The 288358-nt window shown below is 35.8% G+C and overlaps 1 protein-coding gene and 1 non-coding gene across 4 annotated transcripts; one reads left to right on the top strand and one right to left on the bottom strand.

Moving 5' to 3' along the window:
* The first annotated feature begins 75402 nt into the window (after nucleotides 1-75402).
* BRWD3 (bromodomain and WD repeat domain containing 3) lies at nucleotides 75403-268906 on the top strand. Of its 3 annotated transcripts, none has more exons than XM_072744418.1 (42): nucleotides 75403-75767; nucleotides 75889-75947; nucleotides 76150-76179; nucleotides 76567-76626; nucleotides 94916-95066; nucleotides 96640-96738; nucleotides 144161-144321; nucleotides 145209-145430; nucleotides 149443-149543; nucleotides 150481-150551; nucleotides 151721-151821; nucleotides 174006-174044; nucleotides 179025-179065; nucleotides 181683-181787; nucleotides 183021-183174; nucleotides 187084-187218; nucleotides 188246-188374; nucleotides 189296-189521; nucleotides 201446-201613; nucleotides 203638-203821; nucleotides 205371-205464; nucleotides 207125-207274; nucleotides 213799-213875; nucleotides 214463-214631; nucleotides 215697-215810; nucleotides 229118-229225; nucleotides 231138-231262; nucleotides 232201-232283; nucleotides 233556-233667; nucleotides 234667-234728; nucleotides 234831-234986; nucleotides 235648-235768; nucleotides 236951-237076; nucleotides 237164-237242; nucleotides 243140-243196; nucleotides 244317-244457; nucleotides 245354-245425; nucleotides 248036-248188; nucleotides 249198-249361; nucleotides 249939-250036; nucleotides 250570-250728; nucleotides 263249-268906. In XM_072744418.1, the coding sequence occupies exons 1-42, from the start codon at nucleotides 75737-75739 to the stop codon at nucleotides 264001-264003; spliced, it is 5442 nt and encodes a 1813-aa protein (XP_072600519.1). In that variant the 5' UTR covers nucleotides 75403-75736; the 3' UTR covers nucleotides 264004-268906. The 3 variants fall into 3 exon arrangements, with proteins under 3 accessions (XP_072600519.1, XP_025844425.1, XP_072600520.1); XM_072744419.1 differs by having other exon boundaries at nucleotides 75449-75767; nucleotides 151721-152416; XM_025988640.2 differs by lacking the exon at nucleotides 174006-174044.
* On the bottom strand, nucleotides 202218-202322 carry LOC112911942 (U6 spliceosomal RNA). Its single transcript, XR_003233452.1, has one exon. It is a non-coding gene; the product is annotated as a U6 spliceosomal RNA (small nuclear RNA).
* Nucleotides 268907-288358: the final 19452 nt, after the last annotated feature.

Genomic DNA, 288358 nt, shown 5'->3' with positions numbered 1-288358 from the left:
TTACTGTCTATGTATTAGAAAATATTAATGTTTTTATTTGTTCAGTATTGAAAATTTGAAAAATTCACAAAACTATGAACAAAATTAGAAGATTCCATGGTATCACTAATCAAGTATAACCAGTGTTAATATTTTAGTCTATTATCTTTTGCTACTGTTTAAATGCATAAGTAATTTAACATTATGTAGTTTCTAAAGTGAAATTTATGGCTACTTTTTAGTTGTGAAGACAATGAATTATAATTAATACAAACAGGAAGGGAAAATTTTTTTTAAGTTTTATCTAAACAATCGCTACACCCAACATCAGGCTCAAACCCCAAGCTTCTCTGACTGAGCCAGCCAGGCTCCCCAGGATATATTTTTTCCAAGAGAACAAAAGATCAGTTAAATCCTCCACACTAGTGATTCTAAATCAAACCAACTTAAGACAAAAATTAAATAATTTTTATTAAATTAGTTGTAAAATCCAAACAATTGCAAATATGATTTTATCTCAGCATTTTCTTGCTTATCTTCATCATTAACATCATACCAGTTCTCTAACTTTAATTTACTTACCAAAGATTTTCTCCCAAAAAAAATATTGAAGAAAAAATGAAAAGTAATGACTTAAGCTAAATTTTGTAGGAAAAATGAAACACTAATATGGAAAGTATCATTTGTATCTGTAAATCAGTCTACATATCCTATAAATGACATTAATACAATGATTTTTTTGAATCACTGGAGTATGGAATTATAGTAAATTGAATCAAATTAATGAGCTAATTTTCAGTTAAATAAAAGCAAAAAAGTGCTATTGTTATAGTGATATTTGCATTGAATATAAAAAACGTTTAAAAAGAGATCTAAAATAATTTAAGTATAACCTACAAGAATATGAACATTACTTTAATCTTAAAGTTTGACAATTTACAAAGACAAAAGCATATAAAAATTTCTCTTTAAAAGTGTATTTTTAAAATTTTGAGTTTTATATATTTTTATATATTTTGGATACTAACTTTATCAGACATGTCATTTGCAAATATCTTCTTCCATCTAGTAGGTTGCATTTTAGTTTTGTTGCTTGTTTACTGTGCTGCACAGCTTTTTTTTTATTGGAGATCAATTTGCCAACATATAGCATATCACCCAGTGCACAGCTTTTCATCTTGCTGAAGTCCTAACACTTTATTTTTGCTTTTGTTTCTCTTGCCTCAGAAGACATATCTAGAAAGATATTTTTATGGCAAATGTCACAGAAATTACTGCCTGTATCGTCTTCTAGGATTTTTATGGTTTCAGGTATCACATGTTGGTCTTTAATATATTTTTAAAAGATTTTATTGATTTGAGAGAGAGAAAGAGCACTACAGGAGTGAAAGGGCAGAGGGAAAAGGATAAACACTAAACACTCCCTCCTAAGCAGGGGGCTCAATGCAGGGCTCAATCCCAGGACCCTGGGATCATAACCTGAGCTGAAGGTAGATGCTTAACCAACTGAGCTACCCAGGCATCCTATTCCATGTTATTTATTTGTACATATGGTGTAAGAAAGTTGTCCAGTCTCATTCTTTTGCATGCAGCTGTCCAGTCTTCTCGAAACCATTTCTTGGTTTGCTTTTCTTTTTGCCATTGCATAATCTTCCTCCTTTGTTGGAGATTAATTGACTATAACATTGTGGGTTTGTTTCTGGGCTTCCTATTCTGTTCCACTGATCTATATGTCTATTTTTGTGCCAGTACCATACTGTGTTTGACCTACAGCTTTGTAATATAATTTGAAGTTGGGAATTGTGATGCCTACAGATTTGCTATTGTTTTTCAGGATTCCTTTGGTTATTCAGGATCTTTTGTGGCTCCATGCAAATTTTAAGATTGATTGTTCTAGCTCTGAAAAATGCTGGTGGTATTTTGAAGGGGATTGAATTAAATGTGTAGAGTGTTTTGCGTAGTACAGACATTTTAACAATATTTGTTCTTTCAGTCCATGAGCATGGAATGTATTTCCATTTCTTTGTGTCATCTTCAATTTCCTTCATCAGTCTTTTATAATTTTCAGAGTGCAGCTCTTACACCTGTTTGGTTATGTTTATTTCTAGGTAACTTAATATTATTGTAAGTGGGATTCTTAATTTCTCTTTCTGCTGATTCATTATTGGTATATAGATATGCAACAGATTTCTATACATTGGTTCTGTATCCTACGACTTTACTAAATTCTTTATCACTTCTAGCAGTATTTTATTGAAATCTTTCAAGTTTTCTATATATACTATCATGTCATCTTCAAATAGTACAAGTTTTAATTCTTCCTTACCAATTTGGATGCCAATTTCTTTTTTTTTTTTTATCTGATCACTGTGGCTAGGACTTCCAGAACTATGTTGAATAAAAGTTCTTGATTTTAGGGGAAAGCCTCCTCAGTTTTTCCCCATTGAGGATAATGTTTGCTGTAGGGTTTTTTTTTTTCATATATGGCCCTTAATATGTTGGGGCTGCTCACTCTAAATTAATTTTATTAGACCGCTTTTTTTGTGAATGGATGTTCACATTGTCAAGTGATTTTCTGTAGCTACTAATATGATCATATGGTTCTTTTCCTTTCTATTATTATTGTAAAGTATCATGTTGATTGATTTGTGAATATTGAACCACCTTTGCAACCCAGAAATAAATCTCACTTGATCGTAGCGAATAATTTTACTAATGTGCTTTGGATTTGGATTTGTTTTGTTAGTATTTTGTTGAGGATTTTTGCATATACGTTCATCAAAGATATTGGTGTGTAGTCCTTTTTTGTGTGTGTAGTGTCTTTGTCTCATTTGGGAATCAGGGTAAATCTGACATCACATAATGAATTTGGAAGTTTTTCTTCCTTTTCTATTTTTTGAAATTGTTTGAGAAGAATAGGTATTAACTCTTCTTAAAATGTTTGACAGAGTTCTCTTGGGAAACTACCTGGTGCTGGACTTTTGTTTTTTTGGGAATTTTTTGATTACTGATTCAATTCTTTGCTGGTAATTTTTTGCTCAAATGACCAATTTTGTTGTTTCTGTTTTGATAATTATTTCTAGAAATTTATCCATTTCTCCTAAGTTTTCTAATTATTTGCATATAGTTTTTATAATATCCTCTTATAATTGTATTTCTGTGGTGTTGACTTATAAATCATTTCTGATTTTATTCAGTTGTGTCATTCCTCTTTTTCTTGAGAAGTCTTGCTAGAGGTTTATCCATTTCACCAATTTTTTTTTTCAAAGAATTGTCTCCTGGTTTCATTGATCTGTTCTGTTGTTTTTAAATTTCTATATCATTTATTTCTGCTCTAACCTTTATTATTTCCTCCTTTCTGCTGGTTTTAGGCTTTAGTTTTTATACTTTTTCAGGTTCCTTTAGGTGTAAGATTAGGTTGTGTATTTGATATTTTTCTTGATTCTTGAGATAGGCCTTTAACACTACAAACTTCTCTCTTGGAACTGCATTTGCTGTATCTGAAAGGTTTTGATATGTTGCATTTTTTTTTAAATTAATTTTTATTGGTGTTCAATTTACCAACATACAGAAAAACACCCAGTGCTCATCCCGTCAAGTGTCCACCTCAGTGCCCGTCACCCATTCCCCTCCAACACCCGCCCTCCTCCCCGCTTCCACCACCCCTAGTTCGTTTCCCCGAGTTAGGAGTCTTTATGTTCTGTCTCCCTTCCTGATATTTCCCAACATTTCTTCTCCCTTCCTTTATATTCCCTTTCACTATTATTTATATTCCCCAAATGAATGAGAACATACACTGCTTGTCCTTCTCCGATTGACTTATTTCACTCAGCATAATACCCTCCAGTTCCATCCACGTTGAAGCAAATGGTGGGTATTTGTCGTTTCTAATCGCTGAGTAATATTCCATTGTATACATAAACCACATCTTCTTTATCCATTCATCTTTCGATGGACACCGAGGCTCCTTCCACAGTTTGGCTATTGTGGCCATTGCTGATAGAAACATCGGGGTGCAGGTGTCCCGACGTTTCGTTGCATCTGAATCTTTGGGGTAAATCCCCAACAGTGCAATTGCTGGGTCGTAGGGCAGGTCTATTTTTAACTCTTTGAGGAACCTCCACACAGTTTTCCAGAGTGGCTGCACCAGTTCACATTCCCACCAACAGTGTAAGAGGGTTCCCTTTTCTCCACATCCTCTCCAACATTTGTTGTTTCCTGCCTTGTTAATTTTCCCCATTCTCACTGGTGTGAGGTGGTATCTCATTGTGGTTTTGATTTGTATTTCCCTGATGGCAAGTGATGCAGAGCATTTTCTCATGTGCATGTTGGCCATGTCCATGTCTTCCTCTGTGAGATTTCTGTTCATGTCTTTTGCCCATTTCATGATTGGATTGTTTGTTTCTTTGGTGTTGAGTTTAATAAGTTCTTTATAGATTTTGGAAACTAGCCCTTTATCTGATATGTCGTTTGCAAATATCCTCTCCCATTCTGTAGGTTGTCTTTTAGTTTTTTTGACTGTATCCTTTGCTGTGCAAAAGCTTCTTATCTTGATGAAGTCCCAATAGTTCATTTTTGCTTTTGTTTCTTTTGCCTTTGTGGATGTATCTTGCAAGAAGTTACTGTGGCCAAGTTCAAAAAGGGTGTTGCCTGTGTTCTCCTCTAGGATTTTGATGGACTCTTGTCTCACATTTAGATCTCTCATCCATTTTGAGTTTATCTTTGTGTATGGTGAAAGAGAGTGGTCCAGTTTCATTCTTCTGCATGTGGATGTCCAATTTTCCCAACACCATTTATTGAAGAGACTGTCTTTCTTCCAATGGATAGTCTTTCCTCCTTTATCGAATATTAGATGACCATACATTTCAGGGTCCACTTCTGGGTTCTCTATTCTGTTCCATTGATCTATGTGTCTATTTTTGTGCCAGTACCACACTGTCTTGATGACCACAGCTTTGTAGTACAACCTGAAATCTGGCATTGTGATGCCCCCAGCTATGGTTTTCTTTTTTAAAATTCCCCTGGCTATTCGGGGTCTTTTCTGATTCCACACAAATCTTAAAATAATTTGTTCTAACTCTCTGAAGAAAGTCCATGGTATTTTGATAGGGATTGCATTAAACGTGTAAATTGCCCTGGGTAACATTGACATTTTCACAATATTAATTCTGCCAATCCATGAGCATGGAATATTTTTCCATCTCTTTGTGTCTTCCTCAATTTCTTTCAGAAGTGTTCTATAGTTTTTAGGGTATAGATCCTTCACCTCCTCGGTAAGGTTTATTCCTAGGTATCTTATGCTTTTGGGAGCAATTGTAAATGGGATTGACTCCTTAATTTCTCTTTCTTCAGTCTCATTGTTAGTGTATAGAAATGCCATTGATTTCTGGGCATTGATTTTGTATCCTGCCACGCTACCAAATTGCTGTATGAGTTCTAGCAATCTTGGGGTGGAGGCTTTTGGGTTTTCTATGTAGAGTATCATGTCATCGGCGAAGAGGGAGAGTTTGACTTCTTCTTTGCCAATTTGAATGCCTTTAATGTCTTTTTGTTGTCTGATTGCTGAGGCGAGGACTTCCAGAACTATGTTGAACAGCAGTGGTGAGAGTGGACATCCCTGTCTTGTTCCTGATCTTAGGGGAAAGGCTCCCAGTGCTTCCCCATTGAGAATGATATTTGCTGTGGGCTTTTCGTAAATGGCTTTTAAGATGTCGAGGAAAGTTCCCTCTATCCCAACACTCTGAAGGGTTTTGATCAGGAATGGATGCTGTATTTTGTCAAATGCTTTCTCTGCATCCAATGAGAGGATCATATGGTTCTTGGTTTTTCTCTTGCTGATATGATGAATCACATTGATGGTTTTACGAGTGTTGAACCAGCCTTGTGTCCCAGGGATAAATCCTACTTGGTCATGGTGAATAATTTTCTTAATGTGTTGTTGGATCCTATTGGCTAGTATCTTGTTGAGAATTTTTGCATCCATGTTCATCAGGGATATTGGTCTGTAATTCTCCTTTTTGGTGGGGTCTTTGTCTGGTTTCGGAATTAAGGTGATGCTGGCCTCATAGAACGAATTTGGCAGTACTCCATCTCTTTCTATCTTTCCAAACAGCTTTAGTAGAATAGGTATGATTTCTTCTTTAAACGTTTGATAGAATTCCCCTGGGAAGCCATCTGGCCCTGGACTCTTGTGTCTCGGGAGGTTTTTGATGACTGCTTCAATTTCCTCCCTGGTTATTGGCCTGTTCAGGTTTTCTATTTCTTCCTGCTCCAGTTTTGGTAGTTTGTGGCTTTCCAGGAATGCATCCATTTCTTCTAGATTTCCTAATTTATTGGCATACAGCTGTTCATAATATGTTTTTAGAATCGTTTGTATTTCCTTGGTGTTGGTAGTGATCTCTCCTTTCTCATTCATGATTTTATTAATTTGAGTCTTCTCTCTCTTCTTTTTAATAAGGTTGGCTAATGGTTTATCTATCTTATTAATTCTTTCAAAGAACCAACTCCTGGTTCTGTTGATCTGTTCCACAGTTCTTTTGGTCTCGATATCATTTAGTTCTGCTCGAATTTTAATTAACTGTCTTCTTCTGCTGGGGGTGGGGTCCATTTGTTGCTTTTTCTCTAGTTCCTTTATGTGTAAGGTGAGCTTTTGAATTTGAGTTCTTTCCAGTTTTTGAATGGATGCTTGTATTGCGATGTATTTCCCCCTCAGGACTGCTTTTGCTGCGTCCCAAAGATTTTGAACGGTTGTATCTTCATTCTCATTAGTTTCCATGAATCTTCTCAATTCTTCCTTAATTTCCTGGTTGACCTTTTCATCTTTTAGCAGGATGGTCCTTAACCTCCATGTGTTTGTGGTCCTTCCAAACTTCTTGTTGTGATTAAGTTCTAATTTCAAGGCATTATGGTCTGAGAATATACAGGGGACTATCCCGATCTTTTGGTATCGGTTCAGACCCGATTTGTGACCCAGTATGTGGTCTATTCTGGAGAAAGTTCCATGTGCACTTGAGAAGAATGTGTATTCAGTTGAGTTTGGATGTAAAGTTCTGTAGATATCTGTGAAATCCATCTGGTCCAGTGTATCATTTAAAGCTCTCGTTTCTTTGGAGATGTTGTGCTTAGAAGACCTATCTAGTATAGAAAGAGCTAGATTGAAATCACCAAGTATAAGTGTATTATTATCAAAGTATTTCTTCAGTTTGGTTATTAATTGGTTTAAATATTTGGCAGCTCCCACATTTGGGGCATATATATTGAGAATTGTTAAGTCTTCTTGTTGGATAGATCCTTTGAGTATGAGATAGTGTCCCTCTTCATCTCTCACTATAGTCTTCAGGGTAAATTTTAATTTATCTGATATAAGGATGGCTACCCCTGCTTTCTTTTGAGGACCATTTGAATGGTAAATGGTTCTCCAACCTTTTATTTTCAGGTTGTAGGTGTCCTTCTGTCTAAAATGAGTCTCTTGTAGACAGCAAATAGATGGGTCCTGCTTTTTAATCCAGTCTGAAACCCTGCGCCTTTTGATGGGGTCATTAAGCCCATTCACGTTCAGAGTTACTATTGATAGATATGAGTTTAGTGTCCTCATATCTATTCAGTCCTTGTTTTTGTGGATTGTTCCACTGAACTTCTTCTTAAAGGGGAGTTTTAAGAGTCCCCCTTAAAATTTCTTGCAGAGCTGGTTTGGAGGTTACATATTCTTTCAGTTCCTGCCTGTCTTGGAAGCTCTTTATCTCTCCTTCCATTTTGAATGAAAGCCTTGCTGGATAGAGTATTCTTGGTTGCATGTTCTTCTCATTTAGGATCCTGAATATATCCTGCCAGCCCTTTCTGGCCTGCCAGGTCTCTGTGGAGAGGTCTGCTGTTACCCTAATATTCCTCCCCATAAAAGTCAGGGACTTTTTTTCTCTTGCTGCTTTAAGGATCTTCTCCTTATCTTTGGAATTTGCAAGCTTCACTATTAAATGTCGAGGTGTTGATCGGGTTTTGTTGATTTTAGGGGGGGATCTCTCTATTTCCTGGATCTGAATGCCTCTTTCCCTTCCCAGATTCGGAAAGTTTTCAGCTAGGATTTGTTCAAATACATATTCTGGCCCTCTGGCCCTTTCGGCGCCCTCGGGAACCCCAATTAAACGTAGGTTTTTCTTCCTAAGGTCTGTCATTTATTTCCCTTAATCTATCCTCATGGTCTTTTAATTGCCTGTCTCTTTTTTCCTCAGTTTCCCTCTTTGCCATCAGCTTGTCTTCTATGTCACTCACTCGTTCTTCCACCTCGTCAAGCCTCGTCGTTAGGACTTCTAGCTTGGATTGTATCTCATTTAATTGATTTTTAATTTCTGCCTGATTGGATCTCAATTCTGCAGTCATGAAGTCTCTTGAGTCCTTTATGGTTTTTTCTAGAGCCACCAGTAGCTGTATAATAGTGCTTCTGAATTGGCTTTCTGACATTGAATTGTAATCCATATTTTGTAACTCTGTGGGAGAGAGGGCTGTTTCTGATTCTTTTTTTTTGAGGTGAGGTTTTCCTTCTAGTCATTTTGCTCAGTGCAGAGTGGCCAAAAACAAGTTGTATTGGGAAAAGGAGAAAAAGAGAGAGAAGGAAAGAAAAGAGAAAAAGAAAAAAGAGAAAGAAGAAAAAAAAGGGGGGAAAAAGAGAAGAAAAAGAAAGAAAGGAGAAAAAAGAAAAAAAGGGGGGGCGTGGGGGACGCAATCAGAAATCAAGAAGAAAGAGAGAAAAAAAAAGCACAAAACAAAACAAAAAAAAAACAAAAAAAAAAAACAAAAACAAAAAAAAAAAAACCACGGGGGAGTATCTTCCGATTCTGTGTTCTTTAAGTCCCTTGACTTCCCTTGGAACTTGTCCCTCTAGCTGGTCTTCTGGGGGAGGGGCCTGCTGTGCTGATTCTCAGGTGTTAGCACTTGGGGGAGCTGCTCTGCCCCTGCCTGGTGCAGGGCTCAGTGGGGGTTGTTCACCCCGTGAGGCCCCGGGAGGAAGCCACAGTGGCGGGGGCAGCTCTGGGACCCTGAAGTCAGCCCCCGCAGTAGCTCCGGGGCTCTCCGTCTGCAGGGTCTGGAGGCTCCCAGGCGGGGCCGCTGATCTGCTCAGTTCCAGGCAGGAGTGTCCTCGCTGTCCTGGGCCCTCCCGGCCTCTGCCTGTCCCGGGGGGAGGCCGGATCCTGGGCTGTGTCCCGGCGCCCTGTGCTCCGGGGCCTGCGCTGTTGGATTCGCGCTCCCGGCGGTGCAGCCTCCTCCGCGGAGCCGCCGCCCGAGCCCCTCCGAGCTGTTCCCGGAGTCGCGCCGCCCCCTCCGGGCTGAGCTTCTTCCTCCGCCCGAGCCGCCGCTGCCGAGCTGTTCCCGGAGCCGCGCCGCCCCCTCCGCGGAGCTTCTTCCTCTGCCGGAGCCGCCGCCGCTGAGCTGTTCCCGGAGCCTCGCAGCCCCCTCCGCGGAGCCGCCGCCCGGGCCCCTCCGAGCTGCTCCGGGTCCCGCCGAGCGCTGCAGCCCTTAGGGAGCTCGGCGCATCTCCTGGGGCGCAGTTCCTCTGTTACTGTCCAGGGAGCCCGAGGGCATCTCCGCCCTCCTGGGGTCCTGCTCTAACTCCCTGCTCCCCCGGGAAGGTCGGTGCAGCTCCTGCTCCTCCGGGACGGGGCTCTCCTGTCCTGGGGACACTCGCCCCGGCCTCAGCCCGGCTCCTCGCGGGGCCCCTCCCCCTTGGAGGCCTTTTGTGTCTTTATTTCTTTTTCCCCGTCTTCCTACCTTGATAGAAGCGCGAACTCTTCTCACTGTAGCGTTCCAGCTGGTCTCTCTTTAAATCTCAGGCTGAATTCGTAGATTTTCAGGATGATTTGAATGTTTTCTAGGTAATTTGTTGAGGACAAGTGACTTGGAGATCCTACTCTGCCGCCATCTTGCCCCTCCCCCTCATATGTTGCATTTTTATTTCCATTTGCTTCCATGTATTTTTTTAAATTTCTTATTTGATTTATTAGTTGATCCGCTCATTGTTTAATGGTATGTTATCTAACTTCCATGTATTTGTGGCCTTTCCAGATATTTTTGTGGTTGATTTCTTCTTTATAAGATTTATTTATTTGAGAGAGGGAGGTGGGGGAGGGGCAGAGGGAGAGAGAAATCTAAGCAGACTCCAAACTGAGCACAAAGCGTGATGCAGGGCTCTATCTCACAACCCTGAGATCACCACCTAAGCTGAAATTAAGAGTTGGACACTTAACCTACTGTGCCATCCAAGCATCACCATGGTTTATTTCTACTTTCATAATTTTGTTGTCAGAAAAGTTGCATGATATGATTCTGATTTTCTGCAATATGTTGAGGCGTGTTTTGTTACCTAATATCTCATCTCTTCTAGAAAATATTCCATGTGCTCTTGAAAGGAAAATATATTCTGCTGCTTTAGGATGGAATGTTCTATATATATGTGTGTGTAAATCCATCTATTCCATTATGTCATTCAAAGCCAGCATTTCCTTATTGATTTTCTGTTTGGTACATCTGTTCATTAATGTATTTGGGGAATTAAAGTCACCTACTATTATTATATTACTATTGGTTAGTTCCTTTATGTTTGTTATTAACTGGTTTATGTATTTTGGTGCTCCCATTTGGGGGTACATAATTATTTATGATTATTATATGTTCCTGTTGGATTGTCTCCTTTGTTATTAAACAGTGTCCTTTCTTGTCTCGTCACAGTCTTTATTTTAAAGTTTATATATGTGCAATTTAAAAAAATAAAGTTTATATATGTGCGATTTAAGAAACAAAACATAAACATAGAGGAAAAGTGAAAAAAAAAGAGAGAGGCAATCTATAAGAAACTCTTAATTATAGAGAACAAACTGAGGGTTGATGGCAGGAGGCTGGTAGGGGATGGGCTACACAGGTGATGCCTATTACGAGGGGCCTTGTTATAATGAGCACTGGGTATTAATATATAAGTGATGAAACTCTAAATTCTACTCATGAAACTAATATTACATTATAGTATAACTACTATAATTCTAATAAAAACTTGAAGGGTGTCTGGGTGGATCAGTCAATTAAGTATTCAACTATTGATCTTAGCTCCGATCTGGATCTCAGGTTTGTGAGTTTAAGTCTCACATTGACCTCCATGCTGGACATGGAGTCTACTTAAAATAAATACATGCATACATACATATAACTAATACATAATAAAAACAAAAAAGAAAAAATCTATTTTGTCCAGTGTAAATATTGCTAATCTGTCTTTCTCTGACATCAATTTGCATGATAAATGTTTCTGCATCCCCTCATGTTCAATTTGCTGGTGTGTTTAGGTCTAAAATGAGTCTCCTTATAGATAAGTCTTTTTTAAAAAATCCATTATGTTACTCTAGGCTTTTTATTAGAGTTTTTTTATTTTCATTAAAAGTAACTATTGATAGATGCATATTTATTGCTATTTTGTTCCTTGTTTTGTAGTTGTTTTGGTAGTCTTTCTCTGATCCTTTCTTCTCTTGCTCTCTTTCATCATTTGTTGGCTCTTCTTAGTGATATACTTGGATTCCTTTATCTTTATTCTCTGCATATCTAGTACTGGTTTTTCATTTGCAGTTACCATTAGGTTTGTATATAACATCATCTGCAAAGAGCAGTTTATATTAAGTTGATGGTTACTTCATTTTGTACCCATTTTTTACTCTCCTCTTCCACATGCTTTAGGTTTTTGGTGTCATATTTTGTAGTATTTTATTTTGTTTGTTCCTCCACTGATATTTCCACTCAAAAATTTCCCTTCAATATTTCTTTCAGGGCTAGTTTAGTGGTCTTCAAACTCCCTTAGTTTTTATTTGTCTGGGAAACTCTTTATCCTCTTTATTTCTTCTATTCTGAAGGATAGCTTTGCTGGATAAAGTATTCTTGGCTGTAGATTTTTCCCATTTAACATTTTGAATATATCATGTCATTCCATCTGGCTTGCAAAGTTTCTGCTGAAAATTCTGCACATATCCTTATGGGGTTCCCTTGTATGCACTTATGTTCTTCAATCTTTCTGCTTTTAAGTTTTCCTCTTTATCAGTAAATTGCCATTTTTAATTATAATGTGCCTTGGTGTGGATCTGTCTTTTTGACAGATTTTGCTTGCCAAAATAAAATCTTGATTGTATTGAGGGTTTTCTGTGCTTCCTAAATCTGGATATGTGTTGCTTTCCCCAGATTAGGGAAGTTATCAGCTATCATCTCTTCAAATATAGGGATTCCTACAATGTGAACGTTATTAAGTTTGATTGAGTCATTGTGTTCCTAAGTCTATTCTCATTTTGCAGAATTCTATTTTCTCTCTTTTACTCAGTTTGATTAGTTTCCTTTATTTTTCTAGGTTATTAACTAATTCCTCTGCTTCTTTCAGTCTGCTGTTTATTCCATAAATTGTGTTTCTCATTTCATTTTTTTCAACTATTTATTTCTGCTATATTATTCCTTATTTCTGTGTTAAGGATCTCACTCATGTCTTCCACTTTTTTCTCAAGTCCAGTGAGTATCCTTAGGATCATTACTTTAAATTTCTCAATCAGGTGTCTAGGTGTGGCCTTGTTCTCTTATTTCATTGGGGACAAATTCCTCTGTCTTTTCATTTTGTCTGTGTCTCTGTGCCTGTTTCTGTTTGGAAAGTCAACTACATCCTCTGTACTTTTTTTTTAATAATAAATTTATTTTTTATTGGTGTTCAATTTGCCAACATACAGAATAACACCCAGTGCTCATCCCATCACGTGCCCCCCTCAGTGCCCATAACCCATTCACCGCCCCCCCGCCCTCCTCTCCTTCCACCACCTCACATCCTCTGTTCTTGAGGGTAATGTCCTTATGAAGAAGAGGTTCTGTAGTGCCCTGAACTGTAGTGTCCCCTGTTCCTCAGTGCCTGGTACTTCCAGAAGTGTCTCCAATGTGTAATGCATGCACTCTGCTATTGTGTCCTGGCTGCCTTATCCTTCAGGACAGTCATCTGCAGATGGTCTCCTTATTTGTTGTGGGCAGGGTTTGGTTGCTGGCCTGGATGTGGCACATTTTAACTAGGTGTGCTTTGGTCTGCTTGTGAAATGAGACCTGCTGCCCTGCTTTCCTGAACCAAGGCTCCAGAAAATTCCCATATTTGGAGACACAGTATGAGTAGTGGTTTGGGCCCAACTTCTGGGGAAAGGGCTTGCTGCCCAGGGACTGAAACAAATATAACAGGGAAGAAAATTCCACCAGTGCATGATGTGGTGGGACTTGGTGTAAGCAAGTTAGGTAGTGATTATGCTATGTTGGTTCCCGCAGGTGGCTGTGTTTATGCTAAAGAGTAGGGGAGAAAAATGGTACCTGCCAGTTTCTTTGTTCCAGGAGGAGTGTCTCCATGAATCCTGCTTCTCTAGGATATGCTCTGAGATGAGCAAATAACTTCCCTCTTTTTTGCCCAAGACACTCTTCAGATAAGTATTTCCAAGCTGTATGTTCCCAGACTTTTTGACCTGCCTCCTCTCAAAATGCAGCCCAAATGCTTCAGGGCTCTTCCCAAATCAAGCCCATTGACCTTTCGAACTTCCCCACTGGGGAAGCCCCACTGGTTGTGAGAAGTCAGGAAATTCAGCCTCTCTAGCTCTCCACCTCAATTATTTTGGGGATTTGTTTTCCCCATGTGCTCCCTTGTGTGCTAGTCTGTCTTTTACCCTTCTATGTGACTGTGCTCCCTCCCCACAGCAGTATCCACAAACTGTTTCTTTCCCAACCATACTTCCACACTTCCTGCCTTCTATGTGGCCTCTTCTCTAACTTTAGTTGTGAAGTTTGTTCTGCTGGTCTTAAGGCCAATTTCTGGGCTTTGGGGGATGATTTCATTGTTATCTAATTGCATTTATCAAATGAGGGAAGCCTAGGGTCCTCCTACTGTCCCACCATCTTCCAGACTCCTTTTTTAAAAATATTTTTATGTTTACAGTTGACACACAATGTTATGTTACTTTCAGGTGTACCACATATTGTTTCAGCATCTCTATACATTATGTTATGCTTACCACAAGTGTAGATACAATATGTAACTATGCAATGCTCTTTCAATATCAGTGGCTATACTCCTATGGTGTATCTTTAACTTGCATGACATTCATACCTCAAGTATAAGCCTGTATCTCCCACTCCCGTTCACTCTTTTGCCAATCCCCCATTTTCTTTCTTTAAGCAATCATCAATTTGTTCTCTGTATTTATAGAAGTAATTCTGGTTTTTGTTTATTCATTTTTTTTGTTTATTTAGATTCCACATGCATGAAATCATATGGTTTTTGTATTCTCATTCTGATGTATTTTCTGATGTATTTTACTTAGCATAATACTGTCTAATTCCTTACATGATGTTGTAAATGGCAAAATCTCATCCTTTTTGATGGGTGTGTACATTCCATTGTATATATATATACCACATATTATTTACCAATTGACACTTGTGTTGCTTCCATATCTTGACTACTATAAATAATGTTGCAAGAAACAAGATTGCATATGGCTGATTGAATTAGTGTTTTTATTTTCTTTGGATAAATACTCAGTAGTGGAATAGTTGGATGATATGGTATTTTTACTTTTAAGTTTTTGAAGAAACTTCATATTGCTTTCCACAGTGGCCATAACATTTTGCATTCTCTCCAACAGTGCATAAGACTTCTTTTCCCCACAGTCTTGCCTACACTTGTTATTTGTTGTCTTTATTATTTTAGCCATTCTGAAAGGCATAGGTGAGAATTAATTGTGCTTTTCAGTTGCTTTTCCCAAATGACTAGTGATATTGAGCATCTTTTCATGTTTCTGTTTGGACACCTGGCTGTCTCCTTTGGGAAAATGTCTATTAAGGTCCTCTGCCCATTTCATGATTAGATTTGTGTGTGTGTGTGTGTGTGTGTGTGTGTGTGTGTGCGTGTGTGAGTGTTGTGTGTTTAGTTGTCTAAGTACTTTATACATTTTTGATATTAAATTATTAGATATATCATTTACTGATACATTGTTCCATTCAGTATGTTACTTTTTTCTGATGGTTACACTTGCCGTGCAAAAGCTTTTATTTGATGTAGTCCCAATAGTTGATTTCTGGTTTTGTATCCTTAGTCTTAGGAGAGATACTGGGGAAATGTTATTTCCAATGTCAAAAAAATTACTGCGTATATTCCTTTCTAGAATTTTTATACTTTATGTCGTTAATCTATTATTTGGAATTTATTGATTGATTGATTGATTGATTGATTTTAAAAATAAATTCATTTTTTACTGGTGTTCAGTTTGCCAACATACAGAATAACACCCAGTGCTCATCCCGTCAAGTACCCCCTAAGTGCCCATAACCCATTCACCCTCACCCCCCGTCCCCTTCCATCACCCCTAGATCATTTCCCAGAGTTAGGAGTCTTTATGTTCTGTCTCCCTTTCTGATATTTCCTACCCATTTCTTCTCCCATCCCTTCTATTCCCTTTCACTATTATTTATATTCCCCAAATGAATGAGACCATATAATGTTTGTCCTTCTCCGATTGACTTATTTCACTCAGCATAATACCCTCCAGGTCCATCCACGTTGAAGCGAATGGTGGGTATCTGTCGTTTCTAATGGCTGAGTAATATTCCATTGTATACATAAACCACATCTTCTTTATCCATTCATCTTTCGATGGACACCGAGCTCCTTCCACAGTTTGGCTATTGTGGACATTGCTTTTACGAACATCGGGGTGCAGGTGTCCCAGCGTTTCATTGCATCTGTATCGTTGGGGTAAATCCCCAGCAGTGCAATTGCTGGGTCGTAGGGCAGGTCTATTTTTAACTCTTTGAGGAACCTCCACACAGTTTTCCAGGGTGGCTGCACCATTTCACATTCCCACCAACAGTGTAAGAGGGCGCCCCTTTCTCAGCATCCTCTCCAACATTTGTGGTTTCCTGCCTTGTTAATTTTCCCCATTCTCACTGGTGTGAGATAGTTATTCATTGTGATTTTGATTTGTATTTCCCTGATGGCATGTGATGCAGAGCATTTTCACATGTGCATGTTGGCCATGTCTATGTCCTCCTCGGTGAGATTTCTGTTCATGCTTTTGCCCATTTCATGATTGGATTGTTTGTTTCTTTGGAGTTGAGTTTAATAAGTTCTTTATAGATCTTGGAAACTAGCCCTTTATCTGATACGTCATTTGCAAATATCTTCTCCCATTCAGTAGGTTGTCTTTAAGTTTTGTTGACTGTATCCTTTGCTGTGCAAAAGCTTCTTATCTTGATGAAGTCCCAATAGTTCATTTTTGCTTTTCTTTCTTTTGCCTTCATGCTTGTGTTTCTTTTGCCTTCGTGGATGTATCCTGCAAGAATTTACTGTGGCAAGTTTAAAAAGGGTCTTGCCTGTGGTATCCTCTAGGATTTTGATGGAATCTTGTCTCACATTTAGATCTTTCATCCACTTTGAGTTTATCTTTCTGTATGGTGAAAGAGAGTGGTCTAGTTTCATTCTTCTTCATGTGGATGTCGAATTTGCCCAGCACCATTTATTGAAGAGACTTTCTTCCAGTGGATAGTTTTTCCTCCTTTATCGAATATTAGTTGACTATTAAGTTGAGGGTCCACTGCTGGATTCTCTATTCTGTTCCATTGATCTATGTGTCTGTTTCTGTGACAGTACCACACTGTCTTGATGACCACAGCTTTGTAGTACAACCTGAAATCTGGCATTGTGATGCCCCCGGCTATGGTTTTCTTTTTTAAAATTCCCCTGGCTATTCGGGGTCTTCTCTGATTCCACACAAATCTTAAAATAATTTGTTCTAACTCTCTGAAGAAAGTCCATGGTATTTGTATAGGGATTGCATTAAACGTGTAAATTGCCCTGGATAACATTGACATTTTCACAATATTAATTCTTCCAATCCATGAGCATGGAATATTTTTCCATCTCTTTGTGTCTTCCTCAATGTCTTTCACAAGTGTTCTGTAGTTTTTAGCGTATAGATCCTTTCCCTCTTTGGTTAGGTTTATTCCTAGGTATCTTATGCTTTTGGGTGCAATTGTCAATGGGATTGACTCCTTAATTTCTCTTTCTTCAGTCTCATTGTTAGTGTATACAAATGCCACTGACTTCTGGGCATTGATTTTGTATCCTGCCACACTGCCAAATTGCTGTATGAGTTCTAGCAATCTTGGGGTGGATGCTTTGGGGTTTTCTATGTAGAGTATCGTGTCATCGGTGAAGAGGGAGAGCTTGACTTATTTGCCAATTTGAATGCCTTTAATATCTTTTTGTTGTCTGATTGCTGAGGCTAGGACTTCTAGGACTATCTTGAATAGCAGTGGTGAGAATGGACATCCCTGTCTTGTTCCTGGTTTTAGGGGAAAGGCTCCCAGTGTTTCCCCACTGAGAATTATATTTGCTGTGGGCTGTTCATAGATTACTTTTAAGATGTTGAGGAATGTTCCCTCTATCCCTACACTCTGAAGAGTTTTGATCAGGAATGGATGCTGTATTTTGTCAAATGCTTTCTCTGCATCTATTGAGAGGATCATATGTTTCTTGGTTTTCTCTTGCTGATATGATGAATCACATTGATTGTTTTAGGAGTGTTGAACCAGCTTTGTGTCCCAGGAATAAATCCTACTTGGTCATCATGAATAATCTTCTTAATGTATTGTTGGATCCTATTGGCTAGTATCTTGTTGAGAATTTTTGCATACATGTTCATCAGGGATATTGGTCTATAATTCTCCTTTTGGGTGGGGTCTTTGTCTGGTTTTGGAATTAAGGTGATCCTGGCCTTATAGAAGAAATTTGGAAGTACTCCATATCTTTCTATCTATCTAAACAGCTTTAGTAGAATGGGTATGCTTTCTTCTTTAGACATTTGATAGAATTCCCGAAGGAAGCCATCTGGCCCTGGACTTTTGTGTCTTGGGAGGTTTTTAATGACTGCTTCAATTTCTTCTCTGGTTATTGGCCTGTTCAGTTTTTCTATTTCTTCCTGTTCCCATTTTCGTAATTTGTGGTTTTCCAGAAATTCGTCCATTTCTTCTAGATTGCCTAATTTATTGGCGTATAGCTGTTCATAATATGTTTTAAAATCGTTTGTATATCCTTGGTGTTGGTAGTGATCTCTCCTTTCTCATCCATGATTTTAATAATTTTAGTTATCTCTCTATTCTTCTTAATAAGGCTGGCTAATGGTTTATCTATCTTATTAATTCTTTCAAAGAACCAACTCTTGGTTTTGTTGATCTCTTCCACAGTTTTTCTGGTCTCAATCTCATTGAGTTCTGCTCGAATCTTTGTTAACTCTCTTATTCTGCTGGGTGTAGGATCTATTTGCTGTTTTTTTCTCTAGCTCCTTTAGGTGTAAGGTTAGCTTTTGTATTTGAGTTCTTTCCAGTTTTTGGATGGATGCTTGTATTGTGATGTATTTCCCCCTCAGGACTGCTTTCGCTGCATCCCAACGATTTTGAATGGTTGTATCTTCATTCTCATTAGTTTCCATGAATTTTTAATTCTTCCTTAACTTCCTGGTTGACCCTTTAATCTTTTAGCAAGATCGTCCTTAACCTCCACGTTTTTGAAGTACTTCCAAACTTCTTGTTGTGATTTAGTTCTAATTTCAAGGCATTATGGTCTCAGAATATGCAGGGAAAATCCAATCTTTTGGTATTGGTTAAGACCTGATTTGGGACCCAGTATGTGTCTATTCTGTAGAAAGTTCCATGTGCACTTGAGAAGAATGTGTATTCAGTTGAGTTTGGGTGTAAAGTTCTGTAGATATCTGTGAAATCCATCTGGTCCAGTGTATCATTTAAAGCTCTCGTTTCTTTGGAGATATTGTGTTTAGAAGACCTATTGAGGATAGAAAGAGCTAGATTGAAGTCACCAAGTGTAAGTGTATTAGTATCTAAGTATGTCTTAACTTTGGTTATTAATTGATTGATATATTTGGCAGCTCCCACATTCGGGGCATAAATATTCATGATTCTTAAGTCCTCTTGTTGGATAGATTCTTTAAGGATGATATAGTGTCCCTCTTCATCTCTCACTACAGTCCGTGGGGTAAATTTTAGTTTACCTGGTATAAGGATGGCTACCCCTGCTTTCTTTTGAGGACCATTTGAATGGTACATGGTTCTCCAACCTTTTATTTTCAGGCTGTAGGTGTCCTTCTGTCTAAAATGAGTCTGTTTTACACAGCAAATAGATAAAAAGCAGTGTCCTGCTTTTTTTTATCACTCTGACACCCTGCGCCTTTTGATGGGGTCATTAGGCCCATTCACGTTAGAGTTACTATTGAAAGATATGAGTTTAGTGTCATCATGATGTCTATTTAGTCCCTGTTTTTGTGGATTGTTCCATTGGATTTCTTCTTAAAGGGGAATTTAAGAAGAAGAGCTGCAGAGCTGGTTTGGAGGTCACATATTCTTTCAGTTCCTGCCTGTCTTGGAAGACATTCCATTCTGAATGAGAGCCTTGCTGGATAAAGTATTCTTGGTGGCATGTTTTTTCTCATTTAGGACCCTGAATATATCCTGCCAGCCCTTTCTGGCCTGCCAGGTCTCTGTGGAGAGGTATTCTCTTACCCTAATACTCCTCCCCATAAAAGTCACGGATTTCTTGTCTCTTGCTGCTTTAAGGATCTTCTCTTTATTTTTGGAATTTGCAAGCTTAACTATTAAATGTCGAGGTGTAGAATGGTTTTTATTGATTTTAGCGGGGATCTCTCTATTTCCTGGATCTGAATGCCTGTTTCACTTCCCAGATTAGGAAAGTTTTCAGCTAGGATTTGTGCAAATACATATTCTGGACCTCTGTCCCTTTCATCACCCTCCGGAACCATTAAACGTAGGTTTTTCTTCCTCAAGCTGTCATTTATTTCCCTTAATCTATCCTCACAGTCTTTTAGTTGTTTGTCTCTTTTTTCCTCAGTTTCTTCTTTGCCATCAACTTGTCTTCTATGTCACTCACTCATTCTTCCACCTCATTAACCCTCGTCGTTAGGACTTCGAGTTTGGATTGCATCTCATTCAATTGATTTTTAATTTCTGCCTGATTAGATCTAAATTCTGCAGTCATGAAGTCTCTTGAGTCCTTTATGCTTTTTTCTAGAGCCACCAGTAGCTTGATAATAGTGCTTCTGAATTGGCTTTCTGACATTGAATTGTAATCCAGATTTTGTAACTCTGTAGGAGAGAGGGCTGTTTCTGATTCGTTCTTTTGAGGTGAGGTTTTCCTTCTAGTCATTTTGCTCAGTGAAGAGTGGCCAAAAACAAGTTGTATCGGGAAAAGGAGAAAAAGCTAGAAGAGAAAGAAGGAAAGAAAAATAAAAAAAAAAGAAAAATGTAAAAAGGAAGAAAAAAATAGAAAAAAAAGAGACGAAAAAAGGAAAAGAAAGAAAAAAAGGGGAGAAGCAAACAGAAATCAAAAAGAAAAAAAAAAAAACACCAAGGGGGATTATCCTCTGATTCTGTATATTGTAAGCCCTTTGACTTCCCTTGGAACTTTCCAGTGCTGCTTGGTCAATAATTTGTTTTTCACCTGTCCCTCCGGCTGGTCTTCTGGGGGAGGGGCCTGTTGTGCTGATTTTCAGGTGTTAGCACCTGGGGGAGCTGCTCACCCCCCTGCCTGGTGCAGGGCTCAGTGAGTAATGTTTTAGCTGCTTATCCGGTGAGGCCACTGTGAGGCTCAGTGGGGGTTGTTTATCCTGTGAGGCCCGAGGAGGAACAACTGCAGTGGCAGTGGCCAGCTCTAGAGCCCTGGATTCAGCTCCCACAGTAACTAGGGAGCTCTCAGTCTGCAGGGGCTTGGATGCTCCGGGGGCTGGGCCGCTGATCTGCTCAGCTTGGGGCAGGAGCGTCCTTGCTGTCCTGTGCCTTCCCGGCCTCTGCCTGTCCCAGAGGGAGGCCGGATCCTGGGCTGTGTCCCTGGCGCCCTGTGCATCCGGCCTGCACTGTTGGGTTCGTGCTCCCAGCGTTGCAGCCCCCTCCGCGCAGAGCCTCTCTCTTTGCTAGAGCCGCCTCTGAGCTGCTCCAGGGGCTGCGCAGCCCTCTAGCGCGGAACCTCTGCCGGAGCCTCCGGGGTCCAGCTGTGCGTGCGCTGCAGCCCTTTAGGGAGCTCGGCGCACTCTCCCCGGGGCGCAGGTGCTCTGTTCATGTCCCAGGGAGCCTGAGGGCATCCCCGCCCTCCTGGGGTACTGCTCTTACTCCCGGTGAGCGCCTTTCCGCCCGGGAAGATTGGTGAAGCTCCTGCTTCTCCAGGTGGGGGATTTCCTGTCCTGGGGACACTAGCCCTTAGCCTGGCTCCTTGCGGGGCTCCTCCCCCTTGGATGCCTTTTGTTTCTTTATTTCTTTTTCCTCGACTTCCTACCTTGATAGAAGTGTGAACTCTTCTCACTGTAGCATTCCAGCTGTTCTCTCTTTAAATCTCAGGCTGAATTCGTAGATTTTCAGGATGATTTGAAGGTTATCTAGGTAATTTGGTGGGGACAGGTGACTTTGGGACCCTACGCTTCTGACATCTTGCCCCTCCTCCTGGAATTTATTTTTTGTGCATGATGCTAAAAAGTGGTCCAGTTTTATTTTGTCACATGAAGCGGTTCAGTTTTCCAAGCACAATTTGCTGAAGAGACTATCATTTCTCTATGGTATGTTCTTGCCTCCTTTGTCACAGATTAATTAACCATATAAGCATGAGATTCTTTCTAGGCTCTTTATTCTATTCCATTAATCTATGTGTCTATAATTGTGTCAGTATCATACTGTTTTGATTACTCCAGCTATAGTTTTTTAAAGATTTTATTTATTTATTCATGAGAGACACAAAGAGAGGTGAGATATAGGTAGAGGAGAAGCAGGCTCCATGCAGGTAGCCCCCTGCGGGACTTGATCCAGGGACTTCATGATCACACCCTGAGCCAAATGCAGATGCTCAACCACTGAGCCACCCAGATGTCCTGCTTTATAGTTCTTTTTTTTTTTTTTGAAAACTAGAATTGTGATATCTCCATCTGTGTTCTTTCTTGTGATTTCTTTGGCCCTATGGAGTTTTTATAGTTCCACACAAGTTTTTACATTGTTTTATTGAAGTATGATTAACATATAGTATTATATTGTTTTCAGGTGTACAATAAAATGATTAAACGATTATACAGACTACTCAGTGTTCAGTACAAGAAATATACATCACTCAGGACTAGATAAAAGTACACCTAATCCTCTTCATCAGTTTAACCTCCTCCTCTCCCACCTACCCCCTTGGAACCACCAAATTGTTCTATGCATTTAAGAGTCAGTTTTATGTCTCTCTTATTTCTTGTTTGTGCATGTTTTGTGTTTCTTAAAATCCATGCATGAAGAAATAATATATTAGTCTTTCCTTGACTGACTTATTTCACTTAGCATTATATCTTTTTTAATAATAAATTTATTTTTTATTGGTGTTCAATTTGCCAACATACAAAATAACACCCAGTGCTCATTCCACCAAGTGTCCCCCTCAGTGCCCATCACCCAGTCACCCCAACCCCCCACTTACCTCCCATTCCACTACCCCTTGTTCATTTCCCAGAGTCAGGTGTCTCTCATGTTTTGTCACCCTCACTGAGATTTCCCACTCATTTTCTCTCCTTTCCCTTTATTCCCTTTCACTAATTTTTATATTCCCCAAATGAATGAGACAATATAATGTTTGTTCTTTTCCGATTGACTGATCTCAGTCAGCATAATACCCTTCAGGTCCATCCACGTCGAAGCAAATGGTGGGTATTTGTCATTTCTAATGGCTGAGTAATATTCCATTGTATACATAAACCACATCTTCTTTATCCATTCATCTTTTGATGGACACCGAGGCTCCTTCCACAGTTTGGCTATTGTGGACATTGCTCCTAAACCTTCGGGGTGCAGGTGTCCCAGCGTTTCACTGCATCTGTATCTTTGGAGTAAATCTCCAGCAGTGCAATGGCTGGGTCGAAGGGCAGATCTATTTTTAACTCTTTGAGGAACCTCCACACAGTTTTCCAGAGTGGCTGCACCAGTTCACATTCCCACCAACAGTGCAAGAGGGTTCCCCTTCCTCCACATCCTCTCCAACATTTGTTGTTTCCTGTCTTGTTAATTTTCCCCATTCTCACTGGTGTGAGGTGGTATCTCATTGTGGTTTTGATTTGTATTTCCATGATGGCCAGTGATGTGGAGCATTTTCTCACGTGCTTGCTGACCATGTCTATGTCTTCCTCTGAAATTTCTGTTCATGTCTTTTGACCATTTTATGATTGGATTCTTTGTTTCTTTGCTATTGAATTTTATAAGTTCTTTATGGATCTTGGATACTAGCCCTTTATCTCATAGGTAATTTGCAATTAGCATTATATCTTTTAAGCCCATTTATATTGTTGCAAATGATAAGATTTCATTTTTTAAGCTGAGTAATATTCATATATATATATATATCTCACATCTTTATCCACTCATCTATGGATAGAAATTTGGGTTGCTTCTTTATATTGGCTATTGTCAATAATGCTGCAATAAAAATAGGGGTGCATATACCCTTTCAAATTCATGTTTTTACTTTCTCTGCATAAATACCGTAGTTAGGTTACTGGATTATATGTAAATTGTAGTTTTAATATTTTTGAGGAAATGTCATAGTATCTCCCACAGTGACCACACCATTTTTTTTAAATTTTTTTTTTATTTATTTATGATAGTCACAGAGAGAGAGAGAGAGAGGCAGAGACACAGGCAGAGGGAGAAGCAGGCTCCATGCACCGGGAGCCCGATGTGGGACTCGATCCCGGTCTCCAGGATCGTGCCCTGGGCCAAAGGCAGGCGCCAAACCGCTGCGCCACCCAGGGATCCCGTGACCACACCATTTTGCATTCCCACCAACAATGCACAAGAGTTCTCCACATCCTTGCCAACATATTTATTGAGGTTTCAATTTTAGTCATTCTAACAGGTGTAAGGTGGTAACTTATTGTAGTTTTGATTTTCATTTCCCTGATGATGAATGACATTGACCATCTTTACATGTGTTTGTTAGCCATCTGTATGGCTATATTTTTTGGGAAAAAATCTTTTCAGATCCCTACCCATTTTTTTATTTGGGTTATTTGCTTTTGGTTTTGTTGTTGTTTTTGTTGTTGTTGTTGGTGGTGGTGGTGAGTCATATAAGTTTTTTTAATTTATTTTGGAAATTAGCCTATTATGAGATATATTATTTGAAAACATCTTTTACTATTAAGAAGGTCACCTTTCTCTTTCTTGATGGTTTCCTTCACCCTGAAAAATCTTTTTATTTTGGTGTAGTCTTAAATAGTTTAATATTGCTTTTCTTTCCCTTGTCAGAAGAGACAGATCTAGAAAAATATTTCTGAAGACAATATCAAACAAATTTCTCCCTAGGTTTTCTTCTAGGAGCTTTATAGCTTCATATCTCACATTTACATCTTTAATCCATTTTGTTTATTTTTGAGTATGGTGCAACAAAGTGGCCCAGTTTTATTATTTTGCATGCAGCTGTCCAGTTTTCCGGCATCCTTTGTTGAAGAGGCCTTATTTTCTCCATTGCATATTCTTGCCTTTTTTGTCATAGATTAATTGACTTTATAAGCATGAGTTTATTTCTGTGCTCTCCATTCTTTTCCATTTGACTGTAGTATAAAAAGTGTATGGTATTGGCTTCATACAAATTATTATTATTTCTTCTACTTTTGTGAAAAATGGTGTTTGGATTTTCATAGAATATTCATTAAATATCTAAATTGATTTGAGTAGTATAAATATTTTAATAATACTAATTCTTATAATCCATGAGCACTGAATATCTTTCCATTTGTGTCATTTCCAATTTTTTTCATTAATGTTTTAGAGTTTTCAGTATACACGCTTTTCACCTCCTTGGTTAATTGCATTTCTAAATATTTTGTGTTTTTGTGTGCAATTGTAAATATAATTGTTTTCTTAATTTGAATTTGTGCTATTTTGTTATTAGTGTATAGAAACACTAATGACTTCCAGGTATTAATTTTGAATTCTTCAACTTTGTTGAATTAATTTATTACTTCTAGTAGCTTTATTTTATTTATTTATTTTTTTAATGATAGTCATACAGAGAGAAAGAGAGAGAGGCAGAGACACAGGCAGAGGGAGAAGCAGGCTCCATGCACCGGGAGCCCGATGTGGGATTCGATCCCGGGTCTCCAGGATCGCGCCCTGGGCCAAAGACAGGCGCCAAACCGCTGCGCCACCCAGGGATCCCTACTTCTAGTAGCTTTATTGTAGAATGTTTAGAATTTTCTTTTTTGTATTTTATTTAAATTCAAGTTAGTTAACATATAGTGCATTATTAGTTTCAGTGGTAGAATTTAGTGATTCAGTCATTATATATAACACCCAGTGCTCATACATCAAGTGCCATCCTTAATGGCCATAACCCAATTACCCCCCCACCCCTCCCCTTTAGCAAACCCACTTGATCCCTATAGTTAAGGGGGTCTCTTATGGTTTGCCTACCTCTCTGTTTTTATCTTATTTTATTTTTCCTTCCTTTCCCTTATGTTCGTTTGTTGTGTTTCTTAAATTCTATGTATGAATGAAATCATATGGTATTTGTCTTTCTCTGAGTGACAATTTTGCTTTACATAATATACTCTAATTCCATCTACATTGTTGCAAATCAAAGCACACCTAGATAAAAGTATAAAAAGTACCTAGTACAAGCAAGAAAAAACTCTGCAGAGGACTGACCAGTGGGAAAGAACTACCAAAATGCAACAACAACGTGTACACAGTATATACTAGAAACATTTGCTAAAGTTTCAGGCCCTGGAAAGTAAATGGCTTCTTTTTAATATAGCATTACTCTGAGGTGAAAGAATTAAAACAAGCTTGCATAACACACAAAAGATAGAAACTAAGCTCAAATAACAAGACAGATAATTTCTCCCCAAAGGAAAGTTCAGAAAGATATCACAGCCAGGGAGTTGCTCAAAATATATGCAAGCAATATTTGAACAAGAATTTAGAAGAACAGTCATAAGGCTACTAGCTGGACTCGAAAAAAATTACAGAAGACGCCAGAGAAACACTTGCTGCAGAGATACCTGACCTAAAAACTAGTCAGGCTGAAATTAAAAATGCAATATCTGAGATGCAAAACTGATTGGATGCAATCACAATGAAGATGGAAGAAGCAGAGGAATGATAGAGTGATATAGAAAATAAAATTATGGAAAATAATGAAACTGAAAAGAAGAGGGCAAGAAAACTATTAGGTCATGAAGGTGGACTTAGAGAACTAAGTGATTACATAAAGCAAAATAATATTGGTATCATAGGAGTTCCAGAAGAATAAGAGCAGAAAAAGGAACAGTTTTACTTGAACAAATTATACCTGAGAATTTCCTTAATCTGGGGAAGGAAACAGGCATTCAAGTCCAAGAGGGAAAAAAACCTTCCCCTCAAAAATCAACAAAAACGGGTCAACACCATGACAGATTATAGAAAAACTTGCAAAATACGAAGATAAAGCAAGAATTCTGAAAGTATTACATGTGTAATACTTGTAGGTTAAGGGGGAAGTTCCTTAACCTACAAGGGTAGACACATGAAACTGAATTCTGAAAGTATTACATGTGTAATACCTTGTAGGTTAAGGGGCAAGTTCCTTAACCTACAAGGGTAGACACATGAAACTGGCACACAGAGCCTTGGCAAGCCAGAAAGGACTGGCATGATATATTTCACAGGCTAAATGGGAAAAATATGCAGCAAGGCTGTCATTCAGAATACAAGAGATAAAGAGGGTCCAAGACAAACAAAAACTAAAGGAGTTTGTGAACACTAAACCATTCTGCAAGAAATATTAAAGGGGACTCTTTGGCCAAAAAAAGAGAGACCAAAAGTGTCAAAGACTAGAAAGGAAAAGAGACAATGTATAGGTACAGTGGCTTTGCAGGTAATACAATAGCACTAAATTCATATATTTCAAAAATTACTCTGAATGTAAATGGACTAAATACTCCAATTAAAACACATAGGGTATCAGTATGGATTAAAAAACCAACATTCACCCTTATGTTGTTTACAAAGGACTGATTTTAGATCCCAAGACACCTGCAGATTGAAAGTGAGAAGGTGGATAACAATTTATCATGCTAATGGACATCAAAAGTAAGTTGGAGTAGCCATCATTATATTAGACAAACTAGATGTTAAATCAGAGACTGTAATAAGAAATGAAGGACACTATATCATAATAAAGGTATCTATCCAACAAGAAAATCCAACAATTTTATATTTGTACCCCCAACTTAAGAGTATCCAAATATACAAATCAATTAATAAAAATTTTAAAGAAACTCATTGATAATAGTACAATAATAGTAGGGAACATTAATGACCCTCTTAGAGCAATGAACAGATCATCTAAGCAGAATATCACAACAAAACATTGGCTTTGAATAACACTGGAAAAGATGGACTTAACATATATTTCATTTCATCCTAAAGCAGCAGATTACACATTTTTTTTTGAGTGCACATGGAACATTCTCCAGAACAGGTCACACATTGGATAACAATTCAGGCCTCAACTGATAGAAAACTGTGGGGATCATACCATGCATAATTTCAAACAACAATTCTTTTTCTCTGTATGATTTTTAATTGGAGTTTGATTTGCCAACATATAGCATAACACCCACTGCTCATCCCATCAACTGCCCCCCCTCAGTGCCCATCACTAATTCACCCCATCCCCCCACCCACCTCCCATTCCAATACACCTTGTTCTATTCCCAGAGTTAGGAATCTCTGATGTTCTGTCACCCTCACTGATATTTCCCACTCATTTTCTCTCCTTTCCCCTTTATTCCCTTTCACTATTTTTTATATTCCCCAAGGGAATAAGACCATATACTGTTTGTCCTTCACCGATTCATATACTTCACTCAGCATAATATCATGAGTTCCAACCACATCGAAGCAAATGGTGGATATTTGTCGTTTCTAATGGCTGAGTAATATTCCATTGCATACATAAACCACATCTTCTTTATCCATTCATCTTTTGATGGATACTGAGGATCCTTCCACAGTTTGGCTATTGGGACAATGCTGCTATCAACATCTGGCTGCAGGTGTCCTGGCGTTTCATTGCATCTGTATCTTTGGGGTAAATCCCCAGCAGTGCAATGGCTGGGTCGTAGGGTAGCTCTATTTTTAACTCTTTGAGGAACCTCCACACAGTTTTCCAGAGTGGCTGCACCAGTTCACGTTCCCACCAACAGTGCAAGAGGGTTCCCCTTCCTCCACATCCTCTCCAACATTTGTTGTTTTCTGTCTTGTTAATTTTCCCCATTCTCACTGGTGTGAGGTGGTATCTCATTGTGGTTTTGATTTGTATTTCCCGGATGGCCAATGATGCAGAGCATTTTCTCCTGTGTTTGTTGGCCATGTCTATGTCTTCCTCTGTGAGATTTCTGTTCATGTCTTTTCCCATTTCATGATTGGATTGTTTGTTTCTTTTCTGTTGAGTTTCATAAGTTCTTTATAGATCTTGGATACTAGCCCTTTATCTGATAGGTCATTTGCAAATATCTTCTCCCATTCTGTAGGTTGTCTTTGAGTTTTGTTGACTGTTTCTTTGGCTGTGCAGAAGCTTTTTATCCCTCTTCACAGATGACATGATACTCTATATAGAAAACCCAAATGACTCCACCCTAAGATTGCTAGAACTCATATAGCAATTCAGCAATGTGGCAGGGTACAAAATCAATGCCCAGAAATCAGTGGCATTTCTATACACTAACAATAAGACTGAAGAAAGGGAAATTACGGAATCAATCTCATTTACAATTGCACCCAAAAGCATAAGATACCTAGGAATAAACCTAACCAAAGAAGTAAAGGATCTATACCCTAAAAACTACAGAACACTTCTGAAAGAAATGGAGGAAGACACAAAGAGATGGAAAAATTTTCCACTCTCATGGATTGCAAGAATAAATATATTGAAAATTTCCATGCTACTCAGGACAATTTACACTTTCAATGCAATCCCTATCAAAATACCATGGACTTTCTTCAAAATTGGAACAAGTCATCATACGATCTGTGTGGAATCCGAAGAGACCCCAAGTAGCCAGAGGAATATTGAAAAAGAAAACCAAAGCTGGGGGACTGCCGGATTTCAAGCTGTAGTGCAAAGCTCTAATCCTCAAGATAGTGTGGTACTGGCACAAAAACAGACACATAGATAAATGAAACAGAATATAGAACCCAGAAATTGGCCCTCAAGTCTATGGTCAACTAATATTTGACAAGGCAGGAAACAATATCCCCTGGAAAAAGGACAGTCTCTTCAATAAATGGTGCTGGGAAAATTGGACAGCCATGTGCAGAAGAATGAAACTAGATGACAGTTTTTCATTTAGATAATCCTAAGGACTTCACCAAAAATCTGTTAGAATCAATAATGAAATTTATTAAAGTTGTAGGATACAAAATTAACATACAAAAATCAGTAACATTTCTATACACTAACAGTGAATTATCTGAAAAAGTAATAAAAATTATCTGATTCACAATAGCAGCAAAACAATAAAATACTTAGGAATAAAACTAATCAAGGGATTGAAAAGTCTATAAAAAGTACAAAAATGAAACTTTTTAAATGAAACTTTTTAGATGAAACTATTTAAAGATGACATAAATAAATGAAAATGTATTCTGTTTCCATGAATTAGAAGAAATATTTTTAAATGTCCATACTACCAAAAACCATCTATAGATTGAATTCCAATCTTATCAAGATTCCAATTGCATTTTTAAAAATATTTTATTGATTTATTTGACACAGACAGAAAGAGAACACAAGCAGGGGGAGCAGCAGGCAGAGGAAGAGGGAAAAGCTGGCTCCCTGCTGAACAGGGAGCCTGATGTGGGGCTCAATCCCAGGACCCTGGAATCATGACCCAGTTGTCCCTCCAATGGCATTTTTGGAAAAAACAACCCTCAAGTTTTTATGGAACCACAAAGACCCAGAATTGCCAAAGCAACCCTGAGGAAAAAAAGGAACAACAAAGAAGGAGAGATCACACTTCCTGATTTCAGAGTATATTATAAAGATATAGTAATAAACAAGTGTAATACCAGCATAAAAACAAAAAGATAAGTAGAATAGTATACAGAGTCCAGAAATAAACCCAAGCATATATAGTCAATTAATACTTGACAAGGGATCTGAGAATACTCAATATAGAATTGTATTCTCTTTAGTACATGGTGCTAGGGATATTGGATATTCACATGGAAAAGAATGAAGCTAGACCCCAATCTTATGCCACTTATAAAAAATAATTCAAAATGTATTAAAGGATTAAAAGTAAGACCTGAGACCATGAAACTCCTAGAAAGAAACAGAGGGAAAAACTCCTTGACATGGTTCTTGGGATGTCACACATAAACTCAAGAAGCAAAATGAAAAATAAATAAATGGGACTACCTCAAACTGAAAAGCTTTTGCACAGCAAAAGAATCATCAAAATGATTTGACAGATATATACCTTATGAAATGATTACAATTAAGTTAATACATCAATCATCAAACTATAGTTAATACCACAGTAGTGTACATACTTTGAGAGTAAATTTTTAGTATCTTACCATAAAAAATTTTTAATTTTTTAAAGAAAACATTAAATGTGAAAGAATATAGCTTTTCCAAATTTATTTTAAGAGTGATGTGAGCAGGGACACCTGGGTGGCTTGGTGGTTGAGTGTCTGCCTTCGGCTCAGGGCGTGATCCTGGAGTCCTGGGATCAAGTCCCACATAGAGCTTCCTGCATGGAGCCTTTTTCTCCCTCTGCCTATGTCTCTGCCTTTCTCCGTGTGTCTCTCGTGAAGAGAGCCATTGGATAGAGTATTCCTGGCTGCATATTCTTCTCTTTAGGACCCTGAGTATATCCTGCCAGCCTTTTCTGGCCTGCCAGGTCTCTGTGGAGAGGTCTGCTGTTACCCTAATACTCCTCCCCATAAAAGTTAGGGATCTCTTGTCTCTTGCTGCTTTAAGGATTTTCTCTTTATCTTTGTAATTTTCAATTTTCACTATTAACCGTCAAGGTGTTGAATGATTTTTATTGATTTTGGGGGGGGGGACCTCTCTATCTCCTGGATCTGAATGCCTGTTTCCTTCCCCAAATTAGGGAAGTTCTCAGCTATGATTTTTTCAAATATGCTTTATGCTCCTCTGTCCCTCTCAGCAGCCTCTGGAATCCCAATTGAATGTCGATTTTTCCTTCTGAGGTTGTCATTTATTTCCTTTAACCTTTCCTCATGGTCTTTTCATTGTCTTTCTCTTTTTTCTCAGCTTCCTTCCTTGCTATCAACCTGTCTTCTATGTCAGTCACTCTTTCTTCTACCTCATTAAACCTGGGCGTTAGGACCTCCAGTTTGGATTGCATCTCATTTAATTGATTTTTAATTTCAGCCTGATTAGATCTAATTCTGCAATCATGAAGTCTCTTGAATCCTTTATGATTTTTTCCAGAGCCACCAGTAGGTTTACAATTGTGCTTCTAAATTGGTTTTCTGACGTTGAATTGCAATCCAAATTCTGTTACTCTGTGGCAGACAGTACGGTTTCTGATTCTTTCTTTTGTGGTGAGTTCTTCTTTCTAATCATTTTGCTCAGCACAGAGAGGCTGTATGAGTTGGCTGCATGAAGAATATCAACCAGTACCTAAGTAAATTTCACCCTAGATGATTCTGCTGTGGTCAGAGACCAGAAATTGAAAAAAAAAATCAGAACGAAATAAAACAAAAGTACCATTAAAGTGAAAAAGTAATTTTCAGAGACATAGTAAAAAATAAAAGGCCAGGAATCCTAAAGAACAAAAAAAAAAAAAAAAAAGAAACGAAACAGAAAAAAAAAAGGAGAAGAAAAACATGGTGGGGACTGGGAGATGGTGGTGGTGAAGAAGTTGTAGTGGAGGGAGAGTGTAGTCTACCTGAGGGGTTCTAGAGGTCGATCCTCTTGGTTTTGAGTATATTCAGTTCTGTATATTGGAAGATGATCAGTCCCAAATTTATATATATCAGAAATAGTTTAGAGGGCCCCAATATTGACCACAGAAACATAAATGAGATAAAGGAGGGCAGCAGAATGGGAATGAGGAATCTCACAGAATGATCCAGTATGGTATACCCCTTGGTTCTGGGTGCATATTGGTCATGTTTTAGAAGGTATTTACTTCTGCCATTGTAGAACAAAATGAAGCAGAGCAAACAAACAAACAAAAAAACACAAAACAAAAGAAAACAAAAACATATCTTGGATATCTCCCAAAATTAAGCTGAGTATGTTGAAGGGAATCTAGAAGTGGACTATATATCTAGGACCTGTAATTGTAGAAATATGAAAGTCAAAAAGGAAAATCTTAAAAATGAAGAGGTGGTAAAATATTGTAATTAATGTATGAAAAGAGAAAAAACTCTTGGAAAATTACAGTCTGATATAAAAACGAGTTGTACTGGAAAAGGAAGAAAAGAAAGGAGGGGTTCCCTCTGGTTCTATATACTGCAAATTCCTCAACTTCCCTTGGAGCTTTCCAGGGATGCTTGGTTAAGAACTTGCTCTTCCCCTGTTTTTCTAGCTTGTCTTCTGGGGGAGTGGCCTGCTGTGCTGATTCTCAGGTGTATGCACAGCTTAGTGGGAGCTGTTTATCATTTGAGGCCCCTGTTCCCTGGCGGCCCCACCCTGTCCCAGGCACATAGTGACACAAGGAGGAACAACAACACTGGTATCGGCCAGCCTTCTAGCTCTGGAGTCAGCTCCCCCAGTAACTAATGCAGTCTCCCAGTCTGCACTGGCCTGGATGCTTCTGGGGTGGTGAGGGGTGCTGACCTGCACAGCTTGGGGGTTCCTGGCAGCAGGTGAGTCCTCGCTGTCCTGTGCCCTCCCCGCCTCCACCTGTCCCAGGGGAAGTGCAGTATTGGGGCCTGTGTGTGTTCGGCGCCCTGGTATCTGGGGCCTGCACCACTGGAAGCATGCTCCTGGGACACGCGGCTCCTGAAGGCAGCAGGGCACAGGCCCCTTTGCTCGGAGCCGTCGCCTGAGCTTCTCTTGAGGTCCGGCAGGGCGCGCGCTGCAGCCCTTTACCAAGATCGGCCCTTGGCACTTGGCGCAATCTCCCCCGGGCGCAGTTCCTCTATTAGTGACTGCAGGAATCTTGTGGCTCCACTGCCCCTCCTGTGATCCTACCGGATTATCCTGCTATGTGCCTTTCCATCCAGGTAGAATCCAGCGCAGATTTTTAAAGTTCCCACTTCTTCATGGCTGGGCTCTCATGTCCCAGAGGCTTTAGCTGCTGGGCTTTAGCCTGGCTACTCGCGGGGCCCCTCACCCACTTGATTCTTTTTTATCCTCCCCCCTCTTCCTACGCTGTTAGAAGTGAAAACTCTTCTCTCTGTAGCGCTCAAGCTGTTTTCTCTTTAAATCTCAGGTAGGTTTTCAGGATGATTTGAAAGTTATCTCAGAGTTTATCAGCAGTGTACCTGGAGCAGCACCAATAATTTGCATTTCTAAGTAGTTCCCAGGTGATTAATTAAGCTTTTTATCACTTAAGCCAACTTTGATCAAGTGTTCCATTACTTTTATCTAAAAATATCCCAAGGTGCATAATAATAGAGGACTTCTGAAACTGCAGTTAAATTATTTTAACATGAAACATTACACACACACACACACACACACACACATATATATAACAATATATAAGACACATAATAAGATTTTAAGAAATGATGATGAATAAACACATGTGTAGTCACCATCCAAGTAACAAAATAGAACATTACCATCATCCTGGCAGACCCCTATATGTCCATTTCTAATTTCATCAACTTTCTTTCTGACTTAGAAGCAACCTCTATCCTGACACCAGTGCCATTCGTTCACTTCCTTTATTCCCAAGCCTTATCACCTAGGTAATGTATACTTAAGCAATCTATTGTGTAGGAGTATACTGCATGTGTTATTTTAGTTTTTGTCTTTTAACTGAGTACCAAGCCCAAACTTATCTGTGTAAAGGATAATAGTACCCTTAAGAGATGAAGGTTCCCAGAAGGTGATTTGCTGATTAGTCTCCAAATAATAATCTTTTCTGAAATATTAGTGGATAAGATCATAGGTGGAACCTGGAAAATTGTCAGGGTTTACCTCAGTCAGAGTATTTGGAAGGGCTATTGTACCGGACAAGTGAAATACATCCAGGAGGAATATAGCCAGAGGAAGTAGGCTATACTGTATTTTCCAATGTTAAGCTCACTGTGGTCTGTCTCTAGTTTCAGGTATAGGTCAAAGCAAAATAATTCTGATGGATGAAATAAGTGTTCTTAGTTAACTCCTGAAGGGGACATTGATTTGGAAGTATTTGGGGAGCAAAATTTCATCATCACTCTGTTAAGATAAATGAAGTACTGGGTGTTATATGTTGGCAAATTGAATTTATTTTTTAAAGATTTATTTATTTGAGAGAGAGAGAGAGAGAGAGAGGCAGAGACACAGGAGGAGGGAGAAGCAGGCTCCATGCCGGGAGCCCGATGTGGGACTTGATCCCGGGACTCCAGGATCAGGCCCTGGGCCAAAGGCAGGCGCCAAAGTGCTGAGCCACCCAGGGATCCTGGCAAATTGAATTTATATAAAATAGTTTTTAAAAAGATAAATGAATTAGACACAAGAATCTAAGCTAACCACACCAGACTGCGTCTTCAGGTTAAAAATAGGTATAATGGCAACAGAAATCTTGGTCATGGCATTACTCAGTATTCCTCAGGATCTTTGTTTTTTGAATCATACTGATTCAATCTGATCCTAATGCTTTCTATGTGTGGTGCATAAAGCTGTTGTCCTCAGATATGTCTTCACTTTATTCACAAGGATCTTTTTAGGTTCTCTTTTGTGTTGAATGTACTGTGTTCTGTATCTTTAATTTTCCTTCTTATTAATTTACTTTATTGTTTTTATGCACACATCCTCTAGCATTTTTTCCTCTAGCATTTCTTAAGAACGAGTGCATGAGATGTAAATTATTTGAGATTTTGCATGTTTGAAACAATCTGCTTTAGCTTTATACTTGAGAGTTTAGCTGCCTATAGAGTTTTACATAAGAGATTCTTTCAGAATTCGAAGCAATTTTAACACTATATTCTTGCTTTCAGTGTTGTTTGTCAGAAACACAAAAGCATTCCAATTCTAATCCTTTGCATATTTGTGTAATATGACCTTTACTTCTTATCTTTACTGCTCTTTCTCTATGTATCTTTTTTATGTGTAAATTTTAAAAACAATTTTATTGACGAATAATTACATAATATAAAAGTTACCCATTTTAAATGTATAATTAAATGATTCTTCAGAAATTTACTGAGTTGTGCAACCATCACTACAATTCAGTTTTAGAACATTTTCATTACCCTAATAAGATTCTTCATGCCTGGTTACATTTAACTTTAGTCCCTATACCCAAATTAAGATACCACTAATCTACTTTCTTTCTCTATGAACTTGGTGATTTCTTTGTGTATTTTTATCTCTCAGTTTTCCTTTTCTCTTTCTGTTTGTAGAATCATCTCTTTGCCCTCAGAAAGAAATATCACAATGATATGCCTTGGTGTGCATCTATTTTCATCCACTCTAATCAGCCTATAGTAGATCCTTTTAAACTGGTAACTAATGTCTTTGATATCTAAGAATTATTTTAAATTATTTCATTGATCCTGCCCTCTATTTTCTCTGTACTCTTTCAGGAACTACTATTAGTAGGATATTGGATTTTTTGGGCTGGTCTTCCATTTTCATTTCTTTTTCTTTCCTATTTCCTATGAGTCTTTTACACTCATATCTGGGAGATTTTCTCACTTTTGTCATTCTGATTTTCTGATGAGTTTTTATACATGTGAAAACATGTTTTATATTTTTAATTTTCAATACTTCTGTTTTGTACTCTGAATGTTCCTTTTTATAGTATTCTATTCTTAATTCATTAAAATAACTTGTTCTCTTATCCTTTTGGGAATACTAATGATAGCTCTTTTACTAACTTTTCAAATTCTTGCATGGTTTATTTCCTTGAATATTCTTTCTGCCTATTTGTTTCAGTCTTTATCTTCTCATTATAGTTTTTCCTCAAATTTTATAATCTTTGTTTACTTATTTTAGGAATGGAAGACTAAAAAGCTCATTTGAAGTTCTAAGCTATGGGTTGCTCTTGTCAACTTTGAACTTCACTTTAGGATTATCTGGGTGGGCGATTTGGGAGAAACCCCTACCCGCATCACTACCATTAAGGTATGTCTAAGAGTTTGTAGATTTCCTTGGGAAGAGTTTTCCAATTGCCCGCTTTCAGGTAAAGATCTGGTTGACAGCATTATAGGAGTAGGCAGGGAGGAGAAAGCTGGTGGTCTCTGCATTCAGTTTTGCATTTGGTCCTTTCAATTTTGTTTTTCGTACAGTATTCTTTCCCTTGAATGAGCCTAATGTCCCCCATTCCTGACACTGTTTTATCCTTTCCAGGAAATAGATCTCAAATCTCAGCTGCAGTTGGGGAAGGTCAGTGTGGAGTAAAAAGGGGATAATGGGGCCTAAATTCCCAAATCTTTCAACCTGGTCCTCCTTATTTTAGTTCTCTCCTCCCTAGTTATACAGTTAACTGGTAATATTAGTTTTTGTGCCTTTTAAGGTTCTGTGGTGTAAATAGAATTGGTTTTCAGCTTTGCCCATTGCTGACATGGGATTTAACTTCCTCAGTTTTGCTAAGTTTCAGGACTGACTGCTTTCTAGCTTCCAATGTTTTATGACTGTTTTCTTTTTTCTGCTCTTTCAACCCATTATTTTAGTGGAATAGTGAGTGGATAGAATTGGATACATATATCAGCTCATGATTGTAATTTAGAAGATTGAAACTGCAATTTGATAATACATATGAGCAAAATCGTGGTCTTTTCTCAGTTTTAGATAAGAAGGTAAAAATCTAAATACGATATTTTCTTTCAATAAAATGTCTATAAGATTGCAAATATCAGTTTTCTTTGATCAATTTTTTGAGAAATATCAGAAAAATTTAATTTTTATAATAACATATATTGTGTTCAATATATGTTCTAAAAACAGTTCACTGATTTTTGGCTAAATGGTATCTCCAAGGCCTTATATTAAATAATAGAATTTTGTAAAAATCGTATTCTTTTTCTTGCTGGATACATCCTATATATTACTAAATTATGCACACTCTATAATTCATCTACAAGTTAAGCAGAGTCAGGAAAAGCGAAGGTTTACATAACTGTATTGTTTCCCTCTCTACCAACTACTTCACACATGCTGAAATCTTTTTAAAAATTCCATTCTCATCACAAGAGAAAAAAAAATTTCTAACTATGTACGATGACAGATGGTAATTGTACTGATCTTTCATGGTATATATATATAAGTATCAAATTGTTACATTTATACCTGAAATTAATGTTATATGTCAATCATGCCAAAATTCAGAAAAATTCATTCTTAAAAAATATCCATCTTAAGGAAAACCATTTTTACCTTGCTTTCCTCAAACCACCAGCTCTATCAACAAATTCAATGGCCTATACATTTTTCCTAGAAAATTTTGTCCATTATCATGGTGTTCTCTTATTATCTATCTATAGAAATTAACATTATTTGCCACTTTTCTTGAAATGCTTTCTTCTCTTAATCTCCATGGCACCTGGCTCTCCGATATCTTTACCCCAACATCTCTGACATCTCTTGTTCATTTTTTTTCTTTTCTTAAAATTTTATTTATTTATTCATGAGAGACACACAGAAAGAGAGGCAATGACACAGGCAGAGGGAGAAACAGGCTTCATGCAGGGAGCCTGACATGGGCCTCGATCCCCAGTCTCCAGGATCATGCCCTGGGTCAAAAGCAGCGCTAACCCGCTGAGCCACCCAGGCTGCTCCTCTTATTCATTATTATTATTATTTATGCTCATTATTCATTATTATTAATGCTCACTTATTTCACTATTCATGTTGAAAATGTTGCAGAGCTAAAGGACTCTGTCATTATTCCTCCTCTTTTCTCATTTAATTTCTCCTAGCTGGGTGATCTCATTCAACATTGTGGCAGCATAATACAATTTTGAAATTATATATACTCTTTGAGATTTCTAGTAATGACAGTTATAAGGACTATATTTAAACACCTTTGCTTCAAGCAACCAAAATGTCAGACAATATATATAACAATGGTTTTCAAGACACTAACAAAGCAAAGAAAGACAGTAATACCTGAAAGACAGAAAACAAAGGAAAATGCCTTAAGAGTTTCCACTCCATCCCAGAGGGATAGAGAAATAAGAAAAGAGCCATCTAGATTTCCTGGGATGAGGATATAGAACTGAGAATCTGTAGAGACCAAGATGGCTAGAGTTTGAAGGGAAGAGTAATGGAAAGGAGAGAGTTGCAAAGAGATAAAATTCCTGAAATCTGAAGAAGTTCATTGAGTATTAAGTAGAGTCCTGATCAGCTTATATATTTGAGGAAACTACTTGAAGCCAAAGAAATTGGATTATTCCATTTTGGTGGGTGTTGAGTTTTATTCATTCTTTATATTTTGGGTACTAACCCTTTTTCAGATATGTCATTTGCAAGTATCTTCTCCAATTCTGTAGACTGACTTTTAGTTTTGTTGGTTGTTTCCCTTGCTGTCCAGATATTTTTATTTTGATGCAGCTCCAATAGTTTATTTTTTCTTTTTTTTCCTTGCCTCAAGAGATATATCTAGCAATAAGTTGCTACAGCTGATGTCAAGAGGTTACTATCTATGTTCTCCTCAAGGATTTTGGTCTTTTTCCCATTTGATATTATTTCCTTTTTTGTCAATGATTAATTGCCTATATAGTCATGGGTTCGTTTCTGGGTTTTCTATTCTATCCCATTGATCTAGGTGCCCATTTTTGTGCTGGTACCATACTATTTGATCACTACAGCTTTGTAATATAACTTGAAGTATAGAATTTTAATGTATCCAACTTTGCTCTGCTTTTCAAGGTTGCTCTGGCTGTTCAAGGTCTTTGTGGTTCCATATAAATTTTAGGATTATTTATCCTAGCTCTGTGGAAAATGCTGTTGGTATTTTGATATGGATTGCTTTGAATGGGTAGATTGTTTCAAGTAGTATAGATGTTCTAAGAATATTCATTTTTCCAATCCATGAACATGAAATGTCTTTCCATTTCTTTGTCTCATCTTCAGTTTCTTTCATCAGCATTTCATAGTTTTCAGAGTACAGTTCATTCACCTTTTTGGTTAGGTTTATTCCTAGGTATCTTATTGTTTTTAGTTCAATTGTAGCTGGGATCAATTCTTTAATTTCTCTTTCTGCTGCTTCATTATTGGTGTATAGAAATGCAACAGATTTCTGTACATTGATTTGTATCCTGTGAATTTACTGAATTTGTGTATCAGTTCTAACAATTATTTTTTGGTTTTATTTTTTTAATAATAAATTTATTTTTTATTGCTGTTCAATTTGCCAACATACAGAATAACACCCAGTGCTCATTCTATCAAGTGCCCCCCTCAGTGCCAGTCACCCATTCATCCCCACCCCCCGCCCTCTTCCCCTTCCACCACCCCTAGTTCGTTTCCCAGAGTTAGGAGTCTATGTTCTGTCTCCCTTTCTGATAACAATTTTTTGGTGGATTCTTTTGGTTTTTCTATATAGACTATCATGGTGTCTGATAATAGTGACAATTTGACTTCTTCCTTGTTGATTTGGAAGCCTTTTATTTCTTTTAGTTGTCTGATTATTGTGGTTAGGATGTCTAGTGTTATGTGAAATAACATTGGTGAGAGTGGACAAACCTGTTTTGTTCCTGACCATATAAGAAAAGCTCTCAATTTTTCTCCACTGAGGATCATATTCATTGGGTTTCTCATATATGGGCTTTAAGATGTTGAGATATATTGCCTCTAAATTTACTTTGCTGAGAGGTTTTTTTTTTCTTTTCTTTCTTTTTCTTTTTCTTTTTTTTTTTTTTTTTACCATGAATGGATATACTTTGTCAAATACTTCTACATACATCTATTGAAAGGATTATATGGTTCTTATCCTTTCTTTTATTAATATGTTCTATCATGTTGATTGATTTGCAAATATTGAACCACCCTCAAAACACAGGGGTAAATTCCACTTAATTGTGATGAATTATTTTTTAGTGTATTGTTGGATTCTATTTGCTAGTATTTCATTAAAAATTTTTCCATCCATATTTATCTGGGATATTGGCCTGTAGTCCTCTTTTTCAGTGGAGTCTTTATCTGGTTTTGGTACTAGGGTAATGCTGGCCACATAGAATGAATTTAGAAGTTTCCTTTGTTTTTGTTTTTCTGTTTTTGAATAGTTTGAGAAGAAAAGGTATTAACTTTTTTTAAATGTTTGGTCAAAACAACAGCTGGTGGTGAGTATGTGGAGAAAGAGGAATCCTCTTGCATTGTTGATGAGAATGCAAACTGTGAAACTACTCTAGAAAACAATATGGAACTACCTAAAAAAGTAAAAATAGAACTACCCTATGATTAACCAATTGCACTACTGGTATTTACCCAAAGAATACTAAAATATTAATTCAAATGGATATATAAACCCTGATGTTTATAGCAGCATTATCTACAACAGACAATATATGGAAACAGCCCAAGTGTGAATTGATAGATGAGTAGATAAAGAAATATACATAAACAGTGGAATAGTACTCATCCATAAAGAAGAATGAAGTCTTGCCATTTCCAATGATGTGGATGGATTTAGAGTATTATGCTAAGTGAAATAAGTCGAGAAAGACAAATACCATGTGATTTCATTCATATTTGGAATTTAAGAAACAAAGCAAACAAGCATAGGGGAAAAAAAGAAAAACAGAAGCAAACCAAGAAACAGACTCCTAACAATAGAGAACAAACTGATGGTTACCAGAGGGGAGGTGGGTGGAGGGATAGGTTAAGTAGGTGATGGGGATTAAGGAGTATATTTGTTGTGATGAGCACCATCTGTTGTATGAAAGTGTTGAGTCCGTATAATGTATTCCAGGAACTAATATTACACTGTATGTTAACTAACTGGAATTTAAATAAAAACTTAAAAATTAAACTTATTGTGGTAATGATTACAAAAGAAAATTTTAAAACAACAGGAATAAAGGAAACAGTTACATACAAGGGAAATCTTATAAGACTTTGAGCTAATTTTTCAACCAAACATTAAATGACAGAAGGAAATGTCATGATACATTCTAAGTTTTGAAAGAAAAAAAATACAGCAAACATGAATACCCAGAACAGTTATAATTTAGTACAAGAGACATAAAAGCTCTCAGAGAAACAAAAGTTAAAAACCATTCATAACCACTAAGCCAGCCCTATAAGAAAATTTAAAGAGGAGCACCTGGATGGCTCAGTGGTTGAGCATCTGCATTTGACTCAGGTCCTGGGATCAAGTCCCGAATGAAGCTCCTCACAGGGAGCCTGCTTCTCCCCCTGCCTATGTCTCTGCCTCTCTCTGTGTGTCCCTCATGAATAAATAAAATCTTTAAAAAAAGAAATGCTAAATAGAATTATTTGAGTGGAAAGAAGAGGCCAAAAATAGAAGTAAGAAAATGATAAAAGGAAAAAAATTCACAGGTAAAGAAACATACAGCAAAGGTAATAGACTAATATCTTATAAATTCAGGGTAGAGATTAAAACATAGAAGTGCTAAAATCAGTTATATAAAAGAAAATTAGTCAAGAAATACAGAAAATTAAAGATGTAAAAGTATATTATATATATACTTATATATTATACATAATAGGGAGAGTAAAAATTGTATGCTTTTACTCTGTGTCCAAGGTTAAGCAACCATAAATTTAATATATAGACTTCTATACACATGAGATGTTATATGTGAACCTAGTGGTGACAACAAATAAAAAACTTAGATACACAAAAAGGAAAAAGAAAAAAATCCAAGCATAACACAAAGATAAACCCACCAAACCACTGAAGGGAAGCAGAAGAAAAGAGAAACAAAGAAGAAATACAAAAATAAACAGAAAACAATTGCAAAATAGCAATTAGTACATACCTATCAATAATCACTTTAAATGCAAATGGTCTAAAGGGTAAAATAAAAAGACGGGGTGACTGAGCTGATTTCAAAAGAAAACAAGACCCACATATATGCTGGTATAAGAAAATTACTTCAGACCTAAAGACACATACATGCTGAAAGTGAAAGAATGGAAGAAGATATTCAATGCAGATGAAAGCAAAAAACAAAAAATCTGGGGTAGCAAAACTTATATCAGACAAAATAGGCTTTAAAATAAAGACTAGCAAGAGACAAAGAAGAGAAATACATAACGATAAAGGTTTAAATCCAACGGGAATATATAATAATTGTAAATACCTATGTACCCAACATAGGAGTACCTGAATACACAAAGCAAATATTAATAGACATAAAGAGACAGAATGAGAGTCATATAAGAATAGTATTATTATTAACAGCAAACATATCAGTGGTTACATTATTAGACAGAAAATCAGTTATGAAACATTGGCTTTGAATGACAAATTAGACCAGTTGGACTTAACAGACATTTATAGAACCTTCCATTCAAAAACTACAGAATACACATTCTTAACAAGTGTACATGGAATATTCTACATAATAGATCACATGTTATGCCACAAAACAAGTCAATAAATTTAAGAACATTTAAATCACATCAACTATCTGTTCTAACCATAAGATTAAGCCAGAAAACAATTACATAAAAAACTAGAAAAATCACAAACACACGAAGGATAAAAATATAATACTAAACAACCAATGGGTCAATGAAGAAACAAAGAGGAAATTTTAAAAAATACATGGAAACAAATGAGCATGAAATCTCAATAGCCCAAAATTAATGGGACATAGCAAAATCAGTTCTATGAGGGAAATTTTAAGTGCCCTATGACCCAGCAATTGCACTGCTGGGGATTTACCAGATAAGATACAGATAAGATACAGATGCAGTGCAGTGATACAGATGCAGTGAAACGCCGGGACACCTGCACACCAATGTTTATAGCAGCAATGTCCACAATAGCCAAACTGTGGGAGGAGCCTTGGTGTCCATCAAAAGATGAATGGATAAAGAAGATGTGGTCTATGTATACAATGGAATATTAATTACTCAGCCATTGGAAACGACAAACACCCACAATTTGCTTTGACGTGGATAGAATTGGAGGGTATTACGCTGAGTGAAACAAGTCAATCGGAGAAGGACAAACATTATATGGCCTCATTTATTTGGGGAATATAAAAATTAGTGAAAGGGAATAAAGGAGAAAGGAAAGAAAATGAGTGGGAAATATCAGAGAGGGAGACAGAACATGAGAGACTCCTAACTCTGAGAAATGAACAAGGGGTGGTGGAAAGGGAGGTGGGCAGTGGGTGAGGATGACTGGGTGATGGGCACTGAGGGGGGCAGTTGATGGGATGAGCACTGGGTGTTATGCTATATGTTGGCAAATTGAACTCCAATTAAAAAATGGGGAAAAAAAGTGACACAGGCCTACCAGACAAAAAAGAAAAATCTCACATAAATAATTTAATCTGACACCTAAGGTAACAACAACAACAAAAATAAACAAAACCTAAATTTAATAGAAGGAGGGAAATAATAAATTTTAGAGTGGAAATAAGTGAAATTGAAACTTAAAAAAATAGAAATAATCGTTGAATCCAGGAGCTGATTTGTTTAAAATTTGAACAAAATTGATTAACCTTTAGCTATACTCATGAAAAAAAGGGAGAGAGTTCAAAGAAATTAAATCAGAAGTAAAAGAGAAAACTAACAACTAACACCACAGAAATACAAAGGATTATAAAAGAATACTATGAAAAACTATATGCAAAAAAGTGGACAACCCAGAAGAAATGGATAAATTCCTAAAAATATGCAATCTTCCAAAACTGAATCATGAGGACAAAAAATTTGAACAGACTAATTACGACTAAAGAAATTAATTTCAAAAAACTCTCCCACAACACAAGTATTGGACCAAATCACTTGTCAGTTGAATTCTGCCAATATCTAAATAAGAGTTAGTTTCTATTCTTCTCAAACTATTACAAAAAATAGAAGAATGAAAACTTCCAAATTCATTCTACAAGGTCAGCATTACCCTGATACAAAAACCTGACAAAGGCATTATGAGAGGGGGTGGGGGGAGAAGTAAGAGAGAGAAAATTACATGCCAATATCCTTGATCAACATAGATATGAAAGGATTTTTAAGGTATAAAAATCCTTAAAAAATATTAACAAACCAAACTCAAGAATACATTAAAAGGATCATTCACCACTATCATGTGGGAAGCATTACAGGGATGCAAAGATGGTTCATTATCTGCAAAACAATCAATATGATACATCACATTAAAAAGAGATAGTATAAAAAAACATACAATTATCTCCGAATGTTCTAGATGCAGAAAAACACATTTGAAAATATACATCATTTCATGATGAAATCTCTCAACAACATGGGTTTAGACTGAATATGCATCAATAAAACAAAGATCATATATAAAGAAAACAGAGCAAATACTGCATTCAATGGCGAAAAACTGAAAACTTTTTCAGATGAGGAAGAAGACAAGGATATACACACTCATCACTTTTATTTTATATAGGACTGGATGTCCTAGACACAACAATCAGACAAGTAAAAGGAAAGATGTTCAAATTGATAAAGTAGAAGTAAAACTTTTACTATTTGCAGATGCAATGATATTATATACTGAAAACTCTAAAGGTTCCACCAAAATCTATTAGAACTAATAAAGGAATTCAGTAATGTTGCAGAATACAAAAGAGACATACATAAATTTGTTGCAATTTGTATACACTAATAATGAAGAGCACTGGGTGTTTTTCTGTATGTTGGTAAATTGAACACCAATAAAAATTAATTAAAAAAAATAAACAGTAAAAAAAAAAAAACAATCTCATTTACAATTGCACATTAAGTTAAAATACCTTGGAATAAACTTAACCAAAGAGATGAAGTACATATACTCAGAAAAGTATAACACACTGAAAAAATTGAACACAATACAAATGGAAGTATATACCATACTCATGGATTGAAGGAATTAATATTGTTAAAATGTTTATACTACCAAAAGGAATCTACAGATTTAATGCAATCCCTATCAAAAGACAATAGTATTTTTAATAGAACTAGAACAAATATTCTTAAATTTGTATAAAACCACAAAATACTCCAAATATACAAAGGAATCTTGAAAAAGAGCAGAGCTGGATTTATCAAAATCCAAGATTTCAAGCAATTGCTGCAAAGCTGTAGTAATTAAACAGTATGGTTCTGCCATAAAAGAAGACGCATAGATGAATGGAATAAGATAGTGATTCCAGAAATAAACCCATGCTTATATTGTCAAATAATCTATGACAAAGTAGGCAAACATAAACAATGGGGGAAACTATGGTGTTATGGTGTTGGGAAAGCTGAACAGCTACATGCAAGAAAATGAAACTGGACCACTTCTTATATCAAAACATACTCAAATTGATTAGAGACTTAAATGTGAGATCTGAAACCATAACACTCGTAAAAGAAAATTAGGCAGTAATCTCTTGGATCTTTGTCCTAGCAACATATTTATGGCTATGTCTCCTCACCCAAGAGAAACAAAAGCAAAAATAAATTTTGGGGACTCCACCAAAATATCAAGCTTTTGCACAACAAAAGAAACTATTAACAAAAGAAAACTTAAGAGAAAAAGGCAAGATGGCAGGAGTAGGGTCCCCAAGTTACCTGTCCCCACCGAATTACCTAGATGACCTTCAAACCATCCTGAAAATCTACAAATTCGGCCTGAGATTTAAAGAGAGAACAGCTGGAATGCTACAGTTAGAAGAGTTCGCGCTTCTATCAAGGTAGGAAGACGGGGAAAAAAGAAATAAACAAAAGGCATCCAAGGGGGAGGGGCCCCGAGAGGAGCCGGGCTAAGGCCAGGGCGAGTGCCCCCAGGACAGGAAAGCACCAGCCCGGAGAAGCAGGAGCTTCACCAATCTTCCCAGGCGGAAAGGCGCTCACAGGGAGTAAGAGCAGGACCCCAGGAGGGCGGGGATGCCCTCAGGCTCCCTGGACACTAACAGACACCTGTGCCCCGGGGAGAGTTCGACGAGCTCCCTAAAGGGCTGCAGCGTGCACAGGGCTGGCCCCGGGAGCAGCTCGGAGGCGGCTCCAGCAGAGGAAGAGGCTCCACGCAGAGGGGCCTGCGTGGCCCCGGGAGCAGCTCGGAGGGGCTCAGGTGGTGGCTCTGCGCAGAGGGGGCTGCCTGGCCTGGGGAGCAATTGCAACAGCGCAGGCCCCAGAGCACAGGGCACTGGGGACACAGCCCAGGATCCGCCCCCCCCAAAGCCGGACAGGCAGAGGCCAGGAGGGCACAGGACAGCAAGGACATCCTGCCCGAAGCTGAGCAGATCAGCGGCCCCACCCCCGGAGCATCCAGGCCCTGCAGACTGAGAGCCTCGTAGCTACTCTGGGAGCTGAATCCAGGGCTCCAGAGCTGGCTGCCACCACTGTGGTTGTTCCTCCTGGGGCCTCACAGGGTAAAAAACCCCCACTGAACCTCACAGTGGCTTCACCGGATAAACAGGATACACATAACTCACTGAGACCTACACCAGGCAGGGGGCAGAGCAGCTCCCCCAAGTGCTAACACCTGAAAATCAGCACAACAGGCCCCTCTCCCAGAAGATCCGCTAGAGAGACAGGTGAAAAACAAATTATTGACAAAGCAGCACTGGAAAGTTCCAGGGGAATTCAAGGGACTTACAGTATACAGAAACAGAGGATACTCCCCAGTGGGTGTTTTTTTTTTTTTTTTTTTTTTTTTTGCTTTTTAATTTCTCTTTCCTTCCCGCACCCCTTTCTTTTCCTTTCTTTCATTTTCTATCTTTCTTCTCTTTTCTTCTTTTATTCTTCCATTTTTCTTTTTTCTTTTTCTCCTTTCTTTCCTTCTTTCTCTTCTCTCTTTTTCTCCTTTTCCCAATACAACTTGTTTTTGGCCACTCTGCACTGAGCAAAATGACTAGAAGGAAAACCTCACCTCAAAAGAAAGAATCAGAAACAGTCCTCACTCCCACAGAGTTACAAAATTTGGATTACAATTCAATGTCAGAAAGCCAATTCAGAAGCACTATTATAAAGCTACTGGTGGCTCTAGAAAAAAGCATTAAGGACTCAAGAGACTTCATGAATGCAGAATTTAGATCTAATCATGCAGAAATTAAAAATCAATTGAATGAGATGCAATCCAAACTAGAAGTCCTAACGACGAGGGTTAATAAGGTGGAAGAACGAGTGACATAGAAGAAAAGTTGATGGCAAAGAAGAAACTGAGGAAAAAAGAGACAAACAATTAAAAGACAATGAGGATAGACTAAGGGAAATAAATGACAGCCTGAGGAAGAAAAACCTACGTTTAACTGGGTTTCCCAAGGGAGCCGAAAGGGACAGAGGTCCAGAATATGTATTTGCACAAATCCTAGCTGAAAACTTTCCTAATCTGGGAAGGGAAACAGGCATTCAGATCCCCCACCCCCGCTAAGATCAATAAAAACCGTTCAACACCTCGATATTTAATAGTTAACCTTGCAAATTCCAAAGATAAAGAGAAGATCCTTAAAGCAGCAAGAGACAAGAAATCCCTAACATTTATGAGGAGGAGTATTAGGGTAACAGCAGACCTCTCCACAGAGACCTGGCAGGCCAGAAAGGGCTGGCAGGATATATTTAGGGTCCTAAATGAGGAGAACATGCAACCAAGAATACTTTATCCAGCAAGGCTCTCATTCAGAATAGAAGGAGAGATAAAGAGCTTCCAAGACAGGCAGGAACTGAAATAATATGTGACCTCCAAACCAGCTCTGCAAGAAATTTTAACGGGGACTCTTAAAATTCCCCTTTAAGAAGAATTCCAGTAGAGCAATCCACAAAAACAAGGACTGAATATATATCATGATGACACTAAACTCATATCTGTCAATAGTAACTCTGAACGTGAACGGCCTTAATGACCCCATCAAAAGGCGCAGGGGTTCAGACTGGATAAAAAAGCAGGATGCATATATTTGCTCTCTATAAGAGACTCACTTTACACAGAAGGACACCTACAGCCTGAAAATAAAAGGTTGGAGAACCATTTACCATTCAAATGGTCCTCAAAAGATAGCAGGTGTAGCCATCCTTATATCAGATAAACTAAAATTTACCCCGAAGACTATAGTGAGAGATGAAGAGGGACACTATATCATACTTAAAGGATCTATCCAACAAGAGGACTTAACAATCCTCAATATATATGCCCCGAATGTGGGAGCTGCCAAATATATCAATCAATTAATAATCAAAGTTAAGACATACTTTGATACTAATACACTTATACTTGGTGACTTCAATCTAGCACTTTCTACACTCGATAGGTCTTCTAAACACAACATTTCTAAAGAAACGACGGCTTTAAATGATACACTGGACCAGATGGATTTCACAGATATCTACAGAACTTTATGTCCAAACTCAACTGAATACACATTCTTCTCAAGTGCACATGGAACTTTCTCCAGAATAGACCACATACTAGGTCACAAATCGGGTCTGAACTGATACTAAACAATTGGGATTGTCCCCTGCATATTCTCAGACCATAATGCTTGGAAATTAAAACTAAATCACAAGAAGTTTGGAAGGACTTCAAAGACGTGGAGGTTAAACCATCCTGCTAAAAGATGAAAGTGTCAACCAGGAAATTAAGGAAAAATTAAGAAGATTCATGGAAACTAATGAGAATGAAGATACAACCATTCAAAGTCTTTGGGACGCAGCAAAAGCAGTCCTGAGGGGGAAATACATCGCAATACAAGCATCCATTCAAAAATTGGAAAGGGCTCAAATACAAAAACTAACCTTAATCCTAAAGGAGCTAGAGAAAAAAACTGCAAATAGACCCTACACCCAACAGAAGAAGAGAGTTAATAAAGACTCGAGCAGAACTCAATGAAATGGAGACCAGAGGAACTGTGGAACAGATCAACAAAACGAGGAGTTGGTTCTTTGAAAGAATTAATAAGATAGATAAATCATTATGCAGCCCTATTAAAAAGAAGAGAGAGAAAACTCAAATTAAGAAAATCATGAATGAGATAGGAGAGATCACTACCAACACCAAGGAAATACAAACAATTTAAAAACATATTGTGAACAGCTATACGCCAATAAATTAGGCAATCTAGAAGAAATGGTCGCATTTCTGGAAAGCCACAAATTACCAAACTGGATCGGGAAGAAATAGACAACCTGAACAGGCCAAACCAGGGAGGATATTGAAGCAGTCATCAAAACGTCCCAAGACACAAAAGTCCAGGGCCAGATGGCTTCCCTGGGGAATTTTATCAAATGTTTAAAGAAGAAAACATACCTATTCTACTAAAGACGTTTGGAAAGATAGAAAGAGATGGAGTACTTCCAAATTCCTTCTATGAGGCCAGCATCACCTTAATTCCAAAACCAGACAAACACCCCTCCCAAAAAGGAGAAATATAGACCAATATTCCTGATGAACATGGATGCAAAAATTCTCAACAAGATACTAGCCAATAGGATCCAACAGTACATTAAGAAAATTCTTCACCACGACCAAGTAGAATTTATTCCTGGGACACGAGGCTGGTTCAACACTTGTAAAACAATCAATGTGATTCATCATATCAGCAAGGGAAAAACCAAGAGCCATATGATCCTCTCAATAGTTGCAGAGAAAGAATTTGACACAATGCAGCATCCATTCCTGATCAAAACTCTTCAGAGTGTAGGGATAGAGGGAAAATTCCTCAACGTCTTAAAAGCCATCTACAAAATGCCCACAGCAAGTATAATTCTTAATTGGGAAGCACTGGGAGCCTTTCCCCTAAGATCAGGAACAAGACAGGGATGTCCACTCTCACTACTGCTATTCAGCATAGTACTAGAAGTCCTAGCCTCAGCAATCAGACAACAAAAAGACATTAAAGGCATTCAAATTGGCAAAGAAGAAGTCAGACTCTCCCTCTTCACCGATGACATGATACTGTCCATAGAAAATCCAAAAGCCTCCATCCCAAGATTGCTAGAACTCATACAGCAATTTGGTAGCGGGGCAGGATTTAAAATCAATGCCCAGAAGTCAGTGGCATTTCTATACACTAACAATGAGACTGAAGAAAGAGAAATTAGGGGTCAATCCCATTTACAATTGCACCCAAAAGCATGAGATACCTAGGAATAAACCTAACCAAAGAGGTAAAGGATCTATACCCTAAAAACTAGAGAACACTTCTGAAAGACATTGAGGAAGACACAAAGAGATGGAAAAATAGTCCATGCTCATGGATTGGAAGAATAAATATTGTGAAAATGTCAATGTTACCCAGGGGAATTTACACGTTTAATGCAATCCCTATCCAAATACAATGGACTTTCTTCAGAGAGTTAGAACAAGTTATTTTAAGATTTGTGTGGAATCAGAGAAGACCCCGAATAGCCAGGGGAATTTTAAAAAAGAAAACCATAGCCGGGGGCATCACAATGCCAGATTTCAGGTTGTACTACAAAGCTGTGGTCATCAAGACAGTGTGGTTCTGGCAGAAAAACAGACACATAGATTAATGGAACAGAATAGAGAATCCAGAAGTGGACCCTCAACTTTATGGTCAACTAATATTCTATGAAGGAGGAAAGACTATCCACTGGAAGAAAGACAGTCTCTTCAATAAATGGTCCTGCGCAAATTGGACATCCACATGCAGAAGAATGAAACTAGACCACTCTCTTTCACCATACACAAAGATAAACACAAAATGGATGAGAGATCTAAATGTGAGACAAGATTCCATCAAATTCCTAGAGGAGAACACAGGCAACACCCTTTTTGAACTCGGCCACAGTAACTTCTTGCAAGATACATCCACAAAGTCAAAAGAAACAAAAGCAAAAATGAACTATTGGGACTTCATCAAGAAAAGAAGCTTTTGCACAGCAAAGGATACAGTCAACAAAACTAAAAGACAACCTACAGAATGGGAGAAGATATTTGCAAATGACCTATCAGGTAAATGGCTAGTTTCCAAGATCTATAAAGAACTTATTAAACTCAACAGCAAAAAAAACAAACAATCCAATCATGAAATGGGCAAAAGACATGAACAGAAATCTTGCAGAGGAAGACATAGACATAGCCAACAAGCACAGGAGAAAATGCTCTGCATCATTGGCCATCCGGGAAATACAAATCAAAACTACAATGAGATACCACCTCACACCAGTGAGAATGGGGAAAATTAACAAGGCAGGAAACCACAAATGTTGGAGAGGATGCGGAGAAAAGGGAACCCTCTTACACTGTTAGTGGGAATGTGAACTGGTGCAGCCACTCTGGAAAACTGTGTGGAGGTTCCTCAAAGAATTAAAAATAGACCTGCCCTACAACCCAGCAATTGCACTGTTGGGGATTTACCCAAATAATACAGATGCAATGAAATGCCGGGACACCTGCACCCCGATGTTTCTAGCAGCAATGTCCACAATAGCCAAACTGTGGAAGGAGCCTCGGTGTCCATCGAAAGATGAATGGATAAAGAAGATGTGGTTTATGTATACAATGGAATATTACTCAGCCATTAGAAATGACAAATACCCACCATTTGCTTCAACGTAATGGAACTGGAGGATATTATGCTGACTGAAATAAGTCAATTGGAGAAGGACAAAAATTATATGGTCTCATTCATTTTGGGAATATGAATAATTGTGAAAGGGAATAGAAGGGAAGGGAGAAGAGATGGGTAGGAAATATCAGAAAGGGATACAGAACATAAAGACTCCTAACTCGGGGAAACGAACTAGGGGTGGTGGAAGGGGAGGAGGGCGGGGGGTGGGAGTGAATGGGTGACGGGCACTGAGGGGGGGCACTTGATGGGATGATTACTGGGTGTTATTCTTTATGTTGACAAATTGAACACCAATAAAAAATAAATTTATTATTAAAAAAAAAAAACAAAAGTAAAGTTAAGGGACGCCTGAGTAGCTCAGTGGTTGAGCATCTGCCTTTAGCTCAGGGCGTGTTCCCTGGAGTCCCAGGATTGAGTCCCACATAAGGCTCCCTGCATGGAGCCTGCTTCTCCCTCTGCCTGTGTCTCTTCCTCTCTCGGTGTGTGTGTGTCTCATGAATAAATAAATAAAATCTTTAAAAAAAAAAAAAAGGAAAAGTTAACCTCCTAGTGGGAGAAGATATTTACAAATGGTACATCGAATAAGGGGTTAATATCTAAAATATATAAAGAACTTCTACAAGTTAACTCCAGAAAAACTCTACAAATAATGTGATTAAAAATGTGTAGAATAACTGCTTAGACATTATTCCAAAGAAGACATAGAGATAACCAATGAATACACACAAAGATGGTCAACATCACTAATCATCATGATAAAGCTAATCAACTACAATGAGATATCACCTCACATCAGTTCAAAATTGGTGAAATAAAAAAAGACAAGCGATAAAAAATGTTTATAAGGATATACAGAAAAGGGAACCCTCATGCACTGTTGATGGGATTGTAAAATGGTGCAGTTGCTATGGAATACAGTATAAAGTTTTCTTAAAAAAATAAAACTGGAAGCACCATATGATCCAGTATTCCCACTTTGGGGTATACATTCAAAATATTTGAAAGCAGGGTGTCAAAGAGATATTTGCACACTTATGTTCATAGCTGCACTAGTCATAATAGCCAAGAGGTGTACAAAACACAAATGTCTATTAATAAGTGAACTGTACATCTGAAACTGATGATGCACTATATGTTGGCTAATTGAAGAAATTTAAAAAACACTTTACTATTTGCCCCTAGTCATTTCTCCAGAATCATCTCCCACTAATCCCTGATTTGCACCTTATATTCTACCTATTTTGAGCGAGTTTTTCATTGTTGTTGTTGTTACTCTAAGTGCTCCAGACTATTTCCATCTTCTGTGACTTTGCATGTTGCTGCCACAGATGATAATTTTTTTCCTTTCCATTTCTCCTTTGAATTCAATCTCATCATTTTGTGTACCTCTTTTCCTCCATAGTCCCTCAATTCTCCTTACTAAGTACACAGAAACCTTAAAAATCCTTCTTCTCTGAGTAACTTTGGCCAAAATAAATGAATAGCAGTAACTTACAATTCCATTCATATTATCAGTTAAATGACCAATATTGGCTTAAAGTCTTTAATACTTTTGAAGAGGTACAGAGTTCTAATTAAAAGTACTAATCTTGGGGCACCTGGGTGGCTCAGTCAGTTAAACGTCTGCCTTCAGCTCAGGTCGTAATCTCAGGGTACTGATATTGAGCCCAGAATAGGGCTCCATGCTCAGCAGGGAGCTTGCTCTTTCTCTCCCTTTCCCTCTCCCTATGTTCTCTCTCTCTCAAATAAATAAGCAAACTCTTTAAAAAATGCTTAAGCAGTAGGTTGCATATAGAGAATGAGTGAGTATTCTCAAGTGAATGAATATTTTTTTGGTTAGAAGTCCTTTACTCCACACTTGGAGTAATGAATTTTCTCAAGTAAATGAATATTTTTTTGGTTAGAAGTCCTTTACAGCCTGAGCACGTGACCACTCCCACTTCAAGTTCCCAAACTTAGAGTTTCCCATTTATCATGTCAAACAAATCCTTGAGCTAAATTCTACCTTTACTGACTAACGATGAAGAATGTGGCCTGGGAGTCTTTTCCCATAACTTCATCTGTAATCAAATAAGCCTCAGTTTAGCTTGCATTTTCTTCTTTCTTAGATTGGAACTACAATATTTTGTATATCTGTGCAAACTTTAGCTTGTTTTACCTCCATTTTTAAAGCAGTGATAAGTTTAGAGTTCTTTTTTTTCATACTTTTAATTTCTTAGAGAAAAAATTTGCAAATGCTCTGAAAACCATGATTTTTCTCTTTGAAGGGGGAAACAAGTAAAAAAATCAACTGGTATGATAAGCAAATTTGTGAAGTGATTATGGTTTTTTTTTTCTTTTTAAAAAGTTGGAAAGGTGTAGCAACATTATCTTTTATTGTTTTTTATGATAGTCATACAGAGAGAGAGAGAGGCAGAGACACAGGCAGAGGGAGAAGCAGGCTCCATGCACCGGGAGCCTGATGTGGGATTCAATCCCCGGTCTCCAGGACCGCGCCCTGGGCCAAAGGCAGGCGCCCAACCGCTGCGCCACCCAGGGATCCCGCAACATTATCTTTTAAAAATTTATCTTGATCCTGATGAAAGAGCCCCAATAAGATCAATAACAACATGGGATGTTCTTGAATGGATTGCCACCTAACTGTGACAAAAGATTTGTATGTGGTATAGTGACTGTGCATCTTAGATTTTCTGGTTAAGTCCCAACTTCAAATATTTTGTACTTTTGTCAGATCTTTGTGTTGATTCTTATTTTCTTAATTGCTCATTGTTATTTGCCATAATTCTTTTTTCTTTGTTTTAATTGAAATATATTTGACATATAATACTGTCTTTATTTGAGGTATACAACATGTTGACTTGATATATTTATATATTGTAATGTGATTGATACTATAATGATAGCATTATAATTTCTGTGATGGAATAATTAAGATCAAGTCTCTTATCAAGTTTGATGACTTAAATACAATATTGTTGTCTATATTCACTGTATTGTGCATTAGACATCCATGACTTATCTTCTAGTTCAAGTCATGTACCCTTAAAAACATATCTATTTCCCCACCATTTCACTGTTTTATGAATTGGGGTTTATTAAATTCTACATATAAGTGATATCATATGGTACTTGTCTTTGTCTTATCTCACTTAGAATAACGTTCTCAATGTCCATCCATGTTGTTGAAAATGGTGGGATTTCCTTTTTTCTCATGGTTATAAAATATTTTGTTGTACATATATACTACATCTTCTTTTTAAAGATTTTATTTATTTATTCATGGCGGGGGGAGAGAGGAGTCAGAGACACAGGCAGAGGGAGAAGCAGACTCCACGCAAGGAGTCCCATGCGGGACTTGATCCCGGAATCCCGGGATCATGCCCTGAGATGAAGGCAGATGTTCAATCGCTGAGCCACCCAGGCGTCTGTATACTACATCTTCTTGATCCCTTCATTCACAAGTGGACACATAGATTGTTTCCAATGTTGTATATTTTAAATAATGTTGTAGTATATATGGGGTGCATATATCTCTACAATATCCTGCTTTCTTTTCCAGTGGCCCAGAAGTGGAACTTCTGAATTATATAGTAGTTCTATTTTTAATTTTTTGAAGACTCTCCATTTAAGGACCTCCACATTTTGAGAAGTCTCCATGGCTGGAGCAATTTACATTCCTACCAACAGTAGACGATGGTTCTCTTTTTTCCACATCTTTGCCAATACTTGCTATATCCTGTTTTTTTTTTTCTTTTTCTTTCTTTCTTTCTTTCTTTCTTTCTTTCTTTCTTTCTTTCTTTCTTTCTTTCTTTCTTTCTTTCTTTCTTTTCTTTTTTTTTTTTTTGATGATAGCCATCCTAATAGGTGTGAGATGGTATTTCATTGCAGTTTGGGTTTGTATTTCCCTGAGAGTGATGTTGAGAATCTTTTCATGCACCTGTTCGACATTTGTTTATTTTCTTTAGGACAATATTTAGTGCCTCTGCACATTTTAAAATCAGTTTGTTGGGGTTATTTTGCAACTGAATTTTAAGTAGTTCTTTATATATGTCGGATATTAACCCATAATCCAATATATGATTTCTAATTATTTTCTTTCATTCTGCATGTTGCCTTTTATTTTGGTGTTTCTTTTGCTGAGCAGAAACTTTTAAGTCTGATGTAGTACTACTTGTTTACTTTTGCGTTTGTTGCTTGTACTTTTGGTGTCATATTCAAAGAATAATTGCCATGATCAATGCTGAGGAAACTCTTCTTTGTTTTCTTCTAGGAGTTTTATGATATTAAGTCTTATGTTTAAGTATTTGATTCACTTCAAGTTGATTTTTGTGAGTGGTGTTAGATAGGAATTTAATTTCATTGTTCAATATATGTTTACACAGTTTCCCCAGCACCATATGTTAAAGAGACTATACTTTCCCTTTTCTGTGTTCTTGGTTCTCAGGTTGAATATTAAATATTAGTTCAGTATATATCCAGGTGTTTCACTCTGGGCCTTCCATACTGCTGCATTGGTCTGTGTGTCTATTTTATGACAGCAGCACACTGTTTTTGTTACTTTAGTTGTGTAGTATAGTTTGAAATCAGAAAGTGTGATGAACTGAACTTTGTTCTTCCTTCTCAGGATGGCTTTGACTGTTCAAGGTCTTTTGAGGTTACATACGAAGTTGAAGACTTTTTTTCCTATTTCTGTGAAAAATATCATTGGAACTTTGATATGGATTGTGTTGAATCTATAGATAAGCTTTGGGTAGTATGTACATTTTAATGGTATTTATTGTTTTAACTCATTAACATGGAATTTTTTCCATTTGTCTTCTTTGATTTGTTTCAATAAAGTCTTTTAGTTTTCATTGTACAGATATTTCTCTCTTTTAGTTAAATATATCCCCAAGTACTTTATTGTTTTGGATTCTATATTAAATGGGATCATTTTCTCTCTTTTTTATAGATATTCCATTATTTACATGTAGATATTCACTTATATATGTATATTATTGATTTTAAATCCTGCAAGTTTATGTAATGTGTTGATAAGTTTAACTGTTCTTTTCATGAGTCTTTGGGACAGTATGAAATCATATCAACTGCAAATAATTACAATTTTACTGCTTTTCTAATTAAGATGTATTTTATTTATTTTTCTTGCCTAATTGTTCTATCAACTATTCTAGTTTGAACTATATTGAATGAGTAGTTAGCATGGGCATCTTTCTCTAATTCGTTTGTTTCAGGTTTTCATTTAAATTCCAGGTATAACATATAGTGTAATAATAGTTTCACACGTAGAATTTAGTGATGTATCACTTGTATTCAATACCTAATGCTCATCTCAAGTGCCCTCTTTAATACTCATCAATTATTTAATCCATTCCTCCTAACCACTTCCCCTACTGTAGCCCTCAGTTTGTTCTCCATACTTAAGAGTCTATTTCTTTGTTTGCCTCATTTCCCCCCCATATGCATTTGCTTTGTGTCTTAAATTCCACATATGAGTGAAATCATATGGCATTTGTCTTTGACTGCTTTATTTCATGTAACATAATACTCTCTAGCCCCATCCATGTCATTGCAAATGGCAAGATTTCATTCTGTTTTATGGCTGAGTAATATTCCATTGTATATATACATATGACATCTTCTAACTACTAGTGTAATTGGTGAATTGTAAGGTAGTTCTATTTTTAACTTTTTAGGAACCTCCATAGTTTTTTTTTCCCAGTGGCTGCACCACTTTGAGTTCCCACTAACAGTGTAAGAGAGAGTTCCCCTTTCTCTTCGTCCTCACCAACACCTGTTTTTTCTTGTAATGTTAATTTTAGTCATTCTGACTTGTTCATATCTCATTGTAGTTTTGATTTGTATTTCCCTAATAATGAGTGATGTTGAGCATCTTTTCATGTGTCTTGTTATCCACCTGCATATCTTCTTTGGAAAAATGTCTATTCATGTCTTCTGCCCATTTCTTAACTGCATTATTCATATTGTGGCTGTTGAGTTTTATAAGTTCTTTATATATTTTGGATGTTAACCCTTTTTCAGATATGTCATTTGCAATCAGGTTCTCTCATTCTGTAGGTTGCCTTTTAGTTTTTTGTTAATTTTTTCTTTCACTGTGCAGAAGCTCTTTATTTTGATGAAGACCCAATAGGCTATTTTGGCTTTTGTTTTCTTTACCTCAGGAGACATATCTAGTAAGAAATTGCTACAGCCAATGTCAACAGGTAATTGCCTGTGTCCTTTTCTAGGATTTTGATGGTTTCTTGTCTCACATTTATGTCTTTCTTTTGTTGAATTTATTTTTGCATATGAAAGTGGTCCAGTCATCTTCTTTTGCATATAGTTGTCTAGTTTTCCCAATACCATTTGTTAAAGAGACTGTCTTTTTCCCAATGAATATTCTTTCCTGTATGTCAAAGATTAAATGCTAATACAGATGTTGATTAATTTCTGGGTTTTCTATTATGTTCCATTGAACAAAATATCTGTTTTCATGACAGTACCATACTCTTTTGATCACTACAGCTTTGTAATATAACTTAAAGTCTAGAATTGTTATGGCTCCCAGTTTTCTTTTCTTTTTCAAGATAGCTTTGGCTATTCGGGGTCTTTTGTAGTTCCATACAAATTTTAGGATTGTTTCTTCTAGCTCTGTGAAAAAATACTGCTTGCATTTTTATAAGAAATGCATTAACTGTGTAGATTGTGTTGGGTAACTTAGACTTTACAAAATATTTGTTCTTCCGATTCATGAGCATGGAATATATTTCCATTTGTTTGTATCATCTTCCACTTCTTTCATCAGTATTTTGTAGATTTCAGAGTACAGGTCTTTCACCTCATTGGTTAGGTTTATTCCTAGGTATCTTACACATTTTAGCACACTTGTAAATGGGATTGAATCTTTGATTTCTCTTTCTGCTGCTTCAATATTGGTATACATAAATGCAACAGATTTCTGTATGTTGATTTTGTATTTTGCAATTGTATTGATTTGTTTATCAGTTCTAGTTATTTTTTGGTAGGCTCTTTTGGGTTTTCTATATAGAGTATCATGTCTTCTGCAAATACTGGAAGCTTAACTTCTTCCTTTTCTAGTGTGAATGAGTTTTATTCATCTTTGTTGTCTGTCTGTGATGGTTAGTACTTCCAGTACAATGTTAAATAAAAGTGATGAGAGTGGACATCCCTGTCTTGTCCTGACCATAAAAGAAAAACTCTCAGTTTCTCGCAATTAAGGATAATGTTATCTGTGGGTTTTTCATATATGGTCCTTATGATGTTGAGGTATGTTCCATCCACATGTACTTTGTTGAGCGTTTTTATCATGAATTCATGTTTTGCTTTTGTCAAATGCTTTTTCTTCAATTATGGAAAGGTTCATGGTTCTTATCCTTTCTCCTATTAATGTGATATATCACCTTGACTGATCTGAGAATATTAAATCACTCCTGCAATCCAGGAATATGCCCCACTTGATTGCAGTGAATGATTTTTTAAATGTATTCTTGAGATCAGTTTGCTAGTATTTTATTAAGAATTTTTTGCATCTCAGTTCATCAGGAATATTGGACTGTAGTTATTTTTAAGTGAGGTCTGTATCTGGTTTTGCTATCAGAGTAATTCTGGCCTCATAGAATGAATTTGGCAGTTTTCTTTCCTGTTCTATATTTTTGAATAGTTTGAGAAGAATAAGTATTCACTCTCCTCTAAATGTTTGGTAGAATTTGCCTATGAAGGTCTGGATTCTTGTTTCTTGGGAATTTTTTGATTACTGACACAATTTCTTTGCTGCTTATTGGTCTATCTAAATTTTCTACTTCTTCCTGTTTTAGTTTTGGGAGCTTATATGTTCTAGAGATTTATCTATTTCTTCTAGATTGTCCAATTTTTTCACATATAACTTTCTTTCATGATTGCTTGTACTTCTCTGGTGTTGATTATTTTTTCTTTCTTGTATGTGACCTTATTTATGGGTCCTTTCTGTTTTATTCTTGATAAGTCTGGCTACAGGATTGTCAATTTCATTGATTTTTTTTCAAACACCCAACTCCTGATTTCACTGTTCTGCTATATTGTTATTTTAGTTTCTATAGCATTTATGTCTGCTCTAATTCTTATTATTTCTTTCCTTGTGTTGTTTTTAGATTTTATTTTTTTTTCTAGCCCATTTTCGTGTACTATTAGGTTGTCTATTTGAGACTTTTTTTGTATCTTGAGGTAGGCTTTGATTGCTATAAACTCCCCGTTTAGGACCAATTTGCTGCATCTCAGAAGTTTTTGACCCCTGTGTTTTCATTTTCATTTGTTTCCATGTACTTTTTATTTTTTTCTTTGAGTTCTTCATTGATGCATTCATTGATTCATTGATTAGTATCATGTTATTTAACCTCCTGGTCTTATACAGTTTTTCTTGTGGTTGACTTCTCATTTCATAGATTTATGGTCAGAAAATAATCATGGTATGATTTCAAATTTCTTGAATTTTTGGCTTTTTTAAGAGGGCCCATATGTGATCTGTTCTGGGGAATATGCCATGTGCACATGAAAAGAATCTGTATTCTATTGGTTTTGAATGAAGTATTCTGATTATATCTATTAAATCCATCTGTTACAAAGTGTCATTCATAGACATTGATTCCTTGTTAATGTTCTGTTTAGATCAGTTTGTGGATGTACATGGTGTATTAAAGTCCCCTATACTACTATTTTATTCTTATCAATTAGTTAATTTCAGTTTCTTATTAACTGTTTTATGTATTAGGTGCTCCTATGTTGGATGCACAAGTATTTACAATTGTATAACTTCTTTGTTTGTCACAATTATTATTACATAGTGTCCATCTTTGTTGTATCTGTATATGTTGTAAAGTCTATTTTGTTCAGTATAAGTATTGCTACTCTAGAATTCTTTTCTTTGTGTGATTGAAGTGTCTTATTTTGTCTCCCTTTCTGATTTCATCTTCTTTTGTGTTTTTCTCTCATCCCCTATGATCCTCTGTTTGGCTTCTCTTTTTTCCTCCATTTTGCTTCTTAAATTCCACATATGAGCGAGATCGTATGATAACTGTTATCAATGATTGACTTATTTCTCTTAGCATAATATCCTCTGTTCTATCCACATAATTGCAAATGGTAAGATTTCATTTTTTGATGGTTGAGTACTATTTCATTAGATAGATGATAGATAGATAGATAGATAGATAGATAGATAGATAGATGATAGATATTTCATTAGATAGATGATAGATAGATAGATAGATAGATAGATAGATAGATGATAGATAGATAGATATCTCATATCTATTTTATTCCTTCACCTGCCCATGGGCATCTAGGTTTTTTCCATAATTTGGTATGGTGGATATTGTTCCTATAAACATTGGGTGCTCCTTCAGATCACCACATTCGTATCTATGGCGTAAGTACCCAGTAGTGCAATTGCTGGGTCATAGGGTAGCTCTATTTTCAACTTTTAGAGAAAACTCCATACTGTTTCCTGGAGTGGTTGCAGCAGTTTGCATTCTCTCCAACACCCTAAGAGGATTCCACCTTCTCTGTATCCTCGCCAACATCTGTCATTTCTTGAGTTGTTAGTTGTAGCCGTTCTATTTTGAGGTGGTATCTCATTGTGGTTTTGATTTCTATTTCCTTGATGCTGAGTGGTGTTGAGCATTTTTTTCATGTCTGTTGGCCATTTGTATACATTCTTTGGAGAACAGTCTATGTATTCTGCCCATCTCTTTAATGGATTGTTTGTTGGCTGTTGAATTTGATAAGTTCCTTATAGATTTTGGATTATAGCCCTTTATCTGGTAAGACAATTGCAAATATCTTCTCCCATTCAGTTGGCTATCTTTTGTTTTGTCAACTGTTTCCATTGCTGTACAGAAACTTGATGAAACTTTTATCTTTATGAAATGCCAAAGTTCATTTTTGCCTTGTTTCCCTTGCCTTTGGAGACATGTCTGGAAGAAGTTCCAGTGGCTGATGTCAGAGGGGTTGCTACCTCTGTTCTCTAGGATTTTGATGGATTCCTGTCTCACATTTAGGTCTACCATCTATTTTTGTGTCTATTTTTGTTTATGGTGTAAGGAAAAGTTCCAGTTTCATTCTTCTGCATGTGCCTGTCCAATTTTCCCAATATCATTTGTTGAAGATACTGTCTTTTCCATTGCATATTCTTTCCTGCTTTGCCAAATACTAGTTGACCATAGAGTTGAGGGTCCTTTTCTGGGTTCTCCTATTCTGTTCCATTGATCTATGTGTATGTTTTTTATGTATGCTTTTGTGCCAATACCATACTTCCATGGTGATTATAGCTTTTTTTTAAATTTTTTATTTATTTATGATAGTCACAGAGAGAGAGAGAGAGAGAGAGAGAGAGAGGCAGAGACATAGGCAAAGGGAGAAGCAGGCTCCATGCACCGGGAGCCTGACGTGGGATTCGATCCCGGGTCTCCAGGATCGCGCCCTGGGCCAAAGGCAGGCGCTAAACCGCTGCGCCACCCAGGGATCCCCTGATTATAGCTTTTTAATAGATAATAGAGCTTGAAGTCTGGCATTGTGATGCCACCAGCTTTGGTTCTTTTTCAACATTCCTTTGGGTATTTGGTGTCTTTTCTGGTTCCATACAAATTTTTAGGATTATTTTTTCCAGCTCTGTGAAAAAAGTTAATGGCATTTTGATAGGGATTGCATTGAATGCATAGATTGCTCTAGGTAGCATAGATATTTTAGCGATATTTTTCTTCCAATTCATGAGCATGGAACTTTATTCCATTTCTTTATATCTTCCTCAATTACTTTCATGAGTTTTCTGAGTACATATCCTTTGCCTCTTTGGTTAGATTTATTCCTATGTATCTTAGGGATTTTGTTGCAATTGTAAATGTGATTGACGCTTTGTCTTTCTTCTGTTTCATTGTTAGCATATAGAAATGCAACTGATTTTTTGTGCATTGATTTTATATCCTACCACTTTGCTGAAGTCCTCTATGAATACTAGTAGTTTGGGGGCAGAGACTTTCGAGTTTTCACATTGCTTATCATGTCATCTGTCAGGGCTGAGAGGTATACTTCTTTGCAGATTTGGATGTCTCTATTCCTTTCTGGTCTCTGTTATTTTTTTTATCTTTCTCCTTGCTTACAAGATCTGCTTTACTATTTCTTGCAGAGCTGGTTTAGTGATCACAAATTATCCTAGTTTATGTTTGTCCCAGAAAATCTTTAAATCTCCTTCTATTTTAATGATATCCTAGCTGGATAAAGTATTTTTGGCTGCATATTTTTCTCATTTAGCATCCTGAATTTTAATGCCAGCACTTTCTAGCCTGCCAGGTCTCTGTCAGTAGGTCTGCTGCCAGTCTAATGTTTCTACCCTTTGTAAGTTAAGGACCTCTGGTCCCGAGCTGCTTTCAGGATTTTCTCTGTCTCTGATATTTGCAAGTTTCACTATTATATGTCAGGGTGTTGATCTATTTTTATTGATTTTGAGTGGGGCTCTCTGTACCTTCAGGATTTGAATGCCTGTTTTCTTCCCCAGATTAGGGGTGTTTTCTGCTATAATTTGCTCCAAGGTACTTTCTGCCCCACTCCATTTCCTCTTCTTCTGGGACCTAAATTATTCTAATATTGTTTTGCTTTATATCATTTATCTCTTGAATTCTCCCCCTTGTTATTCAGTAGTTGTTTATCTCTCTTTTTCTAAGCTTCTTTATTCTCCATTATTTAAAAAAATATTTTGTTTAGTTATTCATGAGAGACACACAGAGAAAGGCAGAGAGATAGGCAGAGGGAGAAGCAGGATCCTTGCAGGGAGCCCGATGTGGGACTTGATCCCAGAACCCCGGGTTCACGACCTGAGCCAAAGGCAGACAACCACTGAGCCACCCACGTGCTCCTATTCTCCATCATTTTGTCTTCTATATCACTAAATCTCTCTTCTTCCTCATTATTCTAGTAGTTACAGTCTCTATTTTTATTGCATCTCATTAAAATTGCATCTCATTTAAATTTTGACTTGTGTAGATTTTATTTCTTTTACTTTCCCAGAAAGAGATTTCCTATTGTCTTATATGCTTTTCCTAGACCAGCTAATATCTTTATAATAATTATTCTGAACTATATTTCTGACATCTTACTTATATCTGTACTGATTAGGTCCCTGGCATTCAGTACTGACTCTTGTTCTGTTTTTTTGAGGTGAGCTTTTCCATCTTGTTATTCTGTCCAGAGAAGAATAAATTAAAGAGAAGAAAATAATTTTTTCAAGAAACCAGGTCCTGCTTCCTTGATCTGTTCTATTTTCTTTGTTTCTATATCACTGTTTCTCCTGAAATCATTATTATTCCCTTCCTTCTGTTGGCTTCAGGCTTCATAAGGTGTAAGGTTAGGTTATTTGAGATTTTTCTAGCCCCTTTAGGTGTAAGGTTAGGTTATTTGAGATTTTTCTTGGTTCTTGAGGTAGGCCTGTATTGGCTATAATCTTTCCTCTGTAAACCACATTTTCTGCATCCCAATGTTTTGGGGCCATTTTGTTTTCATTTTCATTTGTCTCCATGTATTTTTACATTTCTTCTTTGATTTCCTGGTTGACCATTCGTTATTTAATAGCATTTTGTTTAACCTCCTTATATTTGTGGTCTTTCCAGATTTTTTTCTGGTGGTTGAATTTTAGTTTCATTGTTTTGAAGCCAGAAAACGTTCATGGTATGATTTCAGTCTTTTTGTATTTGTTGAGGCCTGTTTTGTGACCTAATGTGTGATCTATTCTGGAGAATGTTTCATGTGCATTTGAAAAGAATGTGTATTCTACTGTTTTAGGGTTGAATGTCGTTATGTTAAATTCGTTTGGTACAGTTGTGTCATTCAATGCCACTGTTCCCTGGTTGATTTTCTATTTGGATGATCTGTCCATTAATGTAATTGGAGTAGTAAGTTCTACTATTCTTGTAGTACTATTGATTAGTTCCTTTATATTTGTTATTGACTGTTTCATGTATATGGGTGGTCCCATATTGGGTGCATAAATATTTACAATTCTAATGTCTTCTTTTTAGATCATGTGTTCCATGATTATATTGTTTTTCCTTGTCTTTTCTTACAATCTTTGTTTTATACTCTATTTCGTCTTGGCAGACAGCCTCTCCTCTGATGTCCTGCTCACTATTCCCTTGCACTGTAGTCAATAAAGTTCTATCTCCTTTAAAAAAATACAAGAACAAACACAAAAATAAAATTATTTTGTCTGATAAGTATTGGTATCCCTTCTTTTCATATCCGTTAGAATGATAAATGATTCTTAATATCCTCACTTTCAATCTGTAGGTGTGTTTAGGTTTAAAATGGGTCTTTTTTTAAATTAATTTTTATTGGTGTTCAATTTACCAACATACAGAAAAACACCCAGTGCTCATCCCGTCAAGTGTCCGCCTCAGTGCCCGTCACCCATTCCCCTCCAACACCCGCCCTCCTCCCCTTCCACCACCCCTAGATCGTTTCCCAGAGTTAGGAGTCTTTATGTTCTGTCTCCCTTCCTGCTTCCAAGACAGGCAGGAACTGAAAGAATATGTAACCTCCAAACCAGCTCTGCAAGAAATTTTAAGGGGGACTCTTAAAATTCCCCCTTAAAATGGGTCTTTTGCAGGCAGCCGACAAATGGATCTTGTTTTTATATACATTCTTACACACTATGTTTTCTGATTGGAACATTTAGTAAATTTTCAATCAAAATAATTATTGATAATGTTTTTATTGCCATTTTATTCCTTGTTTATGGTTGTTTCTTTAGATTTTCTTGATTCTTTCTTTTCTTTGTCATTTTTGCTCTTTCCTTTCCCCTTAATGAGTCCCCTTTAATATTTCTTGCAGTGCTGGGTTCATGGTCATGAACTCCTTTAGTATTTGTTTGGGAAATTCTATCACTCCTTCTCTTCTGAATGATAGCCTTACTGGATAGAGTATTCTTGGCTACAGAGTTTTTCTATTCAGTACTTTGAATATATCATGTCACACCCTTCTGGCTTGCCAACTTTCTTTAGAGAAATCTCTAGCTAGTCTTATCAGTTTTCCCTTGTAAGTTATGGACTTCTTTTGTCTTGGTAATTTTAAGATTTTTCTTCATCACTATATTTTGCAAATTTAAGTACAATATGTCTTGGTATTGGCTTGCTTCTGTTGATTTTGATGGGAGGTCTCTGTGCTTTGTGGATCTGGATATTTGTTTTCTTGCCCAGGTTAGAGACATTTGCAAGTATTATTATTGGATTAAATTTTCTGACCCCTTTTCTCCCTTTTCTTCTTCTTGGACTCCTATAATACAAGTGTTAGAACATTTGTGTAGCACTGAGTTCCCTATGTCTATTCTCCTGTTGCATATTTCTTCTTTCTTTGTTCAGCTTCATTACTTTCTGTTACTTTGTGTTCTAGATTACTAATTAGTTCCTCTGCTTCTTCTAGCCTTCTGTTCATGGAATCAAGCATGTTTCTTGTCACATTAATTGCACTCCTCATCTCTGATTCATTCTTTTTTAACTCTTTTATCTTTGTGGTAATGTCTTACAGATATCTTTTATTCTCTTCTCATACCCAGTGAGTATCTCTATGTTCTTTGCTTTAATTTCTCCATCAGGTATGTTACTTATATCTATTTCACTTAGATCTTTGGCAGTGGCCTTATCTTGTTCTTTCATTTGTGATAAATGGCTCAATCTCTGCATTTTGTCTATGTCTCTGCCATCTTTTCTGTGTTAGAAAAGCCAGTTATGTCTTCTGCTCTTCGTAAAGACTGCCTTATGAAGAAGAGGACATGTACTGCCGAGGCCCTGGCACTTCAAGGATTATATACAGTGTATGCTCTAAGCCCGCTGCTATTGTGCTGAGGAGATATTTGCTCTTCTATCCTTCAGGTCAATTTTCTGTAGAGGTTCTTCTTGTCTGCTGTGGGTAGTATTTGCTCCCTGGCCTTGAATGTGGTAGGTTTTAACTAGGTGTGCTTTGGTCTGCTTGTGAAATGAGACCTGTCACCACATCTACCAGAAATGAAGCCCTACAGAGCTCTTTGGTTGTGAGAAGTAGTGTCAGCAGGGGTTTGTGCTGGTCTTCAGAGGTCTGGCTTCCCTAGGACTGTGGCAAGTGTGACTGAGGTAGGCAATCCCAGTGTAGTGCAGGGGGTGGGGGGCTTGGTGTAAGCAAGTTAGGTAGCTAGTGTTGGTGCTGTTTTACTTCCCACAGGTTGCTCTGTGTTTGTGCTGAGGAGTATGGGAGGGAAATGGTACTAGGCAGCTCCTTTTTTACCAGAGAAGTATTTCTCTGAAGGCTGCCTCACAAGAATGCACTCTGAAAAAAGTGAGTAAGCTCTCTACTATGTGTTCCTGGTGCTCTTAAGATTGCTCTTTCCAGGTTGTGTGCTCCTTAGTTGTTTGCTTGCCTTCTCTCCAGGAGGGCACTATTCCAACTAAACATACTGACCTTTTTAAGTTCCAGACTTTAAGCTCTGTTGGTCGCAAGAACTCATTTTCAGCCCCTGAATTTAGCCCCTCTCATTTTCCAAGCCAATGGCTTTTGGGGAAATGTTATTGTACATTCCCTTGTGAGCTTCTCTCTCTCTCTCCCTCTCCCTCTCTCTCTCCCTTCTCCACAGCCACAATTCACTCCTCTCCACAGCACAAGTGATATGTTTCTCCCCTAAACCATGTCTCCACACTTTCTACACTTTTTGATGTAGCCTCCTCTCACCCTTTAGTTGTGGAGTTTGTTCTGTCAGTCTGAGGTGAATTTCTGGGGTATTTAGGATGATTTGGTGGTTATTTTGTTGCATTCATGGGATGAGGTGATCCTAAGGTCCTCCTATTCCATCCTCTTTCTTTGTTACTCCAGGTTTCTTTTGACTTCCATTTCCATGATAGATGTTTTTCCATACTCTCACTTTCAACCTGCAGCTGTCTTTAGGTCTAAACTGGGTTTTTTTTAGGCAGCATATAGATGAGTCTTATTTTTTTATTCATTAAGCCACCCTATGAGACTGGACACTTTAAATAATATATTATGGCAACCTTTGGTACTGGTACACTTTTCTCTCAAGTCTTGTTATTATGTGCTTGTTTATATTACTGTGCAAAGCCTCTGACATTGCCCTCAGAGGATGCAGCCTTGATTACACACACATTCACCCTGGGAGAACACCCATTTTGGCAGGGCTTTCCTTGTCTCCTTCTCTGATCACTCCCAGATCTTAAGTTTCACTAATTGCCTACTGATTGGTCTGTATTTTTTTAAAATATGCACTACAGCATAAATTGACTTAGAGTCTGATCCAGTCAAATTTCAGCTCCTTTGAAAGGATATTTGCCTAGATCGGTGTTTGAGATTTGTTCTCTCCTCTGGATGTCTCTTTTCAGATGCCTTTCTGCCTATTTCTCTCCAGAAAATAATCAGTCTAAGATTTAGCCTATAATTCAAATTACTCTATTAATTTCCTTCCAATTGTATTTTGCCACTTCCTTCACTGTTTTAGAGTACTCTTAGGTTTAAATCTCTATTGTAAATAAAGTCAGTTCCTTTGGGGGGAGATTCATAGTTCTCTCTTCTAAGCCCTCATTCTTTCCTAGTGCAAAATCTCCAAGGTACAGCTCTTGTACTGAGGGCCAGCATAGTAGGATACTTCCCTGTGACATCCCAGCTTTTGGAGATGAGTGCTTAGTGTAGAAGGGATGCAGCAGGTTTAGGTCTCTTTGCCTTCCCTGTCTTAGCATGCTTCCCCTGTGCTACATTTCAGTGCAAGAGTGATCAAGACCCAAGTATTCTCAGTGCCACCATGTTCCATATCTAGCCTTGTCTCATGAAAGAGGGCTGGGTGAAAGAATGATGTCCACCATGTCTTGGCTGCACTGGATCAGGACTAAGCCTCAGGAACAGGTAGTTGGGGGAATTATGAGAAACACCTGTGTCCTATTCCACCCAAGAAGATACACCTTCAACTGAGAACTAGCAGGAGAGGAAGCCATATATTTTCAACTATTTTATTCTGCAGTGGAGTTTCTCCCTAGATAAGCTTCTATGGGGACAAAGAGGCAGTGGTTCTTGGTTCAAATACCATAAGCTTTGTTTAGAAAGTTTTAGATTTTCTTAAATACATGCTTTTTTCATTTATTTTATACCATTAGGGCCATTTCTAGAGATTTTAAGTGGCTGTTTATATTTTATAATTTCCACTAGTTTCACTGGGAAGCTTATCCCACAAAGCTCTTCATGCTGTTATCCTGGAAGTAGAATCTATCCATTCACAAGTCATGCTATTATTGATGTAGTTGGATTTATATCTATCATTTTAATTTTGTTTTCTATATATCTCATGTCTTTTTTGCCCTATTCCTTCTTTCATTCTCTCTTTTGCATTAAGTAAATATTTTCTAGTGGAACGTTTTTAGGTTATTTTTTTCCATTATTTTAAAAGTTATTTTCTTAGTTGTCCTAGGGCTTAGCATATATGCCTTAGTAGAATACAGTTCACTTTTTTAAAAAAAGATTTTATTCATCCATTCATGAAAGAGAGAGAGAGAGAGAGAGAGAGAGAGCGAGAGAGGCAAGGACATAGGCAGAGGGAGAAGCAGGCTCCATTCAGGAAGCCTGATGTGGGACTCAATCCCGGGTTTCCAGGATCATGCCCTGGGCCAAAGGCAAGCGCTAAACCACTGAGCCACCCGGGCTGCCCTATAGTTAACTTTTATACTAACTTAGTTCCTTTGAGATATACAAATGTTACTCCTCTATAGTTCTATTCCCTCTTCCTTCCTTATTCCCCATTTTGTTATACATATTATACCTATTTAATATGGTAAAATATATTAACATATCATAATGTATGTGATCTATTTAAAAATCTAAGAGTACATTATTTTATTTATTACATTGTATGAATTTTTAAGAAAATAAGATAGGAAAATGGAACTATTTATTTATAGTTTATTATATTAATCTTCCAGTTTACTACTTCTGTCCCTCTACCTCAGGATATCCTACTTTTTAACTTTCTTTTTTGCCATCTTAGGGAGATTTGTTAAATTTCCAGCCTTGGCCTACCATTAATGTTATTTTAAAGTGACAGAATAAAATAAATTATTTTGTGGGTTTAATTATGTCCCTTCTAAAAGATATGTCCATTTCCCCATCCCCAATATGTGTGAATATAACTTCATTGGAAAATAGTGTCTTTGCTCAATGTAAATCATTAAGGTTCTTGAGATGATAGCATTCTGGATGCAGAGTGGACCCAAACTACATGACTAGTGTTTTTTTCCTTTTTTTATAAATTAATTTTTATTGGTGTTCAATTTACCAATATACAGAAAAACACCCATTGCTCATCCCGTCAAGTGTCCGCCTCAGTGCCTGTCACCCATTCCCCCCCACCCCCCGCCCTCCTCCCCTTCCACCACCCCTAGTTCGTTTCTCAGAGTTAGGAGTCTTTATGTTCTGTCTCCCTGATATTTCCCACACATTTCTTTTCCCTTCCTTTATATTCCCTTTCACTATTATTTATATTCCCCAAATGAATGAGAACATACACTGTTTTTCCTTCTCCGATTGACTTCACTCAGCATAATACCCTCCAGTTCCATCCACGTTGAAGCAAATGGTGGGTATTTGTCGTTTCTAATTGCTGAGTAATATTCCATTGTATACATAAACCACATCTTCTTTATCCATTCATCTTTCGATGGACACCGAGGCTCCTTCCACAGTTTGGCTATTGTGGGCATTGCTGCCAGAAACATCGGGGTGCAGGTGTCCCGGCGTTTCATTGCATCTGAATCTTTGGGGCAAATCCCCAACAGTGCAATTGCTGGGTCGTAGGGCAGGTGTATTTTTAACTCTTTGAGGAACCTCCACACAGTTTTCCAGAGTGGATGCACCAGTTCACATTCCCACCAACAGTGGAAGAGGGTTCCCTTTTCTCCGCATCCTCTCCAACATTTGTTGTTTCCTGCCTTGTTAATTTTCCCCATTCTCACTGGTGTGAGGTGGTATCTCATTGTGGTCAGATTTCAGGTTGTACTACAAAGCTGTGGTCATCAAGACAGTGTGGTACTGGCACAAAAACAGACACATAGATCAATGGAACAGAATAGAGAACCCAGAAGTGGACCCTGAAATGTATGGTCAACTAATACTCGATAAAGGAGGAAAGACTATCCATTGGAAGAAAGACAGTCTCTTCAATAAATGGTGTTGGGAAAATTGGACATCCACATGCAGAAGAATGAAACTGGACCACTCTCTTTCACCATACACAAAGATAAACTCAAAATGGATGAGAGATTTAAATGTGAGACAAGATTCCTTCAAAATCCTTGAGGAGAACACAGGCAACACCCTTTTTGAACTCGGCCACAGTAACTTCTTGCAAGATACATCCACAAAGGCAAAAGAAACAAAAGCAAAAATGAACTATTGGGACTTCATCAAGGTAAGAAGCTTTTGCACAGCAAACGATACAGTCAACAAAACTAAAAGACAACCTACAGAATGGGAGAAGATATTTGCAAATGACGTATCAGATAAAGGGCTAGTTTCCAAAATCTATAAAGAACTTATTAAACTCAACACCAAAGAAACAAACAATCCAGTCATGAAATGGGCAAAAGACATGAAGAGAAATCTCACAGAGGAAGACATGGACATGGCCAACATGCACATGAGAAAATGCTCTGCATCACTTGCCATCAGGGAAATGACTGGTGTTTTTATGAGAAAGAGGAGAAGGAGTTTTAACACAGGGACACACAAGGAAGACCACAGGAAGAGATAGTCCAGTCTCCATCTTCATGTGGTCTTCCTTGTGTGATACTGCCACAAGCCAGAAGCCACCAGAAGCTGGAAAAGGCAAAGAAGGATTCTCCCCTAGAGATTTTGGAGGGAGTGTGGCCCTGATGATACTTTGGTCCTAGATTTCTGGACTCCAGAACTATGACAAAACAGATTTCTCTAGGGCATCCCAGGTGGCTCAGCAGTTTAGCGCCGCCTTCAGCCTGGCCTGATCCTAGAGACCTGGGATCAAGTTTCAAGTCAGGCTCCCTGCATAGAGCCTGCTTCTCCCTCTGCCTGTGTCTCTGCCTCTCTCTCTCTCTCTCTCTCTCTCTGTGAGTCTCTTATGAATAAGTAAATAAAATCTAAAAAACCAACATTTCTCTGGGGTACTTTGTTATGGCTATCCTAGGAAACTAACACAGCCAATCAGGTAAACATTCCAGACTTTTTTCTTTGTAAATCCATGTTTGCTTTCATTTATTAAAATTTCCTTCCCCTTTCAATTAAGACTTTGGGCACAGGGTTAATACTGGTGACTTTAATTGCAACAAAGTAATTCAAAGCATTTGGTTTACCATAAACAACAAATGAAAACTTATGTTAACATTTACATCTTAATAACTTTCCTTTTGTCAACCTCGTCATTAAAGTCAAGAGAAAAGCAAGGAAATTGTGCCAGTTTATTGATTTGCTGCTTATCATCTCTAAATTCTCCCTTCTGAGTGCTCTATGAAAATGGTTCAGAGACATTTAAATATTTTTCCTTTTGTCAGGTAGAACTGAAGATTTGTCAGTAGATGGAATTGGAAACACAGTGCAGGAAGAGAGTTTTGCTTCCTGCTTTTGACAATTTACTGGCTAGGCTGTTTTCCCAGCTTGTGCAAATTTCTTTGGTGCCTTGTTCCTGTGGTGCATTGTTTTGGTAGCACTCCCAGCAGCTTCCTCTGGCAACCTTCTTCTGATGTCTTTGTAGTAATGTGCTTCTGGTGTTACACAGCATGTGTTCCCAAGAACACATTTCTCAGGAACCCTAAAGGACTGACCCCGGAGGGTAGGCTTCTAGAAATTTCCAGAAGTCAGAGTTCCAATGATTTCCAGAGTTTAGTTTCAGCAAGTTCTGCCTACAGGGCACCATCTTTCCTGCTATTTAATAAGACTTGTCTGGCTTTATTCTCTCCAACCAAGTCTGGATCTTAGCCCTAAGTGGAGAGTAGGGTTGAGGGTACTATATCTCAACTCTAGGGGTAGTGGCTATTCTATCTACTATTATATATCTGCTATTCCTATATTTGTTAGTATATATTTACCCCTTATAAGGTAATCCCTCATTACTCCAATCTCCTGTTATCATTAATAATTTTGTATCTTGAACTGTCTGGTACTTTGAATTACTATGTGACTTTTCCCTCCTGATTGCACGCAGACTGGTACTGAGGCGATCACTGGAATAACAATGTCCTGGGATGCCTGGGTGGCTCAGAGGTTCAGCCTCTGCCTTTGGCTCAGGGTGTGATCCCAGAGTCCTGGGATGGATTCCCACATCAGGCTTCCTGCATGGAGCCTGCTTCTCTCTCTGCCTATATCTCTGCCTCTCTCTCTCTTTCATGAATAAATAAATAAATAAACTATTTTAAAAAACACCAATGTCGGGTTGCACAGCGGTTTAGCGCCTGCCTTTGGCCCAGGGCGCGATCCTGGAGACCCGGGATCGAATCCCACGTCGGGCTCCCAGTGCATGGAGCCTGCTTCTCTCTCTGCCTGTGTCTCTGCCCCCCGCCCCCTGTGTGTGTGTGTGACTATCATATAAAAAACACCAATATCCTATAAAGTTTGAAATACAATATGAATATATTCACATGACTTTACAGCAAGCAATTCCTGTGAAGTGGGTACAGCAAGTACTATTACAATTTGCAGATGAGGAATAAGGATCATAGAATATAAGTTGTCCAAAGCCACATAGTCATTTTGATTATCTGTAAAATGGGTATAACAGTAAAACCTACCTCCTTGGGTAATTATAAAGATTAAATGAGTTGAAGTATATAAAGTGCTTAGGACATAGTAGTGGCTTGGTAAATGTAAACTGTTTTATTATATATATATATATAATACTTGTAAAAATTATTCAGTATGGTGATTTGGTAAACTATTTGCAATGAGTTGTCTAGGGCTTACATATTTTTTCAATATCTTTCTTTTTGTTAATGGCATTTTTTCAAGTACTATAGCATAACCACCAAAGATAGAACTATTTATATCACAATTACCTTGTGTGGTTCTTTCTTTCTAATGGGAGAACATGGTCAGAGTGAGAGCTAAAAAACCTAGGCTAAGATTATTTTAGCATAATGCAATTCTAGACCAACTGTGATCAATGGCTAAACTCTGAGTGAGGAAACCAAATTCCTAAGAATTCACTCCTAAACTTAAATCTTCAAATTTGATTATTTTAATGAATGAAAATAGTACATGTACTGTAAAACATAATTTCTAATCTCAACAGGCTCAGCTTCTATTAATTACTTATTTTAGTCAAGGCTTGAAGTGGGAACAAAATATTAGGGAAAAGTAGAGAAGGAAACTCAGTTTATTATATATGTATCTATATACATATAGATACATATATTTATTCTACAAATCCTTTAATCACTTAACATTTTGGTAACTAAATAGTTAAAGTCAGTACTGCACTAAAAATTTAGTTTTTGTGTATTAAAATAAGTCCCAAAGCTTGCATACAGATTTGTATACAGATTTGCAATAATATATAAAACCACCTTGCATACAGACATGTAATAATACATAAAAATCCATGGTTAGCATAAAACACTTTGGCAGTACTTGAAGACACAACTGAAAATTATCCTAAGGGAATGAGACAGATATGGCACGTGTTAAACTTTCAGAAGGGGAAAATAATAAAATGCTTCATATTTGACAGCATATTTTCCCCACGACATCAGATTTTAGAACTGGTCGTTATAACAATATAAGCCCTGCACTCTGGACTGGTAAGTAGAATATTTTCGTCTGGAACAAAAACCATTTTGGGCAGCCCTGGTGGCTCAGCGGTTTAGCGCCGCCTGCAGCTCAGGGTGTGATCCTGGAGACCCTAGATCGAGTCCCACATCAGGCTCTCTGTGTATGATGCCTGCTTCTCCCTCTGCCTCTCTCTCTCTGTGTGTCTCTATGAATAAATAAAATCTTAAAAGAAAAACATTTTAAAGCAAAACAAGTGACGTTGAAATAGGGGCTCCTTTTCCTCCCGCAGTCACAAGATCCTTCAGTGGCTGGCCTCTTTTCGGTGAAGAGGCAAAAACAAAAACAAAAAACAAAACAAAACCCAAAACAAAACAAAGCCTCTTCGGAAAAAGAAGAAAGCATCTGAATGAAGTCACCCCCTCACGTGTTCCTCATTACAACGCCAGAGGGAAAGGTTCTCAACAGGAAAGAGCTTAACTGCCCTCACAGGAAGAGAAACGGACTCAGGCGCTCTCGGAAGAAAACTGCACCATGGAGTTCTACGACGTCAGCCAGAGCGCCGGCCGTCAATTAGCACCTCCCCCTGTTTCCGGGAGTGGCAGCTAGGCAACCGCCGGCCTCTGGTAGACCAGAGGACATTATGTTGCGTTAGTGCCCCTAGCGGGAAACGACGAGCACTGCAGGATCTTCTCAGTTTTTACCTCCCCTCTCTCCACCCCTTTTGCTCGTCCCCCCCTCCACAACTTCGGCTCCTCCCCTCTCTTCTCTCAGGCTCGCCAGCTCGTGCTCGCTCTCGCTCACTCGCTCTCTAGCTCGCTTTCTTGCTCTCTCTCTCGCTCTCCTTTCCGCCTCCTCAGCTCTTGGGCTAGAATATCTGTGGGTCGAAACGTGATGCGATGAATCCAAGAGAGACCAGAGAGACCGAAACTAGGACGAGGAGTAGGGCGGAAGCGGTGGGACTCCTGGGCATGGGGGCTTCACCACAATAGAGGCAGCGCCCCCACCCGCCCCCGCCAGCTCCTCGGGAGCAGAGCCCCCAAACCCCTTAGGGAAAAGGATGGCGGCGGCACCTACCCAGATCGAAGCCGGTGGGTAACTGTGTCTGGGGGCTAAGGAGATGGGAGCTTGGCGCGACGGCTGTCAGTTTCTTTTGAAAAAGCTTCTGTTTTTCTTTACCTCCCTCTCAACCTCTTTTTCCCCTTTTCACAGAGCTGTATTACCTGATCGCTAGATTCTTGCAGTCTGGACCCTGCAACAAATCCGCTCAGGTGAGAGGGAGAAGGAGATCTAGGAGACGTGGGGAATGGTCCCAATGGGGAAATCGAGGCATCGGGTGTGCGGTTTCACTGAGGGTGAGGGAAAGGCCGGCCTTGACTAGTCCTGCCGTCAGTGGCTGGGTTCTAAGTGGGGAGGGAGGAATGTGTTGATGGCCCTAGCTGCTCCTCATATCTGTGTTTCCCTTTTGCTCAGGTGCTAGTGCAGGAGCTCGAGGAGCATCAGGTACGGAGCCCCTTCGGGAAGAGGTGGGGAGGGCTGGGGTGAGACTGGAGGAAGAGGAGGGCAAGTCAGGGGCGTAGGACACGGGCTGGGAGGGAAGCTTGGATCTGGGCATTGGAGTGAACCAGCTTCTTCCCTCAAAGGGGGCGGATATCACCGGGGTCTTAACTCGCCCCTTCTTTTTTTACCATGGGAGGCGGCTTTTCAGTATTTCCTCCCCCTCGGCCTCCTTCCTACACTGGACTAGCTTTGGGGCAACAGCTATCGGACCTAGAAAAATACAGACGCCAGAGGGTCGGGGACCAGGACCCAGGTTGGTTCGGGTTCATTGGGAGCCAGGCCTATATATGGTTTGCCCACCCCCAACCCTTTCTTTTCTCCTGCCCCCAGTTGATTCCTCGCCGCTTAGACTGGGAGGGAAAAGAGCACCGAAGAAGCTTCGAGGATCTGGTGAGTAAAGTTTTCATTTCAACTTAACCCAACTCTTTACCCACTCCCTCCCCACCTCGTTCCTCCAACCCGCTCCCGACCCCTCAGCCAACAGGGCTCTAGAGCTTTTTGCTGGGCCGAAGAACGACTGCCCCTTCCCCCCCGCCCCCCTGCCGCCAGTCGGAGAAAGGATACCTTGCCCTCCCCTTGGTTTCGCTTATTTCCACCCGAAAACTTTGAAGAATGTGAGTTAGTTATCAGAGATGCCGTTTTGTAGATTATGAGTATGTTACAAACATTGAGAAAGGCCCATTGTAGGGGGAAAAGGGAGAGAAACCTGAGGGTTATCTTGGGGCACGTACCAAGGACTGACGTTGGCCAATGACAGCGTTGGTAACAGCCCAGAGTTCCGGATTAGTGGAAGAAAACTGTTTTCTGGTTGGTCCTGGCTTGAAATACGGGAACTGAGGCCAGGCTTAGTCTTTGCGGGTGGGGGTACGGGGGAGGGGGTTCAAGGGGGTTGTTAACCGACCCTGGATTGGGCAGAACGACACAATTAAAAATGATAGGAAGCATCAAGCAAATTCCAAAATTTGCCGGTTTTAGGTAATCGACTACCGAATAAAAAAGCATAATTATTGTATATATCACATGTTAGAAAATAGCTCATTAAATCATAGATCGCATTTCTGCATATACATTTTCACCAACAACTACGAATTATGACCTTTTTGAGAATTGGTGAAACATGATTTGGGGGTTTAGAAGAGACAACAGTGGTTATATTTTAAAATATACTTTAGTAAAGGACCAAAGGCATTGGATTGACTGTGTTGTTTCTCCTACAAATATAATTCATAGTGTACATGCACTTCTGTTCAGCGTTGACACACACAAAAAGGTGATCTTGTTTTTATTTTTGGAAAGATGTCCCCTTGCATTAGCCTCTGGTACAGTGAATTGGGAGGAAATGAAAGAAAGGGTAATGTTACTGAAATCTAAATTCAGCTATCTTTCTTTCCGAAATAAGATCCGAATGGAGGAAAATCACAGTTAAAGAAAGTTGAAGGGGTATGGTAGACTCTAAACATAAATATAATAATTTAATAACAATATTTAAATGATTTAGTATATTAAATTATAATAAGGCCATGTTAATAATTATGACTAATATTAGTTTGCTTACTAAATATTTTTTGCATATCACAAAATAGTTTAGTATTGTGATATGGATAAACTTCATGTGTAATATTAATGGTACAAAATTCTCAGGTGGATAAAAATTATTTTGGGAAAACTGCATGTATTATCAATGTATTTAATTTGTAGTCAGACTTTTTGTTGAAGTCCTGCCAAAAAAAGGGCAAAACAGGGCCTACCAATATCTATTTAAACACTTTTATAACTAAGGTGGTTTTGAAGATCGAGTTTTATACTGGGGTATATTGAATATGTTTTCATTGACATTTGTCTCAAAGCAGACCATTTTAAACAAATAGCAAAAGGCAACTTAAAAGTTTTTTAAAAATTACTTGGCAGTGATAAAAAGCAAATGGACATCAAAATAATTTAAAGCCTACTAACCACACACACACGTAAAACCAAACCAAACAAAACTCAAAATCCAGTTTACTAGACTTCCTTTCCTTATATTGTAGAGGCATATTTTTACATAATTGTAATCAGTGTCCATTTTAAGCTCTATGTTTTCTTAACATTTTAACATAAAATTATATTTGAATGGACATTGTCATTTCAATGGTAAGAAAAGGTTTGTTACATTTAAGTTTGCTATGATTTGAATCAACATTAAGTTGAACATTTTAGGTTGCTTCCAGTCTTTCATTAATATCTTGGCGTAGTTAAGTAGCCTTCTTTTTTCCTTTTTTTCTTTTCTTTGGATTTATTTTCCTGGGCAATATTTCTAAAGTGGAGTTTTAAGGCCAGAGGGTCTCATCAGTTTTATAACTTTACTTATATCTTAAAAAATTGCTCTCCAGAAGAGCAATTTCCGGAGAAGTTTCTCCAGAATTTCTCCAGAAGTACTAATTTCTGAAGTTACCATAAAGGTACTTAGAATGAGTTTTTAAATATTTTTAAAATCTTTTAGTGGCTTTATTAGGTGAAATAGTCCCTAGTTGATTTAATTAGTTCTTTTTTTCATTATTAGTGAGGCTTAAATTTTAACCATTTATCTTTCTAATTGTTGTTAATCCATTTGTATATCCCTACATGTGCCTGATTTTCACATTTATCTTTTAAATTTTTTTTATATTTCCGTACACATTATTACTTTTATATACACAAAATTTCATCTATTTTTTGAACATTGTCTATAGTTTAGTGTATCTTTTTTGTTTTTAATTTAAGTTTCATATTGTACAGAAGTTTTTATTTTTCTGGGATCTAGTGTTTCTAGGAATATTAAACTTTGATAATATGGTCTGGTCCTATTTTAAATTAAATATCTCTTCTCTATCTATGGATTTCTTTGTAAGGGAAGATGGGGTAAGGTTGAGTGAGAATTTGAACAGAAGGAAAAGAAATATTGTGGCTGAGAACTGAATGTGCTGAGTTAGATTGATTGTAGATGCATCATTTGTTTAGTTGCTTAGAATTATTTCACATTTGACTTTTGATTTTGTATGGCTTCATTGTGGAAGAGATGGGTTTTTTTCTTAGTGTAGGTATTTTCTCAAATGCTTTTAGAACAATGGATTTATACAATGTGATCTTTGATTTGCCTAAATGTTTCAGGTTGAAGTTTAGGGCAAGTATTAGTAGTAAAACCTTATGTACCTATAATATTTATAAGTAATATAATCTTATATGTTAAATTATATAGCAATACTTCAAAATGAAGGTGTACTAGGGTATAAAAAAGGATGAATACAAATGCATGGAGAGGGAAAGGATTATAAATAAGGATATCAAAACACTGAATTAAGATTGCATAGCCATGTATATTACATCTATGAAACAAAACTCCTGCCTTTCTATCTGTACATGTATCTTCACTTAAATTGTATATGCTGCTTAACTTGGTTTATCTGGAAGAATATTAAGATAATAAGTTGGATTTCTTCAGCACTTCATTACTGTTATTATTATGCATTCTTGAGATCCTTCTTTTTTCTTTCTTAAATCTGATTTTGTGTTTTATTTATAATTTGGAATACAAGGGAAGGTGGTATTTTGTTAAAGCTACTGGGAGGCAAATATTGACATATTCAGATCTGAAGTGCCTTTTAAAATATGAGAGTCTTTACACAAAATGTTTGTCAGTTTATGTTGAACTATAAGGTTTCTGAATATGATATTCAAAATAAAACATTCTAAATTAACTTTCAGAATTTTATGTAATGATAAAGGGAGAAATTTGAAGTCATAGTGAGTGTTTTTGAAGTTTGATCTGGACATGTTTCATTTCTGCTTGACTCTTATTTACAATGCAATAGAATTAAATTTGCTTCTTACAATTCATCTTGTGGTAGATAATTTAAATAATTACAGATGTCTGTTCATTTGTGGTGACCCTGTCGAACTGTTGGCTATTTTATTGCTTCCTCCATGGAGCTTTATTGGGGACTACAAACACAGTAATGAGGGGTATGTTTGTATGTGTGTATTTAAATGAATAGTTTTTGTTAACATACAAATTTTATATATTGAAATTGTGACTTGGACACTTTTTAAAGGCATGTTTTAATATTTTATAAGCACTTTAAGGGGACTTGCATCGGAAGACTGAGCCAAAGGTATAATTATCTTTAGGTGTGGTATATATTTTTACATTTATTCAGCATTTTTCATCTATAGAATTGAAAGCCTTAATTAGTGCTTTCATTTGGAGTGACATATATTGTATTACCTTTATTTTATATTCAAATTGAAAATATATTGAAAAAAAGTTTATCAAGATTGTATGTTCATTACTATCTTTTAATGTGTACATCTATGATGATATTGTCATAAGAATTTGCATCTGCATATAATATATGCAAGTTTAAAAATGCTTTCACATTATCTCATTAGATCCTCAGCAAGTACTTTAAAATACTGTATTTGAATTCTAGACATACCTGTATCTTTTTTTACCTTACCTAGCTCTTGTTCTCTAATTACTAGTAATAGCTTAAACTGTCTATTAGAATAGTAGAATGATTTTTGAGTGCTGGTGGCATAATTATTGCATCCCTAAGTTTGGAAGTAATTTAATTGTGTGTGATTTATTGCCTGCTATGTGGATACCCAGCCATGTTTGGAAGAACAGAATGCATCCAGGGAAACAAAAAGGCATGTGTTACTCAACCCCAGTGTGGATATAGTGCCAACTGATAGGTCCTATGGTAGAGAGTAATTGATGCCTAGAAATTAGTATTCCTCACTTTTTGATTTGTTTGAGCCATGTACATATCTACACTTTCGCTTTCTACAATATGTTGGTTTTAGGTATTTGTCTAGATTGATTATTGTCTTTTTTTCACACTTTGGCCCTAAGAACATACTTTTAAATCCTAGGAAACTGGTATCTTAGTACAAATGAAATGGCGTTAAGAAAGTGGAGATAGCTGCTGTTAGGGAGTCAGAATTTGGATTGGATGAATGTTCCTTTCACAATTTTGTCCTGAAAGCACCTTTGTCAATTTGAATATTAGTTTGTGTGTTTTTGTTCTTGGTTTACTGATATTGATTACTGATTGTTTAATAAATAGTTTTTTTTTGGTAGAAACCAAAAAAGTAAAAAAAAAAAAAAAAAAGAAACCAAAAAAGTAATTTTAAGGCAATTTAGTGTTTGTTTGGGTCAATTTTCAGAGACGCCCTTGTTTGACATTTCTCATACAGGATTTTGTGAGTAGGAGAAAAGAAAATGAGATTTGGTTGGGAAGATAGTTTACTTGCTGAGAGACCCTGGGCAAGTTACTTAACCTCTGAAGGATGCAGTTTCCTCATTTGTAAAATAAAACTCCCTATCTATTTTACAAGGTTGTTGTGTGAAACAAATGGGTTAAATATGAAAGAATGCATTTTGCGTAAATGAATTGGTACTGCATTTTAAAAATAGGCATAGAGGTGAATGGAAAATAGATATCTAAAGAACTATGACCCCAGGTTTTATGTTATTGGCTAGCTAATTATCACCACTTCATTTTCCTAATATTTTTATAAGGTGAGGGGCATATCAAACAGTACCACTGGAAAAAAGGTATTTAAAAAGTGTTAGAACTGAACCCAAAAATGAGTGCTTTGAAGTGCATCTGTATTAACTCAAACAAGAAATGATTGTTATGTCAAAAGATGTTTAGTGATATTTGCATTTTTATTAATTAGAGAAAGTAATTTGGTATGATACTGGTATAGTATTCACTGTATTTTAAGAAGTGGGAGATATGTCTTTCTGATATGTTGTTGCAGAGATCCTCAACTCTTGATTGATTTTTTCTTATCCTGAACTTATTTTCTATACATTACTGCTAAGTAATTTCTTGTATTTTAAATTATTTTGTTGAAGATGTTTTCTCATGCCCTTTAATATCTACCAAAAGATTTTATAATATCTGGACCTCAGTTATTATTTGCGTAATTTTCTTAACTTTTGTTAGGAACATTTCATGATATATATTTCTTAGTCATATTTAATATGCTGGCTGGAATAGAGTTCTTTTATTGGACCTTTCTCTATTGAGAAACTTCTAGAATGTAGATAGGTCATTTGTCCTTGTCTGATATGATCTGCCTTCAAGGTTATAGTACTTTTGGTGCTTTCTTAAGGTACTGTAACCCAGAGAATATTTGAGCCTAGGTGGGTTGCTCTTCGCTGTCTTATTTCTGAGGAATTCTTAAAACTAATAGAAAAATAAATGCTATGAACAATATAAACATTTTCAAAGGAAAGTGATAAGTCTTAAAATTTTGCAGCCCATTGTACAAACCAGTGGTATTACTCTAGTAGAAAAGTCTACCTGCTTTATTTGCCCTTTCTGCCCAGTTTTTCCCCTTTTTCATTTAAATTCAGCAAACATTAAAACTCAATACTTTATGATATAATATTGGAGTATTGCAAACATTTATATTTTACTGAGAAGTATCAAGAAAATAAACTTATTATTTTTTTGCGTTTTATTCTAGTCTTATTTTTTTGTACATGTGTATTTTCCCTTCAAAATCAGATCATCCTCTGAGTTTTTTATAACTCTTTTTTAACTTAATGTTGTGGGGGAGAATCTTAAACATTGAGGGATATTATGTGTTAGTCACTGTGCACAGTATGTTTACTGGGTAGGGGTACCTTTATATTTGCCTGGAATGCCTTCCATTCCTTTTGTCTGTTCTTGTGAATTTTCACTTAGCCTTCAAGTGTGAAGTTAGACAGGAACCTCTACCCCTAGGCTGAAGTAGGTATTATATTTCTTTGCTTCTCTTAGCTGTTTGTATTACCTCTCAGCACTTGTACTTTGATTTGTTTTATTTACTAGTTTGTTTCCCTCACTGGGACTGTGCATTCCCTTAGGGCAGCAGTTTGTCTTCCCATCTCATCTCTATACATTAAATGTCTGAATGAATAAATGCACAAGTGAATGATTTTGTTTTTGTTTTACAAATCATATGAGATAGTTATCCTTACTCCCTGTTTTACAGATGCAGAAGCTCAGGCTCTTAGACTGAGCAACTTTGCAGGTCACAGAGGTAGGAACTGAAGATGGTAGAAAAAGGAAAATCTAAGTCCTTTCTACTGCTACAATTTCACACTGCTGGAAGGAGTAACAGCTAGTAAATTTTAGAGCCCAAATAATCTGGGCTTTCAGACTTCAAAGTACCATGCATATCTCTATATTATACTTATATTGATGTATGTGAAACCCTGATCTATTTTTCAAAATCTATTTTGTTTTCTGTCCCTAAATATAAAAAAATAATGTGACTAATTTTTTTATATGTACTTCACCCCTCCTCCCTTGCCCATACCAAAAAAAAATAATATCTCAGATAAAATATTATATTTCACTTCTTCAACGTATAGGCCCAGTTTGATTATTCATTTTGCCTGTGTAGTCATGATCTTAGAAAACAAAACACAGAAACAATTATCTTTGTATTTGTTTTTTTTTTCACTTGACCTATAATTTCTAATAGCTAAGGTAAAAATGTTATTACTGCTCTCTGAAAATTAGTATTTCAAATGTAGTGCTTGGTATGGGCGTGGCACCCTGAAGTTAGGTACCTTTTGCATTTTATTCAGTTCTCCGCTGGATTCCTTTTAACAATTATGATGAGTAGGATCATTTCTGTGAACTCACTGGTCTTCTCACTTGTCATAATAATTCTGAAGTTTAGTAATTCATTTGTTAGGTTTGTTTTTTAAGTCGGCCAGTCTTCTTATCAAGAATGTTTATAATCCAGGATTCATTTAATTTCTTTCAGTTGATTTAAATTTATAGTTTTACTTTTTTTGCAGTCTTCATGATAGTTATTGCTATAATTTTTAACTGCCTTAATAAGACAGTAATGGGAAGAACAATGGATGGGGAAACCCAGATTTCTGTACATTTACTGTAACCATTGGACTTCACTTCTCCAAATCTGTTTTTCCTACCGTAAGATGTGAAGTTAGGTAGATTATGTATGAAGAAACTTCTAAATAAAACATCCTATAATTTAACTCCTTGGAGCTCTTTACAGAATAATACAGAAGTTTGAGTTATACTCTTGAACTTTGTTTTTAGAGAATGTTTTTCTTCTGTCGATATCAAAGTACTTATTGTGTTACTTGGGTCATTATATTCCAGGGAGAAAATGTGGTTAAATAACTGAAATTAGAATGTTTGAGCTTTAATTGAAAAGAGTGACTTATTATGTTGAGAATTTCATAGAATAATACATACTTTTAATATTAAATCTTATTACATCATGCATATTTCTAATACAGAATTTTTTAAAGACTTAAAAGTAATTACTGAGGGTAGATAAGAGTTATTAGGCTAAAAAATGATCACCTTTAAAAAATTCCAACTTTAATCAAAGCAGATAGATTGAAATAAATGTCGACTACCACTTATAAATCCTGATATTTGATTTAGAAGAAATTATTATTGCAAGAACTGAGCTGGTATAGTCTAGAATCCTGTTGATATTGTTTAAAGGAGATGCTAGCATATTCAACTCAAATGTATTGTTATTGTATTGTTATTGCTATTGTGTTGATAGAATCTGTGTTTACTACTGGTTCATAATCAAATTTTTATTGATTTTAGAGGAATGGACTTTTTTTGAATGGGGCCAGTTAGAAATTAAGCAATTTCCAATTGTATAGGGTAGAAATCAAACTTGTGAAATTTATTTAATAGCTTATAATAAAAGTCTTCAAGGGGGAGAATTTGGTGTAGATAAGCCCTGTTTGGTTGTTTTATTAATGATTCTGTATTTTAAAATCATTACCGAGGAATTGATAGAAAGATTACAAAATTGGCTGAAAATCAAACATCATTGTTTCTATAAAATGAAGTTGCCAGGTGACTAAAGATGTCAGTTTAGGATATAGTTCTGACAGGTTTTCTGTAAGAGGGTGATTCTAAAAAGAAAATTCATATTAGAGAACTATTTTCTGGATTATAGATGGCTAGATACATTGTAATTTCTAGGCCAGTGAATAACTCTTAAAATAGTAATGGTATTATGCTGAGTGAAATAAGTCAATCGGAGAAGGACAAACAGTGTATGTTCTCATTCATTTGGGGAATATGAATAATAGTGAAAGGGAATATAAAGGAAGGGAAAAGAAATGTTGGGAAATATCAGGAAGGGAGACAGAACATAAAGACTCCTAACTCGGGGAAACGAACTAGGGGTGGTGGAAGGGGAGGAGGGCGGGTGTTGGAGGGGAATGGGTGACGGGCACTGAGGTGGACACTTGACGGGATGAGCACTGGGTGTTTTTCTGTATGTTGGTAAATTGAACACCAATAAAAATTAATTAAAAAAATAAAATAGTAATGGAATGAATAAAATAAAATTGATAAAAAGAAAATGCCAGCTAGGAAGGGCACTTGATGTAATGAGCACTTGGTGTTATATGTTAACTGATGTATCGCGAAATTCTACCCTGAAACTAATAATACACTATATGTTAACTAACTTGAATTTAAACAAAAAAATAAAAACAACCCCCCCCAAACCCAGGCAAATAAACAAACAAAAAAATGCCAGTAAAGACATAAACTACCATCCTATGTAAAGCCTTCATGCAGTGTTTACTTGATGAAAAAATAATGGCTGATAAAGGAAGCCAAGTATATCTGAGACAGTGTTGATGGGAAAAAAGACATAAGCTATTATAGATGTTCATATGCAGTATTTTAAAGTAGTTTTCTTTCAGATACATATTTTCTAGAGTATTTAGTATACTTACTTGAAGGCATATATAGGAAAATGTTCTAATGTGGAGGGAATGAATTATAAACTAGGATTTTAGGATATCAGTGTTTGTAGATAATACTAGATTGAATTGAATCAGCTACTTTTTTAAAAAGATTTTATTTATTTATTCATGAGAGACACACACACAGAGAAAGAGAGAGAGAGGCAGAGACACAGGCAGAGGGAGAAGCAGGCTCCATGTAGGTAGCCTGACATGGGACTCAATCACAAGTCTCCAGGATCACGCCCTGAGCTGAAGGCAGCACTAAACTGCTGAGCCACCCGGGATGCCCGAATCACCTACTTTGACTTTAATAATACCTGTATGTTTAACGGAGAGGTGTTTCTGTGTAGTTATTTGCTTAGAAAACAAAACTAAAGATATGAGAAGTAATTGAAAGAATTTGCCCGATCCTTTGTCTCCATCCAGAATCTAAACCTTTTAAATGCAGATATAAAATAACCAGGCTAGATTGCCATTCTTTCTGAGCATCATGACAGTTCCCAAGCCCCATTTATTTTGGTAGATTAAAATGAATTTTTCCTGGGACTTAAAAAGATAATTTGCAGGAAATAATTTTTAAAAATCACAATAGAATCATTTATTCACAGAATTCTGAATACATGTTGGATTGTAGTTCTTCAGCTTATGTTTTCTAAGAAAATACAAAAAGTACCTAGATAAGAGAATCTAAGATTTTTCCTCTTTATAGAGGAAGTGTCATGTGATATTTCTTATAGTTAGACTTTACTTTGGTTTTTTAATGTTCATTGATTCGCTGAACAAATAATTAACAAGAACATATATAATTGCTTCTTTCGAATCATTAGGGATGATTTACAAAATTATTCTTTAATGTTGTATTGTTCTTGACCTGTTGATTATGTATTGATGTGAGGTCCTATGTGATGTTTTTTATGTATATATATATTTTTATATATATTTACATATATATATATTTACATTTTAATTTATATTTATTTTTCCTTCTCTCTTTCTCTCCCTTTATGTCAAAATGAAAATATAGGTGATCTTTTTATTTAAGGATTTTTAATAGTCTAGTTCTCTGTTTGCATCTTTAATAATTAGATTTTTATGAAACACCGTGGGGATTTGAACATTAGCTTAGATAAAAAATGAACAGTTTTGTTGTTTAATTTACACATCCCTGTCTACATATGTTTATCATCTTCAGAAATTTGCTTCTGTGTTTTAAAAATGAGTTAATGTTGTGATGAATTTTGAGTACATAGCTTATTTAGAGCATAGTATTTATAAAAACATAATTTGATACTGTTTTGGAAACCAATTAACTTTTAAAAGGAACACCAGTTCTGTTTTTTTAAGTAGATATGTCCAGTTAATCCTTAAGGGATTTAGGAAAGAATATGGTGCAAGTAATACCTATTTTTTGTATCCCTATAATTTTTTTTGTATATTATTTTTATTGGAGTTTGATTTGCCAATATATAGCATAACACTCAGTGCTCACCCTGTCAAGTACACCCCACAGTGCCCGACACCCAGTCACCCCAACCCCCCCTCACCTCCCCTTCCACTACCCCTTGTTCATTTCCCAGAGTTAGGGGCTCTCATGTTCTGTCACCCTTTCTGATATTTCCCACTCATTTTCTCTCCTTTCCCCTATAATCCCTTTCACTATTTTTTATATTCTGTGAATGAATGAGACCATATACTGTTTGTCATTCTCCAATTGACTTACTTCACTCAGCATAATACCCTCCAGTTCTATCTACACTGAAGAAAATGGTGGGTATTTGTCGTTTCTAAAGGCTGAGTAATATTCCATTGTATATATAAACCACATCTTCTTGATCCATTCATCTTTTGATGGACACCAAAGCTCCTTCCACAGTTTGGCTATTGTGGACATTGTTGCTATAAACATTGGGGTGCAGGTGTCCTGCCATTTCACTGCATGTGTATCTTTGGGGTAAATCACCAGTAGTGCAATTGCTGGGTCCTAGGGTAGTTCTACTTTTAGCTCTTTGAGGAACCTCCATTCAGTTTTCCAGAGTGGCTGCACCAGTTCACATTCCCACCAACAGTGCAAGAGGGTTCCCCTTTCTCCACATCCTCTCCAACATTGTTGTTTTCTGTCTTGTTAATTTTCCCCATTCTCACTGGTGTGAGGTGGTACCTCTTCATGGTTTTGATTTGTATTTCCCTGATGGCCAGTGAGGCGGAGCATTTTCTCGTGTGCTTGTTGGCCATGTCTCTGTCTTCTTTGTTGACATTTCTGTTCATGTCTTTTGCCCATTTCATGATTGGATTGTTTGTTTCTTTGCTGTTTAGTTTAATAAGTTCTTTATAGATCTTGGATACTAGCCCTTTAGCTGACAGGTCATTTGCAAATAATTTCTCCCATTCTGTAGGTAGTCTTTTAGATTTGTTGACTGTTTCTTTCACTGTGCAAAAGTTTTTACCTGGATGAAGTCCTACGAGTTCATTTTTGCTTTTGTTTCTCTTGCCTTTATGGATGTATCTTGCAAGAAGTTGCTGTGGCCAAGTTCAAAAAGAGTATTGTCTGTGTTCTCTAGGATTTTGATGGATTCTTGTCTCACATTTAGATCTTTCATCCATTTTGAGTTTATCTTTGTGTATGGTATAAGAGAATGGTCTAGTTTCATTCTTCTGCATGTGGCTGTCCAATTTCCCTAGCAGCATTTATTGAAGAGACTCCTTTTTCCAGTGGCTAGTCTTTCCTGCTTTGTGGAATATTAGTTGACCATAAAGTTGAGGGTCCATTTCTTGGTCCTATATTCTACTCCATTGATCTATGTGTCTGTTTTTGTGTCAGTACCACACTGTCTTGATGATCACAGCTTTGAAGTACAACTTGAAATGTGGCATTGTGATGCCCCTGGCTCTGGTTTTCTTTTTCAATATTTCCCTGGCTATTCGGGGTCTTTTCTGATTCCACAGAAATCTTAAGATTATTTGTTCCAATGCTCTGAAGAAAGTCCATGGGATTTTTATAGGGATTGTATTGAACACGTAAATTGAATTGACATTTTCACAATATTAATTCTTCCAATCCATGAGCAAGGAATATTTTTCCATGTCTTTGTGTCTTCCTCAATGTCTTTCACAAGTGTTCTGTAGATTTTAGGTTTTAGATCCTCTACTTATATGGTTAGATTTATTCCTAGGTATCTTATGCTTTTGGGTGCAGTTGTAAATGGGATTTATTCCTTAATTTCTCTTTCTTCAGTCTCATTGTTAGTGTATAGAAATGCCACTGATTTCTGGGCGTTGATTTTGTATCCTGCCACACTGCCAAATTGCTGTATGAGTTCTAGCAATTTTGGGGTGGAGTCTTTTGGGTTTTCTATGTAGAGTATCATGTCATCTGCAAAGAGGGAGAGTTTGACTTCTTCTTTGCCAATGTGAATGCCTTTTATTTCTTTTTGTTGCTGGATTGCAGAGGCTAGGATTTCTAGTAGTATGTTGAATAGCAGTGGTGAGAGTGGACATCCCTGTAGTGTTCCTGATCTTAGGGGAAAGGCTCCCAGTGTTTCCCAATTGAGAATGATATTTGCTGTGGGCTTTTCCTAGATGACGTTTAAGATTGTGAGGAATGTTCCTCTGTTCCTATACTCTGAAGAGTTTTGATGAGGAATGGATGCTGTATTTTGTCAAATGCTTTCTTTGCATCTGTAGAGAGAATCATATGGTTCTTGTTGTTTCTCTTGCTGGTATGATCTATCACGTTGATTATTTTACGGGTGTTGAACCAGCCTTGCACCCTAGGGATAAATCCCAGTTCGTGATGGTGAATAATCTTAATGTACTGTTGGATCCTATTGGCTAGTATCTTGTTGAGAATTTTTGCATCTGTGTTCATCAGGGATATTGGTCTATAATTCTCCTTTTTGGTGGGTCTTTGTCTGATTTTGCAATTAAGATGATGCTGGCCTCATAGAACGAGTTTGGAAGTATTCCGTCCCTTTCTATCTTTTGGACCAGCTTTAGTAGAATAGGTATTGTTTCTTCTTTAAACGTTAGATAGAATTCCCCTGGGAAACCATCTGACCCTGGACTTTTGTGCCTTGGAAGGTTTTTGATGACTGCTTCAATTTCCTTCCTGGTTATTGGCCTGTTCAGGTTTTCTATTTCTTTCTGTTCCATTTTTGATAGTTTGCGGTTTTCCAGAAATGCACCCATTTCTTCCAGGTTGCCTAATTTATTGGCATATAGCTTCTCATAATATGTTTTTAAAATCGTTTGTATTTCCTTGGTGTTGGTAGTGATCTCTCCTTTTCATTCATGAGTTTATTAATTTTAGTCTTTTCTCTTTTGTTTTTAATAAAGTTGGCTAATGGTTTATCTATCTTATTAATTCTTTCAAAGAACCAACTCCGGGTTTTGTTGATCTGTTCTACAGTTCTAGTTTGTATTTCATTGAGTTTTGCTGGAATCTTTATTAACTCTCTTCTTTTGCTGGGTGTAGTTTTTATTTGCTGTTTTTTCTCCAATTCCTTTGGGTGCAAGGTTAGCTTGTGTATTTGAGTTTTGTCCAATTTTTTGAGGGATTCTTGTATTGCGATGTATTTCCCTCTTAGGACTGCTTTTGCTCTATTCCAGCGATTTTGAACGGTTGCATCTTCATTCTCATTAGTTTCCATGAATCTTTTCAATTATTCTCTAATGTCTTGGTTGACCCTTTCATCTTTTAGCAGGATGTTCTTTAACCTCGAAATGTTTGAATTTCTTACAAATTTCTTCTTGTGATTGAGTTCAAGTTTCAAAGCATTATGGTCTGAAATATGCAGGGGACAATCCCAATTTTTTGGTATCAGTTGAGATCTGATTTGTGACCCAGTATGTGGTCTATTCTGGAGACAGTTCCATTTGCACTTGAGAAGAATGTCTATTCAGTTGCCTTTGGATGTAAAGTTTTGTATATATCTGTGAAATCCATCTGGTCTAGTGTATCATTTAATGCTCTTGTTTTTTTGGAGCTCTTGTACTTAGAAGACCTGTTTTTGCTGAAAGTGCCGTGTTGAAGTCTCCCAGTATTAGTGTATTATCTAAGTATGTCTTTACTTTGTTTATTAATTGATTGATATACTTGGCAACTCCCACATTAGGGGCATAAATATTGATGATTGTTAGGTCCTCTTGTTAGATAGGTCCTTTAAGTATGATATAGTGTCCCTCTTCATCTCTTATTAGTCTTTGGGATTAATTTTAGTTTATCTGATATGAGGATTGCTACCCCTGCTTTCTTCTGAGGACCATTTGTATGTTAAATTGTTCTCCAACCTTTCGTTTTCAGGCTGTAGGTGTCCTTAGATATAAAATGAGTCTCTTGTAGATAGCAAATAAATGGGTTTTGTTTTTTATCCAGTTTCAAACCTGGTGTCTTTTTATGGGATCATTTAGCCCATTCACGTTCAGAGTTACTATTGAAAGATATGAATTCAATGTCATTGTAATACCTATTAAATCCCTGTTTTGTGGATTATTTCTTTGGGTTTCCTCTTTCTTTTACAGTGTCCCCCTTAATATTTCTTGCAGAGCTGGTTTGGTGGTCACATATTCTTTCAGTTTCTGCCTATCTTGGAAGTTCTTTATCTTTCCTTCTGTTCTGAATGAGAGCCTTGCTGGATAGAGTATTTTTAGCTGCATGTTATTCTCATTTAGGACCCTGAATATATCCTGCCAGCCCTTTCCGGCCTGCTAAGTCTCTGTGGAGAGGTCTGCTGTTAATCTAATGTTTCTCCCCATGTGTTTAGGGATCTCTTGTCTCTTGCTGTTTTAAGTATTTTCTCTTTATCTTCGGAATTTGCAAGTTTCACTATTACATGTTGAGGTGTTGAATGGTTTTTATTGTATTTATGGGGGTATCTCTCTATCTCCTGAATCTGAATGCCTGTTTCCCTTCCTAAATTAGGGACGTTTTCAGCTACGATTTGTTTAAATATGCTTTCTGTCCCTCTGTCCCACTCAGTGCCCTCTTGAACCCCAATTATATGTAGATTTTTCCTTCTGAGGATATCATGTATTTCCTTTAATCTTTCCTCAGGGTTTTTTATTTGTTTTTCTCTTTTTCCCTCAGCTTCCTTCTTTGCCAGTATCTTACTTCTATGTCACTCTTGATTCTACCTCATTAACCCTTGTTTGTAGGACCTCCAGTTTGGATTGCATGTCATTTAACTGAATTTAAATCCGGCCTGATTAGTTCTAGATTCTGTAGTCATGAAGTCTCTTAATTCCTTTATGTGTTTTGCCAGAACCCACCAGTAGCTTTATAATTGTGCTTCTGAATCGGCTTTCTGACATAAAATTGTAATCCAAATTCTGTAACTCTGTGGGAGAGAGTAGTTTTTATGATTCTTTCTTTTGTGGTGAGTCCTTTTTCTAGTCATTTTGCTCAGTGTAGAGTGGCTGTATGAGTGTGCTGCATCAAGAATATTAACCACGACCTAAGTAAATTTCACCCTCGATAAGTCTGCCGAGGTCAGAGACCAGAAATTGAAAAGCAAGATCAGAACGAAGTAACACAAAAGGGCCACTAAAGTGAAAAACAAATTTTCAAACAAAGTAGTAAAAAATAAAAGGCCAAGTATCCTAAAGAAGAAGAGAGAATAGAAAAAGAAAGGAGGATAAAGAAAAAAAGAAAAAAAGTAGGGGTTACTGAGATATGGTGGTGGTGACAAAGTTGAGTGGAGGGAGAATATAATCTACCTGAGGATTCCTAGAGCGTGATCCTCTTGTTTCTGAGTATATTAAGTTTTATATGTTAGATGATTCTCTGTTCCAAATTTATATAAACCAGAAATACTTGTAGAGGGCCCCAACATTGACCACCAAAACATAAATGATATAAAAGAAGGAGGCAGAATGGGAATAAGGAATTTCACAAAACGAAGCAGCACAGTATACCACTTGGTTCTGGGTACTTACTGGTCATGTTTTAGAAGGTATTAACTTCTGGCATTGTAGAGAAATGAGGTAGAGAAAACAAAAACACAAAACAAACAACAAAAAACATATCATTTATATCTCCCCAAATTAATTTTGGTATGTTGAAGGGAATCTAGAAGTGGAAAATATATCTAGGACCTGTACTTGTAGAAATATGAATCTCAAAAAGGAAGAATCTTAGAAATGAAGAGGTGGTAAAATATTGTAGTTAACGTGAAGAAAGAGAAAAAAGTATTAGAAATTTACAGTCTGATATAAAAACGAGTTGTCCTGGAAAAAGGAGGGGTACCCTCTGGTTCTATATAGTGTAAATCCCTTGACTTCCTCTGGAGCTTTCCAGCCTGCTGGGTCAAGAACTTGCTCTTCCTCTGTTGTTCCAGCTGGTCTTATGGGGGAGCCTGCTGTGGTGACTCTCTGGTGTGTGTACCTGGGGGAACTGACCCCTCCCCACAAGTGGGATCAGTGGGAGCTTTTTACCCTGTGAGACCTCTGTTTCCTGGAGGCCCCACCTTTCCCAAGCACAGTGTGACACAAGGAAGAACAACAGCTATGGCAGCGGCCTGGTCTCCATCCCTGGAATCAGCTCCCCACTTCACTACCGCAGGTCCCAGTCCACACTGGCCTAGATGCTCCCAGGACAGGGTACGCTGATCTGCATAGCTTGGAGGTGCCCATGGGCTGGAGCGTCAGTCCCAGCTGTCCTCTGCCCTCCCTGTTTCCGCCAGTCCTAGGGGGAATGCAGGATGGTGGGCTGTGTCGCGTGTCGCCCTGGGATCTGGGGCCTGTCCTGCTGGAATTGCGCTCTGGGGCTGCAGCTCCCAAAGGCACCAGGGCGCAGACCCTTCCACCCGGAGCCCCCGCCTGACTGGCTTCTCCCCAGTGCCCCACAGCCTGCGCACTCCAGCCCTTTACCGAGATCGGCCAGCGGAGTGTGGTGCCCTTTCTCCCAGGTGCGCTTCCTCTATTAGTGACTCCAGGAAACTAGAGGCTCCACTGCCCCCCCTTGCGATTCCGCTCAGTTCCCCCCCTCCCCCTTTTTAAAGATTTTATTTATTTATTCATGAGAGACACAGGCAGAGGGAGAAGCAGGCTTCATGCAGGCAGCCCGATGTTGGATTGATCCTAGGACTCCAGGATCATGCCGTGAGCAGGCGCCAAACCTCTGAGCCATGGAGGGATCCCCTCGATTTCCCTTTAAATCACCTTTCTATCCGGGAAGAATCTGGTGTGGATTTTTTAAAGTTCCTGCTTTTCTGAGGCTGGGCTTTCCTGTCCCAGAGGCCCTCTGGTCTTAGCCTGGCCCCTTTCTGGGCCCCTCCCCCACTTGATTCTTTTTTTATTCCCCAATCCCCACCTTCCTACCTTGTTAGATGCGAAAATCCTTCTCTCTGTAGCATTCTAGCTGTTCTCTCTTTAAATCTCAGGTCAATTTCATAGGTTTTCAGGATGGTTTGACAGTAATGTAGTTAAGTTGGTGGGGCCAGGTGAGTTGAGGACCCCTAGTCCTCTGCCATGTTGCCTGAAGCCTATTCTTATCATTTGTATAGAATCTAGATTCTCTGATTCTTGAACAGTTCATCATTACTGAATAGATCAATTTACCAGAAGAGTTTACCCATTGTCTTTGTAGTTTAATTTTAGGCATGCACACTTTTGCTGTTCTGCAATACTTATTTCATAAGATTAACAGCTAAGCAAATGATTTAATCAAGGCATGTAAAAGTAAGTTTGAGTGCCATACCATTTAAATGTTATCATTTAGATGTGCTTAATTTTTGTAGCTCTTTCTTTAATTTGGTTGAAATATTTAATGTTTTAAATGTTATTTTCCTGATTCTGTATATAAAAATTATACTTTGTTCCAAGATGGAATGGTTTGGTAATGGATTAAATTATGTTTTTAAACCAACTTGGTTTTCCTGTTTTATTTATGCTTTTTAGGTGGCAGCCAATGCACACATTCCTCCAGACTACCTCCTTAAAATTTGTGAGCGGATTGGTCCTTTACTAGATAAGGAGATCCCTCAGAGTGTTCCTGGGGTACAGACATTACTAGGTGTTGGTCGGCAATCTCTGTTACGGGATGCCAAAGGTAAGATTTTCAGTTTTTAGAGGAAGAAATGGATAACGGCTTATTTTTATGTTAAGCAAATATTCCCATGCTTTCCGAAATACTAGTTTTCTTCTAGCTTTCCTTATTTTTCCAATCTTATTCTTATTTTCTTAGTGTACAAGTAAATTTTTAGAGTCCTAAAAGGAGCCCTCTACCGTAAAATAGTGAATGCAATAGAGGTAAATAATATAAGTATTTTTTAATCCTGTGAAATAAAGATCTTAAAACATCACTGATTGATGTTTTGATTGATGTAGTATGAATGCTTAAAATAGTCTTTCATTATATTTTATTACTTTTAAGTAATTATGAGTCTTTATATCATCCTAATTACTTTTAAGTAATTATGAGTCTTTATATCATCCTAATCACATTGTATATTTTATAATAGGTAAATGAAAAATGATATATTAAAATTTATATATGATATATAAACATTTTTATAATTGGAAATATTAAAAAGAGAAAATATTAAAAAATATATCAATCTATTAGTGACTGTTCAATAAAGTTTTTCTACTCTACTGTTTTTCAGTTTTAAAGATTTTCCCCAAAGTTTTTCATGGAACCCCAATATGTAAAATATATAAAGTAGTATTTTATGAACATAAAAATATGAAAATAGGCATTAAGGATGCTTGTTAGTCTAATAAAACTTCAGGTCCAGCAACTAATTTGTTTTGTTTTATTAGCATCATGTCTTTAAAAATTCTAATTCATAACAGTAAATAGCTTCAAAAATACCAGTTTTAAACATCTCATTTTATAATATAAGGAAATTCTTCAAATCAGTTAATTTGGAAGCTTTTGGGAGAGCAGTATAGGGGTGCTTGGTTGGCTAAGTTGGTTAAAGTGTCGAATTCTTGATTCCAGCTCATGTCATGATGTCAGGGTTGTGAAATTGAGCCCCGTGTTGGGCTCCATGCCCAGTGTGGAGCCTGCTTTGGATTCTCTCTCTCCCATTCCCTCTGCCCCTCCCCTCAAAAAAAGAGTAGTGCAATATTTTTTATCACAGTTGAATTGTTAGGAATATGTCCTATTTGCTTGAGCTTTTGACATAAAGGACAAAACCATAACTATTTTAATAGTATTGATACCTATTATGGCACAATTTGCAGGCACTCCATAATGTGAGTGTGTACCAAGTATAAATATTTCTGAATTTTACCTGGCATACTTGTGCTATAGTTGTAACCTTGCTTATATAGTTTTATATAATTAGAAATGTATAAGCCTAAAGATCAAGAAGGACTAATATAAAATTAAAACCTTATTAATCCCTGACATATTTACATAAGATTCAAATACACACATAATAAAAGCTCTAAGTTCTAGAAACAAAATATCCTGGTGATATATTAAAATGTTGTTGTTTACCAGTCATAATATGTTTTATAACATGTTTAAAATTATACACATTAATTTTTATTGTGGTAAGGGTTAAAAATATATTCCAACAAATGAAATTGAAAGCAGACATTTACCTCTAAGGTACAATTTAAAATAAAACACTGTTCTATTTCTTGACTAACTTTTCAATCTTTTTGAATAGACTGTAAGAGTACACTATGGAATGGGTCTGCTTTTGCAGCTCTACATAGAGGCAGACCTCCAGAACTACCTGTAAATTATGTGAAACCTCCAAATGTGGGTGAGTAATATCCATGTGAGCTATGAACATATTCTTGATTTGTCTCTTCCTGATCTCATTATACAGCCAAAAATAGGTAACAGAATTAAATTTGAAGTATAAACAAGCTGCTTACATTCAAGGAATTTCATAGTCCAACTTTTTAAAGCATTTTTTAATGTAATTATGTTTTTGTGTTCTTGTTTTCTTTCTTTCTTTCTTTCTCTTTCTTTCTTTCTTTCTTTCTTCTTTCTTCTTAGCAGATGAATTTCATTTTATATATACTATAGGTGTTTTTAACCATATGGATGTCTATTTACATATCTAGGTACTATTCTTAAAGAGTTTACAGGGAACTATGTAAAGATAACTTTCAGAACAAAACAAAATACATTCTGCTTATATCTGTTTGCTAAAAATAATGATGTGATTGATTTCATATGTCTTTATTAAAACAAAAAAGTCACTCCTCCCCCTTTTAGTTTACTGAAATTCACATGTTCCATTCAAATTATTCCTGGGGCATCTCTAGCCAGACCATTATGAAGAGATACTACTAGTGGTTTCCAAGGAGATGTAGCTACAAAACCATTTGTACTAAAACTTAACTCTTAAAAAGAATGTATAAATTGCTGGATGAGTAATTGTCACTCTGCTTTCCTATTTTCTCACTCTTCTAAACAATTATTTTATATAATGCCTAGGGCCTAGAGAATATTCCTTAAATTCAAATTGAAAAATAAAAATACATTTTAAAAGGAATACTATCTTATATAATAAGCCAATTGAAGTTACCCCAAGAGGTTAAACAAATTTAGGCTAGAAATAATTTCAAAAGTTATTTAGACAAAATTATTGATAAAAATTCATAAGGGTTATTGAAATAAATTAGATGTTTCCATATACATTACTAACAATACTATTCCATGGCCTAGATGTTATTGGGTGAAGAAGACTACTGATGTGGGTCTAATTGGAAATGACATTTTTAACATTTCTTTTTCATTTTCAGGGGTAGTTTGCTTACCCTTTAGAATTTTCCAGTGTTCACTTTTCCTCTTTATTAGGAATAAAGCTTTATTCATAATTAACTTATTAACTTGAATTAAGATGCCTCTTATTATTCATGCGTTAATTTATGTTCAAAAGATTCAATATTTTTAACTACACTATCAACATTATTTGTAATGCTTTATACTTCTATAAATGGTCACATGTAAAGTGCCCAAGAGTAGCATTTAGAGTATTAGGTTTTCCATCTTTCTTTAGTCTTTCTTCCCTTCCCTTTTTAAAAACTATTTTAACTATATACATTCAGACTTCTACCGGTTTTATACAGTGAACACTTTACATTCTGACCTAGATCACTTTGTTATTTTTATTGTAACTGCTTAGGAATTTCAGTGTTCCTGGCATTGATGCTTTTACATTCTTAATTCTGCCTTGTAATTTGAAGAGGAGGTATTACCATAGAAATGATTCAACCTGATGTATTTTCATGTAGTATATACTAGTCAAAAACATTTAAGTTTAGGATATTTAGAATTCACAACCTGGTAAAAACTCGAGGAGTTGTCTAGGAAAGTAGCAAGATGAGTAAGAAGTCTTTTAAATTTGTGATTTAAGGGTTATCTCATTAAGGGGTATGTACAGTTCTGTATAGCTACTTTAAAATCAATCAGTTTTATAGTTTCCCAATGTAAATAAAATTTAATCAAGATTAAATGAGACACCTGGGTGTCTCATTCTGTTGAGCATCTGACTCTTGGTTTGGCTCAGGTTGTGATCTCATGGGTCATGATCTCTTGGGTCCTGAGATTGAGCCTCCTGTGGGGCTCTGTGCTCATCAGGGAGACTGCTTGAAAGATTCTCTCTGCCCCATCCCCAACTTGATCCCTTGGGTGTATACGCACGTTCTTTCTCAAGTAAATAGTCTTAAACACTTAATCAAGAAGATGATCTTGAAAATTTAATCAATGAATCTTAGAACTTTAGCAACACTATTTTTAAAAATTATTTATTTATTAAAAAACTTTATTTTGAGAGATAGAAAGAGCCAGGGGGAGGGTTGGTGGTTAGAGGGGCAGAGGGAGAAAGAGAGAGAGAATCTTAAGCAGACTGCATCCCGTGACCCTGGGATCATGAACTGAGCCGAAATCAAGAGTTGGATGCTTAACTGACTTAGCCACCCAGGTGCCCCAACAGCACCATTTTGTAATAGAAGTGTTTCTTGGTCAAGTAAATGTGGGAAACACGAGTTTAAAAAAATTATAGAAATAAATCAATGCATGTAGGACTGCTCAGAGCCTTTCATATGCTAAATGCATTGTAAATTACCATATGGGGAACATTTCCTAGATAATTTAACAGTAGAAACCCTTTTTCCAAAATATGTGTAACATTCTGAAAATTTCCTGGAAACAGATTTGAGAAACTGGATAATAAACCCCTATTTACACCTGAAAAAGCCAAAGTCTAGAGAAGCATGGGGCTGGTATAAGTTATACTGCTTGCCTTCCAGTCTATTTCTATACCGTATTTTCTTAATATAACCGATCTATACTTATAGGGCCCCAAAGATAGAAGATTAGCCATATTACATATAAACATGCATTATTTATTTAGATTTACTTTTTATTTATTTTTAGAGAAAGAGAGTATATGTGGGTGGGGCAGAGAGAATAGGAGGAAGCAATCTCCTTACTGAGTGGGGACCCTGAAGTGGGGTTAGATCTCAGGACCCTGAGATCATGACTTGAGCCAAATTATAGAGTTGAACACAAGTGACTGATCCACTCAGGAGCCCTTATTACTTTTTATTTTTTAAGTCAAATATATTATGGTATAATTCCTATTAAATAAAAATTTCCCCTTTATAAGTTTGTAGTCCAACGAGTTTTGACAAATACATACATTTGTGTAACAGCACAATAAAAGGGTAGGATATTTCTGTCACTTCCTGAATTTCTTCATGTCTCATTGCAGTCAATCCTCTGCCCCTCCAGGTATTCCTGGAAAACAGGAAGTTTGTCCACTCTATTTTTGCCTCATTTACAATTTCATCTGAATGAAATAATAAGCATGTAGCCTTTTGTTTATATCTGATTTTGCTTGGAACCTAATGATTTTTGATTTATGCATGTCATTTCATGTATCAGTAATTTATTCCTTTTTATTACCAAGCAATATTTTATTGTATGAATGGATATACCATGATATGTTTGTCAGTTCTTCAATTGATAGGCATTTGAGGTGTTTCAGATTTTGGCTATTTTAAATAAAACTACTATATACTTTTTAATATATATCTTTGCATGAACATTTGTTTTCATTTCTCTTGGGTAAATATCTAGCTAATGGGATTGTTGGGTCATATGGTAAGTATGGGTTTAACTTTATAAGAAAGTGCCAAATTGTTATGAAAATGACTATTACATTGTGTATTCCTACAGCAATGTATAATTTTAGAATTAGCTTCTTAATTTCTATCCAGAAACAACTAGGATTTTGTTTGGGATTACCTTGAATATGTAGATAATATGGGGGAAATTAACATACTAACAACATTGATTCATACAATCCAGAGCATGGTATAATTTCCCATTTATTTAGATCTTATATAATTTCTTTTTTTAAGATTTTATTTATTTATTCATGAGGGACACACATAGAGAGAGGCAGAGACACAGGCAGAGGGAGAAGTAGGCTCCATGCAGGAAGCCCAATGTGGGACTTGATCCGGGACTCCGGGATCACGCCCTGAGCAGAAGGCAGACGCGCTTAACCGCTGAGCCACCCAGGCGTCCCTTCTATAATTTCTCATAGCAGTATTTTGTAGTATTTAGTGTAGAGGTTTTGCACAACTATTGTGAATTTTTTCTCTTAAGGGTTTCATGTTTTTTTGGTGCATTTTAAGTTATGTATTTTAAATTTTCAATTTACAGTTTGTTGATAGTAAATAGAAATGAGTTTTGTTTTGTTTTTGTATATTGATCTTGCTAAATTCATTACTTCTAACAGCATTTTTTTAGATTCATCAGAATTCTCTACATAAATGGTCATGTTGTCTATAAATGAGACAGGTTTACTTTTCCATTCTAATCTGCCTTATGGTTCTCTCTTGCACTAGTGAACTGCTAGTGCTTCAGGTATAATGGTGAATTGAAATAATGAGACTGGACATCCTTCCATAGTTCCTGATTTCAGGCGGTCTTCCACTATTAATTATGATTGTAGATACCTTTATCAGTTTGAGGGTGTTCCTTTCTGTTCCTGCTTTGCATAGAAGTTTTATCATAAAAAGATACGTTCTACTTTTTAATTTTATCTAGTATAGTTAGACTTGCATCAGTTATTTCTTGGGGCTCATATTAACTGGTATTTTATGTAGAATAGTGCTACCCAATAGAACTTTTTGTAATGATGCTTTATTTGGTGCCATCCAAAACAGTAGGCATCAGCCACATGTGGCTTTTGTGTTGTAGGCAAAGAACTCAATTTTTAACTTTAGAGAATGTTTACTAATTTTTAAGTCTATAACCGCATACGGCTAATGACTACTATAATGGAAAATGAAGATCTAGAACAATATGAAAACCAGTAAGAAGCTTTCTGAATAGTACATAATTTAGTAGTAATGTATTGGCTAATGATTCTTAACAAACTTAACCTGGAATGTTTTCTACTTTTGTACTTAGAAACTACTTTTATTTAGCTTTTCCTATTTTTATTTTAGTAACTCACTTCAAAGATCATATTGTCCCACTTCTTTCTAGTGAGTTTCACAATTGTCTTTGGCCATAAACAGTAAAATTCTGACCTTATCTGGACTTTCCACAATATTGGATTATTTATTCAAATGTTCCCATCCTTTGTGTAGTTAATCAGTAATGTTACTTAGTAATTTAATGAAATGGATGTGAGGGAGCATCGAAGCATAGACTAACTAGTCTAATACTTTTCATGTATGTGTACTTAAGTTTACCAAGGCATGTGTACTTAAGTTCATCAAGAGTGAATTTCTAAATCACTCTAGGGAAAGAGCAAAGATACCTATGATATTTATGTTATAACAAGTCTAAGCTCCAGTCATGCCATTTCCTTAGCTATATGCTTGACTAATCAAATTGGGTTTGCATTATGCCAAAATTAAACCAAAGGAAGAAACTTGAACTAAGTTCAAAACTATATTAATACCTAATGCCACGCAAAAAAATCCTGGAGCATATGTAATTAATTATTTGGAGATATTACTTGAGATCTTGCCCTTTAATCACCAAATATTGTTGTTTCTTCATTCCTTTAAAGATTAGTATTTGTTTTGGAAACTTTGTAAGTAGTTGCATTAAAATTTGAAAATAAAAGTTCATTCAAGCACAACTCCAATACTCAGCTCGTATTTTAGTACAGAACTAATTTCAAAAGTCTGTTTCATGTCCGTTTGAAATGAATATTTTAAAGAACTAGTATTACAGTTAATTTCCATCATTATAAAAGTTTGTGAAGTTTTCCTACTTATATTCTAAAAAATTTCTTTAAAATTATCTGTAGAAATGGCAGCCTGATGGCTTGTTTATTCTAGTTTGAGACTGACAGACATTATTACCCAAGGAACAAATGTGCATACTCGTTTCTAAACTGAATCAAGGGCGTGATATGACAAGACTAGTTTTAAACTTTTTTTTTCTCTTTTATCTTCAGTAAAATTGATATATAGTATTGTCCTGTAATTTACATAGTAGGCCTGTATTTTTTTTTTAAATTTTTTATTTATTTATGATAGTCACAGAGAGAGAGAGAGAGGCAGAGACACAGGCAGAGGGAGAAGCAGGCTCCATGCACCAGGAGCCTGATGTGGGATTCGATCCCGGGTCTCCAGGATCGCGCCCTGGGCCAAAGGCAGGCGCCAAACCGCTGCGCCACCCAGGGATCCCAGTAGGCCTGTATTTTATACTGTATTTTACTGTATATATATTATATTTTATATAGCTTAGGAGGCTTGCATTAACTCTAAAGCCAAATTAATATTTATATATTGCCATAAGCTCCCATTTAGCATTGATTGGCTCTTGACTTATTGGCGATTGTGTGGTTATATGTCACATGTAAACCCATAATTCACTGGGAGGTGGGAGACTCACCTCCTGTTACTGTAAATATAAATTGAAAGATAATCCAATGTAAATTTATTTGGCTGAGGTGACTGGGTTTCTTCCAGGAATATTTGTTATCCTTCCTCTCTAATTTTATGTATATATTGATACATATAATATCTGCATAGAGCCTGCTTCTCCTTGTCTCTTGTCCATGGATAACACTTTTGCCAGGCTTTACTTTTTCTTGCCTCCTTCCTCCTTTTTGTACTCACATAACTGTACATGAAACAAGTTGATTATAAAGTCATTACTTTTATGTATCTGGACAGGAGCAGGTGTTTCTTGTCACACCTGCAAGCAATTAGAACTTGAAAATAAACTCAGAATATTTTGTGAGTGCTACATTGTTAGTGCTCACTAAATATTACATGAATAAAAGTAGTATAATTGCTGCCACATGGAAACTTAAGCATGCCTTTTAAATGCATTGATATGGTGTTATATAGCTCATATGAATTTCTTATTTGTATTCATGTCAATATTGTATTAATATTAGGATTAATTGTTTCTTTATTTGAAAGAAAACAGCCTTTATTATAGGAGTCTTAGTATCATCATGTAAAATATAATGAAAAAAGAATTTCTCTGTTCCTATTTTGAACATTCTTTCCCTTCTTCATTATTCTTTATTATTCCTTTAGCTTTTTCATTCAGTATACACCAAGCCATTCGAAAATAATCTTTTGGTATTTATTTTATACATTTTAGTAAGTACCTTAGAGAAATAGAACTTCATATTTATGGTTCACAGAGGTAAGCTATAAAACAATTTCAGATTTGTTTAGTTGAAGAAAAATACAGCCTAAAACATCTGTGTTTAATAACCAAATCCAGTTAAATGGTTTAGGAGATAATAAAATAAAGATTTAGGGTATTTATTCCCAAATAATGTTAAGTGAACTTTGCAAAAAGGTTAAATGGAATTAGAAATATAATTTATTTGCTGTATCTTAATAAGTACCCTAGTAATAAGACATTCAGTGATCATGAATGTAGATACTCTGTGGGTCTTAGTAGTATAGTTTAAATTGTACTCTGGATAGGTGTTGTGGGATGGGAATGGCATCAGCCTTAAAAACTGTAAAGCTGTTCTGTGTGGTTAAGTTGCAGAGACATAATTTGATCTATAGTAGCATCGAATCTATGAAAGAGATAAATCTGTTGTTTTGTGCTTTTACTACAGTTTTCAGTTTTTATTAAAATTTGTTTCTGTTCTTTTTCTGGCTTCTTTTATAATACTTTTTTTGTTTAGTTGTTAGAGCTTTTTTTGGAAACCCTCAAATCAAGCTTCACAAAAAATATTGCTAGTCATTGTAAATCTAGAATTGACACGGAATTTCATGAGTTACTTTCCATTGTTCTTGAAGGAGTATTTTCTTAGTTTACTGTTCTCTCTTTTTATAGGAGCCAGTATGTTCAAGTGCATTTAATTAATTAATTAATGAAGATTTTATTTTTTTATCTGAGAGAGAGGGAGAGAGGGACAGGGAGCTTGACAAAAGACTCCATCCCAGGACCTTGGAATAAGGCAGAAACTTGACTGACTGAGCCACCCAGGTACCCTAGTTCAAGTGCATTTTAAACAATCAGAAGGATGGGATCCCTCAGTGGCTCAGCAGTTGAGCCTCTGCCTTTGGCTCAGGGCGTGATCCCGGAGTCCTGAGATCGAGTCCTACATCAGGCTTCCTGCCTAGAGCCTGCTTCTCCTTCTGCATATGTCTCTTTCTCTCTCTTTCTCTCTGTGTCTCTCATGAATAAGTAAAATTAAAAAAAATAAGTAATCAGAAGGTTGCATATTTGCTATGATTCTATTTTCTGATTAAAGTTAAGAAAAGTAGAACTATAAATGTTGATCAAGTGACTTTTTGTTAAAAGAGAGAAAACTGATCCAAAATTATTTTAGCCTTCTTTAAATATATCTTATTTTCTGAAGAATTTTGTATTTGAATATGATATTGATGGTGATCAGGGTATGGTATTAGAAGCCTGATTTGTGAACAATAATCCTTTTGCTTTGTGTGTATAAAGACTCTTTTTTGGTTAGCAGTTATTGGCTGATCCTCTGGTTTTTTATTCAGTCTTAAGCTTTGCTGAAAGCACTCCCTCTCTATTTCATCTTCCTCCTAACCTCCACATTCCTGAGGTTTGTCTTTGAGGTGTATAGATACTATTTCTTAGAAGTTCAAAATTTTGCTTTATTGTTTTGAAGTTGTTTTAGTGGATTTTAAAACATTTCTTGACCCAATAGTCATACTATTAGAATATGATTTTGGTAATTTCCTTTGGCCTTCATTTGCTTTGTAAGGCTGTCCTAGCAAAGTCAGCAATCTGACTTATTCTGATTATAATAATCTGATTATTCTTTAAACTAGCTAGACCCACCATTTCCCAGCGTTCCTGGTAATGAGTAACAATTTAAACTCTCTGGTTTGTTTATGGCTTTTTTGTATATGAAAGTAGCTTGACCTATAGTTAATCTAATTCTTTTATCTTTCAGTACCATTTACAGAAGAATTGGAAATATTCTGTTTTATATATATATATATATATATAATCAGTCTTATAGTTTAAAATGAAAAGTTAGAAAATTATACGAGGATTTCCTGAACATTAGGTATGGCACATTATTAGGTTGTGGGGTGACAGGTAAAATTCCTTGAATTATGGGACTGATATATATTAAAAATCAGATAATATCACCAGTTTATATACTTTTGTTTTATCTGGATCTGGATGCTAAGTTTTTTTTTTTAATTTTTATTTATTTATGATAGTCACAGAGAGAGAGAGAGAGGCAGAGACACAGGTAGAGGGAGAAGCAGGCTCCATGCACCGGGAGCCTGACATGGGATTCGATCCCGGGTCTCCAGGATCGCGCCCTGGGCCAAAGGCAGGCGCCAAACCGCTGCGCCACCCAGGGATCCCTGGATGCTAAGTTAATAATACACTGTTTCTCCCAATAGGTATGGTAGTTACCTGGCTTTGGTTAAATATATTTCTTAGTGTCATTTCCTGTAATATAATATAAGCAGTAGAATTCAGTGAGTTCGTCTGGGTAGGGAAAGTTACTTATGGTTAATGATTTTCTGGTTTAAATGGAGAAGTGGTTTTTTTTTGTGTTTGTTTGTTTTATCAGGAAAGGGAGGGTGATGCTTTTTGTCAGTACTAAACTGCTGATTCTGTAGGTAATTAAAAATAATTAATCTTGTGGAGCCTTGGGTGGCTCAGTCAGTTAACCATCCAACTCTTGATTTCAGCTCAGGTCATAATCTCAGGATCTTGAGTAGAAACCTAAGGGCTCTATACTCAGCCAGGAGTCCACTTGGGATTCTTTTTTTCTCTCTCCCTCTGTCCCTCTTCTTCACTACTGCCCCAATAAAAAATAAATCTCTAAAAACTTTTACCATGTTAAAGCCTCACCAACTAGAGACCATGAAGAACAAGCCTATAGTCTGAAAAAAATCAGATTTATTGAATCACTAGTGAAGAGAGTATACACCAGAAGAACAATACAAGGCCTCTGGATAAGAGAGAATGGAAGTGTGTTTTGTAACTTTTGGATTGCCACTGTAGAATTCTGAGAAGGGTCTGAAGTCAACCAGGATTAGTTTTGGATTGGTGGCCGCTTTTGAAGCAGATTAAGTGAATTAGGGATTAACTAGGGTTTGGGGGGCTATCATGAAGCAGGATAGTTTAGGAGTTTGGTACCTCCCTCTAGTAATAAATGAAAATAAAGCAACTCTATTGGCATCATTGGTAAGAAAGCAATAATCACTCAAAAAGGGGTCATTATGATATTTCACAACTGGTGCATGACCTGGGAAATCAGTGTTTCTTTTAACTTTTCATTTGGCTTTATCTGTGTCTAACCTCCTATCCTGATTAATGGCAAGACTGCCTTTTCTTTTTTTTTTAATTCATAGCTGGTAATCACTTTTTCAGTCACAGATAGGTTTTGATTCTTTCAACATGTAGTCTTACAAATATTTTTTAAAAGTTTTTATTTCAATGCCAATTAGTTAACATACAGTATAATATTTGTTTCAAATGTGCAGTGTAATGATTCAACACTTTAATACATCACTGGTCTTCATCACAAGTGCACTCCTTAATGCTTATCACCTATTTAACCCATTGTCCCACCCACCTCTCCTGTGGTAGTCCTGAGTTTGTTAAGAGTCTGTTTCTTGGTTTGCCTTTCTCTTTCTTTTATCCTTTTGCTTGTTTGTTCCTTAAATTCCACATAGTACTGAAATCGTACGGTACTTGTCATTCTCTGACTTATTTCACTTAGCATAATACTGTCTACCTTCATCTATGTCATTGCAAATACTAAGATTTCATTCTTCTCTATGGCTAAATAATATTCTATTGTGTATACATGTATAAATGTATATATGTATAAATATATATGTATACACTTTTATATCCATTAATCATTCGGGGGACACTTGGGCTGTTTCCATGATTTGGCTGTTGTATGTAATGCTGTTATAGAAATCAGGGTGCACATATCCCTTTGAATTAGTATTGTTGTATCCCTTAAGTACCTAGTAGTGTGATTCCTGGATCATATGGTAGTTCCATATTTAAGTTTTGAGGAACCTCCATATTGTTTTCCAGAGTGGCTGCATGAGTTTGCATTCCTGCCAACAGCAGAAGAGCGTTCCCCTTTCTCTATATCCTCGCCAACACCTGTTGTTTCTTGTGTTGTTGATTTTATAGCCATTCTGACAGGTGTACTTTTGATTCGTATTTTCCTGATGATGAATGATGTTGAGGATCTTACATGTGTCTGTTGGCCATTGCAGATCTTCTTTGGAAAAATTTGTATTCATGCCTTCTGCCCACTTATTCACTGCATTATTCATTTTTTGGGTGTTAAGTTTTATAACTTATCAAAATATTCTGGATACTAACCTTTTATCAGACATGTCATTTGCAAGTATCTTCTCTCATTCCACAGGTTGCCTTTCAATATTGCTGATTGTTTCCCTCGCTGTGCAGAAGCTTTTTATTTTGATTAAGTCCCAATACTTTATTTCTGCTTTAATTTCCTTTGCCTCAGGAGACAAATCTAGAAGACACTGCTATGACCAATGTCAAGAGACTACTCCCTGTGTTCTCCTCTAGGATTTCTATGGTTTCGGGTCTCACTTTTAGGTCTATAATCCATTTTGAATTTACTTTTGTGTGTGGTGTAAGAAATTGCTCCAGTTGCATTCTTTTCCATGTTGCTGTCCAGTTGTCCCAACACCATTTGTTGAACAGACTGTCCTTTTCCCATTGGATGTTGTTTCCTGCTTTGTTAAAGATTAACTGACCATATAGCTGTGGGTTCATTTCTGGGTTTTCTATGCTATTCCATTCATCTGTATCTAGTTTTGTGCCAGTTCCTACTGTTTTGATCACTACAGCTTTTAAAATAACTGAAGTCTGGAACTGTGATGCCTCCAGGTTTGCTTTTCTTTTTCAAGGTAACTTTGGCTTTTCGGGGTCTTTTGTGGTTCCATACAAATTTTAGGACTGTTTGTCCTAGCTCTGTGAAAAATGTTGGTGGTATTTTGATAGGGATTGCATTAAACGTGTAGATCACTTTGGTAGCATGGACATTTTAACAATATTTGTTCTGCCAATCCATGAGCATGGAAAGTCTTTCCATTTGTTTGTGTCGTTTTCAGTCTCTTTCATCAATGTTCTGTAGTTTTCAGAGTCCAGGTCTTTCACCTATTTTGTTAAGTTTATTCCCAGGGATCTTCTTGTTTTTGGTGCACATGTAACTGAGACTGATTCCTTGCTTTCCTTTTCTGCTGCTTCATTGTTGGTGTATAGAAATGCAACAGATCTCTGTATGCTGATTTCGTATCCTGTGACTTTACTGAATTCATCAGTTGTAGTAGTTTTTTTGGTAGAGTCTTTCAGGTTTTCTACATGCAGTATCATGTCATCTGCAAAAGGTGAAAGTTTTACTGCTTCCTTGACTGTTTGTGTGTCTTTTATTTCTTTGTGTTGTCTCATTGCTGAGGCTAGGACTAGGACTTCCAGTATTATGTTAAATAACTGGTGAAGGTGGACCTCCCTGTCCTGCTCCTGACTGTAGAGGAAAAGCTTTCAGTATTCCCCATGAGTCTATGTTAGCTCTGGGTTTCTCATATATGGCCTTTATGATGTTGAGGTATGTTCCCTCTAAACCTACTTTGTTGAAGGCTTTTATCATGAATGGATGTTGTACTTTGCCAAAGGCTTTTTCTATGTCTATTGAAATGATCATATGGTTCTTATCCTTTCTTATATTAATGGTGTATCATGTTGATTGATTTATGAATATTGAAACATCCTTGCGGTTTTGGAATAAATCCCACTTGATTGTGGTGAATGATTTTTTTAATGTATTGTTGGATTTGGTTTGCTAGTATTTTATTGAGAATTTTTGGATCTATGTTCATTAAGGATATTGGCCTGTCGTCTTTTTCAGTGGAGTGCTTATATGGTTTTGGTATCAGGGTAATACTGACCTCATATAATGAATTCGGAAGTTTTTCTTACTCATCTATTTTTTGGAACAGTTTGAGAAGAATAGGTATTAGCTCTTTTCTAAATATTTGGTACAATTCTCCTATGAAGCCATCTAATAATACTGGGCTTCTCTCTCTCTCTCTCTCTCTCTCTCTCTCTCTCTAAAGATTTAATGATTTGATTGATTATGGGGGGTAGGGGAAGTGGGAGACAGAATCTCAGGTAGACTTCTCCTGGAATGAGGAATGTGATGCGGGGCTCAATCTCACATCCCAGAGAACATTACTTGAGCCAAAACTAAGAATCAGACTCTTATTACTGACCCACTCTGGAGTCCCCTGTACTTCTCTTTGTTGCAAATTTTTTGATAACTGATTCAATTTATCCGCTGATTTTTAGTCTTTTCAAGTGTTCTATTTCTTCCTATTTCACTTTTGGTAGTTTATATGTTTCTAGGAATTTATCTATTCGTTCCAGCTTGTCCAAATTGTGACATGTAGTTTTTCATAATATTCTCTTATACTTGTTTGTATATATGTGGTGTTGGTTATTTTTCCTGTCTCATTTTTTATTTATTCAGGTCCTTTCTCTTTTCTTTTCGATACATCTGGCTAGCGCTATATCACTTAGATTAAATTTTTCAAAAACAAAGCTCCTGATTTCATTGATCTATTTTTTCCTTAGCTTCTATATCATTTATTTCTGCTCCAATATTTATTGTTTCTTTTCTTCTGCTGGTTTTATTCTTTGTTTTTCTTTTTCTACATTCCTTAGCTGTATGGTTAGGTTGTTTCTTTGAATTTTTCTTCCATCTTGATTTCAGCCTGTATTGCTATATACTTCTCTCTTAGGCCCACTTTTACTGCATCCCAAAGTTTTTGGACTATCATCTTTTCATTTTTTTTTTAATTAATTTTTATTGGTGTTCAATTTACCAACATACAGAAAAACACCCAGTGCTCATCCCGTCATTTTAATTTTCATTTATTTCCATATTTTTTAAATTTCTGGTTTGATTTCCTGGTTGACTCATCCATTGTTTACCACACATTGTTTTACCTTCATGTATTTGTGGTCTTTCCAGACTTTGTGTGTGTGTGGTTTACTTCTAGTTTCATAGTCTTGTGGTCGGAAAACAGGCATGGTATGATTTCCATTTTTTGTATTTGTTGAGGCCTGTTCTGATAGCTGATACATGATCTATTCTGGAGAATGTTCCATGTACACTTGAAAAGAATGTGTATTCTGCTGCTTTAGGATGGAATGTTGCAAATATATCTGTTAAGTCCATCTGGTGGAATGTGTCATTCTAGCCACTATGTGCTTGTCAATTTTCTACTTCTCGAACTGTCCAATGATGTAAATGGGATGTTAAAGACACCTACTATTACTGTGTTATTATAAATTAGTTCCGTTCTGTCTGTTAGTGTTTTATATATGTGGGTGTTCATATGTTGGGGGTATAAATATTTATAATTATTAGATCTTCTTGTTGTATTATCCTCTTTATGATTGTATAATGCCCTTCTATATCTCTTTTCAGTCTTTGCTTTAAAGTCGAGTTTGCCTAATGTAAGTATTGCTAATCTGGCTTTCTTTTGACATCCTTTCTCATAAATGTTTCTCCATTCCTTCACTTTCAATCTGCAAGTGTCTTTAGATATAAAATGAGTCTCTTGTAGGCAGCATATAGATGGGTCTTGTATTTTTATCCATTCTGACATCCTGTAACCTTTGATTGAAGCATTTAGTCCATTTACATTCAAAGTATTGATAGGTATGTGTTTATTGACATTTTATTGCTTATTCTGTTGTTGTATGTGGATATTATCTCTGATCCTTTCTTGTCTATCACTTTTGGTCTCTCCTTCACACTCAAAGGCTCTCTTTTAATATTTCTTAGGTGTTTGTTTAGTGGTCAGGAACTTCTTCGGTTTTTGATGGTCTGGTAACTTTTATCTCTCCTTCTATTCTGAATGATAGCAGTGATGGATAGAGTATTTTTGGCAGAAGATTGTTCCCATTTGGCACTATGAATAAGTCTTGCGCTCCCTTCTGGCTTGTGAAGTTTCCGTTGAGAAGTTTCCAGAGAGCCTTATGGGTTTACCCCTGCAAGTTAAGGACTTCCTTTTAATTGCTGCTTTTAAGATTTTTTAATTTATCACTGTATTTTGAAAATTTAATTACAATGTTTTGGTGTTGGCCTGCTTTTGTTGAATTTGATGGGAGCTCTCTGTGCCTCCAGGATCTGGATGTCTCTTTTTTTTTCCCTGGCCTAGGGAAATTTTCTACTATTATTCCTTCAAATGAATTTTCTGCCCCCTTCTCTCTTTTTGGGGGGCTCCTATAATACCAATGTCATTGTGTTTGATGGAGTCGCTGAGTTCCCTAAGTCTATTCTTGTGTTACATATCTTCTCTTTTTTCTTCAGCCTCATTATTTTCCATCATTTTGTCTTCGGGATCACTAATTCATTCCTATGCTTCTTATAGCTTGTTGTTCATTGCATCAAGCCTGTTTCAACTCTTGTTTATTGCATTCTGCATATCTTTTTTTCCTTTTATCTCTGTGGTAAGAGTCTCACTCTGGTTGTTTGCCTGCCTTCTCTCCAGGAACAGCACAGTGTCCTCCAGGCTCAATTCCAGCCAAGCCCACTGGCCTTTAAAACTCCAGGCATTAAGCCTCACTGTTTGCAGGAACTCATGAAATTCATTTCCTTGCATTTTCCAAGCCAATGGCTTTGGGAGAACATTTTCTTTGTGCATTCCACCGTATTCTTCTCTCTCTTGCCCTTTTATATGACCACAGCTCTCTCCTCTCTACAGCATGCAGGATCTGTTTCTCCCCTAAACAATGTCTCCACACTTCCTACCTTTGATGTTTCCTCTTCTCTCCCTTTAGGTGTGGAGTATTTTTCTGTCAGTCTTCAGGTTGATTAATGGGATATTTAGGATGACTTGATAGTTATCTAGATGTATTTGTGGCACAAGATGAGTCTAGGGTTTTCCTACTCTGCCCCCATCTTCATCTTCATCAGTTACAGTTCTATATACTAATAATGAAACACTGGAAAAGAAAACTATCCTATTCACAGCAGCATCCAAAAATAAAATATTTACGAATAATTTTAACCAAGGAAGTAAAATATTTGCACAACAAGAATATATGGCTCTATCAAAAGAAATCAAAGAAGACATAAACAAACACTAAGACATCTCATGTTCATGGATCAGCATAATGAATAACATTAAAGTGTTCATACTACCCTAAGCTGTCTATAAATGTAGTACAATCTCTATCAAAATTTTAATGGCAGGGGTGCCTGGATGGCTCAGTTGGTTAATCATCCAATTCTTGGTTTCAGTTCAGGTCATGATCAGGGTCACAAGATTGTGCCCCGTGTAAGGTTCCATGCTCTAGCAGAGTCTGTTCAAGATTCTCTCCCTCCCCTTCTACTCCTCTCTTTCCTTATGAGCCAGTTTTTTCTCTCTCTAAAGTAAGTAAAAAAAATAAAATTAAAAACATTTTAATGGTATAATTCACAAAAACAGAAAAAAATACTCCTAAAATTTGTATGGAAGTATGTAAGATCCCAAATAGCCAAAGAAATTCTGAGAAAGAACAAATTCAGAGGTATCAAACCTAATTTCAAAACATACAATAAACCTATGGTAGTAACAACAGCATGGTGCTGGCCTAAAAACAGACACACAGACCAGTGGAACACATTATATACCCCAGAATGAATCCTCTTATATACAGTCGACTAATATTCAAGAAGGAGGCCAAGAACACCCAATGGGAAAAAATAGTCTTTTCCATAAAATGGTGCTGCATATAAATGGACCACATGCCAAACAATGAAATTAGATCCCTATCTTATACTACTTACAAAAATTAACTAAAAATGGACTTAAACATAAGACCTGATGCCATAAAACTCATAGAAAGAAACAAGAAGCTCCTCAACGTTGGATTTGGCAATAATTTTTTGAATGTGACACAAAAAGCACAAACAATAAAAGCAAAGATAAACATATGTGACTACATCAAATTTAAAAACTTATGCACAGTAAGAGAAACAATCAACAAAATGAAAGGGTAACCTGCATAATGGCCAAAATGCTTGCAAACAATATTTTGGACAAAGGGTTAATATTCAGAACATATAAAGAACTTTAGAACTCAGTTAACAACAAAACAAATTATTTTATTAAAAATGGGCAGAAAAAACAGAATAGGCATTTGTTTTCAAAAAAAAAAAAAGACATCCAAAAGCCCACCAGGGACATGAAAAAAGTTATCAACATCACTAATCATCAGGATAATGCAAATCAAAACCACAACAAAATTATCACATCATACCTATTTCAATGGCTATCAAAAATACAAGAGACTAATCAGTGTTAGTGAGGATATGAAGAAAAGGGAAACCTTGGCCCGTTGGTGGGAATGTATATTGGTTCTCCCAATGTGGAAAATAATATGAATCTTCCGCAACAAATTAAAAATAGAACTACCATATGATCCAGCAATTCTAACTATATATAGTCAAAGGAAATTAAAACAGAATATTGAAGAGATATATGCAGTTCCATATTTATTGCAGTTCTTTTCATAGTAGCCATAATATGGAAACAACCCACATTCCCATCAATGGATGAATTAATAAGATTTGGTATATATGTAAATGGAGTATTATTCAGCCATGAGAAAGAAAGGCATTCTGCCATTGTGACAATGTGAATGGACTTTGATCGCACTATGCTAAGTGAGAGAACTCAACCAGGGAAGCACTTTTATGTGGAATCTAAAAAGTCGAACTTGTAAAACCAGAAAGTAAAATGGTAGTTACCAGGGGCTGATGGTTGGGGGATCGGACAGATGTTGTATAAGGGTACAAATGTGCAAAAAGGAGTAGATAAGTCCTAGGGATTTATGCATAATATAGTGACTATAGACAAAAATATTGTATTAAAATCAACAAAATTACCAAGAGACTAGAATTGAATTATTACAATAAAAGGAAATGATAATTATAAATGTGATAGAGGTACTAATTACTGCTACAATGGCAATCATATTACAACAAATAAATGTATCAAATTAACATATTGTAGAACTTAAATCTATATAATGTTTTATATCAAATAAATTTCAATTTAAATAGTACAATAAGAAGGCCCTTATTCTAGAAAGCCTATGTTCAAGTAAGCACTTGAATCAACCATATGAAGAGACACTTCCACAGGTATAATTAGAAATTTAATATTTCTATTCATTTTCTTTGTCCTTAGGAAATTCTTATTGTGATTTACATTTAAAATTTAACTGAGCTTTGTTCTCTTTAATTCTAAACACAAAAAATGCAGGAGACAAAAAAAAAACCAGCTGTCTTTGGCAATAAGTAAATTCAATCCTGCCATCTGCAACAACATGGATGAACTTGGTGGACATTATACTAAGTGAAATAAATGAGACAAAACTCACATGATCTCAGTGATACAAGGAATCCTAACAAAAAAAATTTCAATTCATAGTAACGATAATTGGAATGGTGGTTACCAGAGGCTAGAAGGGTATGGGAAAAGGGGACACACTGATCAAAAGTTATAAACATTTAATTACCTCGTACAGCATAGTGACTATAGCTAATAATGTACTATATATTTGAAATTTATTAAGAGACTAGATCACAAGTGTTCTCATAAAAGAAATGATTACTGTAGTAGTTGATGGACATGTTAATTTTTTATTGCAATAATCATTTCACAACATAGACATATATAAAAATATATTACACACGTTCAATATATAAATTTTTTATTTGTCAAAAATAAATGCAAACCATCACCAGGGAAATACAGATCAAAACAACGAGATACCACCTCACACCTGTCAGAATGACTAAAATTAACAACACAGGAAACAACAGATGTTGATGAGGATTTTGAGAAAGGGGAACCCTCTTACACTATTGGTGGCAATGCAAACTGGAAAACAGTATGGAGGTTCTTCAAAAAGTTAAAAATAGAACTATTCTACAATCAAGCAATCATACTATTAAATATTTACCCAAAGGATACAAAAATCCTGATTCAAAGGGATACGTGCACCCCTATGATTATAGCAACATTATCAACAATAGCCAAACAATACCCAAATGTCCATGTACTGATGAATGGATAAAGAAGATGTATGTACACACACACACACACACACACACACACTGAAATATCACTCAACCATCAAAAAAAAAAAAAAAAAAGAAATCCTGCCATTTGCAATGATGGGATGGAGCTAGCATGTATAATGTTAAGTGAAATAAGTGAGAGAAAGACAAATACCATATGATTTCACTCATATGTGGAATTTAAGAAAATAGATGAACATATGAGAAGAGGGGAAAAAGAAGAGAGGGAAACAAGCCATAAGTGACTCTAAACAATAGAGAAGAAATGGAGGGTTGATGGAGGGAGGTAGGGGAGGGATGGGCTAGATGGGTGATGGGTATTAAAGAGGGCACTTGTGAAGAGCACTGGGTGTCATATGTAACTGATGAATTGTTGGATTCTACTCAGAAATCAATACCGCACTGCGTATTAACTAACAAAATTAAAATTAAAAAATATTACTCATACTTTACTGACCAGAACTGACCCAAAAAATCATATGTTATATATAATAAAACTTAACATTTAACACTTTTCATGTGCCAGGCATTGTGCTAAGAACTTTATATGTTTAACTTACTTAACCCTATAAATTATTATTAATATCCCCCTTTTAAAGATGTGGAAACTAAGGCATAGAGGGGTCAAGTAATCTCTCCAAAATCCCAATCTAGTAAATACCAAGCAAGGATTCAAACCCAGACAATCTGGCTTCAGAGGTTTATCTCCTTTTTTTTTCTTTTTTTAGAGGTTTATCTCCTAACCTCTTAATTATAAAAGTATAAAAAAGTATAGTATAAAAGTATAAAACCTCTTAATTATAAAACCTTAATTATAAAAGTATTTTATAATACATTTTCTGAAAGTGAGAAGAAAAAAATTAATTTTCATTTGCCCCAATAGCCATATTGTGTTCCAATGACTGCAACAGGTTTCACATAAAACATTAAATTCTAGCTCAAACCAACTAAGAACATAATTAAATCTGTTAAATTATCCAATCCCGAAATTGTAATGTAAAAATAGCAGGGCGGAATATGTTTTAAAAGAGTTTGAAAACTTCTAGAAATAAGAGGTGAGCTCAACAAGGTAGGAGGAAATAAGATCAACAAACACAAATTAATTGCATCTCTATACACTAAAAATGAACAAGCAAAAGTCAAAATTAGGAACACAATACCATTTACAATCATTCTCAAAATTAAATACTTAACTATATATTTAACAAAGTATTACGATATCTGTGTATGCTGTAATTACAAAATGCTGATGAAAGAAATCAAAGACCTCAATAAATGAAGAGACATACCATGGTCATGGATTGGAAGCCTCCACACAGTAAACAAATCAGGTCTCCCAAATTGATTTATAGGCTTACTGCAATTTCTTTCAAAAGTCTTTTTCAGGAACTGACAAGCAGATTCTTAAGTACATATAAAAGGGGTGCCTGGGTCAGTTAAGTGTCTGACTCTTGATTTCCACTCAGGTCATAATTTCAGGGTTGTGAAATCAAGGCTTGCCTGAAGCTCCATGCTGGGCATGGAGCTTGCTTAAGATTCTCTCTCTCCCTCTTCCCTTCCCCTCCTTCTCAAAAAATAAAATAAAATAAAAATGGAAAAGCACTAACCCTAGAATATTGAAAACAATCCTGATAAAAACTGGAAGGAATTACTCTTTGCAATGTTAAGATTTACTATGCAACTACAGTAATCAAAACAATGTGGTACTGGTGAGGAGATAAACACATAGATCAGTGGAATAGAATAGAGAACCAAAAAATAGATTTTTTTAAAATAAATTTTTATTTATTTATGATAGTCACAGAGAGAGGGAGAGAGGCAGAGACACAGGCAGAGGGAGAAGCAGGCTCCATGCAGGGAGCCCGACGTGGGATTCGATCCCGGGTCTCCAGGATCGCGCCCTGGGCCAAAGGCAGGCGCCAAACTGCTGCGCCACCCAGGGATCCCAAAAAATAGATTTTGACAATGTTTGAAATATTCTTGACTGTTGTTTGAAAAAAAATGCAGATCAAATTCTATAGAAGAAGAATATCCTTTTCAACAAAGGGTGATAGAGCAGTTAGACATTCATAAGGAAAATATAATGAACCTCCACCTAAAACTCATATATTACACAATTTAACTCAAAATGGATCATAGAATTAAATGCAAAACTATCAAGCTGTTCAAATAAAAGACATAGGAGAAAATCTTCAGAATTATGAGGCAAATAGTTCTTAGCAATAAAAGCATGATCAAAAAGAGAAAATTTGATATACTAGATGTCATTAAAGTTAAAAACGTTTGGTCTGTGAAAGCCTATGTAAAGAGGACAAAAAAAGTTATAGACGGAGAAAATATTTGGAAACAACATATCTAACAAAAGACTAGTATCTAGAATATATAAAGAACTCTTAAAGCTCAATAATAGAATAAAAATAATCTAATTAGAAAATGGGTGAAAGACTCAGACATTTCAGCAGAGGACATACGTACACTAAATAAGCACAATAAGCACTAAGAAAGATGTTCAACATCAGTAGCCATCAAGAAAATGGAAATTAAAACCACAATGATATAGTACACTGCATAGCCATGAGAAAATCTAAAATGATATATTTTGACAATACCAAATGCTGACAAAGATGTGGAAAAATTAGATTGCTGGTGGGAATGTAAAATGCTACAGATATTCTTAAAACAATTTGGCAGTTTCTTAAAAAACTCAACATGCAATTACCATATGACCCACAATTGTATTCTTGGGATTTTATCCCAGTGAAATGAAAGCTTACCCGAAAAAAGAAAGCTTATTTTCACACACACACACCAAAGCAAAACAAAACACCTAAGCACAAATGTTAATAGCAGCTTTATTTGTAACTGCCAAAAGGTAGAATCAACCTAAATGTCCTTTAACTGATGAACAAATAAACTGCGGTATACCCATACTATGGAATACCACTCAGCAATAAAAGAGAATGAATATTAACACATAAGACAGCTTGGATCAATGTCCAAGTAATTATGCTGAGTGAAATAAAGTTATATACTATATGATTCTATTTATACAGCATTCTTAAAATGACATTTGTATAAACAAATGGAGTACAGATTAGTAGTTGACAAGATGGAGGCAGTGGGTAGAGAGAGGCAGAAGATGATGGGTGTGGTTATAAAAAGGCAAGATGAAGGATTCTTGTGGTGAGAAAACTCTATCTTAACTGAGGAGGTGAATACACAAGTGATCCAATTGTATAGAAGACACTACTCACACACAATCAAATAAGAAAATAATAATTTTTTATTCTTATTTCTGATTAAGATAATAGGTAATTTCAAGTCTTAAAATAAACTTCTCACAGTTTACTATCCTGGCACCTTTGCTTATGCTATTCCTTTAGCCTTTTGCCTATGTCTGCTATTTTACCCTGTCAATATCCTCCTTAACCTTGGAAACATAGCCTAAAACCACCTCCTTTTTTAAAAAAAGAAATCTTTCTCAATCACTTCAGCGAAAAGAGAACTCTCCTACTTTACTTCTGGACCTCGTTATAGTACTTGTATTAGTTACTTCTGCGTATCTCTGATCTAATAAGATTATAAGCATTTTAAAGATACAGATTAATTAATTCATCATAGAATGACCTAGCTAATAAGTTCCTTAGAAGCAAGACACTCAAGTAGTTGTTTAATTAATCTGGTCCCACTTTTCTCAAAATATCTAACCATAATTCCTACTCCCCTTGAGCATAAATTTTCCACTTGAAATGAGATAAACCATCTTGTATTTCCTATGCAGATATCCTCTTACCTGGAATGTTCACTCCTCAGCTTTCAAAGTTCACCCCAAAGGCCACTTATTCCTTAAAATTGTCCCTTGTTTCTCTTAATTAGTTTTATCTCTCCTTCCTGAATGTCCACTATACTTTGTATTTCCTTTAAATCTCTTAGTCTATATGTCTACTATACACTGTGCATCCCACCCACAAATTCATGTTGAACACCTAATGTCCAATATGATAGTATTGGGATGTGAGTCCTTTGGGGAGGTGATTAGGTCATGAGAGCAGAGTGCTCATGAATGGAATTAGTACCCTTTATAAAGAGGCCTGACAAAATCTTCCTTGCCCCTTCTTCCATGTGAAGTTACACTGAGAAGGTACCATTTATGAACCAGAAAGTGGGCCCCTGGGTCCCTGTGGGACCAGACACTGAATCTCCTTCTGCCATATTAGACTTCTCAGATTCCAGAATGGTGAGAAATAAATGTTTGTTGTTTATAAGTCACCTACACTATGCCAGTTTATTGTAGTAGCCTGAAAGGACTGAGACAATGCCCTATACTATAATCATATTCTTGCATCTGTCTAAACATCTCCAAAGAATAAAATCCTTTATAGCAAAGACTTCCTTGAACACTTGGAAAAGGCTTTGCATATATTTGGTTTTCAAATATTTGATAAATTAAGTTAAAAATTATTTCTAGAAAGTTATGTAATTTTGATTATCCTTCAATCTCCCAAAACCATTTAGAATTTAAATTACATAGTCAATAAGTTTTATAGGGAATGCAGATTAAGTCTATAATCCTCTTCTTATGACTTAGAAGATCTTATTTGATTCTTCCCCTGCCTCTATAAATCTTTGCTTCTTAGTTCCTTGTCTTGTTTTTGTTTTTGTTTTACCCTAACTCATTCTTGATGAAATGTTGATAGTTCATTCAAGTGCTATTGAGGGTTATCTTCTGTATCCATGCTGCCCTGGCAATCTCACCTACCCACATACTAGTTACTGTCAAATTTTATCTCTAACCTTTGTCCTTCACCTTAGCTCCTAGCCCACATTTCCAATCACCTCATGGAAATCCATCCCCTCTACCTGGATATACCATAGATGGAGATTTCTCATATCAAGCTAATTATCCTTCCATTGCAAGTTTCTTATATTCTCCCTCTCTCAATTTTGTCATTAACAGATTATTTCTTATTCTTCCTCTTTTATTCACCATATCCAACCAAATTATATGTTTTTCCAAATTTTATTATTAATTTCATCTCTAAAATTTTGTTTGAATCAGTCCACTATTTCTATTTCTATTGCCACTGATGCCATACTTATCATCTCCTGTCTACATTTACAGGAAATCTCTGATTTCCCGTCTACCTCTTCCAGTCTCTCTTCTCTCCAAGTTATCCTGCTCTCTGCCACCTATGTTTTCAAAATAAAATTTTATCATATAATTTTCCTATTCCAAAAGTATCCAATGGGGGATGCTTGGGTGGCTCAGTGGTTGAGTGTCTGCCTTTGGTTCAGGGTGTGATCCTGGGGTCTGAGGATCGAGTTCCACATTGGGTTCCCTGCGAGGAGCCTGCTTGTCCCTCTGCCTTGTCTCTGCCTCTCTCTCTCTGTGTCTCTCATGAATAAATAAAATCTTAAAAAAATATATCCAATTGTACCTTAGTATCTACAAGATAAAATCTAAACTCATTAGTAGCATAGAACAGTGGTTGACAAACTATAATCCATGGTCCAATTTAAGGCCACAATTGTTTATGTAAAACAATTTTATTGTTTATGTAAAAACAATTTTATTAGAAATTATGTTATGTTATGTAAAAACAATTTTATTAGAAAACAACGATTCTCAATCATTTACATAATATCTATGGCTGCTTTCACATTACCACATAGTTGAGTAGTTGTAACAGAGACCAAATGACACACAAGGCCAAAAATCTTTACTATCCAGGCCTTTATCCAAAAATTCCATTGACTCCTAGCATGGACAGTTCAGAATAACTGGGCTCCCACCTCCTTTTCTAGTCACATCTCCCACTGCAAATTCCAGGCACTTATATTATCAAACAGGCAATTCTATTCTGAATACCACTATTCATTTTACAAGGCTATATAACTTGATAGAGTTTGACCTCAAAGTATATTAAATAAAATAGTGTTTACCAATTTCCGTGATATTATCTCATGCCTTTTTTAAAACATATCTAACAATCTGAAAACTACGATTCTAAACATACATCAGAGGTTGGAAACTATTTGGCAAAGCGATGGCAAATATGAGGATTATAAACATCTCAGAGCACCTACAGTGGTTCACAAGAGATTCTACTATAGCAACCAGGAAATATATATTATTTACTTGGCTAAGAATTTTGTGGGAGGATGACTAGATTTATAGTGAAAGAACAGGTGTGACACAAGTTTACATACTAAAGAAGCATCTCACTATAATTGTATGTGAGTTAGACTATATTTTCACAAAGATAACTAAAATACTACATCTTTGATCTATGAGACATTATTACCGTTATTCACACTATCAGCACATAGGATCCCATATCATAATTAAAATTCTAACTCCATGACATTGTAAAGGTTATGATTTAATTCCACAGACACCTCATTTCAGTTCATGGTCATTCTGTGAGATGTGAAGGAAGTCATTTTCTTCAATTTGTAAGTGAGGAAATTAAGGCCCAAAGAAACTAAGTAATTTGTCTAACATCATAGAGCCAATTAACAGCCAGGCCTAAATTCAATCCAGGTCTCCTAATTCTAGGTCAATATTCTTTATACTTTTCAATGCTATATACTTTAATGAAATTGTAGAAAATATATTCTGCTATGAGTCTGAAAAAGTAACTTTAACAGCAAAAATTCTCTATTATGTACTTCCATCAGGCTGCAAAAGTTAGTTAACAGTATCAACAGGAATTCTCATTCTATCATAATTGGATTTTACTAGAAAGTTCACCAGATTTGAAGAGTATTCTAAAATGGCAACATCACAGTTATTAAACCACAAGTCTATTCAACTCATTTTCTAATTACAATGGAGAAAAATCTATTTGTTTTAAAATTATTTAAGAGCAACCTGGGTAATATAACTGGTATCAAAAATATTTCTGGGGTAAAATAAAGTATTTTCAACTCCACAAACTAAGAACATACAGAAAATCCCTTAAATACAATTAGTAACAAATTCTTCTATGCTATGTGCTTTAAAAGATTTACAATAGTGAGTAAGTATACACCCAACATGGGAGCACCCAAATATATGAAACAATAAATAACCAACATAAAAGAACTAATTGATAGTAATGCAGTAAGTGGAGAGAATTCTAATATCCAGATTACATCAACAGACAGATAATCTAAACAGAAAATAAACAAAGAAACAATGGCTTTGAATGACACACTAAACCAGATGGACTTAACAAATATATTCAAATATTCCATCCTAAACCAGAAGAATACACATTCTTTTCAAGTACAAATGGAAAATTCTCCAAAACAGATCACACATTAGCCCTCAAAACAGGCCTCAACAAATACAAAACGATGAAAGTTATACCATGAACCTTTTCTGACCACAACGTTATGTAACTAGAAGTCAGCCAGAAGAAAAATGTGGAAAAATCATAAATACATGGAGGTTCAACAACATGGTACTAAAAAATAAATGGGTCAACCAGGAAATCAAAGAAGAAATTTAAAAATACATGGTAACAAATGAATATGAAAACACAAGATCAAAACCTGTAGGATGTAGCAAAAGCAGTCCTAAAAGGAAAGATTATAGCAATACATATAGTCTACCTCAATACATATAGCCTACCTCAAGTAACAAGAGAAATCTCAAAGAAGCAACCTAACCTTACACTAAAGGTAGCTAGAAATAGAACACATGCAGCATAAAGACAGCAGATGGAAGGAAATAATGATTACAGCAGAAACAAATGATACAGAAACTAAAAACAAAAAACAAAACAGAACAGGTCAATGAAACCAGGATCTGGTACCTTGAAAAAAAATAAAATTAATAAACCCACAACTAGACTTCTAAAAAGAAAGGAGAAACAACGCAAATAAAATCACAAATGAGAGGGGGAAAAATAACAACCAATACCATGGAAATACAATTATAAGAGAATATTATGAAAAACTATATGCCAACAAATTGAACAACTTGGAAGAAATGGATACATTCCTAGAAACATAAATTGCCAAAACAGAAAGAGGAAGAAATAGAAAATTTGAGGAGATCAATAAATAGCAAATAAAATGAATCACTAATCAAAAAAGTTGCAAGAAAGAAAAACTCAGGACCAAATGGCTTCACGGTAAATTCTATCAAACATTTAAAGAGTCAATGCATATTCCTCCCAAACTATTCCAAACAGTAAAAATATAAGGAAAACTTCCGAATTCATTATATGAGGCCAGTATTACCCTGATACCAAAACCATATAAACACTCCACTGAAAAAGACGACAGGCCAATATTCCTAATGAACATAGATCCAAAAATTCTCAATAAAATACTAGCAAACCAAATCCAACAATACATTAAAAAAATCATTCACCACAAGCAAGTGGGATTTATTCCAAAACCGCAAGGATGTTTCAATATTCGTAAATCAATCAACATGATACACCACATTAATAAAAGAAAGGATAAGAACCATATGATCGGGGAGGGGCAAGACGGCGGAAGAGTAGGGTCCCCAAGTCACCTGTCCCCACCAAATTACCTAGATAACCTTCAAATCATCCTGAAAATCTACGAATTCGGCCTGAGACTTAAAGAGAAAACAGCTGGAATGCTACAGTGTGAAGAGTTCATGCTTCTATCAAGGTAGGAAGACAGGGAAAAAAGAAATAAAGAAACAAAAGGCATCAAAGGGGGAGGGGCCCCACTAGGAGCCAGGCTAAGGCCGGGGCAAGTGCCCCCAGGACAAGAAAGCACCATCTCGGAGAAGGAGGAGCTTCAGCAATCTTCCTGGACAGAAAGGGGCTCACAGGGAGTTTGAGCAGGACTCCAGGAGGGCGGGGAAGCCCCTAGGCTCCCTGGGGCACTAACAGGCACCTGCGCCCCGGGGAGAGTGCGCCGAGCTCCCTAAGGGCTGCAGCGTGCACGCTGTTTGACCCGGGAGCAGCTCGGAGGGGCTCGGGCAGCTGCTCCGCGCAGAGGGGACTGCGCCGCTTCGGGAGCAGCTCGGAGGGGCTCAGGCGGAGGCTCCGAGGAGAGGGGGCTGCACAGCCCCGGGAGCAGCTTGGAGGCGGCTCCAGCAGAGGAAGAGGCTCCATACGGAGGGGGCTGCACAGCCCCTGGAGCAGCTCGGAGGGGCTCGGGCAGCGGCTCCGGGGAGAGGGGGCTCAAGAGAATTTATGACTGCAGAATTCAGATCTAATCAGGCAGAAATTAAAAATCAATAGAATGAGATGCAATCCAAACTAGAAGTCCTGACGACGCGGGTCAACGAGGTAGAAGAACGAGTGAGTGACATAGAAGACAAGTTGATGGCAAAGAGGGAAACTGAGGAAAAAAGAGACAAACAAAAGACCATGAGGATAGATTAAGGGAAATAAACGACAGCCTGAGGAAGCAAAACCTATGTTTAATTGGGGTTCCCGAGGGCGCCGAAAGGGACAGAGGTCCAGAATATGTATTTGAACAAATCTTAGCTGAAAACTTTCCTAATCTGGGAAGGGAAACAGGCATTCAGATCCAAGAAATAGAGAGCTTCCCCCCCTTAAATCAATAAAAACCGTTCAACACCTCAACATTTAATACTTAAGCTTGCAAATTCCAAAGATAAAGAGAAGATCCTTAAAGCAGCAAGAGACAAGAAATCCCTGACTTTATGGGGAGGAGTATTAGGGTAATAGACTCTTAAAATTCCATTTAAGAAGTCCAATGGAACAACTCACAGAAACAGGGAATGAATAGATATCATGATGACACTAAACTCTTTCAATAGTAACTCTGAACGTGAACGGCCTTAATGACCCCATCAAAAGGCGCAGGGTTTCAGACTGGATAAAAAAGCAGGACCCTTCTATTTGCTGTCTACAAGGGACTCATTTTACACAGAAGGACATCTACAGCCTGAATATAAAAGGTTGGAGAACCATTTACCATTCATTGGTCCTCAAAAGAAAGCAGGGGTAGCCATCCTTATATCAGATAAACTAAAATTTACCCCGAAGACTATAGTGGGAGATAAAGAGGGACACTATATCATACTTTAAAGGATCTATCCAACAAGAGGAATTAACAATCCTCAATATATATGCCCCGAATGTGGGAACTGCCAAATATATCAATCAATTAATAACCAAAGTTAAGACATACTTAGATAATAATACACATACTTGGTGAATTCAATCTAGCACTTTCTACACTCGATAGGTCTTCTAAACACAACATCTCCAAAGAAACGAGAGCTTTAAATGATACACTGGACCAGATGGATTTGACAGATATCTACAGAACTTTACATCCAAATCAACTGAATACACATTCGTCTCAAGTGCACATGGAACTTTCTCCAGAATAGACCACATACTAGGTCACAAATTGGGTCTGAACCGATACCAAAAGATTGGGATCGTCCCCTGCATATTCTCAGAACATAATGCCTTGAAATTAGAACTAAATCACAACAAGAAGTTTGGAAGGACCTCAAACACGTGGAGGTTAAGGACCATCCTGCTAAAAGATGAAAAGGTCAACCAGGAAATTAAGGAAGAATTAAAAAGATTCATGGAAACTAATGAGAATGAAGATACAACCATTCAAAATCTTTGGAATAGAGCAAAAGCAGTCCTGAGGGGGAAATACATCGCAATACAAGCATCCATTCAAAAACTGGAAAGAACTCAAATACAAAAGCTAATCTTACACATAAAGGAGCTAGAGAAGAAACAGCAAGTAGATCCTACACCCAGCAGAAGAAGAGAGTTAATAAAGATTCGAGCAGAACTCAACGAAATCGAGACCAGAAGAACTGTGGAACAGATCAACAAACCCAGGATTTGGTTCTTTGAGAGAATTAACAAGATAGATAAACCATTAGCCAGCCTTATTAAAAAGAAGAGAGAGAAGACTCAAATTAATAAAATCATGAATGAGAAAGGTGAGATCACTACCAACACCAAGGAAATACAATCTTAAAAACATATTATGAATAGCTCTACGCCAATAAATTAGGCAATCTAGAAGAAATGGATGCGTTTCTGGAAAGCCACAAATTACCAAAACTGGAACAGGGCGAAATAGAAAACCTGAACAGGCCAATAACCAGGGAGGAAATTGAAGCAGTCATCAAAAACCTCCCAAGACAGAAAAGTCCAGGGCCAGATGGCTTCCCAGGGGAATTCTATCAAACGTTTAAAGAAGAAACCATACCTATTCTACTAAAGCTGTTTGGAAAGATAGAAAGAGATGGAGTACTGCCAAATTCGTTCTATGAGGCCAGCATCACCTATAACAAAAACCAGACAACGACCCAACCAAAAAGGAGAATTACAGACCAATATCCCTGATGAACATGGATGCAAAAATTCTCAACAAGATACTAGCCAATCGGATCCACAGTACATTAAGAAAATTATTCACCATGACCAAGTAGGATTTATCCCCGGGACACAAGGCTGGTTCAACACTCATAAAACAATCAATGTGATTCATCATATCAGCAAGAGAAAAACCAAGAACCATATGATCCTCTCATTGGATGCATAGAAAGCATTTGACAAACTACAGCATCCATTCCTGACCAAAACTCTTCAGAGTGTAGGGATAGAGGGAACATTCCTCGACATCTTAAAAGCCATCTACGAAAAGCCCACAGCAAATATCATTCTCAATGGGGAAGCACTGGGAGCCTTTTGCCTAAGATCAGGAACAAGACAGGGATCACCACTCTCACCACTGCTATTCAACATAGTACTGGAAGTCTTAGCCTCAGCAGTCAGACAACAAAAAGACATTAAAGGCATTCAAATTGGCAAAGAAGTCAAACTCTCCCTGTTCGCAGATGACATGATACTCTACATAGAAAACCGACAAGCCTCCACCCCAAGATTGCTAGAACTCATACAGCAATTTGGTAGCGGGGCAGGATTTAAAATCAATGCCCAGAAGTCAGTGGCATTTCTATACACTAACAATGAGATTGAAGAAAGAGAAATTAAGCAGTCAATCCCATTTACAATTGCACCCAAAAGCATAAGATACCTAGGAATAAACCTAACCAAAGAGGTAAAGGATCTATACCCTAAAAACTATAGAACACTTCTGAATGAAATTGAGGAAGACACAAAGAGATGGAAAAATATTCCATGCTCATGGAATTAATAATGTGAAAATGTCAATGTTACCCAGAGCAATTGACATGTTTAATGCAATCCCTATCAAAATACCATGGACTTTATTCAGAGAGTTAGAACAAATTATTTTAAGATTTGTGTGGAATTAGAAAAGAAACCCGAATAGCCAGGGGAATTTTAAAAAGAAAACCGTATATGGGGGCATCACCATGCCAGATTTCAGGTTGTACTACAAAGCTGTGGTCATCAAGACAGTGTGGTAGTGGCACAAAAACAGACACATAGATCAATGGTACGGAATTGAGAATCCAGAAGTGGACCCTCAACTTTATGGTCAACTAATATTCGATAAAGGAGGAAAGACTATTCACTTGAAGAAAGACAGTCTCTTCAATAAAGGCAAAAGAAACAAAAGCAAAAATGAACTATTGGTACTTCATCAAGATAAGAATCTTTTGTACAGCAAAGAGAGAGAGAGAAGCCCAGTATTAGATGGCTTCATAGGAGAATTGTACCAAATATTTAGAAAAGAGCTAATACCTATTCTTCTCAAACTGTTCCAAAAAATAGATGAGTAAGAAAAACTTCCGAATTCATTATATGAGGTCAGTATTACCCTGATACCAAAACCATATAAGCACTCCACTGAAAAAGACGACAGGCCAATATCCTTAATGAACATAGATCCAAAAATTCTCAATAAAATACTAGCAAACCAAATCCAACAATACATTAAAAAAATCATTCACCACAATCAAGTGGGATTTATTCCAAAACCGCAAGGATGTTTCAATATTCATAAATCAATCAACATGATACACCATTAATATAAGAAAGGATAAGAACCATATGATCATTTCAATAGACATAGAAAAAGCCTTTGGCAAAGTACAACATCCATTCATGATAAAAGCCTTCAACAAAGTAGGTTTAGAGGGAACATACCTCAACATCATAAAGGCCATATATGAGAAACCCAGAGCTAACATAGACTCATGGGGAATACTGAAAGCTTTTCCTCTACAGTCAGGAGCAGGACAGGGAGGTCCACCTTCACCAGTTATTTAACATAATACTGGAAGTCCTAGTCCTAGCCTCAGCAATGAGACAACACAAAGAAATAAAAGACACACAAACAGTCAAGGAAGCAGTAAAACTTTCACCTTTTGCAGATGACATGATACTGCATGTAGAAAACCTGAAAGACTCTACCAAAAAAACTACTACAACTGATGAATTCAGTAAAGTCACAGGATACGAAATCAGCATACAGAGATCTGTTGCATTTCTATACACCAACAATGAAGCAGCAGAAAAGGAAAGCAAGGAATCAGTCTCAGTTACATGTGCACCAAAAACAAGAAGATCCCTGGGAATAAACTTAACAAAATAGGTGAAAGACCTGGACTCTGAAAACTACAGAACATTGATGAAAGAGACTGAAAACGACACAAACAAATGGAAAGACTTTCCATGCTCATGGATTGGCAGAACAAATATTGTTAAAATGTCCATGCTACCAAAGTGATCTACACGTTTAATGCAATCCCTATCAAAATACCACCAACATTTTTCACAGAGCTAGGACAAACAGTCCTAAAATTTGTATGGAACCACAAAAGACCCCGAAAAGCCAAAGTTACCTTGAAAAAGAAAAGCAAACCTGGAGGCATCACAGTTCCAGACTTCAGTTATTTTAAAAGCTGTAGTGATCAAAACAGTAGGAACTGGCACAAAACTAGATACAGATGAATGGAATAGCATAGAAAACCCAGAAATGAACCCACAGCTATATGGTCAGTTAATCTTTAACAAAGCAGGAAACAACATCCAATGGGAAAAGGACAGTCTGTTCAACAAATGGTGTTGGGACAACTGGACAGCAACATGGAAAAGAATGCAACTGGAGCAATTTCTTACACCACACACAAAAGTAAATTCAAAATGGATTATAGACCTAAAAGTGAGACCCGAAACCATAGAAATCCTAGAGGAGAACACAGGGAGTAGTCTCTTGACATTGGTCATAGCAGTGTCTTCTAGATTTGTCTCCTGAGGCAAAGGAAATTAAAGCAGAAATAAAGTATTGGGACTTAATCAAAATAAAAAGCTTCTGCACAGCGAGGGAAACAATCAGCAATATTGAAAGGCAACCTGTGGAATGAGAGAAGATACTTGCAAATGACATGTCTGATAAAAGGTTAGTATCCAGAATATTTTGATAAGTTATAAAACTTAACACCCAAAAAATGAATAATGCAGTGAATAAGTGGGCAGAAGGCATGAATACAAATTTTTCCAAAGAAGATCTGCAATGGCCAACAGACACATGTAAGATCCTCAACATCATTCATCATCAGGAAAATACGAATCAAAAGTACACCTGTCAGAATGGCTATAAAATCAACAACACAAGAAACAACAGGTGTTGGCGAGGATATAGAGAAAGGGGAACGCTCTTCTGCTGTTGGCAGGAATGCAAACTCATGCAGCCACTCTGGAAAACAATATGGAGGTTCCTCAAAACTTAAATATGGAACTACCATATGATCCAGGAATCACACTACTAGGTACTTAAGGGATACAACAGTACTAATTCAAAGGGGTATGATTTCTATATGTTTTCCTGATTTCTATAACAGCATTACGTACAACAGCCAAATCATGGAAACAGCCCAAGTGTTCAACCACTATGGATAGTTAAAGAAGTGGTATATATACAACATAGTATTACTCAGCCATACAAAAGAACCAAATATTTCCTTTGTAACATCAGGGATGGTGCTAGAGTGTATTATGGTAAACAAAACAAGATAATCAGATAAAGACAAATACCGTATAATTTCACTCAAATGTGAAATTTGTGAAACACAGCAATTGAAGAAATGGGAAATAATAGAAGGGAAACCAAGAAACAGACCCTTAGGTATAGGGAACAACTTGGTGGTTACAGGAGGGTAGGCTGGTGGGGACAAGGGTAAAATAAGTGACGGGTAATAAAGGGTGCACCTTTTGTGATGAGCACAGGGTGTTTTATGGAAGTGTTGAGTCACTGCATTATACATTTGAAACTAATAATACACTGTATTTAATCAACAGGAATTTAAATTAAAAGTTTAAGAACAATGGAATTGATAATTGCATGTTGATCTTATATTCTGTAAGTTTACTAAATGTGTTGTTTTTTCCCATTTTTTGTTTGATTATTGAATTTTTAAAAATCATATGACATATAAATAACAATTATATTTCTTCCTTTCTGATTCAGATGCCTTTTATTTCTTTGTCTTACCTAATTTCTATAGCTAGGACTTTTAGTACTATATTGGAAAGAGAGATGAGAGTTGGTATCCTTGTCTTGTTCATGATCATAGAGGAAAAGATTTCAATTTTTCACAGTTGAGGATAATGTTAGCTATGAGTTTGTTGTATATGACCTTTATCATGTTGATATATGCTGCTTTCTATACCCATCCTGTTGAAGGTTTTTAGCATGAAAGGATGTCATATTTTGGAAATACTTTTGTATCATCTATTGATATAATTATGTGATTTTTTTATATTTCTGTTAATATGATGATTACGTTTATTTATTTGAGTATGTTGATCCATCCTTGAATCCCAGGGTTAAATTGCATTCGGTCATGTTGTTTAATTTATAATGTGTCTTTGAATTTCGTTTGCTAATAGTTTGTTGTGAAATTTTGCATCTATGTTTATCAGGGATAAGAGTTTTCTTGTAGTGTCCTTATCTGGCTTTGGTATCAAAGTAATGTTGGCCTCATTGAATGATTTTGGAAATTTTCCTTCCTCTTCAGTTTTTTGAAAAAGTTTGATAGAGATTGACATTAATTCTTTAAGTTTGGGTAGAATTTGCCTTTAATGCTGCCTGTCCTGTGTTGGGAGGGTTTTGACTACTGTATCAATCTGTTTCTGTTCACTGATCTGTTCAGATTTTCTATTTCTTCTTGATTCAGTCTTGTTATGTTATGTGTTTCTAGGAATTTATTCATTTTTTACTACATTATCTAATTTATTGGCACATGGTTATTGATCCTTGTCTCTTAGGGTCCTATGCATTTCTGTTGTAATGTGTCCCCTTTCACTTATAAGATTATTTCACTCTTCTCTCTTTTTTTTCTTAGTGCAGCAATTTTATCTTTTTGAAAAACTAGCTCTCAGTTCTGTTGATCTTTTAATTTTTTTTTGTTTTGGCCTCTATTCCATTTATTCCTGCTCTGATCTTTATTATCTTTCCTTCTCCTAACTTAGTGCTTAATTTGTTTTTATTCTCTCTAGTTCTTTGAAATTTAAAATTATGTTTATTTGAGATTTTTATGTTTTCTTAATAAATGAAGTTATTGGGGCAGCCTGGGTGGCTCAGAGGTCTAGCACTGCCTTCAGCCCAGGGAGTGATTCTGGAGACCCGGGATTGAGTCCCATGTCGGGCTCCCTGCATGGAGCCTGCTTCTCCCTTTGCCTGTGTCTCTGCGTCTCTCTCTCTCTCTCTCTCTCTCTCTCTTATCTCTCTCTCATAAATAAAATGTTTAAAAAAATAAAAAATAAATAAATGAAGTTATTGCTATAAGACTTCGTCTCAGAACTGCCTATCCAGCATCCCTTAATATTTGATATGCTGTGTTTCCATTTTCATTTGTTTCAAGATATTTTTATTTCTTTTGATTTTTTTTTGTTTGTCTCATTGACTGTTCAGAAGTGTGTTTATTTTCCACATTTGTGGATGTTTCAGCTTTCCTCTTGTTGACTTCTAGTTTCATCCCATTGTGGTCTGAAAAGATAAGGTGTATGATTTCAGTCTTCTTAAATTTGCTATGACTTGTTTTGTGTCCTGTCATATGATCTGTCCTTGGAGAGTGTTACATGTGCACTTTGGAAGAATGAATTCTCGTGATGTTGGATGGAACATTCTGTGTATGTATGTTAAATCTATTTGGTCTAAAGTATGTTTCAGTTTTGTTTTCTTGATTTTTCTTATGTCCTGTTTGATTCTTATAATTAAATAAGTTGGCTATTAGAACCTTTCTTTTGTATTACAGAACGTGGCGCAGTAACTCGTGCATGTGGTTTAAGAACCTGGCAGTGGTATGGGAATGGCATGAGCTTAGCACCTTGGGGCTTTGAAGGATACCCGTTAGGCAGTGGATGGATCATCTAAGTGGAGCACTCCCAGAGATTAGTGGGGTAGACCTATTGATGTTCTGAAGCAGACAGCATGAAGCTTCTGCCTTCAACGCATTTTGATATTCTTCTCTGCTTTTCCCCCATTCTCCTTTCCTTCAGTCATGGTGGTCTGTCCTCCAAAATTCTGGGGCTGCCTGAGAGGACCAGGTATCTTCAATTGCAACCTACACATTTGCAGCTGCTGGGAAATCACTTAGCACTTTTGATTTTGACTACTCTGTGGGAGTAGTTGCAACTTTCAACCTGTGCGGGAGAGGGTGCTGCTGCAGCTGCCAAAATCTCAGCCCCTTGCAAAGTCATCCTGGGAAACAGTGCTCCCTTGGCAAGTTCCTCCACCTCTGTGTCCAAATTCATCTCTATTCCACTCTATATTATGCCAGGTTCTCCCTTCATGCAGGCTAGACCTCCACAAAGTCTCTATTGCCTGTGGCTATCCACTCACTTTTGCACTCTCCAGGTTCCCTTTATTCCATGATCACCTGAGTTGGGGTAGGGCATGCTTGCCTAGTCCCTTGAATTGCATCCCCCACTGAAGCCCTGTCTACCAATAGGTGCACATGTAGGTAAAAACCTCTGGGGTATTCTGGTGTGATGTGCAGAAGCACTTTTTTTCTGCTGTGAGAGTCTAATTAGTTGTTAATCGAAGTGGAGAAAGAAGTGGAACAATTAATTTGCCAAGATGCTGACATTACTCCATTAATGAACTTTAAATTTGAGTTTTGCTATTGATAGTTGTATCTTAGCAATAAAACATGTGTAATATGTGATTCTATAAGAAATATTCATTTTATTTCTAAAATGGAATCAGTTTGAATATATTATGTAATAAACTAGGACTCTTAAAATAATTGAGAAATCTTTTTTTTAAAGATTTTATTTATTCATGAGAGACACACAGAAAGAGGCAGAGACACAGGCAGAGGGAGAAGTAGGCTACATGCAGGGAGCCTGACATGGGACTCAATCCTTGGTCTCCAGGATCACCCCTGGGCTGAAGGCGGCGCTAAACTGCTGAGCCACCCGAGCTACCCAATACTTGAGAAATCTAAATAAAATTTTTCTTCACTAAGTATATAAAATATAGAACCTTAAGTTTAGTGTAAAATGGATATTTTATACTTTATTACTACTTTTGTACTTTTTCCATTTTTAAAATTATTTATTACTTTACAATTTTTGTCTTGTTACACAGTTGTTTCAGCATAGGCTTTCCGATCTTTTTTGATCTAATAATGTTCTGTCTTTCATGTATAGAGTTGATAGAAGAGACTGTGCTCTCAGGTATTTCTCACAGAAGTTATGCATTTGCACTGATCTATTTCTTCCTGCTTACTGACCTAGGTGTTTTGATATGATTGACTGAATTTAGGAGAACAAACTCTGTGGTCTTGACTGTTATAGGGAAAAAACGGATGTAGTAATGTTTTCTTAGTAAAACAACCCTGTAATAAATCGTTGATTTCGTTTATTAAGTGTTGTTGTTATTTGGTCCTGTATTGTTTTTCAGGGTTTTTTAAATTACTATTTAATATTTGAAATTCTAGTACTAAGCTTTTTTTTAATGTAAATTCAATTAGCCAACATATAGTACATGATTAGTTTTAGATGTAAAGTTCACTAATTCATTAGGTGAACATAACTCCTAGTGCTCATTCCATCACGTGCCCTCCTTAATGCCTATCACCCAGTTACCCCATCTCTCCACTTACCTCCCCTTCAGCAATCCTTAGTTTCTTTCCTATAATTTAGAGTCTCTCATAATTTGTCTCCCTCTCTGATAACTTCCCATTCAGTTTTCCCCCTTTTCCCTATGACCCTCTGCACTGTTTCTTAATATTCCACATATGAGTGAAACAATATAATTGCCTCTTTCCGATTGACTTATTTCACTTAAATGGTACCCTCCAGTTCAATGGTACATATTCATCCTTTCTGATGGCTGAGTAATATTCCATTGTATATTAATATATACCACATCTTCTTTATCCATTCATCTGTTGGTGGACATCTCAGCTCCTTCCACAGTTTGGCTATTGTGAACATTGCTCCTATAAACATTGGGGTGCAGGTGTCCCTTCGTTTCACTATATCTGTGTCTTTGAGATAAATACCCAGTAGTGCAATTTCTGGATCATAGAGTAGATCATTTTTAACTTTTTGAGGAACCTCCTTACTGTTTTCCACAGCTTGCATTCCCACTAACAGTGTAAGAGGGTTCTCCTTTCTCGGCATCCTTGCCAACATTTGTTGTTTCCTGTCTTGTTAATTTTATCCATTCTGACTTGTGTAAGGTGGTATCTCACTGTGGTTTTGAATTGTATTTCCCTGATGACAAGTGATATTGAGCATTTTTTCATGTATCTGTTGACCATGTGTATGTATTCTTTGGAGAAATGTCTATTCATGTCTTCTGCCCATTTTTTGACTGGTTTGTTTGGATTTTTGGGTGTTGAGTTTGATAAGTTCTTTATAGGTCTTGGATACTAACCCTCTATCTGATGTGTCATTTGCAAATATCTTCTCTCATTCTGTAGGTTGCCTTTTAGTTTTATTGACTGTTTCCTTTATCGTGCAGAAGATTTTATCTTGAAGTCCCAACCCAATAGTTCATTTTTGCTTTTGTTTCCCTCGCCTTTAGAAACATGTCTTGTCAGAAATTGCTGTGGCTAGGTTAAAAAAGGTTGCTGCCTGTGTTCTCCTCTAGAATTTTGATGGATTCCTGTCTCACATTTAGGTCTTTCATCCATTTTGAGTTTATCTTTGTGTATGGTGTAAGAAAATGGTCCAGTTTAATTCTTCTACATGTGGTTGTTCAATTTTCTCAGCCCCAGTTATTGAAGAGACGGTCTTTTTTTCCATTGAGTATTCTTTCCTGCTTTGTCAGAGATGAGTTGACCATCGAGATGAGAGCCCATTTCTGGGTTCTCTGTCCTATTCCATTGATGTATGTGTCTGTTTTAGTGCCAGTACCATACTGTCTTGATGATCACAGATTTGTAATATAGCTTAGAGTCAGGCATTGTAATGCCCCCGGTTTGGTTTTGTTTTTCAACATTCCTCTGGCTACTCAGGTTTTTTATACAAATCATAGGATTATTTGTTCCAGCTCTGAAAAATGTCCGTGGTATTTTGATAGGGATTCCATTGAATGTGTAGCCTGCTCTGGGCAGCATAGACCTTTTCACAATATTTATTTTTCCAATCCGTGAGCATGGGATGTTTTTCCATCTCTTTGTGTCTTCTTCAATTTCTTTCATAAGTGTTGTATAGTTTTTAGAGTATAGATCCTTTATGTCTTTGGTTAGGTTTATTCCTAGGTATCTTATGGTTTTTGGTACAATTGTAAATGGGATCATTTCTTAATTTCTTTCTTCAATCTCATTGCTAGTGTATAGAAATGCAACTGATTTCTGTGCATTGATTTTGTATCATGCAACATTGTTCAATTCCTGTATGAATTCTAGCAACTTGTGGTAGACTCTTTTGGGTACTAAGCTTTTAAGTCAAGATAATATATATAGTACATCTTGTGCCACATGCAACAAATGTTCTAAAATAGACTTTTTCTAATACCAGGATTTTAACAGGTGGTTGGTAGTTTTTTCTATAAAATGACAGAATGGATCAGTAATGTAGAGGACAGTGAAGAAAGGATTAATATAAGAAACGAAGTACATCCTTATAATACATTCAGGATGCCACAGAGTGAGGAAGACAAAGCTATTGTTAATGACTACATAAAGAAAATCACAGTCTGGTTTGAACTTTATTAATTTGGATTGCAGTATTTCATATTAGAACTGCAGAACAAATAGAATTGGAGTATATGAAATGATATATTAATATCTATCATGTACTAGAATATCATACACCTCAAATTATGGCATTTTTATATGCTTTTTCTCAAAAACCACTCATTATTCTTAATTTCTAAAGGCATTTCAATAACATTTAAAATGTTAATAGAAAAAATAACAGATATCAGGAGAATATTGCATTGAATTTTATTGACTTTTAATATAATTAATTATTTAAAATGTTCTTGATAAAATTTGAGTCTTTTTATGGAATAACTGTGATCTCATATTCTCTCCCATATACTATTCACTAGTATTTCTAACTGATGTTGAGAAAGCATAGAAAATTAAACTGAAATAAGTTAATTTTACTGCTTATTAGGGATACTCATAAAATTATCCAGTTTTTTTTAAATTACCCAGTTTTTAAAAAAATGATATGATGAAATATAATGGCTATAATATAGGGAAAAGATCCACACAGGAGGAAGTAATCAGTAATTCACAAGAGAAAACATTAGGTTGTACACAATATTTATAAATATTAGGTATAATGCAACAAAGTGAACCAGAAAATTTTATACAAAGAGATACAAACTTGAAATGGTATAAATGTGGCTATGGTATGAAGAACAATGGGTAGAGATAAAAGGAGTGAGAAATATGTATGTGATTATACTAGTGACCTGACATTCTGGATGTTGCTTCCTTAATGGAGAGGTAAAGAAAGCAGGATACCTACATCTGATGAATGCTTGATGTCTTCCCATTCCCCACTCGAATTATAGCTATTATGTTGAGCTATGTAAAATCACTATTTTTATGTAGAAAATAGTCAAATAGCAATAATTTTGTTCAGCTCAACCCATATAGGATTACTTCAAAACACCTATAAAGTCCCAGTTAGCATATAGAGGAAGAACCTATAGGTTTATCACAAAGAAATAGATGGTATAAATTCATAGCTTAAATGTGAGAACTTGAGATAATGATCTTTTCCATTAGTTTTTTATATTAAAGAGAATGATCTCTAAGCTGTAAATGGTAGATTAAGCATGGTTAAAGAAAAGATAGAAGATACACTTGTCCCTATTTATTATAAGAATCCAAAATAATTAAATCCTGGAATACTGAAACAGTTTTCACTGGCAGGTATTCTTTGTGAAATCAGAGCGGACAGGAGAGATGGAAATGACCCAATGGACAACTATACGAAAAGAAACAAATAGTAGATTCTAGGAATTATAGATTGGTGAATTTAGCTTTAACCCCAAGCAGAATTTTAGACAGGTTTATTGAAGAGGTAGTTTGTGTACTCTTAGAAAAGAAAGATGTAATCACTAGGAACATATATTTACTAAGAAAGAATGTTGAACTATATTTCCTCTTTAACCAATAGATAGTATAAGGCAGTTTTTTTTTTTTTTTTGAAAACTGATGTAGTCTTTGTGGTCTTAAGTTGTATTCATAGAAGTGTGGTTGTAAATAATCCATTGTAGGGATTCCTGGGTAACTCAGTCATTTAAGCAGCTGCCTTTGGCTCAGGTCATGATCTCAGGGTCCTGGGATCAAGACCTGAGTCATGCTCCCTGCTCAGTGGGGAATCTGCTTCTCCCTCTCTTTCTCCCCCTACCCAGCTTGTGCATGTTCTCTCTTTCTCAAATAAATACTTTAAAAAAAAAAAGAAAATAACCCACTGTACTCTGATTAGACCACTAGAATATTTTGCTCAGTTCTTGTTATTTTAAGAGCTTAAGACATTGATGAACTAGAGACTTCTCAGAAAAAAAAAAAAAACCACTAGTGTTTAGGTGAAAAAGTGTTTTTCTATAGGGGATGATAGGTATTTGTAAAGTACGGCTTTGGATAATTTAGATAGGACCTCATATATTGAGAGAAGATACAAGGCACAAGTGATAGCTATCTTTAAATATTTGATGGGTTACCATGTAACAAAAAGATTTGACTGTTTTTTGTTGTTGTTGTTGTTGTTGTTGCTGTTTTTTCAGTGTAGCTCTCAAAGACAGACTATATGATTTCCGGAAGTTACAGGGAAAGAGATTGAGTTCAATTAAAGGTAGAGTCTCCCCAAAATTAGAGTAGCTCAACATATGAATTGGCCATTTTTAAAGAAATAATTATCTTCTCTTTACCAAAAGTGTTTAAGCAGAGGCTAAATGGCTAGCTGCCAGATATGTTACAGAAAGGATAATTTTGGAAGGAGGGAGGTTGGACTAGACTTAGTGGTTCCCAACCAGGGTAGAGTTACAGTATCACCTGTAGAACTTATTAGAAAAATACACTTCCAGAGCTGTATGTATTTGTATAGATCACTTTCCTCATAATAAAGTATCTTATTCATTCATGAAATTGGATAAGTGATGAAAGCTGTGTTTGGTGGAATGTAAATTCCATGAGGATGGGGATCTTGTTTGATTTGTTTATAAGCTGTATTTCCAATGTCTTTCATAGTGCTTACTTCATAGTAGGTGGTCAAGAAACATAGGTTTTAAAGAAAAGCCAATCATTTTATTGATAGCTATTCACTTCTCTGTGACTTAATAAATTTAAAGCATACAGTAAGTCTTATCCTGTTCTTACTTGAATCTTTAAGCATTTTGGTTTATCATTGAGTTAGTTGATATATCCTTCTTCTTGTTAGAGAACATTTAGATGCCTATCTTACAAAATTTTAAAGAAAAAATTAGACAATGGATTCTGAATAGAACATTTTGTATTTAAATACATTTTGCACATATATACATTTGACTAATTTTTCTACTGATTGAATTTGTCAACATTGCTTGATACAAAGAAATGTATTGTAATATCAAGGATGTTTGTCTGAAAAGGAATGTTATTAAAATATTTTCAAGACAGAGTTGGCATGTTCATATCACTGCTCAAGAGAAAATTCTCTGTAGATGATTGTTGGAATGTGACCATGACTATGCCAGATCCTTGGATAGAAAGGTGTCACACTTGACGGGATGAGCACTGGGTGTTATTCTATATGTTGGCAAATTGAGCACCAATAAAAAATAAATTTATAAAAAAAATAAAGTCAGCTGTTGAATCGTAAAAAAAAATTAAAAAAATAAAAAAATAAAAAAGAAAGGTGTCACAACTACAGTATAGTATACTATTTCTCTGAAGTTGTCAAATCCTTACCAACAGTGAGTTGAGAGAATGCCTTCTCAGCAGGCATTTTGTTCTGACTAAAATTATGTTGATTGGTTGCCCTGTTTCAAGAATTGTTTTTGCCATTTCACTTTTGTGACTATGTAGGGCTAATCTATAGTAAATAGAGGTTGAAATAACATAATTTACCCTTTATGGTGTTTTTGAAAAGCTTAAGTAAGTAATCAAGTAATTAATTGTATATTATAAAACTTACTACATGCTTTTGAAGTACTATGGATTTTGGAAGACTTAATAGTGAGAATGCAATAATGACATATCAATGGATATTTTGACCTAGGGTTATAGAAATTTTTTCTTACTTGCATTATACCTAAAATAGAAGAAAAATTCAGTCAAATAGTACATTTGGTAGAGACCGTCAGATACATCACAGTGACAATTGTGTGTTTGTGTATCTGTTATTTTATTGTTATTGTTTATTGTTATTTTTGAGAAAAAGAATAATAACTTTGAGCATTCCCCTCCCTTAAAGAGAGCATGAACAATATTCATACTAGAAGGATGAGTTCTAATTCTTCCTAGTAACATATTCAAGGTTTGGTTAAAAGTGAATTCTTATATCTTTATAAGTCAGTTATCAGCTGTTAACAATTGAGGAAAATGTTTCTGATAACATGTTCTCTAAATTATATAAGAAAAGCAAAAAGCAGCAATACTGAAAAATAGTGGTTAAATGGACACTGCATGCAAAAAAGAGTATTGACAGAACTCCTTAGTGTATATAGAGCCTAAGTCCTCTTGATATCAAATGACTGAGAAACATGTATAAATGTTACCATCTCAGGTGCTAGATGAATAAACCAAAAAAAATCACTGAAATTGGAAAAAAGGAATATTTGCTGCTGCTGTCAAATATATGTTAGAATTTTTTTGAATAGCTAGTAGCAATAGCTAGGAAGAATGCAATAGAAAAATTGTGTTTAAGATAAAAATGTATTGTTAAGGGTTCTAGGTGAAATTTTTACCTATACTTTGATCACAAAGTAGTTGGTTTCATTTCTCTTGTTTCTTTCTAGTCTTTATTATACATGTATGCATATTTTCCATAATTTAAATGACAGTATACTTCTAAGGTTGTATTTTATATTTTTTGCTTTGTAGTTCCTACATTTTTCCACAGTGCTGTAGTTTTGTATTTTAATTATTAGTTTCATTTTAATTATTAGTTCCTACAGAAGAGTCCATCACATAATTCTATAATTTAATTAACCATTCCCCTGTTATTAGACTTAGGTTATTTATCATTCTTTAGTATTATAAATAGTAATTTATTAAACATTTTATACATGTAACCCATTTTTGCTAATCAGATGTGTCATTAGAATAGACTCTGAAGGGTTGGGCATTGGGTATGTATATTTTCATGACTCTTGAAGGGTATTGCTGAAGTTATTTTCCAAATTGATTATGTCACTTTATGGTGTATCTGGAAATATAGTCATGTACTGGTTTCAAGTAGTAATTGCTAGCCTTGGGTTTTAGAATTTTTAAAGTGCTAATTTATTAGGTATAGTATTGTATTTCATTATTTTCATTTAAATTTCTTTTGATAGTTGGCAAAATAGTTAAATGTATTCTGTGATTCAATTTATTTGCATTTCCTTATATAATGACTTATCTGTTAATTTCGTTTATCCATTCATCTATTAGATCTTAGTGGTATTCTTATAGATAGTTTTGTATGTTTTGAAATACTAAGATTTTGTCATTTGTTGCAAATATTTTCGATTTTTCTTTTCAATTACTTACTAATTTTCTTTGTAAATGAGTCTTAGTAAAAGCTAATTTGTATGCACTATAAAGATGCATTGTGTTTTCAGTCATTGTTCCTGATTTAACAGCTTTGGCCTGAGTTACTAATGAGATCTCTTAGTTCAATCAAGAATATTTTGTTTAGGGATCCCTGGGTGGCGCAGCGGTTTAGCGCCTGCCTTTGGCCCAGGGCGCGATCCTGGAGACCCGGGATCGAATCCCACATCGGGCTCCCGGTGCATGGAGCCTGCTTCTCCCTCTGCCTATGTCTCTGCCTCTCTCTCTCTCTCTCTCTCTCTCTGTGACTATCATAAATAAATAAAAAATTAAAAAAAATATTAAAAAAAAAAGAATATTTTGTTTATATGCTAAGTTGTGTTCCTTTAGCCTTCAAGAAATTCAGATATGTGTTAGAGGCATGTCTGGATTTCTGGTAGCTTTTTATTGCTCCTCTATGTCTTTCACTACTTTTTTTTTCTTTATGTCTCTACTTTTCTTCTTAGATGCTTTCTGATTACTTTTCTTCCTATTGATGCTTTTTTTTTTGTTTTTATACTTTAAGCAGTGGTTTTTTAACTGGGGGCAGTTGTTGCATTTTTCTTTTTATTTATTACCACTGGGAGACATTTGGCGATGTCTCAGATATTTTTCTTGTCACAGCTTTGTGGTAGTAGGGTTCTACTAAAGTCTAGGGGGTAGAGGCCAGAGATGCTAAATATTCTTCAGTAGACAGACAGCTCCCCACAATGATGGTTCATTAGGCCCAAAGTGGCAGTATTTCTGAGGCTGAGAAACCCTGCCTTACAGTAATACACCTTTTCTTCTATCTACTAGCAAAGTATGGCTAGAAAAAACAAAGCAGAAGTGATGATTGATTATTTTAAGGACCTAAGAGCAATAAGAAATGTTTAACTGGAGAAGGAAGATTACTAAGTCCCAAAGTTATGGTGTCTGCTCTTTCCATCGTGGAGAAAATTTCTAGTGATTGGGATGGGGAGCAAGTGCCAAAAAGAAATCCTTTGAGTTGGTACTGATGCTTCTGGGTTTTCTACCATTTATTTACTTAGTATCTCACAGTGTTATATAAATACTGAGATCTCTGTTATGTTCTTATGATTTTCATTCAAAGTTTCATTGGTTTTGTTATTCATCTTTCATTTTTTTGTCATTTTGTCAGTTTAAAATGGCCAGTGGATCTACCTTTGCCTGAAAAATAAAAGACTCCATTGCTCTTAAGATTGAGATGTGAAAAGGTTTCATATGTTTATTGTGGCATGGTTCTAATTGTGTTAATTTAGCTACAGATCCATTCTTGCCTTAGATTTGCCTTACTTCAACATAAAGCTGTTATCATTTGCATTATGTATTTATGCACTATGATAAAATGTCATCTTGCCTCAAGGTGACTTTGTACTTATAAGCATATTATGTTTTCATTAGAATATAATGTATATGGTGTTAAATATTTTCAGTGTATAAGGGAAAACTGGAGGAATTTCACAGAGCAAATGGGTGCTTGTAAATCCTTACGTGGGTACTAAGGTCTCCATTTTCGGTAAGTGAGAAGAATCCAGGTGGCATTTGGAAGAGGATTGGACAGACTTATGCTTTATTCTGTTTTTTTTTAAGAAAATTAATAAGGCAAAACAAACAAAAATATCTATGATTTTGTATAGGAGTTGCAGTTTCAAAAATTCATTGGTAACTAGTGGGGAAGCCTACAGTTCCAGAAACCAAAAAGCAGAGAACCTATAGACAAACCTAGAAAGGATCGTTTGTTACTGAAAATTTAATGTATTATCATAGCTTCCTTTCTTTTTTTCACTGTATAAGTCTATTAATCTTGAAAGTTTAGAGAGAGCTGCATAAGGAGTGGATGGTTTTGAGGAAGTAGGACAGCAGTTCATAAAATTCACTATGTAATTTTTAATATGTATTATATTATCCAAATATAGTGTCTATTCTAAAATTCCTTCATCTTATGGTAAGATTTACCTATACATTTAATGTGACAGTATCTTTGACTATAGTTTTTACCAAGAAAGGTAAAATGAGAATATACTTGAGAAACCATAGTAAGGCAAACAGAAAATCAGACTTGTGGGATTTAAAATAAGAGTATTCTCAGGGCACCTGGGTGGCTCAGTGGTTGAGCGTCTGCCTTTGGCTCAGGTCATAATCCTTGGGTCCTGGGATCGAGTCCCATATCAGGCTCCCGGCAGGGAGCCTGCTTCTCCCTCTGCCTATGTCTCTGCCTATCACTCTCTCTGTGTCTCTCTTGAATAAATAAGTAAAATTGTAAAGAAAAGTAAAATATTCTCAGTGCTTTGAGGTAGTAAACTCGAATAAAACCATGAAATGAGTAATGGAATTTAGACTTTTTACAGGGTAAATTTGCTATGGTGTATGTACCCTGTTTTATCTCATCTTAATATTTATGATTTAATTTATTGAAGTAGGTTTTGCTTTTAGGTTTTAAGAAGGATTCGTCTATTTTATGTCTTTCAGTGAATATCACCTCTGGCAGGCAATTAACTGGATGCAGTCGCTTCAGCCATATTTTCCCTTCATCTGCTTACCAGCACATTAAGATGCATAAAAGAATTCTGGGGCACTTGTCATCTGTCTACTGTGTAGCATTTGACCGAAGTGGGAGAAGAATTTTTACAGTGAGTTTAAAATTAATGGTACTGTAGTATGTTAGAGATTTACTGCAATTGAAAGTAGGCTACATGGCACTGCATTATACTTTGTAAGAAATTCGTCCTTTGTAGACACATGAATGCAAGAAAAGATGAATAGTTTACAAATTGAGTGGCTGGAGGGCACTGGAGGTGGGTAGGGGAATGCGTAGTTGGGTGAGGTACATTAAGGAGGGCACTTGATGTAGTAAGCACTGGGTGTTATATATAATTGATGAATCACTAAATTCTACCCCTGAAACTAATAATGTACTATATGTTAACTAAATTGAATTTAAATAAAATCTTTAAAAAAGGAAAGTGGAAAAAATACTATGTAACTTTAAAAAAAGAAATTTAAAATGTTTTCTCATTCTATATAACTAAATGGATGAACTATAATGTACTCTATGTTTTGGGGAATCTAATTAAAAATTTAAATCTTAAGAAGCCTTATATTCTAGAGGTGGTTAATTTATGTGAAATGAATTTATCTATTAAATTTCATTTCATTCCATTTTAGCAAACATTTATTAAGATGCATTTGCCATTTGTCATTTAGTGTAATTGGTGCCTATTCTGCTTAATTAAAACAATTATGTCATTCTTATGGTTGAATAATTTGTACTATAAAGTTAGTAAACAAAATTACAGTTTTTTTGTTTTTGCTTTTTTAATATTTTGTTTTTGGGAGAAAGAGAGCTGGTTCATGTGTGCACAAGCAGAGGGGAGGGGCAGAGGGAGAGGGAGAGGGAGAAGCAGATTTCCTGCTGATCAGGGTACTATTTGTTTGATTTAAACATCCCCAAGGGGATGGGGTGGTGGTGCAAATTTTTGCTTCATTGGAAATTTTCTGTTCTTTTGTGTTACTGCAGGGTTCAGATGACTGTTTGGTGAAAATTTGGGCAACAGATGATGGACGTCTCCTTGCTACACTTCGAGGGCACTCTGCTGAAATTTCTGACATGGCTGTTAACTATGAAAACACTCTTATTGCTGCAGGCAGCTGTGATAAGGTTGTAAGAGTGTGGTGTCTTCGAACTTGTGCACCAGTTGCAGTCCTTCAGGGACATTCAGCTTCTATTACTTCCATACAGGTAAGAAAAAATGAAAAGATATCACTAACATATGTAATGAGGATGAGAATTCTCTCAGTTTTTGTTATTTTGTGGGGATATCATTATAAAGAATGGCAACATAAAATGTTCATCTCTAAGGGCTTTGTCCCTATCCTGCTCTGGTATTTTTTTAAATTCCTTTTTCATATAAATTTATTCCTTTTAGGGATAACTCAAAAATCATTGAAAAGGTTTTTCAAATACAGTATTAGACATTTATCTCACAAGTATTTGTGAAGAACGGAAAGCTTTATAAATGCTGTAAGGAAGCAACACTAATAACCTGTTAGGTTGTAAACAGGTTCTAACTTGAATATTGGCATGCTTTGTATTAATATTTAATGCAAGATGTTTGTCAGTCAGATTGTGTGTGTATCTGTGTGTGATTTAATGTTAAAGAAAATTTTATTCTTAGTTTTAGTGATTTCCTATTTAAACTTGATGTTTGACATAAAATACATTGATTTCTTTAAATTCTTGTTCATAGAGTATTTTTACTAACTGTTGGTAGTGAAAATCCCAAATACCCCCCAGAAAAACTTTTATTTAAGAATTTAAGTATTTAAGAGTATTTAACTTTGAGTATTTAACTTAAGTATTTAAGTATTTAATATTCTTAATATTTAAGAATATTAAGTTCTGCTTAGTTCACCAGAACTTGTCCTCGTCTTTGTGTTGAGAGCAAAAGAGGAATCCTTCTGAAACTGTGTTTTATACTTTGGTCAAGGAGACCACTTTTGTGGATGAGATAATTATTCCCATTTACTTTTCTTTCTTCTTTAGTCACTAAGCAGTATGTCAGTCAATGTTTTTGTGTTTTTTAATAAAATATCACATGTTAAAATAAATAAATAAATAAATAAATAAATAAATAAATAAATAAATAAAATATCACATGTTTATGAGGAGCTAGAATCAGGTTTAATATATATTGGATTTTTAAATTTTATATCAAATTTTTGATCATTTGAAATTATTTCATGGATTTTGTTTTAGATTATTAGTTATTTGTGTTCCTAACACCTTATCTGATTATTTCTGGAATTTGTAAATAAATCTCATATAATGTAAAAAAAAAAACAACTGCTTATATTGAAAAGTGTTTATGATACTGTTTGGCGACTTCATAGTCTCATTTTCTAATTTGTAACTCATTCTGTTTAAATGTGGGAACTCCCTAAAGATCCATGGATCTCTGTCCCATTCTTTCCCTTAGTGATAACTCATTAAGTCTCATGGCTTTGGATTTATCTGTAGGCTGATGATTTTCAAACTCAGATTTTCTTCTTGGGAACTTTCCATACTTATATATTTAACTATCCACTCGGTATTATCACATGAATGTCATGAATCTCAAAGTCTACATATTTAAAATTGAATTTCTGTCTTCCTTCCTCTAATATATTTTTCCTAAAGCTTTCTTAACTAAACAAATTTTATCCTTCCAATTGCTGAGAGTAAGCATCCTTTTTTTTTCTTTGTCTTCTATCTCATATCTAACTTGTTAGCATATCATGTTGGCTCTACCATTGGAATAAATCCAGAATCTGATCAATTATCATGACCTTAATCATTGTTATTCCATTATAATCTGTGACCTAGATTATTGAAACAGACTTCTAATTGATCTTCCTCCTTCTTCCCTTCCCTTTCTTGCCCCAGTCTAACCTCTGCATAGCAGGCTGTGTGATTCTTAAATGGAAGTTAAATCATGTCACTGGTACTCAGAAACTTCAGTAGCTTACAATTTCAGAGTTAAAGTTGAAGTTTAAATGACCCACACTGTAAGGCCTACATTCTCAGCCCCTTGCTATCTTTTACTTCATCTTCTACCACTTGTTTTCTGTTTTCATTCTGCTTAAGCTGCTACCCTCTTTGCTTTTTTAGACTACTCTAGCTTCACTCTTGTCTTTCCTCTCTGTTTCATGTCTCTGGAATGGTCTTCCTTAGATAGTCACAAGGTTTATTCCTTCTGTTTCTAACCACTTTGTGCAAATGTACCTTTCTCAGGGAGACTTTCTCTGACCACTTTACCATTCTAAAATTTTAAGTTATTCCCTGGGCCAGCACTCTTTATCTCATCTTAATTTTATTTTTGTCCATAGTAATCAGTACCATGTAGCATGCATTCAATATGCTTTACTTATTCTTTGCTAATTAACTTTCTCTCTTAACATCATGATGTATATCCTTTTCAGATTCTTTTTTTTATAAGCAAAATTGAGGTAAAATGATATGATACTAATAGTGGCTGCCTCTGGATGGTGGGGTTATAAGTAGCTTTTGTTGTTTTTCTACATTTACTAAATTTTCTTCAATAATTATATATTAATTTATATTCAGAAATGTACATATAAGTGTTTTAATTTTTACAATGTCTAACATGATTTATTATTTAAAAACAATCCAACTAGAGTACATTAATAGGCCAAATCCCCCTTTGTGACTGATGAATATGTTTAAATATAATGGTGATAATAAAGGCTCTAATGTTTCTTCAAACTTGATACAATTATACTATTTAATATTTATTTATCTCATGTGTATAAATCAGAGATCAGCAAATTTAAATATTTGATAGTAAATATTTTAGGATTTGTAGGCCATTTGTATTCTGTCACACTTACCTCTGTGTTACAGTACAAAAGCAGCCACAGGCAGTGTAAGGTGAATTTGTTCCAGTAAAACTTTATTTAGAGAAACAGACAGCATGCTGGATTTGGCATGTGGGCTATAATTTGCGGACTCCTGCTATAAATTGTGGATCAAGTTTTCCAGTGCAACCTTCTCTATTTCAGAAAGGGAAATATAGGCATACTACCTGAGTACTAGTTTCTTTACTATTTCTCAACTATAAATGGATAACATTAATTAATACTATTTGTTTGATTTAAACTCTGTAGTCTTTATAGAAGTTATGTGTTTCCAATCAAGAAAATTAGATAAATGACTTCTAATATCTGTAATGATCATTTTCTCTAGATTTGAGGTAAAAATTTATTCAAACCCTATGCATCTTGATTCTTAATACTTATTTTACTGTTGTTGATTATCTCTATTTGGGATTTTTAAAACTCATGGCATGCAGATACCCTGGTTTGATTTTCAACTTTTTCCTGTATCTCAGGCATCAGGAACCCAATGACTCTTCCCTTTTCTGTGATTGTTTTCTGAGGATGTATAATATACTGAGAGTCAGAGCCTGAGAATCCTACATGATAAGGCCATTCATGTTCATCTAGGGTAGTAGTCATCCTTTAAATTGGCAACTTAGGTATATTTTTTAATCTGTTTTTTCCACAATGGTATAGAGGTTTGACCTATTTTACTTATTGTACTAAAACAAATGAAAAATTTTTACCATATGTCACAGAAGCTAGAATTTAAGGTAAAACATTAGGGCCAAAATATTTAGATATTAACTTACTAAGCTTTGATTTTAGATTGATTTCTGATGCCCTATGCATATGAACTATAAAAATTCCATAATTATTGCTATATAAGTTTATGTTTAGAAGATTTGTAGTGGTTTAATGAATAACCATGTTGTGATTTTTTTCTTCATTAAAAGTAATGAAATAATCTTAAAGTTTGATATTCAGTAATTTAAAAATTACTTTTATTTATTTTTTAAGGTTTTATTTTTAAGTAATCTCTGTACTTAATGTGGGGCTTGAACTCATAACCCTGAGATCAAGAGTTGCATTCTCTACCAACTGAGCCACCCAGGCTCCCCTAAAAATAATTATTTTAAGACTAATATATTTTATCCTAAATTTGATGTCTTTTTCCTATAATTTCTTGATACTTTAAATTTTTGCAAGTTATTCATTAATCTAAGAAATTTAGATAACTGATTTCTTGAAAGTGAAATTCTTAATTGAATTCGTTTAAGGTAATTTTAAAATGATTATAATTTTAAAACATGCTGTGTTTAAAATAAGTTTGAACATGAAAGCTTTCTATTTGAATTAGAATTTTTTTTTTATAGTTTTGTCCATCAACTAAAGGCACAACCAGATACCTCACTTCTACTGGTGCTGATGGAACAATCTGTTTCTGGCAATGGCATGTAAAAACAATGAAGTTTAGGTAAGTTTAGAATTGGGTTAGAAATTTTGTGCAAACTCAAGCATGTTTATTTTTCCTTACTTCCTTGAGAAATTCTTAACAGTCCATCCATTTATTTTTATTTTTATTTTTTAAAATATTTTATTTATTTATTCATGAGAGACACAGAGAGAGAGAAAGAGGCAGAGACACAGGCAGAAGGAGAATCAGGCTCCATGCAGAGAGCCTGACGTTGGACTTGATCCCGGGTCTGCGGGATCACACGCTTGGCTGCAGTCGGCACTAAACTGCTGTGCCACTGGGGCTGCCCAGTCCATGCATTTAAGTATATGTGTGTGTGTGTGTGTATATATATATACACACACACACACACACACATATATACCTACTTCCATTAGATGTTAGAAATTTTAGAATAAAATTTTTATGAAACCAATGTTGAAGATACTATTTAACTTAAACCCAAAGAAATTTTTTTTAAAGATTTTATCTATTCATGAGTGACATACAGAGTGAAAGGCAGAGACATAGGCAGGGGATAAGCAGGCTCCCTATGAGGAGCCTGATGTGGGAGCCTGTTGATCCCAGGACCCTGGAATCATGACCTGAACCAAAGTCAGACACTTAATCATTGAGCCACTCAGGCATCCCACAAAATTTTTGTAAAGAGTATTTGTTTCATTTATTACTATGGTAAGAAGACTTTGAACTCTTAATGGTAGTAAGTTATCTGGTAATTTGTTTGTAAAGTTATAATAATAATACTGGTATCTTAAAGTGTGTTTGCAAGGTTTAATGCATTTTTAACCTGAATGATGGGAATAGTACTTATTGAGTACTTCAATTGTGTAGTTTTTATAATATTGATGTTAAATCTGTCAATATCTAGCAGTGTGGAAAGATTCTTGCATGCCAAATGAGGATGATGGAAAATAAAAATATCTTACTTTTCCCTTAGAGATCGCCCAGTGAAATTTACTGAGAGATCTAGACCCGGAGTTCAGATATCTTGTTCATCTTTCAGTTCTGGTATGTGTAAAAAAGTGAAAGTTTCAAGTACCCAAAATATTAAATGATACAGTTTAATTTATTACAACTTGTAATAAATCTATTTTTAATTTTGTATTGGAAAAAAGTGTATGTTAGTGGAAATATACCCAAAATATGAACCATATAATATAATAGATGAACCTTTCTTGACTTTAATTAACATGTAATAGCTTTTGAGTTTTTTTCTTTTTTTCTAATATATTTTTATATAAGTCAAAATTTGGCTGGTAAAAAGTACAACTCTCCCCTCATACACACACAGTTCAACATTAAAATCCTGCCCTGACATTTCAGAAAATTTGTACTGTAGTTCCATATAGAAGACACTTTTATAATGTGTAAATGGTGCTTTTCTACTGGTAAGAATCACATGCTAATTGACCTTATCTTTTACTGTGATAAAATATAACAAGATTTACTAATTTAAAAAAAGATTTATTTATTTATTGATTTGAAGAGAGAGAGTGCCCATGTTTGTGCATGCATGCATGGAGGGGAGGGGTAGAGGACGGGCATCTCAAGCGGCCTCCTTGCTGAGCTTAAAGTCCCATGCAGTGCTCAGTCTCAAGACCTGAAGATCATGACTGGAGCTGAAACTAACAGTCAGACACTCAACTGAATGAGCCACCCAGACTCCTAAAATTTACTGTTTTAATAACCATTTTTAGGCGGATAGTTTTGTGACTTTAAGTATATTCAAATTGTTTTGAATGCATTAGCACCATCCATGTCTATAATATTCTCATAATCCCAAAAATGGTTGAGATTTTACATTATACCATTTTAGCCACTGTAAAGAGAATTGTAGCAATAGGTCATTTTATAAGTAATTTTGGAGCATCATGATTTTACATAAATACAAAGAAATGAATTCCTCAAGACTCTGACCTTTAATGTTTATTATTCAGAAGCTTGTAATTAGTGAATAGCTGTTGGATTTTCATTGGGTGAATGGTATAGTTGCCCTTTAAATATTTCTATTTAATTTTACTTTTTTATCTGAAATTTTATATGTCTTTAATAATTTGAAGATAACCTGTATTTCTTGAAGCCCTCTTAATATAAGGTAGCATATAACTAAGAAGGCAATCAAAGGGTTTTTAAAGTTCCTTGGTACAATGTTTGCTTATTTGTTTTTAATCTTCCAGGTGGTATGTTCATTACAACAGGTAGCACTGACCATGTGATTAGAATATATTATTTGGGTTCTGAGATCCCTGAGAAAATTGCTGAATTAGAATCACATACGGTAAGAGCAAAATGAGAAACTTATATATGTTGCTTTCTTTTTTAATATCTTTGGAAAGTTGGTTTTATTTCTTCTTTTCTAATAGGTACTTTTATTTAATATATATTGGTACTGCAGTCTATATGGTAAGATATTTTTGTAGTAATGAAGATCAGTGTGAGATTCTAGATTTAGTATGGTTATATTTAAAACAAGTTCTATTTGACCAAATGGGAAAAGAAAATACCACATATTAGTAATAGTTTATGAAAATCATCTTTTAGCCTGCTGTGTTTATTAATTAATTATATGAGCTGTTTCTTACTTTAAAATCTACGTACTTTTTAAAATAACATTGAAAAATGGTGGCATAGAAGGATCCTGAAATCACCTCCTCCTGTGAACACAACAAATCTACAGCTATATGTGGGACAGTGCCCTCTGAAAAAGGATCCAAAAGCTAGATAAACAGTGCCTCTACAACAAAGGATATAAGAGCCACATCGAGATGGGTAGGAGAAGTAGAGATGTGGTCCTGAAAAAAGACTCCACCCCAGGAGCAGCAATCCACAGTTGGAGTGATCTCATGATATGGAACTTCTTCTTGAGGAGCAAGGTATTTATGTCCCATATCAGTTAGTCTTACCCTTGGGAATTGCACTGGAGAAATCAGTCCCCAAAGCATCTGGCTGTGAGAACCCAGTGAGGCTTACTTCTAAGAGAACCATAGGGAATGAAAAATATACTCTTAAAAGGCTCCTGCACAGATTCACTTATCATGGGACCCAGATCAAAAGCAACAGTTTGTAAGGCTCCTAGACTTTATGTGAAGAAGACTCATTTACTAATCTTAAAGCATCTGCTAGAGAGGCAAAAACCTGTTGGGATTCTTTCCAGGGACATAGGAGAGCACCATTTTTGCATTCTCTTACCTTGTTGGTCCTGGTATAGGTGAGTGCTATTTTGAAACCCTTCTTTAGGTCTTTAAGTCTGCTAGCTTCAATGGGAGCATCCTGGCCATGCACACTGCAACTGTGGCGGCTATCCTACCACAACCAGGTGGGCTGAATACCCCATCCCTATACCACATTCACAGCCCTCCTGCCATAGCTGGTGAGCATGCACAGCCCATACAGGGGACACTCCTTGACCACCTGGCTCTAGTGACCTGGGGGTATTATATTTTTGGACCCAATGGGTTTGAAGCAGTTAGACAGTCTTTGGCAGGCTACCATGTCCAGGGCACTACACAAACAGAAGCCTGAAACATATCCCCATGTTTGATGTGAAAAAAACCTTTTTTTTGTGGAGTATGTCACACATCCAGAGGCTAAAGAAGTGCTCACAGGGAACATGGGCAGAGATTTACCATGTTAGCACCCTCACTTCACCTCATCATAGCTCACCACGACTTCACAGAGAAGATTATACACACGTCTAAAGCTACCATTTTTTGCAAATGTTGCCCAGGGGACACCTGTGGAACTGGTCTGGAGGTTATCAGAGTTTACAATTTTGGACTCAAAGACTCTATATTTGCATATCTTAAAAGATACTGCCTGATAATCTGTCTTCCAGTTAGCCTGAAACTAGGCACTGAGATCTCTCCCTTTAGAACAGTGACAGGTTTTGACATACCCTTAACATCTGAGACCTGTCAAGAACAAATTGTCCTACTTCTAGACAATCACAGATGTCTGAGAAACAACCAAATGCTAGGGCATGGATGAACTAATAAGGTTTATCTCCAATGCAAGGCCACACTATACAATTTCATTTATAGGTGGAATCTAAAAAATAAAACAAACAAAAAGCAGAAACAGACCCATAGATACAGAGAAAATATCTCTGATTGCCAGAGGAGAGGGAAGTGGCAAAATTGGCAAAATGGGTGAAGGGGAATGAGAGATACAGGTTTCCAGTTATGGAATAAATACTCATGGGGGTATAAAGTACTGAATAGGGAATATAGTCAATAATATTGTAATAGAATTGTATGGTGACAGATGGTAGCTACACTTGTGGTGAACATAGTATAATGTATAAACTTGTCAGATTGTACACCTGAAATGGATGTAACATTGTATATCACGTATAATTTAAAATTTTTTGAAAGAAGAGGTAACTATGTTATGTAACCTATAGAAACAAACATGGAGTCCAGCAAAATGAGGAGAGAGGTATATATGTTCCTGGTGAAAGAATAGGAGAAAACCTCAGAAAAAGATCTTAATGAAATGGAGATAAGTAATCTTCCTGGTAAAGAATTCAGAGTAATGGTCATAAATATACTCACCAAACTTATAAAAGAAGGATAAACACAGTGAAAAATTCAACAAAGAGAAATAAACCACAAGAAACAAAGAGAAATCATGAAGCTGAAGAATACAAGGGCTGAAGTGGTAAATATACTAGGGGGTTCAATGGCAGACTAGACAAAATAGACAAAATAGACAAAATAGAACAGATGAGCATCCTGGAAGACAGTACACCAGAAATAACCAAGAACAGCCAAAGGAAAAAAATAGAAAAATTGATGTAGTTTATGGGACATACTGGATAACACCTAGCAGAATAAAATAAAAGAAGAGAGAGACAAAAAAGTAGAAAACTTACTTCAGGAAATGCTGCAAATTTCTCTAACTTAGGGAAGGAAACAGATATTCAGTTCCAGGAAACCCACAGAGTTCCAAATAAGAAAAAGCAAAGAGATCTACATCAAGGAACATTCAAACTAAAATATTAAAAATGAAAGAGAATCTTAAAAGCAGCAAGAATAAAATAACTTACTGCATAAAAGGTGACCCCCATAAGCCTTTCAGCCGATTTTTCAGTGGAAGCTTTGTAGGCCTGAAAGGAGTAGCATGGCCTATTGAAGGTGCTGAAAGGAAAAAAAAAAAAGCAAGCAAGCATCCAACCCAGAATTGTGTACCTGGTAACATTATTCAGAATTTAATTAGAGATACACTTTTCCAGACAATCAAAAACTAAATGAATTTGTCACCATTAAAACAATTTTGTATATTTATTTATTTATTTTTAAAAGGTTTTTATTTATTTATTTGAGAGAGAGAGTGAGTGAGAATGAGAGAGATCACAGAGGCAGAGGGAGAGGAAGAAGCAGACTTGCCACTGAGCAGGGAGTCCGATGCAGGGCTTGATCCCAGGACCCTGAGATAATGATTTAAGCTGAAGGTAGACATTTAAAGGACTGAGCCACCAGGTGCCCTGACCATTAAAACAGTTTTATAAGAAATATTAAAGAGATGAATTTCAGCTGAAAAGAAAAGGAATTAACTGGTAATAAGAAACTGTATGAAAGTAAAATGTCTCACTAATAAAGACATATATTAAAGGTAGGGGATTAAACATGCATGAAACTAATAATGAATTTTAAAACAAAAAATTGGTAAAAATTAACTAGGTAATAGTACAGGGATACAGAAAATGAAAAGATTTTGTTAATTAAGGTTTATTTGTTTATTTATTTATTTGTTTGTTTATTTATTTATTTTGAAAGATTTTATTTATTTATTCATGAGAAACACAGAGAGAGAGGCAGAGACACAGGCAGAAGGAGAAACTGGCTCCACGCAGGGAGCCTGATGTGGGACTTGATCCCAGGTCTCCAGGATCACACCCCAGGCTGAAGGCAGCGCTAAACTGCTGGGCCACCGGGGCTACCCTAATTAAGGTTTTTTTAAAATTTGTAATTTCAGTTAGTCAACAGTGTTATATTAGTTTTAGCTGTACAATATAGTGATTGAACAGTTCCATGCATCACCCAGTGATCATCATGAAAAGTACACTCCTTAATCCGCATCACCTATTTAGCCCATCCCTCCAAAACTCCTCTGGTAAAGATCAGTTTGTTCTTTATAAAGTAAAAGTCTGTTTCTTGATTTGTCTCTCTCTTTCCCTTTGCTCCTTTCTTTTGCTTCTTAAATTCCACAGGTGCTTGAAATCATATGGTATTTGTCTTTCTCTGACTGACAGTTCGCTTAGCATTATACTCTGTAGCTCCATCCCTGTCATTACAAATGGCAAGATTTCATTCGTTTTTTAAAACTGAATAATATTCCATTGTATATATTCTTTATCCATTAATCAACTGATGGACATGTGGCTTGCTACTGTATTTTGGCTATTATAAAAAATGATATTATAAAAATAGGGGTTCATGTATTTCTCTGAATTAGTGTTTTTGTATTCTTTGGGTAATTACAATCGCTAGATCATAAGGTAGTGCAATTTTTAACTTTTTGAGAACTTCCATATTGCTTTCCAGAGTGGCTGCACCAGTTTCCATTTCCAGGAACAGTGCAAGAGAGTTCCCTTTCTTCATATCCTCACTAACACCTGTTGTTTCTTATGTTGTTGATTTTAGCCACTCTGGCAGGTATGAGGTGATACCTCATTGTAATTTTGATTTGAATTTCCCTGATGGTAAGTGAAGATGAACATCTTTTCATGTGTCTGTGGGACATCTGTATGTGTTTTTTGGAAAAAATGTCTGTTTATGTCTTCTGCCCATTTTTTAACTGGATTATTTGGTTTCTGGGTGTTGAGTTTTATAAGTTCCTTATGTATTTTGGATACTAACCTTTTTTTTATCAGATATATCATTTGCAAATATCTCCTCCCATTGCTTAGGCTGCCTTTTAGTTTTGTTGTTTCCTTCTCTGTGCAGATACTTTTTATTTTGATGCAGTCCCATTAGTTTATTTTCCTTTTGTTTCTCTTGCCTCAGGAGATATATCTAGAAAGAAGTTGCTGTGGTTGATGTCAAAGAAGTTATTGCCCTTTTTTTCTAGGATTTTGATGGTTTCCTGACTCACATTTATGTCTTTCATCCCTTTTGAATTTTTTTGTGTATGGTGTAAGAAAGTGGTCCAGTTTCTTCCTTTTACATGTGGTTATCCAGTTTTCCCAACACCATTTGTTGTAGAGACTAGATTTTTCCCATTAAATATTCTTTCCAGCTTTTCAAACATTAATTGACCATGTATTTGTGGGTTTAATTCTGAGTTTCCTATTCTTTTGCATTGATCTATATATCCATTTTTATACTAGTACCATACTGTTGTGAAAACTACAGCTTTGTGGTATAACATGAAGTCCATAATTGTGATGCCTTCAGATTGCTTTTCTTTTTCAAGGTTGCATTGGTTATTTGAGGTTTCTTGTGGTTCCCTACAAATTTTTGGATTGTTTGTTCTAACTATGTAAAAAATGGTCATGGTATTTTGATAAGGATTTCATTAAATGTGTAGATTACTTTGGGTAGTATATACATCTTAACAGTATTTGTTCTTCTGATCCATGAGCATGGGATGTCTTTCCATTCCTATGACTCCCATTTTCTTTCATCAGCATTTTATAGTTTTCAGAGTCCAGGTCTTTTACCTCTTTAGTTAGGTTTATTCCTATCTATCTTATTGTTTCTGGTGCAGTTATAAGTTGGATTGATTCCTTAATTTCTCTTTCTTCTTCTGCTTTATCATTAACATAGAAATGCAACAAATTTCTGTACGTTGATTTTGTATCCTACAACTTTACTGAATTTATTTATCAGTTTTAGCAGTGTTTTGGTGGTGTCTTTTGTGTGTTCTGTAAGGAGTATCATGACATTTGGAAATAGTGAAAATTTGATTTATTCCTTGCTGATTTGAATGCCTTTTATTTCTTTTTGTTGTCTAATGGCTGTGGTTGGGACTCCTAGTACTATGCTAAATAACAGTGGTAAGAATGACATCCCTATCTTGTTCCTGACCATAGAGAAGAAGCTCCCAGTTGTTTCCCATTGAAGATACTGTTAGTTGTGGGGTTTTCACATAAGGCCTTTATGATGTTAGAGTATGTTTCCTCTAAACCTATTTAGTTGAGGGATTTTATCATGACTGGATGTTGTACTTTTGTCAAATGGTTTTTCCACATCTATTGAACAGATCATATGTTTCTTATCTTTTTTCATATTGATGTGATGCATCACATTGATTGATTTCAAATACTGAACCACTGTTGCAACCCAGGAATAAATCCCACTTGATCTTGTTAAATAATTTTATTCATGTATTGTCGAATTTGGTTTACTAGTATTTTGGTGAATATTTTTGCATCCATGTTCATCAGGGATATTAGCCTGTCATTCATTTTCAGTGGTGTCTTTTGTGTTGGTATCAGGGTAATGTACTCAGAGAATGAATTTGGATGTTTTTCCTTCCTTTTCTATTTTCTGAACTATTTGAGGAGAAGTATTAATTCTTTAAATATTTGGTAGAATCTACCTGTGAAGCCCTCTGGTCCTAGACTTTTGTTGGTTATGAATTAGTTATTTTATTACTGATTCAGTTTCTTTGTTGGTATTGTTCTGTTCAATTTTATATTTCTGGATGTTTCAGTTTTGGTCATTTATATGTTTACAGAATTTATCCATTTCTTCCAGGTTGTCCAATATGTTGGCATATCATTTTTTCATTGTATTCTTCTATAATTTTTTGTATTTCTATGGTATTGGTTATTTTTCTTTTCTCCTTTGGGATTCTATTCATTTGAGTCCTTTCTCTTTTTTCTTGGTAAGTCTGGCTAGAGGTTTATCAGTTTTATTAATTTTTTCAAGGAAGCAAGCTCCTGGTTTCATTGATGTGTTCAATTGTTTTTTTAGCTCCTATATCATTTATTTCAGCTCTCATCTTTTTATTTCCTTCTTTCTGCTGGTTTTAGGTGTAGTTTGTCCTTTTTCTAGACCTTTAAGGTATAATGTTAGGTTGTTTATTTGGGATTTTTCTTCTTCAAGAAGGCCTGTATTGCCAAAACTTCCCTTTTAGAAATACCTTTGCTGCATTGAGGGTTTGGAACTGTTTTTTTTGTTTTTATTTTTATTTGTTTCCATGTATTTTTAAATTTCTTCTTTTGTTTCCTGGTTGACTATTCATTGTTGAGTAACATTATTTAATCTCCATGTGTTGTGGTCTTTCCAGAATTTTCTTGTGATTGACTTCTAGTTTCATAGTTTCATAGGTCAGAAAAGATGCATAGTATGACTTTGCTATCTTTAATTTGTTAAGGATACTTTGTGGGGTAATTTGTGTTCTATTCTAGATAATATTCTGTGTACACTTGAAAAGCATGTCTATTTTGCTATTTTAGGATGGAATGTTTTGAATATATATGTTAAATTCACATATTCCAGTGTCTCATTCAAGTCCATTGTTTCCTTGTTGCTTTTCTGTTCAGATATCTGTCCAGTGATGTAAGTGCAGTGATAAAGTCCTGTACTAAAATTGTCTTAGTGTCGATTAGTTCCTTCATGTTTGTTATTAACTGTTTTATGTATTTGTGTACAGCTAATATTTATAGTTGTTATATCTTGTTGTTGGAGTCTCCCCTTTATTATTACACAGTGACCTTCTTTGACTCTTGTTAGTCTTTTTTTTTTTAATGTCTGTTTTTTTTCTGATGTAAGTATTGCTACTCTGGCTTTCTTTTGACTACCATGTGCGTGATATTTCTCCATCCCTTTACTTTCAATCTGCAGGTTTCTTTAGGGCTAAAATCAGTGTTCTGTAGATAGCACATAGATGGGTCTTGTTTTGTACCCATTGCGTCACCCTATATATTTGATTAGAACTTATAGGCCATTTACATTCAAAGTAATTATTGATAAATATTTATTTATTGTCATTTTACTATTTGTTTCGTAGTTGTTTATGAAGATTTTCTTTGATCCTTTCTTGTTTTTCTCTTTTTCATGTTTTCTTGATACTGATTAGTGATGTGTTTGGATGTCATTCTCTTTATTTTTTACACATATATTGGTGGTTCTTGATATATGGTTACCATTAGTTTTGTGTATAACTTCCTTTGTATATAGAAGTCTATATTAAAGTGATGGTTTCTTAAGTTTGAATTCATCCTTACTCCTCTAATCCCCATGATTAATGTGTATGTTGTTATAATTTATATCCTGTTATTTTGTGAGATTAACTGATTTTTTACAGAAATATTTATTTTTAGTGTTTTTTTTTGTTTCCAACCATTATACTGTTACTTTTTGTTTCTCCTTTCCACACAAAGAGTCCCCTTAAATATTTGTAGCAGGGCTGGTTTTGTTTGTCATGAATTCCTTTAGGTTGTTTGTTTGTCTTGGGAACTCTTTATGTCTCCTTCTATTCTGAATCATAGCCTTGCTGGATAAACTATTCTGGGCTGCAGATTTCTCCCATTTAGCACTTTGTCACTCCCTTCTGGCTTGCAAAGTTTCCATTTAAAAGTCTCCTTGCTAGCATATTGGTTTTCCCTTTTAAGTTACTATATTATTTTGTCTTGCTACTTTTAAGATTTAGTCTATATCACTATATTTTGCACATTTAATTATACCATGTGTTAGTGTTGGCCTGCTTTTGTTGATTTTGATGGAATTTTCTGTGCTTCCTGGATTTGTATATCTATTTCCTTCTCCAGATTAGGGAAGTTTTCAGCTATTATTTCCTCACATAAATTATCTGGTTCCTTTTCTCTCTCTTGTTCTTCTGGAACTCTTATAATAAAATGTTATTAAATTTGATGGAATCACTTAGTTCCCAAAGTCTATTCTCATTTGGTATTTATTTTTCTCTCTTTTGTTAAACTTGAGTACTTTTCATTATTCTGTCTTCTCCGTCAATAATTTGTTTCTCTGCTTCTTCCATTGTTCTCTTCATTCCATCAAGCATGTTTCTCATTTTGTTTATTGACCCCTTTATCTCTGTAGTGTTATTCTTTATCTCTGTGCTAAGGTCTTCCTCATGTCTTCTACCCCTTTCTTATGTGCAGTGAGTGTCCTTATGGTCATTGTTTTAAATTCTCTACTAGGCATGTTACTTACATCTGTTTCATTTAGATCTCTAACCATGGCCTTTTCCTGTTCTTTCATTTGGGATAAAGTTCGCTCATTTTGTCTCCCTCTCTGTGTCTGTTTCTCTGTGTTAATAAAGTCAGCTATGTCTTCTACTCTTCAAAGTAGTGCCTTTAAAAAGATGTCCTGGAGTGCCCTGCAGCGTACTATCCCATGTTTACCTGAATCTTGCACTTCAGGAGTGTATACTGTGTGTGTGTGCATGCACGCATGTGTGTGTGTTGTTTGTCCTCTGCTGTTGTGACTGAGTCACTTTTCCTTTCATTGCATTCATCTGCACTGATTCTCTGCCTGTTGTGGGATATCCGTGTCTTCTGTATTGTTAGTGGGAACTGGGCAGGCTAGCTCTAAGGTCATGCCCACCCAGGAACTTGGGAGTAGGGTGGTAGTGTTAGCAGCTTTTGCACTGGGCCACTAGCCCTATGCTGCATCCCCAGAAGCACTCTTTTGGCTGGGGACTGCTTGCCGGGCTGGCCGGGGGGTAGGAGGTTGGGTGCTGACTGTCATGATGCCTGCGTATGATTGGTGCATGATAGTGGCTTGGAGCATGTGACAAGGCTTGGCTCTACAGCACCAGTTTTGTACTCAGCAGCTGGTCACTACATGGTCAAAATGGTTCAGTATGGCAAGATAGTTGTGTGCTGTGAGGTCGCTGGGTTCAGTGCATGGGGGCACCTATGTACTGGTGAGTGGGGGAGGAGTCTCCTCTAATCCCCATGATTAATGTGTATGTTGTTATAATTTATATCCTGTTATTTTGTGAGATTAACTGATTTTTTACAGAAATATTTATTTTTTTTTTAATTTTTTTTTAATTTTTTTTATTTATCTATGATAGTCATACAGAGAGAGAGAGAGAGAGAGAGAGAGAGAGAGAGAGGCAGAGACACAGGCAGAGGGAGAAGCAGGCTCCATGCACCGGGAGCCTGACGTGGGATTTGATCCCGGGTCTCCAGGATCGCGCCCTGGGCCAAAGGCAGGCGCCAAACCGCTGCGCCACCCAGGGATCCCGAAATATTTATTTTTAGTGTTTTTTTTGCTTTAACAAAATTTGCCCTGAGCCTACCATCACAGGTCAGCAGGCTTGGAGTGCCTGAGTGCTCAGGAGAACTCATGGAGGTGGCATACTGCCAGTCTGTTAAATAGCAAGTGTCTGTGTAGCCCCATCTCCTGCAGATGACCACGTGTTTATGCTGAGGGATGGGAGTGAAACTCGCGCCTGCTGGGTCCTTCATTTTTGAAGTCCTGCAACATGGTCTGAAATCAGTATGAACAGATCTATCTCCTGTTTGCTCCCCAGCATTGTGTAAAATACTATTTTTATGTTGCCTCTCCATGCAGGTTGCTATCTCTTTAAGGTCAATGGCCCAGCTGTCACTCAGTCTCATGGCTGGCACAGTGCTGAGTAAGCTGACTTTTAAAGTTTCAGGCTCCAAGTCTCACTAATTATACACATTCACAGATTTTAGCCCTTCTGGTTTTCAAAGTCAAACATTATGGCGATTAGTCTTCTCTGTGTGAGTTCCTTGGTGTGAAGGCCTGTTTCTTTGTGCTCTCCATGCACACAGCTCCCTCCCTTCTGCCAGTAGCCTCTCTCTGCCTTTCTGACCTTCCTAACCTTTCAGATGCAGCTTTTCCTCTCCATTTCATTGTGGAGTTTATTCTGACAATGTTCAAATTACTCTCCAGTTTATTTATTTGGATCTAGTGGTATGGATTGAGCTCAGGTCCTCCTACTCTGCCATTTTCCCTGGTAGGCATCCAAAATGAACAGAGTTAAAATGAACATTAATTTAAAATAAATAAATAAATAAATAAATAAATAAATAAATAAATAAATAAATAAATTAAATATAAAAATAACACACAAGGGGTGATAAAGATGAATAGTTTTAGAATGCATTCATATGTCAGATTCTGTCACTTAAAAATTTTATATTTATATATATATATATATGATGTTCAGTGTGAAACTCACTTAATACAAAGCAGAAATCTGTAGTAGAACACAAAAGATAATGAGAAATGAATTAAGCATAACACTAAAGAAAATTACAAAAGCACAAGAATGCAAAAGAAAGAAAGACAAAGAATGAAATTGAACAGAGAGGAACCAAAAACAGCCAGAAATCAGGAAGGGAGACAGAACATAAAGACTCCTAACTCGGGGAAACGAACTAGGGGTGGTGGAGGGGGAGGAGGGCGGGTGTTGGAGGGGAATGGGTGACGGGCACTGAGGTGGACACTTGACGGGATGAGCACTGGGTGTTTTTCTGTATGTTGGTAAATTGAACACCAATAAAAATTAATTAAAAAAAAAAAAACAGCCAGAAAATACTCAACAATTGTTGATAAGTACATTTTTATCTATAATTACTATGAAGCTAAATGGACTAAATTCTCCAGTCAGAGACATAGAATAGGTTAATGGATTTAAAAAAAAAAGCAAGATTTATTAATATGTTGCCTGCATAGTCATAGCAGATCTAAGGACACAACAAAACAAAGTGAAACTATAGAAAAAGATTTTTGATGCAAATTGAAGTGCAAAGAACAGTAGTCTTTTGCATGTTGGGAGTTTTTGATTACTAATTCAGTTTCTTTGCTGGTTATTTGGATCTTCAAGTTTTCTATTTGTTTCTATTTTAGTTTTTGGCAGTTTATATATTTCGAGGAAATAATCCATTTTTTCCAAATTGTCTAATTTGGTGTCATATAGTTTTTCATAATATTTTCCTATAATTGTGTTTTTGTAGTGTTGGTTGTTAATTAACCTCTTTCATTTCTGATTTTAATTATTTCATTTTTTCTCTTTTCTTTTGATAAGTCTGAATAGAGGTTTATCAATTTGTTTTTTTAAATAATAAATTTATTTTTTATTGGTGTTCAATTTGCCAACATATAGAATAACACCCAGTGCTCATCCCGTCAAGTGCCCCCCTCAGTGCCCATCACCCATTCATCCCCACCCCCCCCGCCCTCTTCCCCTTCCACCACCCCCAGTTCGTTTCCCAGAGTTAGGAGTCTTTATGTTCTGTCTCCCTTTCTGATATTTCCTACCCATTTCTTCTCCCTTCCCTTGTATTCCCTTTCACTATTATTTATATTCCCCAAATGAATGAGAACATAGAAGTAGCTCCTCATTTCATTGATCTGTCCTTTTGTGTTTTTTTTGTTTTTATTTTTAGTTTCTATATCATTATTTTGTGCTTTAATCTTTATTATTTGCTTCCTTCTGCTGGCTTTAGGCTTCATTTGTTGTTCTTTTTCTAACTCCTTTAGGTATAAGGTTACGTTGTTTGAGATTTTTCTTGTTTCTTGAGTTAGGCCTTTATTGGTGTAAACTTCCCTCTTAGGACTGCTTTTACTGCATCCCCAAAACTCCCAACAAACAAAAGTCCAGAGCCAGATAGCTTCACAGGCAAATTCTAACATACATGTAAAGAAGAATTAATACCTAGTCTTCTCAAACTATTGCAAAAAAAAAATAGAAAAGGACAGAAAACTTCCAAATTCATTCTATGAGGCCAGAATTACCCTGAACCATAACCAAGTAAAAACTCCACTAAAAAAAAGAGAACTATAGGCCAATATCCCTGATGAACATGGATGCAAACATTCTTAATAAAATGGTAGCAATCCAAATCCAACAATACATTGAGAAGATCATTCACCATGATCAAATAGGATTTCTTACTGGGTTATAAGGGTAGTTCAATATTCATAAATCAATCAATGTGATATACTACATTAATAAAGGAAAAGATAAACATATGATATTTTCAATAGATGCAGAAGAAGCACTTGACAAAGTCCAACATCCATTCATGATAAGAACTCTCACATAAATAGGTTTAGAGGAAACATACTTAAACATCATAAAGGTCTTATATGAGAAACTCACAGCTAGCATCATCTTTAAAGGGAAAAACTGAGAACTTCTCCTTTACACTCAGGAACAAGATAGGGATGTTTACTCTCACCATTGTTATTTAACATGTTACTAGAAGTCCTACCCAACATAAATCAAATAATAAGAAGAAATAAAAGGCATCCAAATCAGCAAGGAAGAAGTCAAACTTTCAGTATTTCCAGATGACATCATACTCTATATAGAAAACTCAATACCCTACCAAAACACTGCTAGAACTGATAAACAAATTCATTTGTTCAGTTGCAAGATCCAGAATCAATATACAGAAATTTGTTGAATTTCTACACACCAATAATGATACAACAGAAGGAAAAATTAAGTAATCAGTTCAATTTCAGTTGCATCACTAATTTTATACCTAGGAACAATTCTAACTAAATAGGTGAAAGACTTTTTACTCTGTAAAGTTTACAACACTGATGAAAGATAGGAAGACAACACAAAGAAATGGAAAGGCATCACATGCTCATGGATCAGAAGAACAAATGTTGTTGAAATGTCTATATTATCAAAACAATGTACATATTTCATATGATACATATCAAAATACCAGCAGCCTTTTTCACAGAAGTGCAGCAAACCATCCTAAAATTTGTATGAGACCACAAAGACCCTGAAGAGCGAAACTTATGAACAAGAAAAGCAAAGCTGTAAGCATCTCAATTCTGGACTTTAAGCTATTTTACAAAGCTGTAGTGATCAAGACAGTATGGTATAGGTACAGAAATAGACACATAGATCAATGGAACAGAATAGATAACCCAGAAATGAACTCACAAATATGTGGTGAATTAATCTTTGACAAAGCAGGGAAGAATATCCAATAGGAAAAAGACAGTCTCTTCAACAAATTGTGTTGGGAAACCTGGACAGCAACATGAAGAAGAATGAATCTGGGCCACTTTCTACACCAAAAGAAAAATAAATACAAAATAGATTAAAGACCTAAGTGCAACATCTGAAACCATAAAAAACATAAAGTATTACACAGGCATTAATCCGTTTCACATTGGTTGACATTGGTTGTAGCAGCTTCTTAATAATGAGTCTCCTGGGACAAATGAAACCAAAGCAAAAATAACCTTTGGCATTATCTTAAGATATATATATAATCTTAAGGAAATATATCTATATCTATATATATCTACTGCACATAGAGGGAAACAATCAACAAACCTAAAAGGAAAGCTATGGAATGGGAGAAGATAATATGCATATTATATATCTATTAAGTGTTTGGTATCCAAAAAAGTTATAACACTTAACCCCCCAGGGGTGCCTGGTTGCCTGGGTGGCTCATTTGGTTAAGTATCCAACTCTTGATTTTGGCTTAGGTCATAGTCTCAGGGTATTGGGTCAATCCCTACATCATGCTCTGTGCTCAGTATGGAGAGCACATGTGTTTGAGATTCTCTTTCTCCCTCTCCCACTGGGGGGAGGATGGGCAGAGGGAGAGGGAGAAGCAGGCTCTCCACTGAGCAGGGAGCAAAGGAAAACAAATATATAGAGAGGCAGATATAAATACAGACTCTTTGCAATAAAGAACAAACTGATGGTTATCAGAGGGGCAATGGGTGTGAGATGGGTTAAGTTGTTGATGGGGGTTATGGAATGTACTTTTGATGAGCATAGGGTGTTGTGTAGATGTGGTAAATCAGTATATTGCCCACCTGAAACCAGTATTACCCTGAATGTTAACTAATTGGATTTAAACAAAACCTTTTAAAAGTGAAAGCTTTTAAAGGAAAAAATAAAGAACCCTTGTGAAACTATACATATGCCAGAAAAAATAAACTAAAATGTACATGGTAATGAAAGGTATAGAAGGGAATTATCAAATGATGAAGGCACCAATCCAACATTAGGATATATTATTTGTAAATATTTAAGCAATCAACATAGGAGCACCTAAATATAGAAAAAAAATTAACAGATTTTAAGGGAGAAGTTGACAGCAATAAAATAATAGTAGGGGACTTTAATATACAACTGACATCATCGGATAGATTTTCGAGGCAAAAAACCAATAAGGAATTATTGGCCTTAAAGGACACATTAGGCCAGGTGGACCTAATAGATACATAAAGATTGTTCCATATAAAAATACCAGAATACAAATGAAACATTGTCTAGGGTAGATCATATTTAGACCACAAAACAAATCTCAGTAATCCAAAAAGATTGAAATCATATCAACCATCTTCTTATCACAATGCTATAAAAATAGAAATCAAAATAAAAAAATGAAATATTCATACTTCATCAAGGTGAAAAGCTTCTGCACAGTAAAGGAAACAGTCAACAAAACTAACCGGCAACCTATGGAATCGGAGAATATATTTGCAAATTACTTACCAGATAAAGGGCTAGTATCCAAGATCTGTGAAAAACTTATCAAACTCAACATCCAAAAGAACAAATAATCTAGTCAAGAAATGGGCAGAAAACACAAATTCTCTAGAATACATACACATGGTCAACAGACCCATGAAAAAATGCTCAATATCACTTGTCATCAGGGAAATACAAATCAAAAACACAATGAAATACCACCTTACACCAGTCAGAATGGCTAAAATTAACAAGACAGGAAACAAATGTTGGCAAGAATGTGGAGAAAGGGGAACCCTCTTCCAGTATTCGTGGAAATGGAAGCTGTTATAGCCAGTCTGTAAAACAGTAAGAAGGTTCCTCAAGAAGTTGAAAATAGAGCTACTCAGCAATTGCACTACTAGGTATTTACCCCAGAGATACAAATGTAGTGATCCAAAGGGGCATCTGCACTCCATTGTTCATAGTAGCAATATCCCCAATAGCCAAACTGTGGAAGGAGTTCAGATGTCCACTGACAGATGAATGGATAAAGAAGATTATATATATATATATATATATATATATATATATATATATATATCCATCCTCTTGGTACATATATATATATATCAATATATCTATATCTATCTATCATCTATCTATCTATCTATTTATCTATCTATCCCCTCTTGATAAGAATCAAATACATACCATGCTCCATGGTATCTGTGATGTCCAGTGTGAACTTGGTTAAGATGAAAACTTGTTTCCTAGAATATCCTCCCTGTATGGTTCCAGATTAGTGTAGTCCAAAAGAGGAATTTGCATGAGGAAGTAAAGCAACAGCCATACCTTTTGGAAGGTTGTGGCAGTTAGATGCAGTGACAGACATTCTTATAGGTGCTGGAAGGCTCCCAGTTGTTCTGTCTCCTATGCTCCATATCTCACTCTTCTTCCTGACTTCTGACCCTACTGATCAATGGCAACCCCAAGGCCCATCACCAGATCCCAATTGTGGAGCCCCAAAGACAACAGTTTCTCCCCCCAGCTGCTGCTTGTTTGTCCCACCTAGGGATGACCTTTTATATATGTATATGTATATATATAATATTTGTATTATATATATATATATATTATACAAAATATTACTCAGCCATCAAAAAAATGAATACTTGCCATTTACATTCTCATGGATGGAACTGGAGGATATTCTGCTGAGTGAAATAAGTCAATTGGAGAAAGACAATTATCATATGGTTTCACTCATGTGGAATATAAGAAACAGCACAGAGGATCACAGGGGAAGGGAGGGAAGACTGAATGGGATGAAATTAGAGAGATGACCAACCATGAGAGACTTAACTTTGGGAAACAAACTGAGGGTTGCTGAAGGGGAGGTGGGTGGGGGGGTGGGATAACTGGGTAATGGGCATTATGGAGGGCATGTGATGTGATGAGCATCAGGTGTTATATGCAATTGATAAATTATTGAACACTACATTTGAAACTAATGTACTCTGTTGGCTAATTGAATTTAAATGGAAAAAGAAATCAATTACAGAAAGAAAACTGGTGGGAAATCACAGATATATGGAGATTAAACAGGATGCTACTGCACAACCAATGGATTGATTGAGAGATCAAAGAAGAAATCAAACAGTACCTGGAGACAATTGAAAATGGAAATAAAACAGTCCGAAACTATAGGATATAGCAAAAGCAGTTTTAAGAGCTAAGTTACAACAATACAGGCATATATCAAGAAACAAGAGAAATCTGAAATAAATAATCTTACTCTACACATAAAGGAACTAAAGAAAAGAAAAAAAGCCCAAAGTTAGTAGAAGGAAAGAAATAAAGATCACAGGAGAGATAAATGAGAGACTAAATGACAGTAGAAAATATCAATAGAATTAAGAGCTAGTTCTTTGAAATAATAAAGTTGACAGACGTTTAGCTATATTCAGGAAAAAATGAGAGTAGACTCAAATTGATAATCAGAAGTAAGAGACAAGTTCCACTTTGTACCACAAGGAATCATAAAAGACTGTATAAACCATTATGTGCCTATAAATTGGACAACATAGAAGAAATGGATATGTTCTTCAACCATACAATTTTCTAAGACTGAATAATAAAAAATTAAATCTGTAAAGACGAATTCATAGCAAGGAGATTGAATCAGTGATCAAAAACCATCCAGAAAACAAAAGTCTGGAAGCAGTTGCCTTCACTGAATACTGCTAATACATTCAAAGGAGATTTAATCACTGACCTCATACTCTTCCTAAAAATTGAGGGAATGCTTCCAAACTCCTTTTACAAGGTCAATCTCTGATGTAAACATCAGCAAGGACACCAAAAATGAGGAAACTATAGGCCAATTACCCCTATGTAAGAGATGCAAAAATCTTCAATAAAATATTAGCAAACTGAATTCACCAATGTATTCAAAGCATCATATGCCATGATCAGGTGGGGATTCTTACAGGATGCAAGAATGATTCAACACCTGCAAATCAATCTACGTGATACACTACATTACCAAAATGAAGGATGAAAGTTATATTATCATCTCAACAGATGTAAAAAAAGTATTTGACAATATTCTACATTCATTTATGATAAAATATCAATGAAGTGGGATGGGGGAATGTATCTGAATATGGTGAGATTATATGTGACTAATTCACAGTTAACATCATACTTAGTGGTGAAAAGGTGAAAGCTTCTCTCTAAGATCATGAAAAAAAACAGGGTGCCCATTTTTGCCACTTTATTCAACATATTATTGGAAGTCCTATCCACAGTAATTAGCCATGGAAAGAAAGAAAGAAAGAAAGAAAGAAAGAAAGAAAGAAAGAAAGAAAGAAAGAAAGAAAAGAAAGAGAGAAAGAAAGAAAGAAAAGAAAAGAGAAAGAAAGAAAGAAAGAAAAGAAAGAAAGAAGAAAGAAAGAAAGAAAGAAAGAAAGAAAGAAAGAAAGAAAGAAAGAAAGAAAGAAAGAAAGAAAGAAAAGGCATCCAATTTGGAAAGGAAGAAGTAAAACTATTTGCAGATAATATAATTCTATATATAGAAAACCTTAAAGATTCCACTAAAAAAAAAACTATTAGAACTCATATTTAGTAAAGTTGCAGGATAGAAAATCGATATATAGAAATCTTTTGTTTCTCTATACACTGAGATTGGACTATCCAAAAGAATATACTAAGAAAACCATCCCATTTATAGTTGCATCAAAATATGGACATACCTAGAAATAAATTTAACCAAGGAAATCAAGATCTGCACACTGAAAACCAGAACTGATAAAGGAAATTGAAGAGGATAAATAAATGGAAAGATATTCCATGTTCATGGATTGCAAGAATCAGTATCATGTCCAGGCTGTCCAAAGCAATCTAGAGATTATATACAATCCCTATCAAAATCCCAGTGGCATTTTTCAGTATTGGAAGAGATAGTTCTAAAATTTGTAAGAACAAAAAAGACCACAAATAGCCAACACAGATTTGAGAAAGGAGAACAAAGCTGGAGGCATCCCACTTCCTGATTTTAAGCTATACTACAAACTTCTAGTAACCAAAACAGTATGGTGTTGGCAATAAAACAGACAAATAGATCATGGAACTGAATAAAGAACCCAGAAATAAACCCGCACACATATGGTCCATTAATTTACAGTGAAGGAGCCAAGAATATACAATGTGAAAATAGTAGTTTCTTCAATAAGCAGTGTTGGGAAAACTAGATAGCCACATGCAAAAGAATGAAACTCAAGACCTGTGTTTTACACGATACACCAAAATTAACTTGAAAGGAAGACCTACTTGAGTATGAAATAAAAATTGCTGAAGAAAGCATAAGCAATTGGCAGTTTATGACCCTCTCAGGAGCTTATTGAGTGTAATCTGAAACTGGTCCCTATACTCAGAGGACAAGGAAAGAAAGAGGCAGGCCATTACAGGTTGATAGGTGACAGTTTTCATAAGTTAAAGGAACTTATATATGACCCAAGTCTTGGGTGGCAGCAAGACAAATAGATCCCCATGGCCACCCACAAAATTTAAAAGTTTATCAAGGGGCCTTAACAGGGTCCAGTCAATTTGTGCAGGTATTCTCAGTAGTACATCATTACCTCAAAGCTTTGGGAGTAGGAAAGGCAAGCGGGGAGATAAGGAGCCTTTGATTGCCTGGGGTCCAGATCACAGTCAGCTGGTGGTCACATCTTCTAAATGATCTTCCCCAACATTCCACCATTCATGACCAGTTTTTATAATCTCATGTGCCCCCTTCTTGTGATATGGTCTCTAAGTGTTCAGCAAGGGATTTTATTAGCATGGAGGTGGCTTCTTTGATGACTGACTGCATTGGAGGCTAATGCCACAGCAACAATACAGGTCTGTGTAAAAGGAAACCCAGATTAAGAAAATGATTACAGGGCAGCCTGGGTGGCTCAGCGGTTTAGCGCTGACTTCAGTCCAGGGCGTGATCCCGGAGACCCGGGATCGAGTCCCACATCAGGCTCCATGCATGGAGCCTGCTTCTCCCTCTGCCTGTGTCTTGGCCTCTCTCTCTCTCTCTCTCTCTCTCTCTCTCTCTCTCTCTGTGTGTGTGTGTGTGTGTGTGTCTATGAATAAGTGAATAAAATCTTTAAAAAAAAAGAAAATGATTACAAAATCAGTGACAACTTTTTTTTTTTTTATAAGAGCCCTTGATCTGAGCCACTGATTAAGTCTCCCATGTTAGGGATTGGCTTACAAAGGACATGACATTCACTTGTATTCCTTGTGATTTGATAAAGATGATGCATTAGCAGATTCATTGGAGTGAACATACAACATTGTGTTTGGATAATGGCACAGGTACCTCCTTGTGAGGCAGTAATAATGTCTAAGGCTATTTTATTTTGGAGTACAGCTTTGTAAGAAATACGTACAGCTTACCAGAGACATTTCAGTGTTCAGTAAGGACAGCCTTTACTGCTATCATTCAATCATGCTTGTTGATTGAATTTATTAAGGGCTTCACATTTGCTATTTTAATGTCTTCTAAATCTAAGCCAATGGAGGGAATAAAGACAGTGGCAAAATAGTCTTATTAGTAGAAAAACCAAACATTTCTCCTGACTTTGAGGGAGAGGGAAGTTAACACCTTTAGAAACTTGACCTGGTTGTACATACCATACATGTTGGCCAGGGGAGGCAGCACTGTCAGGTGTGAGTAGATGAGGTGGGGTCAGGATATGACATTATCAGGACCCCCATTTTCTCCCTTCTTTTAGTGGTGCGTGTTTCATTTCAGGTATAGTATAGTGCATTTTAACAGTTCCAGTGTACAGCAATATAAGGTTATCTTAGTTGAGATTGAGTAGTTCTTCACCCAGGGGCATGAAGGAACTCACCTGTCTTGGTGGGATACTGTATTGTAAATTCTAGTAGATAATTCCTTTTACAGGAATGATGGGGCTTGGTGTTTTCCACAGTATAGATTTTCCATAGTCTCACAGTTTTGATCCACTGTAAGATTTGGGGCAATGGCTGTTTCCAGAAACTTCTATATCTTTACAGTATTGGGTGCCTGGGCAGGGAACCCTGGTCTAGTATATGGGGCAATAGACCCTACTATTTGGTCACTTAAATATATTAAAGCCTCAGACAGTACTTTTGCCCAGTTGGCCAAGGTAGTTTTGCCTATTAAGTATTTAATATGCTGTTTTAATATTCCATTTTCCTTTCTACCAACGCTACTGCTTGCGGGTTATATATTTAATGTCACATTTTATGTTCAGTCTTGCACATCATGGTCTTTGAAATGTGACCTCTGATAATTATGTGTTTGATGAGGATATTCATACATGATATTCAGTTTTTTAAGCCCTTAATGTTACAGCCTGGTTTTTAGGGTGGCAGGGAAAAGCATGGTTTAAGCCAGATGCAGTGTCTCTATAAACCAAGGCATATTTAAAACCCTTACATAGGGGCAATTTGCCAATTTCTCATAGGTTGGGAACTCCAGTAGATGGCTTGATTCTTTTGGCAGTTCCCTTTGGTGTCGTTTAGAACGCACAACATGCTGTTACTACATTAACCAATGCACTGTACTGAGAGCAGTCCAGCATCCTTGGCAATATACCATCCTACTTAGGCATTGTGGGGGCCATTCTTTTTTTATGCACCCATTCTGCCTACACTACTGAAGGGTCAGTAGCTAGGGCTCATTCCCAACTAGGGCACCAGCTTCCTGATTGCTAGGGGAATGTCAGTGTCTTAAGAGCTGGGACATGAAAAACAGTGAGAATCATTTCAGGTTCTTACAGATGGACCCAAATGTCATTTTATATATATCGTGACCCCACAAGGACTTTTTAATAATCAGCTTCCTATTGTTCAAGCCATAAACTTAATCCCTTTAGAATAATCTAATTATCAGTGCCAAAGAGTTATTGGCCCGGGCTCAAGAGTGATTGGCAGCCAGACCACTATGAGCTCAGTACACTAGCTGCTGTACTGGCTGCTGTATGAGAAGCTTTATCCGGAAGAGCACGATGTACATTGCTAGGAGCTGTTGCTCTATGGGGTATATTGGAGTTTTGCCCCCTTCCAGAGCTGGAATCAAAATCCCAGGGGCATTCTCCTCTTTTGTTATCTCTGCCATAATGCCTGACCCATAACTTTTGGAGTCACATAGACACATAGACACATATAACTTAAATGGTAGACCTGCTTAGGAGATCCCCAGAGCTTTAATCTGTTTTATTAGTATTTTTGCTTTCTCAAAAGCAGCACACTGCTGTCGTCCCCAGTCCCATATATGCCCTTTCTTTACCAGGCAGCATGAGGAATGGGAGTATTGTGCCAGGTGTAGATTAGAAGTCTTCCAAAACCCCAAAATCCCTATAAAGGACGGCACCTCTTTCCCATTCTTAGAAGTTGGATAGGCTTGCACCTTTTCGGTTACAGCTTTATGAGTCTTAGCTAACCAGATGACACCCAAAACCTTATGGCAGTATTTGAGCCTTTAATTTTCTTTGGGTTCATTGCCCATCTTCTTCCTCACAGATGTTCCTGAGCAAAGCCTGCAGGTGTCCTGCAGCAGAGGTAAATCTTTACATGTTAACACTGTATTATCAATGCAATGGGCCCATTTTGCTGATGTGGGAGAGGTGAACAGGAATAGGTCCCCAGCTACCATTCTATTACGTATTGTGGGGCTTTCATGTAGCTTTGGGGGAGTACTTGAAATGCTCATAATTATCTCTCCAACATAAAGGCAATTAAATCTTAGTTATCAGAAACTAGTCAAAGTCTTTTCCATGAGTGTTCTTAAATATGAGGCACATTTGTAGGAATACTTTTTTCAAAGCATCAGAGCAAAACAGTAACTGCAAATGACAGAAAACTTAAAAAATGATCACTTGATTTGATGAGAGTTCATTATAATACAATGGACAAGAGAACTATAGCTGTATTCTTAAAAGATCACCACTTTTTTTTCTGGCAATGTTGTGGTTATCCCCAGGGATATTTATATTTCAAAGACATAATAAGATATATAAACTTGAAAGGACAGAGAAAGATGCAAGTTTTCTCCTAGGAGTTTTGAGGTAATTGGTATTTAAAATTAGGGGTCAGAAGGAACGGGGCATTTTGGCTGTTTCCTCATCAGTTACCACAACATTTTCCTTGTCATTTCCATCATTTTCTCTAAGATTTCACCTCTTAACAGCCTAATCAAGCTTTCTCATAAGTTCTCATATCTTAATACATAGCAGCTTGCACCCTCCTTGATTTGCAAAACAGGACACTAAGGTCTCTATTATTTTGCTCTTCCATCTTGTCTACCAGCCCCAGAGCTAGCAGAGTAGTGGATGCATAGATACTTTTCTAACCTCAGCTCTTCTAACTTTCTAACTTGAGCTTCAGCCTGTAGTTGGGCATCCATGGCCAACTGGACTATCCACATTTGAGGGCCACAGTAGCAACTTTGTTTCCCTTCTCTTGCCTCAGTGTGGTATGCGCATTTCCTCTAACAAACACATTAGACTGGCTGATATTTTCTGTATGTCCCCATATTCATGTAATAGTCCACAAGTATCTAACATACAGGCCACCCTTCCTTACAGAAGTTGATAGCTAATTTGGGATTTCTCCTGTGGATTCCTCATTCCCAAGGCCCATTTCTTTGGTTTCTGGGCTGGCTTGCCAATTGTCAGTTTATAGCTCTCTTGGGTGCTTTCAGATATAATCTGAAACTAGCCCCTGTACCCAGATGTCAGGGAAAGTCCAAAGAAAGAGGTAGGACACTCTGGGTTGGTAGGTGGCAGTTTTAATAAGCAAAGGGAACTTACACCTGAGGGTTGTTTTGGGTGTCAGCAAGATGACATGAATGGATCCTTGTGCCTGCCAGTAACTTCTTAAAAGGTTATAAAGAAGCCTTACCTGGGTTCATTCAAGTATACTGTTTAGATCTTCTCAATACCACATCATTGTCTCAAGGCTATGTTGTTAGAGCAGCTTTTGGGAGAGGGAAAGGCAAGTGGAACTCATATAGCAAGGATAGAGAAGTGGGTAAGGAGCCTCTAATCTCCTGGGATCCAGCTCACAGGTCAATTTGCAGATACATCTTTTTGATGATCTTCCCTAGCAGTGGTAAGGTCCTTGGCATTGGTCTTAGTGACCCAACAAGTGGGACTACTTCTTATTAAAAGACTACTGCTATTATTTATATTCCCCAAATGAATGAGAACATATAATGTTTGTCCTTCTCCCATTGACTTACTTCACTCAGCATAATACCCTCCAGTTCCATCCACGTTGAAGCAAATGGTGGGTACTTGTCATTTCTAATGGCTGAGTAATATTCCATTGTATACATAAACCACATCTTCTTTATCCACTCATCTTTCGATGGACACCGAGGCTCCTTCCACAGTGAAGAAAAACATCAATAAAACAAAAAGGCAACTTTCTAAATGGGAAAGGATATTTGCAAATAATATATCCATTAGGGGATTAATATCCAAAATATATAAAGAACTCATATAACTCAATAACAAAAAACAAACCCAATTAAAAAATGGATGGAGGAACTAAACAAGTCATTTCTCTTTCCTAAAGCAGATAGACTGATGGCCAATGGGAACATGAAAACATGTTCAGCATCACTAATTATCAGGGAAATGCAAATGAAAACCACAATGTGGTGTTACCTCATACCTATTATTTTTTTTTTAAATTTTTTTTATTATTTATTTATGATAGTCATACAGAGAGAGAGAGAGAGACAGAGAGACAGAGACATAGGCCGAGAGAGAAGCAGGCTCCATGCACCAGGAGCCTGACGTGGGATTTGATCCCGGGTCTCCAGGATCGTGCCCTGGGCCAAAGGCAGGCGCCAAACCGCTGCGCCACCCAGGGATCCCCACCTCATACCTATTATAATGACAATTATCAAAAAGGCAAGAAATAACAAGTGTTGGAGACGATATGGAGAAAAGGATAGTCTTACGCACTATTGGTGGGAATGTAAATGTAAATCGGTGTAGCCCCTGTGGAAGCTGTATGGAGATTTGTCAAAAAATTAAAAACAGAACAAGTATATGATCCAGATACTCCACTTCTGAATATTGACAAATACAAAAACACTAGTTCAAGAAGATATATACACTCCTGTGTTCATTGCAGCAGTATTTATAGTAACCAGGATATGGAAATAACCTAAGTGTCCATCCATGGATGAATGGATAAATAAATTGTGGTATACACACACACACATACACATATATACACAGTGGAATACTACTCAGCCACACATAAGGAAATCTTGCCATTTGCGACATTATGGGTAGACCTTGAATATATTCTAAGTGAAAAGTTTGTTGCAAAAAGGCAAGTGACATAATTTCACTATATGTGTATTCTAAAATAACTAAACAAATTAAAAAAACAAACAAAAACAAAAGAGATCCATGGTTACCAGAGGGGAAAGGGTATTGGGGGATGAATGAGAGGGCTTATTTGTATGGTGATGGATGATAACTAGACTTATGGTGGTGATCACTTTGTAGAATATACAGATATCAAAGTATCACATTATACAGCTGAAACATATAAGGCTATGTGCCCAATTTACCTCAATAGATAATAAAGGACATATTAAGTGTATCTTAAGAAAAAAATAATTTACTAATTTAGCTTGTTGATTTTAGTATGATTGTTTTCAGAATGTCATCACAGACTCCTGAAATCTAATCCTACTCAATTATCAATAACAGCAGGGAACAGCTTTATGCCTGGGTGACAGCCATTGGTGATTGGCCATTGGTGATTAGAACTTTTCCTCAAGCCATTTCTACATTCTTTGTTAGGAAGCTTGGATCCAGTAATGTTTTTTCATATCCCTGTGTACCTTTCATCTTTTTCCTCTTCTTTTCCTTACATTTTTCTCCAGATAACTATTATGGCAAATGGGGGTACTTATTTTTTAGCTTACTATTCATTTCATATACCTCATTGTCAAAGCTATATAGTCAGCAATTAAAAGCACTAAGCTTTGCAAGTCTAAAAGTTACTGTTTTTACTACTGTTGACCTCTCATTTGGAGTAGTATTAGTGCACATCAATAAAAATACACAGTGTCCCTGTATGATAACTAATAGAAAAAGATACTTTGTGAGTTACAAAATCAATCATGTTCCTGAATTTTGTAGTAAAAGAGACCCCTGATAGAAACCTTCTTGAGCTTCTGGAAACAGCCTCCTGATTTTGTCCCATCCCATAAACACAATTGAACAATTACTTACGAATCATTACTGAACCAAGCTGAGCTCTTATCTTGATGTTACTTATTCCTAGATACTAAAATCCTGGAATATTATTTAAATTGTGAATAAGAAAAACTTAGGAAATATATAAAGATCTAAATCTGAGACTATCCATTGGGAGAAATCCATTTGTACTAGAGTATGCAAAGGAGGCATCTTTACAATTACCACCCAAGCAGGGTATGTATACAAGTGCAGTCAAGTTTATTGAGAGCTGAGTGAGTAGGAGATAGTAGAAACAATGGACAATAATTGGGTGGGGGAAAGATGAAGAAAAATTGATTAGTAGAGTTTTGTGTTTTTTTTTCCCCAGGGTCCAGCTAAGAGAAAGTCAGAAAACCTAAATACTCCCTGTTGAAGTCAGTGGCTACTGTTAGTCATCAAAAATAAGATGTACTTTCAGAACATCTAAAACCAGTTATTGCAACTGGCAGTGAGAATACAGAATATCTCAGATAAATACTATAGTGAAATCATTGAGCAGTATGAATCATGGATACCTACAAACATATGAAGACAGTTTAATAATTTTTTAAAATGAAAAATAATTAAATAAAAAGATATTTAGTATCTGAGCTTTTTACTAAAAATTCAAATGCAGTTCAGTAACTGTTTTGTGAAAATATGTACAACTTTTTAGGATACATTTTAGCTTTCTTATCAAGGAATAAAGGCAAAGAAAATGCATATTCTGGCTTATATTTTATTCTTCTATCACTATAATACACATTATATTAATAAAAGTATAGTTTAATCATTATAAACGAAGATTTAAACAGAAGTATCTAAACTATTGTACCTAAAATCAGATGAACCCTATATAAAATAAATAATCCATTTGAGAAATAGGAAATGATTTATTTTCTGAAATTTAAAAGATAGTAAGTGGGAAATTTAATTCAACTGCTATCAAATTAACTTTAATGTCACATTTTAGGTTAGTGTGCTGTCTTATTATGGGGGACATAAAAACTAATATCTATTCAAAAATGTCTCTTGAGATTATAATTTAAAAACAGGTTTGCTTATGTTTGGTTTGTTTCAATTTACTGCTGATAAGTATTCCTCATCAGTTAATCAATTGTTTCAGCCTTCTTTTTTTTTTTTAAAGAAAATTGGCGTTTTTTCCAAGAAAATTACAGCATTAAAAAACCTACTCCAAAATGCTTTTGCTTGTGAATTTTAAGGGAAGAATACTTCATTCATCTTACAAATAAACTAACTCTAACCAAAAATCTGTTGTTTTATGTCTTAGGACAAAGTTGTTGCTGTTCAGTTCTGTAACAATGGAGACAGGTAACTATGTAGTACATATCTGTGTAAACAGATGTTTGACATATTTTACTTCTATTCCTTCAGCAGTAGCTCCCTCTACTGTATTACTTTATTTAGCTGAAAGCCCTTGTCTATTTTTGATGACATCCTTACCTCATGTCTTTTAAACTCCTATCCAATTAGTAGCCATACTTTATCAGTTCTTCTTTCTGAATGACTTCTTTTTTGTTTACTTTTTTTCTATTTCTATTTCCACTCACTTTAGCAAATGATTCTATTATTTGGCCCATTACCTTGAGTTTTCTCCTTTCTAAATCTATCCTGTCCATTTCTGCCAGATTTACATTGCTATGTTTAGAAATCTTTAGTATTTCCTCTTTGTCTATAAAATAGAAATCAAATGTCAGGCTCGAATTCAGAACTTTCTAAAACTTGACTTAGACCTACATTCTTTTCTCATTTACTACTCCCCATATAAATCTTTACATTTAGCCTAAGTGACTCAATCATTGTTCCTGTTACATTCCATATTTTTTCTCTCATTCATTTATTTGCTTATATTTTAGCTCATACCATTCTTACCCCAAAATACTACCCCCTCACTCCTCTTTCCCTCCCACAGCTTCCCTCTAGCTTCTACTCTCCTTTACTCTATTTTTCTCCTCCCACCAGTCCCTTTCTCTTCCTTTCTAAGTCCTATCTTCCTTTTAAGGTTCATGTTCTACCTGAAGCCTTTTCTGACTGCTGCATATTTTAGCCATATTGTCTTCCTCTAAACATCTGTATTACTCATTGTCTCTCCTCATATGATACATATTTCCTATGTCTATAAACTTAGAAATTATATACAAGTATTTGTGTACCCCCTCTCAAATGTTTGATCCCCAAAAGATGATAATCTTTTGCCCTGGTCTAAACTTGACCTAGAATAGATTTAAATATGTAAGCACTTAACATAAATGTTTATCCAGATATTTCTATAAGGACTTTTATGTGGGTGACCATGTTTTGATTTAATTTAATTTAATTTAATAAAAAAATTTTGACCATGTTTTATTTTTAAATATTTTTCAGACAGTGGGTGATTGCTATGATGAATTTGTTCATCTTTATTAAATGCAAGAGTAAATAATGATGGTCCACATAGAGTGAAGTTTATATTAGGAATGAGAAAACCTTCAGATAATTTTTTGAGGTTGATTTATTGCACTGTACTGAGTTATACACTTGAAGGTTTGTACAGCTATGATTCTTTCATGCTAGAGGAATCTGAAGTTTTTAATTCCTTGCCTTTTCCCTAAAAGAGAAACATAATTTTATCTTCGTTATTTATGTGGACAATAAACAAAGGATATCCAGTTTTACTAATAATTAAAGATACAGTTTAAATTAAGAGTAACATGTTTTTCTTTCAGAATAACGAGATAATGAAGAATGTCAGCACCCAGTATTGCCAAGTGTTTAGGGAAAATGGGCACTCACTCTCCCATAACTTTTGAAGAGACTGTAAAGTGTTAAAAAAAAACTTTTCAGGGAAATAACTCATCAAAAGCTTTAAAAATGTGCCGACCATTTGACTCAAGCAAAGATATATATAAGGTTGTACAAAGATATGTATAGAGATACTCATCACAAAACTATTTATAATGGTGATGAATGGAAATAGTTTAAATATTTATCTTTAGGGGGTTGATTAAATAAATTTCAATATATCCATATAGTTCCATACTTATTCAGACAGTAGTTTTAAATTTATAAACCTAGAGATCTATAAAATAACACTCGGGAAAAACATAATAAAACATTATATGTAGTACAATTCTGTTTCCTGAAGGGGGAAATATATAAGTATATGTACATGTCTTTAATAAAGTCAGGTGGAATAGAAATGAAAGTATGAACAGTGATAGAAATATGGGTGAATGAATGTAATTTTGTAAGTTTTATTGAGATATAATGCACATAACATAACTTCAGTGGTTTTTTAGCATATTCACAGGGTTGTGCAACCTTTACCACAATCAATTTTAGAACATTTTTAGCACCCCCAAAAGAATTCCCATACCCTTTAGCTATCAATCTCCAATATCTTTATACCTCTACCCTTAACCCTGGGCAGCCTTTAACCCAGTTTTTATCTTTATAGATTTGCCCATTCTGGAAATTTTATATAAATTGAATTATACAATATGTGGTCTTTTGTGACCAACTTATTTCACTTAATGTAATGTTTTCAAGATTCAATCATGTTGCAGTATGTATCATTATGTCATTTCTTTTTATTGCTGAATAATATTTGGATGTATGAATACCACAATTTGTTTATCCCTTTTAGTTGATGGACATTTGGATTGTTACCACTTTTTGACTTGTGATGGATAATGCCATGGTTATTTGTGTATAGGTTTTTATGTGGACTTACGTTTCATTTCTCTTGGATTTATAGCTGGGAGTAGACTTGTTGAATTATATGGTGACTCTGTTTATCATTTTGAGGAACTACCAAACTGTTTTCCAAAGTATATACTTTTCATTCCCCCCAGTAGTATATGGGGATGAATGTATTACTTTCTTAGAAAAAAAAAGTGATTTCTAGTTTGGAAAAAAGTAATAAGGGTATTTTAACCTTTCTTTGCAGTTTAAGATTTGTTAGTGGAAGTAGAGATGGAACAGCAAGAATTTGGCAATATCAGCAACAAGAATGGAAGAGTATAGTGCTAGACATGGCTACTAAAATGACTGGGTAAGACTGGATGTTAGATATTTCAGTGCTTCTCATATGGTATAGTATCTTTTGATTTACTGAATTATATTTCATAATGAAAATATATTTTCAGATTAGTAAATAGTTTGGGGTTCATTGGTAGATCTAAAGTTTGCATCTGTATTTAGTCTCTAAGTAAATTGTCTTTTGCTTGTTGATTACTGGATGATAGAAACATTGCTGAATCATTCAAAATTCTGGTCTCTTGTGACCCAAAGATCTCTACTCTGCTAATGCCCACAGGATTATTTCCTGCCTTATTTTTCTATAGGTCATTTTAAAAAAGATTTTATTTATTTATGAGAAATACAGAGAGAGAGGCAGAGACCCAGGCAGAGGGAGAAGCAGGCTCCCTATGGGGAGCCCATGTGGGACTTGATCCTAGGACTCCATGATCATGCCCTCAGCCCAAGGCAGATGCTCAACCACTGAGCCACCCAGGCATCCCTTTAGAGGTCATTTTTTATATTTATCTATACTACTTTCAACTTTGAGGGTTTTCCCTATTAAATGTCATCATAATTTTAGCTATCTCTCTGTCTTATCGAGGTTACCTTTATGATGTTTCATATTGTTAGCATCCCTACTCAACATTATAAGTACACTTAATCAGCATTCTGTTTCATTATATTTCCTGTTGATTGGAAAATATATAATTACATCTTTAGGACATTACAGTTTCTGTCGGCTAAGGCCCTGTAACTAATTATTTTCCCATTAATGACAATATAGAACTGATGTTATATTCCTAGCCAGCTATTCATATTATATTCAACTAAATCAAAAGTTATTGAATTTTTTACTGCTCTATTATAAGACTTATTCATTTAAAAATTTAAGGTAATAAAGGGTCTATTATATATTTCTTTGCACTTTCTTGAAGCAAACATGACCTTATATTTTATTTTTCAAGGAATTTGTAGATTTTTTTCTAGCTTCATTTTTTTTGTTGTTGTTCTTGTGTTAGTAACTAACTACAAAGTTATTTGTCATTTTGTGTCTTTTGTCTCCCTACAATAAGCTTATGGGTATTGCCCTATTTAGGTACTTTATTATTTTATTTTGTGAGCACTGAAAAGTATAGTTTAGTATTTTTTTTTAAATGGTTTAGTATTTTTTTTCTAAAAATTTGCAAGCTACTGGATTTTTTTCATAATTTGCTGTTTTTTAAATAATTTACAAAGTATGAATACTGCAAATTATTTTATTTAGGAATAATTTGCCATGTGGAGAAGACAAGGTTACTAAACTTAAGGTGACTATGGTGGCCTGGGATCGCTATGACACCACAGTTATTACTGCAGTGAACAATTTCCTTTTGAAAGTATGGAATTCTATCACAGGGCAACTTCTTCATACTTTATCTGTAAGTATTTTTAGAATTAATAAAATGATCAATAAGGGCATTATTGTGGAAGACAGGAAATTTAAATTTTAGTTTATTTTCTCTGACTTACTATCCCTTGGATCAGTAATTATTTGAGTCACCTTTGTTGACATATTTGCAAAATAAGGAGGGCACATTGGTATAGCTGCTAAAAGCAGGTTCAAAAAAAAAAATAAAAAAAAATCAAAAAAAAAAAGCAGGTTCAAAAACTTTTCAAGATTCTTTTGAAGTCTGATACTTATCTATCTAACTTACATGCAGACAATGTAAGTTATTTTGTTTTTAGCATGAGTTGGGATTTTTGTTATTATTGTTTTAGGTGTATAACTATATTTTGACAAGAGAATCCTTTTTTGTTCTACTTTCAGGGATTTGTTTATGCAAGAAGCAGGAAAAGGGGGCTTTTCTTCTTTTAAAAAATGAATTTGTTGTAGAAAAAGGCTGTAATGTTTGTGACCTGAAAAGCTGATAGGATTAATAGCAGAAATCAACATGGGTGGGGTTGGTTTTTGGTTTATCATGTAAATTTCAGGTTAAATGCCACTTAAAAGCCTTATCTGCTGAAGCCTATCTGCTTCAATTATCACTTCATAAATACTTTAGGGACAAGGGACAAGTGATTGCCATATGATTTGCAAAATAGTAAGTGATTGGGACTAGAATCCAATTCTCATAACTCATTTGACTTTGTAGTATACCATGGTATCATCCTTATTTGACTCCATGTGAGATAATTTTATCTATAACCTCTGAGGTGTCTAAAGATTTGTTTAATTTTGGGAGGATTTCCATATACCTCCAATTCTCTTTCCTAAATGAAATCCTAACACTGTGTTAGTGGAGTTTTGGATTCTTTTTTTATCTGTTTAACCAGTTCTTTATCTCCTTATGCCTTTCCCTATTCTTTGATCTAAGTTTCTGTTAATATGTATAGGAAAATCTATAATATTTGCTTGAATCTTTAATAGGAAATGTTCATGCGACATGCTCTAATAGAAATATAATATGAGCCATTTATGTAATACTAATTTTTCTAGCAACCACAACAGAAAAAGTAAAGCACAACAGGTGAAATTAATTTTATAATACATTTCATTTAACCAGTATATCCAAAATAGTAGCATTTCAACATGTAATTAATATAAAAATTATTAAATATCTCACATTTTCAAAATACTAAATATTTGAAATCTAGTGTGTATTTTACACTTACAACATCTCAATTTGGAGTAGCCACATTTTGGATGCTTAATAGGCACATGTGACTATTGACTACAATATTAGCACAAATCTATATCTCTAAAAATCACAAAGTTCATGTCATAGCCTCTGGTTTTATAGATCTGTGTAAAATTCTGTCTTAATAAGTACCTCAATTTAGAATTTTCTTTAGTGATACTCTTCCCATGGGTTGACTCATAGGTCATCTGTTTTCAGTGAATTTTACTGAAAAAAATTAGAACTATTTTTAATAGTTCTTGTAACAGTCAAATCTACTTAGTTTTGATACTTATCTTTTCTGTGTTAACAATTTGTTTTTTGAGGGTCTTAGTGTGGTGTAAAGTTCTTCCACTCAGCAAATACTTACTAAACATCTTCTGTGTGCCTTCAGTGGGGTTAGCTGTTAGGAATAAATAGTAAATTAGAGAGTCCCCATCATCTTAGAATTTACAGCTTATTAAGAAAAAACAAACCACACAAAAATTAATTAAATGATCAGAAAGAGAAGTGTAAAATACAATGCAAGTTTCTAATAGGGCGACCAAACCTGGTATAAATCTATTTGATTCTGGTCAAAATAGGATCAGATACTTCCTAAGGAAGTTAAATTTGGGTTAAGATTTGAAAGATAGGTAGAAATTACCCAGATCTCAGCCTAAATGTCACCTCCTTGACAAGGCTTTCCCTGATAGAATAATCTAGAGTAGTCTTGCAGTCTTTGTCTTATTCTGTCACCTTGCTTTATTTTCAGCATAACGTTTATCACTACTTGATATTTTATTAAACAATAAGAAAATTTTGCCTCAATATGTAGGATATCAATAAATATTTGATTAATTACATATGTGAGGGAGTTTGGAGGTCCTTATTGGAAGAGGGTAAAAGTACATCAAAAGTCTTCAGATAGAAGGGAGTTGAAAGAAAGCCAGTTTTTGGCTAGAGCACAGAAACAGAAAGAATGTCACCAGATAGGACTGGAGAAATGGACAGGGAACAGACCATTCAAGCTCTTATAGGATCTGCCCTAGACAAATAGAAAAGCATTAAAAGGTTTAAAAGCTAAGGAATGACATGTGAATTTTGCTTTTGAAAAATATCATATAATTCTGGCAACAGAATAGATTGGAACGAAGCTAAGAGTGATTCTGGTATAGCGTAAGAGCGTAAGAGTCTATGGTAAGATGGGCCATGATGATAATTTGAATTTGTGTAGCAGTGGTGAAGATAGAGGTGTGCTTAATAAATATAAATAAGACAGATGATGTATCTTAAGAAATTACTAAATTTGATTATGTTTTGTTCCCTATGATCTAATGACTATGTCCTATCCTATGACATGTGACCAAGAAATAAAACCCTTATTTAAAAGTCTCTCTATTCCAATGTACACTGAAATAGTTGTATCATTACCATTTGAGTTTAAGAAAGTAATTTTATTGTTTTCTCATTAGGAACCTGAGAAAGTATTTGTTATATCAAGTTGATTATTTAGCATATAACAAAGAAGTAGTTTTTTGGTGGTCACTGGGAAAAGAGTTTTGGTAAACTTTCAGTTGTAAGAATATTTATTGCGATGGGATTTTACTTACGAATTTTGAGCTACTGTGCAGTTATTTTTTAATAAGTTACATTTTTGTCCATATAGGTAATATGGTAGTAGGGTGTCCTATTATTCCATTTTTTATATGATGATTTGAGATAGAATGCACTTGTGAGAGTCATAAGATATGATGATTTCTAAAAGCTCCTGATGTGTAATATGCTGATGTTTTTCTAGGTGAAATGCAACTTCAGGATGTCATACATCCTTTTTTTAAGAAATAGTTTGCCAACACTTGATTCATTTATTCTCTTTAACAAAGATCTGAATCAAGTGTTGGCAAACTATTTCTTTAAGAGGCCAGATAGTATATTAGGCTTTGCAGGCCACATATGGCCTCTGTTACATATTCTTTGTTTTTCAAAGCCTTTTAATGTAAAAACCATTCTAACTCACAGATTGTGTGTACAAAAATGGGAGCTAGAGTTGCCTGCAGGCTACAGTTGCAGACACCTGATCCAAGGTCTCTCTTTATATACTGATATTCATTGGTAAGGGTAACATATAGAGAGAGCATTGGTTTTCAAACTTTTTTAGCAGCAAACCCATTTTTCAGGTAGCATATCAAATGAAACTTTCAACTATAAAGTAGAAAAAGGGCAGAGCCACTATACTTTTGTGTTTGTACCATGGAGCCTTCCAAAATATAATTTGATTACTAGGTATTGAGAGTGCTGGATGAAGAACAATGAAAGTTTGTCTGTTATCTCTGTGGCAGAATTGGGTGTTAATGAAAGATCCTGTTTATTCATTCTCTGTGAGTCTTCTAAGTAGCAGAGTCATAGAAATATCAATTCTATTTCAGGGGCCTGGTTAATAAGCTGTAACTGTCTTGGACTACACTTTAAACACCTTTCTGGGTCTTCTGTATTGAGTACTTTTTGAAATCAGCAATTAAACATATAAGGAACTCTAATTGAAATATTTCTTGTCGTGTCCATGTAGTAAATACTATGGTGTACATAAATTCATCTGAACCAGATTGATAGCACACTCCCAAGATCTTTTGGCCAAATAAACCAAATACTGTGTGTTGCTTTTCATTTTTAATATTGATTTTATCACAGGGACATGATGATGAAGTATTTGTTTTGGAAGCACATCCATTTGATCAAAGGATCATACTTTCAGCAGGTCATGATGGGAACATTTTTATTTGGGACCTTGACCGGGGGACCAAAATTCGGAATTATTTTAACATGGTAAGGAAAATCTGTGCTTGGTTCATATTAAAATAGACATCTCTTATATGACAACTTGGTAATTAAAATATACTTAGTGCAAAGGAACCTGTCATCTGTGTTTAAATCCATACAATAACTTAGAGAATGTCTGAAGACCTGAGAATAAGGCCAATTGAGAACACTTTTCAGAGTGACTCTATTATCATGGTATTAGCATTTTCCAAATTCTTGTCCCCAGGTCTAAATTCTAGAAACTCAAATTTAATAGGCTTTTGGAGCTAATACTAACCAAAATCACAAAATGTTTAATGTTTAAACAGTAATCCTAATATATGAATCATAACAGTGTTTATTGTATCTGTTTCTGGTAAACCCTACATAGCTTAGTTAGTAATCAGGAAGTTGTTGGACAAATGTAGAATTGGAAGCATAGATACTCTTAAGATATATTTCATACAAACCATGGACAAATCTGGTGAGTTTATCCCTTTTCCCAGTAGAATACCCTCCTATGTTAATGGCAATACTCATATCCTCCAAATTTAGTGTTCCTTTGAAGAATAGTTCTTGAGTTAACATTTCTAAATTGTCAACCTTTGAACTCCCTTTTATAGACTTTGTATAGTTCTAGAGTGTTAATAATACCCTCTGTCTTTTGTTAGTAAAATTGATTCATGTACTTTAATTTTAGGAAGGCTATTTTAAGGTTTACTCGCCTTACAATTTAAGGTGTAAAGATATTATCTTGACATTGCTGATTTGTCCTTTTGGTTGTGTTTAGATCTTTTTTTATTCTCAGTCACTCATTTAGTACTTCTTGAAATATGACATTGCTAGTAATATTTGATACCATGTATTGCATTTTTATTCTTCCTAAATTCTTTCAGAGCATTACTGTCTCTGTAGGATTCTGGCAACAGAAGCCAGAGAGTCATTGGAATGTTGATGCATCACATAACTCAAGATATTAGGAAGCGGAATCTATTGCCTACTTATTTGTAAATTACCTCTTAAGATGACTTAAAGTGACTCCTCTAAATTTCAGATTGAAGGCCAAGGCCATGGTGCAGTGTTTGATTGTAAATTTTCACCAGATGGAAACCATTTTGCCTGCACAGACTCTCATGGACATTTGCTGCTTTTTGGTTTTGGATGCAGTAAATACTATGAAAAGGTTAGTCTATTTAATTTTTGTTATAGACTATAATTTTGGATTGTATCATTCATAAATTTTATTTGAAGTCTTCCAGTAAATAAGGGTCATTGTGTGTCAATAAATATAAACTTAAAAAGTCACCTTTCTTGATAAAATTTTTCATCACTGCCAGAACAGGCTTGGTAGTTCGAATCACTATCAAGATATAAGATTATGTAGATATAAAAATTTATTAGGAAATCCTTTTGCTTAGAACATATTCTCTGTACTGCCCTTCAGGTGTAATGAGAGAACAACTTTACCAGATTACATCCTCTAACTTATCATAAATTAGAAGAAAACAGCTGGTGACCAAATGTTAATTTTCTTGCTTGGCCACTTTACCCATTATCCATCTTGTTAAAATACTTTGGAAACTAACTTAATTGGTTCTTTATATTTTATTAGCTATGAATTTGGAGTTGATTATAGATTCTTGGAGTTGTAAGAGAACTCAGAATCATTGAGTGTAGCTCAATACTTATATCATCTTTGAGTATTTTTTATGTATTTGGTATTTACCTGCTTTGCCATTTCTATTATACTCCCAACTATCCTTATTTGAATAAACTAAGCAATAAAAGTAGTTATAAATGTTTGTATGATGTTTGCAACTTAAATAAAAATAACTAACTTTATCTACTGTGTTACTGCTCTCCTTCTTCATATGCTAATTGGAGAAATATGATATAGAGCCAGAAAGTAATGCAGATTATAGGACTTTGTGGAGAAGAGATAAGATTACCATTTAGGTGATTCACTTCTACCTAGAGGGAATGAATATAAAGCAGTAGATGGCTATAAGAGTATGTAAAATGTGTCTGATTTGAAACATGCATGTTCTCTAGGAATAAAAATTAATTCTCTATGCATGTTAAATACTTAAAACCTATCATAAAGATTCCAGATCAGATGTTCTTCCACACGGATTATCGACCTCTTATCCGTGATGCCAACAACTATGTACTGGATGAACAAACCCAACAAGCTCCTCACCTTATGCCTCCCCCATTCTTGGTGGATGTTGATGGCAATCCTCATCCTACAAGATTCCAAAGACTAGTACCAGGACGGGAAAATTGTAAAGATGAACAACTTATACCACAGCTGGGATATGTGGCTAATGGTATGTTGCCTCCAAAATTAAATATAAGACATTTTGCAAAATGTTATACTTGCTGTTCTCTCTGTATATCTCTTGCTAAACTCTTTATAGGTTATAATATATTTTACCTAATACTTCTATTAATTTTCAATTCCACAGTAGTTACTAGAGTACTTTTACACTTTTATGTCACTTAAACTGAGATAAATGGATTAGGACAACAAACATATACTCAAACAGAGAATATATTGATCTGCTTCCTTAGAACCTGAACATGTGTATGATCCTGTTGCTTATAGTATTTACTTTTAATAATGATTAACTGTACTGACTTTAATGTGTCAAGCTTTTCTTATTGGTAAAATTCCACTGCTCATGTTATTGGTATTTTAATTTGACAGTCCATAATTAATGGACAGAAGATGAGGAAATTTCAAAAACCAAAAACTGGGAAATGGCCATTTACCCATTCTCTTGTGTGAAATGCAAATAATTATTTAGTGTTTAAATAACAGTCAATCCTGGAGGATGTAAAGGAAGCAGTAATGAACATGATATGTGATGTAAGGATGCTAGAATAAGACAGTGAAATGTGCTATTCCTTGTCAAAGCAACTGTTCTTTTTACAATTTTAATCCCAGTATAGTTAACATACAGTGTGATATTTATTTCAGGTATACTATATACTATATAATGATTCAACAATTCCGTGTATCACACAGTGCTCATCATGACAAGTGCAAACCTTAATCCCTATCACCTATTTGACCTACACCCTACCTACCTCTCCTCTACTAACCATCAGTATGTTCACTATAGTTAAGAGTCTGTTTCCTGGTTTGTCTCTCTTTTATTTTCCTTTGCTGATTTATTTTGTTTCTTAAATTCCATATGTGAATAAAATAATGCAGTGTTTCTCTTTCTCTAACTTATTTTAATTAGTAACACACTCTTTAGCTCCATCCCTGTCATTGCAAATAGCAAGATTTCATTTTATGGCTGAATAATATTTCACTGTGTGTGTGTGTGTGTGTGTCTGTGTGTGTGTGCACATACTATATATTCTTTATCCATTCATCTATTGATGAACACTTGGACTGCTTCTATAACTTGGCTATTGTCAATAATGCTGCTATAAACCTGGAGGTACATGTATCCCTTTGAATTGGTGTTTTATGTTTTTTGGGGAATGCTCAGTAGTGCGGTTACTGGATCTTAGGGTAGTTCTATTTTTAACTTTAAAAAAAAGATTTATTTATTTTAGAAAGAGAGTGTGAGGGGCGGGAAAAAGGGAGAGGGAAAGAGTCTCAGGCCGACTCCCTGCTGAGCTCACTGAGCAGAGTCTGATGCCAAACTCAATCTAACAACCCTGAGATTATGACCTAAGCTAAAATCAAGAGTTAGACACTTAACCAACTGTGTCACCCAGGTGTCCCACTATTTTTAACTTTTTGTGGAACCTCCATAATGTTTCACAGTAGCTGCACCAGTTTGCATTCCTACCAACAGTGCAAATGGAATCCCTTTTTTTCCACATCCTCACCAACATTTGACATTTCTTGTGTTTTTTATTTTAGCCATTCTGACAAGTATGAGGTGGTATCTCATTGTAGTTTGGATTTGTTGAGCATCTTTTCATGTGTTTGTTAGCCATTTGGATGTCTTTGGAGAAATGTCAGTTCTTTTCTTCACCCCATACTTTAATATAGGATTACTTTTAGTCTTGTTGATTGTTTCCTTTGCTGTGCAGAAACTTTTTATTTTGATGCAATACCAATAGTTCATTTTGGCTTTTATTACCCTTGCCACAGGAGACATATCTACAGAATGTGGCTATGGCTGTTATCTGAGAAATTATTGATTATGCTCTCTTCTACAATATCTATGGTTTCAGAACTCAGAGTTAGGTCTATTTAAAAAAATATTTCTTATATTCATTTATTTTATTTTATTTTTTATTTTTTTTTATTTTTTTTTAATTTTTTTAAAGTTATTTATTTATTTATGATAGTCATACACACACACACACACAGAGAGGCAGAGACACAGGCAGAGGGAGAAGCAGGCTCCATGCACTGGGAGCCCGATGTGGGATTCGATACCGGGTCTCCGGGATCGTGCCCTGGGCCAAAGGCAGGCGCCAAACCGCTGCGCCACCCAGGGATCCCTATTTTTTATTTTTTTAATTGGAGTTCAATTTGCCAACATAGAGCATAAATCCCAGTGCTCATCCCTAAAAAAAAAAAAATTTAAAGATTTATTTATTTTTGGGGGGGGAGGGGCGGAGGGAGAAAGAGAAAGAGAAACCTTTTATTTAAATTTATTTTTTTATTGGTGTTCAATTTACCAACATATAGAATAACAACGAGCGCTCATCCCATCAAGTGCCACCCTCAGTGCCCGTCACCCAGTCACCCCCACCCACAGCCCACCTCCCTTACTACCACCCCTTTTTCGTTTCCCAGAGTTAGGAGTCTCTCATGTTCTGTCTCCCTTTCTGATATTTCCCACTCATTTTTTCTCCTTTCCCCTTTATTCCCTTTCACTACCCTTTATATTCCCAAAATGAATGAGACCATATAATGTTTGTCCTTCTCTGATTGACTTATTTCACTCAGCATAATACCCTCCAGGTCCATCCACGTCGAAGCAAATGGTGGGTATTTGTCATTTCTAATGGCTAATATTCCATTGTATACATAGACCACATCTTCTTTATCCATTCATCTTTCAATGAACACCAAGGCTCCTTCCACAGTTTGGCTATTGTGGACATTGCTGCTATAAACATCGGGGTGCTGGTGTCCCGGCACTTCACTGCATCTGTATCTTTGGGGTAAATCCCCAGCAGTGCAATTCCTGGGTCATAGAGCAGTTCTATTTTTAACTCTTTGAGGAACCTCCACACAGTTTTCCAGAGTGGCTGCACCAGTTCACATTCCCACCAACAGTGTAAGAGGGTTCCCCTTTCTCCACATCCTTTCCAACATTTGTTGTTTCCTGCCTTGTTAATTTTCCCCATTCTCACTGGTGTGAGGTGGTATCTCATTGTGGTTTTGATTTGTATTTCCCTGATGGCAAGTGATGCAGAGCATTTTCTCCTGTGCTTGTTGGCCATGTCTATGTCTTCGTCTGTGAGATTTCTGTTCATGTCTTTTGCCCATTTCATGATTGGATGGTTTGTTTCTTTGCTGTTGAGTTTAATAAGTTCTATAGATCTTGGATACTAGCCCTTTGTCTGATACGTCATTTGCAAATATCTTCTCCCATTCTGTAGGTTGTCTTTTAATTTTGTTGACGGTTTCTTTTGCTGTGCAAAAGCTTCTTTTCTTGATGAAGTCCCAATAGTTCATTTTTGCTCTTGTTTCCCTTGCCTTTATGGATGCATCTTGCAAGAAGTTGCTGTAGCCAAGTTCAAAAAGGGTGTTGCCTGTGTTCTCCTCTAGGATTTTGATGGAATCTTGTCTCACATTTAGATCTTTCATCCATTTTGAGTTTATCTTTGTATATGGTATAAGAGAATGGTCTAGTTTCATTCTTGTGCATGTGGCTGTCCAATTTTCTCAGCACCATTTATTGAAGAGACTGTCTTTTCTCCAGTGGATAGTCTTTCCTGCTTTGTCAAATATTAGATGACCATAAAGTTGAGGGTCCACTTCTGGGTTCTCTATTCTGTTCCATTGATCTATGTGTCTGTTTTTGTGCCAGTACCACACTGTCTTGATGACCACAGCTTTGTAGTACAACTTGAAATATGGCATTGTGATGCCCTCAGCTATGGGTTTCTTTTTAAATATGCCCCTGGCTATTCGGCGTCTTTTCTGATTCCACACAAATCTTAAGATAATTTGTTCCAACTCTCTGAAGAAAGTCCATGGTATTTTGATAGGGATTACATTAAACGTGTAAATTGCCCTGGGTAACATTGACATTTTCACCTTATTAAGTCTTCCAATCCATGAGCATGGAATATTTTTCCATCTCTTTGTGTCTTCCTCAATTTCTTTCAGAAGTGTTCTGTAGGTTTTAGGGTATAGATCCTTTACCTCTTTGGTTAGGTTTATTCCTAGGTATCTCATGCTTTTCGGTGCAATTGTCAATGGGATTGACTCCTTAATTTGTCTTTCTTCAGTCTTATTGTTCATGTATAGAAATGCCACTGACTTCTGGGCATTGATTTTGTATCCTGCCACACTACCAAATTGCTGTATGAGTTCTAGCAATCTTGGGGTGGAGTCTTTTGGGTTTTCTATATAGTCTATCATGTCATCGGCGAAGAGGGAGAGTTTGACTTCTTCTTTGCCAATTGAATGCCTTTTATTTCTTTTTGTTGTCTGATAGGTGAGGCTAGGACTTCTAGTACTATGTTGAATAGCAGTGGTGAGAGTGGACATCCCTGTCGTGTTCCTGATCTTAGGGGAAAGGCTCCCAGTGTTTCACCATTGAGAATGATATTTGCTGTGGGCTTTCCATAGATGGCTTTTAAAATGCTGAGAAATGTTCCCTCTATCCCTATACTCTGATGACTTTGAGAAAGAGAATCCTTAAGCAGAGTCCCCACTGAGCATGGAGTCCAACCTGGGGCTGAATCACAGGATAATGAGATCATGACCTGAGCCAAAATCAAGAGTTGGATGTTTAATAGACTGAGCCACCGAGACGTCCCAGTATAGACATTTATAAATATATGTTCTTCTTTCCATAAGCATGAATGTCTTTCCGTTTCTTGGTGTCATCTTCGATTTTTGTCATCAGTGTTTTATAGTTTTCAGAGGCTAGGTCTTTCCTCTCTTTGGTTATTTGGTTTATTCCTAGGTAACATTATTTTGGCATAATTTTAAATGTGATTGTTTTCTTTTTCTGCTGCTGCTTTATTAATGTATAGGAATGGAATAGATCTGCACATTGATTATATATCCTGTGCCTCCTGAATTCATATGTTAGTTCTAGTAGTTTATTGGTGGAGTTTTTACATTTCCTATATAGAGTCTCATGCCATCTACAGATAGTGAACATTAAACTTATTCCTTACCTGTTTGCATGCCCTATACGTATATTTTTTTTGTGTGATCTAATAGCTGTGGCTAGGATTCCAGTACCATCTTGAATAAAAACGGTGAGAGTAGACATCCTTTTCTAGTTCCTTCCCCTAAGGGGAAAATTCTCAGGTTTTCCTCATTGAGATATTAGCTGTTTTGTTGTTGTTGTTGTTGTTGTTGTGTTTATATATGTACAGCCTTCATGATGTTGAGGTATGTTTCCTCTATCCCTACTTTGTTGAGAGTTTTTATCACAGATCTATGTTGTACAATTTCAAATGCATTTTCTACATCTGTTGAAAGAATACTATGGTTCTCATCCTTTCATTTATTAATATGGTGTATCACGTTGATTGATTAGTGAATACTGAACCATGCAGCTAAGGAATAAATCCTACTTGGTCAAGGTGAATGATTTTTCTTAATGTTTTGTTGGATTCCGTTGGCTTGTATTTTGTTAAGGATTTTTGCATCTATGTTCTTCAAAGAGATTTACCTGTAGTTCTCTTTATTAGTGGTGTCTATCTGGTTTTGTTATCAGGGTATTGCTAGGCTCGTAAAAATGATTTTGCAAATTTTCCTTCCTCTGGTATTTTATGGAATATTTTGAGAAGAATAGGTGCTAACTCTTAATGTTTGGTAGAATTCACCTGTGAAACCATCTCGTCCTGGACTTTTGTTCATTGGGTGTTTTTTGATTACTGATTCAACCTCCTTGCTGGTAATTAATCTATTCACACTTACTATTTTCTTCCAGCTTCTGTTTTGGTAGTTTATATGTTTCTAGGAAGTTATCCATTTCTCCTAGGTTGTCCAATTTGTTGGCATATAGTTTTTAATAATATTCTCTTATGACTGTATTTCTGTGGCATGGTTATTATTTCTCCTCTTTCCTTTGTAATTTTATTTATTTGTGTCTCTTTATTCTCTGTTTTTTGATGAGTCTGGTTAGAGGTTTATGAATTTGTTGATCTTTCAGAGAACCCGCTCCTGGTTTCATTGATCTCTTCTACTGTTTCTTTAGTTTCTATATCATTTATTTCTGCTATAATCTCTGTTAGTACCTAACTTCAGCTGGTTTTAGGTATATTTTGGTGTATTTTTCTAAATCCTTTAGTATAAAAATAGGTTGTTTCTTTGATATTTTTCTTCTTAAGTAAATCCTGTATTGGTATAAATTTCCCACTTAGAACCATTTTTGCTGCATTCCAGTGCTTTGGGACCATTGTGTTTTCATTTTCATTTGTTTCCATATTCTTTTGGATCTCGTCTTTCATTTCATGGTTAATCCATTCATTATTTAGTAGTATGTTATTTAACCTCCATGTATTTGTAGTCTTTCCAGATTTTTTTTCTTGTGTTGACTTCTACTTTCATAACTGTCATAAAAAATATGCATAGTATGACTCAGATCTCTTTGAATTTATTGATGCTTTTTTTTCTGGCTTCTATTCTGGAGAATGTTCTGTATGCATCTGAAAAGAATGTATATTCTGCTGTTTTAAGATGGAATGTTCTAAATATATCCATTAAAATCCACTCAATGCACTGTGTCATTGTTTGCTTTTTAGTTTCTGTTTAGATATAGTGTATTAAATACTATTATTGTATTATTATTGGTGGTTCCTTTTTTTTTATCTTTTTATATATGGTGGTTCCTTTATGTTTGCTATTACATTTTATGTATTTAGTGTTCCCATGTTGGGTGCATAATATTTACAATCATTATATCTTTTTGGTGGATTATCCCCTTGTTATTTAGAGAGTCCTTTGTTTTAGTCTTTGTTTTAAAATCTATGTTTTCGTGCTCGCTTTAGCAGCACATATACTAAAATCTATGTTTTCTGATATAAGTATTGCTACTATAGCTTTATTTTCACATGCATTTATTTGTATGATAGATGTTTTTTGATTCCCTCACTTTTAATCTGCATGTTTCTTTAGGTCTAAAATGAGTCTCCTGAAGGCAGTATAGATGGGTCTTGTTTTTTTTTAATGCATTTTGTCACCCTATGTCTTTTGATTAGAGATTTAGTTCATGTACATCAAAGCAATTATTGATAGAAATCTATTTAATGCTATTTTATTACTTGTGGTTATTTATGAATTTTTTTCTTTGATTCTTATCTTTCAAGTTTTGCTGATTTGCTTAAATGGTATATTTGGAATTCTTTTTATTCTTTGCCTTTTTATTAGTGTTTTTTTATTTGTGGTTATCATTAGGTTTATATAGAACCTCTTGTACATATGGCTGTCTATATTAACTTCATTGCATCCAGTTTGTTTTGAATCTCAGTTATTGCATTTTTCATTTCTATTAATTTTAACTCTTTTATCTCTGGGTTAAGGGCCTCCATGAAGTTTTCCATTCTTTTCTCAAACTAAGTGAGTATCCTTATGACTGTTGCTTCAAATTATCCATCAGGCATATTACTTATATCTGTTTAGCTTAGATACCTGCTGTAATCTTATCTTGCTTCATTTGTGATGAATTCCTCCATCTTGGCATTTTGTCTAAGTCTCTGTCTACTTCTCTGTGTTAGGAAAGTCTGTTAGGTTTCCTGTTCCTGAGAATTATGGCTTTATGAAGAAGAAGAAGTCATATAGTGTCCAGGGGCTGGCACCTCAGAGCATGTCTTTGGTGTGTGCTGAGTATGCTCTGCTGTGTTTTATCTGCTCTGTCCTTCTAGACCATTCCTCCTCAGAGTCTCTCCTTGCCTGCAGTGGGCAGTGTTTAGATGTGTGTGTGGGTTTCTGCTGGTCTCCTGGGGAAGGGGCCCATCACACTGAGACTGAGGCAAACTTTACCTAGAAGGACAGTAAGGGTAGAGTGCAGAGATGTGGGTCCTGGAGTAAGCAGGTTCGGCACCCAGTGTCAGCACTGTGCTATTTGCCAAAGGTGGCTCTATGTCTATATGAGTGGCAGGGGTGGGAAATGGTGCCAGCCAGCTCTTGTGTCCCAAGAGAGGAGTCTCGGTTTTGACTGCTCTCAAGGAATACTGTGAGAAGGAATAATCTCTTCCAGTGTGTCTGGGTGTTTTTCAGTTGTTTTCATGTTCTTCACCTCAGGGTTGTTTGCCTGCCTTCTCTCTAGGAGCAGCACAGTGCCTTCAGGGCTCTATTCCAGTCAAGCTCACCCACCTTTAAGCTCCTGTCTTCAAGCCCTGCTGATTGCAAAAACTCACAAAAATCAGCCCTTCAATTTTCCCAGCCAGTGAATCTGGGGAAGTGTTCTCCTTGTGCATTCTCCTCTGTGTTCCTCACTTTCTTGCCTTTCTCTGTGACCAGGGCTTCCTTCCCTCCACAGAACCCTGTTTCCCACCCAAACCATGTTTCCACACATCCTATCTTTCTTGATGTGCTTTTCTCCCTCTAATTGTGGAGTTTGTTCTGTCAGTCCTCAGGTTTATTTTTTGGGTATTCAGAATGATTTGATAGTTATGTAGTTGTCTTCAAGGGATGAGATGAGCCTAGGATCCCCTACTACACCAGTATCTTCTAGCTGTCTGTATTCAGTTGATAGTCATTTTAGATTCAATCCAGTTTTTACTCCTCTCCTCCCACATTTTCAGCAATTTTAGGTATATGGTGTCATATTTTACATTCTTTTATTTTGTGAGTTCCTTGATTGATTTCTTACAGAAATACTCATTTTTACTGCTTTTGTGTTTCCTACTTACTGTCACTTTTGGTCTTTCCTTTCCACTCAAATAATCCTTTTTAATATTTCTTGTAGGGCTGGTTTATTGGTCATTAACTCCATTAGTTTGTCTAGGAAACTCTTTAGCTCTCCTATTCTGAAAGATAAGCTTGCTTTATCTTCAGTATCTCAAGAGTACTATAGAGTACTCTTGCCTGCAGGATTTTCCCATTCAGCACGTTGAATACATCAAGTCATTCTTTTTTTGTTTTAAAGTTACTGCTGAAAAATCTGCTGATAGCATTATGGGATTTCCATTATATGTAACTGTCTTCTTTTGTACTACTGACTTATTTTTTGTTTACTTATCACTATATTTTGCAATTTTAATTATAATATGTCTTTGTATGAATTCACGTCTGTTGATTTTGTTGGGGGTTCTCTGTGCCTCCTGGATATGGGTATCTGTTTCCTCCCACAGATTAGAAAGTTTTCAGCTATTATTTCTTCGAATATATTCTTTGCCCCCTTTCCTATCTTTCCTTATTCTGGGATTCCTATAATACGAATGTTATTACATTTGATGGAGTCACTAAGTTCCCTAATTCTTTCACATCATTCTTTTTTCTCTCTTTTGTTTATCTTGATTACTCTGTCAGCTATGTCATTAATTTGTTCCTCTGCTTCTTCCAGACTGCTTCATTCCATCAAGCGTGTTACTCATTTTGTTTATTGAATCCTTTATCTCTGCTATTTATTCCTTATCTCTTTTAAGTGCCTCACTGATATCTTCTGCTCTTTTCTTAAGGTCAGTGCATATCTTTATGATTATTACTTTAAATTCTCTATTAGGCGTGTTACTTATGTCTATTTTTCATATATCTCTGGCTGTGGCTTAATCTTTTTTTCATTTAGGAGAAATTCCTCTCTCTCTTCTGATTGTGTTTGCCTTTCTGTGTCTGTTTCTGTGTATTGGAAAGTCAGCTATGTCTCCTCTTCTTAGGGGTGATGACCTCTTGAAGAAGTCCTTGTAGTATCCTATAGTATAGTGTTCCCTTTTCCTCAGGCCCCAGCACTTCAGCAAATTTTTCTAATGTGTGCTACACACACTTCATTGTTTTGTGCCGGCCACTTTATTCTTTAGGCCCATCTTCTGTAGATACTGTCTTTGCCTGTTCTTGGCATTGTTTGGACCCTGGCCTATTTTGGTGAGCTTTAAATAGGTGTGCTCAGGTCTGCTTATGAAATGAGACCTGTCACCACTGCCACTGGAACCCAGGTCCTGCAAAGCTCATGCATTGTTGGCAGGAGTTTGGGCCAGTCTTCTAAGGGAGAACTGCTGTGCTGAGGCTGAGGAAGTGTGACTTGGAAGGTCAGTTCCATCTGAGCATGATGGGGTGGGACTGGGTATAAGCACTTTAGGTCATAAGTTCTGGTGCTATGCTATTTCTCATAGGTGGTCCTGATGGATGGGGGAGGGAAATGGCATCTGTGTTACTTTGTTCACAGACAGGTCTCTCCATGAATCCTGCCTCTTTGGGACACATTCTGAGATGGGCAGATAAGTTCCTCACTGTTTGCTTAAGGTGCTCATGAGATCAGTTTCCAAGCCATATGTCTACAGGCCATTTGCCCTGAATTCTTTCCAAGAGCAGCCCCAATGCTTTTATGTTCTCCTAGAGCCAAACCCATTGACCTATAAAACTCCAGGCTTCACTGTTTTCAAGAACTCATGAAATTCAGCCCCTCTGGCTTACCAAGCCAGTTGTATGAGGATTCATTTTTACCATAAGCGCTCTCCTTAGTGCTTATCTCTTACCCTTCTCTACAACCTTGCCTCCCTCTCCACCATGGTGGCCATGATATATTCCTCTACAAAAACCGTGTCTCTGTGCTCTCTACCTTCTCTAATATGGCCTCTTCTCTACCTTTAGTCATGGTTTGTTCTATTAGTCTTCAGGTTGATTTCCAGGGTATTTAGGATGAATTGGTGTTAATCTACTTGTATTTGTGGGAGGATGAAAGCCTAGTGTCTTCCTACTCCATGGGCATCTTCCCCTCCATAGCAGATCTTCTTGTTTATATGTTTCTCTTGCATGATCTGCTTCCCACACCCTATCCCCCCACACCAGAATGCCTTCATATCATATAGTTTTTTAGTTGTAGGTTTTCTTCCAGGTGTGAGGTAGATACTGATTTATAAATGGAATTGTTTTTCCTTACTAGGGATTTAAGACTCGAATTGTCCTTTATAAGTGAAATGTTGAATATCTTTTTATGTACTCTCTCATAAAGATTTGTACAGCAATGAAATGGTGTTACACATTTGCTAATATTGACTTTAATAATGCCATATGTGTTAAATAAGGGCAAACAGCATGAATATTAAATAGGAGATAAAACTCAAAACATTTGAATGAAATAAATATAATTCATCACACTTCATTTCCTATAAGACCTGATGACTTGGCTACTTTTTTGGCTGCCTTTTAGTCTGACTATTAAATAAGGTGAAAAACATATCTAAGATGTATTTAAGAAAAAGAATATAGGCGGTGCCTGGGTTGCTCAGTTGGTTGAGCTTCTGACTCTTGATTTTGGCTCGTCATGATCTCAAGGTCCTGGGATTGAGCTCCACATGGCTTCATACTCAGCAAAGTGTCTGCTTGAGGATTCTCTCCCTCTCTCTCTGCTCTTCCATCCCCTCTCTGGAATAAATAAATCTTTTTAAAAAGAGAAAAAAAGAATATAGAAATAAATAAAGTATTCAGATGTAATCATTGTATTTCAGTGTGTCAATAGAAATTTCTGTACTTATCAATATACTGAGGTGTTTTCAAAGGAGACAGTATTTAAAAGACCGTTATTTGTTTTATTTCAGAAAGGAAATTCTCATGAAAGATGTAAAACATTTTCTGTATCTGTAGTTGAACTTTTAACTTACTCAGCTCTCTAATCTGGACTTTTTGCTTGGAATATTTCATCAAGAAAGTACATTTGAAAATTCATAATTCAGTAATTATTCTTTAAGATGAGAAGACACTCCTAATAATGGCTAATTTGGGGACATTTGTTAAGTCATACACACAAGCTGACATATCAAACAATATAAAAGCTCTTTACAAATACTATTTGATATATCTCTTATTTTCATTTTAATCTTTTTTTATTATTTGCCTAGAAAATTATAGATGAAGGTTGTTTTATTATATTTAGGAAGATAAAAATTTAAAATTTTGTGGCTTTATATCTTTGATCTCATTAAGGTGATGGTGAGGTGGTAGAACAAGTAATTGGGCAACAAACCAATGACCAAGATGAAAGCATTCTTGATGGAATAATCAGGGAACTACAGAGAGAACAGGATCTTAGACTAATAAATGAAGGAGATGTTCCACATTTTCCAATTAATAGATCATATTCTGCTAATGGTGGTAAGTATGTATATATTTATATGATGGAAGTACTTTATTTAATTTTACTTGCACTAAGTGATTACATGTAAGAAAAATTTTAGGTTTTTAAATAAGAACATTTTTGTTAATTTACAATTGTCATATCGAATACACCAAAGTGCCATAATCTGATTGTCATTTGTTGCTAAAAGGCCTTAGCGTTTCTTAGAAATATAGGTAGTGTATTTTAATCAACTGTTTTAACTGAAGAATGTATTTGCAGTCTTTACATTTTTTCTAATAAATGAGGTGCTACAATAAGTACAGCCTTTTTGTAAAAGGGGACCAACTTACATTTCAAAATTAAAACCACTGTGAATATAAAAATTACTAATAAAAAATGTACCCTTCTTTGTTGAAAAGAAATTAACATTATCCCCTTCATCTCTTGAATTTACAGACATACACTGGAAGATAAGCCCTTTTCTTAGGAAATACAGATGCAACTTCTGAATTGATTTTCGAAACACTTTGAATAATGGCAATATTCTAATTTATTGTATCGTTTCTTTACTTTACTTGAAATATGGCTATACATCTGAATTTTATATAAATCTTAGCTTCTGTCAGTTTTACTTTTTTTTAAACGATGGAGTTCTTCATGAATTTGCATGTCATCCCCTCTCAAGGGCCATGCTAATCTTCTCTGCATTGTTCCAATTTTAGTATAAGTCATGACGAAGCAAGTGCCATCAATTCTACTTTTATCAAGAACTATTAGTTGTACTTCAAAATGCAGTTGTCTTATGGGATTTTGGCAAATGTGTTTCTTTTTACATTTATATAATTGGGGTTTATTTGGATATAATAGCTTTTAGAATCCAAGAATTGGGGCAGCCTGGGTGGTTCAGTGGTTTAGCTCTGCCTTCAGCCCAGGGCCTGATCCTAGTGACCCGGGATCAAGTCCCACATCAGGCTCCCTGCATGGAGCCTGCTTCTCCCTCTGCCTGTGTCTCTGCCTCTCTCTCTCTCTGTCTCTCTCTCATGGATATATAAATAAATAAATCTAAAAAAAGAATCCAAGAATTGAATAAAGTGATTTAAATTTGAGGCGATTCACAGGGTATTCTACTCATTTCCTGATTATTAAGTATCCCATAAAATTAAAATTAAAACATGTCTTTGTTCACCTAAGGAACACCTAACTAACTCATAAACTTTCCTTAACCTGGAAAAAGATAATAAGTGGACTGATAATCCTACAGTAACCAGGCCTTTCTGTTTCTAAGATGTAAAACTTTCTTAGAACCTTGATTTAGAGAATCATTAATGAAATCAGCATTCAGCTCTACCCTCAATAGCTCTACCCTCAATAGTAGAATTCTGTGGATAGATATGAAATGCCATTAGTCAAAACACCCCCACTGAATTCTATTTCCAATGTTTTTGTTTTTGTTTTTGTTTTTTTGTCTTTCCTGGGTGCTTATTTTAATGGTTAAATGAATGATTCCATTTCTACTTTTATTTGCAAATACAACAAAAATAAATTTACAGGGACATGTCTAAGGACTTAGAAAAGGTTTCATTACTTCATTTCACCTTTTATTCATTGCTTATCAGTTTTGAAAATGAAAGTTTGTTAAAGTATTTTTGTTTATCCTTTTTCTCTTATTACTACTTTTGAACACCAATTGAAACTTTATTCATAAACCTTTTAATGGGCTAAATATAGGATATAGATTAAAAGCTGCTTTCTGAAGTAGTGCTAATAAACATTTGTAAATCTACCAAATCATGCTAAATACACTTTTTGTATTTTGTAAGCATTTATTAGATGACAGACATAAATATACTTTGAAAAAATTTAAAAGAGTGATAGAAACTTTAAGCATTTATTGAGTGCCTTGCTTTATTCATCACTGTATAAAAAACGTGAAGGTGGTACAGAAAATATAGAACAAAGGGATAGCAATATTGTCATAGACTTTCCTATTTTAGTGTACTGATCTCTGGAAATTTGGTGCCTTCACTCAGAGAAACTGATACCTTTCTTTTGGTTTTAGCTCTGATAAGTCCAAATATGGATGTATCTTCTTCCCCAAATATTGGGTTTCGACGTAGTGGTCAGATTGAAGGTGTCCGACAAATGCATAATAATGCTCCCCGGAGCCAGATGGCCACTGAAAGAGATCTCATGGCATGGAGCAGAAGAGTGGTGGTCAATGAACTAAATAGTGGAGTTAGTAGGTGAGTCAATAAGGTAACATTAATAAGAAAATTGAGAACTGTATTGTTTAGTTAGTCGATTTTATAACTAAAATTATTTATTAATCAAGCTGAAGTTTTGTATGTTTTTCTACCTTATTCCAGTTAGTTCATTCTGTAACAACTATTTAATAATTATCTTCAATTTGCTTGACTTTATGCTAAATGGTTTGGGAAATACAGAAAAATTAAAACATAGTCTTCCATGAATTTATAGTCTAAGTTAGAAGATAAGAATACAAATACTATTAAGTAAGAATATGAGACCAGATGTGAGTAAATATTTCAATGATATGTAGACCCAAAATTCAACAGTGGTTCTGAGGAAAGGCCATCAATCTGATATTGGAATAGTTTGGGAATGCAATATAGGTATGTTGTAGATCCCAGTGCTTAAGGGTAAATTTTGAAATGCCCTTTAAGTAGACTTCCTTGTATGAAAGGATTTTATTAGGATAAATTTTAAATTTAGAATACCTATTCCTATTTATAAATCCTAACATTTGCATTAATATCAATTCCAATTAATCCACAGAGTCTGGAAGTAGATTTAGAAAAGAAGAAGAGGAACGCCTGAGTGGCTCAGCAGTTGAGCATCTGCCTTTGGCTCAGGGTGTGGTCCCAGGGTTCGGGAATCGAGTCCCACATTGGACTCTTTGTATGGAGCCTGTTTCTCCTTCCTCTTTCTGTGTCTCTGCCTCTCTCTGTGTGTCTCTCATGAATAAATAAATAAAATCTTTAAAAAAAATAGAAAACAAAAAGAATTTTGACAGAGAACATACAATCTCTCTTAATCATGCTATCTCCTTTATCAAGCCTTTTACTGATTCATCCAACAAGTAGCAATCATAATTTAATTTCACCTTTTTTTTCTATAGCAATAATAAGAAAAAAGGAGACATAGCTAATTTATGAACTCCTGGCAGTAGAGCAATTTGAAATAATACTTTGCTCAAAATGTTAAAATACAGTTGAAAGAAGGAAGTCAAGTAGATACTTGTATGCCAGTGTTCATTGCTATATTATGCATAATACCAGAACAATAGAAATAACTCCAGTGTCTGTTCTCAAATGAATGGATAAACAAATTGTGATATATACATACAAGGGAATATTGCTCAGTCATAAAAAGAATGAAGTTCTGATACCTGCTATCACACAGATAAACATTAAAAACATGCTAAGTGAAATACCAGACACAAAAAGACAAGTATCAGATGAAATATATATAGAGATATGAAATATCTAGAGTAAGCAAATTCATATAGACATAAAGTTGATTAGAGGTTAACAAGGACTGATAGAAGGAGAAATAGAGAGTTACTATTTAGTGGTTACAAAGTTTATTCGGAGTGATGAAAAGTTTTGGAAATAGTGGTGATGGTTGTTACACAATATTGTAAATGTCAGTAATGTCTACCTAAAAATGGTTAAAGTAGCAAATTTTACCTTTAAAGATTTTTTGTTATCTGACTTTAGACTGTTGGTTTGATTTTTGATGATTTTCTGTCACTTTGACATTTGTTATTAGGGTTCAGGAAGAATGTCGAAATGCAAAAGGTGACATAGAAATCAGTCTTTATACAGTTGAAAAGAAGAAAAAGCCATCTTATACTACCCAAAGGGTAAGTTTAGTTTTATAGTACTTTTGGATATACTGCTTGCAAATATTTGCAGATACTGAGTTTTTCAAAGGTAGCAGTTATGTATTAAGCGGCTATTTTGCTAGTTGACTACATATAGGGAGCCTATTTTTTAACCCCAAATTGAGATACATAGCAATTATTAATAAAAAAGAATTACACACACACAAAAAAAAGAATTACACAAAGTCAGGACATCCTCCAAAATTTAGGATATGTGGTCATTGTAAGTATAAAATATTTGTATTAAAATACCATTTTTATATGGTTAGAGTAAAACCTTAAAATTGTTGGCTGGTCACTAATCACAGTGTAAAAAAATGTTTAGATATCCTAGTAGTCACAAACCACTACCCATGGTCTAAATCTGGTCTACAGCCTATTCCTGTTATTGTAAGTTTTATTGGAACACAACCATACTTATTAATTAACGTATTGTCTATGGCTGCTTTCATATACTATAGAATTGAGTAGTTACAACATCTGACTTGCAAAGACAAAAATATTTACACTCCGTCCATTTACAGAAAAGGCCCAAAATCTGATCTATTTTGGAAAGATTCATATTCCCAGTAGAAACTGCTAAGCAGGGAATCAGATTCCTATACTCCATTAGATACATAGTAAGCCCCTTACTAGTATTCTTATATTGAACAAACTAGTGGCATAACAATGTATGTTCTTATTCCCAGATCAAACTATAACTCCTGAAAAGTATGGTAATGTGGATAGTCTAAGATGATATTAATTTTATTAAAGAAATCTAGGCAATGGGCACTGAATTTTAAAAGTGTTTTTCAGTATTGATAAACACAATTTTAGATAAGTATCATATGAATATTGTCAAATATCCTTAGATAATATTTTTTGCCTACATTCTTAATTTTTAAATAAGATTTGTTAGCTTATTTGATGTTCTCCAACAAGGTTATTTTCTTAGAGATTTTGAATGACTCAGATCCATGATTTATATTATTTTCTCCTGCTAAGCTTATTTGTCACATATGTCTGAGACTAATTAACAAGGCAGTTGGGTCTGTAAACATTTTATATTAAAAATGGGAAATATTTACATATAGGATAAGAAACTGGTCCTTGATACTGATTTATTTATAAGAATTTTAAATTTGTTTACTCCAATAGCATACTACGGTTTTAACTTTTACATAAAGGTATATTATTAACATTTTATACTTGTAAAGGTTAGAAGAACATAGTTTTCACATTAATTTTAGTTAAAAATTAAATATTTTTATCGGTTTATCAAATGTAGTATTTTAGAAAACTAAAGAAGTACATATTAAGAATTACATATACATAGGTATGATATGATATCTTGCTTCATCTTGTAACAAACTATGAATAATATAGAATATGTTAATTCTGAGTCAGTCCATTCTTACAGCCCAAAATTTAGGTACTCTTTAACTTGATCACAAAATTTTCAAAATAGGAAAGTACTCAATACTAATGGAAGGTGTCGTAAATATACATGTATCTTGTATTTTCTTTTTGGGGATTTATTCCTAATTGTTACATCTATCCCCACCCTACCCCTGCCCAGTTGATTTGCTTTATATATGTTTATGTTTGATCACTGGGCCTTCAATTTTTTTAAATCTGTTTTCTTTATGTTTTACAGAACGATTATCAGCCTAGCTGTGGGCGGTCTTTAAGAAGGACACAGCGTAAGCGTCAGCATACTTACCAAACACGGTCCAACATAGAGCATAATTCACAAGCATCATGTCAAAATTCAGGTGTACAGGAAGACTCAGACAGCTCCTCAGAGGTTAGATGTCTGCTCTTTACTCAGTGTAATTTTTGGTTTCCCTGTTAGTGTCATCACCTTGGATTTACTTTTAATAGTCATTTTAAATTTTAATTATTAGAAACTAGTTCTAATAATTTTCTTTTAAGATTACTCTTTAGTAAGGCATTTAATAGGCAAATTTGAGCATTGCATTGAGTTCCTTTACATATATTCCCTGATTTATACCTAAGATTTTTTTTGCTTTTTCTTTATTGGAGTTCAATTTGCCAACATATAGCATAACACTCAGTGCCCCCTCAGTGCCCGTAACCCAGTCACCCCAACCACCCGCCCACCTCCCTTTCCACTACTCCTTGTTCATTTCCAAGAGTTAGGTGTCTCTCATGTTTTGTCACCCTCACTGATATTTTCACTCACTTTCTCTCCTTTCCCCTTTATTCCCTTTCACTAATTTTTATATTTCCAAAATGAATGAGACCATATAATGTTTGTCCTTCTCCGATTGACTAACCTCACTCAGCATAATACCCTCCAGTGCCATCCTCGTCAAAGCAAATGGTGGATATTTGCTGGTTCTAATGGCTGAGTAATACTCCATTGTATACATAGACCACATCTTCTTTATCCATTCATCTTGTGATGAACACCAAGGCTCCTTCCACATTTTGGCTATTGTAGACATTGCTGCTATAAACATTGGGGTGCAGTTGTCCCGGGATGTCACTGCATCTGTATCTTTGGGGTAAATCCCCAGCAGTGCAATTGCTGGGTCGTAGGGCAGTTCTATTTTTAATTCTTTGAGGCACCTCCACACAGTTTTCCAGACTGGCTGTACCAGTTCACATTCCCACCAACAGTGTAAGAGGGTTCTTATTTTTTTTTCTTGGTGATATGATCTATCACATTGATTGCTTTATGAGTGCTTAACCAGCCTTGCATCCCAGGGATAAATACCGCTTGCTCATGGTGAATAATCTTCTTGATGTACTGTTGGATCCTATTGGCTAGTATCTTGTTGAGAATTTTTGAATCTGTGTTCATCAGGGATATTGATATATAATTTTCCTTTTTTTGTGAGGTCTTTGTCTGGTTTTGGAATTAAGGTGATGTTGGCCTCATAGAACAAATTTGGAAGTATTCCATCTCTTTCTATCTTTCCGGAAGAGCTTTAGTAAAATAGGTATTCTTTCTTCTTTAAACTTTTTATCGAATTCCCTGGTTAATGACCTGTTCAGGTTTTCTATTTCTTCCTGTTCCAGTTTTGGTAGTTTAGGGTTTTCCAGAAATGCATTCATTTCATCTAGATTGCCTAATTTATTGCGTATAGCTGCTCATAATAAGTTTTTAAAACCGTTTGTATTTCCATGGTATTGGTGGTGATCTCTCCTATTTCATTCGTAATTTTATTAATTTGAGCCTTTTCTCTCTTCTTTTTAATAAGGCTGGCTAATGGTTTATCTCTCTTATTAATTCTTTCAAAGAACCAACTCCTGGTTTTGTTGATCTGTTCCACAGTTTTTCTGGTCTCTATTTCATTGAGTTTTGCTCGAATCTTTATTAACTCTCTTCTTCTGCGGGGTGTAGGATCTATTTGCTGTTTTTTCTCCAGCCCCTTTAGATGCAAGGTTAGCTTTTGTATTTGAGTTCTTTCCAGTTTTTGGATGGATGCTTGTATTGCGATGTATTTCTGCCTCAGGACTGGTTTTGCTGTATCCCAAAGATTTTGAATGGTTGTATCTTCATTCTCATTAGTTTCAATGAATCTTTTTAATTCTTCTCTAATTGCCGGGTTGACCCTTTCATCTTTTAGCAGGATGCTCTTTAACATGCACGTGTTTGAATTTTTTCCAAACTTTTTGTGATTTGATTCTAGTTTCAAAGCATTATGGTCTGAAAATATGCAGGTAACAATCCCAATCTTTTAGTATCAGTTGAGACCTGATTTATGACCCAGTATGTGGTCTATGCTGGAGAAAGTTCCACGTGCACTTGAGAAGAATGTGTATTTAGTTGCATTTGGATGGAAAGTTCTGTAAATATCTGAAATCCCTCTGGTGCAGTGTATCATTTAATGCTCCTTTTTGTTTGGAGATGTTGTACTTAGAATATCTGTCAATTACAGTGATCCCTGTGTTCAAGTCTCCCAGTATAAGTGTATTATTATCTAAGTATATCTTAACTTTGGTTATTAATTGATTTACCTACTGGAAGCTCCCACATTAGGGGCATAAATATTCATGATTGTTAAGTCCTCTTGTTGGATAGATCCTTTTAGTATGATATCATATCCCTCTTTATCTCTTACTATAATCTTTGGGATAAAGTATAATTTTTCTGATATGAGGATGGCTACCCCTGCTTTCTTTTGAGGACCATTTGAATGGCAATGGCTCTGCAACCTTTTATTTTCAGGCTGTAGGTGTCCTTATGTCTCAAATGAGTCTCTTGTAGGCAGCAAATAGATAGGTCTTGCTTTTCTACCCAGTCTGAAACCCTGTGCCTTTTGATGGGGTCATTAAGCCCGTTCACATTCAGAGTTACTATTGAAAGATATGAATTTAGTGTCATCATTATGACTATTCAGTCCCTGTTTTTTTGGATTATTTCCTTGGACTTCCTTTCTTTTACAGTGTCCCTCTTAATATTCCTTGCAGAGCTGGTTTGGTAGTCACATGTTCTTTCAGTTCCTGCCTATCTTGGAAGCTCCTTATCTCTCCTACTATTCTGAATGAGAGCCTTGCCGATGAAGTATTCTTGGTTGCATGTTTTTCTCATTTAGGACCCTGAATGTATCCTGCCAGACCTTTCTGGCCTGCCAGGTCTCTGTGGAGAGGTCTACTGTTAACCTAATACTTCTCCCCATAAGGTTTAGGGATCTCTTGTCTCTTGCTGCTTTTAGGATCTTCTCTTTATCTTTGGAATTTGCAAGTTTCACTATTCAATGTCAGGGTGGTGAACAGTTTTTATTTATTTTAGTGGGGAGATCTCTCTGTCTCCTGCATCTGAATGCCTGTTTCCCTCCCCAGGTTAGGAAAGTTCTCAGCTATGATTTGTTCAAATACACATTCTTGTCCTCTGTCTCTTTTGGTGGCCTCTGGAATCCCAATTGAACATAGATTTTTTCCTTCTGAGGCTGTCATTTATTTTCCTGAACGTTTCCTCATGGTCTTTTAATAGTGTTTTTCTTTTTTCCTCAGCCTCCTTTCTTGCCATCAACTTGTCTTCTGACAAGACTGACTCATTCTTCTACCTCATTAACCCTTGTCATTAGGACCTCCAGTTTGGATTGCGTCTCATTTAATTGATTTTTAATTTCGGCCTGATTAGATCTAAATTCTGCAGTCATGAAGTCTGTTGGTACCTTTATGCTTTTTCCAGAGCCACCAGTAGCTTTATAATAGTGCTTCTGAATTGGCTTTCTGACATTGAATTGTAATCCAAATTCTGTAACTCTGTGGGAGAGAGTACTGTTTCTGATTCTTTCTTTTGTCGTGAGTTCTTCCTTGTAGTCATTTTGCTCAGTGCAGGGTGGCTAAACACAAGTTGTACTGTTTAAAGGTAGGAAAGAAGGGGGAAAGGGGGTGGGGGAACAAACAGAAAACAAGAAACAAAGAGGTGTATCCTCTGAATCTGTATACTATAAGTCCCTTGACTTCCCCTGGAGCTTTCCAGTGCTGCTTGGTTAAGATCTAGCTCTTCCCCTGTCCTTCCATGTTGTCTCTGCAGGAGGGGCCTGCTGTGCTGATTCTCAGGTGTGTGCACCTGGGGTTGCTGTCCCACCCCTGCCAGGTGCATGGTTCATTGGGAGCTGTTTATATTATGAGGCCCCTGTTTCCTAGCAGTCCTGCTCAGTCCCAGGCACAAGGTGACACCAAGAGGAATAACAACAGTGGTGGTGGCCATCTCTCCAGCCCTGGAGTCAGCTCCAGCAGTAGCTACCGCAGTCTCCCATTTGCAGGGGCCTGGATGCTCCAGTGACAGGGGGCCCTGATCTGTGCAGCTCGGGGCCACCTGGTGGCAGGACTGTCCTCACTCTCCTGTGCCCTCTTGGCCTCTGCTTGTCCCAAGGGGAGTGCTGGATCTTGGGCTGTGTCTCCTGGCACGTTGCGCTCTGGGGCCTGCACTGCTGGAATCATGTTCCCGGGCCCGCAGACCCCTCCGCTTGGAGCCGCCGCCTGAGCTGCTGCCTGGGCTGCTCCCTGGGCCCTGCTGCGTCCATGCTCCAGCCCTTTGATGAGCTCAGTCTATGGTGTGTGGCGTGCTCTCCCCTGGTCTCATTTCCTCTGTTAGTGTCCCCAGGAACCTGGGAGCTCCACTGGCCCTCCTGGGATCTTGAACTAGCTCCCTGCAAGTGCCTTTCCATCTGGGAAGATTGGTAAAGCTCCTGCTTCTCCGGAACTGGGCTTTCCTGTCCTGGAGGCACACCTGGCCTTAGCCTGGCTCCTCAGGGGGACCCCTCCCCCACTGGATGCTTTTTAGTTATTTTTTTCTGTCTTCCTACCTTGATAGAAGTGCGAACTCTTCTCACTGTAGCATTCCATCTGTTCTATCTTTAAATCTCAGGCCGAATTCTTAGGTTTTCAGGGTGATTTGAAAGTTATCTAGGCAAGTTGGTGGGGCCAGGTGACTTGGGGATCCTACTCTTCTGCCATCTTGCTCCGCTCCCAATAAGATATTTTTTTTGAGAGCATAAAATATGCCAGTAAAGTTTGACTTTCAGGGACACCTGGGTAGCTCAGTGGTTAAGCGCCTGCCTTTGGCTCAGGGTGTGATCTGGGAGTCCTCAGATTAAGTCCCACATCGGGCTCCCTGCATAGAGCCTGCCTCTCTCTCTGCCTCTCTGTGTCTCTCATGAATAAATAAATTCCTTAAAAAAAAAAACTTTGATTTTTGGACAGTGAGAAAAGAGTGAGAGGTAATTTGCCCAGAAATAAAAAGTAGAATATAAACAGTGATAGTTTACAGTCCCAGACCTGGTTGACTGTGTAATCAGCTGAATACATAGATTTTCCTTTATTGTTGACTTTATCAGTCTTGGAAATTACTAAGTGATGGCTTCTTTCAGTCCTACTTTTTTCATGGTAAAGAATAGAGTATTAGAATAGAGAAGAACAAACATTATATGGTCTCATTCATTTGGGGAATATAAAAAATTGTGAAAGGGAATAAAGGGGAAAGGCGAAAAAATGAGTGGTAAATATCAGAAAGGGAGACAGAACATGAAAGACTCCTAACCTTGGGAAATGAACTAGGGGTGGTGGAAGGGGAGGTGGGCGGGGGGTGAGGGTGACTGGGTGACAGGCACTGAGGTGGGCACTTGATGGGATGAGCACTGGGTGTTATTCTCTATGTTGTCAAATTGAACACCAATAGAAAATAAATTTATAAAAAAAATGAAACTTGTAGTGAACTTTGGACATCAGAAATAAACAAACATTACATTAAATAAAAACAAAAAAAAAGAATAGAGTATACCAATTCTTTTCTTCCTTTCTTCTGCAGTCCTGTCCTTTTGTCTCTTTAGTTGTTAAGTGGATAATGTCGGTTTAATCAATCATTGGCAATATATGGCATTCCTATCATTTTTTCAGCTTTCACAGTTGTTTAATTCTTATCGATGATGCCCTTCCTTCTCTCCCCCACCTATGAAAATCTTGAACTAAAAAGAATGGTCAGATATTGAGGAATGTTGTTACCTCTCTAATGTGATAATAGTGGTGTGGTTTTGTTTTAATAAAGAATCCTAATCTTACTAAATGTTCATAGTTAAAATGGGTTTTTTTGTAAGGATTTACTTTCAAATAATTACTTGGGTATGAGTCATTTGGTCATGGTACAGATAAAACAAGACAGGCAGCGAGTTATTGTCTAAACTGGAGATTGTGTACACAAGGGTAATTTATTCCCTCTATTTTGGTATGTTTGATATTTCACATAATAAAAAGTTTATTAAGTTTTATGGAGAATAGTTATATTAACTTGGCAGAGGCATATAGATATTTTTTAAACAATGATTTTAATATTTAAGAGGGTTATATTTGAGAATCTTAAGGAGTCTGTTCAGTCTTTGAAATAATAAACGATGTCCCATATCAGTAAGATAGTAGATGTTAGAAAGTTTTTATTTTTTATTTATTTTTTTTTTGTTAGAAAGTTTTTAATACCTGGTAGGCTTAGTTGTGAGTTACAGATATATTTATTTATTTTAAAATTTACTTACTTATTTGAGAGAGAGAGAGAGAGCATGAGTGAGTGAAGGGGCAGAGGGAGAAGGAGAGGAGAGAGAGAATATCAAGCAGACTCCCCACTGATCACATGCCCATCATGTGGCTCAATCCCACATTCATGAGGTCACAATCTGAGCTGAAACCAAGAGTCACATGCTCAACTGACTGAGACATCCAGGTGCCCCAGATTATGTGTATTTAACTGGATTGTTGGTTAGAGGAAATACAAAAAGTGTTATAAAACAGGTAGTGTGTGCTTATTAATAATATGCTGATTAATAACCATGTATCTCAATTGCTGGCTCCTTGTTGCAGGAAGATGAAACAGTTGGCACAAGTGATGCTTCTGTAGAGGATCCTGTTATTGAATGGCAAAGTGAAAGTTCTTCCAGGTAGTTTTAATGGTTTTGATTTGGTCAAAATTATTTGAGCATTTTAAATTTAATGTGAAATTGTGTTCTTGTAAGACTCTGGTAAAACCAGAGTTAAAATAGTATTTTATAATAGAAAGGCTGCTTGGTTGGAAATCCAGAGACTTGTTTTATCCTGGTTCTGCCAATATCTTTTTGGGCATGTCACTACACATTAGTTTCCTCATTTCTAAAATAAGTTGCTTTGTAAATTCAAAATTCTGCATCTTAGCAGGCTATATTTAGTTGAGTTTTAAAACAGCCATATTTAACCATTTCCCGGGATTAGGGGCATCTTTATTAAAGGAAGCTTTTGTGACTTAGACAGGAAGTTTGAATTTTAAATTCTGTTCTGGGAAATGAACCACTATACTTTATCCAAGAAGCATTTCACTGAAATAACTTAAATAATGATCAAAAATCTATATTGATAGTTTTCTGTTCAGTTAGAATTAAATCAAGCATATTATTTATAATGCTATTTTATTACAAAATGATCATCTTTCAATTAGGATGCAAAACTATTCCTTTTCTAAACTTACATATTCATAATTTTGATATTTTTATAGTGATTCATCAAGTGAATATTCTGATTGGACAGCAGATGCTGGAATAAATTTGCAGCCTCCAAAAAGACAGACCAGACAGGCAACACGGAAGATATGCAGCAGCTCTGAGGAGGAGAATTTGAAGTCACTAGAAGAAAGGCAAAAGAAACCTAAACAAACTAGAAAGAAGGTTTATAAATTTACAAGTTGTTTTTGTTGTTTTTGTTTTTGACTTTGACACTTGAATAATAGTAACAGTTGACTTTTCTCTAAAAATAACATTCCATCTGGGAAACTAAGTAAAATTGTTTAAAATTACTTTAAAATAAAAAGAATTTCATTTTTTTCTATTATCAAAAGTAGAAGCCAGAATATCTTCATTCTTATTTTAGTCATTATTAAATTAAAAGATTGGTAATCACTTCTCAAAATATAGTAGAGTTTTACATAATAAGGTACTGTAATATAAAAGTGTTACTCTTGTCATATTTCTGTTCATAAATTTCTTTTAAAGATTCATTTATTTATTTATTTGAGAGAGAGAGAGAGCACTAGTCGGGGAAGGGGCAGAGAGAGAGGAAGAGAGAGAATCCCAAGCAGATTTGCCACTAAGCATGGAGCCTGACCACATGGGGCTCAATCTCACTGATTATGACCTGAACTAAAATCAAGAGTTGGACACTTAACTGACAAGCCACCCAGGTGTCCCTCTATACATTTTTGACTTATAAAATGGAAGAGTATAATAAATCACATAGGACTACTTCCATTTCTTTATATATTTTATTTCATCCCAATGATGGTTTCTCTTCCTCACTATAATTTCATTTGTACTAGGTAAAGACTTAATACACATAGTTATTTGAATATTCATTTAAAAAATTATTTTGTACATATTCTGTGTCCTGTTGCTTTAGTAGATAGAATTGTCTTCTTGATTGTTACAATTTTACTGTTAAAAAGATCCTGTGTTACTTATACTCAAATTCACATCGTATTCTAGGGATGTGAAACTATGTGGTTCTTACATAGTATATAATGTCATATTATTATCTGTCAGCCAAAATTAAGCAACATATTAAAGAACTCACTAGATTATCTTTTTGTTTTAAAATTGTATATAATTGATAAATGAAAATTTTTTAAATTTGTATATTTTAGGTTTTATTATAACCTGATTTTTTTAACATTCTCTGTTATTTTTCATACTACTGTCATATATTTATGGCTTGTATATTTGTGAACTATATTTTAGAAAGGAGGACTGATTTCTATGGCAGGTGAACCCAGTGAAGAATGGTTTGCCCCTCAGTGGATTTTGGATACCATACCACGACGTTCCCCATTTGTCCCACAGATGGGAGATGAGGTAATTGTTACCTATTATAACTTTTTCTCTTGGAACCTCAAGAGCACTCATTTTAATCAGTCTTAGGGCATTTATATTCTCAATTCTATTATAGTTATATGTACATTGTCTTAACTGCACTCCTCCATTATGTATTCTTGTGGACAGTGACAGAATCTTACTAATTTTTTGTTGTTTGTTTTGTCAAAAACCTACCTCCATGCTTCAGATACAACATATAATGCAAAGACAGAGTTTGGTTAAAGAGGAACAATACCTTTATTGCCTTCCCAGGCAAAGGAGGTTACAACAGGGTATGGTCTTCAAAAATTGCAAGTCTCCTGGATGAAGGGGTTAGGGGTTGTTATAGGGAAATACAGAATTGAGGTGGTTTTGATAGGAATTGTCTACTTCCTACCACTACTTTTGTCATGTCTTTAGAGTGGTAACAAGTTCCTGAAACAAAAGGCTAAGAAAGGAGGAGGAAAGGTTTGCAGAGAAGAGGTAGAAGGTTACTTTAAAATCTAGATACATTACTATAGCCATTTTGATTTCTGTTCAACTTTATGCTTTTAAGTGGTTTCATTTGTAGTACTTAGCACAGATTCTTCAATATCTTAGATGCTCAGAGAATATTGAAATAAATTGGTTGGCTTATGAAGTCATGAAAATAATTGTCTTTATTTTTAGCTTAATTGCTACTTAGTAAAATTAAGTGTTATTGTGATCCTAATTCAAGTCCTAATATTCTTTTTAAAAAGCCCATGGTCGACCTGATAGAAAATACATTAGAGGACAATTGCCCCTTTCAGTGATTAGAAGAATGTCATTTTATGGGCAGGTACTTCCTACTGAGCCTATGATTGAATAACATTGCCATATTTATCACTGGTCAGTTAAAAATAGATTTAAATTCTATCTCGTGAGAAAATTTTCATTTCCTTATGAAAATTATAGTAACATTGTAATATTTAACTAAAATTGGCTTGCATACTCTCTGATATACTGAATAATCATTCATTTCTGAGTGATTAAATGCTTACAGTTTTCAAGACTAATAATAGGAATATGATATTGTCTTTATAACAAAAGAAGAGGCAATACTTTGCAAATGGATCTAAAAGTCATGGGACCAATAAAAATTTCACCAAATGTTTCTATATTTGCCTGCTATAAATATTTTATACTAGACATAGTGATCAAGCAGTCTTATAAATGAAAAATTACTTTGCAATTACCTTTTAATATTATAAAATTTTGATTAGCACTTCCCCGATGATTAGTGATGTTGAGTATCTTTTCACATGTGTATTGAAGATCTGTGTATATTCTTTCGAAAAGTATCTATTCATGTCTTGTGCCCATTTATGAATTGAATTATTTGATTTTTGGGTGTTGAGTTTTATAACTTCATATATTTTGGATATTAACCCTTTATCAGATAGGTTATTTGCAAATATCTTTTCTCATTCCATTGGTTGCCTTTTAGTTTTGTTGATTGTTTCCTTTGCTCACAGAAAGATTTCATTCTGATGTGGTCCCAACAGTTTATCTTTGCATGTTTCCCTTGACTCAGAAGACATATGTAGAAAGAAGTTACTATACCCAATATCAAAGAAATTAGTGCCTCTGTTCTCTTGTAGGATTTTTATAGTTTGAGGTCTTAAGAAAACCATAGAAGATAATGGGGAGTCTATTACTGCAGAGATAAAAGAGCTAAAACTAGTCAGGCTGAAATAAAAAAATGCTATAACTGAGATGTGAAACAGATTGGATGTAATGACGAGGATGGGAGAAGAACAAATAAGTGATATAGAAAATAAAATAATAGAAAATAATGAAGCTGAAAATAACAATGAAAGGAAAATATTGGATCATGAATGTAGACTTCGGGAACTCAGTGACTCCATAAAGCATAATAACAATCATATTATAGGGGTCCCAGCAGAAGGGAGGGAAAAGGTGGCAGGTTTATTTGAGCAAATTATAGCTGAACACTTCCTTAATCTGGGGAAGGAAACAAAGATTGAAATCTAGGAGACAGAATTCCCACCAAAATCAACAAAAGCAGACCAACATGAAGACATATCGTAGTAAAATATGCAAAATACAGAGATAAGGAAGACATCCTGAGATCAGCAAAGGAAAAGAATTTCCTAATTTACAAGGGAAGACAAATCATGTTACCAGAAGACTTGTCAATGGAATCATGGCAGTCCAGAAGAGAGTACCATGATATATTTTCATATTTTCCCCATTCAGCCATAATACCTGATCCAATAAGGCCTTCATTCAGAATAAAAGGAGACGTAAAGAGTTTCCCAAACAAACAAAAACTAAAGGAGTTTGTGACCACTACAGTAGCTGAAGAAATAGGAAAAACACTTTGAGTGGGAAAGTAAATCCAAAGGCAAGAAAGACTAGACAGAAACAGAGGAAATCTCCAGAAACAACAAGGTAACATAGGTAACAGAATGACACTAAATTTATAGCTATTAATAATCACTCTGAATGTAAATGAACTAACTGCTTCAGTTAAAAGACACAATGTATCTGAATGAATCAAAACATAAGACCCATCTATGTGCTGCCTACAATAGGCTCACTTTAGACCTAAAGACACATACAGACTAAAAGTGAAGGGATGGAGAGCCATCTATCATGCTTATAGATGTCAAAAATTCTGGAATAACCATACATATATCAAACAAACAAGATTTTAAACCAAAGATAATATAACAAGAGATGAAGAAGGGCACTATATCATAATAAAGTGATCTATCCAACAAAAAGCCCTAATATACATTTGAATATTTATGCTGCCAACTTGGTAGCACCCAAGTATATAAATGGTTTAAGAACAAACATAAAAACTCAGTGATAATAATACAAATGTATTATGAGACTTTAACACCCCATTTATGGCAATGAACAGATAACCTAAGCAGAAAATCAACAGGGAAACAATGGCTTTGAATGATAGACTGAATGAGATAGATATACAGATATATTCAGGACATTTCATCCTAAAGCACCAGAATACACATTCTTTTTGAAAGCACATGGAATGTTCTCTGGGATAGATCACATATGGGGTTACAAATCAGGCCTCAACAAACACAAAAGGACTGAGTTCGTACCATGCATAGTTTCTGACCATGATCCTATGAAACATGAAGTCAGCCAAAAGAAGAAATTTGGACAGACCACACATACATGGGTATAAAAGAACATCGTACTAAAAAAATGAATTTGGTTAACCATGAAATTAAAGAAGAAATAAATACATGGAAACAAATGAAGATGAAAACACAATAATCCCAAACTTTTGGCATGAAGCAAAAGCAGTCACAAGAGGGAAGTATATACAAAACAAGCCTACTTCAAGAAGCAAGAAAAGTCTCAAATACACAACCTAACCTTACATTTAAAGGACCTAGAAGTGGTACAGCAAATAAAGCCTAAAGCCGGCAGAAGAAGAGAAATAATAAAGATTAGAGCAGAAATAAAAGATATAGAACAAAGAAAAAGGGCCCGGGTGGCTCAGCGGTTTAGCGCTGCCTTCGGCCCAGGACCGAGTCCCACGTTGGGCTCCCAGCATGGAGCCTGATTCTCCCTCTGCCTGTGTCTCTGCCTGCCTCTCTCTCTCTCTCTGTGTGTGTCTCTCATGAATAAATAAATAAATAAATAAAATCTTTAAAAAAGAAGAAACAAAACCAATAAAACAAATCAGTGAAACTAGGAACTGATTCTTCAAAAGAATTAATGAAATTAAAAAACCTGGGCAGCCCCGGTGGCCCAGTGGTTTAGCACCGCCTTCAGCCCAGGGCGGGATCCTGGAGACCCGGGATCGAGTCCCACGTTAGGTTCCCTGCGTGGAGCCTGCTTCTCCCTCTGCCTGTGTCTCTGCCTCTCTCTCTCTCTTTCTCTGTGTCTCTCATGAATAAATAAACAAAATCTTTAAAGAAGAAAGAAATTGAAAAACCTCTAGCTAGATTTATTAGAAAAAAAAAGAAAGATAGAGAAGAGAGAGAGAGATAAAGGACCCAAATAAATAAAATCATGAATGAAAGAGGGGAAATCACAACTAACACCACAGAAATATAAAAACTTATGAAAATGTTATGAAAAATTATGCCAGAAGTTGGGCAATATGGAAGAAATGGATAAATTCCTAGAAATGCATAAACTACCAAAATTGAAACAAGAAGAAATAGAAAACTTGAAGATATGAAAAATCACCAAAAAGTTAAATCAGTAGTTACAAATCTCCCAACAAACAAAAGTCCAGGGCCAGATGGCTTCACAGAGGAAGTCTACCGAACATTTAAAAAAGAGTTAATACCTATACTCACCAAACTCTTGGAAAAAATGGAAGGAAAATTTTCAGAGTCATTCTATGAGACCAGGCTTACCTTGATACCAAAATCAGACAACAATCCCAGTACAGGGGTACCTGGGCAGCTAAGTCAGTTAAGCAACAACTCTTCATTTTGGTTGAGATCATGATTTCAGGGCCATGGAATTGATTTCTATGTTGGGCTCCACACTCAATATGGAGTGTGCTTATCCCTCTTCCTCTGCTCCTTCCACTGTTCATTCTCTCTCTCTCTCTCTCTCTCTCTCTCTCTCTCTCTCTCTCTCTCTCTCAAAAATAAAAAATAAAAAAATAAAAAGACCCCATTAAAAAGTGAGAATTATAAGCTTGTATCCCTGATGCATATGGATGCAAAAATTCTAAAGAAGGTCCTAGCAAATTGAATCTAACAGTACTTAAAAGAATGATTCACCAGTCGTGGGATTTATTCCTGGGTTACAAGGGTAATTCAGTATTTGCAAATATATCAACATGATAACACCACATTAATAAAAGAAAGATCAAGAACCATTTCATTTTCTCAATAGATGCAAAAAATCATATGACAAAGTACAGCATTCATTCTTGGGAATAAAATGACCTCAACAAAGTAGGGATAGAGGGAACATACCTCCACATAATAAAGTCCGTATATGAAAGACCCATAGCTAATATCATCTTCATTGGGGAGAAACAGAGCGTTTCCTCTACATCAAGAAGAAGACAGGGATGTTCATTTTCACCACTGTAATTTAACATACCTGAAAGTCCTATCCACAGGAAAGAAAAAGTAATAAAAAGCATCCAACTCAGTGAGGAAGAATTAAGTTTTACTCTTTGCAAATATCCTGATGCCCTGTAGAAATCCCAAGGGACCCCACCAAGAAGTTCCTAGAACTGATACACAAAATCAGTAAACTTGAAGAATACAAAATCAGTGTACAAAAATATTTTGCATTTATATACATCAGAAATGAAGCAACAAAAATAAATCAAGGAATCCATCCCATTTCCAGTTGTACCAAAAGCCAAGAGACCTATGAATAAACAACCTATCCACAAAGGTAAAAGATCTGTACTCTGGAAACTAGAATAATTATGAAACAAATTGAAGAGGACACAAAGAAATTGAAAAATGTTCTATGTTCATGGGATTGGAAAAACATATTGTTAAAATGTCTGTACTACCCTAAGCATTCTGCACATTTAATGCAATCCCTATCAAAATTCCACCAGCATTTTTAACTGAGCTAGAACAAAGTATCCTAAAACTTGTGTGAAACACAAAGACCCTGAATAGCCAAAGCAGTCTTGAAAAAGAAAAGCAAAGCTGGAGGCATCACAGTTCCAGACTTCAAGCTCTATTACAAAGCTGTAGCAATCAAAACAGTTGGTAAATTGAACACCAATAAAAAATAAATTTATTAAAAAAAAGACAGTATGTGACTGGCAGAAAAACAGACACATCAATGGAATATAGTAGAGAACCAAGAAATGCACCCGTAACTAGATAGTCAACTAATCTTCGACAAAGTAGGAAAGAATATCCAATGGAAAAAAGACAGTCTCTTCAACTCATGGTGTTGGAAAAACTGGACAGCAACATTCAAAAGTATGAAACTGGTACACTTTTGTGAACCATATAAGAAGCTAAATTCAAAATGGATGAAAGACCTAAATGTCTGACAGGAATCCATCAAAACCATAGTGGAGATCCATGGAGAAACCATTTTGACATTGGCTATAGCAACTTCTTAACTAGACATGTTTCAGGAGGCAAGGGAAAGTAAAGCAAAAAATGAACTATTGGGGCTTCATAAAGATAAAAGGCTTCTGTACAGCAAAGGAAACAACAAAACTAAAAGGCAGCCTTTGGAATGGGAGAAGATATTTGCAAATGACATATCTGATAAAGGGTTAGTATCCATAATATATAAAGAACTAATAAAACTCCACACCCAAAAAACAAATAATCCTGTTTAGAAATGGGCAGAAGACATGAATAGACATTTTTCCAAAGAGAATCTTCAGATGTCTAACATCCATGCACATGATAAAATATTCAAGATGTCATGATCAGTGAAGTATAAATCAAAACCATGATGAGATACTACCTCTCACCTGTCACAATGGCTAAAATTAACAACACAACTCCAACAGATGTTGGAGAAGATGTGGAGAAAGAGGAATACTGCAGTGTTGATGGGTATGCAAATTGGTATAGCCACTCTGGATAACAGTTTGGGGGTTCCTCAACAAGTTAAAAATAGAACTACCCTAAGACCCAGCAATTCAGTACTAGGTATTTATCCAAAAGATACAGAATTACTTATTCAAAGGAGCACCTGCACTCCGATGTTTCATTTATCAACAATAGCCTAATCATGGAATGAAACCAAATGGCCTTTGATAGATGAATGGATAAAGAAGTGGCATATATATACAATGTAGCATTACCCAGCCATCAAAGGGAATGATATCTGACCATTTGCAACAATGTGGATGGAGCTAGAGTATTTATGCTCAGCAAAATAAATCAATCATATAAATACAAATACCATATGATTTCACTCATGTGGAATTTAAGAAACAAAACAGATGAACATAGGGAAAGGACAAAAAAAGAGGGGGAAGCAAACCATAAGAGACTGTTAAATATAGAGAACAAACTGGGTTACTAGAGGAGAAGTGGAGAGCGGATGAGCTAAATGGGTTATGGGTATTAAGGAGGGCACTTCTTGTGAGCACACTGGGTATTACATGTAAGTGATGAATCACTAAATTCTACTCATCAAACCAATATTACACTATAAGCTAACTAACTAGAATTTAAATGACAGCTTGAAACAGACAAAAATGAAATTATATGTTTTTTATCCTTTCTCTCACATTAATAAGATTAATTACGTGATTTGCAAATATTGAACCACCTTTGAAACCCAGGAATAAATCCTACTTGATATTCGTGAATTATTTTTTAATGTTTTGTTGGAAGTATTTTAATGAGTATATTTGCATCTATGTTTATCGGGGATATTGGACTGCATTTCTTTTTACTGGTGTCTTTATCTGGTTTTGGTATCAGGATAATGCAGGCCTCATAGAATGAATTTTGATGTTTTCCTTCCTTTTCTACTCTTTGGAATATTTGAGGAAATATACGTATTTACTCTTCCTTAAATGGTAGAATTCATCTGTGAAGCCTTCTGGTCCTAGACTTTTGTATGTTGGGAGATTTTTCACAAATGATTCATTTCTTTGCTGGTTATTTTTGTGTTGAAGTCTTCTATTTCTTCCTGTTTCAGTTTTGGTAGGTTATATGTTTCTAGGAATTTATCCCTTTCTTCTAGGTTGTCCAGTTTATTGGCATATCGTTTTTCATAGTGTTCTCTTATAATGTTTACATCTCTGTGGTGTTGTTATTTCTCTGCTCTCATTTGTGATTTTATTTATTTGGATCCTTTCTCTTTTGTTTTTGTTAACTCTGTATAGAGTTTTATAAATTTTGTTAATTTTGGGATCCCTGGGTGGCGCAGCGGTTTGGCGCCTGCCTTTGGCCCAGGGCGCGATCCTGGAGACCCGGGATCGAATCCCACGTCGGGCTCCCAGTGCATGGAGCCTGCTTCTCCCTCTGCCTGTGTCTCTGCCTCTCTCTCTCTCTGTATGACTATCATAAATAAATAATAAAAAAAATTTAAAAAAAATAAATAAATTTTGTTAATTTTTTTCAAAGAAACTGCTCCTGGTTTCTTTAATCTTGTAATTTTTTTTAGTTTCTTTTTTTTTTAAAGATTTTATTTATTTTTTTCATGAGAGACACAGAGAGAGAGGCAGGGACACAGGCAGAGGGAGAAGCAGGCTCCATGCAGGGAGCCCAACCTGGGACTGGATCCGGAGTCTCCAGGATCAGGCCCTGGGCTGAAGGTGGTGCTAAACCACTGAGCCACCCAGGCTGCCCCAGGGATCCCCATTTTTAATTTCTTTATCATTTGCTTTTTCTGTAATCTTTCTTATTGCCTTCCTTCTTCTGGCTTTAAACTTCAGTTTTTCTTGATCCTTTAGGTGGAAGGTTAGGTTGTTTCTTTGAGATTTTTCTTGCTTTTTTGAGGTAAGCCCATATAGCGTATATACTTTGATCATCGGACTGCTTTTGCTACATCCCAAACATTTTGGACTGTTGTGTTTTCATTTTCATTTGTTCCCATGTATTTTTTTTTTAATTTTTTCTTTCATTTCCTGGTTGTCCCATTCATTGTTTAGTAGCATTTTGTTTAACCTCCATGCATTTGTTGTTATTCTAGGTCATTTTTCTTGTGGTTGACTTCTAATTTCATAGTTTTATAGTCAAAAAAGGTACATGGTATGACTTCAATTTTTTTGTATTTTTGAGGCTTGTTTTCTGACCTAATATATGATCTATTCTGGAGAATGTTCCATGTACACTTGAAAACAATGTGTATTCTACTGTTGTAGCATAGAATGTTCTGAATATTTCTGTAAAGTCCATCTGGATAAGTGTCATTCAAAGCCATTGTTTCCTTGTTAATTTTCTGTTTATTTGATCTACCTGTTCATATAAATGGGGTGATAAAATTCCCTACTAATATTATATTATTACCAAGTAGCCTTTATGTTTGTTAGTAACTGCTTTATATATTTGAGTGTTTGCATTTTGGGTATGTAGTTATTTACAATTTTTAAATCTTCCTGCTTGATTGCCCCCTTTATTATGCTATAGTGCCCTTTTCATTTCTTGTTACATTCTTTCTTTATAATGTCTACTTTTTCTGATATAGCTACTGCTGCTTTCTCTTGACCTGTATTTGAATGATAAATGTTTCCTCATCTGCTTGTTTTCGATCTTCAGGTATCTTTGACTCTAAAATGAATATTACATAGGCAGCACATAGAAAAGACTTGTGTTTTTATCCATTCTGACACTCTATGTCTTTTCATTGGAGTATTTACATTCAGAGTAATTATAGATAGATATGTACTTATTGCCATTTTATTACTTGTTTTGTCCTTGTTTCTGGAGATTTCCTCTGATCCTTTCTGATCTTTGTCACTTTTGGTCACTCCTTTCCCCTCAAAGGGTCCCCTTTAATATTTCATGGCAGGTCTGATTTTGTGGTCATGATCTTCAGTTTTTGTTTTTCTAGGAAACTCTTCATCTTTCCTTCTATTCTGAATGATATCCTTGCTCAATAGGGTATTCTTGACTGCTGATTTTCCCCACTTAGCACTTTGAATATATCATGCTGCTCCTTTCCTGCTGGCCAAGTTTCTGTTGAGAAATCTGCAGCTGCCTTATGTGTTTTCTCTTGTGCTTTAAGGACTTATTTTCTCTTTCTACTATTCAGACTTTCTTTTATCACCAAATTTTGGACATTTAATTATAATATGTCTTTTTTATTTAAATTCAATTAATTAACATATAGTGTATTATCAGTTTCAGAGGTAAAGTTTAGTGATTCATCAGTTGCATAAAACACCCAGTGATCATTACTTCAAGTGCCCTTCTTGGTACACATCACCCAGTTACCTCATTCCCTGACTCGCCTCATCTCCAGAAACCCTCAGTTTGTTTCCTCTAGTTAGCAGTTTCTTATACTCTCTGGATTTGTTTTATTTTTCCTTCGTTTCCCCTACGTTCATCTGTTTTGTTTCTTGAATTCCACATATGAGTGAAATCATACGATAATTGTCTGCGATTGACTTATTTCGCTTAGCATACCTTCTAGTTCTATCCATATCATTGCAAATGGTAATATTTCACTTTCTCTGTCTATGGAAATCTGGGCTTTTTCCATAGTTTGGCTATTGTGTACATTGCTGCTATAAACATTGGGGCATAGGTATCCCCTTGATCACTATGTTTGTATCCTTTGGGTAAATTCATAGTAATGCAGTTTCTGGGTCCTAGGATAGCTCTATTTTTAATGTTTTGATGAACTTCCATACTGTTTTCCAGAGTGATTGTACCAGCTTGCATTCCCACAAGCAGCATAAAAGGGATTCCCTTATTCCCCTTTCTTCCCAACATCTGTTGTTTCCTGACTTCCTAATTTTAGCCATTCTGACTGTTGTGAGGTGTATCTCATTGTGGTATTGATTTGTATTTCCCTGATCCTGAGTAATGTTGAGCATTTTTTCATGTGTCTCTTGTTTATTTTTGTAAGTCTTCTTTGGTGAAATATCTGTTCATGTCTTCTGCCCGTTTCTTGACTGTATTATTTGTTCTTTGGGTGTTTATTTTGATATGTTCTTTATAGATTTTGGATCATAGCCCTTTATCTGATAAGACATTTGCAAATATCTTCTCCCATTCTGTAGGTTTCTTTTGGTTTTGTTGACTGTTTTCTTTTCTGTGCAGAAGCTTTTTACCTTTATTATGTCCCAATAGTTCATTTTTGGTTTTGTTTCCATTGCCTTTGCAGACATGTCTAGCAAGAAGTTGCTGTGGCCAAGGTCAAAGAGGTTGCTACTTATATTCTTCTCTAGGGTTTTTGATGGATTCCTGTTTCACATTTAAGTTTTTCATCCATTTCAAATTTGTTTTTTGTGTATGGTGTAAGAAAGTGGTCCAGTTTCATTCTTCTGCATGTGGCTGTCCAATTTTCCCAACACTATTTGTTAAAGAGTCTCTTTTCTCCATTGGATATTCTTTCCTGCTTTGTCAAAGATTATTTGACTAAATTACAATACGTCTTGGTGTTGGTCTGCTTTTGTTTAATTTGAATGGAGTCTCTTTGCCTCCTGGATCTGGATGTCTGTTTCCTTCCCCAGATAAGGGAAGGTTTCAGCTTTTGTTCCTTCAAATAAATTTTCTGCACCCTCTTCTCTCTCTTCTTCTTTGACTCTTATAATACACATGTTATTTTTGATGAAGTCACTAAATTCCTTAAATCTATTCTCATGTTACATAATTCTTTCTTTTGTTCAGGTTCATTACTTACCACTACTTTGTCTTCTAGGTAACTAATGCATTCGTTTGTCTATTCCGAATTGCTGTTCACTGAATCAAGTATGTTTCTACTCTTATTTATTGATCTTTTCATATCTGATTGTTTTTTAACTCCTTTGTCTCTGTAGTATCTCCCTGATGTTTTCTGTTCTTTTCTCAAGCCATGAGTATCCTTGACTGTTGCTTTAAATTCTTCATCAGGTGTGTTACTTATATTTGTTTTGTTTAGATCTTTTTCTTTAATTTGGGAAGAATTACTCCATCTGTGATTTCATCTAAGTCTGTCTTCTCTGTGTTATAAAAGCCAATTATACTTCCTTCTTTGCAAAAAGAACACTTTACAAAACAATACAAGGATCTGTAAATTCTTTGATCTGATGAAACAACTCTCTATAGGACCATATTTATCTTGGTGGAATCACTTTACGTCTATTTTGCTAAACTTAGCATATGCTTATATACTTCAAGACTAGTGTGTATTAGGTAATGACAGTTGTACAGGTAATGGAGTGGATTATATAAGTGAATCACACAATTAAATACATAAATTAAATAATGTTTTTAAAGAATTAATAAAACACATGATTTTTGTAAAATCAACTCTTAATGACAACATTACTTTTTACTTTGAATGTTAAGCCCTCAGTATTTTGCCTGGATGGCCATACCCACAGATCACTGCCTTTGAAAATGCTCATTATTCAAATTCTAACTTAAATGCCAACTTCTCCTGGATATTATCCTTGCTTTCCATTGGCCTGACACTCTTTCCTCCAGAGCTTTCACACCTAAATTATTTTTCTTGTATGATACTTAGTATATTCTGCCTTATATCATACTCCTATATTTACATGTCTGCCCATATCCTTTTTGAAAAAAAATATTTTATTTATTTATTTATTCATGAGAGACACACACAGAGAGAGAGAGAGAGAGAGGCAGAGACATAGGCAGAGGGAGAAGCAGGCTCCAAGTAGGGAGCCCTAGTAGAACTCAATCCCAGATCCCAGAATCATACTCTGAGCCGAAGGCAGACACTCAACCGCTGAGCCACTCAGGCATCGCGTCTGCCCATATCTTTGAGTGAAAGGATTTTTATTGTGATACATTAACCAGGGCACCTAGTGCCTTGTATATACATGTCCAATCATTATTTGTTGAGTACAGGAATAAATATATAATAAATGATATCTGGATAATATGTTTATGTTTGATATTTTACCTTTTAATTTATATATTAGCATTTAAGCCTTTTTAGTGTTCTAATGTATTTTTAGAAAAATTCTTAGACACCGTTAATTGGTAGAGTGTATCTGTATTTTTTAAATATCAGTATTTTTTTAAATGTTACTTTTTTAAATTTTATTATCTCTATTACCACTTTAAAATTATTGGGAGTAAGAAATTTTTTCTTATAAATCAGAATATGAATATAGTGTTGTATGTTCTCCTAAGGAGATGAAAGGCATTAACTAATACTACATGAATTCATTTTCTTTCCATACTATGCCAGCTCTGATGTTAATTTTTTGCAAAATAAAAATTCTAATCTATTGGAAATTACTCTATTTAAGTGGCTTGTAGTTAGAATTGCATATATGTGTATGTGTGTGTGTGTATATATATATATATATATATATAACATATATATATGACATATATACATATAAAACATTGATATTTAGAATGTTAATTATTGCTTGAAATATAGTACTTTAAAATATGAACCATTTTGTGTACATTTGTCATTGGTCCCTTTCTTCAGAAATTTGTGAAGCAGCTAATGGGAAAAAGATTGTGTGTACAGTATTTATACTATGCAGTAATTAGTGCAGGGCAATGCAAGTATGAGTACTGAATGAACATTATTTGATGGTGACATACATTTTTAAAACTATAATTATGTTTGTTTTAAACAGAAGACATTTGTAAGAATATATATTGGGATATATAGAGTTGTTAAATAGAATGCAGCTGTTTAATACCTTATGTTTTTTGTTTTAGCTTATCTATTTCAGGCAAGGACATGAAGCTTATGTACGGGCTGTAAGGAAGTCAAAAATATACAGCCTTAATTTACAAAAACAACCATGGAATAAAATGGATCTCAGGGTAAATTTGACATATTCATAAGTGTGCAATTGAAATAGCTTAGGAATTAAGTTATTTGCTTACATGTTTTCTTCTGTTTCATATATATTTCACTATTGATTGTATGTCTAAGATAAGGTAATGTACCATACTCTTGTACAGTTGAATGTTATTGGTCATATTTTGTGTTTTCTGTAACTTGTATGCTACTACCTGTTGTCTTGATTATTTGACTTAATTTCCTTCAAGCTTCAAGTCTTCTATGTATATACCTTTCTTTAGAGAGAGAGAGAGAGAAAGAGAGAGAAAGGAGTGTAAAACAGTAGTTCCCTGGTATAGATATTTTCCTTAGCAATTACAAAGTTGCAAAGCCTACATTCTGGAGGCTCTATAAACTGACTGCATGTGTGGACTACAGACAGCCTTGTGGTTCCAATGGCTTTAAGATATAGTAAATATCATAAATCTCAAGGAACTCAGAACTTTGTGGTGCTTTATGAATTATCTATTTTTATATATTACCCTATACCTACATGGTATTAAGTAAAATAGATATTTATTTTTTTAGAGAAGGTTTTTCTGACTGTACATACATATTCATCCATTGATTCATTCATTTGTAGATAGATATATGCATACAAACAGACATAAGGATACATACACCATCATTTCTAGTTAGAATTATGGGTGTTTTCTTCTTTTGTTTTTCAAAGTTGGAGAACAAGAGACTAAAGAGCAATTTTATATTGGTTTTCCAGGTAAATGAAGAATGGTTATGCAATGATGTTTAGCAGGAAGGATACATGGAAGAATGTATATGTATTGAAATAAAATTTAGACACTTGTAAAATATTATATTAAGTTTGTAAGCTACCAAAATATCTTATCAAGTGAGCTTTACACGGTCATCTCCTGGTAGATAGTGATAGTCATCTATTCTGAATCATGTGAAAATTGTGGTGTGGGGGTTTTATTTGTTTATTTTTTTTTAGAATCAAAGAATGAATAAAACATCATTTTTTTATTTTAAATTCTAACCCTGTGGCTCTAGAAAATTGTAGGAGGTAGCATATGTGTGGGTGCAAGAGTCTAGGCTTTGAAATATGACCTATTTCAATCCCAAATTTGATTTTATACACACATACAAGTGTATAATTTTAAGCAAGTCACTATACCCATGAGGCTCAGTTTTGTCATCTGTTAAGTGTGGCTAATAATCAGTTATAAGTGTGGTTTATAAAATAATTTTGTGGGCATTAAAAATGTAAGTCTTTTCTTCAAATCTCTCCATCTATCTATCTATCTATCTATCTATCATCTATCTTTCTATCTATCTGAAAATTTACATACTGTATTTCTCCTGGAGGAGTGATTCTTTTTTTTTAAGATCTATTTATTTATTTATTCATGAGAGACACACAGAGAGAGAGAGGCAGAGACACAGGCAGAGGGAGAAGCAGGCTTCATGCAGGGAGCCCGGCGTGGGACTCAATGCCTGGTCTCCAGGATCACGCCCTGGGCTGAAGGCGGCACTAAACTGCTGAGCCACCCGGGCTACCCAGGAGGAGTGATTCTTAACTAGACAGAGCATCATAATCCCCTAGGGAGTTCTTTCAAAATATGTAGGACTCAGCTTGTACCCCAGACCTACTGAATTTAATTCTATAGGGGTAGGGTTTAAGAAAATGAATTTTAAAAATGTTCTCAAGGGGATTCTGTTGCATATGTTTGGTCTAGAGCCCTGCTATTACTACAACCTGCTATTAAGGGTCAAGAACCATGTCTTATTGCCTTTAGCACTTAGTGGAATGCTTAATACTTGGTGAGTATTCAGATAATTGTTTTTAACTGTTCGATAAATAGTGAAATAATATGCAAATGTTAGGCAATTATTTATATTAATATAATAATTTGTTGGTATTTTCATTAATAGGAACAAGAGTTTGTTAAGATTGTTGGAATCAAATATGAGGTTGGACCACCTACACTATGTTGTTTGAAGCTTGCATTTCTGGACCCTATTTCAGGCAAAATGACTGGAGAATCTTTTTCCATTAAGTGAGTAGCTATCTCTGGTTGTTGTGTGTGTGTGTTTGTCTGTGTGTATACACTTGACCCTTAAACAATCTAGGGGGTTATGGGAACTGACCCCCACACAGTTGAAAATCTGCATATAGCTTTTGACTCCCAAAAAACTTAACTACTAATAGCCTGCTGATGAGCAGAAGCCTTAGTAATAACAAATTTTTGACTAATATATATTTTGTATGTTTTATGTATTATATTTAGTATTCTTACAGTAAGGTAAGCTAGAAAAAGTAAAGTGTTGTTAGGAAAATCATAAGGGAGAGAAAATATATTTACAGTACTATATCATATTTATTGAAAAAATCTGCATATAAGTGGACTGCACAGTTTAAACCCATGTTGTTCAGAGGTCGATTGGATATATGTATTTATATATATATATATATATATATATACACACACACACACACACACATATATGAGCAATTTGCTTAACCTCTTTGAATTTATGCCTTCATCTGCAAAATGTAAACATTAATAACTTCCTCAAGATTATTGTGATGAATTAAAAGGAAAACCTTCATAAATGCTTATTTAACAGCATGGCTAAAACATAGTAGTTGCTTTTATTTCTGTTAGTACTAATAGGAATAGCTAATCAGGGAGTCATTTCTTAAAGTTTGAAATCTAAGGAGCTGAAAGACCATCAGTTAATAAAATAAAAAATGTCTAAGCTTTAAGGATCTTCATTGGTGTCTTTATGTTATTGAAGCAACATAGTAGTAGGCAGGGACTCCCAAATAAATAAAAGCAGATGTAGTTTAAGTTAAAGTCACTTGCAGGAACCCTGAGGATTTCACAACAGTTTTTAAATGGCTCCTCATTAAAAATATATTTTGGGATATTTAGTAAGTAACATATGCTGTTATTTTGGATATTGATTTATATGTGCTTTATTTTTTGTATAGGTATCATGACATGCCAGATGTCATTGACTTCCTTGTGCTACATCAGTTTTATAATGAAGCCAAAGAAAGGAACTGGCAGATAGGTAAGTATAAAATTCTCACTTAACTAATAAGTGTGAAATAGAGTTAGTAACTTTTTAACTCCAAGTTATTTTTTTAAGATTTTATTTATTTATACATGAGTGACACAGAGAGAGAGGCAGAGACACAGATCAGGGAGAAGCAGGCTCCTCACAGGGAGTCCAATTTGGGACTCCATCCCCAGACCCAGGATCATACCCTGAGCCAAAGACAGACGCTCAACTGCTGAGCCACCCAGGTGTCACTTTAACTCCAATTTAATAGAAATAAACTAGTTTAACGTGTAGTTGATAAAAGCTGTTAGGCAAATTAGAAAAATCAAATTAAATTTTCCTTCTTGGTTATGTTTAGGTGATTTTATGCACATTGTATGTGACATCTAACTTCTAAACTTTCTGCAAATATATAATCTGTTAGAATTATAAAGAAACTCATCAAATGTCAGTTGCCCTGATAGAGTACTTAACACTTGGGCTCTTAAGGAGACCATTACTGATTGTGGTTTTATTTCTTCTCTTTTTCCGTCATTCTTGTCTTTCTCCGCCTCTCTCTGATTCTCTCTGTACCTCTACCTCTTTCTACCCCTTTTTTCTTCCTCTCCCCCACCCACCTTCCTCTGTCCCTTTCTTACCTCCTCACTAGCTATTTGATCTTGGGCAAGTTTTTAATCTCTTTGTGTCCTACCTCTATTATCTTTATAATGGGAATCACATCAAAACATACCTATAAGGTTGATGTGAACAATAAATGAATTGACATACAGAAAACACTTAAAATGGTATTTAAGTACTTAAAATTCATACTGTTAAATGTTTGCTACTAGTACTTTTAAATTCTCCTTTTTTTGTGGGAGAAAATTTTTGTTCACAGTGTTTTGGTTTTATAATCCTTAGCCCTTTGGAGGCACAAAATCAGTATTAAGAGATTTTTTAAAGGCAAAAAGGAGAAGAAACAACTGTAGTAACTAATGTATAGTACAAGAAAAAGTATGCCTAATGATGATCCTAAATAATGGCTAAATATTATATGTGATAGCATTTATTTAAGAAGGCATGGACATATTTGATTTATTTCAGAAAGATTATAGTACTTGACACCAAAATTTCTTAATAAGGGTAAAATGTAAAATTTATTTATCTAGGAAACTCAGATTGAAACCTCTGATAATCCTAGATACAATGCTACTTCTGTGTCCAACAAAAAGTAGCAAATTAGAATGTGAACAAAGTATTATTCTCAAAAACATCCTTTTAAGAATTTCTAAAACATTATAGGTGATAGATTCCGCAGTATAATAGATGATGCCTGGTGGTTTGGGACTGTGGAGAGTCAGCAGCCTTTTCAACCAGAGTATCCTGATAGTTCTTTCCAGTGTTACAGTGTTCAGTAAGTACACTTATGGTATTTTAATGCCTGATATAATACTGTTGTAGTACTATATGGACATTCTATAAACCCTACTAGGAATAATACCTTGTTAATTTGACTTATCTTTATCTGACCTGTAAGAAAGTAATCATAGTACCTGTAAGGAAGGAATTTGATGATAAACCTCTTGGTCCAATATGTGTACTAAAACAAAGAACTGAAGACTTATGTCTACCTCCCTTATGCCTATATTTTAAGTATTTGTGTTTTAAACAAGAATTGCAGCTATTATTTCATGAAGAATACTGAAATTCAGTGTTTAAAATAATTGTTATAGCTGGAATATAGCAATAAATATTAGTACTCAGTCTTTTATTTAATGATATGAATTCTAGGCAGAGGTATTATGTTTGGACATACTATTTGTCTACAACGTTTACTTTAGTTCTTCATTTAAACACCAGCATAGTAAGAATTCTAATAAATGAAGTTTTCTTCAAGAATGATAAAGGTTAAAAAACAGAATGATAAAGGTTTATTCTATGAAGATTGACTTTCAGTCTCGATATTGCTGATGAAAAGGGAATAATAAAATTTTGGAGATGCTGTGATACTTAACACTGTTAGGTTAAAGTGGGTTATCCTACAGAAAAAAAAAATTGATCTATCAAATTGACTTGTTTAACCTAAAAGGAATTTTCCAAAGAGATCTTTTCATTCAGTACCCTCACTTGATATTGAATACATACTTGATTAGAATGAAAAAAAACCCAAGTAAAATTAAGTGTAAACTTACTGCTCTCTATATTTCATATTGGTGGACTATTCTCTAATTTCCTCTATTTCTTTTGCTGTCTCTGTTAAAGATTTATTATATTATCTTTATGTAAGTGAAATTGTACTTTAAGGATAACTGTATTGCCCTTTCCCAAATTTTACCACAAGAAGTCATGCAAATTATGCTAGTATATAAAAGTGTCATGTAAATTTAATTTGTATCTTGTTATTTTTTAATAGCTGGGACAATAATGAAAGAGAAAAGATGAGCCCCTGGGATATGGAGCCAATTCCAGAAGGAAGTAGATAAACTTTTTAAAATGAATTTTAATTATTCTAAAAAAAAATATCAGTAGCATAATATTGGAAACTAATCATTTCTGATTTTTTCATCTTATACCTAGCTGCCTTTCCAGATGAAGTTGGTGCTGGTGTTCCTGTGTCCCAGGAAGAACTGACTGCTTTGCTATACAAACCACAGGAAGGAGAGTGGGGAGCTCACTCCAGAGATGAGGAATGTGAACGAGTTATTCAGGGCATCAACCACCTTCTTTCCCTGGGTATGGTGGATGTGAAAGAATATTAGGACAGAACGAGGAAAACCAGAATTTTAAGTTCTACAAAAGGAAATACATTTTTTTCACTGTATACTTTTAATTTGAGAGGCACTTTTAATCAAGTGACTAGTTTATCATTAATATTTTTATATGTTTGAACAATGTAATAACTGATAAATGTTTTCTATTCTCTGGGGGCTTACAGTAGAGAAGGCAAGCATATAGTTGTCTTTTACTTTCTTTAGTCACTTTGGTGCTCCAGCTGTTCCCTGAGCCTAACTTTGGATGAGGTTTTTGGTAGACAGTGGATGAGTAATATATTTTACTCACATGCCTAAACTGTATTATCTAAAACATATCACTGAAGCTGTTTGGCATTTATCCAGAAAAGACATCAGTTTAAAGTTAAACACAGATCTCCTTTAATTTGTCTCATTTCACCTGATTTGAACCACTGTATTATGCAGGATTCATAGATATTATGTCCAAATAAAGAAAATGACATTTTAATAATATTCATCTAATATTAGCATAATTGAATCATCATCATTTTAATAATGTAGTATATTGCCCTCCCTTCTTATTTATATATGAGTTTTTGTTTGTTAACATGAAATATTCATGTCCTTTATAACTACCTTTTTAAATTTTGGTAATATTATAGATTTTGCCAGCCCTTTTGCTGTTCCAGTGGATCTCAGTGCCTATCCTTTGTATTGTACTGTAGTTGCTTATCCAACTGACCTCAACACCATTAGGCGGAGACTTGAAAATCGCTTTTACAGGTCTGTTTAGTTTTATTATTTACTATAAAGTTCATAGCTTTGTATCTTTTGTTTTCCTTTTTGCATAATGATGCAGTGAGATCTGAATTGTCATAGAGTAAAATAATCATTCAGTATACCCACTGCAAAATTTCTTTAAAAATTTGGAACTCTTATTTTCCTTTATTCAATAGATTCTCAGTCTTTCAGGGTAAGGAGTGTGGAGTAAAGGACAGGGAAGAGGGATGCCCAGGTGGCTCAGCAGTTGAGCATCTGCCTTCGGCTCAGGGCATGATCCTGGAGTCCTGGGATCGAGTCCCATATCAGGCTCCCTGCATATATCCTGCTTCTCTGTCTGCCTGTGTCTCTCTCTCTCTTTCTCTGTGTCTTTCATGAATAATTGAATAAAATATTTAAAAAAAAGAAGAGGGAAGGAATTTTGAGTAGCACAAATCACATGTGAAACAAAAACAACAGTTCACTTATTAAAGGCAGATTAAATGGTTTGTAGTTTCATTGTGATTAAGGTGCTATAGAAACTTGGAGCATGATTAAATCCCTTGTTGAGGAATTAGGCAACATTTAGATTTAATTACCAGTCCCCAAATGTGTTTAGATAAAGAGCCAAGTTAATTTTTTCTTGGTTTCAATTGGGAGATTGTGAGAAAGTAGTGGAGGACACCTTTTAGTACCTCTCTCACCCCAGAGTCTACTATGTCTGAACCTAGTTATTCCAGCATGAACTGGTTATAAATATAATCATGTGGGTGTATTTTATATTACCTACAATTTCATTTAATAATATATATCATAAACATAACTATATGAAAATCTGTCTTTTTCTAAAACATGGTTTCTTTTTTTTTTCTTCTCCCCTGAAAACTAAACATTCTTTTGACCTTATAAAAACACTGTTTGTGTTTACACTTACTTGGTTAAATCACTCTTTACCCATAATGTCCTGGGTCAATTCTTTTTAATATGAAGTCCAGTGGTCCTTAATTCTTACCTAGGCTTCAAATACTGTAACTATATACCTTTATTAGTGCACATCCATTTAGACACATTTATTAAGTCACATACATGTGGTAGAACACCTTTGACATACTATGATTGAGTGCTTAGTTGTTCCATGTTGTATATTCTTAGAATAAACTTTAAATGTATTAATCAAGAGTAATAGGGCAAGTTTTTCTTTCATAGGAGAATATCAGCATTAATGTGGGAGGTGCGCTACATTGAACATAATGCCAGGACTTTCAATGAGCCAGACAGTCCTATAGTTAAAGCAGCCAAAATTGTAACTGATGTCTTACTTCGATTTATTGGGTAAGAAGCAGTTTTATCTTCTATAGGAGCTGACTTCTGATTTTTTAAAAATTACATTGAAATATATTTGACTTTCTTGTTTCTTAGGGATCAGAGCTGTACTGATATACTGGATACTTACAATAAAATTAAAGCAGAAGAATTAAACAGTACTGATGCAGAGGAGGTGAGATTCACAGCATGATTAATAGGCATGAATTCCCTTTCTGTTTTTTTTTTGATGAATTTTATTTTTTTTATTTATTTATTTTTTTAATTAATTTTTATTGGTGTTCAATTTACCAACATACAGAAAAACACCCAGTGCTCATCCCGTCAAGTGTCCACCTCAGTGCCCGTCACCCATTCCCCTCCAACACCCGCCCTCCTCCCCTTCCACCACCCCTAGTTCGTTTCCCCGAGTTAGGAGTCTTTATGTTCTGTCTCCCTTCCTGATATTTCCCAACATTTCTTTTCCCTTCCTTTATATTCCCTTTCACTATTATTCATATTCCCCAAATGAATGAGAACATACACTGTTTGTCCTTCTCCAATTGACTTATTTCACTCAGCATAATACCCTCCAGTTCCATCCACGTTGAAGCAAATGGTGGGTATTTGTCGTTTCTAATTGCTGACTAATATTCCATTGTATACATAAACCACATCTTCTTTATCCATTCATCTTTCGATGGACACCGAGGCTCCTTCCATAGTTTGGCTATTGTGGCCATTGCTGATAGAAACATCGGGGTGCAGGTGTCCCAACGTTTCATTGCATCTGAATCCTTGGGGTAAATCCCCAACAGTGCAATTGCTGGGTCGTAGGGCAGGTCTATTTTTAACTCTTTGAGGAACCTCCACACAGTTTTCCAGAGTGGCTGCACCAGTTCACATTCCCACCAACAGTGTAAGAGGGTTCCCTTTTCTCCGCATCCTCTCCAACATTTGTGGTTTCCTGCCTTGTTAATTTCCCCCATTCTCACTGGTGTGAGGTGGTATCTCATTGTGGTTTTGATTTGTATTTCCCTGATGGCAAGTGATGCAGAGCATTTTCTCATGTGCATGTTGCCCATGTCCATGTCTTCCTCTGTGAGATTTCTCTTCATGTCTTTTGCCCATTTCATGATTGGATTGTTTCTTTTTTTTTGAAGTACAGTAAGTATTATGTGTGTTATAACTGGCGATAAGCATTGAAGCTGATTTCTAAAAGTTGCCTGAGTACCTGCATCTTTTTGTATTAAACTCTTTAACCTGTATTTAGATGGCATATACTAGAAATGTAGTGGTGCTACAATTTTTAGTCAGAAATAGGTGGCCAGTCATTCTGTTTGACTCAGTGAGTTTCAGTGATGAGAAATCAACACTTCATTTTCCAGCTTTAAAAACAAGACAAAGCACTAAATACTTTAAAAGAATGGTTAGTTTTTGGAAATTTTAATAGGGATTGATTTTCTATGCAATATGTGTAAAATATTAAAGTATTTTAAAGTTTCAGGTTTCAAAGTACATTTTTAGTAGTTTAATGAAATTGCTATTTAATTTCCTTTATTGAAATTTACAAACATAAGCCAGTTTTTCTTAATGAAATTAAATTAGTATCATCAGCAGACCTACACATATCTAATTTCCCTATACTTCCAATTTACATAAAACCATTTTTCATTGAAAGCTATTATGGAAGCAAAAACCAAGAGGCAGAAATAATGGAATGTAATAATTCAAAAATATTTAATGGAAAACAGTTCATCCCAAGGATGAGTGTCTCAAATATGCTATTGAAATGGCTATTGTATAGATATATTTTACATGTTTATATTGTCTGTGTTAATATCTAGAACGTAAATATCCAATTTTTTCTTTTTCTTTTAATTGACATAACATTTATTAGTTTGAAAGGTATAACAAATTATTCTATATTTATATATATTTGGAAAGAATCACCAAAATAAGACTAGTCACCATACATAGTTATAGTTTTTCTCCTGTGATAATAATTTTTTAAATTTACTTTCTTAGCCACTTTCATATATTCAAGATAATATTATTAAACAGTAGCCACTGTGCTGTACATTTTATCCCCAACACTCATTTATTTTATAACTGAAGCTTGTACCTTTTGACCCATTATGTGTATTTTGGTCCCGCACTCTAGTCATCCCCATCTCTGGCAACTACCAATCTGTTCTATGTATCTATAAATAATTTTTTTTAGATTCCACATATAAGTGAGATTATAGATGTTTTTCTCTGACTTCTTTCACTAGGCGTATTGTTCTCAGGGTCCATATATTTTTGTCCTAAATAGTTTCCTTTTTATGGCTGAATAGTATTCCATGAGGTATATATTACCATTTTTTCTTTATCCATTTACCCATTAATGAACACTTAACATTGTATCTATGTAATGGCTATTGTAAATAATCCTGCAATGAATATGGGAGTAATATATCTTTTAGAGTTAGTGTTGTCATTTTCTTTGCACAAAATCCCAGGAGTGGAATTCCTAGATAATTCTCTTTTTTTTAAATTTTTTGAGGAACCTCCTTACTGTTTTCCATAGATTGCCCAAGTTTACATTTCCACTAATAGCGTGCAAGTGTTCCCTTTCTCCAAATCCTAACCAACACTTGTTATTTCTTGTTTTTTTGATAACAGCCATTCTAACAAGTGTGAGGTGATATCTCATTGTGGTTTTGATTTGCATTTCCCTGATGGTTATTGATGTTGAGCACCTTTTCATGTACCGGTCAGTCATCTATATCTTCTTTGGAAAAATGTGTATTTAGATTCTCTGCCCATTTTGTTTGTTTTTTAGGTCTTTTATTTGAGTATAGTTTATACACAATGTTACCTTAATTTCAGGCATACAACTCCTCTACATGTTATGCAATGTACACCACAAATGTAGCTACCATCTGTCACCATATAATGCTATTACAGTATTATTAACTCTCTTCCCTATGCTGCCTTTTATTCCTGTGACTCATTCATTCCGTACCTGGAATTCTGTACCTCCCACTTCCCTTCACCCATTTTGCTCATCAACTCCATCCCATTCCCTCTGACAACCATCAGTTTGTTCTCTGTTCCAATGTTGTTTTTTATTCTTTACTGAAAATGTATCTGACTGTAAAACATTGTATTATCAGATTTAAATGTTATTGACATAATAAGGAAAACTCAGATATTCCAATTAGATATCATCCTCTTAAAACTAATGAAAAAAATTTCAAATTCCATATATAAGTAATACCATGCAGTATTTTGTTTTGTTTTGTTTTTTTTCTGGCTTATTTCACTTAGCATAATGTCCTCAGCATCCACCCATGTTGTCCCAAATGATAGGTTTACCTGTTTATCAAGACTGAATAATATTCCATTGTGTGTATATATTACAGCTTCTTTATCCATCCATCTGTTGAGGATACTTTGGCTGTTTCCTTATCTCGGCTACAGTGAATAATGCCTTAGTGAATATATAAGTGCAACTTTATTTCTTTGATATCCTGTTTTTATCTGGATAAATACTCAGAATTAGGATTGCAGGATCATATGATAGTTCTATCTTTACTCTCTTTGAAGAACCTCGGGGATGCCTGGGTGGCTCAGCGGTTTAGCGTCTGCCTTCAGCCCAGGGCATGATCCTGGTGTCCCAGGATCAAGTCCCACATCAGGCTTCCTGCATGGAGGAGCCTGCTTCTCCCTCTCCCTGTGTCTCAGCCTCTCTCTCTCTCTCTCTCTCTCTCTCTCTCTCTCTCTCTGTGTGTCTCTCATGAATAAATAAATAAAATCTTAAAAAAAAGAACCTTGATACTGTTTTGTATAGTAGCTATACCAGTTTAAATTTCCACCAACAGTCCTCAAAGGTTCCTTTTTCTCCATATCTTCACCAACATTTATTATCTTTTGTCTTCTTGATAATAGTCATTCTAATAGATGTGAAATGATATTGTGGTTTTGATTTACATTTCCTTGATGACTAGTGATATAGAATACTTTTTCATGTACCTGTTGGCCATTTTTAGATGTCTTCTTTGCAAAAATGTCTATTCAATCCCAATGCCCATTTTTACATTAGATTTTATTTTTATTATTGAATTCTATATTTTTATATATTTTTACTATTAACCCCTTACTAGAGGCAAGATTTGCAAATACTTCATCCCATTCTATAAGTTGCCTTTTCATTTTGTTGATGCTTTGCTTTGCAGAAGCTTTTTAGTTTGATATAATCCAGTTTACTTTTGCTTTTGTTGTCCTTTGTTGCCTTTTGATTTTGTTAAATCCAAAAAAATCCGTTGCCAAGACCAGTGTCAATGAATTTACTCCCTGTGTTTTATTTTCCCCTAGGGGTTTTATGGTTTCATGTCTTACATCCAAATCTTTAATCCACTTTGAGTTGAATTTTATGCATGGTATAAGATATGGGTCAAGTTTCATTCTTTTGCATGTAAATATCCTATTATCCCAGCACCACATATTAAAGAGACTATCCTTTCCCAATTTTGTATTCTTGGCTCCTTTGTTGTAATTTAATTGAGCATATATGTGGGTGTTTTTCTGAGCTCTATTCTGTTCCATTGATCTGTATATCTTTTTTTATGCCAATACTGTACTGGTTACTGTAGTTTTATAATATAGCTTGAAATCAGGAAGTATGAGGCCTCCAGCTTTGTCTTTCTTTCTCAAGACTGTGTTGTCTCTTAGGAACTTTCTTTGTGGTTCCATACAAATTGTAAGATGTTTTTTCTGTTTCTGTTAAAAATTCTATTGGAATTTTGATAGGGGTTATGTAATCTGTAGGTGGCTTTGAGTCATATGTGCATTTTAATAATAATAATTCTTCCAATTAATTACCACAGGGTATCTTCATTTAATTCTGTCTTCAATTTCTTTATTCAGTGTCTTATGGTTTTTAGTATGCAGATCATTCATCTCCTTGTTTAAAATTATACCTCAGTATTTTATCCCTTTTGATGCAATTATAAATGAGATTGTTTTCTTACTTTGGCTTTCTGATAGTCCTCAGTGTATAAAAATGCAACTTATTTTTGTATATTGATTTAGTATCCTACAACTGTACTGAATTTACTTATTAGTTATAACAGTTTTTTCAGTTTAGTCTCTAGTGTTTTATATATATAATATCATGTTATCTGCTGAAAGGCGTAGTTTTGCTTCTTTTATGATTTGGATGTATTTTTTTTTCTTGACTAAGTGCTGTAGCAAAGGCTTCCAATACTATATCAAGTAGAAGTGGCTAGAGTGAGTATTCTTGTCTTGTTCCTGATCTGAAGAGAAAAGCTTTTAATTTTTCACCATTAATCATGATGTTAGTTAAGGGATTGTCATATATGGCCTTTATTAAAATGTTGATGTATATTCCCTCTACATCTAGTTTATTGAGAATTTTTATGATGAATTTGGTGTTGCTGTCCTCAGAGTAGCATTCTTTGGGTTAAAATAGAATATTAAAGTAAAATGTATTTCAACTTTATTTGATTAGGAATACCAGTAGCTCATGGGCGGGTTTTATTTTCTCCAGACATTACCTATGTGCTTCACCACCACCAGGGTGAAAAATGGCATGTGGGCCTTGCCTCTTTGTATTAAAAAACTATGCCTCAGAGGGATATTTAACTGCATCTTAAGTTCTAATACACACTCATATTTTCCCTATAGAAAATAGATGTATTTCTTAAAACGGTGAAAGATTAAATCATGAGTAATTCATGATTATAATATATTGAAGTAGCATGTCATATAGAATAAGTTTTTAAAAAAATATTAACATTAGGTAAAATTTTAGATACCAGTCCTATAATTTTTTCTTAATATTTGATTCTTATTTAAAGAGAAACTTTGTTTACTCTTCCTCTCCCAATATATTTTTCAGTTTGTATCTAGCATATAGGCAAAGTTTGGAGTAATTGTTCCTTCAAACTTTGTTCTGCCTGCTGCCTGCTCCAATGAGGGTGTTATTTGTGATTGTATTTGCCATTTCTTTGTAAATGTTTATCAAATTTGTAAGACTTTGAATATAACATAACATATTTTCTTACTCTTCCCTTTTAATTTTAGGATACAGAGATGGTTGATTTAGATTCAGACGGTCCTGGTACTTCATCTGGAAGAAGGGTGAGTGAATAAAATAAACTGCTAAGAAGAAAATTTTTCAGGCTTCCTGTGTCAGGGATCCTAAGACCAACTCCACCTGTCTGGAGAATTGCTATAAAGACTCATAGAACTCAACATATATACTTGTGATTCATTGGTAAGGTTTATTACAATGACATAATAAGGATATACAGCTGGGATCACAGGGAAATAAATATAGGCAGAGTCCAGAGAAATCCATGTGCAGGCTTCCTTATGCTCTTTCCATTCTTTGAGGAGCCATACAGAGCACACTCTTCCCCTACAATGAAAATGTAGCAATATATATGTGATTAGAGGCTCAGACCTCAAGGAATTTATTGGAAAGCAAGGAAACATAGGAAAAGCAAAGAAAAGCAGGTGTTCAGTATAAATCACATTGTACAAACAGCATAGGCATAGTAAACCACCTTTGTATTTAGGAAATTGTTCAATTGCTAAGTACCCAGAATGCCAGCCAAGGGCTAACCTTACAAGCAAGCCCTGATAAAGATAGTAGCCTCAGATCTGTTATGTTTATTCTGTTCTGTACACTTCCCCTCCATGGTAATTAGACAAATACTTGTTTCATATAAGGAAAGTTTTCTTTGAAATACTGAAAGAAATCATATAGGCATCAAATGGTAAAGGCTAGACTGTATCATGACAACAAAGGATATATATATATATATATATATATATATATATATATGCATAAACAATAAGTACATAATATATAAATATATAGATAAATATGTATTATATGTCAATTTTGAGAAAATTATGATGCCATTGTCAAGTATACTTAACTACCAGTAAATACTAAGGCATTAAGATTATTAACCTTGTAGAGGAGAAAAAAAATGTATTTCCCTGGGTTTTATTTGTGGTTCAGATTTTCTTAAAATGAAAATTCAGAATACTTGAATCTTGCTATTTCCATGAATGTACTGTCTAGTTTTTATTGTATGTATTTTTTGTCCTGGAGAATGGTGTCTAAACTAAGAAACTTAAATAGCAACTCCTCTATGTTACATAGATATATTAACATTAGGAAAAGAGGAGAGAATCAATGAAGAGTTAAGGAAAGAGTTTTTATATATAATTCTATTAAAATCTACAGGTCAAATGCCGAGGCAGAAGACAGTCTCTAAAGTCTAATCCTGATGCTTGGAGAAAACAATGCAAAGAACTGTTGAGCCTCATTTATGAACGTGAAGACTCAGAGCCATTTCGACAGCCAGTTGATCATCTTTCTTACCCAGTAAACACACACTTGTTTAAATAATTGCCAATTTGTAATTTGCTTAAATGTATATGCTAAAATATAGTTACAAGCTACTTTTCCCTTTTTTCCTTCTTTCCTTCCTCCACTCCTCCCTCCTTCTTCCCTATTCCTTCTTTTTTGTATATCTTTTAATTGTGAAAATGCATAGTGTGATTAATCATGACTTTGAAATTCCAGTCATGTATTTTGTGTGTAAATTACATAGTTGTGAACCAAATTTGAATCTAAATATCTTTGTAGTTCCTTCCTGCCTTCATTTTGAATATTTGTTTAATAAATTTTATGAACTTCTATTACATTTCTACTCACTGGAGACCCTTAGTAACCTATGTCACTCCTGGTAATTTTTTACTAAATGACTAAATGTATTATCCAATATGATCACTTAGAGTAATCAATATATTCCATATTACTTTTCATCAAAGGTAAAAACATCAGAACTTAGATTATAGGATTCTTTTTTCAGGAGTATATCTATTTATATGTTGAATAACGATTTAGTATAGATAGCAAATCTATCTTAACTTTTTTTGGAGAAGTTATAGTGGTATTTCAGAAATGCATCAGATCGTCCTCTGAAAATAGTAAACCTAAATACATACATAGGTTTTACTTGGGGACAAAAATACTCAAACAGAAAACACTTACGTTCAACAAAGCTAATTTTGTAGGGAGTTTGGGTAGAATAAATTAGTCTTGTTTTTCACATACTAGAGGACAACAGTGAATGTAGAATCCTTCATCTTAAAGTAGTCAGTAAAATCCTAATTCCTATTTATGGAACTTCAAGCTTTAAACCATAATTGCATTGCAAGTCTTGATATTTTGTTGTAGTAGTTTGGAAATACAATATATCCTCTTTACTCTAATAGGGCCATCAAGAGCAAGAAGGTGAATCCTCAGAGTCAGTTGTTCCAGAAAGACAAGCTCCATCTCTTTCTGAGGTAGACCTAGTAGTCTCTTGAAAGACATATACTGGTTGTTTTTTGCATTGTTTTACTTTTAAAATTTCTGTAATGTAAATGAAAATTTCATAATTTGTAAAGCTGTTTTCCAACTCTTCTCACTCTCTTTTTATCTTTGACTTTTTTTCGTTGTTTATGTTTTGGTTTTGCTTTTTTAAGGATGTTTTTTAAAGAATTATTTTTTTAGAGTGATAGAGCAGGGGGGAGGGGCAGAGGGGGACTCAGTTGGGAGTCCAATGCAGGGCTCCATCTCAGGACCTGAGATCATGACCAAGAGTCAAATGCTTAACTGACTGAGCCACCCAGGCACTCCTATATTTTTGTGTTTTTAAATCAACATCTGTTTCCAAATGTGTTCTTTGTGGCATTTGCATGCATGTTTATTTGTTTCTATAGATATAAAGTTACTGTAGTAGAGTAGAAAACATCAGTTGCACAATATATAAGTACTGCAGCTGATTGCACCCACTGGGACTTCATTTAGCAACCTTACTGTGTCTTTTGAGTTTTAGTCACATTATACAAGTTCCAACATATCTCCTCTATGAAAACCTTTGTTTCATAAGCTGTACTATGTTGGAATATACTTTTGGTTGTTATGATTTAAGCCAAGAAGTATTTTTAAGGATAGATTAAGAACAATCATGATTTATTACACTTGGAGAAATATTTTCTCTTTTTTTATAATACTTTTCCTCTGCTCATTCTTCTCTTTGGCATTTTCTTTGAAAGAAATGTGGTGATTGTTGGTTTTTTTGTATATTTTTTATGGGAGTTCGATTTGCCAACATACAGTATAACACCCAGGGCTCATCCCGTCAAGTGCCCCCCTCAGTGCCCGTCACCCAGTTACCCCATCCCCCTGCCCACCTCCCCTTCCACTACCCCTTGTTCGTTTCCCAGAGTTAGGAGTCTCTCATGTTCTGTCACCCTCACTGATATCTCCCACTCATTTTCTCTACCCTTTAATCCCTTTCACTATTTTTTATATTCCCCGTACGAATGAAACCATATAATGTGTGTCCTTCTCTGATTCACTTACTTTACTCAGCATAATTCCCTCCATTTCCATCCATGTTGAAGCAAATGGTGGGTATTTGTCATTTCTAATGGCTGAGTAATATTCCATTGTATGTATATATACCACATCTTCTTTATCCATTCATCTTTTGATGGACACCAAAGCTCCTTCCACATTTTGGCTACTGTGGACATTGCTGCTATGAACATTGGGGTGTAGGTGTCCCGGCATTTCACTGCATCTGTATCTTTGGGGTAAATCCCCAGTAGTGCAACTGCTGGGTCATAGCTCTATTTTTAACTCTTTGAGGAACCCCCTCACAGTTTTCCAGAGTGGCTGCACCAGTTCACATTCCCACCAACAGTGCAAGAGGGTTCCCCTTTCTTCATATCCTCTCCAACATTTGTTGTTTCGTGTCTTGTTAATTTTCCCCATTCTCACTGGTGTGAGGTGGTATCTCATTGTGGTTTTGATTTGTATTTCCCTGATGGCCAGTGATGCGGAGCATTTTCTCATGTGCTTGTTGGTCATGTGTAGGTCTTCTTTAATGAAATCTCTGTTCATGACTTTTGCCCATTTCATGATTGGATTGTTTATTTCTTGAGTGTTGAGTTTAATAAGTTATTTAAAGATCTTAGATACTAGCCCTTTATCTGATAGGTCATTTGCAAATATTTTCTCCCATTCTGTAGGTTGTCTTTGAGTTTTGTTGACTGTTTCTTTTGCTGTGAAGAAGCTTGTTATCTTGATTAAGTCCCAATAGTTCATTTTTGATATGTGGTGATTGTTACTTAATGATTTTAAATGGGATGAAGGATCTAATACTAACTGTGGTTTTCACTCTAAAATGTTGTTTATTGATGGTTATGGTATATGTAAGTATAAATTTTAGATGCCATTCAATATGATAACCTTAGGCATATCTTAACTGGACTTGACAGATTTAGGTTGGAATATCTTAGATAGAATCTTCTCCATCTCCTAATCAAAATCAAATTAATTCAGAATTTATGCGATTGCAGACCTGCAATGAAGGACAAGTGTCATATTCATTAAAAAGTAAAAATATAGGAGCTAAGCACAGACATGGCCAGTTCGACCGTCAATTAGCATTTTAGGTAGAATGCCCTCCTAGCTGGGAATATCTTGGAAATACGTAGCTAATTTGTGACATGGAAGTATTTAATTATATGTGAATAGTCCCATCTTCTATCTTCATTGAGCACTTTGCCAGGGAATTGGGGGCTGCTTCAGCCTCTAAGCATAGAATGCAATTCTGTATTATGGACTCTGTAGGGATAAAGCCAGTTTGTGTGCATTTTTTAATTTGTTCTCTTGAGAGAATCATATGGTTATCAATTTCAGAGTGAAGGCTAAGACCGTACCAACGACCCCTGCTGTTTTCCTGAGCTACCAAGGGACCTCTGTTTAAATTGGGATAGATAGTTGGCCTATTGAAAAGCAGCATGTTTATTTCATGGTGGATTGGTGATAGAAGTCTCAGTACCATGATATTATGTAGTATTGTTATCCAGCCTGTGTATTTAATAATAAATTCTTCTTTGTAGGATTATCCAGATGTTATAGACACTCCTATGGACTTCAGCACTGTGAAAGAAACTTTGGAAGCAGGAAATTATGGTAGTCCTCTGGAATTTTATAAGGACGTTCGCCAAATATTCAGCAACTCCAAAGCTTATACCTCTAATAAAAAGTCAAGGGTATGAAAAACAACATTAGGTGGATTAATTACTTAAGCATTTACATACACACACACACACAAACACACACACATATACACATATATCAGGTAGTTTTCTTTCACCAGTTTTAAAACTGCTCAAGAAGTATATATATTACAATTCTGACATGGTTACTGAAGTTTGATATTTTCCCCATATTTTGTCAGAACTTAAATATCTTTAGAACAAAAGAATAATATTTTTTTTGTAATCACTGGTGTCTGATTAACTTTTAAGTAAGTTGTTCACTTGGTATATATTTGTCTACTTTCACCCCATATAAAATGAATTTTCACTAATTTCTGCAGGCATAATTTTTTCACTTTTGGTTTATTTCCTATATATATACTTAAATATGTTTAAATATTCTTGGAAACTGGAAGTTTCATATTTTGAAAGTTTTTTTTCAGCTTATATATTATGAACATTTTCCCATGTCATTATGGCTCTTCAAAAACCAGTTTTAATGTCTCCATAGTATGCTACTGTATGGTTGTTTTATGTTATTTAACTAGTGCCCTGGTGCTAGAGATTTTGGTGGTTTCTACTTTTTAACTTTATATGAATAATGTGTGGCTTTCATCTTTAACATCCTTGAACATAATTATTTTGTGTGTGCAATTCTCTGATATTTACTTAGGATAAATTCCTAGAAGCAAAATTATTAGTGGAAGGATACATATATTTTTATTATTTTTGGTACATAATGCAATTTGTTGTTTTAGAATGTTGTTCCAGTTAAAATACTCACTGGCAATGTATGAGAATCTTTTTCCTACCCTTCCCAACATTGGATATGATCTTTTAAGAATCTTTGTTAATTTCTAGGTGAAAATGATATCTTGTTTAAATTCTTTAAGAAGAGTTTTTCAAGTGTATGAAATTGCATATATATATATTGTCATAAAAGGGTAATGTTGTTACTGGTCCAGGCATGTTTATACTTTTAATTTTATATGATTAAAATAGTTGATTTCTACCTTTTCAGATCTATAGCATGACACTGCGATTATCTGCCTTATTTGAAAGTCGTATTAAAAATATCATCTCTGAATATAAGTCAGGAATGCAGAGTCAGAAGAGGAGAAGGCCACGGTACAGAAAACGTCTAAGAAGCAGCAGCAGTTCATTATCTAGTAGCAGAGCTCCTAGGTATTGCACTGATGTAGAATTTTATGTTTTAAGGCATTTTATGTATAGTACCTCATTTCTTTTAAGTGAGAATTTTAAAAATATTTTTATTTATTTATTCATGAGAGACACAGGGAAGGAGGCAGAGACATAGGCAGAGGGAGCAGGCTCCCCACAGGGAGCCTGATATGGGATTCGATCCCAGGACTCCAGGATCATGCCCTGAGCCAAAGGCAGATACTCAACCACTGAGCCACTCAGGCATTCCATATTACCTCATTTCTTAAAGTTTATTGAATACTTTGAGAAGATCCAAAGACCAAAAATATTTTTTAAGTACTCTTGCACTGTGTAAAGATGGAGTTGGTAACATCTTTATTAAAAAAAAAAAAAGCTTTATTTATATGGATTTTATTGTAGCAAAAACTAGGTTTTTTTTAATTTTAATGATTGAAATTTAATTTGTCATATTCCCAATTTGAAACATTTCACTTAAATTATAAGATATTTCTTAGATCAGTTTAAGCAATTTGTATCATACTATCATAATATGTCACTAATAAAAAAAATATTCATTGTAATATATTTTAAATTGTAGTCCCAAAGGGAAGCAGAAACAAATGAAGTTGCTGCCTAAAAATGACCAGAATACCTCAGTGTCTTATGCCAGGACTAGCTCTCCTTTCTCATCTCCTGGTAAATATGTCTTTTGTTTTCAGTGTTCTATATTTTAGTTTAATACTGGATGTAGAAGAGGCAGCATGATTTATAGTACAAAGAACAATGGATTTAGATGTAGAAAAATTTTTATTCCTAGTGCTTCTTCATGACCCTGGGTAAGACATTAGGCCATAGAATTCAGTTTCTTCACTTTTAAAATGAAAGTGTTGAGGCTAGATGAATTTTAAAGTCTTTTAGTTTTAAAAATGTGTAACTATAATTTTTAACTCTATAGTGTCTCAGAGCACTTATCTACAACATATTTGCAAAGACGAAAATTGAGGATTTTCTTGGACAAGTTTTTCTGACATTCTGTGCTTAAAAATTTAATAATGTGATGAAACATTTGTTCTCAATATATTCATATTCCCCTCTTCAAAGAACTTATATTTTTGATGTTGGTGTAAGATAACTGAGTGAGATATAGTTTTAAAACAACTTGTTTCCCTGAAAACATAATTTTCCTAAAAACATAATTATGTTAATATTATAATTTTATTAAATGTAAGTTTCAGATGCTGCTGAAGGCCTTTCATTATATTTACTTGATGATGAACTGGATGGGCCATTTTCTTCATCGAGCTTCAGTGGTTATAGTCGAAGTGGAAATAGCCATGACCCAGGGAAAGCCAAATCATTTCGGAATAGAGTTTTACAAATTAAACAAGGTAGGAAATGAATATGGACAGGGCATTTATTCTTTGCTTTCTTATGACGGCAGCTGAATCATTTTAAAGCTGATGTATTTGGGTAGTAAAAATTAGCATGCCTTTATAGTTAATGACGATTTTAATGTTGTCAAATTTGAATAAGATAGAGTTTTATATCCACAACCAGGAAACAGGCCATAAGCAGAATCCAATAACTAGTTCAAAATATATTTTAGTCTTTTAAAATAAAATATGCAATAAATAGGAAAAACTAAATGAAGATATATTTCAAACCAAATCCTTTTTTAAAATTGAGATAACCCTTAAAAATCTAAAACCTATCTAAAGATAATTTTGGAATTTTTTTCCTTTGTTATTAGTATACTTTAATATATGAAATATATTTTTATTTTGTGTAAATTTTAATGAAGGATTAAGTAGCATTTCTGTTGTTGAACTATCAAATGACTTAAAAATGGACTTTCTAAAGGTATAATTTATATTAGTTATGTGAAAAATATTGAAACATTTGATTACTTTAAAATAATTAGTGCCTTTATTTTTCCCAGTTTGTATCTTTATTCACTTCTCTGATCATGCTGCATATTGCCTACTCATGCCACTTTCTTCTCTTTTTTTCCTTCCCTTTCACTATCAAATGATGAGAAAGAAGAGCTTATATTTCTTGCTTCTTTTTTCTTTCCATCTGAAAACTCCTTTATACTTTATTGTCTGGCTTCTGACTGCACCACTCTCCAAAAGCTGTTCTCCATAAAATCACTTTTTCTCTTAATAACCAACCAGTGTTCTTTTCTTAGTCCCTGTCTCCTTGATTTTCTCTATCTTTACATACTATTAAATATCCCTTCTGGGAACACTAATGCCAGGCTTCTTTCCTGATTATCCTACATCTCTGTTTTTTCTATATTTCTACATTTTCTCTTTTTCTTTGTCTGTACTTACCTCCTCTTTGCAGAGTTTCCCACAGGTTTCCTGATTTATTTGTTTTGTTTTGTTTTAGTCTTCTACAAATAATCTAATAACTATATCAATCATCTTTATGTTAATGACTCTCCAAATTCACGTATCTAGCCCTAACATCTCTTTATTGTACCAGTCTCATTTCCAAGTACTTCCTAAGATAATTTCCTTGAGTGCTTATCATCCATCTTTCTGTCTCGAGCATATTTCTGTTTCTACACTCACTATTTTAGTTAATGCTACCACCATCTTCTTAGTCACCCAACTTAAACTCTTGCAGTGCTCTTAGACACTTATTTTACCCTTCATATCCAGTTAGTTGCTAAGTTTTATGAATTCTAAAACTCTTTAATACCAGTTAAATCCTTTGTCTACAGTTTATTGCTATCACCTTAGTCTCTAGCCTACTTGTCAGCCAAGTAGGCTAATTAGTCAGCTTGGACTGTTACATTATGATACCACAGACTAGGTGGCTTCAACAGCAGGTATTTGTTTTTAGAAACTTTATTGAGATATCACTGACATAAAATATTATATATATTTAAAGTATACAACTTATTTTGATATATATAAACATTATGAAATGGTTACCACAAACTAATTATAACATATCCATCACCTCTACATTGTCACCCTGTGTGTGTTAAGAGTTAAAATCTTTCCTTTCAACAAATTTCAAGTGTACAATACAGTATTGTTAACTATAATCACCATGATGTATATTAGATACCTAGAACTTAAAAAAAAGATACCTAGAACTTACTCATTCTGAATAACTGAATCTTTTATACACTTTGACAAGTACCTCCCCAATTCCTCTGTTCCCAGCCCCTAGCAGCCACCATCCTACTCTCTGTTTCGTATGACTCTTTTTGATTATCTATATGTGACATCATGCAATATTTCTCTTGCTCTGCCTTGCTCATTTTGCTTAGCATAATGTCTTCCAAGCTCCTAACATGTCACAAATGGCAAGATTCCCTTCCTTTCTAAAAGCTGAGTAATACTCCATTATGGGTTGTGAGTGTGTGTGCACATGCATGTACATATATTTTTACATTCACCTGAAGAAAGACATAGATTATTTCCATATCTTGGCTATTGTGACTAATGCCACAGTGAATAAATAGATGATAGATAGATAGATATAGAGATATAGAGATATAGAGTGTATAGATATTTCTGAAGACCCTGATTTCAGTTACTTTGGATATATATCCAGAAATGAGGTTACTGTATCAAATGATAGTTGTATTTTTAATTCGTTGAGGAACCCCCTAAATATTTCCATAATGGCTGTACTAATTTTCCCTTTTCTCCACATCCTTGTCAACAATTGTTATCTCTTGTTTTTTTTCCAAAGAAAGAAAACTTAGCCAGTAATATTTATTCCTATAAAACAAGGTGAGTGTACAGAAAGACCATTACAAGACCATGTACATCAGACATTTCCCATGTTCTGTATTTCTTCCCTCAGGGGCACTGTGCATGAGGCCTGGGAAAGATGACAGGTACTGGTGCAGGGTGTGGATGGAGGATGGAAGAAATAGGACATAGACATGTGGTATCATGCCCACAGCCACAATGGGTCCTGTCTTTTCTTAAAAATTATTTTAATGCCAATTAGTTAACATGCACTGTTATATTAGTTTCAGGTGCACAATATGTGATTTAACAATTACATACATCACCTGGTACTCATCATGACACATGTACTCCTTAATCCCCATCACCTATTTAACCATCCCCTCACCCCCCCCCTCCCCTGGTAATCATCAGTTCTCTGTAATTAAGAGTGTTTCTTGATTTCTCTCTCTTTTCTTCCCTTTGCTCATTTGTTTTGTTTCTTAAATTCAACATATGAGTGAGTCATATGGTATTTGACTTTCTCTAACATATTTCACTTAGCATATTACTCTCTGCTCCATCCATGTTGTTGCAAATGGCAAGATTTCATTCCTTTTATGGCTGAATAATATTCCACTGGGGTGTATGTGTATACACACACACACACACACACACCCCACATCTTCTTTATCCATTCATTATTCAGTGGATACTTGGGCTTCTTACATATCTTAGCTATTGTTGATAATGCTTCTATAAGCATAGGGGTGCATATATACCTTTGTATTAATGTTTTGTATTCTTTGGGTAAATACCCAGTGGTGTGACTGCTGGATCATACAGTAGTTCTATTTCTAACTTTTCAAGGAACCATAATGTATTATACAATGGCTATACTAGATTGCATTCAACAGTGCAAGAGGGTTCCATTTTCTCCACAACTTTGCCAACACCTGTGTTTCTTGTGTTGGTGAGTTTAGAAATTCTGACAGGTATGATGTGTTATCTCATTATAGTTTTGATTTGCATTTACCTCACAGTAAGTGTTGATGAACATCTTTTCATGTGTCTCTTGGCTATCTGGATGTCTTCCTTAAAGAAATTGTCTTTTCATATCTTCTGCCCATTTTTAATTGGATTATTCATTTTGGGGTATTGAGTTTTGTAAGTTCTTTATATATTTTGGATACTAACCCTTAACTGGATATGTCACTTACAAATACCTTCCCCATTCAGGAAGTTGTCTTGTAGTTTTGTTGGTTATTTCCTTCACTATGCAGAAGTTTCTAATTATGATGTCCCAATGATTTCTTTTTGCTTATGTTTCCCTTGACTCCGGGGACATATATAGTAAGAAGTTGCTACAACCAACGTCAAAAAGGTTAATGCCTGTGTTCTCTTGTAGGACGTTCATGGTTTTGATCTCACATTTAGATCTTTAATCCATTTTGAATTTATTTTTATGTATGTTTTAAGGGAGTGACCCACTTTCACTCATTTGCATGTTGCTATCCAGTTTTCCAACACCAGTTGTTGAGGACATTTTTTCCCATTGGATATTCTTTCCTACTTTGTTAAAGATTTTTTTTTATTTATGATAGTTACACACACACAGAGAGAGAGAGAGAGAGGCAGAGACATAGGCAGAGGGAGAAGCAGGCTCCATGCACTGGGAGCCCGACGTGGGATTTGATCCCAGGTCTCCAGGATTGCGCCCTGGGCCAAAGGCAGGCGCTAAACCACTGCGCCACCCAGGGATCCCTACTTTGTTAAAGATTAATTGACTATATAGTTGTAGGATTATTTCTGGCTTTTGTATTCTGTTCCATTGTTCTATATGTCTTATTTTTGTGCCAATACCATACTATTTTGAGCACTAGAGCTTTGTAATGTACCTTGAAATCTCTAATTGCAATGACTCCAGCATTGCTTTTTTTTCTTTTTCAAGATTACTTTGGCTATTTGTGGTCTTTGTTGTTCTGTACAAATTTTAGGATTGTTTGTTCTAGTTCTGTAAAAATGCCTGTTGGTATTTTGATCTGGGATTACTATTAAATTTGTAGACTGCTTTAGGTGATACAGACATTTTGACAATATTTGTTCTTCCGGTCCATGAGCATGGAATATCTTTCCATTTCTTTGTGTCATCCTCAATTACTTTCATCAGTGTTTTGTAGTTTTCAGAGTTCAGGTCTTTCACCTCTTTGGTTAGGTTTATTCCTAGGAGTCTTATTATTTTTGTTGTAATTGTAAATGGGATTTTTTTCTTAATTTCTCTTTCTGCTGCTTCATTATTGATATATAGAAATGAACCAGATTTCTGTACATTGAGGTTTTTCTCCTGTGACTTTACTAAATTTATCAGTTCCAGCAGGTTTTGTTTGTTTGCTTTTTTTGTTTTTTGGGCTATTATTGGTGAAGTCTTTCAGGCTTTCTCTGTACAGTAGCATGTCATCAGCAAATATTGAAAGTTTTATTTCTTCCTTTCCTATTTGTTTTTTTTTATTTTTTTTAATTTATTTATTCATGAGAGAGAGAGAGAGAGAGAGAGAGAGAGAGAGAGAGAGTCAGAGACATAGGCAGAAGGAGAAGCAGGCTCCATGCAGGGAGCCCAATGTGGGACTCGATCCTGGTACTCCAGGATCATGCCCTGGGCCAAAGGCAGGCATTCAACTGCTGAGCCACCCAGTCTTCCCCATTTTCCTTCCCTATTTGGATGAATTTTGTTTTCTGCTGTGTCTGATACTTCAAGTACTGTGTTGAATAAAAGTGGGGAGAGTGGACATCCATTTATCAATGGGCAGTTGGGCTCTTTCTATAATTTGACTATTGTAAATAGTGCTGCAATAAATGTAAGAGTGAATGTATCCCTTTGAATTAATATCTTGGTATTCTTTGGGTAAATACCTAGTAGTGCAATGGCTAGATCATAGGATAGTTCTATTTTTTTAATTTTTTGAGGAACCTACATGTTGTTTTTTAGCATGGCTCCACCAGTTTGCATTCCCACAAACAGTGTAAGAGGGTTCCTCTTACTCCACATCCTTGCCAACACCTGTTGTTTCTTGTGTCGTTGATTTTAGCCATTGTGATAGGTGAGAAGTTATATCTCATTGAGGTTTTGATTTGCATTTTTCTGATGATTTGAGATGTTGAGTACTTTTTCATTATATGTACAGCAAACATTTATTTCCTCACAGTTCTGTAGATTCAAAGTCCAAGATCAAGGTGCCAGCAGGATATCTGGTCAGAACTCTCTTCCTGGCTTGCTGATGGCTGCCAGATTGACTATATAATTGTAGGTTCATTTCCTGGTTCTCTCTTATGTTCCGCTAATGTGTGTCTATTTTTGTGCCAGTACCATACTTTTTTCATCATTACAGCTTTGTAATGTAACTTGTATCCCAGAACTGTGATGCCTCCTGCTTTGCTTTTGTTTTTCAGGATTGCTTTGCCTATTCAGGGACTTTTGAGGTTCAGTAGAAATTTTAGTATTTTTTGTTCTAGCTCTGTGAAAAATATTGTTGATATTTTAATAGAGACTACCTTAATGTCTAAATTGCTTTGGGTAATAGAGACATCTTAATAGTATTTGTTCTTCTTCTGTCCCATGAGCATGGAATGCCTTTCCATTTCTTTGTGTCATCTTTAATTTCTTTCATCATGATGTATAGTTTTCACATCACAGGCCTTTCAACTATTTGATTAGATTTATACCTAAGTATCATAGTTAAGGTGCAATTATTAAAGGGATCATTTTCATAATTTTTCTGTTACTTCATTATTGGTGTAGAGAAATGCAAAAGATTTCCCTACATTGATTCAGTATCCTGCAATTTTACTGAATTTGTTTATCAGTTCTCACAGTTTTTTGGTGGAGTCTTTTGGGTTTAGTATCATGTCATCTGCAAATAGTGAAAGTTGTACTTCTTCCAGTAATATGTTAAATAGTCATAGTGAGAGTGGATGTCTTTGTCCTGTTCCTGACCTTAGAGGAAAAGCTCTCAGATTTTCCCCATTGAGGATATTAGTAACTGTGGGTTTTTCATATATTGTCTTTATTATGTTGAGGTATATTCCCTCTAAACCTACTTCATTGAGTGTTTTTATCATGAATAGATGCTGTACTTTGTTAAATACCATTTCTGCATAAATTTTGATAATCATATGGTTCTTATCCTTTCCTTTACTAATGTCATATATAACATTGATTGATTTGCAAATATTGAACCACTCTTGCAATCCAGGAATAAATTCCATTGATCATGGTGAATGATTGTGTTATTGTTGTATTTGGCTTGTTACTATTTTGTTGAGAATTTTTGCATCCATATTCATCAACAATATTGGCCTGTTGTTCTCTTTTTTTGGTACAGTCTTCATCTGGTTATAGAATCGGGATTATGCTGGTATCATAGAATGTATTTGAAAGTTTTCTTTCCTTTTCTCTTTTTTGGAATAGATTGAGAAGAATAAGTATTAACTCTTCTCTGAATGTTTCATAGAAGTCCCCTATGAAGCTATTTGGTCTTGGACTGTTGTTTGTTGGGAGATTTTTTATTACTGATTCAATTTCTTTGCTAGTTATTGTTCTGTTGAGGTTTTCTATTTCTTTTTGTTCAGTTTTGGTAGTGTATATGTTTCTAGGAATTTATCCATTTCTTTCAGATTGTCCTATTTGTTGAACTATGGTTCTTCATAATGTTTTCGGACAGTTGTATTTCTGTGGTGTTGGTTGTTATTTCTCCTCTCTAATTTGTGATTTTATTTGGGCCCTTTCTTCTTTCCTTTTGATAGGTCTGCCTACCAATTTTATCAATTTTATCAAAGAACCAGCTCCTGATCTCATTGATCTTTTACATTATTTTCTTTGTTTCTATATCATCTAATTCTGTTCTAAACTTTAATATTTCCTTCCTTTTTCTGATTTTAAGCTTCATTTATTCTTTTTCTAATTCATTTAGGTGTAAGATTAAGTTGTTTCTTTGAGATTTTTCTTGCCTCCTGAGGTAGGCTTTTACTGTTTTATACTTCCCTCTTAGGATTGCTTTCTGCTGCATCTCAGATGTTTTGCTTTTATGTTTTCATGTTCATTTATTTTCATTTTTTAAATGTCTTTTTAATTTCCTAGTTGACCCATTCATTGTTTAGTAGCAGGGTACTTATCTTCCATGTATTTGTGGTCATTCCAGATTTTGTTTGTGCTTGACTTCAAGTTTCATAGCAATGTATTCATAAAAGGTACATGGATGATCTCAATATTTTTGTTGAGGTCTGATTTATGATGTAGGATGTGATCTATTCTGGAGAATGCTCCATCTGCACTTGAAAAGATTGTATATTCTACTGTTTTAAGATGAAATATTTTTAATATATTTGTTTAACTCCATCTGAATCAGTGTGGCACTCCTCAAAGGCATTGTTTCCTTCTTGATTTTCTATTTACATGATCTGTCCATTGATATAAGTGAAGTGTTTATGTCCCCTACTATTATTGTGTTGTTATTAATTTCCTTATGTTTGTTATTCATTGTTTTATATATTTGGGTAATCCCATGTTAGTGCATGAATATTTTCATTTGTTACTTCTTGTTATATTGTTCCTTTTATTATGATATAATAACCTTCTTCATTTCTTGTTACAGTCTTTGTTTTACAATCTAGTTTATCTGATATAAGTACTGCTACCCTGCTTTTCTGTTGACATGCATTTGTGTGATAAATGTTTCCCCATCCACTCACTTTCAACTGCTGGTGTTTTTAGGTCTAAAATCAGTCTCTTATAGGCAGCATATAGATAGTTCTTGTTTTGTTTTCCATTCTGACAGCTTATGTCTTTTGATTGGAGTGCTTAGTCTGTTTACATTCAGAGTAATTATTGATAGATATGTATGTAGTACCATTTTACTCCTTGTTTTGCCATTGTATCTTGAGGTTTTCTCTGTTCTTTCTCGTCTTTGTCACTTTTGGTCCTTCCGTTCCATGCTAAGATTCCCCTTTAATATTTCTTACAGGGCTGGTTTTGTGTCACATAGTCCTTTGTTTTTTGTTTTCTGAGAAACTCTTTATGTCTCCTATATTCTGAATGACAGCCTTGCTGGATAGAGTGTTCATTGCTGCAGATTTTTCCCATTCAGCAAACTTAATATTTCATGCCATTCCCTGTTGACTTGCCATGTTTCTGTTGAGACATCTCCATCTAGCCTTATGGGTCTTCCCTTCTAAGTTAATGATTTATTTTGTCTTGCTGCTTATAAGATTTTTATTTATCACTAGATTTTGCCAGTTTAATTACAATATGTCTGGGTGTTGGCCTGCTTTTGTTGATTTTACTGGGAGTTCTCTGTGCCTCCTGGGCCTTTTCCAGATTAGGGAAGTTTTCTGTTATCTCTTAAAATAAATTTTCTTCCTCCTTTTCTCTCTTCTTCTTCTGGGACTCATATAATACAAATGTTTTTACATTTGATGGAATCACTACATCCCCTAAATTTATTCTTGTGTTATATAATTCTTTTTGTTCAGTTTCATTATTTTCCATTGTCTTCTGTATAACTAAATCAGTCCCTGCTTCTTTCAGCCTGCTTGTCATTGCATCAAGCATGTTCCAATCTCATTTACAGCATTCTTCATTTCTGTTTTTTATCTCTTTTATCTTTGTGGTGTCTCCCTGATGTCTTCCATTTTTTTTGAAACCCAATGAATATCCATATAATTGTTGCTTTAAATTGTCCATCAGGCATGTTAATTTTGTATGTTTTGCTTAGGTCTGTGGTTGTAACCTTATCTTGTTCTTTCATTTGGGATGAACTCCTATCCTCTGTCTTGGTATTTTGTTTTAAGTCTTCATCCTCTCCTATGTGTTAAGAAAGCCTTGTTATGGTTCATGCTCCTGAAAGTACAGGCTTTATGAAGAAATGGTCATATAGTTTTCAGTACCTGTCACTTCTGAGATTTCTGTCTGGTGTGTGCTACATATGCTATGCTGTTTTGTTTTGGCTGCTCTGTTCTTCAGGCCAGTTACCTGCAGAGGCTCTCCTTGCTTGCGGTGTATATAGTATTTGTTCCTTGGTCAGAATGTGATGAGTTTTAGTGTGTTCTAGTCTTCCTGTTAAATGAGATCTGATGCTATTTCCACTAAGGCTGATGCCCTATAGAACTCTTGTAGGGAAACATGGTTTGGGCAGGGGTTTCTGCTGGTCTTCTGGGGAAGGAGCCCACCACACTGGTACTGAGGCAAGCTTGACAGAGAAGGGCAGTCTCATTTGAAGTGAAGACCCTGTGAGGTCATTAAATTGGGAGGGGAGCTTTTTTCTTAAATTTCAGTGTCGTTAACTTACAGTGTTAGACTAGTTTCAGGTGTACAATATAGTGATTCAACAAGCCTGTACATCACCCGGTGCTCATCATGACAAGTGTGCTCTTTAATCCTCATCACTGATTTCCCCCCATCCCCTCTGGTAACTATCAGTTTATACTCTATAATTAAAAGTCTGGTTAAAAAAAAAGAGAAGGGCAGTCTCACCAGAAAGCTGGGGTGTGGGACTTGGTTGTAAGCATGTTAAGCAGCCAGTATAGGCACTGAAGTGCTTCCTGCAGGCTCTGTGTTTATGCTGAGGGGCAGGGGAGAAAAATGGCACCAGTCAACCCCTGTTCCCTGAGCAGAATCTTCATGAATGCTACCTCTCAGGGAAGCACTCTGAGAAGAGCAAATAATCTCCCATCTGTGTGCCCTGAGCATTTTCTAGTTTACTGTTTCCAAGCTGTCTATCTCCAGGTTTGTTTTTGTTTTTGTTTTTTGTCCACCTTTTCTCTAGGAGTAGCACAGTACCCTCTAGGCTCTATCCCAGATAATCCTGTTGATCTTTAAAACCCAGGCTTTAGCGACATGGTGTGGACAGTGGTTTGTGCTGGTCTTCTGGGGGATAGGCCCACCATGCTTAGTCTGAGGCAAGCTTGACTGAGAAGGGCAGTCCCACTAGAGTGCAAGAGTGTGGAGCTTGGTGTAAGCAAGTTAATTAGCTAGTGTGAGAGCTACACTGCTTTGCACTGGTAGCTCTGGGTTTATGCTGAGGGGTACTGGAGGGATATGGCTCTGGCCAGCTCCTTTGTTTCTGGAGAGGCATCTCTATGAAAGCTGCTTCTCAAGGAAGCCCTCGAAGGAGAGTGAATAACCTCCCTTCTGTGTGCCCCAGGTGTTGTTTAAAACACTGTTTCCATGCTCTGTCCCTAGGTTGTTTGCTTGCCATCTCTCTCTAGGTGCAGAGCTGTGTCCTCAGGGCTCTGTCCCAGTCAAGCCTGCTAACCTTTGAAACTCTAGGCTTTACACCCCACTGATTACAAGAACTCATGAAAATCAGCCCCTCTCATTTTCCAAGTCAATGGCTTTAGGTAAATGTTCTTCTTGTGCATTCACCTATGCGCTCTACTCTCTTTTGCCCTTCTCTGTGACCACAGCTCCCTCCCCTCTACAGTACCCATAATCCAGTTCTGGGTACTTCTGCATTCTGCATACTTCCTACATAGTTTAATGTGGCTTCTTCTCTCCCTTTAGTTGTGGAATTTGTTTTGTCAGTCTTCATGTTGATTTCTGGGGTATTTAGGATGTTTTGATTGTTATCTAGTTGTGTCTGTGAGATGACATTAGCCTAGGGTCAGTCCTTTTACTCCACCACCATCTTCCTCCAGAAAAGGAATCCAATCTATAACACCTAGACTATTAAACTAATTTTGTCACTATGGTTACCATACAACCCTAATCTTTGCTCCTTCCAAGCTTTTCAGTCCACTCTCCTTTTTTCCTCCTGCCTCATTAGCTGTTTCTTCTCAATTATCTATGCCAGTTCTTCTTTATCTTTAGATGTTGGAATATCCCAAGTCTCAGTCATCAGCCACATTCTCTTTCTTTATTCTCCCTCTCAATAAGCACCCTCTGTTCTCTTGATTCTAAATGTCATCTCTTGCTGAAATCTTCCAAAATTATATCTCCATTTCTATGAGTCTCCCCTGACCTCTAGACAAGTACATCTACCTGCTTTTTTTTTCTTTTTGTTGTTTTTATTTGGAACTCTAGTATATTTAAACTGGAATTTTGATATTTTTTCTACCAGACTGCCTAAACCTATTCCTCTTTCAGTGTTCTCCAACTTAGCAAAATATCTCTACCATTCAAACAATTTCTAGGTCCTAAGACCCTGGAGTTGATCTTCATTCATACCTAACACTTGACACCCAGTCCATCAGCATTTCCTGTCAGTTCAAACTTTAAAAATAAAAGGTTGGTCCCGATGGCTCCTCTAGAAGGAAAATCTCCAAATCTAATCACTTCTTATCACTTCTATTGGTACATCCCTTATCATGTCTTACCTAGACTATTGCAATGGTGTCCCAACTGGACTTTGCTTTTAATCTCTTCCATAATTCCTTCTATCTAGAAGAACCATGGTGCTCTTTTAAAAATATAAATAAGTTCCTTTCATTCTCTTGTTCTAAAACCTTTCATCATTGCCAGTTATCTCCCCCTACCCTGTTTTTTCTTCCCTTCTAGTTATACTTGGGTTTCTGTTTCCTCCAATGGAATGTTCTTTTCCCAGATCTCACTTCATTCAGTTTTCTTCTCAGATAGTACCTCTACATGAATCTTTCTTATCTAAAATACCCAGCATATATAGACTTGAAAATTTTATTTATTATTTTTTGTATTTTATTATTTTTTTAAATTTTCTTCATTGTGTATCAAGCTTTCCAGGCTAAAATATAAATTCAAAGAGCAAGGACTTTGTCTCATTATTGCTATATTTCAAACTTCTAACAATATAGTAGGTAATTATTTGTTACCTACTGCTTATTACCTAAAAATTATTTTTATCTACTGGTAAATATTTGTTCATTGAATGAATGGAATTATTCTGATACATGTTCCTACATGATTCTTTATATAGTTTAAGCCCTTGAAATTTCTGCCCAGCTTCCTAACTACCCATCATCCTTCTCCCTGCCCCATGCAAAAAACACAATCAGACACAACCCAAAACGTTAGTGTCCTCCCATTTCTAATAGATTTAAATTTATGCTCCAATACTTTCCATGGCTTTACCCCATCTGTCTTTGGGTGCTTAAGTATTTTTTGATAGAATTTTTATTTTACTTTTGAAGTTAAATAACCATCTTCAGTGTTGAAGTTTAACTTTAAAAATTATTCATCTTGATTTAGATCACTCCCTTGATGGACCCCTTACAAATGGTGATGGCAGAGAGCCTCGGACAGGAATCAAAAGAAAACTACTTAGTGCATCAGAAGAAGATGAAAGCATTGAAAGAGAAGAGAAAGAGAAAAAAGAAACAAAAGAGAAATCACATTTATCCTCCTCAGAGAGTGGAGAGTTAGGATCCAGTTTAAGTTCTGAAAGTACCTGTGGTTCTGATTCTGATTCCGAATCAACTTCCAGAACAGATCAAGATTACGTAGATGGAGACCATGACTATAGCAAATTCATACAAACCAGGCCTAAAAGAAAACTCAGAAAGCAACATGCCAATGGAAAAAGAAACTGGAAGACAAGAGGCACAGGAGGAAGGGGCAGATGGGGCAGATGGGGTAGATGGAGTAGAGGAGGCCGAGGAAGAGGAGGCAGGGGACGAGGAGGTCGAGGAAGAGGTGCAGCTGCCACTAGAGGGAGAGGGAGAGGGAGAGGAGGAAGAGGTACTTCTAGAGGAGCCACCAGAGCCAAACGTGCACGTATTGCAGATGATGAATTTGATACCATGTTTTCAGGACGTTTTAGTAGACTGCCTCGAATTAAAACAAGAAACCAAGGCAGGAGGACTGTTTTATATAATGATGATTCTGATAATGACAATTTTGTGTCCACTGAAGATCCTCTGAATCTTGGTACATCCAGATCAGGCAGAGTGCGTAAAATGACAGAAAAAGCCAGGGTTAGCCATCTCATGGGATGGAATTATTAACAGTTAATAAATTTAAAATAATTTTAAAAATTCAATGGCCTTCTACTGCAGGGAATTTACTAGGAAATCTACAAAGCAAGTTGTGTGGGGACTTCTGTTTCCTTTCACATTGGTGCTTTTCCATTATGCCAGTATACATTTGTTTCAAGACTTTTGATCTCCACACTTCATTTGTTCAAACAAGCCTTACTCATTAGGCCTTAAATTAAAAAAAAATTCTGCCCACATATAGACACACACACAACACATCACAAACACACTACAGATTTACTACATTAAAGGAGCATTCAGCTTCTTAAGAGTAGCATGACATTTTTATCTCAATTGAATATCCCTCTTTTGCTTTTGTATCACAGAAGTATAGCACCTTCTTACAGAGTTTTATATAGTTTGTTTTTGCCATTTTGATTCTTATACCCAGTAATAATAACTTTTGCACAATACACCAATCCTATAGGCAGCTATTAAATGTTTACAGTTTCTATATTGTAAGAACGATCTGGATTATTTTACTCTTCCCAGGCCAAACTTTATTGAATTGTACTGAACTGAAGTATATATTTATACTACAGTTTTTTGGGGATGGGGGGGGATCTTGATATGCTTTTCATTGATTTGCTTAATTCATGTTAAAGGTGAGAAAGGGTTGGTGCCTTGTAAATATGTAGCAAATCTTTGTGGTGTGTTCTGATGTTTGCATTAATTTTATTAAAAAAGAATATTTGAGGTATCAATCTAGACAAGGTGCCAAATGCAAAAGTTTCTTGCATCCATTTTCTTTTTCCTGTTATATTTTATTGCATTAATAGAACTTGTGTAGTTTAAAGAATAACTTAAACATTTGAAAAAATCCTCATCCACAAAGAATAACTTCTTTGAATAGTAGCTCAGCTACCTCTATTGACTACAACTACTGGAAACGTTAAGGAAAAAAGATGCTGTTATTCATTACTGACTAAGAAAAAATAGAACAAGCTTAGTAGGAATGAATACTCATAAGGGAGAGGTTGTTAATAATTGTATTGGCTCTCAAATTAATAGTTGTAATTAACAAACTTTCATAAGTGTAGTATGCTGTATCTTAGGCTTTTCTTAGAACATACTTGTGTAAGTAGTAAGTAGACTTGGTCTACTGCTTATGTATCTCTGCTACCACCTGCTATTTACAGCTGTGAGTGATTGGTTTTCATTTGAATTTTAAAATGTAACAAAGCAGCTAGTTTGAATTGGAATGTTTTGGCTAGCAAATATTTTGAGGCAACTTTAATAGATTTTTGCTCATACCATTCCAAAGGGCTCTTCTGTCATAATATTTAAGAAAAGAACCTAATTGAGTCATTATTTTATAGATTTTAAAAAAAATCTTTAAGATCCTTATGGTCTTGTTTACAGCAGTAGAGTGCACATGATTCCGTAAATGAGCTTGAGTTCCAAGATCAATTTTACTCCTCAAATTTGAGAAATTGCAAATTCACTAATTTGTTAAGGTGAGTGGGATAATATTGATCTCTGTTATTGTAACAGCAGATTTGTTGCACTTAGATCAGACTTTGGGGGTAAAAGAAACTAATTAATGTATGCCTAGTAATCCCAAGATATTCTGAAGCTGATGTGTTTGTTTCATGTTTCCAATCATTTTATGCATCTGAAAATCCTTAAGTACAAAGGAAGAAGTACACACATAATTTTGCTCTTTTGTTTGGGTCAGGTGGGGGTTGTTCCTGTACTTACAACTTTAAGCAAATTTCACTTGCAGTAGAAATGATGTTCAGGCTTTAAGGAGATATTGTTGTGAATTCTTAATGGCACTAACTTCTATTACTGAACAGTAGATCAAGCTGATTTTTTGTTGTAGTATTCTTGTTGTTGTTGTTTTCACTAAACCAAAACTACTGCTGGATAAACTCAGCTGACACTTTTAACCATACTATAGTTTCAAAAACATTCACATTTAAAAATCTGCATTTGATTTTTGCTAAAATATGCTATTTTAATTATTCATCCAATGGGCATTTTGACTAAATTTGTGCCTGTGTTTTCCTAGACTCAATAATACTTTGACTTACCCTAATCAAAGTGACATAGTTACTTAAATTCATGGATATACCTAAATGTGTATTATGTGTATCATTTTGGTGTGAAATTTTTTGTTGACATTCTTCTATGAAGAGCTGACCCCTTCAGTTGTAGAAGAATTACTATTTGTGTGGTTTTAGCTATCTCAAGCTTTATTTATAATTTATTTTGAAAAATAAAAATGCCACATTAATCTCCCATATATCAAGATTTTCTAGGTTTAGATAATTAGAATAATAAGGCTGAAGACATTTTTAAGCACATTTTATATGTAGTGAAATACTGTGAAAATACTAGTGAACAGCATTTTGCTATAATGTTGATTTCAGTTACTAGAATTTAAAAGTCACCAGGGTATGTTAGATGAGCATATTTACCATTTATTATAAAATAAACAGATTATTTTCTGTTTGCATGCAAATTATTTTAATAAGTTTGAAAATAAAAGTTTGGAAGATAGTATTTTTACTTTTATATCTGAATACTCCCCCCCCCCAGTTTATACTTTGCTTTTTTGTAACACTGCCTCCTGTGAATGTGTTGTAATTTGTATCACATTGAATATTGTACACTTTAATTTTTTAGAGTACCTTTAAACCTAAATAATATCAGGTTCAGGCATAGCAAAGCAAATAGGAAATGAGCTGAAAATTTTAAAGAAAAGTTTAAATCTTAAATCAATTCCTAAAAATAAAACACATTTAGGTCCATGAGAACATACACATGTATAAACCTTATCCTATGCTGGATATTAATAGTCACTGAACTAAAATATTTTTCATGAATGCTAATAATCTTTTAATTCCCAGCTTTAAGATCTTAGCATGTGTAATCTGTTTATGAAAACAGAATTTTAGGTTCTGTATCTTGCCATGTGTATCTCTTTCAGCAGTAGGATGCTTTCCAAAATATTCACTAGCCTATCAGCCTAATGACTACATTTGTGTGTGTGTGTGTGTGTGTGCGTGTTTGTGTGTGTGTAGATTTTTTCCAACTAGACACACTGTCTCGGACATTAAAAAAATAATATTTTGTATGGAAGACAGCTGTATTCACAGTCTACCAATTCTTTCCCTCTGTTTAAAGTGCTTAGCCTATATATATACTCCTTGATCATTCATTTCATTATGCCTTCTAGATAGATAAACTAGGTTTTTATCATGTATTGTGTCCCTCTATTTTTTTTTATTTATCCTTCCTTCACTTTCTGTTTCCCAGAGATCAGGCCTATGCTAGAATTCTTCATATAGCACTTTGTTTCACCCAGAGGCTAAGAAATTGAGTAAAATTCAGAAATCTCATTCTGCACAACTGTGTGCTCAGATATCTAACTCAACCTTCTAATACTTTGAAGTAAATGTGAGTGATTTATTATTTTGTGGGTTTGTTTTTTTTTTCTGTAATCCTATAGGTTGTCATCAGACAATAACAGAGTGATTGAAAAGAAAAATGTGAATGCCACTTCTTAGTTTTTGATAAAAACTTTTTTGAGCATTTTTCAAAATTTGTACATTTGTGATAGTGATAAACACCTTAATTACTTGCTTATATATCTCGGGATTTGTTTTATGCACATTTGCCAACTGGTACTTATCTTTAAAGTTGGAATTTTCACATCCACAAAAAACAAATATGCTGTATAATTTTCAGTTTACTTTGATATACAGCCTTTTAAATGATTACTAACATTTTGAGTTCCAAAATAAAAATAGTCCAGTTATGGGGGAGAGAATGGAACTTTTGACATTTAAAATTCACTGTTTTAAATGTTAACCCCGTCCCCAGCATTTTTGTGCTAAATGAGGCTTTATGAAGGTTTTATTGAAAAAAGAATAAGATCACTTTTAAGGCTTGTTTTAAAAATTAGTGTGAAAATATTTTCATGCTTTTTGATTTTCATCTCTTAGTAAATTTCTTTACTAAGGTTTAATTATGAAGTTTACCAAGTTTTATTTAAATTCTTATATAATTTTTTTCATGGTGCTGTATTTTGTGAAATAAGAATTGCCTTCAAGTTTCTAGCCATTTATTTTTTATACAGCCTTATTCTTGATTATTTTCTTTTCAATCATTCCTCTCCTGCTTACTTTTATCCTCACATCTCTTTCTGCAATGCAGACTGTACCTAATTTAGCACACTTCAACAAGACTGGCAATTTATGATCTACTGATGGGAGAAGTACAGTAGTAAGGCCCTGCAGTTTAGAGTTAAGGTGTGTTTATTTATATGTATGCCCATTTGTTATTCTTATACCTATCTTAATTAAATCTATAATATGAGATTTTGACATATGAAAGCATGATAAGTATTTTCTAAAAAATAAAACTGTTGATACATATAATCACCATTGGTAATTGACTTTTAAAATCACATAAAAAGTATTTAGAAACCCAGTTGGGAAATGTGTTTTTACATATGTCACCAGATACACATTAGGCAGTACTAGAAATGTTAATTATTTAAACGATACTGTGGTGATGGCAATCAGTAATTTATTTCTTTGTCCTGTAACTTACCATCTTTGTCTTTTGTAATCCTTTATAAAGTATTAACAAAACTGTACTTTATGTTTGTTCTTAGTATCCATAAAATTTTAAGATGGAAAGTCATGGAGTTAATAGTTGATGTGATGTGGTATATGGACAAAATGTCCATTAAACTAAAATTCAGTAAAGAAAGGTAAACTAACTGGCTTGGTTTATGAAAGATGTTTTGTTTGGCAGTTACCAGTCATTTTAAGCAATTATCTTCAAAGACAAAAAAACTGGATTAATTTGTTGCCATTCTTTATGGGATGTTTACAATAAAATTCCAAGTTGTTTGGAATCATTTGCACTCTTGCTGCTTTATGCTTTAACTCAGGTACTGAAGATAAATTAAGAAGAAAGAAGAAGTTTCCTTTCCATTTTTCAGCTTCAAAGATTTTAACATGTAACTCTTGGGTCTTTTCTTCCTTGTTTCATTGTCATATAATATGTTACTACTATTTTTTACTGGAAAAACTAGGGTACTTATCAAAAAAATTAAGTTTTTTTTTTCCTTAGTCATTGCAGATATTCTTTGGGCCACTTTTAGGTAATAAATTTTAACATTTTAGATGTGGCCTACTTGGTGCATTAAATAACAGCATGCAGAGCTTCAGTCAATATTTTGTTTAGAAATGATTAGATTTCTATTATCTTTATGGATTATAAGTTTTAACAACTAAGTTGTAAATCCATAACATTTTTATTCATAGTAATATTCCCCACAGAGGCTTAACTATATTATAAATGTATATGGAGGAGGAGAGAAGTAAAATGAGATGTAACTTTTGATCCAGGAATTGAAAGCCTTAACAGGAACATTTATTTGATTTACAATTGGGAATTTTCTTCCCAGTGGCAAGAACTTCACTTGGTTCAAGGTAAGTAAGCTGGCTGAAGAATGGACTGCATGTTTTATACATATATTGTCTGTATTATGTATTTAGAATAAAAAAGATATTTAGAATAAAAAATATCATTTTTGCCTTTTTATGTGGTATCCTATGGCTATGAAAGGAGCCCAAATTTTCACATTTGGAGAGTGAGGTAAAGATATATTGCTATCTTTGTTTAGTTGTTTGGTTAAAGATAGCGCTATTAAAGATACAAAAGTGCACATTAAAAATTCTTTATTAGCAGGCTTTGATGCTTTCTGACTTGACCCTCTAGGTTTTTTTTAAATAAAGAAGTTTTATAACAAAATGTTATAACAATATTCAGAAGAAGATCCATTGTTTCCTTAGTAGACAAGGTCAAGAACAAAGTACTCTCTACTCTTTTTCTCAGTTATATGTCCCTGACAATTTAAAGTTAACTGCCAAAAATACACAAAATAAATTGAAGTGGATATCTATTAAGCCTGTGAGTTAGTTTTCTTGGAATATTTAATCCCACACACTTATGTTTGCTATCTCAGATCCTTTATATTACTACTTAAAGGATCTTTTATGCTACTAATTGCTGGAAACCCAAATATACCATTAAATAAAATAAACTTTTTATGGTACTGATATTTTCCAAAAGTTTTGAAGAAACATTGTTTTCTTTTTCTTTGCTTTCCTTGCAACTTTAGAATGTTTTCCTTTGCTGGCTATGGCAGTTGCTTTATTTTTTTTTTAATTTTTTATTTATTTATGATAGTCACAGAGAGAGAGAGAGGCAGAGACACAGGCAGAGGGAGAAGCAGGCTCCATGCACCGGGAGCCCGATGTGGGATTCGATCCCGGGTCTCCAGGATCGCGCCCTGGGCCAAAGGCAAGCGCCGAACCACTGCGCCACCCAGGGATCCCCTGGCAGTTGCTTTAATAACAATACCTCTCATCTTGAGTTTATAAACATCTAATAATTTTACTAAGTTATTGATTATTAATATTGATATTGGAGAACTTTTAAAAAATTATCAAAAGCTATTATCCTTTCATTAGTGCATAAATTTTGAATTGTTAACTTTCCTGCTCAGCATCTTTATAATTCTCTTCAGAGAATACATTTTGTAGTAAATATATGAAGAAATCAAAACATTTCAGATTGCTTGATTTAGATTACTAATATTGCTTAGTGTAACTTGTTTTTAGAGGTGTTTTGTAGTTTATTTTTGTCACGTTAAATTCTAAGTAGAATTTATATAGCAACATGTTAATTTATATTTGGAATTTTGTACAGGAAACTAATTAAAGACATTAAACCTGTCTTTTTTTACTCTAATTTAAATTCAATTAACATATAGCGTATTATTAGTTTTAGAGGTAGAGTTCAATGATTAATTCAGTTGCGTATAACAACCAGTACTTATTATATCATGCATCCTCCTTAATGCCCATAACCCAATTATCCCATTCCCCACACACTTCCCCTTCAGAAACCCTTACTTTGTTTCTTATGATTAAGAGTCTCTTAGAGTTTGTCTCCCTCTCTGTTTTTATCTTGTTTTATTTTTCCCTCCCTCACCCTATGGTCCTCTGTTTTTTTTTTTTTTTTCTTAAATTGCACCTATGAGTGAAGTCATATAATTGTCTTTATCTGATTGACTTATTACACTTAACACAATACCCTCTAGTGTCATCCACATCATTACAAATTGCAAGATTTCATTCTTTTTGATTTCTGAGTAATATTCCATTGTATATATACCACATCTACTGTATCCATTCATCTGTTGATGGACATGTAGGCTCTTTCCATGCTTTGGCTATTGTATATATTGCTGCCATAAACATTGAGATACAGGTGCCCCTTCAGATCGCCACATTTGTATCTTTGGTTAAATACCTAGTAGTGCAATTACTGGGTCATAGGGTAGCTCTATTCTTAACTTTTTGAGGAACTGCCACACTGTTTTCCATAGTGACTATACCAGCTTACATTCCCACCAACAGTGTAAGAGGTTTCCCCTTTCTCCGCATCCTCAAAAACTTCTGTTGTTTCCTGTCCTGTTAATTTTAGCCATTCTGACTCCTGTGAGGCGGTATTTCATTGCAGTTTTGATTTGTATTCCCTGACGGCAAGTGGTGTGGAGCATTTTTTCATATGCTTGTTGCTCTTTTGTAAGTCTTTGGAGAAATCTCTGTTCATGTCTTCTGCCCATTTCTTGATTGGATTATTTATTCTTTGAGTTTGATAAGTTCTTTTTAGACTTTTGGATACAAGCCCTTTATCTGATATGTCATTTGTGAATATCTTCTCCCATTCTGTAGGTTGCCTCTTGGTTTTGTTGACTGCTTCCTTTGCTGTGCAGAAGATTTTTATCTTGAGGAAGTCCCAGTGGTTCATTTTTGCCTTTGTTTTCCTTTCCTTTGGAGACATGTCTAGCAAGAAGGTGCTGTAGCCACGGTCAAAGAGATTGCTGCCTGTATCCTCCTCTAGGATTTTGAAAGATTCCTGTCTTAACTTCAGTCTTTCATCCATTTTGAGTTTATCCTTCTGTATGGTGTAAGAAAATGGTCCAGTTTCATTCTTCTGCATGTGGCTGTCCAATTTTCCCAACACCATTTATGGAAGAGACTGTCTTTTTTCCATTGGATATTCTTTCCTGCTTTGTCAAAGATTAGTTGACCATGGAGTTGAGGGCCCCATTTCTGGGTTCCCTGTTGTGTTCCATTGATTGAGAAGTCTGTTTTTGTGCCAGTACCATGCTGTATTGATGATTGCAGCTTTGTAATATAGCTTGAAGTCCGAATTGTGATGCCATCAGCTTTGGTTTACTTTTTCAACATTGCTTTTGCTATTTAGGGTCTTTTTTGGTTCTATACAAATTTTAGCATTATTTGTTCAAGCTCTGTGAAAAATGTTGGTGGTATTTTGATAGAGATTGCATTGAATGTATAGATTGCTCTAGGTGACATAGACATTTTAACAATATTTGTTCCAATCCGATGAACATGTAACATTTTTTAATTTCTTTGTGTCTTCCTCAATTGTTTTCATGCGTGATCTCCAGTTTTTAGAGTACAGATCCTTTGTCTCTTGGGTTCGGTTTATTCCTAGGTATCTTACGTTTTTGGTAAAATTGTAAATGAGATTGACTCCTTAATTTCTCTTTCCTCTGTCTCATTGTTAGTGTATAGAAATGTAACTAATTTCTGTGGCATTGATTTTATATCCTGCCACATTGCTAATTTCTCTACGAGTTCTAACAATTTTGGAGTTGAGTTTTTGGGTTTTCCATATAGAGTATCATTTCTTCTGCAAAGAGTGAGAGTTTGACTTATTTGGCGATTTGAATGCCTTTTATTTCTTTTTGTTGTCTGATTGCTGAGGCTAGGACTTCTGGTACTTTGTTGAACAGCAATGCTGAGATTTGCATCCCTGTCATGTTCCTGACCATAGGGGAAAGCGCTCAGTTTTTCCACACTGAGAATATTTGCTGTGGGCTTTTCATATATGCCTTTATGATATTGAATTATGTTCCCTCTATCTTTACCTTGTGAAGTGTTCTAATCAAGAAAGGATGCTGTACTTTGTCAAATGCTTTTTCTGCATCTATTGAGAGGATCATATGCTTCTTGTTTTCTTTTATTAATGTATTGTATCACATTGATTGATATATAAGAGTTGGACCACCCTTGCAGTGCAGGAATAAATCCCACTTAGTCATGGTGAATAATACTTGTAATGTACTATTGGATCCTATTGGCTAGTATCCTGGGGAGAATTTTGGTATTGATGTTCATCAGAGATATTGGTCTGTAATTCTTTTTGCTGGGGGTCTTTGGTTTTGAGATCAAGGTAATACTGGCCTTATAGAATAAGTTTGGAAATTTTCCTTCAATTTCTGCTTTTTTGAAACTGCTCAAGAATAGGTATTAATGCTTCTTTAAATAGTTGGTAGAATCTCCCTGGGAAGCCATCTGGCCCTTGACTCCTGTTTGTTAGGAGATTTTTTTTTTTTATCAGCAATTTATTTGCTGGTTATGGGTCAGTTCAGGTTTTCTATTTCTTCCTGTTTCAGTTCTAGGAGTTGATAAGTTTCCAAGAGTGCATCCATTTCTTCCAGATTGCCTAATTTGTTGGCATATACTTGCTCCTAATACATTCTTAAATTGTTTGTATTTCATTAGTATTGCTTGTTATCTCTCCTCTTTCATTTATTATTTTATTAACTTGGGTCCTTTCTCTTTTCTGTTTGATAAGTCTGGCTAGGGGTTTATCTGTCATATTAATTCTTTCAAAGAATCAGCTCCTAGTTTCATTGATCTGTTCTACTGTTTTTCTGGTTTGTGTTTCATTGATTTCTGCTCAAATAATTATTTCTCTTTTCCTCCTTGGTTTAGGCTTTGTTTGCTGTTCTTTCTCCATCAACTTTAGGTATAAGGTTAGGTTGTATGTTTGAGAACTTTGCAGCATCCCAAAAGTTTTGAACACTTTTGTTTTAATTTTCATCTGTTTCCATGAATTTTTTATTGTTGTTTCCATGAATTTTTTAAATTCTTATTCAGTTTCCTGTTTGACTCAGTCTTAAGTAGGATGCTCTTTAACCTCCATGTATTTGAGTTTTTTTCCAAATATTCTCTTGTGATTGAATTCAAGGTTCAAAAGCATTGTGGTCTGAAAATATGCAGGGAATAATCCCAATCTTTTGGTACTGGTAGAAACCTGATTTGTGACCCAGTATGTGATCTATTCTGGAGAATGATCCATGTGCACTAGAGAAGAATGTGTATTCTGTTGCTTTAGGATGGAATGCTCTGATTATGTCTCTGAAGTCCATATGGTCCAGTGTGTCATTCAAAGCCTTTGTTTCCTTGTTGATCTTCTGCTTAGATTATCTATCCCTGCTTAGATTATATATCCATTGCAGTGAGTGCAGTGTTAAAGTCCCTTACTATTTTTGTATGATTTTCCATGTGTTACTTTAATTTTGTTATTAATTGATTTATATAATTGGCTGCTCCCTTGTTAGGGGCATAAATATTTACAATTGTTTGATCTTGTATAGACCCTTTAGTCATGATATACTGTCCTTCCTTATCTTATTATAGTCTTTGGTTTAAAATCTAATTTGTCTGATGTAAGGATTGTTACCCCCACTTTCTTTTGATGTCTATTAGCATGATAAATTGTTTTCCACCCACTCACTTTCAATCTGGAGGTGTCTTTGGGTCAAAAATTAGTCTTTTGTAGTCAGCATATTGATGTGTCTAGGCTCACTGGAGGGAGGAAGATGGTGGAGAAGGTGGCCTTAGTTTTGTCTGGTCCCTGGAATTCAGCTAGATAGCTTTCAAATCATTCTGAACACCTATGAATTCAACCAGATTGCTAAGAAAAGAATTGTTGCAATTCTACCAATAGAAAACTGACCAAATTCTGCAAGGTAGGAGTGGACAAATAAATCTGAGAGGATATATCAGAAGATATACTAGGAGAGGGAGCCTACATAAGCTGGCTACCAGAAAGTGATGAACCAGCTGAGTGCAAAATCACAACTTTTAGAAGTCTGCACTGGTGAGGGACATCCCTGCTTGAAAGGTGCTCAGGTGGTGAAGTGGGGGATAAATCCTAGATGGGACAGTGTGGTCTCAGAGTCACAGAAAGAATGAGGGTGCCTGAGTGCAGCAGAGTTCCCAGACAAAGGAGTGGGGAAGCCAGCTGTAATCAGCAAGCCCAGGAGTGGGCTTTCAGCTTGGTGTTGCCATAAACTAAGAACTGTGGCATAGTCTGGTGACGTCTCCAAATAGGAGCTCATCAATGGACAGAACCACAGTGAGACTCCCCTCCTTCTGCCAGGAGGAGTGGCACCGATTCTCACCACAGCAGTCTGCAAAATCTGTAGGCTGAAAACAGATTCTCAAGCCTGAGACAAAAATGCTCAGTCACAAGTTTGGTGAACACAAAGTGTGGACAGAAAGCAGAGAAACAAGAGTGATTGACTGCTTTTCCCTGAAGGCACACTGAATAGTGAGAGTCCTGTTCTTTCAGCTCCTGGGATAGAGAATGGGAGGTTGCCATTTTCATTCTCATCCTCTAAAGCTGCATCAAAAGCCTTCAGGGTACAAAAGCCACATAGAGCAATCCGGAGCCACATACACTGAGCCCGGCTCCCTTGCAAGAGTAGAGCAATTCTACCAAGGCAAAGACACCTGAGAATCAGTGCAATGGGCCTATTCCTTACTGAATCAGGAAGAACATCTGGCTAGTACCAAGTTTACTGGTCACACAGAACTGCAAAATTGCAGTGCTAGGGGAAAATAGTGTATAGAATTTGTGGGGTTTTTTCTCAGGATTCTTTGGTCTTTCAATTTTAACATTTTTTTCCTTTTTCCTTATCAACCAATTTCTTATTTTACCAACTCTCAAGTCTTTTTGAATTTCATATTATATATTATATAATATATAAATATTTATATATATATATATATATATATATATATATATATATATCTTGGTATATTCATTCTTTACAATTTTGGGATATACTTTCTACTAACAGACCAAAATACACCCAGAATCTACTGTATTGCTCTGGTCTGTTCACCTGTCTGATTATATTCTCTCCTTTTTTTTCTAAATTTTCTTTGCAGTTTCAGGCCTCTTCTGATTTGTTTAGTGTATATTTCTCTGGCATTGTTAATATTTTAGTATTTTGTTATCACATTCATCTATTATCCTCTGGACAGAGTAACAAGACAGAAAAATCTCACCTCAAAAAATAAAAAAAGGAACAAGAGGCAGTGCTGACTGCCAGGGACCTAATCAGTATGGACATAAGTAAAATGTTGGAACCAGAGTTCAGAATAATGATTACAAAGATACTAGCTGTACTTGGAAAAAGCATAGGAGACTCTAGAGAATCCTTTTCTAGAAAAAGAAAAGAACCAAAATCTAATCAGGTTGAAATAAAAAAGGCTATTAATGAAATGCAATTAAAAAAATGGAGGCTCTAACTTGCTAGGATAAATGAGTCAGAGGAGAGAATTGGTGATAAAGAAGACAAAATGAAAGAGAATAAGAAGCTGAGAAAAAGACGGAAACAACTACTGGATCACAAGGGGAGAATTCAAGAGAGAAGTGATACCATAAGGAAACAATATTAGGGGTCACTAGGTGGCTCAGTGGTTGAGCGTCTGCCTCCGGCTCAGGATGAGATCCCAGGATTCGGGATCGAGTCCCACATTGGGCTCGTTGCAGGGAGCCTGCTTCTCCCTCTGCCTGTCTCTCTACCTATGTGTCTCTCATGAATAAATAAGTAAAATCTTAAAAAAAAAAAAAAGAAACAATATTAGAATAATTTGGATCACAGAAGAAGAGGAAAGGAGGATCAGAAGATAGTTCTGAGCAAGTTATAGCTGAGAACTTCCCTAATCTCGAGAAGGAAACAGGCATTCAAGTCCAGGAAGCACAGAAAACCCTCTGCAAAATCAACAAAAATAGATCAACACATAGACATGTTAATAATAAAGCTTGCAAATTTCAGAGTCAATATTGTGAAAGTAGCTTGAGACAAGATTTTCTTAACATACAAGGATAGAAACATTAAATTGGCAACAGACCTATCCACAGAGACCTGTCAGAACAGAAAGGAATGACATGATATATTCAGGGTGCTAAATGAGAAAAATATGTAGTCAAGAATACTTTATCCAGTATTGCTGTCGTTCAAAATAGGAGAAATACAGAGCTTTCAAAACAGAAACAAAGAATTTGTGATCACTACACCAGCCCTGCAAGAAATATTAAAGGGGATCCTTTAAGCAAAGAGAGAGCCCAAAAGTAACAAAGACCAGAAAGGAACAAAGACAATCTACAGAAACAGTGACTTTACAGATAATGTAATGACACTAAATTCATATATTCCGATAGTTACTGTGATTGTAAAAGGGCTAAATGCCCCAATCAAAAGACACAGGGTATAAGGTTGGATAAAAAAGTAAGGCAACAAAATTCTTAAGTTGTGTGTGTGTGTGTGTGTGTGTTTGTTTGCTTTGATTTTTTTTTGCTATTTAAAAAAAGTTTTGAATATATTGTTAAAATGAGATTTGCAATCCAAATTGTATAATAAACCATTTTTAGGGAAATATTTTGTTAGTCTTGGAAATTGTTCATCTAAAAACAATGAAGTGCTCGTGTTTCTGAATTGTTTCTGTTTCTTAACATTTAATTTATAATTTTCAATTTATAAATTAATTTATAAATTAGAGCAAACCTTGTATCTAAAAACAGAAGTTCTTATTTTGTCTAGTCTGATCCTAGGGAGCAGGAAATATGCCTTTGACATTCTCATAATCAAATCACCAAATAGTCCTTTCAGTTTTACATGTTGTTTGTTTTTATTGCAAAGTATATCTCTCAAAATATTCTTATCACCAGAATGCAATTATCTGTAAATTCCATTTTTCAGATAAGAAAATTGAGTTTCAGGAAATCAAGTAATTTTCCAAGTCAGTAGACTACTAAATAGAAAAGCCTTGATTCATCCAGAATATCTACTTCCAGGTTTCTAGTCTTAGCTTTTATATCTTATTAATGGAATAATATATGATTCCATTTACCTTCTTCCCATTCTCCATGAAATAGAGACTCTGAAATAATACATGTGTATCTTGAAGTTCATCACATTTTCTTTTGTTTTTTAAAGATACCAGATTTGGAAGTAGAAAAATGAATGGAACTCTTAAAGTGCATTATATTTGGAAACTTAAACAAGGGTGAATGTTTAGTCCTATCTTATTGTGAAGATTAATTCTGCTAATAATGTACACTAGTCTGCCTCACAGTGCATGATACAAATTTTATCCTTTATTGCTAACTTCCACATTCTATAATTTTCGCCAGTTGGAAAACTGAGAATTTGCTTTCCCTTCTGAGTTCAATTGGGTTTCAGGCAGTTTTCAAGGAATGTAGCAAGGTTCCTGACTTGATCCAGGAGTTTTAGTTAACTTTGTTTTGTTTTAGGTATTTTTTTTACATTCTTTCAACTACCTCTGAGTTTTACTATTTAATTTATCACTCCTCCTTTACACTCTCATTTTATAAATATGCTCAAATTCAAAATGTCAAGGGACAATAAGACCATTTCAAAAGAAAACATTTACTATCTTAACTTTTATATACCCTTCCTTTAATATCTTTTTAATGATATTAATATCTTTTTAATGACTTTGGCGCAAGAGTGGTAGTTGGTGGAGTTTGACTAGCCCTGTAAATAAAGTAAAACTGAATTTGAACCCCTGCTAATTTGAGTTTTATAACAATTCTCTGTAGAACATATGTGGTTATTAGGGACAAAAAGTTTCAATTAATTTAACTCAGGATCCATGGTAGATTTCCCTTCTTTATTTTTAAGGAGTAAAGTTTTGTGGTGTGTTTTGAAAGGCCATTAGAACTGCCCAAGTTGTATTTGGTTCATGGTATTTATATTGGTCTCATTCATATTTCACAATGGCACCTTTTCTCTTCTAACCACCTTCTACTCATTCTGATTGTCATCTAAGGAACAAAAATGTTTGTTTCTAACAGACTTTTGAGTTTTTCTATCAACAAAGATTGCTATAGAAATTAAAGGGAGTAGAAAATAGAGAATATTAATTTTCTCTAGCCTTACTGTTTAGTTTCTAGTAACTCAGTTATCCTTTATTTTGGGCTTCAAAATAGAATTTATTTTTATAGATAGAGCAAGTCAGCTCTGGCTAACTGATTACATCTACACTAATCTTTGCTTACATTAGAAAAATACAACCTAGAAATCAGAGTTTGCGTCTTGTACTGTAGTTAAACACTGCTTTGTGACCTGGCCTCTGTTGACAATGTGTATTTAGATAAGTGTAGCCTAGCATGGAGTCAAGTATTGTGGTTATTGTGGAGGGTAAGAGGAAAAGGAACGCTAAGGGGAAACTTTCAGTTCTAAGATCTATCTTAACCAGAGGAAAGAAAACAGTGGGGTTTGGAGGGTTAATGCAGAATGAAGTCCCCTAATGTTCAGGATTTAGGTGTCAATGACAGCAGTCTCAGAAACAGATTAGGGAAAATCCCACATTTTTGTTTTCTGAGGGGAGAGAGGTTGCAAAGCAGGCACTGGTGGTGATGGTAAGATTTTAACGTCAGAATTGCTGTAATAATAATAATAGCTGTATTTCTTGGGATCTCAACCCTATTAGGAAGGTATTACTAGCCTCATTTTGCAGATGAGGAAACTGAGGTGTGGGGAAGCAAGGAAACTTGCCCAATATCACACTAATAATAAATGGCAGGATTTATACTCAGATCTTTTTACAAAGCCTATGTGCTTAACTATTATCACACATGCGTGTCACTTGCCTTTGGTATAGTTTTGATTCTACCTCTGTCAGAGATTTGAGTGTCTTTGGCCATGATGCTCTTATTTTTTGGTTTCAGTTTTTAGGTACACAAGGCTGAAGACGATTACTAAATGATTTCTAAGGTCATTATGATTCTATTGCTTTATTTTTTATTTATTTTTAATAGATTCTATTGTTTTAAATATCTTGCTTATCCTAATGCAACTTCCTAATCTCTGAAACATACTCCCATTGGAGGTTCAATTTTCTTAGAAAATTAGAGTGGAAATAAAAGAAACAGAGAAAAGAAAAAAATAAAAGATAATAATCTATGAAAAGATCAACAAAATTGAAAAACCTCTAGCTACACTAAGAAAAAATGAAGATAAACTCAAATTAATAAAATCAGGAATGTGAAATAAGACCTTACTACCTAACTTACAAATTTTTAGTGAATACTATGAACAATTGTATATTAGTCTGCTAGGGCTATAATAACAAAATACCACAGATTGAGTGGCTTGAAAAATACAAATCTTTATTTTTTTCACAGTTCTAGAGACCGAAATTCCAAGATCAAAGTGCTGGTAGTGTTAGTTTCATCTGAGGCTTCTCTCAATAGCATCTTCAGGGTTTCCCCACATGGCCTTTTGTGAGCATGCATCCCTGATGTTTCTTCCTCTTAAGGAGGCACCATTCATACTGGATTAGATCCCCAACCTTATAACCTCACTTAACATTATTTGCCTCCGGGGGGAGGGGCAAGATGGCGGAGGAGTAGGGTCTCCAGGTCACTTGTCCTCAACAAATTACCTAGAAAACCATCCAATCATCCTGAAAATCTACGAATTCGGCCTGAGATTTACAGAGAGACCAGCTGGAACGCTACAGTGAGAAGAGTTCGCGCTTCTATCAAGGTAGGAAGACGGGGAAAAAGAAAGGAACAAAAGGCCTCCGAGGGGGAGGGGCCCCGAGGAGCCGGGCTGAGGCCGGGGCGAGTGTCCCCAGGACAGGAGAGCCCCGTCCCGGAGGAGCAGGAGCTGCACCGACCTTCCCCGCGGAAAGGCCTCCCGGGGAATTGGAGCAGGATCCCCAGAAAGGCGGGGATGCCCTCGGGCTCCCTGGGACAGTAACAGAGGAACTGCGCCCCGGAGAGTGCGCCGAGCTCCCTAAGGGCTGCAGCGCGCGGCGGGACCCGGAGCAGCTCGGAGGGGCTCGGGCGGCGGCTCCGCGGAGGGGGCTGCGCGGCTCCGGGAGCAGCTCGGCGGCGGCGGCTCGGGCGGAGGAAGAAGCTCCGCGGAGGGGGCGGCGCGGCTCCGGGAACAGCTCGGCAGCGGCGGCTCGGGCGGCGGCTCCGCGGAGGGGGCTGCGGGGCAGGAGCGCGAATCCGACAGCGCAGGCCCCGGAGCACAGGGCGCCGGGACACAGCCCAGGACCCGGCCTCCCCCGGGACAGGCAGAGGCCGGGAGGGCCCAGGACAGCGAGGACGCTCCTGCCTGGAACTGAGCAGATCAGCGGCCCCGCCCGGGAGCCCCCAGGCCCTGCAGACGGAGAGCCCCGGAGCTACTGCGGCAGCTGACCCCAGGGTCCCAGAGCTGCCCCCGCCACTGTGGCTTCCTCCCGGGGCCTCACGGGGTGAACAACCCCCACTGAGCCCTGCACCAGGCAGGGGCAGAGCAGCTCCCCCAAGTGCTAACACCTGAGAATCAGCACAGCAGGCCCCTCCCCCAGAAGACCAGCGAGACGGACCAGTTCCAAGGGAAGTCAAGGGACTTAAAGTACACAGAATCGGAAGATACTCCCCGTGGTTTTTGCTTTTGGTTTTTTTTGTTTTTGTTTTTGTGTTTTTTTTGTGTGTTTTTTTTTTTTATTTGTTTTGTTTTGTGCTTTTTTTTTCTTTCTTTCTTCTTGATTTCTGATTGCTTACCCCGCCCCACCCCCCCTTTTTTTTCTTTTATCTCCTTTCTTTCTTTTTCTTTCTTTTTCTTCTCTTTTCCCCCCTTTTTTTTCTTCTTTCTCTTTTTTCTTTTTCTCTTTTCTTTCCTTCTCTCTCTTTTTCTCCTTTTCCCAATACAACTTGTTTTTGGCCACTCTGCACTGAGCAAAATGACTAGAAGGAAAACCTCACCTCAAAAAAAAAGAATCAGAAACAGCCCACTCTCCCACAGAGTTACAAAATATGGATTACAATTCAATGTCAGAAAGCCAATTCAGAAGCACTATTTTACAGCTACTGGTGGCTCTAGAAAAAACCATAAAGGACTCAAGAGACTTCATGACTGCAGAATTTAGATCCAATCAGACAGAAATTAAAAATCAATTAAATGAGATGCAATCCAAGCTAGAAGTCCTAACGACGAGGGTTAACGAGGTGGAAGAACGAGTGAGTGACATAGAAGACAAGTTGATGGCAAAGAGGGAAACTGAGGAAAAAAGAGACAAGCAATTAAAAGACCATGAGGATAGATTAAGGGAAATAAATGACAGCCTGAGGAAGAAAAACCTACGTTTAATTGGGGTTCCTGAGGGCGCCGAAAGGGACAGAGGGCCAGAATATGTATTTGAACAAATCCTAGCTGAAAACTTTCCGAATCTGGGAAGGGAAACAGGCATTCAGATCCAGGAAATAGATCCCCCCCCCCCCTCAAAATCAACAAAAACCGTTCAACACCTCGACATTTAATAGTGAAGCTTGCAAATTCCAAAGATAAGGAGAACATCCTTAAAGCAGCAAGAGAAAAAAAGTCCCTGACTTTTATGGGGAGGAATATTAGGGTAACAGCAGACCTCTCCACAGAGACCTGGCAGGCCAGAAAGGGCTGGCAGGATATATTCAGGGTCCTAAATGAAAAGAACATGCAACCAAGAATACTTTATCCAGCAAGGCTTTCATTCAAAATGGAAGGAGAGATAAAGAGCTTCCAAGACAGACAGCAACTGAAAGAATATGTAACCTCCAAACCAGCTCTGCAAGAAATTTTAAGGGGGACTCTTAAAATTCCCCTTTAAGAAGAAGGTCAGTGGAACAATCCACAAAAACAAGGACTGAATAGATATGATGACACTAAACTCATATCTATCAGTAGTAACTCTGAACGTGAACGGGCTTAATGACCCCATCAAAAGGCGCAGGGTTTCAGACTGGATAAAAAAGCAGGACCCATCTATTTGCTGTCTACAAGAGACTCATTTTAGACAGAAGGACACCTACAACCTGAAAATAAGAGGTTGGAGAACCATTTACCATTCAAATGGTCCTCAAAAGAAAGCAGGGGTTGCCATCCTTATATCAGATAAATTAAAATTTACCCCAAAGACTATAGTGAGAGATGAAGAGGGACACTATCTCATACTCAAAGGATCTATCCAACAAGAGGACTTAACAATCCTCAATATATATGCCCCGAATGTGGGAGCTGCCAAATATTTAAACCAATTAATAACCAAACTGAAGAAATACCTTGATAATAATACACTTATACTTGGTGACTTCAATCTAGCTCTTTCTACCCTGGATAGGTCTTCTAAGCACAACATCTCCAAAGAAACGAGAGCTTTAAATGATACACTGGACCAGATGGATTTCACAGATATCTACAGAACTTTACATCCAAACTCAACTGAATACACATTCTTCTCAAGTGCACATGGAACTTTCTCCAGAATAGACCACATACAGGGTCACAAATCGGGTCTGAACCGATACCAAAAGATCGGGATAGTCCCCTGTATATTCTCAGACCATAATGCCTTGAAATTAGAACTTAATCACGACAAGAAGTATGGAAGGACCACAAACACGTGGAGGTTAAGGACCATCCTGCTAAAAGATGAAAAGGTCAACCAGGAAATTAAGGAAGAATTAAAAAGATTCATGGAAACTAATGAGAATGAAGATACAACCGTTCAAAATCTTTGGGATGCAGCAAAAGCAGTCCTGAGGGGGAAATACATCGCAATACAAGCATCCATTCAAAAACTGGAAAGATCCCAAATTCAAAAGCTCACCTTACACATAAAGGAACTAGAGAAAAAGCAACAAATAGACCCCACCCCCAGCAGAAGAAGACAGTTAATTAAAATTCGAGCAGAACTCAATGATATCGAGACCAAAAGAACTGTGGAACAGATCAACAGAACCAGGAGTTGGTTCTTTGAAAGAATTAATAAGATAGATAAACCATTAGCCAACCTTATTAAAAAGAAGAGAGAGAAGACTCAAATTAATAAAATCATGAATGAGAAAGGAGAGATCACTACCAACACCAAGGAAATACAAACGATTTTAAAAACATATTATGAACAGCTGTACGCCAATAAATTAGAAAATCTAGAAGAAATGGACGCATTCCTTGAAAGCCACAAACTACAAAAACTGGAGCAGGAAGAACCAGAAAACCTGAACAGGCCAATAACCAGGGAGGAAATTGAAGCAGTCATCAAAAACCTCCCAAGACACAAGAGTCCAGGGCCAGATGGCTTCCCAGGGGAATTCTATCAAACGTTTAAAGAAGAAATCATACCTATTCTACTAAAGCTGTTTGGAAAGATAGAAAGAGATGGAGTACTTCCAAATTCGTTCTATGAGGCCAGCATCACCTTAATTCCGAAACCAGACAAAGACCCCACCAAAAAGGAGAATTACAGACCAATATCCCTGATGAACATAGATGCAAAAATTCTCAACAAGATACTAGCCAATAGGATCCAACAACACATTAAGAAAATTATTCACCATGACCAAGTAGGATTTATCCCTGGGACACAAGGCTGGTTCAACACTCGTAAAACCATCAATGTGATTCATCATATCAGCAAGAGAAAAACCAAGAACCATATGATCCTCTCATTAGATGCAGAGAAAGCATTTGACAAAATACAGCATCCATTCCTGATCAAAACCCTTCAGAGTGTTGGGATAGAGGGAACTTTCCTCGACATCTTAAAAGCCATCTACGAAAAGCCCACAGCAAATATCATTCTCAATGGGGAAGCACTGGGAGCCTTTCCCCTAAGATCAGGAACAAGACAGGGATGTCCACTCTCACCACTGCTGTTCAACATAGTTCTGGAAGTCCTCGCCTCAGCAATCAGACAACAAAAAGACATTAAAGGCATTCAAATTGGCAAAGAAGAAGTCAAACTCTCCCTCTTCGCCGATGACATGATACTCTACATAGAAAACCCAAAAGCCTCCACCCCAAGATTGCTAGAACTCATACAGCAATTTGGTAGCGTGGCAGGATACAAAATCAATGCCCAGAAATCAATGGCATTTCTATACACTAACAATGAGACTGAAGAAAGAGAAATTAAGGAGTCAATCCCATTTACAATTGCACCCAAAAGCATAAGATACCTAGGAATAAACCTAACCAAAGAGGTAAAAGATCTATACCCTAAAAACTATAGAACACTTCTGAAAGAAATTGAGGAAGACACAAAGAGATGGAAAAATATTCCATGCTCATGGATTGGCAGAATTAATATTGTAAAAATGTCAATGTTACCCAGGGCAATTTATACGTTTAATGCAATCCCTATCAAAATACCATGGACTTTCTTCAGAGAGTTAGAACAAATTATTTTAAGATTTGTGTGGAATCAGAAAAGACCCCGTATAGCCAGGGGAATTTTAAAAAAGAAAACCATAGCTGGGGGCATCACAATGCCAGATTTCAGGTTGTACTACAAAGCTGTGGTCATCAAGACAGTGTGGTACTGGCACAAAAACAGACACATAGATCAATGGAACAGAATAGAGAACCCAGAAATGGACCCTGAAATGTATGGTCATCTAATATTCGATAAAGGAGGAAAGACTATCCATTGGAAGAAAGACAGTCTCTTCAATAAATGGTGCTGGGAAAATTGGACATCCACATGCAGAAGAATGAAACTGGACCACTCTCTTTCACCATACACAAAGATAAACTCAAAATGGATGAGAGATCTAAATGTGAGACAAGAGTCCATCAAAATCCTAGAGGAGAACACAGGCAACACCCTTTTTGAACTTGGCCACAGTAATTTCTTGCAAGATACATCCACAAAGGCAAAAGAAACAAAAGCAAAAATGAACTATTGGGACTTCATCAAGATAAGAAGCTTTTGCACAGCAAAGGATACAGTCAACAAAACTAAAAGACAACCTACAGAATGGGAGAAGATATTTGCAAATGACATATCAGATAAAGGGCTAGTTTCCAAAATCTATAAAGAACTTATTAAACTCAACACCAAAGAAACAAACAATCCAATCATGAAATGGGCAAAAGACATGAAGAGAAATCTCACAGAGGAAGACATGGACATGGCCAACAAGCACATGAGAAAATGCTCTGCATCACTTGCCATCAGGGAAATACAAATCAAAACCACAATGAGATACCACCTCACACCAGTGAGAATGGGGAAAATTAACAAGGCAGGAAACAACAAATGTTGGAGAGGATGCGGAGAAAAGGGAACCCTCTTACACTGTTGGTGGGAATGTGAACTGGTACAGCCACTCTGGAAAACTGTGTGGAGGTTCCTCAAAGAGTTAAAAATAGACCTGCCCTACGACCCAGCAATTGCACTGTTGGGGATTTACCCCAAAGATTCACATGTAATGAAACGTCGGGACACCTGCACCCCGATGTTTCTATCAGCAATGGCCACAATAGCCAAACTGTGGAAGGAGCCTCGGTGTCCATCAAAAGATGAATGGATAAAGAAGATGTGGTTTATGTATACAATGGAATATTACTCAGCAATTAGAAACGACAAATACCCACCATTTGCTTCAACGTGGATGGAACTGGAGGGTATTATGCTGAGTGAAATAAGTCAGTCGGAAAAGGACAAACAGTGTATGTTCTCATTCATTTGGGGAATATGAATAATAGTGAAAGGGAATATAAAGGAAGGGAGAAGAAATGTTGGGAAATATCAGGAAGGGAGACAGAACATAAAGACTCCTAACTCGGGGAAACGAACTAGGGGTGGTGGAGGGGGAGGAGGGCGGGTGTTGGAGGGGAATGGGTGACGGGCACTGAGGTGGACACTTGACGGGATGAGCACTGGGTGTTTTTCTGTATGTTGGTAAATTGAACACCAATAAAAATTAATTAAAAAAAAATAAATAAAATAAAAGCCTCTTGAGGCATAATAAAGGGTTGAAAAAAAATAAAACCATCTTGAAGATTTAAAAAAAAAAAAAAAACATTATTTGCCTCCTTAAAGACTATTTCCAAACAAAGTTGTATTAAGGGTTAGAGCCTCAACATATAGGGGGGACATAATTTAGTCCGTAACAAACTGCACGCCAACAAATTAGATAACGTGGAGTGGACAAAATCCTGGAAAGACACAAACTGCCCAAATTAACAGAGGAAATAGAAAATCTGAATAGGAAGATGGCGGAAGAGTAGGGTTCCCCAAGTCCCCTGTCCCCACCAACTTACCTAGATAACTTTCAATTCATTCTGAAAACCTACGAATTCGACCTAAGATTTAAAGAGAGAACAGCTGGAATGCTACAAAGAGAAGAGTTTGTGCTTCTAACAAGGTAGGAAGACGTTAAAAAAGATAAAAAAATCAAGTGGGAGAGAGGCCCCCGCGAGAATCCGGGCTAAGGCCTGGCAGTGAGAGCCTCCAGGACAGGAAAGCCCAGTCCCAGAGAAGCAGGATCTTTAAAAATCTGCACCGGATTCTTCCTGGACAGAAAGGCACTCAGCAGGGAACTTGGGCAGAACCCCAGGAGGGGCAGTGGAGCCTCCAGGTTTCCGGGGTCACTAACAGAGGAAGTGCACCCAGCGGAAAGTGCACCACAGGCCGCGACCCCAGCAGGGCCTCAGGAGAAGCAGCACCAGGCAGAGGGGGTTGCGCCCTGCTGTCTTTGGGAGCCACGGCCCCAGGAGCGGCGATTCCAGCAGCACAGGACCCAGATCCCAGGATGCCGGGGGACACAGCCCAGGATCCTGCAGTCCCCCCGGGACAGGCAGAGGTGGGGAGGGCACAAGACAGTAAGGATTCTCCTGCCGCCGGGTGCCCTCAAGCTGTGCAGATCAGCGCCTCCCACCCAAGGAACACCAAGGCCAGTGCAGACTACGAGAATGCGGTGGTTACCAGGGGAGCTGAATCCAGGGCTGGAGAGCTGGCCGCCGTCACTGTTATTGTTCCTCCTGGCCTCACCTTGTGCCTGGGACTGAGCGGGACTGCCAGGGAACAGGGGCCTCACAGGATAAACAGCTCCCACAAAGCCGTGCACCTGGCAGGGGGTGGGGTAGAGCCCCAGGTGCACACATCTGACAATCAGCACAGCAGGCCCCTCCCCCAGAAGACCACCTGGAAAGAAGGGAAGAGCAAGTTCTTGACTGAGCAGCCCTGGAAACCTCCACGGGAAGTCAAGGGATTTACAGTATATAGAACCAGAGGATACGCCTCCTTGTTTTCTTTTGCTTGTTTGTTCTTTTTTTTTTTTTCTTCCCTTTTAGAGTACAACTCTTTTTGAGCCACTCTGCCCTGAGCAAAACAAC

Source organism: Vulpes vulpes, chromosome X (genome assembly GCF_048418805.1).
Source record: "Vulpes vulpes isolate BD-2025 chromosome X, VulVul3, whole genome shotgun sequence".
In the NCBI taxonomy this organism is placed as follows: Eukaryota; Metazoa; Chordata; class Mammalia; order Carnivora; family Canidae; genus Vulpes; species Vulpes vulpes.
This window is presented reverse-complemented; position numbering and strand designations above follow the sequence as displayed.

Coding starts and splice junctions, on each gene's coding strand:
- BRWD3 (XM_072744418.1), top strand. CDS start 75,737: ATGGCGGCGGCACCTACCCAGATCGAAGCCG. Junction 181,788..183,020: donor ATGGCTACTAAAATGACTGG/GTAAGACTGGAT, acceptor TATTTTATTTAG/GAATAATTTGCCATGTGGAG. Junction 245,426..248,035: donor AAGCTCCATCTCTTTCTGAG/GTAGACCTAGTA, acceptor TCTTCTTTGTAG/GATTATCCAGATGTTATAGA.